This window comes from Spea bombifrons, chromosome 6 (assembly GCF_027358695.1).
Source record: "Spea bombifrons isolate aSpeBom1 chromosome 6, aSpeBom1.2.pri, whole genome shotgun sequence".
Classification (NCBI taxonomy): domain Eukaryota; kingdom Metazoa; phylum Chordata; class Amphibia; order Anura; family Pelobatidae; genus Spea; species Spea bombifrons.
In genome coordinates, this window is record NC_071092.1 from 18,454,747 (window position 1) to 18,743,104 (window position 288,358).

The 288,358-nt window shown below is 43.3% G+C and overlaps 2 protein-coding genes and 1 long non-coding RNA gene across 3 annotated transcripts; 2 read left to right on the forward strand and 1 right to left on the reverse strand.

Moving 5' to 3' along the window:
* Positions 1–14,150: 14,150 nt before the first annotated feature.
* Positions 14,151–147,513, forward strand: LOC128500059 (protein shisa-9-like). Its single transcript, XM_053469085.1, has 4 exons — positions 14,151–14,656; positions 78,119–78,240; positions 116,082–116,231; positions 147,152–147,513. Exons 1-4 carry the CDS (start codon positions 14,151–14,153, stop codon positions 147,511–147,513), a joined length of 1,140 nt encoding a protein of 379 aa, XP_053325060.1.
* On the reverse strand, positions 142,840–161,683 carry LOC128500098 (uncharacterized). Its single transcript, XR_008354889.1, has 2 exons — positions 161,568–161,683; positions 142,840–142,940 (listed from the first exon to the last, which is right to left on the reverse strand). It is a non-coding gene; the product is annotated as an uncharacterized LOC128500098 (long non-coding RNA).
* An 84,434-nt stretch (positions 161,684–246,117) lies between these two features.
* GPRC5D (G protein-coupled receptor class C group 5 member D) lies at positions 246,118–282,173 on the forward strand. The gene is made up of 4 exons (XM_053469086.1): positions 246,118–246,173; positions 254,096–255,018; positions 272,285–272,349; positions 281,912–282,173. Exons 2-4 carry the CDS (start codon positions 254,124–254,126, stop codon positions 282,005–282,007), a joined length of 1,056 nt encoding a protein of 351 aa, XP_053325061.1. The 5' UTR covers positions 246,118–246,173; positions 254,096–254,123; the 3' UTR covers positions 282,008–282,173.
* Positions 282,174–288,358: the final 6,185 nt, after the last annotated feature.

Consider the following 288,358-nt stretch of genomic DNA (forward strand, 5'->3'; position numbering starts at 1 on the left):
TCTCTCTGTAACGCTCGGATGCAGCACAGCAGTGTTGCCAAAGCAGTCACAGCGAAAAATGAATGGATCTCTCAGGCAAGCTCTGGTCTTATAAAGGCGCCTTCAGAATTCAAAAATCAGCAGCACAGGCATTGGACGAGACCCTTAGCGTGACGTCACAAGAGTGAGCTGATTGGACAGACGAGATCAGCTCACTCCTGTTTGAAATTTTGGCGGCTGCGCAGCAAAAACGAAGACGATCACGAAGAATTGTGAGTCTTCGTCTTCTCCTACGTTTTGCCGGCACTGTATTCTCTTCGGCGTGTCTTCGGAACGAACACCTCTTCGTGCTCGTTTTCATGTTCGCCCGAAGACAAATGCGCAAGTCTAGTATTAACCCCTGCTAAAGAAAAACATCAAAAAAATAACACAAACGTTCCAAAAAGAACATGGGAACGAGTGAATATGAAGACTTGGTCGCCGCCCCAAGTCCAGTTGGAACAGTTTCCCAACAACAGTGGCAGGAATCTGAGCAACAGCGATGGAAAAGCCCCCGGTTGTTCCAGAGAGGCACAAGTGCCAAACAGTTCCAGGAAATCACAGGAGGCCCAATAGGAGGAACATGAAAACTGGATAATAACCATGACATGTATGATTAACCCCTTGATGACAATTGCCGGTCCGGGCACGTCACCGAAAATCAAGTCGATAACGACAATTGACGTGCCAGGACCGGCACGTCTTTAAACGGGTGCAGAAAGCGAACTATTTTCGCTTTCTGCACCGAAACGGCACAAAGGGGCCATCTCTGGCCCCTCCCCGGGGCGTCAACGTCCGCCATACTTTGTATGGCGGCGGACGCCCGTTTTAAAAGCGTTTAGGAGGCAATCAACGATCGCCTTCTAAACTTAAATGGTGTCGCTGGAATGCCTCGATCAGGAGGCATCCAGCGACACCAAACACTTACCTTTAGATGGACTGTGACCGCTCCGGAGAGCGGTAACAGCCGCCGCTGCAGGTAATCTTCGCCATCAAGCAAGATGGCGGCGGCCCGGGGAAAAACAATAAAGACTAAAAAGTTCGCTAGACGGTCTCAGACCCTCTAGAGAACTCTGGCTCCACTTGCAGGTTGAATACAGGTACTGCATTCAACCATGCAAGTCAATGGAGTTCAGCTTTCTAATCACAGTGTGATTTGTAAAAATGAATTAAAAATAAAATAAAATTAATAATAATTAGAAAAAAATAGTAAAAAAACAGTAAAATGTAAAAATAATTTCCCACTGATGTCACTATCAGGGGAACCTTCAAGTTGAAAAAAAAATGTAAAAAAAATGTTAAAAAAGGCAAAATATATATATATATATATAAAATATATTTTTGTGAGCAAGTCCTAAAATTAGAATATTAGCTTAAAACAATTCTCGCATGGAAAGAGTTAAAATACTGGCATATTAAATGCCCATGGGGTGTCTACTTTTAAAAAATGTATGATTTGATGGGGTAAATTGAATTGGCCAGGTTCAACAAGGTCCCAATTAACACGGGGGGAAGGATGGCCACACATCTAATTTCCAATTAGAAAAATGCACACGTACCAAATGTGGCCTTTTAGTTCCCCCAAAAAATGACAAACCCATGCATGTGGGGTATCACTGTACTCAGGAGATGTTCTTGAACGCATATTGGGGTGTCGTGTGACAGTGGCATATACCAGGAGCTGTAAATTCATACATAAAGTAGGTGTGTGTGGGAAAAATACACACACAAAAATACTACTGCAAACTTTGAAACAATGCTGGTGGTAAAATGTGTGCATGCAAAGAGTTAAAATACCAGCATTTAAAATACCCTGTGGTGTGTAGTTTTCAAAAATATATGGTTTTGTTGGGCACACTGAAATGGCCCGGCTCAAAGATGTACCAAATAGGGCATGGGCAGTGGATCCCCAAATGCCAAAGTTCAACATTGAAAAATGTGCATGCCCCAAATGTGGCCCTTTTGCCCCCAAACAGCCAGGCAAAATCATTCATGTGAGGTATCGCTGTACTCAGGAGATGTTGCTGAACACATATTGGGGTGTTTTATGATAGTGACATATACCAGAACCTGTTTATTCATACCTGAAGTAAAATGTGTGTGAAAAAACAAATGCAAAAAAATTACTACCATAAAGTTTGACAAAGGCTGATGGTAGAATTAGTGCTTGGAAAGGGTTAAAATACTAGCATTTGGAATACCCTGGGCTGTCTAGTTTTCAAAAATATATGACTTGATGGGGTAAATTGCATTGGCCGGCTTTAAAGATACCCGAAATGGCACATGGGGGGAAGAATTACCAGATTCGGAAAAAATGGCTTTGAAATAGCAAAACGCTATCTGTACTTATTGCCCCATAATGTGTAGAAAAAAGCAAAAAAACATAAAAACATTGGGTATTTCTAAACTCAGGACAAATAGTAGAATCTATTTAGCAGGTTTTTTCATTACCTTTTATGGATGAGTAAAAGATTTTTCAACTAAAAGTTAGAAACAGTCATTTTTTTCTACATTTTTCACCATATTTTATACTTTTTTTAATAGTAAATAATATGATACAATCAAAACAATGTCATCTAAAGAAAGCCCTTCTTGTCCTGAAAAAAACAATATCTAATGTGTGTGGGTTCAGTAAACGGGAAAGAAGAAAATTACAGCTAAACACGAGCAGCGCAGAAATGTTAAAAAGGCCATTGTCGGGTTAGCCTGGCAAGGAAGATGGCCGCATAGTCTGAGAGCTCCTCGCCACCCGCTCCTAATTACTGCGTATTGCACCAGCTAAACCCGATATGGGTAGAACCAAACGGGCTCCCTCGGACCCTGGTACCCCAGGGACCAGTAGCAAGGCTCCTGGGACATCTCTGCGTGAATACTTTCACACGCCGGCCTTACTTCATTCGCAGCCGGAGGAACCAGAAATGGCGCCGACTCCCGCGTGCTCGCAGGCCTCAGGGGAGGATTCGCCTCAGCGCGGCCCTGAGAGCCCTCCAGAACCCTCCGCCAGGGACTGGCGTCGCATTTTCTCATCGCTGCCTACTAAAGAGGACTTTAGCCTCCTTGTTACGGAGGTGAAGCAAACAGTCCGGGCCAAGGTTACGGCCTTGCGGGCGGACATCTCGAGATTGGATGTGAGGGTTTCGTCTGCCGAAACCAGGACGCGGGACGTGGACCGACAGCTCTCTGCTTTTAAGCGCACCTGTTCCTCCCAACTCGCCACCCTGTTTTACCACCTTGAGGATTTGGATAACAGGGGCCGACGCTCCAACATACGCGTGAGAGGTATGCCTGAGGGCGAGCGCCCTGAAGACCTCCAGGGCCTTCTGGACCGCCTGTTTTCCTCGATCCTGGGCTGGCCGCCCGAAGCCGGGAGGAAACCCATCAAGTTTGATCGGGCCCACAGGGCCTTGCGTTTCGGTGGTGGATCAGGGGACCCTCCCCGGGACATTATTTGTTGCCTGCACAGTTTCGCTCTCAAGGAGGAGATCATGCGGGCGGCTCGTGCTCAACGGTTCTGGTCCTTTGAGGGACACAGGGTCTCCCTTTTCCAGGACCCTTCCCGCTTTACCCTCCAGGCTCGGCGTGCGCTCCGCCCAGTTACGGCAGTACTACAAGACCACCACATCACCTACAGGTGGGGATACCCGTTTTCCCTGATGGCGCGCAGGGGCACCGCTTCTGCCACGCTCCGGACTCCCGCGGATGTTGGCCCCTTCCTCCGCGCCTTGGACCTACCGACCGTGGAAGTGGAGGATTGGCTTCTGAAGGATCCAGGCCCTGGGATGGTGAACCGAGGTGATCGCCGACCGCGACCTGTTCGTCGGGATGTGGCTGAGAATGTCCAGGACTTACCTCGAGAGGATTGACTACCTCGTTCTGTGCCCCTTTGACTCGACTGTGCAGGCGAGCTTGTGCGACTATACGCCTGCATCTCTCCGACATCTGCAGTCGCCGAGACAGTGCCTTCCGCCTCTCGACCCTGTACTGACTTTGCTGCTTTTGCCATGTCAGACTCATGGCTCACGTGAGCTATTCTGTTTTTTTTGCTTTCTGTTTGTTTTTTTTTTGTTTTTTTTATTATTTATTTCTCTTTATTATTTTTCTGTTTTGTTTTTTTTATTGTTTCGTACCAGCCTTTATGGTAGCTACTGTGACGCCCCCCTTCCGAGCCCCGTTTGGGCCCTAACCGGGCTTCCCGCCATTGGGGTGATACTGTGCGGTGTGTGCCCCTCACCCTTCCCTCATACACTCATACACTTTGCGTTGTTATGGTCCGCTTCCCCTTCGGTGGCGTTAAGCTCCTGTACACCCCCATGTTGGTTGCCGCACCAGGTGAGCCTCTTGCCCCGCCTCGTTCCGCTTTGTGCGCTTACCAGGGTTTTTTTTTTGTTTTTTTTTTTAGAGGGCTTTAGCACACATTTTCACACACCGTCATATTTGCACTCATGTTTACCCTTATCTGCATTGCCGATTACACTCTCATGCTGCCACACGTACTCCCTCACACTTGCATGTGCCTGCTCAGGCTACCTTACACATGTACACATGCTCCCAATCACGTGTCCTCTCTAGCATCTACTCTCTAGCATCTACTCTCTAGCATACAGACAGTACAGCATGCACACACACGCCGTCCCCTACGCTCTCACTTCCAATACCGCGGATGTGTAACACCACGGCTCTTAGAATTTTTTTTTTTTTTTTTTTTAGGTTTTGACGTCTTGCCTTTTTTCTGTTGCGAAGGGTACGATTATGATTTCATCTTTTCTACAACGTTTGTATCTACCAGGGCCACGTTGACATGTTTGGGCTATCGATGCCATGGGTGCTACAAATTGTGAGACGTGGTTTTGGCTGCTAGTAGCCATTGGGACGTCTGCCTGCTTGGCTGGTTCTGGTATTCGCTTTGCTACAACAAGTATAATAATACCTTTTTTTTTTTTTTTTTTTTTTATTTCCTCGCCTCCAATATCATTCTCCATGAGTTTACTCTGGGGCGGTGGCCGCTTTCATTATGCTGTTGCTCGCGTTACCTTGTACCCTTTCTGTGATTTACTAGGGTGCTCTCTTTATTGTTGTTTTGGCAGAGCGGGTGGCGGGACACTCTGTTATTGTTCTGTCATTGTTGCGTAACTACTATAAACGGTTATACTGTTGCCTTCGTTATCTTACATTCCTTGACTACTAACTTCTCTGCCCCACGTGGGTTCTAGTGTCCTTGCAGTGCTCTATTGGTGGCCCTTTCCGCCTCTGCTGAGGTTTGGGTTTCCTGCCGGTAGACGACACACCTGCCCTGAGATTCCCTTCCCCTCCTTGCCCTACCTTCTCTCCTCTGCCCTCCTGTTCCATACTTCCCTGGTTTTCCCCCTCCCGTTTCTTTTCCTGGGTATCGGTCCAACACCGCTCTAGATGGCCTTCCAACCGGCCCCCCTGACGTTCTTCTCTGTGAATGCCAAGGGCCTTAACATCCCTGAAAAGCGCTCTAGGGCCCTTAGGGAATTCCGTTTACATAAAGCATCCGTTGTCTTCCTCCAGGAAACACATTTCAAGGAGGGACTGGCTCCCAGTTTCCGTGATTCTCACTACCCCACTGGTTATTTTAGCAATAACCCTGACGCTAAGACTAAGGGGACTGCCATTCTACTGGCCAAGTCGCTCCCGTTTTTGGTTACGGACACTTTGTCCGATGGGTCCGGTAGATTTGTGTTTGTGAAGGGCACTATCGCCGAGGTTCTGTACACATTCGCCAGCATCTATCTGCCCAATAGGGGTCAGCACACTGCTCTGCGCTCCATTATGGCTTCCCTCTCTGTTTTTGCAGAGGGACTTCTCGTTTTGGGCGGTGACATGAACGTCCCGCTGTGCCCCGAACTGGATACCTCAGCCGGGTCCTGCTGCGTCCCACACGGTCATTTGCGCTCCATGCGCAAATTGTTGGCCGACGCACATATGATTGATTGTTGGCGGTCCATGCACCCCGCGGAGCGTGATTACATGTTTTATTCCTCGCCTCATAACAACTACTCCCGCCTCGATTACTTGTTCCTCTCCCAGTCCCATCTCGACCTCCTACTTACGTGCTCGATACTGCCGATGACCTGGTCGGACCACTCCCCTGTGACACTGACCCTGACATCCCCTTTGTATAGGGCTAGGGAGTGGACGTGGAGGTTGAATGACTCCTTTTTGTTGGACGAGGGGCTTGTGGCTCGTGTGCGCTTGGAGTTGGAACGGTACTTCTCGGAAAATGACTCGCAGGGGGTGCCCCCCCCGGTTGTCTGGGAGGCCCATAAGAGTGTCATACGCGGTTTCTTTATCCGGGAGGGTGCGCAGCGGAAGAAATTACGCACACAGGAGATAGACAGGTTGACGTCTCGCATCGCGCACCTAGAGGCTACACATAAACGATCCCAAACTGACGACATACATGGGGAGCTGTTGTCTCTGAGGGGCCAACTGTCCGACATCCTGAACTCTCGCTTCCGGCGAGCCTCCCTGTATAGCCGCCGGTTCTTCCATGAACACGGCAACAAATGTGGTAAACTCTTGGCGAAAATGATAACTCCCCACAGAAAGGCTACCCATGTTCATAAGATAAGGACGGCCGCGAATACTGTGTCCTCCTTTCCTTCTAAAATTGTTGACGCCTTCCACTCCTATTATACAGATCTTTATAACTTGCCCCGGGGGGACCACCGGCTGACAGAGTCTGACAGACGCTCGCTTATACACCGCTACCTTGCCCAACACGTACGACGCAAACTTACGAACGAGCAGGCTGCCGAGATTGACAGACCGATTTCTGTTGAGGAGCTTGCCCTTGCTCTGAGGGCTTCGCAGACGGGCAAATGCCCGGGCCCGGACGGGTTGCCCTTGGGTTACTATAAGACGTTTTCCGACAGACTGCTTCCCTTCTTGCACAGAGCTTTGAATTCCCTCTTGGAGGGCCATAGCTTGCCCTCTCAGACTTTGGCGGCCACAATAACTGTTATCCATAAGGAGGGTAAGGACCCCTGCCTGTGCCAGAGCTACAGACCTATATCTCTGTTGAACACAGACTTGAAGCTTTTTGCGAAGGTCCTGGCAACACGGCTTTCGGAGTTTCTCCCCCATCTCGTGCACCCCGATCAGGCGGGGTTCGTCCCTCGTCGTGAAGCGCGCGACAATACTATCCGACTCCTTAACATTGCTCATGGGGCGGGGGCAGGGGGTCGCCGTATTTTGTTCCTTTCCACCGATGCCGAAAAAGCTTTCGACAGGGTGGACTGGACGTTTCTGCGTGCCGCCTTGGTACATCAGGGTCTCGGCCCTTCCATGCTTGCATGGATTGCTGCTCTTTACACCACACCTACGGCCCGTATACGAGTTAATGGTGCTTTGTCACCACCTGTGTCGATTAGCAACGGCACCAGGCAGGGTTGCCCTCTGTCCCCCCTCTTGTTCGTGCTGTCCCTGGAGCCCTTTTTGGAAGCTGTCCGTGCGTGCCCCAATATCCTGGGGTTTCAGGAGGGAGGGAGACATCATAAGGTTGCCGCCTACGCGGACGACCTACTTTTTGTGGTGGACCGCCCTGAGATCTCCTTGCCAAGCATTCTCGCGCTGTTCCGCTCCTACGGGGAGTTATCCAACCTCAAAATAAATTTTTCGAAATCCGAGATCTTGAATGTCTCGGTGCCTCCGCAGTGGGTCCCGGCCCTTGCCTCCAGCTTTCCCTTTCGCTGGTGTCCCGGGAAGATGAAATACCTGGGGGTTTGGTTGACGACTGACCTTTCTCAGCTGTATGATGCGAATTTTGCCCCTTTACTGTCTACTTTAGCGTCCGACCTCCGGGAGTGGATGCCCCTGTATCTCTCCTGGATGGGCCGGGTGAATGTGGTAAAAATGAACCTGCTCCCTCGGGTCTTATACCTGTTTCAGACCTTGCCGATCAGGCTTCCCCGGGACTTTTTTGCCTCTCTTCGCTCTGCGGTCATTCGGTTCGTTTGGGGTAACAAGAGCCCGAGGCAGAGGTTCTCACAACTTACACGGCCAAAGCCCGCGGGCGGACTCGCGCTGCCGGACTTTCACAGATATTACCAGGCCTATCACCTGTTGCGCGTGGTAGAGTGGAATGTGGCGGGTCCGGGGCAGAAGCCCTGGGTCGCACTGGAACTGGGCCACCTCCGGGGCCGGGTCCTACATGCCCTCTGGGGCCCTGCCGCGGGGGCTCACGTGACGTCGCATCCTCTTGTCTCGGCGACTTTGTCGGTGTGGAGGGCTAAGGGACGCTGGGCTGGTCTCTCTTCGTCACCATCGCCCATGCTGCCTCTCTGGGACAACCCAGACTTTGCTCCGGGTCGGCTCTGGGGGCCTGAGGGGTACGCGCGACTTCCCCTGCCCGTCCGGGCTCGGGACCTGCTGGCGGGTGGGTCGGTCATGGCACTTGGGGACCTGCGCCCTGCCGCTGAATTTTCCTGGTCTGACCGATTTGCACACCATCAGGTTACGCACTACCTCAACACCCTTCCCAACCGCCAACATTTGCACAGGGACCTAACCTGTTTTGAGACTTGGTGCTCAGGTGAGCACTCCCCTAAGGGTGGCATCTCTTTGCTCTACTCCCTGCTCCTGACCGCTTTGCACACTTCGAAGCCTTCCTTCTGCACGAGTTGGGAGTCCTTCAGCGCTGAGGCTCTTACGGATGAGGACTGGGAGAAGATATTCATTCTCACTCACAAAAGCTCGAGGGCGACTAGGGTGCAGGAAACTAATTATAAAATCTTGACCCACTGGTATCGCACGCCTCAGAGTCTACATCTTATGTTCCCCGGTTGCTCGGATAGATGCTGGCGATGTGATGGGGATGTGGGCACGATGCTGCACCTGTGGTGGGATTGCCCCCGGATCCAGCCGTTTTGGAGGGAGGTCCACCGTGTGATCTCGGAGCTCTCAGGCTCCCCTTCCCCTTTCCATGCATTGTCGATGCTGTTGCACCACACTCCTCATTCTCTCTCCCACTATAAACGCTCGGTTGTGCGTCATCTCCTTGACGCGGCCAAGGGCCTCATTCCTTTGTATTGGAAGCAAGCGTGCTCCCCGACAATCCGGGAATGGATGTCCAGGGTTGAGGACGTCCGTAGGGTCGAGGATCTCTCCGCTGTTTCTTTGAAGCAGAGGGAGAGGTACACGGCCACATGGTTTCACTGGCTCTCTTTTGTGCACCCTCATGATATATAGTTGGGCCTCTCCTCCGTTCACCTTTTACGCTCTGTGTTCTCGCTGACACTGTGTATGGGACTCTTCTTTTCATGGTCTATCGTGGGGCCTGCGCGCCCCCTCACATTTTTGGGATTGTCGTTTCTGCTGTAACCCCTGCGCTGGTTCTTATGCCCTTTTTGTTTTGATGTTCTGCTGCTGTGTATGGACGTGTATACCTGTCCCCTTCCCGTCCCCCACCCCTCTTTTTCCTTCTGTATCCTCTCCCCCACCCTACCCCCATAAAATTACTGCAAAATTCAATAAACTTTGATTTCGAAAAAAAAAAGGCCATTGTCACGAAGGGTACAAAAAGTAAAATCAGCCTTTGTCACGAAGGGGTTAATGACATGCACTTAACTGGTAATGTACACATAATGGGCGGGGCCAAAATAGGGACAGACATTAAATCGTTCTTAGGCTGTTAGAATGCAGTCTCACACTCTGGGGACCCTAGGACCTGTTGGGATAAGTTGTTTTTGGTAAGGTCGGTGAGGGGTTTGACCAAGGTACTATAGTTAGAGACAAAAAGGCGGCACTAGCCCGCGGTCCCTAGAAAGGCTAATAACTGCGTCTTCGTCCTGGGGTAGGCCCGTTAACAACCACCTCTATCTTAGCCAGGTCAGGAAGCTGTTTCAAGCACCCCACCTGATGAACAAGGTATGCACACCTGATGCACACCTGGGACATTGGACCCTGGTCTTGGAAGGGGTTCTGTTTTTGGGGAGTGGTCCATTGTGACAACTTCTTACCCCTGGTACATACCAGAGACTCTTAAGACTGTGGAGCTCGGCCACAGATTTGGGGTACCTGATATCCAGGGGCAGGCTGGGCCGGGGGGCAATTGCCCCCCAGGCCGCCCTAAATTCGGGCCGGTGGGCCGGACGGAGGACCGGCAGACGAGCATTCAATGCCGCTGCGGCCGCAAAGTTAAATACTAAGCGGCCGCGAGCAGGATTGAATGCGGCCCTCATGCGTACCTGGCGGGGGGGGCGGTTCGCCCCGGCTGCCGCTCATCTGAGGGGTGCCACCATGCCGGCACGCCTTCAGAAACGATGCGCGCAGCAACTGTGGCTGTGCGCCGGGACAAATTCCGGCGCACAACACTGAAGCCATATATGTATATATATATATGTATATACATATGTGTATATATATGTATATATGTATATATATATATATATGTATATATATATATGTATATATATGTGTATATATATGTGTGTATGTATGTATATTTATATGTATATATATATATATATGTATATGTATATATATATATAAGTGTATATATATATACATATATGTATGTTACTTTTAATAAAGTATTTTAAAGTATTTTTTTTTTATTTTTTTTCAGTTTTGGCCAAGTGAATGCTGAATTTTTAGTTTCAGTCCAGAATTTTCATTTCGGTGCATCCCTACTATATACTATGCCAGTCACTAAAGTGGTAAGCCTACACCACATCAATGTTTGGCTTAGTATATAGTGATAGGGGTTGTCAGTGTCTGGCTCAATGTATAGGCACACATTGACGGTGGTACTGCGTAATCCCTAAGTATATAATGGTAACAATTTTGCTGTACCCCTGTCAATGTTTGCCTAACCATAGAAACTATGCAGTTTTAAAGTGTGTGTGTGGGGGGGGGGTGCCACATACAGGGTCTGCCACAGGTGCCTAGGTACGCCCCTGCATCATGCGGCTGTCAGACCCAACGGCCATGCCTCATCTCCTCTTCCCACGTCTTAAAAGGGGTGTGATGAAGAGCTGAGGCATGCGGTGGAGTGACTGCACGACGGCCACTTTCAATGTCACTCGCAGCCGCTTTGATGGTGCAATGGGCCAGTTGACTAGACTTGCCCCCCAGGCCTCAGGCTGCTAGCCCTCCCCTGCTGATATCCAGCCTGTTTTTGCGAGTAGTCAGGGAACCACCGTTGTTTAGCATCTTTCTCACAGACAACAATAGCGACCCCCTACTGGGTTGAGATGGGCTGAGTGAAAATACTTAGACGTGTGCAAAAGAGGGCATGATTGAGAACTATGTGTTTTGCTGTGACTATTGTATGTGAATAACCCCCTTGTACTGTTTAAATACCGATGTGTTTCCCATTAAACAGAGTTCCTGTTTTACCTCAACACTGGATCTGTCTGATGTTTGAGGTTATACGCTATAATAACGCTGTATTTCAACTCTGCCTATGCAGGGGCCCTGGTTTCTGCCCTGGGCTCAAGGAGCGGCTTCTGATGATGTATCCGTCACACATTATTTATTTATTATGCATTTAGCTGTGCTAGAGACAAAGCCAAAAAATATTGCATTCGATGTATATGTGATTTGGACAGTTACTATTTTATTTTTTTGTATAACATTTTCATTTTTCTTTACTTATCATACCTCTTTTTATTATTACATTTAACATTTTTGCAAAATCTACATATTGTACAATATAACTTAAGTATATTGTTTTTTTCTTTTTTGTTTTTATTTTTTTTATTTTTTTTATTATACAAAAGGTACAAAACATGTAAAAAGACAATAAGTTACAATACATTAGCAGCATATGAAATTACTTATTACTAGTCCTCATAGGGCTCCATTATGAGTAGAGGTCTATATAGTTTCTTCATTCATTGTACTACAGTTTTCCATGCGTGCATATTACAATTATAGATAACAGTATGACAAAACAAAAAAACAAAACAAAAAAAAAGACAGAAATAACAAAGATAACTGGTATCTGTAAAGTCCTTTCATGTATGTATCTCCAAAGTGGGTTGATCTTCTCTCCTCTAATTTATAGAAATTTATAGGGTAAGTCTTCCCCATATTTCCCAGTATTTATGCATAAGCCCATTAGCTCTATAATAACCATATTCCATATTCTTTTGATTAAGAATTTGATTTTTGACATATGTCCAGGAGATTATCTTTTTTTGCCTCCAATTTCTAGCTATAACTACCAGCATCGCTAGGATCACATGATCTATCAAGTTTTTTTGTTTTACCGGAATCATCTCCCAATCTTGAAGTAATAATGCTCTAAGCGGTGACTTATCTATTTGTTTCTCCACTATACCAGATATGATATTAAATATCTTGTCCCAACATTCCGTTATTTTAGTGCACGACCACCAGATGTGAATCCATGTTCCCTCAGCTCTTTGACATCTCCAGCATAGATTTTGATTTGCTGGGTTTATCTTATGGAGCCTTTCTGGGACCATATACCATCGATTGACAATTTTAAAATAAGTCTCCTGTAGGTTCAAGCAATGGGCATTTTTCATAACTTGATTCCAAGCTTTTATCCAGCGATCTGCTGTAAGGGAGGCATTATCTATATTTAAATCAATCTCCCATTTTTTCCAGGCAGGTGGAGCTTTAAGATCATCTATATCCACAATTAAGTCTGAACAAAGTTTTAAAGATTTCTGTTTAGTCTGGTTATCAAATATTTTCATAAACTTTATCACATGTTCATCTTTATTTTCCTCCACAAGAGAGTGAGATAAATAGTTCTTAATTCTCATGTAATTAAATATTTCTTTATTAGTAAGACCGAACTTGATACACAAGGTAGAAAAATCTTTAAGTTTATTTCCTATCATAAGTTCCTCTATTCTTTTTATCCTACATTTTTCCCACTCGTTGAGGTTTATATCCTGAATATTTTTATTTAGAATCTGTAGCGGGGCCTTTTTAATTATAAGATCATTTAAACCAATTTTCTTCTTAAAATTCTGCCAAAATAATAGTGTTGAATTAAGTAGTGTCCCTTTGAAATGTTTCGTATATTCCTTTAAATCTCTTTTCTGTAGCCAAAGGGCTATTTCTAGATCTTTCAAGCCCAAAATAGTTTTTTCAATTAGATACCAGTCTGACTCCTTAGATTGTTTTTTTCTTTTTTGTACCTCAAATAATAGATAACATTGTTGTTCATTCTACAAGACTTTCCATTTTTGATACTTCCAAAATGGGATGCAGAGTATTAATATATAAATTGGCCTAAAATGCAACATGCCCAAAAAGTCAACAAGCCAATGGATTACATGCATGTATAAGGGGATATAAGATATATGCTTTTTGCTTAGCTAAAAGAGGCAGGAGGCATGGAAAATAACAATGCTATCCTATCAAGGACAAACTGTGCCTAAAGGCAGGAGAGGGTGTTAGTCTGAGCGATGCTGAAATGGACATGGAAATGATGAACAGGGTTTTGTGGTGTTCAGGGAATAACATACAATTACTATATATATATATATATATATATATATATATATACACACACACAGTACGTAGCCAATATTTTTTGTTGGTAATATTTAGTTTAACATTTTTCATAACATCAGAAACAGCTAATATGACTTTATGACTCCTTTCACATTCGTGAACGTACTGACTCATTTGGTAGAATGTCTTCGTAATTGTAGGCATAAATATAACAAATAAGTGGATCATAGTATTGCAATGTTGTCCTTGATCCACATTGCTAGCTTCATCACAATCATATTGCTAGTTTTGGCTCTAGTCCATCTTGTTTACAGTAGAATAAGACCTATATACTCTGTCATCCTCCAAATAGATGAAGCTTATTCCTGTCATTATAGCCCATCCCCCAAAAACACTACTTCATGCAGCTGTGATACTTGCAGAGAAGCTATTAGAACAGGAATGAAACTACATTAGAAGAGAAAGGAAAGAGTATAAACTATAAAATAAAGAAGACTAAGCATTTATAAAAAAATGAAAGATTTCTCCCCATTGAAAAGGAAACATCTATCTATTGGATTATGTTTTTTTAAGATGACAACTTGAAGATTGGATGAAGTAAAATAAGGTTTTATAGTAATAAGTTGGTATATGCTAAGAGTGCAAGTCATTTTAGGAAAACCCTGTGGATGGAGGGATACTTCTTCCTTGGAATTTGCTGGCTACTGTTACAAGACGTATTATGGGTACAAGCCAGGACACCAGGCACAAAGTCAGGTCTTACCGAGGAAGTAATTCAGGGGACTGCTTTGGTACCATCAGAAACAACACAAGCTTTAGCGGACAGATGTAGAGGCTATTATGATGTTATGGGCCAGTGGGATCCACCATTCAATTGCAATGCTAGCAGCTATCTGTACTGCTGTGGGACGTGTGGATATCGTTTTTGTTGCCAATTCAAGCATGGAAGACTAGATCAAAATACGTGTTCCAACTATGATACCCCCAACTGGGCCAACACAGGAAATCCTATTTCACAGGGTGAAGATGCAACAGATGATCCAAGCAAGGACAAAACCAACATGATTGTGTATATTATCTGTGGAGTCGCTGCCCTCATGGTTCTAGTGGGGATCTTTACCAAGCTTGCTGTAGAGAAGACACAAAGTTCCACAAATGACTTAAATGTGTCCAGGTGAGAAGAGTATTGCACACAAACTGTAAATGGACGACCAGAGGAATTTAATAATAACTTACAGGAAAAGATATGTATATGGTCAAGACAAAGGGGAAAAATTAGTGCAGCAGATTAGATACATTTGTTTCTCTAGAAAAATAAACCAACAATGAAGCTAAATAATATTCCCTGAATATAAGAACAAAATTAAAATTCATAGTATAAACATTTTTATTCATATCACATATTTTTGATTACATTTGCCGCTCTAATTTTAATAACGTTGGTTTATTGGTTAAAATAACATTTCATGATCAGTTATAGCTTTGGATCTGCATAGATAGATGTATTATGTCACTAGGAGATTGAACAATTCCTCTTGCATCTTTTTTTTCAACATGTATACATTTAACTGGCATTAATACATTAACATTATTCACATAACCATATCAACCTTTTTTTATATTTCATTTGCTGGAAGAAAACAGAGAATATAGAAAGAGTGTCATATATTATGTAATACAATACACGATTTTAAATATTATTGATAGCGTGCTTGATTTCTTGATTTTTTTTTAATCCCTCATATCTTTTCACTGCAGCAATAAGAATGGCAAAACATTCAAAACCTGCAAATTTCATGTAAATCCATTGTGTAGTTTCATGTAACAGGCAGTGGCGTACCTAGAGTATTTGGCACCCAGGGCGGATCCTGTAAGTGGCAACCCCCCCCCCCAATGTAAAGACATCTACAAAATTATGTTGGCAAGAATATTTATTGCACCAATTTGTAAACTGTATGTCAACTGTAAACAACAAGAAATCTGAAAAAATAAATTAATAACTTATAAGTAAAATAAATATGTGTAAATAACATTTACTGAACATATAATAGTGCTTTCTTTAATAACCCTCCAAAAAAATAACAGCGTCCACATTGCCCACATAGAAACTGACCAGCACCCAAATTACACACACATAGGACGTGCCGTCTTTGACCCCAAACAGCCCAGCATGAGTCAGCATTGTTCCCAAAGAGCCGAGTGTACGCCATCTTTGTCCCATAAACACGCTACCTGTGCCATCTTTGTCCCATAAACACACTACCTGTGCCATCTTTGTCCCATAAACACCCTGCCTGTGCCATTTTTGTCCCATAAGCACCCTGCTTATACCATCTTTGCCTTTTTGACAAATCAACTATACACCTATGATTAACACAAACACTTTTACAGTCACTCACTAATTCACTTTCATTCACACAATAATTTATTCTTTCACACAAATTATTTACACATATTCATTGATGCATTCTCACAAATTCATTAATTCTCTCACTCATTCACACAATTCATCCACACATTAATCGATTCATTTTTGCTCTCTCATTCTGACTCTTTACTTCAATATTCTTGCTACCCTCCTTTCTCCCTATCTACCCATTCTCACCCCCTTCTGCCCTATCTACCCCTTCTCACTCCCTTCTCCCTATCTACACCCTATCCCCCCGTCTCACTCCCTTCTCCCTATCTACCCCCTCCTAACTATCTACCCTCTCCCCCCTTTGAAGTTCACTTACCTTTCAGGAGTCCTGCGGTGGGGGTGCAAGGCCTCTGTCTACCAGCTCTGCCACTGTATGGAACAGTATAGAGTGGTGGGAGTTATGATGTACTTTAGAGCATAATTATATAATGAAAAAGACATTGAAAATGGTACAGCATAACACCCATCACTCTCACACATTTACCAATCCACACTTACCATTCCACAGATTCCACACATACCAATCCACACATACCAATCCACAGATTCCACACATACCAATCCACTGATTCCACACATACCAATCCACACTTACCAATCCACACATACCAATCCACAGATTCCACACATACCAATCCACACTTACCAATTCACATTTACCAATCCACAGATTCCACGCATACCAATCCACAGATTCCACACATACCAATCCACACATACCAATCCACACTTGCCAATCCACATTTACCAATCCACAGATTCCACACATACCAATCCACACTTACCAATCCACACATACCAATCCACAGATTCCACACATACCAATCCACACATACCAATCCACTCTCACTGAATGATTTCCTACCTTTCCTCTTTTCTTCTTACAGCAGTCAGCTCCTTTTCTTCCTCTTCGCTCCTCTTCTTCTGTCTTCTTTCGGTTCAGAGGGCACGGACGGCGGTGGGCGCGGCTTCAGTGTTGCGCGCCGGGATCTGACAACAAACCCCGGCGCACAGAAGCAGTTGCTGTGCGGATCACGAGGGAGCGGTATCGGAGGTCTTTAACAGACCTCCGGCTCCCTTGAGTGATTTTAAAATCTCTCTAACTCTAATCAAATACTTGATATTACTGTTTAACCCCTTAACCACCAATGACACGATAGGCATGTGACAAAAAAGAGTCAGTTAACAACCTGGCACATCATGGCATTGAATGAGCTTAGAAAGTGACCACTAAAAATAAACAAATAACCAAGATAGTCTGTCCAGACCCTTCTGAGAACTCCAGTAGCCCTGCATTCAGCCATGCAAGTTAATGAAGCTTAACTTACTAATCACAATGTGATGTAAAATTTATAAAAATAAGAAAAAAATAAGAAAAAAAAAGTTTAAAAATAAATAATCTAGGGAACCATTCAGTTCCAACAAAATATTAAAACAATTCAAAAATATAAAAAATATTAAAAAGTTTATTTATCTGAGCAAATCCTAAAATTTGGGCTGTATCTTCCCAGAAATCCTGGCATGGATAGAGTTAAAATACTAGCATTTGAAATACCCATTTTCTAGTTGAAGCAAATGTATGGTTTGACAGGGTAAATTTAATTGGCTGGGCTCAAAGATGTCCCAAATAGGACATAGGGACCAGATGTCAAAAGAGTTGTGATGTGTGATAAGTGTAAAGTAGTGAGGTGTTATGGTAGTGAGAATGTTTTGGTGTCTGTCTGTTACAGTTAGTGTCCATATTAGTTATTGGGCCACTCAGCTTTACCTGGCTCCAAAGGGTAAAAGGTTCCAGCCCTCCCCTGCAATGTGGGTTCATTTTGCACCTCTATAATAACTTGGTATTTTGGATGAGATTCTTAACCATTTTATTATAAGTTACATTTTAGAGTGATCTGACATGGAGGTTTTTTAAAGTATAGGTTTCTCTGGTATTGCAATGGTTAACTACAGATCGTTGATCGCCTCCTAAGCTCTTTTAATTCAGCCGTTCGATGGGTACCAGGAGCAGATATACACAAAATGTAAGAAAACAAACATTTCAACCCCTGTCAAGAAAACAATTATAGAATTATAGGCCTGTTAGTTTAACTTCTGTTGTATGTAAACTGTTTGAGGGTTTCCTAAGAGATGCTATTTTGGAGTATCTCAATGAAAATAAATGTATGACTCCATATCAGCATGGGTTTACAAGGGATCGGTCCTGTCAAACTAACCTGATCAGCTTTTATGAGGAGGTGAGCTCAAGACTGGATCGGGGAGAATCGCTGGATGTCGTATATCTTGATTTTTCCAAAGCATTTGATACGGTGCCACATAAAAGGCTGGTACATAAAATCAGAATGCTTGGGCTGGGGGAGAATGTGTGTATGTGGGTAAGTAACTGGCTCAGTGATAGGAAACAGAGGGTGGTTATTAATGGTACATACTCTGAGTGGGTGACTGTTACTAGTGGGGTACCACAGGGGTCAGTTTTGGGTCCTATTCTTTTTAATATATTTATTAATGACCTTGTAGAGGGATTGTATAGTAAAGTATCAATCTTTGCAGACGATACTAAGCTCTGTAGCGTGGTTAACACAATAGAGGACAGTGCACGATTACAAATGGATCTGCATAGGTTGGAGGCTTGGGCTGGGATGTGGCAGATGAGGTTCAACACTGATAAATGTAAGGTTATGCACATGGGGAAGAAAAATCCAGGCTGGGAATATGTATTAAATGGGAAAACACTGGGGACGACTGACATGGAAAAGGACTTAGGAGTCTTGGTTAACAGTAAATTTACCTGTAGCGACCAGTGTCGGGCAGCTGCTGCTAAGGCAAATAAAATCATGGGGTGCATCAAAAGGGGCATGGATGCCCATGACAAGGAAATAATTCTACCATTGTACAAGTCACTAGTCAGACCACACATGGAATACTGTGTACAGTACTGGGCACCAGTGTACAAGAAAGATATAGTGGAACTGGAGAGGGTTCAAAGACGGGCAACCAGAGTAATAAGGGGAATGGAAGGACTGCAGTACCCAGAAAGATTATCAGAATTAGGGTTATTTAGTTTGGAGAAAAGACGGCTTAGGGGGGACTTTATAACTATGTATAAATATATAAGGGGGCAGTACAGAGATCACTCCCAGGACCTATTTATACCCAGGACTGTATCTATAACAAGGGGACATCCTCTACGGCTGGAGGAAAGAAGGTTTCTACACCAGCACAGACGGGGGTTCTTTACAGTAAGAGCGGTGAGACTATGGAACTCTCTGCCAGAGGAAGTGGTAATGGTAAACTCAATAAAAGAGTTTAAAAGGAGCCTGGACGTGTTTCTTGAAAGCAATAATATCACAAGTTATGGATAGTAGATTAATAGGGACAGAACGTTGATCCAGGGATTTATTCTGATTGCCATATTTGGAGTCGGGAAGGAATTTTCCCCCTGGTATGGGGCAATTGGCATCTGCTTCATAAGGGTTTTTTGCCTTCCTCTGGATCAACACGGTAGGGACACAATATGTATATAGGTTGAACTTGATGGACTTTGGTCTTTTTTCAACCTTATGAACTATGTTACTATGTTACTATTTTACAATACTTGTTCATTTAAGTCCTCAAGGCAAAACTGCATCCAGTAATTTAATTCAACGTATCTAGCTTAGCCTCATGCCTATGCCATGCTTGCTTAAACACCTTCACTGTAGTAATCTTTACCACGTTTGCTTGACGGCAATTCCATGTATCCACTACCCTTTTGGTAAAGTAATATTTCCTTTGCCGCTCTAGTTTAAGAGTATGTCCTTTTGTTGTAGTGGTATTTCTTCTTTCAAATGAACACTTACTTTATCATAAAAAACGGAGTAGCGCACAAAAAAATTATATAAATAATATACAATACAATTATATAAGCAAAAAACACGTAATAAGTAAATGTGAATGTGCTGCTGGTACACCTCAGAACAAAACTCCACTTTGTTAAAGAAAAACTGCAAAAACATATATAGGTGACCGCGCCCCTCACACCAAGTGAGTATAAATAATGCAAATAATCCCAATTCAATGTAGCTTCAAGGAAATCCGAGCAGTATGTAAAATTCAATCATAGAACAAAGAGAAAAGAAAAAAAGAAAAAAACATAATTGTGTAGTTCATCAAAATAATTGTATATATATATATATATATATCTAACAGGCTAATTGGACCCTTTATGTATTTTATTATGTATTATGTATTTTAAATAAATTATTTTATCTAGTGTATAAATAAAATGATTCTGATCTATTATATAGTTATCTTACAGATTTACTATTTATGATAATGTATATTAACTAATTTATTCCCTTATAGTATTAATGATAAAGACCTACATTCTAAAATACAATTATGAACTGTTTCAAACATAATTAAGGATTGTTTAATTAATTTATTATATGCATATACTTTAATTATAATGAAGAACCCAATTATGGACAATTGACAAATCTATGTGGACAATTTACTACTGATGTAAAGGAGCACAAAAAGGGATCTACCAATGTACCTGAGGAAGTATAGCACGAAACGCGTCGTACGTTGCACGTTGTGACAGAGGAGAAGGAGGACGTGATTTTTATTTGCGGCTATACATTCGGTTGTGCAGCAGTGGATGAACGCGGGACGCCGTGATTTTGAAAACTGCCGCTAGTCCGATTATTTATTTATTTTATATATTAAAGTATTCACCTTTATATCATCCTCGCCTCCGGATCTGTGCTTGGGAGTAGTTACCTCGATTTCTTGCTCTCTTTCTGAGATCACGAAGTTTTGAAAAATTCCACGGTGGAGAGTGAAATCTATTCGGGAGATGAACAATCCCTCCCGCTCACCCCCCTACGCGATTTATGGGCTTGAATAAGCCCCACCAAATGTAAGGGTCCAATTTGCCTGTTAGATATATATATATATATATATATATATATATATATACAATTATTTTGATGAACTACACTATGATTTTTTTTTTCTTTTCTCTTTGTTCTATGATTGAATTTTGCATACTGCTCGGATTTCCTTGAAGCTACATTGAATTGGTATTATTTGAATTATTTATACTCACTTGGTGTGAGGGGCGCGGTCACCTATATATGTTTTTGCAGACTTACTTTATCATGTTGATTCCCTTTAAGTATTTATATGTTTCTAACATTGCCCCCCCCCTTGTCTTTCTTCCAGTGTACATGTGTTAAGAGCCTTTAACCTTTACTGGTACATTTTATCCTGTAATCCATAAACTATTTCAGTAGCCCTTCTCTGAACTTTCTTCAAAGTATCCATGTACTTCTGGAGATACGGTTTCAAGTACTATACAAAATACACCACCAGGTCTCACCACTACTCTCTACAACAGCATAAGCACTTACCTCTTTCTACTGCCGATTCCTCTCCTTATAGAACCAAGCATTCTACTAGCATTTCTTATTGCTCTATTGCTGTATCGCATTGTCTACTTACCGACCACTAAATCTCTTTCCTCAGATATTAATGTTAGGAAAGTATTTGTGAGGGGACAACCTGTTCCCTGGCTGGGAACGCCCGCCAAAACTCACTTCCTTTTCCGAGACCCCTGCTATTACCCCTTAAGCACCAGGCAAGACTAGCACTGTTTAAATAGGAAGAGGAACACGACCATACTGGAGTCGCAATGGCGCTATAGCTAGCCGTAGTGTAGCTTATGGATCTCTGATACTGACAAGGACATAACTACTGACAGGAGTTATTATAGCAGCCCACCCCAAACATCAGACAGAACTAATGTTAAGGTGAGAACAGAACACACTTTATTGGAAAACAGACAGCCTTTTATACACCACAGAATCAGATAAGGAGCATAATTGCATTATCACAACAATACCCTGCCCAGAAAGTCTGGCCATCAAGCACAGCAATGCCTGCATGACCCCAAATCACTGGTTTCGGGGTGATCCAGAGTGAGCGGTGGCAGTGAAGTGACATATCTGGGGGTATAAGGCATATACAGTATATAAGGCATATGTGGGGAGGGTAGTGTGGCATGTCTGGGGAGGACGGAGTGGTGTATCAGGGTGTATAAGGCATATCTGGGGGTAGAGTGGCATATCTGGGGGTAGAGAAGTGGCATGTCTGGGAGGCAGGGTGGCATGTCTGGGGAGGATGGAGTGGGGTATCAGGGGATATAAGGCGTATCAGGCACAGTGGCAGATGTGGGAGGCAGCGTGGAGTGGCAGATGTGGGAGGCAGCGTGGCATATGTGGGAGGCATTGTGGAGTGGCAGATGTGGGAGGCAGCATGGCGTGGCATATGTGGGGAGGGCATGGTGGCATGTCTGGGGAGGATGGAGTGGTGTTTCAGGGGGTATAAGGCGTATCAGGCACAGTGGCATGTGGGGGGTAGAGTGGAGTGGCAGATGTGGGAGGCAGCGTGGAGTGGCATATGTGGGAGGCAGCGTGGAGTGGCAGATGTGGGAGGCAGCGTGGAGTGCTGTGGTAGGCAGCGTGGCATATGTGGGAGGCAGCGTGGAGTGGCAGATGTGGGAGGCAGCGTGGAGTGCTGTGGTAGGCAGCGTGGCATATGTGGGGGGGCAGCATGGCATGTCTGGGAGGCAGCGTAGCAAGCCTGGGCTCAAATGTGCATATATTGGGGGCTGGTTGGGAAATAAAGACAAGAAATGTATTATCAAAGTTTTTTTATTCTGCTGTTTGTATTTAACATAATTTGTTTAGTAAATTATTTTAAATAAATGAAAAATTTACATTCATTTTTTTTATCCGATTAATCGATTAATCGAAAAAATAATCGGCCAACTAATCGATTATTAAAATAATCGTTAGTTGCAGCCCTAATATATTGTGACATTCATGTAGGATTGGTGGTGGAAGGGAGGTATGTTTCTCCTAGATTCCTTTCCTATGTGAAGTAACACCTGAGTCTTCCACCTGCTAGGTGATTAATTTAGGTGAATGAGAGGGTGGATATAAAAGGGAAGCCAGGAGCGCAGGTAGCTGTCTGTGGAAGAGACATGTGAGTAAAGGTTGCTGGACTTATTATTGTTAAGTTGGCAGAGAGAAGCTCTCCAGCTGGTAGTGAGGGACATCCTTTGTATAGTAAGTGCTGGACAGGCAAGGTTTTTCTTTTGTTGCTGTGTCCCCTTGTCCTCAGCGAGGGGCGATCCCAGACCTACCTCACAATATATATATATATATATATATATATATATATACATATACATATACACAAACCAAAGGGAGCGGCTGCACCCTCAGAGAATTTATTAATATACACAGGCTTTTATTTGCCCAGGTGCTCAAGGCCTTGAGAAAGGACCGGAGGTGGTCCGAAACGTTGGCTGTGCTGGTTGAAATAAAATTGTGCTTAATGCACTTTACTGCAAAGACCCGTGAGTGCCCATTTTTTCTTTGGTTATATATATATATATATATATATATATATATATATATATATATATATATATATATATATATATATACCTGTTTGTGTAATCTCATCTGCTTCATAGTGTGTCCCTGAATGGCAGAAAAAAATATGGTCACCCTAGTTTGACATAGTTGGTAAGTCCTATGTGTGTCATTTTGGTGCTGGTTAGGTTCCATGTTGGCATTGTGGATACCAGGGTAGGACTTTTGGGTGTGCAACCTATGATCTTTAGTGCTGGGTTTGTCTGTTGATCTAAATATGCTATGTTATGTCCCCATGTAGGATTTATGTATACCTGCAAATACATGGTTTATATGTCTTATTCAGTTGATCAATACCTGCAGTGCTGTTTCTATGTGTTTATTTGATCTGTACTTTCAATGCTGCCTTTACATGTGATCTATATCTGCAATGCTGAGTTAATGTGTTCTGTTGATCCTTCTATGCTATGTATCCATACATTGTTATCGTATAGCTTCAAAAATAGGATTTGTATGTCTTCAGTTGATCAACATGTGGTGTTTATTTTATTTATACCTGAACTACAGGGAGTAAGTGAATGAGGGGACAAAGGGACTCTGGAGATGATTAAGGGGGAGAGAACCTCTCAATGTTATAGTAGAGTCAGAAGGAGGGAAGATTGCACTGCTTCTCACAGTCTTTCCCTAATCAGCAGTCAGTGTGGCAAATATTTTTTGGGTGTGGGAACGGAGGGAGTAATTGTATTCTTGGGAGCGTGGAGGGGGACCTCAGTATTGTTGCTGACCATGTCCATCCCTTTATGACCACAGTGTACCCATCTTCTGATGGCTACTTCCAGCAGGATAATGCACCATGTCACAAAGCTCACATCATCTCAAACTGGTTTCTTGAACATGACAATGATTTCACTGTACTCTAATGGCCTTCACGCGAGCAGCGTCCAGGAGAACAGGAAGCTAGCACAGTCCTCACATAACTCTGCCTCCCGCCTCCTTCCTCTGGGGGCGGGGCCAGAGAAGTTGCTCGCACAGCCGGACCCCTGCAGAAGTCTGCGAGTGGGAGATCTGCAGTTCAGGTAAGGGGGTGGGGGAGGGTTTTTGCACAAGTATGGAATGAATGAGTATTTAAATGTTTGTGAATGAGTGTGTGTGTGTGATGGCATGGATGTGTAAGGGGGGTGGTAGCATGGCATAGGGAGGCTGTAATCACACTACTATCATCCACAGGTTCCAGCATGTACTGGCTGCCTTGACTTGATAGGAGTGTGATTGCTGTTAGCAGTTATATATAAATATATACCTCCAGAAATGCATTTAACCCCCTATATGCCACTCAGCCCCATGAAATGCCTTTTAACCCCCTATATGCCAGAGTGGCATATAGGGGTATAAGGCATATCATGGGGCATATAGGGGGTTAAAAGGCATATCATGGGGCACAGTGGCATATAGGAGGGTATAAGACATTTCTGGAGGCAGAGTGGCATATAGGGGGTTATGAAAAAATGAGGGTCCCACATCATGGGACAGAGTGGCAAATAGGGGGTTATGAAAAAATGAGGGTTTTTTTCAGAGCAAACGCTCTGAAAAATACCCCTCGTTATATAATCCGTTTAGTCTGACTCACAGCTGCAGCTCCTACCTACCAGTCCCTCCCTGTAATCACTGTGACAACTGGCCCCGCCCCTTCCCTCTCCCAGACAGCCAGAACCACATGGCTGTGACACTCATCTAAGTAAGTATAAAATTAATATTTGGGCTGATGAAAGTTAGGGGAGGTGGGGGTTAATTTAGGGGCAGTTATGGTTAATGGAATGTTTATGGGCAGCTATGGTTAATGGGGTGTCTCAGGTTAATTTAGGGGCAGCTATGGTTAATGGGGTGTTTAGGGTTAATATAGGAGCAGCTTTGGTTAATGGGGTGTTTGGGGTTAATTTGAGGCAGTTGTGCTTAATGGGGTGTTTAGGATTAATTTAGGGGCAGTTATGGTTAATAGGGTGTCTCAGGTTAATTTAGGGGCAGCTATGGTTAATGGGGTGTTTAGGGTTAATATAGGAGCAGCTTTGGTTAATGGGGTGTTTGGGGTTAATTTGAGGCAGTTGTGCTTAATGGGGTGTTTAGGGTTAATTTAGGGGATGCTGTGGTTAATGGGCTGTTTAGGGTTAATTTAGGGTAGTTGTGTTTGATGGGGTATTTAGAGTTAATTTACGGGTAGTTATGGTTAATGGGTTGTTTAGGGTTAATTTAATGATGAGGACTGAGTGTTAACTTGATTAATTTAATAAAGTTAACTTAAGGCGCAGTTAGAGGTAAAGGGGGGCAGACCAAGGGGAATCTAAATCCTGGGGGCAGTGAAGATTAACCCAGTACTTATTTATAAAAGTATGGTGTCAGTGTGCTGTGAACGGGTCTGTGACTCTATGAGGGGACTATGAGGTATCTGGGGGGTATAAGGCATATCTGGGGAGGATGGAGTGGCATATATGGGGGTATGAGGCATATACGGTATATAAGGCATATGTGGGGAGGGCAGTGTGGCATGTCTGGGGAGGATGGAGTGGTGTATCAGGGGTATAAGGCATATCGGGCACAGTGGCATACGTGGGAGGCAGCGTGGAGTGATATGTGTGGGTGGCAGCGTGGCATGTGTGGCCAACTAATCGGCCAACTAATCGATTATGAAAATAATCGTTGGTTGCAGCCCTACATGAATTAATATTTACTAGTAAAACTTTTTTCCTATAGGGTTGTCTTATATTCAGGCTTTTTGTTTTTTTCCTAAATTAATATTTTGATTTTGGGGGGTCGTCTTATAATCAGGGTCGTCTTATAATCGAACAAATACGATGTGTGTGTATATATATATATAATATATACCGCATTTGCTCGATTATAAGATGACCCCCCCAAATCTGAATATTAATTTAGGAAAAAACAAAGCCTGAATATAAGACAACCCTATTGGAAAAAAGTTTTACCAGTAAATGTTGATTCATGTAAACTATTTTTTTTTTTTAATAAAAGCTAAAATATTTTGATTTATTTCCTTCTATTTTCCAACCTGCCCCCCCCCCGTTATGCACATCTGCCCCAGAAATGCCTTATACCCCCTATATGCCACTGTGCCCCATGATATGCCTTTTGACCCCCTATGTGCCACTCTGCCTCCAGAAATGCCTTATACGCCTATATGCCACTCTGGCATTTAGGGGTTAAAAGGCATATTATGGGGCAGAGTGGCATATAGGGAGGTTTAAGGCATTTCAGGAGGCAGAGTGGCGTATAGAGAGTTAAAAAGGCATTTCTGGAGGCAGTGGCATTAAGGGGGTTAAAAGGCATTTCACAGAGCACTCTGCCTCCAGAAATGCCTTATGCCCCCCGTTTAACACTCCCTCCCCCTCCCTCCTCCAAACTTACACCAGAGTCCCCTGTCATGCAGCCGGGGCAGCGTGTAGAGCTCTACGCGATTCGTGTAGAGAACTTGCACTGCAGCCGGAAGGAGGTGTGGCTAGCAGCGGGGGTTGTCTGCGTCCATCGCGCAGACCTTCCCTGACTGTCAGAGAATTCCCCGCACCGGTGTGGGGAACGCTGATATCTGACAGCCGGGGAAGGTCTGGACGCAGACAACCCCTGCTACTAGCCACACCTCCTTCCGCTACCCCGGCTGCACACCGGGGACTCAGAAGCACCGGTAAGTGGGGCGGGGGGGGGGGAGACAGGAGGATCCAGGTCCCCTGCAGCTGCGGGGGATCTCTATCTTAGTCGTCTCATAGTCAGACCTATTTGAGGTCTGATTTATAAGAAGAGGGGTATTTTTCAGAGCATTTGCTCTGAAAAAAACCTTGTCTTATAATCGAGCAAATACTATAATAGATAGATAGATAGATAGATAGATAGATATATAGGTGTAACCCAGTGCAGTTATTTTGTCTAATAACATTACAGCTGGGTTGTCATGGATACTGACCTTTCCTTCCAGCACCAGGTTACTTGTCTCCTCTGAGCCAATCAGTATCTCTATGGGACATATGTCAGTTTTCCTAAGCTAGGGAGTGTTTCTCAGCCTATCAGAGGAGAGGGTCTAGGAAGAAACTTCTGGAAGAGCAGAGCTAAGCAGGGGAGTGAAGGAGGAAGAGAGACAGACTGTCCTCCCTGCTGCCTTTAGTGTGTGTACTGCTGACATCCAAGCAGTACATTGAAGTAGAAGTGTGCAGAGAATACAGCATGGTGCTGTATGCTTCCTGAGTGAGAGTGAGAGACTGCAAGTACCCAGAGCGTCCAAGTCCTGCATCCTGTACCAGTGAGGTGAAAGCAGAGCTGCAGACAGACATCTGTGTGGGAAGACAGTTATACTCTCAGCCAGGAGGTTAAAGGGGCAGCATCCCAGAGCTGCCTGAAGACACTAAGGAGAGGTACTTAACTAATATATATCAACATATATATACTTTTCTCCCCGGGTAGCGCTACCTGCATCAAGGGCCCCAACAGTGCACCAACACTGGGACATCTGGGTGGGAAGAACACCTACATTTGGGGTGGGGGAGCGGCTGTTGGCAGTTATCTGTGTTATATATATATTCTCAGGACTGTGCACCCACTGCTAGAACTGAACTGCATAGGCACAGCAGCTGGGTCCTTATATTATAATACCTGTTTATTTTAATATATTCTATAAATAATTAGCATTTCAGTTGTGTGTTATTTTCTTGTGTGAAAGGGGCCATTTCTCAGTGGGTGGGTTCCCCTACTCAACATAGTACAAATCACTGAGTGGAGGCACTGCATAAAGAAAGAAGATGTCCCGATCTCCCAGCAATTGCGGAGGCTCAGGTTTCCTGTCACCAGCGTCACTGAAATATGTAACTACCAGCCTGGCAGCAGAGCAAGGTAAAAAAAGGGTTACATAATATATAAAATGTGTGTTTAGAGGCTATGGCAATGGCCGTATTTGTGGGCGGAGTCTGGGGTACTAAACACCTTACCGCTCGCCCTCAGGTGCTATGCGTTGAGTCAAGGTCACGCTTTTCCTGAGTAGCAGCCTGAAGTTTTAGCGGGCGGCCAAGTACACAGTCAGCTCTGTTAGCGTTGTTCCGGTATCCTTCACGTTGCTTCGCTCAATACCTCTTTCAGCTACCAGGTAAACGGACAAACGCCGGTTTGTCCACTCTTTGTCGGATTGGCTGCTGATTTAGTGTTAGTATGGCTTTCAACCCTTGGTGCTCCAACTTCTGCTACCCATCCAAATTTATTGCTTTACATGGGAAGTATGCTTCACCGCTGGTCCTGAGGGGTTGTGTACTTTGGCACATATATCTGCATAGATATTTTATGTTTTAGGTTCCTGGGGGGGGGGGGCTGCTATATTGTACGGTTTCTTCATTTTTTAATTGACTGGCGTTCAGTCTACTCGCCCGTACTACATATGTCACACGTGCAATACTCGTCCACTTGAACCAAACTAGGCCGAGGTTATTATTAGGCTGTTCTCGCCACAGGCATCCTCCGCCTTTGTAATCAAATTCAGTCCACATGGATCGGGTCGGCATACCGGGCCCTCGCACGTACATTTCCCCTAGGTAGCTGCATGTCCAGCTTGTTACCGTACGGTCGTGGGGGTCCCACCTCATTCTAGGCTCTGTCGAGGTGGTCTTCACTCCCTCCCTCTTCTCCGCTACTGTATTTTCTCATAGTGACCGCAGTGAGGCTAGATTTCCACTTGTTTTTTTTTTGCTAAAAACGCCAATAGCGCCACCTGGCGTTTTTTAGTGAAAAACGGCTGCAGCCAGATGTTAGCTGTTCTTCAATAGGAAATCGCAAAATGCCATTTCCACTTGGCGTTTTTCTGTCTGGCGTTTTTTCAGTCCTCTTTGGCGTTTTTCTGCTTTTTTGGGCTCTGTGGCAGTTTTTCAAAATCGCAGCATGTTGACACTCTGGCGTTTTTTTGCAAGGAAATCATGGTGTTTTTCTCCAATAGAAGTCTATGGGAGAGAAACGCCATGAAAAAGCCATGTGGGTTTATTGTCTTGGCGTTTTTTATGGCGTTTTTTCCACAGTTACAATGCAGAGGATGGACCCAGTATCTGTGTGTCCTACGAGAAATAGGCTGAAACCAAACAGTTTCACACAGAACAAAGTCCTGGACTGGTTCATATTGAATTTTACACCATTTGGAACAAACATGCCGTTACAAACAAACATACCCGACGCATGAACTGGATCCTGCGTGCCAAAAGCAACAGTAAACAATTTGCACCATCATTTGGGGCCAATCTTCCCAGAGGAGCAGACATTCGAAATAAAGCATGCCTTACAAACCACAGAAAAGAGACAAAAGGGTCCGCCGGGGCGTAGAACTCTACCAAGTAAATGACATCAGGAGAGGGCAGATACTTGCCATTTATCCTAATCCCTTTTAGCTGGGTGAAACTTCTAACTTGTAAAGGCTGGAAAAACTGCCTAAGGTCAAAAAAAGCAATTTCCACAGAAAGGCTAAAACGCCAGAAAAAACGCCAAAACGCAGGCAAATGCAGTGGCAGTTTTCTTGGCAGTTTTCCTGGCGTTTTTCATCAAGAAAAAAAACGCCGGACAAAAACCCAAGTGGAAACCTAGCCTTAAACTTTTTTTTTTTTTCTTCCAGCCATCATGTCCAGTGTCTCGGACCTTCAAGATTTGGACTCCATTCCCGAGGGTCTGACAGGGGTAGCAATGAGTCCTTCGGGCCTGGACTATTCCCAAGCTTGCAGGAGAGTTACAGAAACGGGGGATAGCTTACCCAGCCACGACCAGGAAGGCTGAACTATTTGAACTTTTGTTTCCCACTGCGGCACAAGCCTCAACCTCGGAAGCTGTGTCTCTGCAGTCCGTTAATACCTCGCTAGTCCAGATTCATTGAGTGTTGAATTCTCTCTACCTCTATGCTTCAGCTTCAACAACTTTGGAGAGAATGAACACCGGTAGTCATATACTGGCCACCCGTGTCGCGCAGCCTGGTCCTAGCCAACAGCCGGCAGCCCTTCCGCCTTTAGGTACGGGCCCCACTAACCCTGCTGTCATTATGTGTCGGCTAGTATTAGGAGGGATATCTTGGAAGGCAAAGATGTTAACCTTGCTTCTCTTTTTTGATCACCACGCATGGTGTCGCTGACAATTAGTCGTATGCTTGCGGGGATGTGTCAGTGGTTCTTAACTCTAAGGATCTCAGGTTGAACAGGAAACTCTCAATATCTAGGTTTGTGCTGGCGTTTAGTCTAAAAAAGCTTAGGGATATGATCTGCTTGGTGCGTCCGGATAGGAGAGAAGAGCTGGACCTCTATTTGTACAATGTGGTAGATCTGGGTTACACGTACGGGGGTTCATGTTTTTATGACTATCACCGTTCTTTTTCGGCTGAAGCAGCGGAGGCTCCCTCCCAGTTCCGGTGCACTACTAATTGGGCTGTGCTTGATATGGAGCTGTTTTGTAGACACTTTGCTGGGATTAAGGCCCCGCTTTATGCGCAGTCACTTGCTTCGCATTTGTTTCATTTGCTATAGGGCACACCCTGAAACTGCCTGTACTATTAAGCAGCAGCACAGCTAACTGAGCCTCATCAATGTGGACCAGTTAGCTACGTATCTGTAGGGTCACCCATCTCAGCAGCTACGTGCTTTTTTTTTTTTTTTTTTTTAATCACAGGTTTCACTTCAGGTTTTCATACGGGTCATATCGCCCTTCCCCAGTCCTCGTTTGGAGGCCATAATCTCCTCTCAGCAGCGGCAAACCCCCGGCTCGTGTCAGAGTTGCTTCGCACGGAATTGGAAAGGGGTTCATTATAGGGCCTTTCAAGGAGCCTCCGTTTCATGTTTGGAGGATTAACCCCATTGGAGTCGTTCGAGGTAACTTCTCCAATAAATACCGCTTAAAAGGAGTTTTCTTTTAATACTGTCAGGGTCTACTATTTGCTGCCTGAACTATGTCTTAATCATACATGTGGTAGTTTCATCTGCTATCTCTAGTGGCCACCCTCCTCCCTCTGGAGTGCTCAGAAGCTCATTATCAGGTACAGCTGCACCTTATTGCCTGAGTGAAGCCCTGCCTTTATAAGACCTGCCCTGCCCTTCAAGTCAGGGCCTTGGCATTGATGCTGAAGGACTACTTTGCTCTGAGCCTCTTCCTGTACCCGAAGTTGTGCCTGAGCCTGTTCCCGTGCATGACCCTGTACAAGTTCCTGGCCCGGTATTACTCCCTTCCCGTCCGCCCTGCCAGTGGGCTTACCTGGACCTGTACCTGAACCTGCCAGTGGGCTTACCTGCCAGTGGGCCCGAGCCTGTACCTGCGCCCCACGTCTCTGTCTCAGCTCTTCTCCCAGCTCAACATGGATTGAAAGTGCATATGGACAACGCCCTTTACCTTCTCTACAGCTCCCTGTCCCATATTACTAAGGCTTGTACCACGGCCTGGAATACCTCCATATTCCAGGATTTATATCCCAGCCAGGACTCTAGTGACACGCGGTGTATATACTAGCCTTCATATCTTATTGTCCCACGGACCTTAACCTGTCCTATAGTACCATTAGACTGCATCTAGTGGGGATACAGCACTTTAGGTCTATTGCCGACCCCGACATTTCTTCGTTGTTTGGTTCTAGGCCAAAAAAAGCGGCGCTCGATGGGTTGAAAAAACTACAACACCCATAGCGCATGAGGTTGCCTACATCTGGTACCCTGGTTCTAGGTATGGCTTCCTTGCTCAGCAGTTCTCAGTTTGGGGTACTGCAGAGCTTGGTACTCAGGGCTGCCATATTTTTTGGCCTTTTATGGTTTCCTGCGGCCCAGTGAGTTTTCTTACTCGTGCTGAGGAAACTATTTAACCAGACAGCTGCAGAGTTACCACTTGCATTTATGATGTTGCAAGACACGTCAGACAGCACTGGGTGTGTTCATTAAGATTTTTGCTACACAGAATCAATGGTGTCCAGTGGCAATTCTGGACCTACTGTTATCCGCTTTAGCGGACAAACCACCAGATAGTCCTCTGCTTCCTTTCCCGATGAGACCCTTTACCACCATACAGTTTATTACGCATGTACGTATCCTATTGGCTAATTTAGGCTGTGACCCTAAGTTTCTCGGCTCACTCCTTCCGTATAGGCGCTGCTTCTAAGAATGGGGTGCCTGCCCACGTCATCCAGCATCTTGGCAGATGGAGCTCCGAGTGTTATGCTAGATACATCCCAGATCCGCAGGTGGAAATGGGTATAGCTTTTTCTAAACGTGTTGACTGATCACCTTGTTGCAGTTTTGAATATTTGCAATGCTTACCTTTTGGCCTCTTTTTGGCGTAACGTCTATCAAGATCATGGCACACCCCAGAACTTGTAGGTAGGCGTTTCGGCAGTCTCACTATTCTCATTCATCACACTAATCTCCCAGACTCCGTACACAAGTTTGAGGCTATGACAATGGACAGAGCCTAGAATGAGGTGGGACCCCCACGACCGTACGGTAACAAGCTGGACATGCAGCTACCTAGGGGAAATGTACGTGCGAGGGCCCGGTATGCCGACCCGATCCATGTGGACTGAATGGATCAATTAAAAACGGAGAGTCTAGGCATACAAGTCAGAAAGACGTGACAGACTTTGATTACAAAGGTGGGAGGATGCCTGTGGCAAGAACACACAACACGTCATCAAGCATCTTGGTAGATGGAGCTCCGGGTGTTATGCTAGATACATCCCAGATCCGCAGGTGGAAATGGGTATAGCTTTTTCTAAACTTGTTGACTGATCACCTTGTTGCAGTTTTGGAATATTTGCAATGCTTACCTTTTGGCGTACCGTCTATCAAGATCATGGCACACCTCAGAACTTGTAGGTAGGCGTTTCGGCAGTCTCTCTATTCTCGTTCATCACACTAATCTCCCAGACGCCGTACACAAGTTAGAGGCTATGACAATGGCCGTATTTGTTGGCGGAGTCTGGGGTACTACTTAACCCCCAACCGCTCACCCTCAGATGCTATGTGTTGAGTCAGGGTCACGTTTTTCTCCCACTCACCCTCTCCTTATATTAGTTGTCATTACTTGGGTATGCCCTCTTTTTGGCGTACCGTCCATTAAGATCATGCCACACCTCAGATCTTGTAGGTAGGCGTTTCGTCAGTCTCACTATTCTCGTTCATCACACTAATCTCCCAGACTCCGTACACAAATAATAATTATATAGTTACACATACACGTAGTGTGGTGCTTTCTGTCTGCTTGGGTGGATGACACTGGCTTCTATAGAAGCATGGCAGGTACATAACAAGAAAAACTGTATTTTTAACAGTTTGCAGACAGCATAATAAAAAGTTACATATCGGTATGGCCATTGCATTATTACGTTATTAAGGACATAACAATTGGCAATGAGGATTTGACCACAAATTCCCACTAAAATGGCTTTATTTGGAACAGTGAAAGTTTGACCCTGAAACTGATAACTGGGTTGCTTGGACTGAAAGGTTACAGCTATATTTACTTGCCAATGACATTGTAGATACTAAGTCTGTTGCTGTCTGTCTCACAACTATTGGTGCTAAAACATATTCTAAAAGTCCTGGTACACCCAGACAAGCCGAGCAACAAGTCTTTATCTGAAACAATACAGATTTTAAACCTTGTTGTCATGCCTGTGGTAAAATAGGACACTTAAGGCAGACTTGCAGAGGACATCAGCAGAATATATCAAACAAATCACATTAGAAAGGAAATTATAACATGTCTCAGAGGAAACGCATCAGATTCAGAAGAGGACCTGAATCTTCATCGGTTAACTGTATACACCATGGTAGGCAGGTCTGAGCCTTTGAGTATCCAGGTTAATATGGAAGGGAAAGATTTAACCATGAACATAGATACTGGGGCTGCAGTTTCAGTAATGACAGTTTAAGACTGGAAAAGTAAATATTCCAATATCTCTTCAGCCAACTACTTTGAAGCTACAAACATATAGTAAGGAAATATTGACACTGGTAGGATGTGCATCTGTGTTTGTGTGTACAAATGGGAAAACTGCTAATCTTACACTGTACATACTTAAATAGGGTGGGCCACCTCTATATGGAAGAGACTGGATACGGGCCCTTGGCATGCCTGAGAGTCTCAACAACACTAAAGTCCAATTTATGGAAGTTGATCGTGCTCAATGGATTAAGAACATAAAATCAAATATGACCCCATGTTGGAACATATTCTGGGAAAAGTTAAGAACAAAGGGGTTCGGTTAGACCAAAGCTTTGCAAAGCTCGGACAGTACCATTTGCTTTAAAGGCAGGAGTTGATGCTGAACTGAGAAAGTTAGAAGAGTTAAAGATTATATCACCAGTTAATTGTGGTGAGTGGGCCTCTCCTATTATACCAGTACGGAAGAAAGATGGACGGATTTGAATATGTGAAGACTTTAGGATGGTGTTGAATGCACAATTAGCAGTGGATAAGTATCCTTTACCAAGAACGGAAGAGATTTTTGCTAATTTAGCTGTGGGACAAAATTTCAACTTCAAACTTGATTTGAAGAATGCTTACCTTCAACTCGAGGTACATCCAGAAACTCTCAAATTACTCACTATCAATTCTCATCGTGGTTTATTTCAACATAATCGAATTACCTTTGGAATATCTCCTGCACCAGTCATTTGGCAACATACCATGGAGGAATTGTTAAATGGCTTGCCCCATGTTAATCATGGGCAACACAGAGGAAGAACACCGACACAATGTAGAGAGAGTACTGCGGAGACTAATGACCCTGGTTTGGGAGTAATGAATGTGATCAGGATTCCAAGAACCTATGTTGTCTTCTCGTACGTTATATATAAATCTCTCACAGTAGCATGTGATGCTTCACTTTATGGTTTAGGGGCTGTCTTATCACACACAACGCTGAATTGGTCAGATCGCCCGGTAGCCTTTGCTTCTTGTTCTCTGACACCAGCCAAGAAGAATTATTCTCAATTAGACAAGGAAGCATTGGCCATATTATGGGCTGTGAAGAAATTCCATAACTACATTTATGGCAGAGAATTTACTCTGTTAACAGACCATAAACCGTTTTGTTTTTTAATCCAAGAAAAAGAATTTCAACTACAACAGCCGCCAGATTACAACGATACTCTTTAACCTTGTGTGCATATCACTACTCTGGGATTGCCAAAGAGACAGTTTGATACTGAATTACAGTTTGTGTCAAAATATTTGAGAGAAGGCTGGCCAAGAAAAAACTGGTGTACAGCAATCATACATATTACGTGCCAAAGAGTTTGAATACCTAATAATAATAATAAGTTAAGTCAAGCCACGTTACAACTTTATGAAGGTCACCCTGGCATTGTCAGAATGAAACAGAAGGCTAGGTATTATGTTTGGTGGCCATCAGTTGATAAAGATATTGAGGAATGTCATGTCATGCAAAGGGTGCATTCAAGTTCAAGGACAGCTGCCTGAGGAGCTGTACAACCATAGGACTGGCCTAATACACCTTGGGAGAGACTACATTTGGACTTTTGATGGAATAGGTGGCCAGAAGTCATATCAGCATTAGATAGATTATTCTCTGTATTTGGATTACCAAGGAAATTGGTAACGGATAATGGTCCCCAGTTTGTATCACAAGACTTTCACAGCTTTTTACATGAAAATGGAATTCATCATCGGACGGTACCCTATCATCCTGCCACAAATGGACAAGCAGAGAGATTTGTCAAAACTTTTAAATGGGCATTGAAAGCTCTCAAATAAGAAACTGTTAAATACTAAGAGCTTTTTTCAATTTTTACAAGAACATAGTTACTCCACACCCCACCACAGAAGTTGCACCTGCTCAACTATTGTTTGTCAGGAAGATCCATACACAGCTAGATTTAGTCACACCAGATGTCACAGAAACAGTCTCAACCCTTTGAGAACATATACTGAAAGAGACTTGGTATGCTATAGGTTGTATCATAAATATAAAAGATGGGCACCAGGAGTAGTTGACCGGGTTAAAGGCCCAAAGATGTATGTGAAAACCACTCAATCAGGTTTGTGTTGACGCCATGTGAATCAGTTACGACCAAGGTTAGAGAGGAACAGTCTGAGAATTGTCAAATACCAAAACAATCGGATAACAACTTTGATATTTGTGGTGAGGTCTGGCATGATCCAACAACAGACTCTGACTCAACTGGTTTGCATCACCTACCGGGACGCCCGCTCGTCCCATAGCAGCGGGACGCGTCGTGTCTCCACTCTACTGGCGGCACGCTGTCTACTAGACGTGCGCGTCCCCCCTCTGGCATAACTTTATGCATTCCCCGACAAGGGAATGCATAAAGTGTGGCGTCCACTGGCGGGCAATTAAAAAACTGAGACTCATTCAGTGCTCAGTTATTGTGCTGTGTGGACCTTCGTGCCTTGCTCCTTTATTTTGTGTGATTGACCCTTTGTGTACCAGACACGGCTATTTCTGAGATTTACCCTTTGTGTACCAGACCCGGATTCAGTAGTTCTGTCTTCAACCTGCATTCTGGTCTCCACCAGTATTTACCTGGCACCCTCCCTAGGGCTCCCTATAGACTCAGTGATACCAACAAGTAATGAAGAACACTGTAATGCCAGTAATGAAGAAACCCATAATGAGGAGTCAAAAATTTCTAACCAGGACCAGACTTGTCATGTCCGTATCCCCATAAAAATAATTTCTGTTGCTTGCTGGTCTTTAGAAGAGAATCTTAGAGACACTAGCCAGAGACAATGTGTCATATACCAAAGGAAACTTCATCAAAATAAAAAACAGGAAGCAGCTCTCACGTTAATACAAGTGGAAACTGCACTTGCAGAACAATTATTCCCTCTATCCCAACTTATGTCCGAGTAATTAAAATCTCCAATAATTAACGTGTTACCCAGATGTGCAGTTTTCTCAATTTGCTCTAACAGCTGTTCTTCCTCATCAGTATTAACATTGGTGGTTTATAACATATCCCAACCAGTAGTTGATTTTTCCTTTTTTTGCCCCAAACCGATATCTACCCATAAAGCATATTCCTTGTCACATTCAAGTTGCTTAAGTAGCTCATTGTTAATATACAAGCATACTCCACCTCCCTTCCTGCTTTTTCTATCCTTCCTAAATAACGTGTAACCATTTATGTTAATGGCCGAGTCATGTGTCTCATCCCACCATGTTTCCGTTATGCCTATTATGTCATATTGCTTAGTGTATGCTATTGCCTCTAGTTCCCCCGTTTTGTTATTTAGGCTCCTTGCATTAGTAAGCATACATTTATTATCCTGAGTCTCTTGTATTTTATGTGAATTTTTACTATTACATACCTCTTCTATTCTGATCTTTCCCCCCCCCATCTCCAGCCCCCGTGTTCTGAGCTGAATCCCCTCTACATTTTCTGGATTTCTGTATCCCTCCTACCACTAGCTGAAAATCCCCTCCAACCTTCTAGCCATCCTGTCCCCAGCACAGCAGACCCTCTTCCTTTTAGGTGCAATCCATCACGGCTATAAAGACTGTACCCAAGTGCAAAATCAGCCCAGTGCTCTAAAAACCCAAAACCCTCCCTCCTACACCATGACTTTAGCCACGCATTAACCTCCCTAATCTCCCGCTGCCTTTCTACCTTTGCGTGCGACACGGGTAACATTTCTGAGAATACTACCTTGGAGGTCCTTTTTTTTTCAGTTTACCTCCTAATTCCCTGAAATCATTCTTTAGGACCTTCCATTTTCCACTGACTTTCATTGGTACCAATATGGACCATGACAGCCGGGTCTTCCCCAGCCCCTGCCAATACCCCACAACCTGTCTAGCCTTTCTTACACTCTCAACCCCACCCACACTAGAGGGGCTCCATCTTTACTCAAGCGGGCAAATCTGTTAGGCTGCACAAGGTCAGGGCTAGCTAAACCTTTTCTCTTCCCTCCCCCTCTGCTACCACATGTTACTGTCACCCGGATATGTGCCTGTTCCCCAGCGGACTTGCCTCCTCCCACTCCACTACACTCTGCTCATTGAGCAGTATACTCCTTTCAAGATTGAAAATCTGTCTCAAAGTTGCTTCAACAGTTATGTAAACTCCTTAGATAAAGTACCTAAAAACATCTGTGTATCACCCTTAAAACAGATGGCCTTGTAGAGCGGTTTAACAAAACCTTAAAGGCAATGCTAGGGAAAGTAATTGCTAAAGACGGGAACGATTGGGATTTTTTTGTTACCCTATTTAATGTTTGCCATTATGGAAGTGCCTCAAGACTCTACGGGTTTTTCACCATTTGAATAATTGTATGGTAGGCATCCCCCAAGGAAACTTGGGAACAAGAAAGTACCTCATATCGTATTGTCATTTACCACATAATCCAGATGCAGGAACATTTCAGCCTGGTGATAGAGTCCTGGTCCTGGTCCCCACCATAGGAAATAAATTCCTAGCAAGCCGGCATGGACCATATGAAATTATTGAAAGGGTAGGAGAAGTAATTTACAGGGTGAGGCAGCCAGACAGAAGAAGGCCTGAACAAATATATCATGAGAATTTACTCAAGTCATGGAAGGACAGGGAAGTCTCAGTTGAAGCCACTACCTTCCCCCTAAAGGAAAATGTTGAACCAGACCAGTAACACTGTCCGTACACCAGACACGTGAGGTGAAGGAATGTATTAGACTAAATAAAGATGTGTTTTCCCCGATCCCAGGCAGAACAAATGTTATAAAACATGACATTATTATAGAACCAGGTAAAAGGAACTTCCTCAAACCTTATAGAATACCTGAAGCTTGCAGGGAGGCAGTTAGGGCAGAAGTTTAAAAAATTCTATACCTTGGGGTAATTGAAGAATCATGCAATGACTGGAGTAGCCCTGTTGTACTTGTACCAAAACTGGATGGTACGATAAGATTTTGTAATGACTACCGTAAATTGAATGCCATCTCAAAATTTTATTCAGATCTTATGCCCAGAGTTGATGAGCTAGTAGAAAGACTGGGGAAAGCCCATTACCTTACTACACATGATTTAACCAAGGGATGCTGGCAGGTTCTGCTAACAGAGCAAGCCAAAGAAAAAAACTGCTTTTTCTACACCTGATGGTGTTTATCAATATAAGGTTTTACCTTTTGGTTTACGTGGGGCCCCAGCCACCTTTCTAAGGATGATGGACAGGATACTGAAACCACATATGCGTTATGCAGCTGCATATTTGGATGATATAGTAATACATAGTGAAGACTAGGAATCTCACATTCCAAAAGTGCAAGCTGTGTTAAATTCAATACGAGATGCTGGGTTAACGGCTAACTCTAGTAAATGTACAATTGGCCTAGAGGAGGCCAAATACTTAAGGTATTCGATTGGAAGGGGGTTAGTGAAACCTCAGCAGGCAAAAATAGAAGCCATACGAAATTGGCCACTAAGAAACAGGTGAGAACATGCCTGGGTCTAATTGGATATTACAGAAGGTTTATCTCTGAATTTGCCAAAATTGCAAGTCCTTTAATTGACCTTACAAAATCAAAAGCCCCTTTGTTGGTAAAATGGTCCCCAGAAACTGAGAATGCATTCAGAAAGTTGAAAGGAATCATCTGTGTTAGTAATCCCTGACTTCTCCAAAGAATTCATTTTGCAGACAGATGCATCCGATGTTGGACTTGGGGCAGTCCTTTCTCATGAAAGCCGAGGGGAAGAGCACCCTATCTTGTACATAAGCAAGAAGCTTAACCCACCTGAAAGGAATTACTCTATTGTAGAGAAAGAATGCCTTACTATGAAGTATCTTAAATACTACTTACTAGGGAGAAAGTTTAGACTAGTAACTGACCATGCACCACTTACATGGATGTGATAGAACAAAGAGAAAAACAGTAGAGTAACACGCTGGTATCTGAGTTTGCAACCCTATCCCTTTTCAGTGGAACACCTGGCTGGATGAATAAGTACGTATGTGATAGAATGGAAGCACAGTAAAGAACGGGAAATGTGGTTTCTGGTGGTGATGACAAGGGAGGGGGCAGTACAGGGGTGGGCCACACATGGAGCCTCCCAAAACTCCTTAAGCCCGCCCTGATAATGACTCACGCTCTGTTTTCCTGTCACTCGCTTTACCCGCAGCATTTGTTTATTATCTGAGCAGTATAGTATTGTGCCCCTTCCCTGCCCTCCATGTGGGGCATGATTATACCTGGGTACATTCCGGGTGAAGTCGGTACTTCTGTGGTCCTCAGAGTTTGAAGAAATGGCTAACTTAAAAATTAAATAAGAGCGCTGAAATCTAGTTTATTACTGAAAAACAACTAGGGAACATTATTTCCTGATATACTGCTGCCTGCCTAATTGATATTTATTTGTACTCTACAAAACACAAGCCGTGACTGGTAGTGTAAGAGTCCTACTGAAACAGAACTCAGAAACAGTATTTGAAGAAATAGCTCCTACCGTATTTGCTCGATTATAAGACGAGGTTTTTTCCAGAGCAAATGCTCTGAAAAATAGCCCTCGTCTTATAATCAGGGTCGTCTTATAATCAGACCTTAGATAGGTCTGACTATGAGACTAAGATCCAGATCCCCTGCAGCGATACAGGGGACCTGGATCCTCCTATGTATGCCCCCCCCAACTTACCGGTGCTTCTGAGTCCCCGGTGCTTATTCCGGGCAGCGTGTAGAGCTCTACGCTCAGAAGCACTGGTAATTTTGGAGGAGGGAGTCTTAAATGGGGGGCATAAGGCATTTCTGAAGGCAGAGTGCTCTGTGAAATGCCTTTTAACCCCTCAATGCCACTCTGCCGCCAGAAATGCATTTTAACCCTCTATAAGCCACTCTGCCTCCTGAAATGCCCTATACCTCCCTATATGCCACTCTGCCCCATAATATGCCTTTTAACCCCCTAAATGCCAGTGGCATATAGGGGTATAAGGCATTTCTGGAAGCAGAGTGGCACATAGGGGGTCAAAAGACATCATGGGGCACAGTGGCATTTAGAGGGTTAAAAGGCATATCATGGGGCACAGTGGCATATATCTGGTATAAGGCATTTCTGGGGCAGAGTGGCAGGCCTGGGGGCAGATGTGCATAACTCGGGGGCAGGTTGAAAAAAAAAAAAAGGAAATAAAAACAAAATATTTTTCTCAATCGTAGCTTTTATTAACAAACAATTGTTCACATAGTTTACATGAATTAACATTTACTGGTAAACTTTTTTTTTTTTTTCCTATAGGGTTGTCTTATATTCAGGCTTTTTCTTTTTTTCATAAATTTAATATTCAGATTTTGGGGGGTCGTCTTTTAATCGAGCAAATACGGTAATTAAAAAAAATTAAAAAAAACCTTAAAAGACCAATTATTGTAAATGTCTTTCCAAGAAAAAAAAAATTAAACAATTAAATAATGAAGTCCCTGTACGACAATAGTAGTGACACAGCTTTTACAATCTACCCCAATCAATTGTCTCCACTAGTAGTACAATTATACTACCTGAGAGATGAGCTGAAAGCACTACAGCCAGTCTGTCACTGTCTACTTCTTACTTTATGTTACGCACCATGGGCATACCTGGGAACTTCTGGGCTCCAGCTACCCGGAGCCTTCCTTTGCGGGACACGGCTAGGATTGCCCACTGACGTCGGTGGGAGGTCCCCCTGGTCAAACCCGGAGTGTTCCCAGGAATGACCATGGGATTAGGCACACTGGAATATACTTTATGCAAGGTCTTCCTAATAGGAACATGTGAACGACAGAGTTCCCAGAATAGGTAGAGCACTGGGGTTTGAATATCTGCCCAAGCAAAATGGGTTAGTCACACAAGGAGCGGCTTTGGTTTCTTTAGGAAAGTGGTGGCGTCTCTAAACAATAACTCAAACCATTAGTGAGTGTCTAGAATGCATGCAAAGTCTTCATAACAACAAAGCAAAAAAAAAAGTAAACAAAGTATTTGTTCAACGCCTTCTTGACCAATGTTAAGGAGGAGAGAGTTTGGGTGGTTCACATAGATGTAGTATGTAGACCGCTAGATTGTAAATTCGGTTGAGCAAGGACTTCCTCACCTGTAAAATTGTTGAGTGAACGTTAAATTGTTATGTTATATACTACCTGTGCTGTCCTGTGCTAGATTTAGTATGAAAATGGAGACAATTTTGGATAACGCTGTAGCATCGCAGGGGTCGACGGAAGCGGAAATCCGTAGATTCGCCGTCAGGGGTTAAGGTGCCGTGCGAATGGCGACCAATAGGCTCATTCGCATGGCGTTGTTAACCGCCTACTTTTTCAAAGAAGGGGAGGACACAGATTGAGTGAGCTGATCTTCGTTTGTCCAATCAGCTCACCCTTGTGACATCATGCCGAGGGCTTGTCCAATGTCTGTGCTGCTTTTTTTATTTTTTTATTATTTTTTTTTTTAAATAAGAAACCGCCTTTATAAGAGCAGAGCTTCCATGAGATCTATTCATTTTCTCTGTGACTGCTTTTTCAACACTGCTGTGCTACATCCGGGCGTTCTCACAGCGTACTCTTACTGAAGTAGGTTTTTTTTTTTTTTTTTTTTTTTTTTTGCAGTGCTTCTGGGTCAATTGTGTCGTTTTGTTGAGGTGACAGTTTGCTGCCCTTGCCCTGGACTGGCAGTGCCTACTGCCTGCCCCGTCTTCCCTTAGTTTTTAAAAAAAAAATTTTAACTAGATTTTGTAATTTCAGGACAGTCAGTCAATTTAGTTATTTAAGCTGAACTGTTTGAATTATTAATTAAATAATATAATTTATAATTTTAATAGTACTACTACTAGCAGTGCAGCTAACTGTTTTGCTGTTAAATTTTATTTTCTAATTTCTTTTCAAGAAAGATTGACTGTGTGACGACAACTGTAGTAAGCAAAGCTTCAAGGTAGCTGTAGTACTAGTAGAAAAGAAAATATTAATTTATTTTGGAGAAAAATATCCTCCTGTTTAGAAACAATTTTTGGCCAAGAATGGAAACTTACTCCTGAATTAGCCTTGTTACATTTAGATCCTCCCACTACGAGTAAAAAACATCTTCAATTTCTTTTTCACTTATTGACAGCTGTTAAAATGGAAGTGGCAAGAAATTGGAGAAAGGATTTCTTGGTATAAAGTAAAGGCTCAATTAATTAATTAAAGGAATCATATCCCAATCAATTTGGAATAGAAATAAATATAATTTCTGGAAGTTATGGATAGATACCTCCCCCGGGTTAGCCCCCCCATATTAAATTTTTTTACAAAAGATCATGGCATTTGTTAGATCTTTGTTAGATCAGTAGATCAGTTTGATCAACTGTTTTTTTCGTTAGATCTACTCTAAAATAGGCAATATTAACAATCTTTTTCAGGGGGGGCTAACCCGTAGCCAGCCCCCACTCAGCAAAAATTTCAACAAAATGTTACTGATTATGATAGCTCTACGTTAGATCAGGTTTGATCAGACAAAATTTTTGTTAGATCTAGTCTAATTACTGAGATATTGCATATTTAATGAGGGGAGGCTGGCCCCCCTCAACTGAAATTTGGATTTTTTTTAATGGATCTTGGTAGATATTCGTTAGATCAGGTTAGATCAACTGTTTTTTTCGTTAGATCTACCACGCAGGAGGCGGTATTCACAATCCTATTTTGTGTGCGGGGGATGGGTACACATAGGGTCTGGCCCCCCCCTCAACTGAAATTTGGATTTTTTTTTTTTTTTTTTTATGGATTTTGGTACATATTCGTTAGATCCGGTTAGATCAACTGTTTTTTTCGTTAGATCTATCTACTCACAATCTTCTTTTGATTTTACATATCCATGCCTGTTCATTTGCACATCAAGCCACAGGTGCATACCTCTCAACTGTCTCGATTAATGCAGTACAGTCACGATTTTGGAGGCTCTGTCCCGCTGAGCTCTACCTCTGTTCCATGGAATTCGGGATTCAGAATCCTGCGGGTCCTGATCGTGTTCTCTGGTGCCTGGGTCACCAGAAAACGACTACTGGACATGCTCAGCATTGTACGCATGCGCAGTAACACTGCCAGCTTCAGTGACAGCACTAGCGCGCATGCGCGGTAACGCTGACACTCTGATCTTCACAGTTTAGGAAGAGTGATGGCAGCAATGCACATGCGTGCCAGCGTCCCAATTTGCCGAGATGTTGGGAGGTATGAGGTGATGTCATAAATAACAGACTCCACAGACACATTTAAAACACATTTTTCTCCGAATTTAGGCATTTTCTTGCAGTTTGCCTAACACAATGTATAGATAACTCTCAATATTTTTTTATTCTCTGCATTCACAGTATAAGCAATGTTTAGGTGATACAGTTGCTTTAATATTGGTGAACTAACCTGGCTGAGGTCAGCATATGTCCAGCCTGAAGATATTAGTTACATTTGAATAATGCTGTGTATGACATCTTCTTTGATTGGATAATAATTTCCCTCCAGTCATAACAGTTGTTAAAGAAACACATCCTGTGTGACCACTAACTAAATGTTAAGGTGGGTATTGGTTTACTGTATATGGGATATATACTACTTTCAGTGTATAATTTCCATGTGTGTATTTGTGTATGAGTGTGGATTGTGAATACCGCCTCGTGCGTGGTAGATCTAACGAAAAAAACTGTTGATCTAACCTGATCTAATGAATATCCACCAAGATCCATAAAAAAAATCCAAATTTCAGTTGAGGGGGGGCCAGCCCCTATGTGTACCCATCCCCCGCACACAAAATAGGATTGTGAATACCGCCTCCTGCGTGGTAGATCTAACGAAAAAAACAGTTGATCTAACCTGGTCTAACGAATATCTACCAAGATCCATTAAAAAAAATCCAAATTTCAGTTGAGGGGGGGCCAGCCCCCCTCATTAAATATGCAATATCTCAGTAATTAGACTAGATCTAACAAAAATTTTGTCTGATCAAACCTGATCTAACGTAGAGCTATCATAATCAGTAACATTTTGTTGAAATTTTTGTTGAGGGGGGCTGGCTACGGGTTAGCCCCCCCTGAAAAAGATTGTTAATATTGCCTATTTTAGAGTAGATCTAAAGAAAAAAACAGTTGATCAAACCTGATCTAACAAATGCCATGATCTTTTGTAAAAAAAATTAATATGGGGGGGCTAACCCGGGGGAGGTGGATAGATCATATATATCAGGGTAAGTTAGATTGCTAATAGAAGTCAGATAAAAACCTATTTGGAAAAATAACATTTAATTAATAGACATAACCAAAAGAAATACAAATACTGGTGGTGCCGGGGAAAATAACAATAGCTACAACAACTATTGAGGGAATTTTAATTTGTCTATGTATATTTATAATTGTATATGTACGTCGTTTTGTATGTCCTATTCGTATGAAAATATCTAACTAATATATCGAGAAACATTTGTATATTATGTATTTTTGTAATTTTCTAAAATAAAAAAAGAACATTTTAGCAATTTTTTGTAGATTTAGCAGAAGTAGTACAACTATATCTGTCTGCTTCTGTATCTAATTTAAAGTAATAGTTTAACCGCATAATATAATTAATTACAATTTAAAATCTATTAATATTATATAAATTATATATTAATTAATATACTGATATACCCTCCCTTTAGGTTAGTGGGCTTGAGAGTGTCTGCCCTTGCCTAGAGGTAGACTTAGAATAGGAAGGAAATATAGCTTTAGCATAGTAGGCTCTTAGGCCTCTGTAAATTAAAAAAAAATACTGCTAGTAGTTTTACTAGTGTATTATAGTTAAACTATTTAGTGGCTTTAGTTAACCAATTTGTAAATAACTTGAGCACTTTGGCAGACTGCACACAACAGCACAGTGCAGTTGTGCATAGTTTTTCAGCAGTAGCACTGAATAAAAACTTTTTTGTGTTTACATTTTTTTCTTGTATATTTATAAAGCTATTTTCCCTGTCCCCCTAGTCTTAAACATTACACTACACACACAACATAACATTTGAAATGGATCCTCCTTTTGTGATTAAAAAAAAAAAGAGGGAGGGACAGGCTTCATCTACCATCACCACCGCTACCATCACCACCAGTTCTTCTACGATTCAGCCTTTGCGGCAGTCTAGTCGGACAAGTAGTACAAGCTCTCGGTTATCATTTGGGGAATCATTGCTTGAAGGAGCTATGTCATCAAGTAAAGGAAAAGGCACCAATAGCAGGCAGTAGTAGTGCTACTAGGCCCACCAGCTCTGTTTCTTTACGGAAAGCTTAAAGCACCAGAAGCACATTCAAAGTTAAAGGGTAGTACAACTAGTATTACCGTATTTGCTCGAAATGCTCTGAAAAATACCCCTCGTCTTATAATTGGGGTCATCTTATAACCAGACCTCAAATAGGTCTGACTATGAGACTAAGATCCAGATCCCCGCATGCAGGATCCTCCTGTGTTATGCCCCCCCAACTTACCGGTGCATTCGAGTCCCCGGTGCTTAGTCCGGGCAGTGTGTAGAGCTCTACGCGCTGCCCGGACTAAGCACTGGGGACTCGGAGGCACCGGTAAGTTTGGGGGAGGGAGTGTTAAACGGGGGGCATAAGGCATTTCTGGAGGCAGAGTGCTCTGTGAAATGCCTTTTAACCCCCTTAATGCCACTCTGCGTCCTGAAATGCCTTATACCTATCTATATGCCACTCTGCCCCTTAATATGCCTTTTAACCCCCTAAATGCCAGAGTGGCATATAGGGGTATAAGGCAATTATGGAGGCAGAGTGGCACATAGGGGGTCAAAAGGCATATCATGTGGCACAGTGGCATATAGAGGGCTAAGAGGCGTATCATTGGGCACAGTGGCATTTAGAGGATTAAAAGGCATATCATGGGGCACAGTGGCATATAGGGGGTATAAGGCATTTCTGGGGCAGAGTGGCAAGCCTGGGGGCAGATGTGCATAACTGGGGAGCAGGTTGTAAAAAAAGGGAAATAAAAACAAAATATTTTTCTCAATCATAGCTGTAACGGGTTCACCACATTTATCCTCCTGTTGTCCCCGGAATAACTTCCAGCACCAGCCAGCATGCGCACCTTGGAACCCTGCTATGTGTACCCAATAAGTAGACACACAACTACCTTGAATTGAGTACAGCATGAATGAACAGTTTATTGATGTAAAACATAGACTCATATATCCAGAGAACCGCATTAACATAAATTAACAGATACATGCATACAACCCAACCTTTAATCCCCAGGTAGCAATCCTATTGATGGTATTAACAATGGAGTTCCTGCCTGTGCTATCTTTGTTTGACAGCCAGGCTGGAGCCATCTCTGACTACCTTGGGGCCCTGTATGACAGGTCATTCTGTCACATATCTCCCCTTTTAAAAAGAAGACTGAACTGGGGCCAGACCCCAACCGGGTCTGCATCCAATTCAGTTGGAGAGCACAGCTCCGTTGCTCCTAGAGTTGTGGATGCAGGGGGCTGGCAAGAGGCACCTGTCCCACTAACCAGTACTGGGGTGCACTTAGAGACTGGGGAGTTCGGGTCCCAGACGAGGACAACAGTCCAACTCACTATTTTGTAGAAAATCTGCCTCCCAAGACCACCACCTCTACCACCACAAGTGCTGCGCCTGCTGTTCCCACCAGTAACTGCCACACCATTTCCTCCTGGCAAGCCACCAAGTCCTTACGATATTTTTGTAAAGACAGTTATAGAGAGGGCTACACAAGATACCAGAGGAGCGTGAGACTGAGAGGCTAAGTGCAGAGTTAGGCTCTGTTCTTCCTGCTAGTACTACTACTAGTAGTAGTCATATCAGTCTTATCTCCAGCCTAGCAGGAATTCCATTTGATCTGGCTATGAGCCAGGGGAAGTGGAGGAGAGAATAGAGGAGATGAGTGGTCAGGAATCAGATTCCTCAGGGAGCAGTGACTAGTGCACAACTTTCACCTAAGCCTCCACCTTCTCTGCTACTATCATTAGTAGGTTTTGCCAGTGACCTACAGCAAAACCTACGAAATCTGGTAGAATTGAAAAAATTAGCATTTCTATGGCCAGTACTCCTGTTTACACTGGCACGGTTACCAGTGCCACCACCAGTACTGTAACCGTGCCAATAAGAAGAACAACCACTGTTAGCAGCAGTGTAGAGAGTCTAGAGACGGAGAGTGTGCCATCTCCCAGTGTTCGCAGAACTAGTCCTGCTGCTGCTCATCCACCCAGAGCAGTAGAAGCAGCAACCAAAAGTGCAGTGTCCAAGGCCCAATTTGGGAGCACTATGAAAGTGTAGAAGAAGGGCACTATGGAAAGTGCAAACATTGTTAGAAGCTAATAAGCAGAGGGAAAGTGTCTGGGCATTTCACCAGTACTGACATGAAGCATCACCTCAGCACTCAACACAACATTGTGTTATTGGGGAAAGATGCAGAAAAACGTAGGGCAGGCAGCATAGCTGGTGGCCGTGGTACTACAACAACTAGTACCATCTCCAGAGAGAGTGGAAAAACCCCAGCAGCTGCTTCTGAGCCAATGGCAGCTACAGCTAGTGCTGGCAGCCAAAGAACAAGGCAGGCTGGAGCACTGCAACATGTCCAGCCCACCCTGGAAGAATTTGGGGCATTTCACTCATAACAGCAGGCCAATAAAATAACCAGACTTATTGGTTAGCTACATAGTTATAGTTATATAGGCTGAAGGATTGACATGCGTCAATCAAGTTCAGCCTTTCCTATATCTGCTAATTTGTTAAAAACCCAGTTTGGCTCTTTCCTACCAGGGAAAAAAATTCCTTCTTGACCCCAAAATGGATTTCTCCTTGGATCAATAAGCTGTTTCCCCATAATTAAAGATTATATCCCTGAATATTATGTTTTTCCAAGTATTCATCCAGTTGCTGTTTAAACGTCTGTACAGACTCCAATAAAACTACATCTGCAGGCAGATAATTTCACATCCTTATTTCCTTAGACTAAATCTCCTTTCTTCCAGTCTAAATGCGTGATCACGTGTCCTATGCATAGTCCTGTTTATGAACAGATTTCCACACAATGGTTTGTATTGGCCCTGAATATATTTATATAATGCTATCATATCCCCTCTGAGGCGCTGTTTTAACTAAACAGATTTAAATTTGTTAACCTTTCTTCATAATTAAAGTGTTCCATTCCTTTTATAAATTTTGTAGCCCGACCTCTGCACCCTTTCTAGTGCTATGATATCCTTCTTTAGAATAGGTGCCCAAAATTGCACAGCATATTCAAGGTGTGGCCTTACCATTGATTTATACAGAGGCAAAATTATATTTTTATCCCGTGAATTGATGCCCCTTTTTATACACGACAATACCTTACTGGCCTTAGCAACTGCTGACTGACATTGCACATTGTTGCCTAGTTTGTTGTCTATAACAATTCCAAAATCTCTCATTTGCTGTTATCCCTAATTCACTACCATTTACGATTTAGGATGTAGGTTGCTTGTGCATTCCCTACCCCAAAGTGCATAACTTTACATTTATCTACATTAAATTTAATCTGCCATTTGTGTGCACAGTCCCCCAGTCTATCTAGATCCCTCTGCAGCACAGTAATATGCTGCTTGCACTATATTACTTTACCTAGTGTAGTGTCATCTGCAAACACAGAAACATGACTTTCAACGCCTATTGCCAGGTCATTTATAAATATGTTGCATAAAATTTGTTTCAGAACAGAACCCTGAGGGACACCACTTTTGTCCAGCTTGAAAATTTTACCATTTATAACAACTTTCTGTTCTCTATCACTAAGCCAATGTTCTACCCAAGAACACGAATTTTCATCTAGACCAATTTCTTTCAGTTTAAATACTAACGTATTGTGTGGAACCGTGTCAAACGCCTTGGCGAAATCCAAGCAGATTACATCCACTGCAACACCCTGATCTACACTTCTACTTACTTCTTCGTAGAATGCAATTAAATTAGTTTGACAGGATCTATGTTTCGTAAAACCATGCTGATTTTTGCTAATGCTGTTCTTCCCGATTTCCTGAATATTATTCCATAATAAGCCTTCAAATACTTTCTCAACCACAGAAGTTAAGCTCACAGGTCTCTAATTTCCAGGCACAGAGTTTGAACCCTTTTTGAATACAGGAACCACATCTGCCTTCCTCCAATCCTCTGGTACAATTCCTGAAAGAAAAGAATCCCGGAAGGTTAGAAACAGAGGTTCACTTATTTCCTGACTACACGTGGGTGAATACCGTCAGGCCCCGGAGCTTTGTTGACATTAACTTTCGTTAGTTGCTGCAGCACCTTGTCCTGAGGCATCCAATCACGGTCTGATTTTTTTTTTTTTTTTTTTGGGGGGGGGGGGTTAGTTTTGCTCTCTTTGGCTATCACTCTCTCATTTTCTAGTTTAGCCCATCTAATCGCCTTTATTGGCTTCCTTATATCTTATATAGGATGCCTCTGATTTTAAATGCTGTAAAAGCCCTTTATTTATTTTTAATTTTCTGGTTTACTTCCCCACTAAGCCACATTGGTTTCAACGTATTTCTTTTATATTTATTACCTAGTGGTTCATACTGAGAAGTGTACCTTGCTAATATTTGTTTGAAAATACTCCTTTTTCCCTCAGTTTTTATCCCTAAAGAGGTGATGCCAGTCAATACGTTGTAAAGCTGCCCTTAGCTTATTGAAATTGGCCTTTTTTTGGCCCCATGGGCAATTTCTTTTTTGAGTTTATTTCAAAAGACACCATTATTGTGATCACTAAGTGCTCCCCCACTTGAATGTTAGACAATAGATCAACATTGTTTATCACCAGACCCAGACAAGAATCCTTTCTAGTTGGTGCTTGTACCGGTTGTGACATGGTGTCATTTAACAGGTTAAGTACCTGAATCCTCAATATACGGGGTTTGAATAAACCGGAACAACGTTCTAAATTACTTTCCTTCTTACATTCGTCCAAGTCCCGTATCGCTTTTATCCAGGAAACCCACTTTAGGCAAGGCAAGGCTGCTAGACAGGACCTTTGTACAATCCTTCCTCTCTAGCTCCCCTTCCACCAGGACTAAAGGAGTTGCCATCCTCCTCCATAAGGCTGTCCGTTTTCAATTATGTGAGGAATGGAGGGATAATGAGGGACGTAGCATATTTGTGAAGGGATATATTGGCTCTCAAAAAATTACCTTTACAAACATTTATGCTCCTAACAAGAACCAAGGTCGCTACATTATATCAACTCTCAACCATTTGACGGACTTCCAGGAGGGCATCACTGTCTTGGGAGGGGATATAGGTCGCTCTCACATCCTGTATTCGATGATATGTAAGGTTCTTAAACACTTTAAACTGCACCTACTCATGGATGTATGGAGATCCCTGCACTCAGAAGATAGAGATTACTCTTATTTTTCCCCGTGTCACAATACCTACACCAGGATTGACACGTTTTTTATTTCTCATTTCCATCTGCCCCTCCTGCGCTCTGCTAGGATAGGACCCATGAACATTAGCGATCATGCCCCTGTCTTTTTCCAACTTGCCTTAAACTTCCTAAAACTGTGGAGTTGGAGACTCAACGAGACCCTACTTCAGAGCCCCCCCCATACCTCAGAGTTGTCTGCTCATATTGCCAACTACTTTAAAGAAAACATCGCTCCTGATGTTTCGATTCTGGTAGTTTGGGAGGCCCATAAGGCGGTTGTGAGGGGCCATCTGGTCGGACTCGGAGCTTCGCTTAAACGTGCGCGCTTAAATTCTATTCTCTATTTAACCAAGCAAATTGCCCATATTGAAATGCGCCACAAACTAACCCTTCTCCCATCTCTTCAAGACTCCTGGGCTCAACGTAGCTTTTTACCTACTAAAAGTCAGTTTTATGAATATGGAGATAAACCTGGAAAGTTGTTGGCTAGAGCCTTACGGGCCAAGAGGGCACAAAGCTATTTGCTCCGGGTTCATGACCACGAAAACAAACTACAATTTCAATCTGACAAAATTGCTGAGAGCCTTCGGCACTATTATTCTTCCTTATAAAATCTGCCTCCTAGATCGGATTACTTTCCTGATATAGACCGGGCTACTGATTAAATATCTTGCAACCCACCTTAAAAGGACCTTGAATTTAGACGATGGCGAGCTCCTAGATAATCCTATCACGTTGCAAGAAATTTAATTGGCTGTTAAAGATTCCCCTGCAGGCAAGAGCCCGGGACCTGATGGCATCACGGTCGCTTATTATAAAAAGCTTCTCTCCATTTTAGGCCCACAGATGGTCACCCATTTCAATCAGATCACCCACGGTACGTCCTTTGACCCTCTGTCCCTTGACGCAAATATTGTAGTTATCCCTAAGCCAAGAAAGTATTTAGATCTTTGTAGCAGTTATAGGCCGATTTCCTTAATTAACGTGGACGTTAAGATCTTTGCTAAAGTGCTTGCCAATCGTCTCCAGTCTTTTCTCCCTGGCCTGATTCACGATAATTCAGGGATAATACGATCAAAGTTCTCAATGTTATTTCACACGCCCAACACTTCCGCACCCCCTTAACAGTAGCCTCTATGGATGCCGAAAGGGCGTTTGACCGTGTGGCCTGGCCTTACCTGTTTAAGGTTTTGGAAGGTCTAGGTCTAGGCCCTAGGTTTTTGTCCTGCATAAAAGCCCTCTACTCTTCCCTCACTGCTCGGGTCTCTGCTAACGGGCTGCGCTCCGACCAGGTGGTCCTCTCCAACGGCACTAGACAAGGGTGTCCCCTTTCTCCTCTATTGTTCCTTTTGGTGGTCGAACCGTTTGCCACCTCGATTCGCAATAACACCGACATTAAGGGCATCACGGTCGCTGGTAGGTCCCATGTTTCGTTATTTGCGGATGATGTGTTGGTTACTCTTACTGATCCGTGTAGGTCTCTATCCACGGTTCTGTCCGAACTTGATCTCTTCTGTTCTATATCCAACTATAAAATTAACCTGTCTAAATATGAGGTGATGGGGTTTCATCTTCCACCAGACGTATCCAAACCACTATGCCATTTAAATGGAAGACTGACTTCATTAAATAGTTAGGAATTAACATCTCCGCGGACCTCTCTAAGATTAGGGAGTTAAATTCCGACCCTCTCCTAACAACCCTTCTTTCTGACTTGAATAGGCGGGCCTACCCCCATGTGTCATGGTTTGGTAGAATGAGTGTATTGAAAATGAATGTCCTCCCCCGTTTTCTCTATTTGTTTCAGATGCTGCCTATTTTCCTTCCGAGAACGTTCTTTAGAAAATGGCATAGCTCCTTCTCCGCTACATTTGGAGGAAAAGGCACCATAGACTTTCCTTTTCTTATTTGACAGTCCAAACTCAGGGGTGGGATGGGTCTCCCCGATTTGGAGTTGTATTGGAGAGCTGCGCACCTTCGTCGTATAGTTGAGTGGTCTACTGGCCCTCATAAACTCTGGATCTCACTGGAGGAAGCTTCTCTGACCTGTCCCATTAGCGCTTTGCCTTGGATTTCGCACCCAATGTGTCATCCTACCATCCTGACCCACCCCTTGATAAGCTCCACTCTGAAGGTATTCAGGAAGGTCCTGCAGATTGGTGAAATATCCACCTTGCCCTCTCCCCTGCTCCCACTTTCAGGACAGCCTAACTTCACTCCAGGCTGTGCCCCTGGTCACCTTGCGCCTTTTCTGCCTCCAAACATCTCTACTTGAGTTTGTCATATTATTCGTGATACCAGTGTTAAACCGTCGAATGAGTTGACAGGATCCGCGATCAACCCGTTCCACGTTATTTTTCTGTATCATCAACTAAAACATTTTATTTCTTCCACAGCAGTACTCCCGGATGCTGCTCGCCCTCTCACCCATTTTGAAAAACTATGTTTGGAGAAGGTGGAACCCCCACACCTTCTTTCAAGGTTATATGCCCTTTTCTTTGCCCATCACTCTCTAAACCCTACTATTTTAGTTTGTGGGAGCGAGATCTGGATATTTCATTTTCCTCAACGGATTGGGAGAGGATACTCATGATTGCTCTTAAGGGGACTGTCTCTAGCAGAGTGCAGGAGACTTTGTTAAAAGTCATCACATGCTGGTACAAGGTCCCACTTGACCTTCACAGATTTCTCCCTCGGGTGTCTCCCATCTGCTGGCGCTGCGGCATCCATCCGGGTTCATTGCTCCACATCTGGTGGGAGTGCCCAGCCATTAAGTCTTTTTGGGATTCTGTGATAGCGGTAATTCGAGAGGTTGCTGATCCTGACTTTGTAGCTTCTCCTATAAGAGAACTGTTAAATTTCACTTGATAAATGCTGCCCTTACGACTATGCCTTGATCCTGGAAATCCGTCAATTCTCCCTCAATGTCTGCATGGTTCAGTCGTGTTGAGTTCATATAGGATATGGATGTCCTCATCGCCTCAACTAAGGGTCTGGGTCATGCTGTCGAACTGAGATGGTTTCACTGGCGATCATATGTATCTGCTCTGGAAACTTGCACCGATTTTTACTTAATTTTACTTAAACGATTCTGTCACGCATGACTATTACCTACCCAGCACCCAGGTCGCCACCCAAAGTCCACGTTTTTTTCTTTTTTTGTTTGATTTTGTATTTCTTACACATATAGTGCTTTTTCTTGGTACCTGCTTTCTACATTCCAGCTCAGGGCAATTGCCCGGAAATCTGCAGTAAATCCTACATGTTCTATGTCTTCCGATCTTAGGTGCCATTGTTACTGTTACCAATGTTTCCACTGTATTATGACTCTGTGATGTGTACCGCAAGTATGCGTTTTACAGTACATATGTCTCTGCGATTTATGCTCCCATGTACTCCATTGTACAACCGCCAGAATTAATTTTCTCTCCTTTTTTTTCTGTATGTATCCGTGCAGTTTTAGGTCTGACTGCTGTTTTCTAACTCTAATGTACTTCTGGATGAGGTTGTGCCCACTTTGTATATCTGATTCTGTGTACCTTTCTCACATGTACAATAAACAAAGAATTAACTAACTAAAAAAACCTGAATCCCCTTGCAGAACTACTAGTCCCTCTATCCCAATTTATGTCCGGGTAATTAAAATCTCCAATAATTAACATATTATCCAGATGTGCAGCTTTCTCAATTTGCTCTAACAGCTGTTCTTCCTCATCATTATTAACAGTAGGTGGCTTATAACAAATCCCAACCAGTAATTAATTTCCTTTTTTTGCCCCAAGCTGATATCTACCCATAAAGCTTGTCCCATTCAAGATGCAGCGTGTTAACGACAATGCCCGTACATGTACGGGCTGCCGTGTAAATAGCTGCATTGCCGCGTTTTCGCCGCGATCGGCGGCTTTGCAGCATCCACGGAAGCCTCGCAAGTGAGGCTGACCGTGGATCCGGGGAGGGCAGCCCTCCCCGGAAGAAAAATGGCCGCCGGAGGGAGGGCGCCCGGCTAAAACTGCTAAGGAAGCGATCGGAATCGCTTCGTAAGCATAAACTGTGTTGCTGACATGCCTCGGTATCGAGGCATGTAGCAACACAACCCCCCCGACCCCCGATCGCCTTGTGATTGCTCCGAGGAGCAACCACAAGTGCCATCCTGTGAATGACGTTGCCGTCATTCACAGGATGGCATTAACAATAGATCTGAGTTCACAGAGGGTCTATCCAGACCCTCTTGAGAACTCTCGAGCTCCTCCTGCAGATTGAATGCAGGTACTGCATCCAACCATGCAAGGCCAATGGAGCCCAGCTCACTAATGAGTGACTAGTTAAAAAAAAATTTAAAAAAAAAAGGTCAAAAATGTTTAAAAAAAAAATGTAAAAAATATGGTAACATGTAAAAATCCCCACTGTCACCAAAAAAAAAAAAAAGTTTTTAATAAGCAAGTCCTAAAATTTTTTATCTTTACAAAAATTCCATCATGGAAAGAGTTAAAATATTGGCATTACAAATGCCTATAGGGTGTCTAGTATTAAAAAAATATATGATTTGATGGGGTAAATTGAATTGGCCGGGTTCAAAGATGTCCCAAATATGGGACATGGGGCAGATGTGTAAATGGCAAAAAAATACACACCTCACAAAGGCGGCCTTTTACCTCCCAAATAACCCTACAAACCCATGCATGGGAGGTATCGCTGCGCTCAGGAGATGTTACTGAACACATATTGGGGTGTTGTGTGACACGGACATATACCAGGAGCAATAAATTTATACCTGAAGTACAACGTGTGAAAAAAATACAAAAAGAATTACTACCATAAAGTTTCACAAAGGGTAGTGGTAAAATTAGTGCATTGAAAGGGTTAAAATACCAGCATTTCAAATACCTTGGGGTGTCTAGTTTTTAAAAATATATGATTTGATGGGGTAAATTTCATTGGCCGGCTTCAAATATACCTGAAATGGCACATGGGGGGAATAATGACCACATTGGGAAAAAAGGTTTTGAAATGGCAAAACGCTACCTGTACTTATTGCCCCATAACGTGCAGAAAAAAGCAAAAAAACATAAAAACATTGGGTATTTCTAAACTCAGGACAAATAGTAGAATCTATTTAGCAGGTTTTTGCAGATGAGCAAAAGTTTTCTGTTTAAAAATTGAGAGTAATTTTTTAACAAAAAATCCCCATATTTTGTCTTTTTTTTTTTTATAGTAAATTAGATGATATGACAAAATGAATGGTATCTAAAGAAAGCCCTGTTTGTCCTGAAAAAAACAATATATAATATGTGTGGGAGCATGAAATGAGAGAGAAGAAAATCACAGCTAAACAGTAACACTGAAAAACGTTAAAAGAGCCATTGTCCCGCAATATACTACAAGTAAAAACCCCTATTGTCCTTAAGGGGTTAATATTAGCATTTAGCTCGTTGTTACCATACCATTCACCTCCCTTCCTGCTATTTCTGTCCTTCCTATATAACATGTAACCATTTAAGTTAACTGCCCAGTCATGGGTCTCATCCCACCATGTTTCTGTTATGCCTATATATATAATCATATTGCTTAGTGTATGCTATTGCCTCTAGTCCCCCCATTTTGTCGTCAGGAAGAAGACATACCTTTCCATCAAGACCTTCTGCAATATCACTAATAAATATATTAAAGAGAATTGGTCCAAGTACAGATCCCTGAGGTACCCCACTGGTAACAAGACCTTGCTCTGAATATACGCCATTGACTACAACCCTCTGTTTTCTGTCACTCAGCCACTCCTTAATCCATTCAACAACATTGGGGTCTAAACTCAGAGATTGCAGTTTATTTATAAGTCTTCTATGTGGCACAGTGTCAAAAGCCTTACTGAAATCCAGATACGCAATGTCTACTGCACCACCTTGATAAATTACTTTAGTCACCCAATCAAAACAATCAATAAGACATTTGGCATGATCTTCCTGAGGTAAACCCATGTTTTTGATCTTGAAACCCATGTGACTTCAGATGTTCAACAATCCTGTCCTTTAACATAGTTTACATTAATATCCCCACTACAGATGTAAGCCTTACTGGCCTGTAGTTGCCTGACTCATCCCTACTGCCTTTTTTTGTGAATGATCACAACATTCGCTAATTTCCAATCCCGTGGGACGACTCTCGTTACCAATGATTTGTTAAATAAATCCGTTTAACAGTTTTGCTAGTACACCACCAAGCTCTTTTAATAACTTGGGGTGTATCCCATCAGGCTCCATCGACCTCTGCCTCGATAAACTCACATATTTCAAATGACTCAGTCTTTTTTCCTAATTGAGGTCCCATTTCCTCATTTTCACTTGTAAAAACTGAACCGAAATATTCATTGAGGCAGTCAGCTACACCTTTATCCTCTTCTACATACATCCCTTCTTTTGTTTTTAAGCTAACTAATCCTTGTTTTACTTTCCTTTTCTCATTTATATATCTAAAAAATGTTTTATCTCTGCCTAATTTTATAGCTCTGTCTATCTTCCTCACTTTGGGTATTTTTGTATTTACTAAATGCTAACTTCTTGTCTTTTACGATTTTGACCACTTCTGCAGAGTACCACAGCGTTTTTTTTGTTTTTTTTTGTTTTTTTTTTAACTTTTACTGACCAGCCTAATACAATTTTCTGTTATCTTCAATAATACAACTTTTAAATAATCCCATTTCTCCTGAACTCCATTTAAATTGCCCCAGTCTGATAATGACTCCTCTACACATTCTTATTTTAGAAAAGTCAGCTTTTCTAAAATCTAAAACTTTTGTTTTTGTGTGGTGTGACTCAGTTACTGTTCATATATTAAACCACACAGACTGATGATCACTAGATCCAAAACTTTGACCTACAGAAATATCCGTTAACAATTCTCCATTTCTGAACACTAAGTCCAAATTGGCCTCCTTGTGAGTTGGCTCCTGAACTACCTGTTTTAAAGATAATCCCAATAGGGAGTTCAGAATATCTGCATTCCAGGCACAACCAGCTACTTTGGTATTCCAGTTCACATCAGGGAGATTAAAGTCACCCATGATTATAACATCCCCCTTCGCTGTCATTTAACTATTTCCTCCACTAGTAGATTATCTAGTTCTTCTACTTGTCCTGGGGCTCTATAAATCACACCTATACAAATTACTTTACTTTTGCCAAATTGTACTGTAACCCAAACTGACTCTATGTTCTCCTCACCAACTTGTGTTAAATTAGATTTTGTTATTTTTTCACATATAGGTGTCAGAACCCGACCCGCAGCCACTCACCTGAGTACCCGCGGGTCGGTCCCCTGCCGCGTCCACGCTGTTCTGGCCAGCGTGCGCGCTAGCTCCGCCCCTCTTTCTCTGCTTCAGGAAGGAGGGGGCCGCGCGCGCGCTCGATGACGTCATCGCCCGGGAACATTTAAAACTCCATCTTCGCTACTGCTCTTTGCTTGATATATTTTTGGCTGCTGTTTCGTGAGTTCCTTTATTCTGATTATTATCCTGGCTTGTTTAACGGGTTCTGCTACTTCTCTGGAGACCCTGACCACGGCTTGTTAACGGACTTTGCTACTTTTCTGGTGCCCTTGACTTCGGCTTGTTTCCTGAATTTCGGGCACAGTTGCCTAAACGGTGCTTCCTGATTTTCAGCTGTTATTAAACCAAGTCTACCTGTTCCTGCATACCGGACATCCTTATACTCGTCCTCACAGGGCACGAATACCTAAACAGTGCTTCCTGAATTTCGGGCACGATTGCCTAAACGGTGCTTCCTGATTTTCAGCTGTTATTTAACCAAGTCTACCTGTTCCTGCATACCGGACTCCCTTATACTTGTTCTCACATTACATCAAGCCAACTATGGAGCCCGCAGGATTATATGACGCCATATCTGCCCTCACCCAGCAGGTTGCGTCGCTAGCACAGTCCGTCCACAACTTAGAATCTGGTGTTGATCAGCTGTGCCAACAGGTGCAACAGCTCCAGTCGGGTCCTTCATCTTCAAGGGATCCACTGTCTCTGGAAGGGGCCACAGCATCCGAGCCGCAAGCTATTCTCCCAGACAAATTCTCAGGTGACAGAAATGCAAAAAACAGAGAGTTGAAAACTACATACTGAAACAACACACACAGATAATGGAAGCAAACCATGCAACAAAGCCAGGTGACAGAAATGCAAAAAACAGAGAGTAGCAAACTACATACTGAAACAACACACACAGATAATGGAAGCAAACCATGCAACAAAGCCAGATGCAAACTTTGCCAACACATCTGTACCAGCAACACAGCCACCCACAACAACAAGACATACAATATTAAAGGATCATACTCATGCACTTCACAGAATGTTGTATACATGATTCAATGCACCAAATGTACAATAGGGTGTTACATCGGTGAAACCTGCCAGCAACTTAATAAAAGGATGAATCTGCACAGATACTCCATCAACCATCATGACGAAGAAAACTATTGCACTCCAGTTGGGCACCACTTCACCCAAACCGGTCACTCCATACATGACCTTAAAATCAAAACACTGAGAGGTCATTTCAAAAACACCCAAGAAAGAAAGACATTTGAAGCCAAAATGATACATTTTTATGATTGTGAAAACAGAGGACTTAATGTGGATTTGAGCTTCTTAGCACACTATCAAAACTTTCTATAACCTGTGCTTTTTTTTTTTTTTTTTTTTCTTTCTCTCTCTCCTACATGCTCACCCCTGCTCCCCCCTTATCTGTGCAGTATATGCCACTATTTACTATTTACGACCCTTAGTTTTTTGTCTGCAAATTCTCTACCGTGTTGTTTTAACCCCTGTTTTAACCCTGTATCAGAACATGTACTGGTCAGTTTTAAACTGTGTTTTTCACTTGCTTGGTCAGAAATGCTTTTGACTTGATAAAGGGAGGACTCCCGAAAGCTCGTCTATTATTTTAATACTGTTAGTCCAATAAAAAAGGTATTACAAGATTCTGCAACTCTCTGTTTTTTGCATTCGTATACACTGGACTAATACGGCTACCCCAAACTACAGGTGACAGAAAGAAATATCGTACTTTCATCACTTCATGTCAAATATTATTTAACTTGAAACCTCGTACCTATACTACAGACTATGTAAAGATCCATACTGTTATATTGCTGCTCCAGGAAGAACCTCAACTCCTTGAGTATTTCTACCTCTACCACCTCCCTACGGGCCCTTAAACAAGGACGCCGGCCGGTGGAGGAATATATAACAGAATTTCGTCGATCTCCTTAGAAACGTCCTGGAATGAATCAGCCTTGCTGGATCAATTCCGCCTTGGGTTATCGGATACCCTTAAAGATGAACTTGCCCGTGTCGGCATTCCTAACTCCTTGGAGGATCTTACTCACCTGGCACTCAGATTGATTGTCGGTTGAGAGAAAGAAAAGCCGAGCGGGGTTCCACATCTGCTACTATGTTTACGAACCGTTTCCCTACACCGTTCCAACCTCCACTCCAAACCAGTCCCACCGAGGAACCGATGCAGATTGGTTTAGCGAAAGGGCATTTAACACCTGAGGAGAAGGCTCGACGTCGATCGTTGAATTTATGCCTCTACTGCGGTAAACCAGGACATTCATTTCAGGACTGTCGTAGTAGTCGCCGTTTAAATGACGGTAAGATTACCTCCATCCGTACTCAGAAAATACTTTTAGTACCTCAAGTATGTACCCCGCACTTATCCATATCTCTTTCCTTGCAGTGGACTAAGGGGCCTATCTACTTTTCTGCTATGATCGGTTCCAGAGCCAGCGGGTGTTTTCTGGATGATGATCTGGCTAAATCTCTGAAGGTCCCCACTCAGCAGAAAGCTACACCTATTCACATTCAACTGGTCGACGGCAGTCCTCTCAAGTCGGGACCCATCACTCACAAAACCGTTCTACTGGTAGTCTCCATTGGTGACACATCAAGAACTCCTGCAATTCGACATTCTCCCTGCACCTACGTTTCCTGTTATTTTTCCCTTTCCCTCCATATTTTGCATCAATAAATGTTTGTCATCTACCGCATTGTGTCTGATCACTGATTGTTCTCTATCCACCATCATTCCTCCCCAATACCTGGATGTGTTTGAAAAAAAGAAATGCTGATATTCTGCCTCCTCACCGCTCCTATGATTGTCCTATAGATCTGCGTCCTGGGGCATCCATTCCTTTTGGTAGAATTTCCCCTCTATCTGAACCTGAACTATCCACCCTAAAGAATTATATTGCTGAAAATCTGGCCAAGGGGTTTATACGGCCCTCTACCTCTCCTGCTGGCGCTGGCATCTTCTTTGTCAAGAAGACCGGGGAATTACATCCATGTGTGGATTACAGAGAATTAAACAACCTCACTATTAAGAATCGTTACCCTCTTCCGCTGATCTCTGAACTGTTGAATCATGCCAACAAAGCACAAGTTTTTACTAAGATCGATCTCCGTGGCGCCTATAACCTCGTGCGAATACGTAGTGGAGGCGAATGGAAAACAGCCTTTAGGTCCAGATACGGTCACTTTGAGTATTTGGTCATGCCATTCGGACTCTGCAATGCACCTGCCACATTTGATATCTTCCGCGATGTTTTGGATAAATTCGTTATCATATACCTTGACGATATTCTGATTTACTCATCCTCCCTGGCCTCTCACCGTGAACATGTACAGATAGTGCTATCTCGTCTTCGTCAACATCAATTGTATGCCAAGGCAGAGAAGTGTATATTCGAAACTTCTACTGTAGAATTTTTGGGATTCCTTTTATCACCTAATTGTATCAAGATGGACTCTAAAAAAGTGACGGCTATTCTTCAATGGCTTCCACCCACCGCCCGCTAAGGGGTCCAACGCTTTGTCGGATTTGCCAACTTCTATCGCAGATTTATCCGAGATTTTCCCGTATTATCCAACCTATTACGGCTCTCACCTCCAAGAGATCTGTTTTTCATTGGACTCCAGCAGCACAAACTGCATTTGAAGCACTAAAAAAAAGATTTACCACAGCTCCTATTTTGACACTTCCGGAACCCTCCAAATCATACACCTTGGAAGTCGACGCCTCGGACGTGGCGGTAGGAGCTATACTGTCCCAATGCCAAGAGAGGGACGGACAATTACACCCAGTAGCCTTCTTTTCACGTACGATGTGGGAGAATGGGAATTGTTGGCAATTAAGTTGGCCTTGGAGGAATGGAGACATCTACTCGAAGGAGCTACTCATCCAATCACTGTTTTTACAGATCACAAAAACCTTGAATATTTGCGCACAGCCAAACGTTTGCAACCCAGACAAGCCAGATGGGCACTCTTCTTCACCAGGTTTCAGCTGCACATCACCTACCGCCCAGGTTCCCGCAATGGGAAGGCTGACGCCTTGTCCCCTATGACAGATAAGATTACGCCTGCTGAAAACGAAGTGGGCACCATTCTTCAGCCCAAGCATTTCCTAGCCTCTACCCAATCTATTTGGAGCACGTTACGCAAGTATTCTTCTCCCTCCAATGTTCCTACTTGACCCACTCTCTCCTTTCACCAAGGACTATATTACCTTCACCAAAAGATTTATGTGCCACCTGAGGTCTGTCTTCAGATCTTACAGCTTCATCACAACTCTCCAGCTGCAGGACATGGAGGTATTCGAGTTACTAAGGAACTAATCAAACATTCATTCTGGTGGCCCAATTTGGAACAGGACATCTATTCTTATGTTTCATCCTGTACTACATGTGCCAGGGCTAAAGACATACATACTAAACCCTCAGGTCTGCTACAACCACTTCCCATCCCAGGGAGACATCGGGGAGACATCTCCATGGATTTTATCACTGACTTACCTCCTTCTCAAGGTTTCACCACACTGCTAGTTGTTGTGGATCGTTTTACAAAAATGGCTCACTTTATTCCTTATGCTGGACTTCCTTCCGCTATTGAGACAGCGACCTTGTTCACTTGATAGATTTTCAGATTACATGGACTACCTGAAAACATTGTCTCTGACCGAGGGACCCAATTCACCTCTAAATTCTGGAAGGCCTTTTGTCAAGAACTTCATATCCAACGTTGCCTCTCTACAGCCTTCCATCTGCAAAGTAACGGGCAAACGGAGCGTACCAACCAGACCTTAGAGCAATACTTACGCTGCTTTTCTACCTACCTGCAGGATAATTGGGCACAATTCCTTCCTTTAGCTGAATTCGCTTATAATAATCATTTTCATAGTACGATTAACATGTCCCCATTTTTTGCCTGCTACGGTTACCATCCATCCATGCTCCCGGGTTCCCCTATTCTCAGCCCAGTTCCTTCCGTCACGGACCATATACGTGGTCTCACGCAAACATATACCCTGATTCGCAACACCCTACGGCAGGCTCAGCAACCTTATAAATGGTTTGCGGACTCACATCGATCCCCAGCACCTGTGTACCAAGTTGGGGATAAAGTATGGCTATCTACTAGACACCTCAAGGTATCCAACCCCACAAGGAAATTAGGGCCAAGGTTTATCGGCCCGTATTCCATTTGTGAGGTCATCTCACCATTAGCCATCAAACTGCGCCTTCCTCACACCATGAAAATACACCCTGTATTTCATGTATCTTTATTGAAACCATGGATTGAGAACCAATTCTCAGAAAGACCTGTTTCCCCGCCTGAACCTATCATGTTAGACGGCGCTGAAGAATACGAAGTGGAGGCAATATTAGATTCCAGAATACACAAAAAACTATTGCAATATTTCATACATTAGAAGGGCTATGAGGCAGTAGACAGGTCATGGGGACCGGCTAAAGATGTACACGCTTCCACGCTGGTGCGATCTTTTCATTCTGAACATCCTGAACGCCCGGGTCCTTCGCATGTTCAGAGGCCCCTGTCAGAACCCGACCCGCAGCCACTCACCTGAGTACCCGCGGGTCGGTCCCCTGCCGCGTCCATGCTGTTCTGGCCAGCGTGCTCGCTAGCTCCGCCCCCTCTTTCTCTGCTTCAGGAAGGAGGGGGCCCGCGCGCGCTCGATGACGTCATCGCCCGGGAACATTTAAAACTCCATCTTCGCTACTGCTCTTTGCTTGATATATTTTTGGCTGCTGTTTCGTGAGTTCCTTTATTCTGATTATTATCCTGGCTTGTTTAACGGGTTCTGCTACTTCTCTGGAGACCCCGACCACGGCTTGTTAACGGACTTTGCTACTTTTCTGGTGCCCTTGACTTCGGCTTGTTTCCTGACTTTTGGGCACGATTACCTAAACAGTGCTTCCTGAATTTCGGGCACAATTGCCTAAACGGTGCTTCCTGATTTTCAGCTGTTATTAAACCAAGTCTACCTGTTCCTGCATACCGGACTTCCTTATACTCGTCCTCACAGGACACGATTACCTAAACAGTGCTTCCTGAATTTCGGGCACGATTGCCTAAACGGTGCTTTCTGATTTTCAGCTCCCTTATACTCGTCCTCACAATAGGGCCTCCACTCCCCCTTTCTTGCCCTTTCTGTCTTTAAAGAGTACCCCACTATTGATATGTCCCAGTCATTTTTCTCATTATACCATGTTTCAAGTAAGTATATTGTTATTATCAGGTCCCAATAAATAAATATATAGATATAAATCTATATATTTATTTATTGGGACCTGATAATAACAATATACTTACTTGAAACATGGTATAATGAGAAAAATGACTGGGACATATCAATAGTGGGGTACTCTTTAAAGACAGAAAGGGCAAGAAAGGGGGAGTGGAGGCCCTATTGTGAGGACGAGTATAAGGGAGCTGAAAATCAGAAAGCACCGTTTAGGCAATCGTGCCCGAAATTCAGATTTCAAAATATATTTATATAGATATAAATCTCTGGATTCATCAATATAAATACGATTAAATAGATATATAAATCCATTACTACACAATCACATTTAAAACCTAAGGGGAATAAATATACATAAGAAGTTTCTTGAACAGTTAATAGTCTTCAGGTGGGTATACAGGTATGATTCAGTTTCTATAAATAAATATCTGTGTATACAATTATAAAAATAGAAATCCATCTATAAAATCATGATTAAATACATAAGTATATAACAAATATTCAATTGATATATCCAGAAGGTTTTGAACAATTAATCATTGTCAGGAACTGGGTCCATACAGACAACTGTAATGACCCAGAGCGCCCAGAGAGTGCAGGTGTTATTGCGCAGTAGCGGAGTAGGACAGGGCCTGATGCGGAGTGACTGCACTCCCTCGGGTGGGCATCTAGGGTTGTGCAGCCACATACCAGCGCCCTGACATAGCAGCTGATGTTAACCAGAACTTGGAGATATCCTGCAGGCACCCTGGAGCAGGCATGAGACATAACACTGGAATCATGTACAGGATGCTGCAGGCTGGGAGTATGGAAGCTAAGTAGAGTACAGGAGAAACATAGCAAGCAAGGGGGACAGAGCAAGGAGCAAGAGGCCAGGAGACCAGGCAAGAAACATAACCAGACAAGACATAAATGATACAGGGCACAACACAGGACAGGGGATGGAGTGAGGAGCCAGAATCCTTGGACGCTTCTCCTTTAAGCAAGGATAGGACATATTAACTGGGACATGGGGAGAGGAGAGAGGAACCAAACTCCCCAGATGCTTCAGGGAAAGGAGGGAAAGGAGGGCAAGGTACATAAAAGACAGAAAAACATGAATACAGGAACTAGCCTAGGACTATAAGATAATAATTGGAGATTCCATTACATCATATGGCCATAGTATGCTTAGCCCACCACTATGCCAAAGTACTCCAATTTACGGTGGGTCCTAACACTAAAACCTGCCTACAGAGGTACTAAACAAACCTCTGTCCCCAATCAGCCCCTCCCAGTGTCACCTCTGTCCCCTTTCAGTCCCCCATGTCACCTCTGTCCCCATTCAGCTTCCCAGTATCACCTTTGTCCCCAATCAGCCCCTCCCAGTGTCACCTCTGTCCCCAATCAGCCCCCCATGTCATTGCTGTTCCCATTCAGCTCTTCAGTATCAGCTCTGTCCCCAGTCAGCCCACTTTAAGGTATGATCCTGGTAGGATACTCATATTAGCCTTTACAATTGCCCTGCTGCTGTGTACTATACCTCAGCCAGTATCATGGGAGACATTTAACTGGCTGCGCATCAGGGGGACATTAGGTTTTTCTTTTTTTTTTTTTTTTTTTTTTTTTACCATCCTTTGTTGCTATTAAATTTACTTATGTTAAACCACATTTGAATCATATTTGTATTTTTATAATCAATATGCATTAGAAAATCAGGAAAAGATGGGCATGTATGGTGGGCTGATTCAGTGGCACAATGGGCCACTTGACTTCATTTGCCCCCCAGGCCTTAGGCTGCCAGCCCTCCCCTGGAAGTGGTACACATGAGACCCCCTGAGGACGGTTGAAGGACTGTCAGAATATATTAATAGTAGGTCCCGGGTATTAATATAAATACCTTTAAGGGAGGAGACTGGCCGTGGTGACATTGATGCAGTGGACTCAGAGCAAGCGCAAGTAGATAATTGTGTCTGGGTTTTCTGGTCCAGGCAAATAAGTCCTCGGTGTATGGTTGTGTGGTAGAATGGGTAGAATGGGTATAAAAAGTTCCAAGGAAGTAGTGGTAGCAGAAAAGGGTACCCCGGCATGGTATATGTTTAACAATTATACAGATGAAACATGTATATATATGGATGAGTGGAATAGTGATACATCAGTGGGACCAATATTTATTGTGGTATGAGGAAAGTGAAAAACGTAGGAGAGAATCACTTATTTCCTCTTGCAAGGAAACCACAAAGAAATTACAGGAGGAGATTGAACAAATTAAATCTTCTCATAGTAACCTTTACCATGCATTGTCTAGTGCACCTCAACAAGAGGATATAGAATTTTTAGAAGAACAAAAGTTAATGAAGTCTACACATACTAAAAAGAAAACTCAAAACTCTTAGAAACCTCCCCCCTTTGAACCTTCAACTTCTAAAATAAATTCCCAAGAAGGGTCAGCACGGGGGGGGGGGGGGGTTTGGGAATGCCCTTCCGAGAGGTTTTAGGAGACGATGATTTAATTCCACATGTGCATGCTCCTTGGTCTCCCTCAGAGCTGATGGCACTAAAAAATAGTTTCCCCAGTGTCTCTGAGAACCCAAGTAAATGTATAGATCAGTTTATTTCCACTTGCATTGAAAGTTCCATAAAACCCCACTAAAAGTGATTTATTACAAATAATGCAGATAGTAATGACATCCACGGAAAGGACTAGGCTTATAGAAAGGTGGAATAAACAAAATGAAAGGAATCATTGGAATATTAATGAGATAGACAGAGATCAACCAGTGATACAATAATTTTATGAACTAGTAGCTAGAGCAGTTGAAGAATTCGGTCCAAAAACAGACTGGACAATATAGAATAAGAGGACAAAGGGAGCAGAGTGATCCTGTAAGAGTGGGAGGGCCATCACTTTCTCAAGTATTTATAAATGGTCTTATACCAGATCTGAGTAATGCTCTCAAACTTATAGCTATTGGATGGGAAACTAAACTTATTTCTGGATTAATTCCCATAGCATAACATTGTTCTAGACAAAAAGAAGGGAAAACGATTAGTCAGATAGACAACTTAATGGCAGCACAAACTGTGTTCTTCTTCACTAACAAACCAGGAAATGGAACACAGTTCCAACAATCATATAATACACAAGGAGAACAAATAAATCAGACAGATGTCTGTTTTAAAGGTGGGAGAAGTAGACATTATAAAAGGGAGTGTCCACTTTTCAACAATGGTAACAGGGTCTAAGAAATGGTCTTTCACTGGAATGCTCAAGGGAGCAAGATATGAATGCGTATACATCCAGACGTACAATCAAAATCATTATAATTCCCAGTAGGATAGTGAGGAATCCATAGTTTGTGCCCCAATACTACCAACTAATCACTTGTAAGGTAAATGGTAGAACCACACACTTTTAATATATACTGGTGCTAGCAGATAATGCATTTCTGTTGCAGATTCTAAGAATATTCAGAAAAGTAATGAAGCCCCTGTGGGAGTGAGAGGTATAGGCAATAATAATATACCTCACCCAGTGTCAGAACCGCAGACCATTTCCCTAGGTCCTCTGACAGAACGGCATGCTTTTCTGCATGCTAGGAAAAGAGCTTTTGTGTAAATTAGGTTGTACATTGTACTGTACTCCACAAGGAGTCTTTTTGGATGTCCCTGCACATCATTTGAACCTGGCAGAGTTTTAGATAAAGAGGAGACGGGATTCAATGATCAAGTACAAGCATATCTTTCTCAGGAATATCTTTCTCAAGAATATCTTGCAAACACTCCCTAAATCCTTATGGGTAGGAGAGTCTTCAGAACCAGGTTTAATTTTGTCAGCAGAACTAGCACAAATTATTTTGAAGCCTAATGCTATTCTGCCCCGAAAAGCACAATATCCTTTAAATAAAGAGGCAGAAGAAGGTATATCCTTACTATTTAAAAGCTTACCATTTAAAAAGCATTCTGTAATAGGACTGGTAAAATACAATACAAAATACAAAAATACAAAATACACAAATAAAATACAAGCACAATATCCTTTAAATAAACAGGCGGAAGACGGTATTGCCTCTGTGATAGATAGTTTACTCAAACAAGTTATCATAATTCCTACCAGAAGTCCTTACCATTTAATATCTTACCATTTAAAAACTATTCTGCAATAGGACTGGTAAAATACAGATTTGTGCAAGATTAATTAATTCAATTGCGGTACCTTGTTTTCAAGTGGTTCCAAATCCTATTACAATTCTTTCTTCTTTGCCCCAGAATCTACTCACTTCTCAGTGATAGATTTAAGTTCGGCATTTTTTAGTATTCCTTTACACAGAAACAGCCAGTATTTGTTTTCCTTTACTTATAATGGACAACAATACACTTGGATATACCACGCATACCACAAGGATATACTGAAAGCCCTACATCATTTTCCCAAATTTTGAAAAAAGATCTTTCTGATTTGAAGTTAAATGGTAGATCAGTAATCCAATATATAGATGATTTGCTAATAGCCTCTCCTTCAAAAGATGTGTGCTGCACTGATACTGTTACTGTTTTACAGGCCTTACACCAAAAAGAACATAAGGTTAACAAATCAAAGTTACAGTTTTGTTCTGAACAGCGGTCTTTAACATCTGATAGAATTCAGCCTATGCTCGAAGCCAAAAGACCCACAACTGTCTCTGGAGTCCGTGCTCCTTGGAATGGCTGGATACTGTCGACAATGGATTTTAGATTTTGCATTAATAGCCTCGCCTCTTGTAGCCCTCACGAGAAAGGGTGTCCCTGAACCCATTCCTTGGTCATCAAATTGTGAGATCTCTTTTAAGCAATTAAAACATGCACTAACACAGGCTTCAGCCCTTGGTTTACCTAACTTTAATAAACCATTTACTTTGTATTGTCATGAGAAAGGTGGATTTGCCACAGGAGTTCTTACACAGGATCATGGCACTTCTAAACACCCAGTTGCTTATTTCAGTGCTGCCCTTGATTCAGTGGCTCAAAGTTTTACTAGTTGTCTACGAGCGGTAGCTGCCACAGCACTCATGGTAGATAATGCTCAATCTTTGTGTCTAGGTAGCACACTATATGTGTTTGTGCCTCATGCTGTGTCTAAGTACTTCCTAAAGGGGGGAGCTACTCAAATTTCTAATGCTAGACCTCTTCTCCTAATGTTTTTATTAAGCATTGTCCACCTCTTAATCCAGCTTCACTCCTTCCATATCTCTCGGAAGGTGTGGAACATGAGTGTGAAGCAGTGATACAACAGGAAATCACACTTCGACCATTCTTATATGATACTCCGCTTCTAAATATTCATTTTGAAATATTTGTAGATGGCTCATGTTCTCGAGATGACAAAAGTAACCTTTCTGCAGGCTATTCAGTAGTTACCCTTACTGATATATTGGAAGCTTCTTCACTTCCTCATGTACATTCAGCACAGGTAGCTGAATTAATTGCATGCATTGCATACACGAGCATGTATTATAGCAGCAGGTGTAACTGCCAATATTTATAAAGATTCCAGGTATGCTTTTGGGGTCATACATGATTTTGGAGGGCTATGGAAAATTAGAGGTTTCCTCACAGCAGCAGGTACCCCTATTCTTAATGCCGGGACCGGCCGGCCCACCCTGCGTATCTCCCATTGCAAGCTTGCTTCCCCCCAAAAGATTTAAAAGACTGATAGTCTCCTAGTAATTTTATATATCAAATATAGCTTAAAGCTTCATTTTCCTGTTTGTTTTGTTTTATGTTATGTTGTTTATTTAGAGTTAGATTGTATAATTAACAAATATTTTAGCACAGAGAAAATAGGAAGTTTTAAAAATTCTAATTATACAAATGTTTTTTTCTTTTTGTATTTCTATCTTTTGTTATTCTATTGCAATGTTATGAACGGAACTCTTATATTGCTCTTGCTAATAGTTATGTTGAGAATGTACAAGATTCTCCGTGTTATGTTTGTATTCATGTGCCTCATAGTTCAGACACAGGTGTTCCTTTTATACCCTATCCATTCAATAGCGTATTGTATTAATGAAATAGTACAATTTAGAAATAAGACTCAAGTTCAACTCCCAGGTCTCTCTAAAACTCTTTATCCTACCTTTCTCATAGGTCTTGGATGTCATAAAACTAAGTTGAGTGCATGGACAGGATATGTTCGGCCCTAATAATTCTTCTGTCAGGCCCCATTCAGGCTGCGGAGCTGCTTATTTCTAGTTTCCCCTGCCTCGCTACCGTTCCCCTGCCTTGCCACCATTCCACCCCACCTGCCAAGCCCAAGAGGTCTAGGTCATCCAAGAAGTAAATGGTAGAGCAAAGGGAAATCCAGGAATGGATTACAGCAAAGGGGGAATGGTATCTAGGCAGGGGAACGGTAGCGAGGTAGGGGAATGGTAGCGAGGCAGGGGAATGGTAGCAAGGCAGGGGAAACTACAGATAAGCAGCTCCGTAGCCTAAATGGGGCCTGACATCTTCAAAGAGACTTGAGGCAAATGCACCAAAAATAACAGTAGTTCAGACCATTGGAGGTTTATGTTTAGAACTGTCAGGAACCACTTTTTTGCTGCCTGAACCATGGCTTTTTCATACCTGTGCCGTTTACATCTGCTACCACTAGTGGCCACCCTCCGCCCTCTGGAGCACTCAGAACTCAGGTGTGCCTTGTTACCTGGGTTGAGCTCTAGTGAATACATCCAGCTGGGCCTTGTTACCTGGATTGCCCTGCCTTTATGAACCTGCCCTGCCCTTCAGTCAGGGCCTTTGTATTGAAGTCTATGGACCTTCCTGCTGTGGCTCTGCACCTGTACTGTTCCTGGTTCCCTGCTTTTGTGTCCTTCCAAGTGGACTCCCTGCTATTGTGTCCTTCCAAGTGGACTCCCTGCTATTGTGTCCTTCCAAGTGGACTCCCTGCTATTGTGTCCTTCCAAGTGGACTCCCTGCTATTGTGTCCTTCCAAGTGGACTCCCTGCTATTGTGTCCTTCCAAGTGGACTCCCTGCTATTGTGTCCTTCCAAGTGGACTCCCTGCTTTTGTGTCCTTCCAAGTGGACTCCCTGCTTTTGTGTCCTTCCAAGTGGACTCCCTGCTATTGTACCCTTCCAAGTGGACTCCCTGCTATTGTACCCTTCCAAGTGGGCTGTGTGCCTTTTGTACCCTTCCAAGTGGGCTGTGTGCCTTTTGTGCCCTTCCAAGCGGGCTCCCTGCCAAAAGACTTATTACCTGTATTTATTTTGCCATACGTCCGGTTACTTGCTTAGACTATATTACCCTTGTTTGCTGGTCCTGTTATATACATAATATACACTGCTTTACCTGGATTTCTGTTTGTGGTATCTTTGTTTGCATAATCATGCACTGTGGGTTACATACTGAACCCCAAGTATCCCCTGCGCATGGGCTCCTACCCGACCTGATCACCCGAGTCCTGACAAGAACGTACAAATGTTGAGGGAGGTATTTTTGTAGGAACTAGTAAATGTCACAAGACTTTTGCATGTAACTGTTCAAATCTCCCTGCCATGCAGGAATCAGATGTCATTGTACATCTTGTTAACATTACATGGGAAGAAGATGCTTGGGTATGGGTAAATTGCAATAAAGCACATATTTATATGACATTAAATAGGTCTTATTGGGTGTGTGAGAATTATGCATATTCTAGATTACCTGAGAATAGGCAAGGATCATGTTATTTGGCCTACATACTCCCTGCAATACACAACATACAAAAGAAAGACCAATGGTTGCATTTGGGCTTCATAGACCTAAAAGGCACCATAAAGATGCACCCACTTTTTCAGAAATCATGGGTAGCTGGGATAATTTTAAAAATATAATTCTTTTCACTGGGTCTATGATAATTGGGGAAGAATTAGAGCTTTAACCATTATGTTAGAAACTGTGGCTAATCAAACTGAAAAATGCTCTCACAAGTATTACAGCAGAAATGCAAGCCCTACGATTGGTTGCCTTACAGAATCGTATGGCTCTTTATTTTATTTTAGCTGTTACAAGAGGGTGTATGCTCATTAGTGGGCTTTGAATGTTCCAGATTTCTCTCAAAATGTTACCCTAGCAGTTAGTGAGTGTTAGAAAAATGCTTGTGTTATCGTAAATATTATTCCTGACAAAGACATAAGAAAGCAGGGAATGTCTAGTCTATGATATATGGACGAGTTCCCGCCAACACGTCTACTCTGTTGTTCTATATATATGTGCAAAGGGTCAAGTCTAGGCCATTCTTAATTATGCAGCTTAAAGAGGTGTAACTTGCTTGAAAAGTAACCAATCAGAATGATGCATGCTATTAGAAGTAGATAAGAGGTTATATAAACCCTGTAATTCAAACATGTAATCAGACAACGCTTCGAATTTTGTGTGTTGTGTGCCTTGTCTCGATTATGCGCATGATCTAAATAAAGGAAAACTCTTTATGAGGAGAATTCGACCATTAATTCAACCAACAGTGAGATTATACAAGAAGTACGCAAAATGCGAAATTCCCTAAAGATTTCCTCTGGGGACTAGGGTTAGTAGTTGATTTGGTTATAGGGGCTGTTTTCTTCACAACCATATTTGCCTCCTTAGCAGTGTTGAAGTTTTTACTCCTTAAATGTTGTAATTCTGCTACCCTGTTCTAATTGTAAGACCCTTCATGAATGTCCCCCTAATGCTAACGGAGATTCTAATATAAATACCAAGAATACTCAAGAAATGTAAAACGTTTATTATCTGTTTATGACGCTGACTGAGATTTGGCTGCCCACAAATGGATTAAGCATTGAGCGGATGCACGGCACCCAGGAAGCAGAGGGGAGGGAGGGGCGCCGAGCTTATGAAAAAGTTTTCAGCAACAACTCGACGTCCCTCTATCTCCTCCTTTTGGGGAAAAGAAAAGGTGGCACATGCAGGGTGTTTATGGGACAAAGATGGCAAAGGGTGGGATGTAATTTGTGTTTCAAATCTGGGTGCTGGTCAAGTTCTAAGTGGATGCCAGGACTGGCCTTTGGAGTGTGCAACCTGTGATCTTTGCCTGTAATTTAGGTTTTTTGTTTATCTATACCGTTAATGCCAAGTTTATATGTGATTTTCAATTGATTTATACCTGCAAAGCTGGGTTTGTGTTGATCTGTATCTGCTATGCTATGTTTCCATACATTATTATTGTATACCTGCACATTTAGGATTTGTATGTCTGATTCTGTTTATTTGATCTATACCTTCAATCTATAGTTCACAGGGAGGAAGGGAAAGAGGGGTGTGGCTTAGTGAATGAGGGGACAAAGGGACTCTGGGGATGACTTCGGGGAGAGGACCACTCTAGGGTAGGATCAGAAGGAGCGGGACTGCACTGACTCTCACAGTCAACCCCTAGTCTGCAGTCAGTGTGGCAAATATTTTTTTTTGGGGTACAATTTTTTCAATATTTAAAAAAAAAAATTGGTTACAAAGATTAGCTGTTTTTTTCTTATATTTAGTGTATATTATTGTTACCAGTGTTTCCAGTTATATATTATTGTACTTGTTTGCACTTGCACATAAATAATCTTTAATTAAAACTAGTTGTGTGTTACAAGTTTTTTTTCCTTTCTTTTTTGTGGGATGGGGGGTGCCAGAGGAGTAGTACGCACAGGGCGCCTGAAAACCTAAGGCTGGCCCTGGGCTGAGTCTCTCCTTCACACCAATTTAGTGTAAGCTGCTGTCGGGATAAGGTGAGGAAACCCGGTATGCAGGACTGGGACCACCAGGCAGGACTAGGAGCCAAAAGTCAGGAACGGAGAAAAGCGTAGACGGTAAACTTAGCCAAGGGCCAGGAGTGGAGAGAGCAGCATAAACGGTAGCCAAGGGTCAGCAACAAGAACAATAAACAAGAAACGCACACTATAGCTCTTAATGACACAATAACCGAGTGAAACTCAGTGCTGGTTTTTAAATCCACCACCAGGGGTCGCTCCGCCCCTGTACGTGGCTTCGTTAACGTGCGTTCCCCGCCTTCGCTACTCAGGGATGAATAATGAGAGGTGGGGGCATGCGCATGCTTAGATACAGCCGCAAGAGCGGCAGAAGAGCAGGAGCAGCGACGGCAGCGGCGAGGGAGCTAGTACCTGCGGTCGGTCGGAGTCTCACTAGAGTTCCCCCCGTCTCGCTTGAGTTCCCCCCTTTGCTGTAATCCATTCCTGGATTTCCATATGCTCTGTTCTGTGCTTCCGATTCCTTGATTCCAGTTCTGCTCTTTGCTTCAGCTCTGTTTCCTTTATAAGGTGTGCCCCACCCGTTTATTATGTTTGTCTTAGTCAGCAGTCTAAAGGTATGCCCTTCTTTGTTCTGTGTATATATTTAATGTTTAGTTTCGGCTTATTAGTGATTCAGTAGGCAGGGTTTAGCGCTAGGACCCACCGAATATTGGAGTACTTTGGCGTAGTGGTGGGCTAGGCCTACTACGGCCATATGATGTGACTAAATCTCCAATTGTTATAGGCTAGGCTAGTTCCTGTATTCATGTGTGTTTGTCTTTTATGTTAACTTTGGCCTCTTTTCCCTGAATCATCTGAGGATCTCGGTTCCTCTCTCCTCTCCCCATGTCCCTGTTAAGATCAGTTGCCGCAGCTCTGACCATTTTTCCAGTTTACCTAAATTCTGTGAAAACTGCGACAGTAAGGCTTGTATCCCGACTGAATACCACCAAAATCATGGTAGCCTGAGTTTTATACCAAAAAGCTTCCAGATCTGGACAGTACCTCACTGGAGAGGCTGACGTTTTTGTAAATTAAATTTGTTGCCAGAAAATGAGTATATCTCTCTGTGCCCCCAATGTCTTCCTCTTCCTGCTCTCTCTGTTGCCCAGCCCTGTCCTTTTCTGATCTCCCAGTGTAGCTACAGAGAATAAAGTGAAAGCTAATGTTGCCCTAAATTTTTATTTAATCCTTGCTTGTTTGCAGAGGTAAATTCATACATACATTTTCATTACAGGCATTAAAATGGTTAATTGTCATTTGCATGTTAATTAGGCTCTGTTATCTCTCTGTGCCCCCAATGTCTTCCTCTTCCTGCTCTCTCTGTTGCCCAGCCCTGTTTCCTCTAATCCTCTCTGTACCCATTCTACACAGCCTTCTCAGTCCTCCTTGCCCTGTAGCTGAAACCCCTACTCAGTTACCTTCTCCAGGTGCTGTGTGGCCTTTTCTGATCTACCAGTGTAGCTACAGAGAATAAAGTGAAAGCTAATGTTGCCCTAAATTTTTATTTAATCCTTGCTTGTTTGCAGAGGTAAATTCATGCATACATTTTCCTTACAGGCATTAAAATAGTTAATTGTCATTTGCATGTTAATTAGGTATTTTTTATAAGATGTACCAGATGTTCTCTGGTATTGCAATGGTTAACTACAGCTTTTTATTTTGTATGCAACCTCAGGGCACTTGGGCTGATTATTTTCTGGGATGGTTGCCGACACTTAATTAGCAGCTTATTTTTTTCGAGTCATACAAGCTTAACAAGTGCAACTACTGCATGAAAATAGATTTTCTGGGAACTTTGCGAAAACCCCAAATATAACACATAAAATTTGAAATGTAGCAGCTACTAATTGAGAGCATCAGAAGCAACAGAAAATGTGAGTGGATGAGGGAGTACTCACCCACAGCAGACAAAGTTAGCAAACAAAATAAAACAAGCCTTTTTATTATTTTTTGCTGGGGGTCTCCCCTCATTTTTGGCAATTTGTACAAGTTCGAAAGCACAAATTAATTATTTGAGACAAACGGGTACATCCTAAAAACGTACTAGGCCCACCAGAGGGGGTATATAGGAAGAAAGGAGAGTGGCAAGAATATTGAAATAAAGAGTCAGAGAGAGAGAATGAATGAATTAATGTGTGGATGCATTAATGAATATGTGTAAATAATTTGTGTGAAAGAATAAATGATTGTGTGAATGAAAGTGAGTGACTGTAAAAGTGTTTGTGTGAATCATAGGTGTATTATTGTATTTGTCAAAAAAGCAAAGATGGTACAGGTAGCGTGTTTATTGGACAAAGATGGCGTACGCTCAGCTGTTTGGGGACAAAGTTGACTCATGCTGGGCTGTTTGGCAACAGATGGCACGTCCTATGTGTGTGTAATTTGGGTGCTATTTCTATATATCTGCAGCAGGGTCTAATATTTATATATATATTGGCAGCAGGGTCTAATATTAAAGAATGAAAAATAACTGCCAGTTCAGCTGTTATTTTGAAATCATATTTCAATCACTTCAAAGAGATAAGTACATATGATGTAGTTAAAAATGCACGTCTAACGCATATATATATAGTATATGTACCTTTTTATAATTGGCCCCCCTACTTTGGTCCCTGGCCCCCTATGTGTCCCCCTTAAATATGAAAGCTGGAGACGCCACTGTTTGTATACCTACTCACATTATGTCCCTTGGCCAAGATACCAATTCCCCCATATAAAATTAAAGTTTTGTTAGGTGCCCCACCCCCATTCTTTGTGTGTCACTCACTGTTTGTTTGTCCCTAGCAGTATCCCTCCAATGGCACTGTCGGGTTTAAATTATTTGACTGACACGTACAGCAAATACAGTAGCTGATTAATGCTGGGTATCTATTGGAAACACACTTGAATCATGCTATAACAAGAATTCTTATGTTTTATTGTATTTTATTTATTAAATACTTTGTTGAATTTTTGCTGTGAAAGCTTCCCTTTAAAAGACAACTCCACCCCTCTTTCTAGGAAAAGCAGGAAACATACACTGAGAAGTAGAACCAGCCAATCATGTATGACACAGAAATATTTACACTATCATACTTTTTTCAGGACTCTGACTGACCTTCTAAAGCAACCAGCCCATACGGATTTTGTGACAGATGGGCATCGAGGCAGTGTCCAAGTGCAGATCACCGAAGTGATGCAGAGGATATCCCCACGAAACAGTATTGGTGAGAAATAACATTGAACCAAAATTATCTTGGCTTTTTAGCCTTCCCCATTTTGATATTTAAGCTTAATCTTTGAAGTCATGACAACTGTCATGATTTTGGAGTGTTCTGTGACTATGTAATGCTGGCATACCTCACATATGTGGTATCAGTGGCGTCTCCAGCTTTAATATTTAGGGGGCACATGGGGGGCCAGGGACCAAAGTAGGGGGGGCCAATTATAAAACGGCACATATACACTATATACCGTATTTGCTCGATTATAAGACGACCCTGATTATAAGACGACCCCCCAAATCTTAATATTAATTTAGAAAAAAAAGAAAAAGCCTGAATATAAGACGACCCTATAGGAAAAAAGTTTTACCAGTAAATGTTAATTCATTTAAACTATTTTTTTTAATAAAAGCTATGATTGAGAAAAATATTTTGGTTTTATTTCCTTCTATTTTCCAACCTGCCCCCCAGTTATGCACATCTGCCCCAGAAATGCCTTATACCCCCTATATGCCACTGTGCCCCATGATATGCCTTTTAACCCTCTAAATGCCACTGTGCCCCATGATATGCCTTTTAACCCTATATGCCACTGTGCCCCATGATATGCCTTTTAACCCTATATGCCACTATGGCACTTAGAGGGTTAAAAGGCATATTAGAAACATAGAAAGTGACGGCAGATAAGAGCCAGAAGGCCCATCCAGTCTGCCCAACCTCTGAGTACTCTCCTTTAGTACTTGCCCTTATCCTATATCTAGCTTGGCATTATGCCTATCCCATGCTTGCTTAAATGACTTTACTGTATTAACATCTACCACTTCCACTGGGAGGCTATTCCATGCGTCCACTACCCTTTCCGTAAAGTAATATTTTCTGATGTTACCATTAAACCTTTGCCCCTCTAGTTTATGCTTGTGTCCTCTTGTTGCGGTTTTATTTCTTCTTTTAAATAAACTTTCTTCCTTTACTTTGTTGATTCCCTTTAAGTATTTAAATGTTTCTATCATATCCCCCCTGTCCCGTCTTTTTTCCAGGCTATATAGGTTAAGATCCTTTAACCTGTCCTGGTAAGGTTTATTTTGTAATCCATAAACCATTTTAGTAGCCCTTCTCTGCACTTTCTCCAACATTTCTATATCCTTCTGGAGATACGGTCTCCAGTACTGTACACAATACTCCAAGTGAGGTCTCACCAGTGATCTGTACAGCGGCATGAGCACTTCCCTCTTCCTACTGCTAATACCTCTCCATATACAACCAAGCATTCTGCTAGCATTACCTGCTGCTCTACTGCATTGTCTACCTACCTTTAAACCTTTAAATAATTACCCCTAAATCCCTTTCCTCACACGTTGAGGTTAGGACAGTACCAAATAGTCTATACTCTGCCCTTGGGTTTTTATGCCCCAGGTGCATTACTTTGCATTTATCCACGTTAAATGTCAATTGCCACAGCTCTGACCATTTTTCCAGCTTACCTAGATCGTTTGCCATTTGGCTTCTTCCTCCAGGAACATCAACCCTGTTGCAAATTTTTGTGTCGTCAGCAAATAAACATACCTTTCCATCAACACCATCTGCAATATCACTAATGAAAATATTAAAGAGAATGGGTCCAAGTACAGATCCCTGAGGTATCCCACTGGTAACAAGACCTTGTTCTGAATATACGCCATTGACTACAACCCTCTGTTTTCTGTCACTCAGCCACTCCTTAATCCATTCAACAACATTGGGATCTAAACCCAGAGATTGCAGTTTATTTATAAGTCTTCTATGTGGAACAGTGTCAAAGGCCTTACTGAAATCCAGATACGCAATGTCTACTGCACCACCTTGATCAATTACTTTAGTCACCCAATCAAAAAAATCAATAAGATTTGTTTGGCAAGATCTTCCTGAGGAAAACCCATGTTGTTTTTGATCTTGAAAGCCATGTGACTTCAGATGTTCAACAATCCTTTCCTTTAACATTGTTTCCATTAATTTTCCCACTACAGATGTAAGACTAACTGGCCTGTAGTTGCCCGACTCCTCCCTACTGCCTTTTTTGTGTATAGGCACAACATTCGCTACTTTCCAATCCCCAGGGACAACTCCCGTTACCAATGATTCGTTAAATATATCAGTTAACGGTTTTGCTAGTACACCCCCAAGCTCTTTTAATAACTTGGGGTGTATCCCATCAGGCCCCATCGACTTATTTGTCTTTACCTTAGACAACTGAAGTAAAACCTCCGCCTCGATAAACTCACATATTTCAAATGATTCAGTCTTTTTTCCCAACTGAGGTCCCATTCCATCATTCTCATCTGTAAAAACTGAACAGAAATATTCATTGAGGCAGTCAGCTAAACCTTTATCCTCTTCTATATATATGCCTTTTGTTTTTAGTCTAACTAATCCTTGTTTAACTTTCCTTTTCTCATTTATATATCTAAAAAATGTTTTATCTCCATTTTTTACTGATAGGGCAATTCGCTCTTCTGCCTGTGATTTGGCAGTTTTTATAACTTTCTTTGCCTCTTTCTGCCTAATTTTATAGATCTGTCTATCTTCCTCACTTTGGGTATTTTTGTATCTACTACAGGCTAACTTCTTGTCTTTCACGATTTTGGCCACTTCTGCAGAGTACCACAGCGGTTTCCTTAATTTTTTACTCTTACTGACCAACCTAATACAATTTTCTGTTATCTTCGATAAAACAGCTTTTACAAAATCCCATTTCTCCTGAACACCATTTAAATTGTGCCAGTCTGATAATGACTCCTCTATACATTTTCTCATTTTAGAAAAGTCAGCTTTTCTAAAATCTAAAACTTTTGTTTTTGTGTGGTGTGACTCAGTCACTGTTCGTATATTAAACCACGCAGACTGATGATCACTAGATCCCAAACTTTCACCTACAGAAATATCTGTTAACAAATCTCCATTTGTGAACACTAAATCCAATGTGGCCTCCTTAAGAGTTGGTTCCTCAACCACCTGTTTTAAAGATAATCCCAATAACGAGTTTAGAATATCCGCACTCCTGGTACAACCAGCTACTTTCGTTTTCCAGTTCACATCAGGGAGATTAAAGTCACCCATGATTATAACATCCCCCTTCACTGTCATTTTAGCTATTTCCTCCACTAGTAGATTATCGAGTTCTTCTACTTGTCCTGGGGGTCTATAAATCACACCTATGCGAGTTACTTTACTTTTGCCAAATTGTACTGTAACCCAAACCGACTCTAAGTTCTCTTCACCAACTTGTATTAAGTTAGATTTTATGTTATTTTTCACATATAGGGCCACCCCTCCCCCTTTCCTGCCCTTTCTATCTTTTCTATATAAAGAGTACCCCGGTATTGATATGTCCCAGTCATTTTTCTCATTATACCATGTCTCAGTAACAGCCACTATATCAACATTCTCAGTTGCCACAACGAGCATTTGTAGACATGACCTTTAGCTTGTCATTTAACACCGATGCTGCAATCACTTTCTGTCCTTGCTTTGGGGGGCAAAACATATGCTTCTCCCTATTATCTTTATAGACCAAGCCCCCAGGTCCACCCACCTGGTTACTAAGTAAATCGCCTTCCCTTTCTATACTGTCTAACCCGGCATTTATTCCCTCCCCCCCATTCCCAAGCACATTGGACCCTCTTGCATTTAGGTGCAATCCATCACGACTATAGAGATTGTACCCCAAAGCAAAATCAGCCCAGTGCTCTAAGAACCCAAAGCCCTCCTTCTTACACCAAGACTTCAGCCATGCATTTAGCTGCCTAATCTCCCGCTGCCTTTCTGGTGTAGCGCATGGCACAGGTAGTATCTCTGAGAATACTACCTTGGAGGTCCTTTTCTTAATCTTACTATCCAAGTCCCTAAAATTATCTTTTAGGACACTCCATCTTCCTCTTACTATGTCATTGGTGCCAATGTGCACCAAGACAGCTGGATCCTCACCAGCCCCTCCCAATAATCTATCCACTCTGTCCGCAACATGCCGAACCCGGGTACCCGGGAGACAGCAAACCATTCGGTTGCTGCGATCAGAGCTACAGATTACCCTGTCTGTTTTCCTGATTATTGAATCCCCTACCACCACAACCTGCCTGGGCTTTCCTTCCTTTCGGATCCCCTGCACATTGGATGAGCTGCTCTCCCGGCTGTTAGGGAGAACAGCTTTTTCCGCAAAGCCTACCTCTGAGTCTGCCTCCCCAACATGCTCACTTAAAAGGGCAAATTTGTTGGGAGGGAGAGACTCTGGGCTGGCTTGCCTCTTCCTCTTCCCTTCCCCACTGCAACCACGTCTTACTGTCACCCAGCTATGTGCCTGACTCCCTTCTGACTGATCTCCTCCCTCATTGCTAGGGGCCCCATCTAAACTTTGCTCAGTGAGCAACAGACTCCTCTCAAGGTTGTCAATCTCTCTCAGTGTTTCAATGTGCCTCTTCAGAGCACCAACCTCAGCTTCCAGAGAGACCAATTGATCACACTTACCACAGCGATATGGACCCAGGAACTGCTGTTCCAAGCATGCATACATATGGCATGATGTGCACTGAGTGAAATCTCCAAGCTTGCTCATTCTTTATAAAGGGACGCGAGTATAGAATTTAAACAATTGCTTTATGTCACTTACCCTCCTTGCTCTTGCACTCTTGTGTTGCACTAACTGCTGTGGTGCACAAACTGGTCACTTACAGAAAGCAAGTCACTTAGAAAATGCAAGCCCCTTACAGTGAGCAAGCTCTGTGAGTTTAACCACTTCCTTATATACAGAGCAACACAGTTAATTGATTATAAACCCCACCCTTAACTAATTACACTATAGAAAATGGGAGAGAAAAAAAAAACCAAACAGTTAATGCAAAACACACAGTTTTTTTTTTTGTTTTTTTTTTTGTTTTTTTACCACAAACCCTTCAACCCTCTTGTTGCTGGTTGAGATACAAACCCACTGTTGGTATACTTATAATACCACTTCTCTGCCGCTGCTGTGGTGCACAAACTGGTCACTTACAGAAAGCAAGTCACTTAGAAAATGCAAGCCCCTTACAGTGAGCAAGCTCTGTGAGTTTAACCACTTCCTTATATACAGAGCAACACAGTTAATTGATTATAAACCCCACCCTTAACTAATTACACTATAGAAAATGGGAGAGAAAAAAAACCAAACAGTTAATGCAAAACACACAGTTTTTTTTTTGTTTTTTTTTGTTTTTTTTACCACAAACCCTTCAACCCTCTTGTTGCTGGTTGAGATACAAACCCACTGTTGGTATACTTATAATACCACTTCTCTGCCGCTGCTGTGGTGCACAAACTGGTCACTTACAGAAAGCAAGTCACTTAGAAAATGCAAGCCCCTTACAGTGAGCCCCCTCTGCTAGCCACACCTCCTTCCGGCTGCAGCGGAAGTTGTCTACGCGAATCGCGTAGACATCTACACGCTGCACCAGCTGCACACCGGGGACTCTGAAGTACCGGTAAGTGGGGCGGGGGGGTTGAGACAGGAGGATCCAGGTCCCCTGCAGCTGCGGGGGATCTGGATCTTAGTCGTCTCATAGTCAGACTTTGAGGTCTGATTATAAGACGACCCCGATTATAAGACGAGGGGTATTTTTCAGAGCATTTGCTCTGAAAAAAGCCTTGTCTTATAATCGAGCAAATACGGTATATATACATACACACGTTAGACGTGCATTTTTAACTACATAATAGTAAAGACCGTGATTGAAATATGGCAGTTATTTTTTATTCTTTAATATTAGCCCCTGCTGACAATATATATAAATATTAGACCCTGCTGCCGATATATAGAAATATTACACCCTGCTTCCGATATATATTAATATTAGCCCCTGCAGCCAATATATATTAATATTAGACGCTGCTGCCAATATATATAAATATTAAACACTGCTGTCAATATATAAATAAATATTAGACCCTGCTGCCAATATATAAATAAATATTAGCCCCTGCTGCCAATATATATATATAAATATTAGAACCTGCTGCCAATATATTTTATAGTGAAAAAATTGGACCCTACCCAAGCATTTCCTTGGGCCCCGCTCAACGCTTCCTTGCATGCAATCACTCCCTCCGCTACCACACAAAAAAAAATAATATTTGCCACACTGACTGCAGATCAGAGGAAGACCGTGAGAGTCAGTACTTCTGACTTCACCGTGACATTGAGAGGTCCTCTCCCCTGTAATCATGCCCAGAGTCCCTTTGTCCCCTCATTCACTAAACCATACCGCTCTTTTACTTACACCCTGTAGTTCAGGTATAGATCAAATAAACAGCACATGGAAACCGCACATGCAACTGAATGAGATAAAAAAAACTTGTATTTGCAGGTATACATAAATAATGTATGGAAACATAGCATTGCAGGAATAAACCAACAGAACACACAAACCCAGCATTGCATCAACTGGAAATCACATGTACACTCAGCACTAAACACATGGAAACAGCACTCCAGGTATTGAACAACTGAATAAGACATACAAATCCTATATTTGCAGGTAAACATAAATAATGTATGGGAATATAGCCGATACAGATCAACAGAATAACACAAAACCCAGCTTTGCAGGTATATATCAATTGGAAATTACATATAAACTCTGCATTAAAAGGTATAGATAAACCCCCGTAAATTACAGGCATAGATCACTGGTCACACACCCCAAAGCCAACCCTGGCGTCCACACTGCCCACATAGAACCTGACCAGCACCCAAATTACACGTACATAGGACATGCCATCTTTGTCGCCAAACAGCCCAGCATGAGTCAACATTGTCCCCAAACAGCTGAACGTACGCCATGTTTGTCCCATAAACACACTATCTGTGCAATCTTTGTCCCCATTGCCTAAACACCCTGCTTATACAATCTTTGCTTTTTTGACAAATGAATAATACACCTATGATTCACAAACACCTTTACAGTCACTCACTAATTCACACAATCATTTATTCTTTCACACAAAGTATTTACACATATTCATTAATGCATCCACACATTAATCCATTCATTCTCTCTCTCATTCTGACTCTTTATTTCAATATTCTTGCCACCCTCCTATCTACCCCCTCTCCCTCCCTATCTACCCCCCTCTCTCTCGCTATCTACCCCCCTCTCTCTCGCTATCTACCCCCCTCTCTCTCACTATCTACCCTATCTAACCCCTCTCCCTCTCTCCCTCCCTATCTACCCTATCTACCCTCTCTCCCTCCCTATCTATCCCATCTACCCCCTCTCCCTCCCTATATACCCCCTCTCCCTCCCTATATACCCCTCTCCCTCCCTATCTATCCTATCTACCCCCTCTCCCTCCCAATCTATCCTATCTACCCCATCTCCCTCCCAATCTATCCTAACTACCCCCTCTCCCTCCCAATCTATCCCTATCTACCCCCCTCTCCCTCCCAATCTATCCCTATCTACCCCCCCTCTCCCTCCCAATCTATCCCTATCTACCCTCCTCTCCCTCCCAATCTATCCCTATCTACCCCCCCTCTCCCTCCCAATCTATCCCTATCTACCCCCCCTCTCCCTCCCAATCTATCCCTATCTACCTTTTCTCACTTCCTATCTACCTCTTTTCACTCTCTAACCCCCTCCTAACTTTCTACCCCCCCCCCCCCTTTGAAGTTCACTTACCTTGGGCTTGTAGAAGTCCAGCGGCGGGATCACGAGGTCTCTGTCTTCCTGGTTCTGCCGCAGTGTGCGCGGCTTCATTGCTGAGCGCCGGATATGACATCATATACCGGCGCTCGGCTTGAAATGCCGGCACTGCGACCAAGGCAGAGGCCTCGCAGTCGCGGAGAAGAGTGAGAGGCGCCGAACGGTTGGTGAGAACTTATTCCTCAGTGACCGCTCAGCGCCTCTCTCTCCTCCGGATCTATTAAAAAAAAAAAGACAGCGTTTCAATTGGGGGGGCACACCGGGGGGCACAGCATGATGTAGGGGGGCCATGGCCCCCTCTGGCCCCCCCCCCTGCCGACGCCACTGCTTGTGAAAGGTACAGAGAAAAAACAATTTTCCAATTAGATTTATGTAACTCTTAGAAAGGTAAGTAGGGGCTTTTTAAATCCTTAAGTAATGTGCTTTCAGGGTTCTACCAGAAAAAAAAAGTGAAACCACTTTGCACTTCGCTCATGGATTAGGGGTCTCTTGTGACTGTGTAACACAGACATATCACATATATGTGGTATCTATATGCTCAAGAGAAGCAGAAGATTACACTTGTTAGTTTTTTTTTCTTGTCCCAGATAGCCCAGTGTAAAGCATCCTTATCAAAAAGTGCCTGACACAACATCTGAATAACAAGACATACCCATGCATTTGAGATATTGCTGTACTTAGGTTATTGCTCAATATATACGAAGAATCTTTTCTGTACTTGCAAATGTCCTGTAAAACAAATCTAAAATACTGTAATATGTTCAATTCTTAGCATTTCACATGTAAAAAATAATTAAAAATCAGACACATATGCAAACACCTACCTCGAACAACAGCTCAGTCCCCTAGTTGCTTTACAGGCACTTCTACACACTCCTTTTACTTAACTCTCGTCGCAGGTCAGGACTAATCCACTCCTTTTTTTAACAATAAGGGCGTGGAATTTAGTTAGGATTCGTATGGGATTGCAGTGGAGATTTTCTTTTTTTTCAACCACTTTGTAATAATTCTTCCTTTCAGGAGGGGGTTGCGCTTGTTGTCTTTAAAAGGTGGGCAGAAAGGGGAATACATAACCTGGTTCCTTTCATCGATTTTCATAACTCTTTGATGTCTGCTAGGGAACAACTTAGACGCATACACATTTCATGGTTTGCGTATCTACAATTGCAAAGTTTTGCTAGATCTCAAACTGCTTCTTTCAGCCGGATTGGAATAATCCCTTAGACTGCTATAGTCTGGTCACATGTCCACACAATTTGTTTACGAGACTTTAGATGTGGGTTTTTTTTGTAATTACACACCCAGAGGTGTGACTGCGTGGTTAACACATTTTCCTATACTTCAATGTGAGGACCTTATTACCATTACTATTACTATTGCTCTGTAAACTACTCCCAGCTAGCTCTTATCAAGAGATGCAGCTGAAAATAGTTCATCAAGCCTACTTGTCCCCTCATAGACAAAAGGACTGCGTGCTAAGGCCTTGGTTTGTACAGTTCTGGCTGTGGCCAGGAAAACCATTCCGCAGCAATGGATACATACTGAGCCTACTTCAATGTCTTTATTTTATAATAAATTGTTCCACCTGCTCAGAATGGATTGGTTAGATGCGACAATACTCAAAGAAAGAGACACTCATAGATTTTTCAAACAAATGGAAGGTTTTATTGGTACCCTGGAGAACTCTGATAAATGTCAAATCAAAGTGACTTTCTGTGACACATCCTGGTTTGGTGCACATCCTTGTTCGTAATACCTGACCTTGGCCGGTTTGATGTCAGAGTTTTTTGTTGTTTTTTTACTCCGGTTATTTGTCATGCTGGACTGGCATGGTGGGTGGGTGTATGGATGGGGGGTTGAGGGGGGATAGTTCTGTGACTTCAACCATTGTCTTTAACGGTCTTTACCTGATTTGTATCAATGTTGTCCTTTGGTATTCTCTGGGGACATACCTGTGGGGTGATGTTATTGTTGCTATTGTTGATTTTGTTGTAAATGGAAAACTCAATAAAAAGATTTTCCAAAAAAAATAAAAAAAATAGTTTGAAAAGTGATACATCTTTCATATTTAGCTTTCTAACTACCAAAATACACAAATCAGCCATAACAATTTGACCAATGACAAATTTAGTGAATAATATTGATAATGTTGTTATCATGACACCTGTCAGTGGGCATGGGAACCCCTAAAAATCTGGGGGGGGTAGCATTTTTACTGGTAGGGTATACCTGACCATTTCACCAACAGGGACTTTTATGACATTGCATTATAAATACATAGACATTAATATGTAGTTGGTCCCCCTTTGCAGCTATAACGGCTTCCACTTTTCTGGGAATGATTTCCACAAGATTTTGGAGTGTTTCTGTGGGGAATTTTTGCAACCATGCCTTTATGGACCTTGTTTTGTACACTGGGGCACAGTCATGATGGAATAGAAAAGGACCTTCCCCAAAACTGTTCCCACAAAGTTAGAAGCATAGTGTTGTCCAAAATGTCTTGGTATATCACCTTCAGCTCATAAAACGTTCTACTGGATGAATGGGAGAAAATTCCCACAGAAACAGAAAAATCTTACAACCAGAGATGGACCCCACTGGACACGGCCACAGAGACTACTATGATGTATTGAAGGAACCATCTAAGACTCCTAACACGTCATGCACACAGGAACATATCCACACACTTAAACACTTGAATAACATACACACGCACGCACGCACGCAATAATACACCCCAAAACATTCCCACCCTAATATACCTAGACACATGCCCACCATAACACACCTGGAAACATACTAACATACCCATAAAAACAGATGTGCACAATAACATACCCACAAACATACACTATCATACCAAGACACGCATTCAAACACATCCTTCACTTACTCTGCCTACCCCTAGATTTAACACGTGGCGCTTTGTATTAGTGATGCCCTAGACCAAGTAGCACCCCGCAATATTCTCTTGTGTCCAAATGCTACATACAGTGACACACACACTCATTTTAACCAGAAATAGGCCTGGATTTAACCCTAGGTGCCCCTGAGTTAAACATGTGTTACAGGGAATCATTCTCTTCCTTTTAAGTACGACATGCCTGCTCATACACACATATGCACTGCTCTTACGCATGCCTGCCCACAAAAACACATATATACGCTGCAATTGCCTGCACATACACACTTGCCAGTACTCACACATATGCACTACCCTTATACACGCCTGCCCAAACATACATAAACTGCTCACACACATATGCTTCCCCATAAATATACATTGCCCTTGCACATACTTACACAGACGTATACACTATAAGACAAATACACTCCTTATATACACACATATACACTGCCCATACACACGTATGCACATACACTGCCCTTATATGCGCGTGCCTATACACACACATATACACACCTGCCCTATACACACACACACGTATGCCTGCCCAAGTGCCCATACATATTCATAAACATTGCCCATATACATGCCTCACCATATGTATATGCACACACACATATCTACCATCAGACCCCCCCTCCTTCATTCTCCACATCAGACCCCCCTTCGTTTTGCACATCAGACCCCCCCCCTTCGTTTTGCACATCAGACCCCCCCTTCGTTTTGCACATCAGACTCCCCTTTGTTTTCACATCAGACCCCCCACCTCGTTTTGCACATCAGACCCGCACCTCGTTTTGCACATCAGACCTCCACCTCATTTTGCCCATCAGACCCCCCTTGTTTTGCACATCAGACCACCCTCGTTTTGCACATCAGACCCGCACCTCGTTTTGCACATCAGACCTCCACCTCATTTTGCCCATCAGACCCCCCTTGTTTTGCACATCAGACCACCCTCGTTTTGCACATCAGACCCCCCCTCGTTTTGCACATCAGACCCCCCCTCGTTTTGCACAACAGACCCCCGGTTCATTTTGCACATCAGACCCCCCCCCTCGTTTTGCACATCTCTTACCTTTCTCTTCTTCCTTTCTGCTTTCTCTTCCTCCTTTCCTTCTGGTTTGCCGCTCACTCTCAGTGCAGTGCGGCTGCCACAGCTGTTTATACTGAGCACCGAGCTCACCGAGCTGAGTACTGAGCTGGGATATAAACGTCATATCCCATCGCCCGGTACTCAGTGACAGAGAGCACACTGGTAGGTGTTACCTTAATGTTGGACTGGTTAGGGAAATCCGTGATCTCCCCAACCAGTCCTGCACGCTGCAGCTGCTGATCGGGCAGCTGTGCACCAAGGGCACTCGCCACACTTACAGCCCTGGGGGGGATTTCTCTATTATCGGTCCCCCCCGCATGATTTCCTGGGGGGGATCCATCCCCCCCCCGCATGATTTCCTGGGGGGATCCATCCCCCCGCTCCCCCCGGTTCCTACGACCGTGTCAGTGGGTGGGATATTTTATGATGCAAGTGAACATTTCGTCCTCAAACTTGATGTGTTAGAAGCAGGAAAAATGGGAAAGCTTGAGTGAATTTGGCAAGGGCTACATTGTGATGGCTAGACGACTGGGTCACAGCATCTCCAAAACTACAGCTCGTGTGGAGTGTTCCCGGACTCAAGTTGTCAGTACCTCTCAAAAGTGGTCCAAGGAAGAAAAAGTTGTTAACCGATGACAGAGTTGGCACAAAGCAAAAACTGCTTCAGGAATGGTTCGAGAAACACAACAAGATCAAGGTGTTGACTTGGCCTCCAAGTTCCCCCAATCTCAATCAAATCGAGCATCTGTTTGATGTGCTGGACAAACAACCTACAGGAAATATAGCACACCTCCAGAGGTCTAGTGGAGTCCATGCCTCGACAGGACAGGGCAGTTTTGGCAGCAAAAGGGAGACCTACACAATATTAGGCAGCTGGTCAAAATGTTATGCCTGATCAATGTAAATGAAAATACAAGGTATATATTTTTTTCAAAATTTGGATGAATACCTAAATATGTTTTTGTTTATTTGTTTTGTTTCATTTGCACTAGCTATGTATATTATTTATAGGTGTACTTATGAAACATGTTAAGTTTTCAAAATAAAGGACTACTTGTGCTGAAAAAAACGATAGAATGAGTAAAGTTAACACTTGAAGCCTCTCCTCCTCTTTTCGTTTGAGCTATGTATGAAAGCTTAAACAGCTGATGCTTTCAAGGCCTGCCCTTTTTTCTATCATAGATATTTGGTTAAAGTCCAACCATATTGTTTTTGTTTAGTCAGGCTATATTTTAGTTGGTGCTGTGGAATCTTAGGATGTGGAGAGTATGGGTAATAAGAGGTTACATGTTTTCTGCATTGTGGTGATAAAAGCCTGATGCTCTGGAAGGTAGTATTCTTCTGTAGAAGAACATGATATATATGGTAGAGTGTATAAGCCAAATTAGACATCTGAATTAGTTGGTGAGAAACTGGACCATAAGTGTTGACACGGGGTCAACTTCAGGGCAAAGGATGTCTGCTTAATATTACTGATAAAAAGGTTTTGTACCGTGTTAGCCGTTGAGAAAACAGGAGAAAAATTATATAATTTATTGGCTAACTGAGAGTTTAATTGCGAGCTTTCAAGACCAAGTTGTTAATATTACTGAAAACCCACCCATGTTATTATTATTATTTATTGTTTTATATAGCGCCATCAAATTACAGATTTTCCTAGCCTAGGCGTCAGGTAATATAGATTTTATTAAAGACAGGAGGCGACTATTATGCTTTATACTTTCTTTACTACTCACAGCTGCAAAATGGTTAACAAACAGGTTAGGTAGAGAAGAAAAAATTACAAACAAACATGACAGGCACAATATGCTGAGAACCAATAATATGAATATATAGGTATAAAACAGGTGTAATCAATTAGTCCCTCCTCTTTCGTGCTGCGACGGTGTATAAGAACTTGGAACGATGAAATAACCATAGGAATTCTGGAATGAAGAACTGGAACTATGAATTCTTGAAGAGGAACGATGAAATCATAACGGTGTAACGAAATAAACGATTAGGCTGAAAGAGAGAGCAAAGGGTGGGTTAAGGGAGGGATAATAGTCACCTCCTGTCTTTAATAAAATCTATATTTCCTGACGCCTAGGCTAGGAAAATCTGTAATTTTATCTCAGACAGGAGGCTCCTATTATGCTAGTTTAAAGCATAAGTACTAATCATAACACAGTTCTAGAAACATGAGAAGTGGGTCTAAAATAAAAGGATTTAAATGTAGATTCCGATGACCAGTCGGCAGCTTTAAGAATGTCTAATAGAGAGCCTCCTGCCTGGAAAGTCTTGGTAGACATAGCGCCCCTAGAAGAGTGTGCACCAAATATGGAGATGTCAATGCCTGCAGAGGACATGACATACCTCACCCACCTGGCTAAGGTGGCGGAGGATACTGGAAGGTGAGGTTTACAGTATGAAATAAGTAATTGAGTGGATGTAGGAGATCTAAATGGAAGCGTCTTTTGTTTGTAAGTTTGTAAGCAACGAAGTACACATAATTTGGGATGGTCTGGGAAATTTGGATAGAAAATAGTTCTAAGGTTAGTCTTGGTACGTTTAACAATGTTAAATGAAACTCCATCTGGAGAAAAAGATCTAAATGATAAGTCTAGAGATTTAACATCAGATACTCTTTTAAAAGATATAAGACACAGTAACATAGTTAATTTACAAGACAGCATTTTCAGGGATAAATCAGGGATTTCATCCCAATTAGAAAATAGTTGAAAAACCAAATTTACGTCCCATGTGTCAGTGTATTTAGGTAGAGGGGCTCTGGTAAGTCTGATACCCCTGAGTAAATTGCATATGAGAGGATGTTTGCCTACATGGAGGTGGTCAATGGGAGGGTGGTTCGCTGAGATAGCTGAACGATAAAGGTTGATGGTACGGTAAGCTTTACCTGCATCGAATTGGAAGGAGAGGAAATTTAGTATGTGGGAGAGAGATGCTTGAACGGGATCCAAATCCCGTTGTAAGCACCAATTAATCCAAAATTTCCAGGCTGATCTGTAGTTAGATCTGGTACCTGCAGCCCATGCCTCGGATAGTAATCTTTGAGTTGAGATCAAAAATTCTGGATTAGATCCGAATGCCCCGAAATCAACCAGACGACAAGGGTCAGTTGGTTGGATAGGATGAGAGGGTGAGGGTTCCCTAGTGGGTCGGAAAGGATCGATCGGAAGTTTGGGAGGATCCTCGGGAAGTCTACAATCATGCTCAGGAGTTGTGGAAACCATGGTTGGCAGGCCACCAAGGGGTTATCAGAACTAGGGGATGTTTCTGATCCGAGACTTGGAGGAGAACTCGGGATATCGTCACAAATGGAGGGAACGCATAGTTGGTCCCTGGGGGCCATGTCTGGAGGAAAGCATCTGTTCCTAGAGCCTCCGGGTCTGGACGCCAACTGAAGAAGTGTTTCAGTTGGCGGTTGAGGCCTGAAGCAAAGAGGTCCATCTGAAGGGGACCCCATAGGGAGATAATCTGTTGGAATGTTGAATGATGGAGTTGCCAATCGCTGTAATCGACAAGGAATCGGGAATTCCAGTCTGCAATAGTATTGGATAAGCCAGGGAGGTATTCTGCCTTCAGAGAAATATTATTGTCTAGACAGAAATGCCAAAATTGTTTGGCTAAATCTGCTAAAGGTTTCGATCTTGTGCCTCCCAATTTGTTGATGTATTGAACTGCTGTCATATTGTCCATCCTGAGTAGGACACAGCAGTTGGTCTTCTGTTTGACGAAACTCTTCAGAGCAAAGGAGCCTGCCAACAATTCCAGATAGTTGATATGCATGTTGGACTCCATAGAAGACCATTTCCCTCCAGTTGAAGAAGTTCCGCAATGAGCACCCCAGCCAAGGAGACTGGCATCTGATTCTATAACAATGTCGGGAAAGGATCCGAAAATCGCTCTCCCGTTCCAGGATTGTACTTGATGAAGCCACCAAAGAAGTTCTTCTCTGGCATCTGAGTTGAGAGGGATTTCATCTGAATACCCTAGTCCTTCTCTCAAGTGTTTCGCCTTGAGACGTTGAAGAGCTCGGTAATGAAGAGGAGCTGGGAATATGGCTTGTACAGAAGCTGATAAGAGGCCTACTATGCGGGCTAGTGATCTGATAGAGATAAGTTGTCGGTTGAGAACAGATTTGATTTATTTGCGGATTATTTTTAATTTCTTTGAAGGAAGGCTGAGAGTAGCTTCCGTGGAATTGATAACAAAACTTAAGAATTCTATTTCTTGTGAAGGGAGTAGGATAGATTTCTTTTCGATGATAATAAAACCTAGATCCGTCAGAATGGATAAAGTCCAGGTCATGTGGACATGTATGGAATCGAGGTTTTGTGACATTACAAGAATGTCTGTCCTGAGGAGTGCGATTACAGGTTTTAGAATCTTTGTGAAGCACCAAGGTGCTGAAGAAAGGCCAAATGGAAGGCATGTGAATTGCCACCTTTGGCCTTTCCAAAGGAATTGAAGGTATTTCTGATGGTCCGGATGAATGGGGACTGTTAAATAGGCGTCTTTTAAATCTATTTTTATCATCCAATCGTCTTTTAGCAAGAGGTCCCGAAGGAAATGTATTCCCTCCATTTTGAAATGTTGATAGCGGACATAGTTGTGTAGATGTCTTAAATTTATGACTGGTCGGCAACCTCCATCTTTCTTTTTCACAAGAAAAAGATTGCTGAGGAAACCCATTGAGTTGTGGGGAGCTGGGATGATGGCGTTTTTGTTGATTAGATCTGAGATTTCTGACTGGATGAGAGACTGATCTGCTAGGGAAAAATATATTGGGAAAGGAAGGGATGACTGAATAGGAAGGGACACAAAATCTATTTTGTACCCTGTGATGGTATTGAGTACCCAAGGATCTAAAGTTATGGTGTTCCAAATGTGGGAAAAAGGGCTAATCTGCCCCCTAAATTTGTTAGAGAAGAAGGGGAATGATGGAATCTCACCTGAATATCCAGGGGATCTCTGGAATCCGCGTTGTCCCCTAGGTTTCCATTGTCTTCCTCTAGAAGGGAAGAATGGGGAGGAATTCCGATGGTCTGATTGTGGTCTGTATTTGTCTGAGAAAGAGCCTTTGAAATGTTGTCTGGCGTGAGAGCTGTGGCTGGGAAAGCGGCCCCTGCCTTTCCCAGCCTTCCCAAAAACCTTTTGGGAGAAGGATTTGTTCAAGGACAGTTTAGCTTTGTCCAATGTAGAAAAGATGCCCACATATTTGCTGATTTCCTTAATGAACGCCTCACCGAATAAACAGCCGTCGGCTGAAGGACCTGGTTCCTTATGGGCAATATTCATTAGCAGTGGGTCCATCTTTAGGAGTATAGAGCGCCTCCGTTCACTGGCCATAGCAGTGTTCCGAAGAAACAGATTGCTCTCTGTGCCCAGCCTCTTAGGATTTCGGTGTCCACCGGGATTCCTGTGTTTGCCGATTCCTCTGCCAATTCACAGATCTTAGCAAGAGGACCACGGATATCTAAGAATTTATCCTGACAGGACCTCATAGACCTAGCCAGACCTTTCTTGGGGTTTTTCCCTGATTTAATGAGGTATTGTAAAATATTCGGGTCTATTTCAGGTGTCAGTGACACTTTGTTGGAAAGTGTGGGTCTGGGGCACTCTGCGCGAAGCTTGTTTCTGGTTGATTTGTCCATTGATTTCCTGAGCCATGTCTCCATATAGTGAGCCAAATGGGAGGAAGGTGTCCATTCCGATGAGCGGGGATGTTTAATGTGCCCTGGGTCAAAGAAGGGCTTTGCTTTGGCATCACATGCAACATTTTCAGAATTTTCAGTTGTTGCAGCCTCCTCCTGTAAATCAGATAATGAGTCTGAATATACCTCATCTATAGTCTCATATGACTTTGCATCTGAGTCTGAGGAATCATTGGAGGAGGTAGTGTAAGAGTCAGGTTTACGCCTGTATGCTTTTTTATCCCGTTTATCTTCCTCACGGGCAAAAGGTTTAGAGTGTGACTTTTTATGGCTGTGGTGTGACAGCTTTTCTGAGGTAAAATCACGTTCCTTTTCTTTAGATGGCCCTTTGGAACGTTTGGATTTATGTTCTGGGCTTTCTAGGCAATGTTTCCTCTTATGGGATGCCTTTTTTGACTTAGAAAAAGCCTTGGGCCAACTCACGGGAAGATTCCTCAGGTGACCAAAAGACCTCAGAGGTAATAAACTCTCTGTGCCTCTCTCTGGCTATGGAGAGGGCTGACTCCATGGACTTAGAAAAGACTTCTTGCATTGAAGTCATAGCCGTAATAATGGCATTGGACACAGTAGTATTCAGAGACTGGTCAGCAGTATTAGAGAAAGGGCCTTCAGAAATAACAGTACCTGTGGTATGTTTAACAGCCTCAGAAACAGATTTCTTAGATAGCTCCTTGTTAGCCATGGTAAATGAATTAGTGTAGATAATATTTAAGGTAAATAAACACTGTGTGTAAATTGTGTCACAGGATTGAGCAAACTGCAACAATGTATGTTACTCAGCTAAAGAACTTGGTAGCTCTGAGGGAGTGGGCGGGAATGCGAGTCAGCTGGGCACCAACTGAGGTAATCTCGCGGGGGGGGCTCATACGTCACGTGACGCAGAGGAGCCTAGGAAGGAGAAGCAAACGGCATGAAAATGGCCGCTGCAAGGAGGAGAAAGACCAGGAGATATGAATGCAGGGCAAGGTAGAAAAGATGTTGGTCTAACCGCTGTGTTAAAACAATGCAGGATCAGACCGGAGAGGATGTAAGCAGCCGTGGCAAAACATGATGCAAATTGTGTAAGCTGTATGGGCTGTATGCTTAAAAGGGGTAGGATAAAAGCGCTAAAAGCAACAACAACAAACAAAAAAAAAAAAAAAGTCCTTTTTAAAAAAAAGTTATTGTAGATGATGATGTAGCAGCAGAACCACTTGCCAAGGTTTCCTCTTCTTGGCTTAGACAGGTAGAGTAGTTCACAAGGGGGTTAGTGGCTGCGCTCTCACGGATGTGTATGAGATATATAAAAGAAAGAAAAACACAATAGTGCAATATGTCTCAAAGCTTATTTTTGTTTGAAATGAAGGCCACAAAGGGCTACTCACATTTGGTGGGGGCTTCTTCAGTTAGCCCCAAAGTATATTTCGCCTAGCACAGGCTTCCTCAGAGTGTATAGACTCTGAGGAAGCCTGTGCTAGGCGAAACGCGTTTGTGTATTATTTTATATTAACCCTTTGTTGGTTTTTATTGTTTTTTATTACCAAAAGTTTAAAATAAATAAGTTTTTTTAAAAAACTTTTTTATCTTGCTCCTGGACCTTTTTTAATTTATAAGACAAAATATCTTGTCAGCCATAACTATATCCTTGGTGGGGATTTTACCACCTATGCGCTGAGGAGTGAGCAATTCTATCATTGCTCACCAAAAAGGAACTGTGGACACTCCAGACTGCTTCAAAGGCTGAGGCTAAAGAAATTCCAAGGCAAGGATTATACCACCTAAATGCACATCTTGGGGCTAACTGAAGAAGCCCATATTACATAGTGCTGCCAAAGAAATCTTTAAGGCGAGGATTATATCGCCCAAGCGTATACTTTGGGGCTAACTGAAGAAGCCCCCACCAAATGTGAGTAGCCCTTTGTGGCCTTCATTTCAAACAAAAATAAGCTTTGAGACATATTGCACTATTGTGTTTTTCTTTCTTTTATATATCTCATACACATCCGTGAGAGCGCAGCCACTAACCCCCTTGTGAACTACTCTGTATGGGCTGTATGGTGTGAATAACGAGTTACCTCCTGTAAACAGTGTAAAAGGTTGTATAAATTGAATAAGGGAGATAAACCATGAATTAAGTACACAATTTAAGTAAAATATATATCAAATATGTGCAAAATAAGAGTAATATTGAGGAGCACAGTGATAAGATACTTAACTCTCCGAAGGAGCAGCAAAGAAAGAGGAGGGACTAATTGATTACACCTGTTTTATACCTATCTATTCATATTATTGGTTCTCAGCATATTGTACCTGTCATGTTTGGTTGTCATTTTTTCTTCTCTACCTAACCTGTTTGTTAACCATTTTGCTGCTGGGAGTAGTAAAGAAAGTATAAAGCATAATAGGAGCCTCCTGTCTGAGATAAAATTCCGTAGTGCTGTACAATGGGTAGGCAGGACATAACAAGTAGTATGTAACATAACAAATTGACTAACAGAGACATACATATTAATGTTATGTAGGTTAAGCTTTTGCCTTTTATAGTAAAAAGCAGAGTTATTCTAATTGTGCCAACCTTTAGTATGGGTGTATTAATTTTTCTTTTGTGATCAATGTATATATATTTTGTGTGAAATTGTAAAGCTGTCAGATCTGCCTGCTTTTGTACAGATCTCCCTGCAGCTGCTTGTATCCGGAATAAACTTTTATACATTCTGGTGGTCATCACAACATTTGATTTCCACAACAGTACTTATTTATGGGGTACCTTGGGGCTTATGTGCTTTGGCCAAAACACTTTACCAAAGAAGTTAGCATTTGAGTGCTGGTATTTTTTTTTTTAGAAAATGAGAGAGGGATAGCCAAAGAAGAAGAAAACCAACCCCAAAAAATTCTTTAAGTACATAAAATCTAAAAAAATAAAAAAGGAAAGTGTAAGTACACTAAAAACAGAGATGGGAGTGTTGGTTAACGAGGACCAGGAAAAAGCACAAACTTTAAATAACTTTTTTTCCTCAGTATATATTAAAAGGAGGAACATATGGCAATGGATATGCAAATGACTATTGCAACAAATTTGCAAACAAATTGTAATTGTATGACTCAGGACAATGTGCTGCAGCAACTAAAGAAAGTTAATGTCAACAAAGCTCCAGGGCCTGACGGTATTCACCCACGAGTACTAAAAGAGCTAAGTCTGGAAATAAGTGAACCTCTGTTTCTAATCTTCCGGGATTCTTTTCTTTCAGGAATTAAACCAGAGGATTGGAGGAAGGCAGATGTGGTTCCTATATTAAAAAAGGTTTCAAACTCTTTGCCTGGAAATTATAGATCTGTGAGCTTAACTTCTGTGGCTGGGAAAGTATTTGAAGGGCTATTAAGAGATAATACCGTATTTGCTTGATTATAAGACAAGGTATTTTTCAGAGCAAATGCTCTGAAAATAACCATCTTCTTATATTTAAGGTCGTCTTCTAATCAAACCTCAAATAGAGATCCCAGCGCTTCAGGGAACCTGGATCCTCCTCTGTCTGCGATGCGCGCAGATAACCTCCGCTGCTGCCGGCACTTCCTCTGGGGCTTCTATGACGGAGCGTCGGCATCACATGACCTTCTGCTGCTCATTCATAGAAGCCCCGGCGGAAGTGCCACTGGCTGCCCCACTAGACACCAATCTGAAGCATGGGAAGAAGTGTAGGGATGCACTGGTAAGTAGGGGGGGTAAGAGTGGCATATGGGGGTATAAGGGCTTTCTGGAGGCAGAGTGGCATATAGGGGGGTTAAAAAGAATATCCAGGAGGCAGAGTGGCATATAGGGGTGTCACGCCAACTTGTGTAGTGCATACATGGACTTGCTACCTGGTAGAGATGGTATGGCCAATTTCAGAATGAGAGGGGTTAATTCGATTATATAGGCATGTGGTGCCAAAAGGTCTTTTAACATGAATTTGCCTTTTGAAGCTGGGACTCCAACCAGGGCCCTCCGCAAGGTGGGAAATGTTACAAAGAAGGTCCTGCTATGTCTAGGTCCAATGTAAACGGACCAAGTAATCCACCATATGCCTGTATCCCCTCATAGATAGTGGATTCTTTTGATATGCTAAGTGACACTAGCAGTCAGGAAAACCATTTCTTCCAAGGTCATATCCAACACATAATAACCCAGAGATTCATAATCATACCTCCTTTTGTGCATATCTAGAACGGGGAAAGCGCACCCTACAAAAAGAATGCAAAAATGGCTAGTGCAACTTAAGCTGTTTGGAAGAAATTGTGAAGTCCGTTGTATTCAGTCATAAGTAGCAAGTGTGACATATCTATGGACTTCATAATTTACAAGAAATTCATAAATGCAAGAATTATTGCTGTGGCAAGCACAGGAGGGACAATAAAATGAATTATTTTGACTGATATGGATAACACAAGGGGGCGGTCACTTATGGTTCCTATAGGTACACCTTCCCTCTGGGCTGGCTTGGAAACTGGAAAAAGTATAAATTTAATGATAGGAAATTGGTCAGTGTACTTACTAGGAGCCAAGATCTAATTTTGAGTAGATCGCCATCTTTCTTTGCAGGAGCCCTACAGACAGAAAAACTGTTACGTCACCATTCAAGTGAGTAGTTAGGTTTTCTGCAATTTGTTCTGTTTATCATCTTTTTTGTATGCACTGTGACTATTTTTTGTTCATAATAAATATTCCTTTATTAAGTTCTGCCTTTGTCTGGTAAAGACTCAGGTTACCTGATTAGACCATTTTATTGGTAATTTGAAATCACATAATTATTGTGTTAAAGTATATTGTGTGGGTTCTTAGTCTAATTCGCTTGGGGTACCAAGGCACCCCATTTATAAATTGTCTTGGTGGTGACAGCGTTATGATATTACTTATATCATTATAGTTAGTTGTGGGTGGTATTAAGTGTGGATATTTTTATTTTATCACTATTTCCGGTCTAGGGCAGACAGATATAAGGCATTTCTTGGGGCAGAGTGACATATAAGGGGGTATAAGACATATCTGGGGGCAGATGTGCATAACTGGGGGGGGGCAGGTTGTAAAATGAAAAGAAAAAAATATATTTTTTCTCATAGTTTTTATTAAATTTGAAAAAATTGTTTACATGTAAATATTTACTAGTAAAACTTTTTTCTTATAGGGTAGTCTTATATCAGTGAAGAAAAAAGTTTTAATACCACCTCTCACGTGACATAGTGAAAATTAATAAATAATTGTAATAAATCAAATACTTCCCAATGCAGTACTGCTGCAGCCCAAACAAACACTCCTCAAATGTTTCTTTAATATCTTCATATAAAATCTACAAAACAGACGTAAACGAAGATGGTGGAGTATCCTTGTACAAATGTTGTTAAAAAGGTTAGAATACACTTACAGCCATGATGGCATAACCAAATTGTTATGCATATATGCCTGTGTAAGTCAGAAAAGATAGAGGCCTAGCGCTACCGCCACAGGACTTTAGCAAGGTAAGTAAACTACAAAGGGGGAAAGGGGAAGAGAGGGTAGATAGTGAGAAGTGGAGAGAAAGTAGATAGTGAGAAGGGGGGAGAGAGGGTAGATTAGGGTGACCACATGTCCCGGATTGCCCAGGACAATGCCTTGTCCCAGAATGAGGAGTCTGAGTGAAGGAGGTCTCAGCCAATCAGGAGAGACTTCTCAACTCTCCTGATTGCCGGAAGCTTCTGAAATACATAGCACAGACATACCTTTAGACTACAGACTGAGACAAACAGAACACACGAGAGGGGCACACCTTATAAAGGATACAAAGCAAAAGCAAAGAGCTGAAGCAGAAACAAGGAATGGAAGATCAGAACAGAGCAAAAGGAAATCCAGGAATGGATTGAAGCAAAACAGGGAAACTGAAACAAGAGTAGATATGCAGCTCCGCAGCCTGGGTAGGACGTGACACAAATATGCCCAAGGAATTACAGCAAGCCCACAGATAGAAATGGGTACATAAATTACAACAGCTGCCATCATCCCCAATGGCTTAATAATATTCCTAAGGGTCAACTTTTGAGGGTGAAGAGAAACTGCACAAAAAGAGAGGATTTTGAAATCAAAGCAAATGAAATTAAACAAAAATCCATCGAAAAGAATTACCCGGAAGAAAAGTTAAACGATAGTCTTCGTCAAGTAAAAGCAGTAGACAGACAGCAATTGCTGGGGAATAAAGACACGCTATTAAAAACATCCAAAGAGAGGGATTTTAGTTTTTCCTTTTTTACACAATACAACACTCAAGCAGATAAGATTAAACGTATTATAAACAAACATTGGCATATATTAAAAAATGATGAAGTTTTAGGTACGGCATTACCCGATAGAAGACAAATAATCTTTAAGAAAACTGGATCATTAAAAACACTACTGGCCCCAAGTGTCCTACCGAAACAAATAGCAGTACAAACCCCTCAAATGTTCGTAGGAAACAAACCAAATGGGTTCCATAAATGCAGTCATTGTAAGATGTGTATGTCCTTACCCAAAAAAACTAATCAGTTTACAGGCACAATAACAGGTCAAACATACACGATCAAACACTTTATAAATTGCCTAACGAAAAATATAGTCTACCTATTAGAATGTGGGTGTGGCCTACAATATGTCGGCAGGACCATAAGACCCATGAAAGAGAGGGTATTAGAACATCTTGGGAACATAAGAAACAAGAACACTAAACATAGTGTTCCCAGACTTTGCAACATGTGCCCGAAGTACTCCACAGAATCTTTAAAAATCATAGGTATAGATTGAGTTCCTCCCAATTGGAGAGGCGGCAGTACGGTAGATAATTTATTCAAACGCGAAACCGAGTGGATTTTTAAATTAAAAACCTTTAAAAAAGGTGGTCTAAATATGGAGCTGGACATCCTAACATATATGTGATCTTTCATCTGATAACAATAATACTAAGATGTAATTCACACTGATAATATACCTTTACATCTCTATTATGTATACACCTATAAAACGAACCTTGAGGTAGTGGTATAAAACAGACCTCCTATGAATAATTCATTGATGTAATAATTCAACAGTATAGTACATTCTTAATATATACGTTTAATAGACCTTATTGAACAACATAACCCGAATTCTTAAGTAATGGCGGAAAATATACAAATTTTTACTAGTAATCTTTTGACGCAACAATTTAACAGTGTAATACATTTTAATACATTTTAGAAAGATGATTTATTATCATTCAAACAATAGGAAAACAATTTTTTAGAAATTCATTTAACATTTATTTTTATTTATTTATTTTTTTATATATATATATTTTTATTTTTTTAATTTTATTTATTTTTTATTTGTCCTTTATTTTTTATTCATGTAACATCGATTCACACATTAAAAACATTAAATATATGGATAATACATTCAATAATTCATGGGGAAAACACTTTGTTTTATCCTTAATGCATCTTACATTTCTCAGGGATTCCTTTTATTGATTTTCCTTTATTTACATTTTTCATTTCTGTTTAGGTTATACATATAACGTCTCATTTACAACGTACATATAGGAACACACTAGATATATATATCTGTGTAGAAGTCCTCCCGTTCTAAATGGCAGTTGCAACTAGGGTCCCTTCCTAATAGAAGAAGAAACAAAATAAGAGTCTTTCAGTTCGATTATACTTTTTACTAATACTTACCATACCTACGTACCGGCTTTTTTCCCACGTCTCTATGGTGGATGGCTATTGTAGCTTTCATTCATTGGGTCCTTCTCTATACATTTTGTATTTTTTGGTCTTTAACACAGCCTCGTTTTATTTCACTATGGGACAGATCTTTTATTCCATCCCTCACATATGGCTGTATTTAGGGACACCCCCCAGAATACTATCCCCCACGTATTGCTGTACTTAGGGACACCCCCTGGAATATTATGCGGCACCAGTGCATCATGGGTACACAATACGCACGATCGGTAATCCGCAGGTCCACCTCATTCAGGCATCGGCTCCTCTATCCGCCACGCTATTTAAAATTAGCGGCCGTACACGAAATACTATTTGTATTAAGTAATAAAACTTTTTTTTCACTTACCTCCGAGTTCCATGGGATCATCAAAGGTCCGGACGGGACAGACGGGATGACGGGATGATGACATTGGACGTATCAACGTCAGACGCCGGCGAATTAAGATGGCGCCCGGCAGGATTTAAAAGAACCGCACATCGATACAGAAATCACTCCTGATGAAGCCACACACTCGGCGAAACGCGTTGAGGATTTTATAGAGCTCTTTTTACGGACTTTTTATTTGCTTTTTTAAATAACATCCCTTGGTGGATGATTGTTATTAAGCTTTTATTTTGGCTTGTGGCCTTAAATAAATAGTATATTTTATTCCACCACTTTGTGGATTCAATTCAACTACTGGGTGCAGTTTCATACCAGCGGACCACTGGGAGACATCCAGAGTTATTGGAGGAGAAGCAGAGGAAAGATACTTGATGTATATGGGTATTACACCCCCTCAAAAAGTGTAAGTGTATTTCCACATTTGCGTGCTGCAATAACTGCTTGATGCTACACCATTGTGGTCTCTACCTGTCTTCTGCTTCTTTGCATATATTTACTACTTATCCACCTGGAGGATTTGATGTTTATGAAGCCTGAATACACGTACATATTGTGAGTGCATTATATAGACATATAGTGCTATTACCTGTGCATAATACTACACCATCATTTTGTTTTTTGTTTTATTTTTTATTTTCAACCGGCATACACGAGCGCCCCCTAGTGATCTTTGAGCACATTAGTGAACAATTTTCCCCTGAGCCTTCACCTTCTCTGCTACTACTATCATCATCAACAGTCCTGCTACCATTTATATGGCCAGTAATCTTGTTTACACTGGCACAGTTACCAGTGCCACCACCAGTACTGTAACTGTGCTAATAAGAACAACCACTGTTAGCAGCAGTGTAGAGAGCCTAGAGACGGAGAGTGAGATTAATGTGCCGTCTCCTAGTGTTTGCAGTACTAGCCCTGCTGCTCAGCCACCCAGAGCAGTAAAAGCAGCACATAAAAAGGTCCAAGGCTCCTTGCGCCCCAATTTGGGAGCACTATGAAAGTATAGAAAAAGGGTGCTACGTAAAGCGCAAACATTTTGGGAAGCTAATCAACAGAGGGAACATTTCATCAGTTTTGCCATTAAACATCACCTCAGCACTCAACATAATGCTATTGGGGAAAGAGACAGAAAAATGTAGGGCAGGCAGCATAGCTGGTGGCCCTGGTACTACTACAACAACTAGTACCATCTCCAAGAGCTTCTTCATAGCCAATAGCAGCTACAGCTAGTGCTGGCAGCCAAAGACCAAGGCAGGTTCCAACATGTCCAGCTCACCCTGGAAGAATTTAGATCTTTCCACTCCAGGAGGTCAATATCCAAACAGCAGGCCAATAAAATAACCTAACTTATTAGATGGTTCATTGCTGTTGGAGGTGCATCCTTCTCCACGATTGAAGGAGAGCCTTTCATTGATTGAAGGAGAGCCTGATTGCAGGGGTCACAACCAGGGCCAGACTCGCCCAACGGGAAACCATTGCAGCTGATGCGGCTGCGAGTTTTAAAGCTGCCGTAAAACAGCCTCCACCGGCCGCTTAATGATTTTAAAGTAGCCGGCGTGCCTATTCCATACTGCCCAGTGCCTCAGTGGGAGGGAGGGGGGCTGGCTGGGGACATCACATAAATCAATACACAAGGGTGTGGGGGCATAAATGCACAAAGGGGGCTGGCTGGGGCATAAATACACATGGGGCAATACACAAGGATGGGTGGCCTGGCTGGGCCATCACTACACAAGGGGGAAAACACACAAACAACAAACCAGTGTGGAAAGCATTTTTTATGCTTTGTGTAGCTTAACCCATCCTGATGCATGTGTTGATGTGACAGAGCCTCTCCTGGTGTGTGTGTGTTTGAGTGTCGGTGTGGCAGAGCCTGTCCTGGTGTGTGTGCATTTGGGTGTCGGTGTGGCAGAGCCTGTCCTGGTGTGTGTGAGTGTGTGTTTGGGTGTCGGTGTGGCAGAGCCTATCCTGGTGTGTGTGTTTGGGTGTCGGTGTGGCAGAGCCTGTCCTGATGTGTGTGCATTTGGGAGTCAGTGTGGCAGAGCCTGTCCTGATGTGTGTGCTTGGGTGTAGGTGTGGCAGAGCCTGGCCTCATGTGTGTCTGGGTGTTGGTGTGGCAGAGCCTGTCCTGATGTGTGTTTGGGTGTCAGTGTGGCAGAGCCTGTCCTGATATGTGTGCATTTGGGTGTCGGTGTGGCAGAGCCTGTCCTGATGTGTGTGCTTGGGTGTTGGTGTGGTAGAGCCTGGCCTCATGTGTGTGTTTAGTGTCAGTGTGGCAGAGCCTGTCCTGGTGTGTCTGTTTTTGGTCATCTGTTTCCTGGCACTTTACTTTCTGTAGGAATAAATAGAACTATTTTATTTTTACTTATTTAGAGAATAAAACTCCCTCCTGATATGTAGTCACTTCAGAGGACAAAACTTTCTAGGCCCAGAAAAGTAAAGGTTTTGTATAATTTACTCCATTCCAATCTGCATATGTTATTAAAAAGGATTAGTGACACTAAACTGTGGCTTCAGGTATCCCGTGTATGATAACTTTTTGTTAGTGTACTGATATACTCCCAATCCCATCTCTTTACATCAATATGCAATCAGGAAAAGATGGGCATGGATGGTGAGCTGATTTGGTGGCGTAATGGGCCACTTGACTAGATTTGCCCCCAGGCCTTAGGTTGCCAGCACTCCCCTGGATGCACAGCAGCTTCTATCATGCCTATGCCTATTTAATATAGTATAGCATCAAAATGGCGAATGAGTGAAGGGCTTGAGATCACCTGAACTCACCTAGGGTTCTGGATCCCTTCTTGGGAATGTTAAGGCCCCGTACATTGAGACTCAGCACAGTGAGGTCAGTGTGTTTAAAGGCCATGGTCCACATACACCCCTCTACATGTACTGTGGGTTGGGCCAAGGAAAAGAATAGGGCAACAAGGGGGGAGCAAAATGTAGAAACTTTGTATTAGCAAAGACCTGGTGAAGAAGGTGAAATACACCTACATTTGGATCTGCTATAAGCAGCCTCCCGATGGCAGGCCAAAATATAAAAAACATAAAGAAAGCTAAGAAGAGATTTAAATACAATAAAAGCTTGCAGCATTCACCTGTAACATTAACACTGATAACTCCCACCTCCAGAGCTCCCATCCTGCCCCCTCTCACCCTCCAGATTCCGGCAGTCATCGTGAAAACCTACTGAGAGAGATGAGGAAGGGAAAAAAAACACCTCACAAAAACACAAAGAGAGAGCCCCCACATCAACCACCTGAGCTGTCCAGGTGTCACGAACTGTACTCACCTGTGTACCTGCTGCTTGACGCGTCTTCCAGCCTCACAGTCTGACGCCGTCCCGACGAGTGCTTTCCGCATGCCTGAAAGCCGACACTCTTAAAATGGCCGTGTCATGGAAATTGAACAAGTAATTGGGATACCTCTGGACTACTTAAACAACTGACACCTTTGCTAAGGTGCTCAGTTGTTGTTTTGAAGTTTCAGAGAGCAACTTGGTGTTTGTTTGTTACATTTCCCCAGAATTTTGCCTGTTAACCCCTTCCTCCTGTACCTGTTTCCATACCCGTTCCGGTCCCGTCCCATGCTGTCCTGCCCTTTCCTACCTGTTCCTGTTTTCCCCGGATTGCCTTCACGGTTGTTTGACCCGGATTCGGACTAGACTACACTACACTTGCCTCAATAACCCTTGTCTGCTGTGGTGCTCCAGACGTCTGCCGTCCTGCTCTGTGTCTGCAGTTTAACCCTTGTCTGCTGTGGTGCTCCAGTTGTCTGCCATCCTGCTCAGAGTCTGCTTCTACTCCTGGCTCACCACACCTGTGTTTCCTGTGTACTGCTGTACTCTCCTCCACCGTTCCCTGCTCAGCTCACTACTAGCAGTCCACCATCTACCTGCTGGTTAGTGGGCAGTGCATGGTCCAGTCATCCTGCATAAGATTCCACCCCTCCTGGACCAGGTAGGCCTAACACCAGGCCTGGTCCCTATCCCCCCCAACCCAACCTTCCTAGACCCGAAACTAGAAACTGTGAAGAGAAGTGCCATTTTTTGTTGGTTTGTTGAACTCTGCTGAGACGTTGGGTCTGCAGGTGACATTCCTGAGTATTCTCTGGGCTATAGGTGCTGAGGCCAGTAGGGGTGTGTTCTCAGTCATATACTGTTCTTGAAAGCATTTGAGCTACTAGATTCCACAACCCTGACCCTAACACCCTATCCAACCTTCCTGAATCTCCCCTTTCTAATATTCTTCCTCTATTGTGATCTGTGACCTTGTTGCGTGGGTATTCATGGTTATGGCAGCCATTCCACTGTTCAGCTCGAGTCCAGTTTCCCCTCGGTGCTCGCTCCACGATCCTATGGTGAAGGATTATATCTTGCCATAAATTATTGGCTGTGAAGATGGGTTGCGGCATGAAGTACTAATTTCGAAGGATCCCTGAAGGTCTCTTGAGGTTCCTCGGAGGTGTGTGTGATGTGACAAATGTAAGCCTTTCCCCATAGGGCCACAGAGTGCGCCTTACCCCCGACAGGGTTAAAGCTCGGGGGTGGGACCTGCTAATCACACGTTGGTGGTAGAGTTTGATTATGCTGCAGTTGTTCCTGATCTATGTGTGGTGGGTTCCATTAATTTGGGCACGAGAGCTTGTGGTGCTGATGTTTCTTTCTGGGCTTCCCCGGGGAAACTGCTCCTAGTCGTGCAAGTGGGTTGTGTCACAAGGGTCTACCTGAGTGAGGTGTCCATGGATGGCTCGCATGGGATTACTTGGGGGTGTGTACGGTGAGGTTGGAATTGTGTAATCTCCAGGGTGCCCAGTAATTTTGACTATTACTCTCTCACATGACTAGTAGTGTCCTGGGGCTTGTGCGCCGATTTGTGCATGTTGTGGTTGAGGCCTGTACAGAGGACCATGCCTGGTTATGTATGGGGGTGCTATCCAGTCTTCTACTCGGATTTGGGGGAACCCTTTGCCACTGCCCCCCATCTCCATATGACATTTGTGTGACCTTCATAATTAATGAGGAGTTGGAAAGGGAATCCTCATCTATATTTAATTTATCTTTCAGTGCTACCGCAAAGGACCTCAAGGCTCATCAGTTTCTCAGCATGATGGATGAGAAGTGCTACTGATTGGTCCTCAAATCTCATATAGCTCTTAGCCAGGCTAGGCACACCCTCTTTATTAAGGAATTTGTTAACTCTCCAAGCATGTTTTGCTTAGGTTCTTTAGCTCTGTCAATTGATCAATGGATCAATTGATACCTCAGGCTTCTGTGATACCTACCGTGTCCGCCGCGGTCCCTCGCCGGTCTGCCACTGGTGGGCGTGCATGCTGCACGTACACAGAGAGGACGTGCCGCGCACACATCCTCTCAGTGTACTGTGCGCACGGCACGTACACAGAGAGAGGCTCGCGCCTGTAACTATGAGCGAGCCGCCGCGACAAGTCGGCGGCACTCGGAGTGTTATGTGCGAGCTGCCGCGGCTCGACTACCCCGGCATCTGCTGGCGTGGCACACCCGCGGCGCTCGCATGTGTAGCACACTCAGATGCCGGTTGTTGTTTATCTCGCTTACGCCATTAGTGTGCGCCGGTCGCGATGACGTCACACACATCTCATTGGTTTATTGTGTTTGTTTTCCTGCCCTTGTTCTTATTTAAACCTCCTGTCCCATTACTGCAGTGCCCGTTCAAAGAGTCGCTTGCGTGTAGCTCTGGGTTACAGCTCACTTGTTCGTTCCTGATTGATTTACGTGTACCTGACCTTGGCTTTGTTTCCTGACTTCGATTCTGTGCTGCTTGCCCCGACCTTGGCTTGTATACCGACTTTGCTCCTGTGCTGCCTGCCCCGACAGTGGAATATCCTGATTACGTTCTCTCTGTCTATACCCTTTGTGCTGTGCTACGCTACCGTCTCTGCACAGTGGGTGCATCACCCGTGTTGTCCTCGGTCCCGCATAACAGCTTCTGCATTTAAGTAAAGAATTTGTGCCTTTTATATGTTCACATTTATTTTAGGTATAACAGAGGTATACCCACTGCACCCGAGTATATGAGCAGCACAGACTTCCCTAGTGCCTCCCAACTAGAAGAAAATCATAAAGCACCATCACCATTTTTATAATTAAAGGGGAATCACTAGTGTGCAGTATACTGCTCATGAAAGAGATGATAGATCTATCATTTATAGTATACTGTATATGCTTATTCCTGATACAGACAATACTGCACAATGCACTTTGTTTTTCTACTTTGTTTTAGGTATGCAATATTCATCAAACATATCCGTTATTGGCTTTAATTCAAGAATAACTATTGCTATATCTATCTATCTATATATATATATATATATATATATATATATATATTATAGTCCTTTTTATCTTCTTTATGATAAGACATATACAAACTTATAATTTGTTTTATATTTTTTCTCCATACTGTCTATTTACTATCTATTGTGGCAAAGTTAGAGAGGCGTTCTTTGTCAGTAGCAGGTTGGAGCGCTTTATATTCCCAGCATGATAGGGTTACTAGATGAATGTCAGCCTTTTCAGATGAATTCACCTTTACTGCAATGTTTAAGGCATTAGGAGACAACAGGGAGACAGTCAGTTAAGCCTGAGGCCCTGAGACTCTAAGGAAAAGGTAAGGTTTAAAAACGTGTGTGTTTAACTTACTGTGACTACTTGGTTTACATAGTTACATAGTTCATAAGGTTGAAAAAAGACCTAAGTCCATCAAGTTCAACCCTTCTACCTAACCTTCCTATTCTTGATTCAAAAGAAGGCAAAAAACCCCTAATTAAGCTACTCCGAATTCTGCCATCAGAGGAAAAAAATTCCTTCTTGACTCCAAGAGGCAGTTGGATTTCTCCTTGGATGAAGAAGCTCTAAAATATTAATGTTATTCTATTTATATCCCTGTATGTCATGCCTTTCTAAGAAAATATCAAGGCTCCTTTTGAAAGTATCTAATGTATTGGATAACACCACCTCCATTGGAAGTGAATTCCATACCTTTATTGTCCGTAGTCATATTGTCATGGCTGATTGGTGTATATTGATGATATACTGTAGGATGCAAGCTAATTGTACAATTCTAATATATATGTGTTTTAAGCAGTTAAAAGAGTTTTTTATCAGTTTTTAGAACTTTTTTAAAAGGTTCCTCTTCAAGAAGCTGGGTTACCCCAGAGAAACATGTTAAGGTTCTGAGGATTACCAACACTGGATGCTGGACTTTTAAAAGTTCCTGTTGTACTGGTGGTTTGCGGCTAAGTTTGCGAATTTGCACAGTTATACAGTGATACTGTGAAATAGATTTTTTTATTATTTGTTTTAGAAGATTTGTTTCATGAGTACATTAAGACAGACAATACCCTGGCTAGACAGCCTGGTGCCACATACTTGTCACAATAGCCAGCAATACCTGCTCAACACAAAGTCACTGATTTGACACAGAGAAATGCTTTTGACTTGATAAAGGGAGGACTCCCGAAAGCTCGTCTATTATTTTAAATACTGTTAGCCCAATAAAAAAGGTATTACAAGATTCTGCAACATTCTATTTTTTTGCATTTTTAGAAGCTTGGAATAAAAGAAAGATCTTTTGATGATCTTGTTTATCCTGGGAATTTTGTGACTGCATAAATATCACTCCCACCTATACACCGTTTTGCCTTTTCAATATTGTGCTATTGTTATTTGTTTATATTTCCAACGTGTATTTTTGCCCTAACATTTGAAGATTTGTTTCATGAGTACATTAAGACAGACAATACCCTGGCTAGCAATACCTGCTCAACACAAAGTCACTGATTTTGGGATGATCCCGATGAAGCGGCGACAATTCCCAGGGTACAGATGAATAGCTCTGGGTCCCAGGATGCCCCAGTCCAAAAAGTGCCCTGATCTGGGGGCAGAACCCCGATCAACAGCAATGGAAAGGCCCCCAGGTGCGGTTCTAGACATAGCTGGACAAGAGTTCCATGAGGGCGGTTAACAATCCCCATTCTCCAGATGAAATGAAGAAAACCAAGGTTCTCAAGTGGGCTCTCTCTCTGGAACCACCCCAGCCTGTGCCCTATCATTAGTCTAACATATACTCAGAAGAGCCCTCTAGGTAGTTGTAGCGATTGTGTCAAGGTTTTAGGAGGCATTCCTGCAGGGCCCAGCCACCCAACAGTTCCAGGAGATCACAGCTGAGATCCAGTCAGGCGAGAGAGAACAGGAGGAACTGAAACCTTGAGTAAGGGAACAACCAGGGGGCATAGGACATAATGACATGCACTTAACTGTAAAATACATAATAAATACATAATAAATAGGGGAAATAGATAAGATAATAACCCATTCTTGACAATTGCTGATTTTATTTTTTGCACCCTTCATGACAATGGCTGTTTTAACATTTCTGTGGTGCTTGTATTTAGCTTTTCTTCTCTCTCATTTACTGTAGCCACACAAATGATATTTAGTTTTGTTCACGACAAGACAGGCTTTCTTTTCTTTACCATTTTGATCATATCATGTCATTTACTTTAACAAAGTATAAACTTCCACCGAGGCAGGAGCCCTAGCTGGGCACCCTGTGGAGATAATCCTGTCTGGTTCACAGAGGGCATAGTGGGGCAGGAGGTTATTCTGGCGCCCAGCAGTTCCAAAAGTAAAACCTGTATGTCCCGGTTCTATAACATAGAAACTGGGTTCCAGGTGAACGGGTGCATGGGCCGTATAATATCCACAGCGGTGTACCTGAAGGGACGAGTCCATCGCAATGAGCAAGAAACAGCGTGGCAACACTTAAAGGAAGTGCTTACGCATGAACCGGTGTTAAGGTTTTATGATCCTGCTAAAGCCATTAAGATATCATCTGATACATCACAAAATGGAATAGGAGCAGTTTTACTACAAGACCTGGCAACCAGTAGCATATGCTTCCCGCTCCATGTCTGGTGCTGAAACTAAATATGCTCAGATAGAGAAAGAACTTCTTAGTATCTTGTTTGTATCTAACAGACAGGACCGGCCCGACAATGGAGCCGAGTGGGGCAACAGCTCCAGGCGGCACTTTTGAAGGTGCGGCACTTTGCCGCCCCAAGCCTTTTTTTTTTTTTAAAGCCAAGAAGAGAGAGAGAGAGGGCGCCAAGTGGTTTTATCTTACCAAGTTGTCAGTACCCGCTCGGTGCCCCTCTCTCTCTCCTCTGCGAGCCCTCTAGCTCGGTCTCGGTGCCGGCTTGTAATGTTGAGTGCCGGAAGATGACGTAATTTCCGGCGCTCAGCATTACAAGCCGGCACCGAGACTGAGCAGGGAGACTCACCGCAGGACTGCTGAAAGGAGGGGAAGGGTAGATAATTGGGGGGCGGCAGGGAGAGGAAGGGTAGATAATGGGGGGGGGATTTTAAACTTCGCCCCAGGCGGCATTTTGTCTTGGGCCGGCCCTGGTAACAGATTTCATCAATTTATTTCAGGACAATTGGTTAACGTGGAAACTGATCACAAACCGTTGATAGCATTGTTCACAAAGTGAACAATGCTAAGGATGATCAAATTGCAACATTATACCCTAAAGGTGACATACAAACCAGGACAAATGATGTATACGGCTGATGCATTGTCCAGAGCAGTGGATGAAACAGCTGGTCAAGATGACAAAGTAGCTGAAGAAATTCAAGCTTACGTGGATATGGTCACCTCAGCTATGCCTATTACAGATGCAAAGATGCAGATGATCCGTCAAGAAACAGAGATTCTACTTTGGATAGAGTTAAATGTGCTATTCAAATCAGATGGCCTGATGTCAAACAGAGTTGGAGTCCAAGAATACTGGAACTGCAGAGCTGAACTGACTGTCGTAAATGGATTCCTCACAGTCTCTGCAAGCTCATGCTGGAGAAAATTCATGAAGGTCATTTAGGCATTGAAACATGTAGGAAACAAGCAAGAGGAGTAATGTTCTTGCCATGAATGAACCAAGACATTTCTGATATAGTGTCCTCCTGTGATACATGCTTAAAGTACCACGTGTGCAATGCAAAAGAACCACTGCAGCCACATCCAGTTCCAGAAAGGCCATATCAAGAGGTTGATGTTGACTTGTTTATATGTAACAACACAGATTTTGTCATTATCACTGATTACCATTCCTTGTATCCAGAAGTATGTGGATTGAGATCAACATCGGCTGACAATGTGATTCGATCCATAAAGTCATTCTTTGCTAGACATGGAATACCTCAAGAAGTGTTTACTGACAATGGCCCACAATTTGCCAATGCCCGATTCACAGAGTTTGCCAAAGAATGGGAATTTGTACATACTACATCGAGCCCATATTTTCCACAGTCCAATGGACTGATTGAAAACTCTGTTGGAATTGTCAAAAAACTAATGCAGGAAGCTGAAGAGAGCAAAAGTGAGTTTTATAAAGGGCTGCTAGCATATCGCGGTATGCCACTTGCATGTGGTTACTCGCCTGCAAAACTTCTTATGGGAAGACACCTGCGTACTAATCTACCTATGAAGGATGACCTGCTTGCAACAAGGACAGATGCACAGGTAAAGCAGTTTAAAAGAGAATCAGAAGGAGAAACAGAAAGTCTATTTCGACTCAAGAGTTAAATCTTTACCTGAGCTGCATAAGGGAGAAGAGGTGAGGATTAAGGACAAGGACAATACATGGACACAGAAAGGTTCCATAGATGAACAAGTGCAACCTAGATCTTACACGATTCGGACAGAGGAGGGAAGGATTATTAGAAGAAATAGAAGAGACATTCTAAAATAACACTGAATCGGATGGAGTACAATATTGCAACATGGAGACTGAATCAGAGACTGATCAAGTTGTTAGACGGTCTACGCGTCAAAGGAAAAGTCCTGAAAGATTGATAAAGTCATGTTAATACATCTATATCCAACAATTATGCATAAGTACTTGTTAGACAGATAAATGTTTGGTTATAGCAAGTTTTTCTTTAGCATGTCATTTTCTTAAGAGAGGAAGGTGTAGTGATATGTGTATATTAAAGGACTGTGTTGCTGAGTAGGAGAGGTTTATGTGAGCACATGTTGAAGTTAGTTATGCAAGGACTCTACAAGTTATGTGGTTACTGATAAAAGCAAAGCTGTTCATCTGAAGTGAGTGTCAGCATTAATTATTTTGCAAGAACTACAGAAAACACAACACAAGTTACTTTCCCAATGGATTCAACTCCACCCACTGGCCCTAGAGATGGCAGTACCAGACTTACCTTTCTGTTCCAGATGGACTGGGTGGAGTAACCTTCACACAAAAAGACCAAAGCATCCTTGTTCTTTCGAAAATGGCCTTTCTATATCAAAACAGTAGAAGAACCGCTCAAACAATTCCTCTTTAGTACATTTCAGACCACTGGATGGTTCTCTATGCAACTGTTGCTAAGCAGAGACCCAATACCTGGGGTTGACACAAGGTCTTCACATGGGGACCAGCAGTGTAATTAGCATGTGCCATGTGCATTCATAGCTTCATTTGCTCTGCTTAGCTTTGAGGTTGGGGGACCTGGAAAAATTACACAGGCAAACCCTTTATATAGATGCTTGTTTTATTACATATTAAGTTGTAATAAGAATGGGGAATGGATTGCACAGTAACACAGTGGAGTCACAGGAAGCGACATCACATCACGTGACTCTGCTTTGTTCCTGGGTGGAGCAAGAGAAGAGACACTGTAAGGAAGCAGCACGAAGGCAGCCTTGCGGGACTGCGCAGGATTACCGGGACCCGTAGGGACAGTGTCTGATCGCCCGATCCCGCCCGCAACACCAGCAAGACAGCTGCCGCGCCCGCAAGTTTTTTGGACCCGCGGGACCCACCTCCCAATGCAGTCCTCTAGTTTGCGTTAAAGGTTAACTTTGCTGACTAGACTCAATTGCGTATTCCCTTATCACTGAGTATCACTAATCTGTAAATTGTTTGTGCGGACATGTAAGTGCATGCAACTTTAAATGTTGCAAGTTACAGGCAAGGGTGTGCAACTTCAATGTGCTCTCACATGTCCTTACTTAAAGTCACAGCCCCTTACTACAATAAATACATTAAAATAATTTTAAAAAAATGACCCTCTATGGCCAGGAGAGACCAACACATGCCCTTTCTTCCCCACCTCATACATTGTGGGGTATGGGCTACTTTAATTATCACCCACCCCACAATATATGAGGTGAAGAACCTCTACAGTACAGCCTCCCTCTTCCCCACTCCATTAGAGCTGCACATGCATTGCTTTTTTTCTTATTTTTTTATTTATTTTCATTTCCAACAGATCATGCGAATTTCAGTAGCCTGGGAATGACTTCCTCGCTGGCTCATCAGATTGGCTTGCCACTTACTCACAACGACCGAGCACAGCTAGTTCCTAGCATCTCCTTGCAAGAGCAAGATTTCTCCAAGTATGCAACCATGAAAGCAGTTGGTAAGCTACTATCATTGAGAAAGACTATCATTACTGCATGAAGTAGTTTTGCCCTATAAATGGCATGTTTATATGTTATAGTGGAATATTGGGCAGAGAAAATAGTATTTTATATTAAAATAATATTTGTCAGCAATATTGAAGAGTTACTTTCTACTGACAGTGTTTTTGTGTCCCCCTTAACCTCCCTTGATTTCTGAGGACTCTTTAAAGAGGAATACTTTTGAAAAACTGTTTTTTCTTGTTGAAACATTAAATTCCACATAATAAAATACACAACAATGTGCTTTTTATGGATGGAAAGACAACCAGAGAAGTTGCAAATATATTTCATTATATTTTAAATGTAATAATAATAGAAGTAATAGAAGCAATAATAGAAGTAAAATGCACAATAAATGGTTTGCACTTGAATTAAACCCAAAACACCCTACCTGCGGTCCGTGGAAACCGGTCCACAAAACCGGTCCTTGGTGCCAAAAAGGTTGGGGACCGCTGTATTAGAGGACACATCCTCAAACTCCTGCCGGGGCTGTCACAATCTATCCTGGCTGTTGTGTATCATAAACAGAGAGTAATATATGTCGTTATCTAGCATTGTTTGTAGTAGCATTTCTCTCAACTAGTCTACTATGAAGAAATTGTTGAAAGTCTCCTTTCCCCAACTGATCTTCTCATTTTCTAGCAAGGAGGCCATTGTAAACCTACAATAGACTCCTACCCCACCAAGAAATATAATTAATTGCAGCAGAACTACCACCAGACTGGTGTATTTTTTCTTTTTTTCTATATAGAAATGATATTAAACCACAGTTTCAAATTTGGACCGAGTAGATATTGCCATTATATTGAGACAAATGATTGTTCTATTACACATTGTAATCTTAAACTGTCAGAACCAACAGTTAATTGATATGTTCAATTCATGTGGACATTTGTATGCAGACTGCTGGAATGGTATATTCCAAAACAATCTTAGTATATAATCAATACCTTTACTGTAACAATGGTAAACCAACTTCAATAGAGAAACCCTGTCTTCACCATTTTCTAAGAGTGTCCCACCAAATACAACACCAACATGGTGGGTTGCCCTCCCATAGTGCTCAACAACAGTGGACTATTCTCCTGTCTGATCTAAGTTGCAGGCCCTGTGAGATGTTCATACTTTACCTTGTCTTGAAAACCATTTATTACACTACCACCCACATCGTAAACCGTCTTCCTTGGAAGGCATCTGTCTCCACCATTTTCTTGTATCTGCCCAAGTTACACTGTCTGCAAAAAACACCAACACGGTGTCGCACAGATCCGGAGGCGAGGGTGATATAAAGATTTATACTTTAATATATAAAATAAATAAATAACCGGACTAGCGGCAGTTTTCAAAATCACGGCGCCCCACGTTCATCCACTGCTGCACAACCGAATGTATATCCTCAAATAAAAATCACGTCCTCCTTCTCCTCTTTCACAACGTCCAACGTACGACGCGTTTCATGCTATACTTCCACCATAACACATCATAATAAAGAATCTGCAAAATGTCTCGAATTCTTAGGAATTGCAAGAATAAATAGCTTTTAGAGAGGGGGCAACCTTTTAGACCAGTTAGGTAAGGCTGAAATGAAATGGATTTATAATTTAAAAACTCTTATACCGAATGGATTGAATAATGACCTTGAATTTTTTAATTTTCTCTAAATTATTTTTTAATTATTTATAATGATATATACATATTAATACTTTGGTTTTATATATATATTTTTTATAATGTATTTTAAAATTATTTTATCTATTGTATAAATACAAATGATTCTGAGGCTTTTTAATCGGTATATTAGTACATTTCTATCAAAGTCTTACTAAATTTTTATAAATCCATTTCAGGAGACAATGTATTTTTAAGGCAAGATGTTTAAATAGCCCCCTAATGACATGGTTAATTAATGTGGATGGTGATAATAATTTTACACCACATATGCGAGTATTTATTCATTTATATTCTTATCCTGTATATTTACATATGATCTATTATATAGTTGTTATCTTACAGATTTAAATTAATCAAAGACGGATATAAAGGAGCACAGAAAGGGAAACGCGTTGTACGTCGTACGTTGCACGTTGTGACAGAGGAGAAGGAGGACGTGATTTTAATTTGTGGATATACATTCGGTTGTGCAGCAGTGGATGAACGCGGGACGCCGTGATTTTGAAAACTGCCGCTAGTCCGGTTATTTATTTTATATATTAAAGTATTCATCTTTATATCATCATCGCCTCCGGATCTGTGCTTTGAAGAATTTGGGAATAGTTACCTCAATTTCCGAGATCACAAAGCTTTGAAAAATTCCACGGTGGAGAGTGAAATCTATTCGGGAGACAAACAATCCCTCCCGCTCACCCCCCCTATGTGATTTATAGGCTTGAATAAGCCCACCAAACGTAAGGGTCCAATTTGTCTGTTAGATATATATATATATATATATATATATATATACACACACAATTATTTTGATGAACTACACTATGATGTTTTTTTCTTTTCTTTCTGTTCTATGATTGAATTTTACATACTGCTCGGATTTCCTTGAAGCTACATTGAATTGGTATTATTTGCATTATTTATACTCAATTGGTGTGAGGGGCGCGGTCACCTTTATATGTTTTTGCAGTTTTTCTTTAACAAAGTGGGGTTTTGTTCTGAGGTGTACCAGCAGCACGTGTTTTTTTGCTTATATAATTGTATTTTATATTATTTATATTTTTTTTTTGCGCACTACTCAGTTTTTATTCTATGTATTTTTTTTTTTTATTCTATGTATTTTTAACTACTTATATCTTTGAAGTAAAGACTGTGATTGAAATATGATTTCAAAATGATAGCTGAACTGGAAGTTATTTTTCATTCTTGAAATTCACAATAATTAAAAATAAGATTTAAGATAAATATACTTATTAGGTGTTTAAGAAAACCACTATAATTATCTGCTATAGCACTAACAAAAACATACTGCACAAACGAAATTTACAAATGCAGTGTAAGAATGGGCATAGGAAGGTCCTGGTCCCGGTGATGATGTCATATCCCGGCGCTCAGCAGTGAAGCTGTGTGCACCGGCGCAGAGCAGCGAGACAGAGGCCTCGCGTTCCCACCACTGGACTTCAGCAAGGTAAGTGAACTACGAAGGGGGAGAGGGGGTCGATAGTGAGAAGGGGAGAGGGAGTAGATAGTGAGAAAGGAGGAGTAATAAGAATATAATATAGCTAACCTCCTCTCCCCCATTCTCACTATCTACACTCTCTTCCCCCTCCACCCTTTGTAGTTCACTTACTCTTCTGAAGTCCTGTGGTGGGAGCACGAGCCCTCTGTCTTGCTGATCTGCTGCTGCGTGGGCGGCTTCACTGCTGTGTGCTGGGATATGACATCATATTCTGGAGAACAGCATGAAGCGCCGGCACCACAACCAAGACAGAGGCCTCAAGGAGGAGACTGAGGGGCACCAAGCGGTTGGTGAAAACGCATTAATAAGCAACCGCTTGGCGTCTCTCTCTCCTCTTGCCGACGCCACTGGACACGAATCATGGAATGGATAGGGTATGGATCTTGGAGTGGATAGGGTCCAGACTTCGGAACAGATAGTGAACTTGGCTTGTACAAGAAGATGGAAAGTAGCAGGCCAAATCAGGAACCAAAGAGCCAGAGACAAGCCGGGTCACAACAGGTTGGATGCCAACAGGTCTCAGGAACCAAATGCAGAGCTGCATGCACCACAATACAAAGGCAGGGCTACACCCAGGTTACGTGGCTCAGCTGTCCAGAAAATTTGTAGCATGGGTGCTCCTGAGAGGGAAGGGTGGCCACTAGTTGCTCCAGGTATGCATGACAGTAGGTATACAATAGACGGGGTCAATGCGGGCAGGGTGGAACCCTGACAACAAGATTGAGGATAAGGTCTGGTTGTCCATTTCTAATTTACATTTGGACTGTCCCTCCAAGAAGTTTGCTTTTTATATTACATTATAATTACATTACATTATATTACATTCAACCTTTCTCCATGAAGGCTTTGATAAGTCCTGTCACGATATGACTCTGTCTCTGCCTTCCCAGTTTTCCATGCTTCGCTTCTCAAACCTTGACTTTCTGATCCTTTCTTTAATCGTCATACCAAACTACCTAATCCAGTAGTTGTGAACGGCTCTTAAGAATGTATGGTTAATGACATTTTAGAACTCTGAATATGCAGGGTATAACTCAAGTACTTAACAGTAAATTAGATGGCAATTAAAAATTGTATCTGAAGAAAGCCCTTCTTGTTTTAAAAAAATGCATAACTTGTAGTGTGGGTACACTAAATGAGAGAGAAGAAAATTACAGCCAAACACGAGCACCTCAGAAATGATAAAACAGCCATTGTCACAAAGGGTACAAAAAATAAAACAGCTCTGTTCATAAGGGATTATATATATATATAAATAAACCATAATTAGATAAAAATAAACTGGCTCTTACAGCCAAACAAAATTTGTTGATCCCTGCTGTAGTGTTTGAAGTTCTGGCTGTCAGTATTCTGGCCATCCCTAAAATCTCAAACTTCTTAAATGAAGGATGCTCTGAGTAGACTTGGGCACCAGGGGGCTCTTCATGTTCGTCTTCGGGGGGATCTTCGTATTCCGCGAATATTCACCCGTTCATGTCTTCTTTTCGGGCGAATATTCTTGGACATTCTTCGTGCTCGTTTCATCTTCGTTTTCTCCCGGTTGCCTAGCTGGGGTTAATACGGGGTTAAGAACACATCGGAGCAGCAGCAGCAGCCGCAACAGATGCGTTCGCGCCATGAAGGTACGTGTGTGCGACTCTATTGGTCGCCGGAAGGGGGCTGGCTGGTCTGGCATCAACAAATGAATTACAGAACTGCAGAATGCACTTCATTCGTTGATGGCAGGCGAGCCGCCTGCCGAAATGACCAATAGAGTAGCAGACAAGTACCTTCATTATTATTATTATTTTTTATTATTATCTTTTATTTATATAGCGCCAACAGTTTACTCAGCGCTTAATACAATACATAAATTCAAGGGATATGACAAGACTAAAAATTGACAGACTAAGACAAACCGATACATTTGGTATCCATGGTGGTATCCGAGGTGTACACAATACACATTGCCCGAAACTGAGGGCCAAGTTCCTCCAAGCAGTTGTCTTTTCTGAGACCTAGACAAATGCTCCAAGGAACTTGGCCTTCTTTATTTATCATACACAGTCACACATCCATAGATGTTTAATAAAAGAATAGGGATTATTTTACATTTTTAAATCGATCTTAGACCACTTTTAAATACATGCCTAACATTTGCTACCTATTTACAATGGCATACTTTGCAACAACCCAACTTTTACTGGACAGGACTGGAAAAAAACAGGACTGTCCCTGAAAAAGGCGGGTCTGTTGGAAGGTATGTGGATGGAAAAATCTGGGACAAGAACTAAAAATAGCTTAGGTTTAATGTACGGTTATGTTTAAGAGTAGTATCAGTGCACTGGTTTGGTTAAAGATGTATTATGGAGAAGTATCGAATCTGTCGGTGTGGGCTCCACACCGACAGAGCTATATATAAAACTGGCTAAATTAGAGAGCATAAACAAATATTCTAATGATTCCCTGACGCTAAAACAAATAACAAATATTAAGAAAGAAATAGGGATAAAAGAAATGGAAAAGATCAATTGGATGCTTCTTCAATTACGTTAAAAATGGTATTACTCTAGTAATAGAGTTGGTAAAACCTTATCTAATAAATTAAAATTTAAACACAAATCTGAAACAATTAAAAAAATTGTAGTTGTCACGCTACCGGCAGGGAGATCCGCTGGGTCCCCCGGCCGGCAACGGCAACCGCCGCGAGGTAGGGGGAGACCCCCCGCTTCGGTCCGGCAGCCGCAGCTGCCGCGAAGAAGAGGGAGACCCCCCGCTTCTGAACGGCAGCAGCAGCCGCCGCGAGGTAGGGGAAGACCCCCTGCTCCCGCATGGCAACCTCAGTCCCCGCGCAGAAGGGGGAGACCCCCCGCTTCTACACAGCAGACACGGCCGCCGCAGAGAAGGGGGAGACCCCCCGCTTCTGCACGACAGACGCAGCTGCCGCGGAGAAGGGGGAGACCCCCCGCTTCTGCACAGCGGAGGCAGCCGCTGCAGCTTGAGGGAGGGCTTACCTCATCCACGTCGCGTTCCCAGCAGCTTCAGCCGGAGCACAGGTCCAGCTCTGGTGTCCGGACGCGTTCTTCTTCACGCCACCTAGTGGCGCCCGCGGAAACTACATCAACTTATATGGGAAGACTACGTAATCGCCAACCACAAGATGGCCGCGCAGGAAGTGACGTAACGGCACTTTGAATTTTGGCGGGAAATCTCCAATTAGTGCCTAACTTCCTGTGCCTACTTAAGAGACTTCAGAACTCTGAGACCTTGCCTTCTGATGGTCGTGCCTATCTCGGTAGTGCCTTCCCAGTACGCGTTATTTCCTGCTTGTTCCTGTTATTGACCTCGGCTTGTTCCTTGACTATCCTGATCTCCGGTATCCTGACCTCGGTTTGTTCCTTGACTATCCTGATCTCCGGTATCTTGACCTCGGCTTGTTCCACGATTATCCTGCTCTCCGGTATCCTGACCTCGGCTCTCTGGACCATCCTTTGCCAGTCCTACCTGACTTCGGTGTCTCCTCTGTACGCTGTGTCGTGACAGAATCAGAAGGCCATCATGAGACCCGCTTCGGTAGGACAAGGGTCCACTGAGGCTCGACTTGACGAGATGGATCACCGTCTGGATCAATTTGCTCAAGCTCTTCAGACCTTGCTTCAGCGTACTGATCCTGCGCAGCAAGCACCTCAACCTGTGGCGGCTCCTACTCCACCACCATTACCAGTAGCCACGGTTCCTGCTCACTTGCCTCCACCCCAACGCTGCAATGGTGAACCTGCAACCTGTCGAGGTTTTTTGAATCAGTGTGAGATACACTTTGAACTGTCTCCTTATGCCTTTCCCACTGAGCGTGCCAAGGTGGGATACATCATTTCACTCCTTACGGATAAAGCCTTGGCATGGGCTTCACCGCTTTGGGAGAGGAACGTCTCTACGGTGCGCTCCTATGCTGAATTTGTTTCCAGTCTACGTGCCGCATTTGATACTCCGGGTAGAAGGGCCACTGCTTCTAATTCGCTCTTCACCATCCGTCAGGGTTCCCGTCCGCTTCTGGAGTACGCTATAGAGTTCCGGACCCTGATGGGAGAGGTGAACTGGACTAATGAGGCATTAGTGGCTGCCTTCCTGAATGGACTTTCTGAGACCCTCAAGGACGAGACTGCTGCCAGAGACTTGCCCACGGACCTAGACTCCGTGATTTCGTATATTTCCCAGATTGATCTGCGTCTCCGCCAAAGGCAAGCCCAACGTGAGAGTTTGAAGTTACATGACAAGGGTGGGAGACCTACTACACGCTTCTTGCCACGAAGAAGAGGAACCCATGCAGTTGGGAGCCACTCGGGTCTCCGAACGTGAGAAGAACAGGCGGAGACGGGAGGGATTATGCTTTTACTGCGGACTCTCGGGTCACTTCATCGGACACTGTCCTAGTAGGCCGGGAAACGCCCGCACCTAGGTAGGCCAGGGGAACCTACCATAGGTGTGGTGAACTATTCCCCGAACATGTTCACTACCCGCATGACTGTTCCGGTCCGTCTGGTCTGGGATTCTGGATTCGTTGACACTGAGGCTTTCCTGGATTCCGGCGCTGCCGGTAACTTTATTGATTCAGTGTTTTGTGAGCAGCAACACATTCCCACCCTATCCCTGCCCGTACCGTTAGCTGTTGAGGCTATTGATGGCAGACCGCTTTGTCCTGATCAAATTTCTCGCTCTTCAGCCCCACTCAACCTTGCCGTCGGGATTGTACACAATGAACGTTTACAACTACTCATCATCCGCTCACCCTCCATTCCCGTTATATTGGGATTTCCGTGGTTACAGGTACATAATCCTGCTATTGATTGGACTACGACTCAGATCACGGCCTGGAGTGCGTCCTGTAAGACACATTGCCTCACCCCTCTAAAGCATGCCGCGGTTACAGCTTCTTCAAGGGAGACCTCTTCTCTGCCTAAACAGTACCAGGACTTTGCGGACGTATTCGATAAGAAGGAGGCTGAGAAGCTACCACCACACAGGCCGTACGATTGCCCGATTGACTTGCTTCCTGGGACCATGCCACCCCGGGGGCGGGTTTACCCACTCTCCATCCCGGAGACCCAAGCTATGGAATCGTATATAGAGGAGAATCTTCGCCGAGGATTTATCCGCCGGTCTGTATCACCCGCTGGCGCAGGCTTCTTCTTCGTGAAAAAGAAGAACGAGGAGCTTCGTCCTTGCATTGATTATCGTGGTCTGAACAAGATTACCAGGCGCAACACGTACCCCATTCCTCTAATCTCTGAACTTTTCGATAGGCTACGTGGGGCCACTATTTACACCAAGCTGGAACTCCGGGGTGCGTACAATCTCGTCCGGATCCATGCGGATGACGAATGGAAGACTGCCTTCAATACTCGTTCGGGACATTACGAATATACCGTTAATCCGTTTGGGCTGTGCAACGCCCCGGCAGTCTTTCAAGAATTCATTAATGATTGCCTTCGGGACTTTCTCCAACAGTTTGTAGTGGTGTACCTGGATGATATTCTGATATACTCTTCCGATTTGCAGTCACACCGCACCCATGTTACGCGCGTTTTGTCCCGACTACGGCTCCATGGACTATACGCAAAACTTGATAAATGTGAATTTGAGATCCAGAGGGTGACATTTCTAGGATACGTTATTACGCCCTCAGGCTTTGAGATGGACCCATCCAAAGTACAGGCCATCAGAGACTGGCCTCAACCACTGGGCCTAAAACCCCTGCAGCGTTTTTTGGGGTTTGCTAATTATTATAGACGTTTCATCCGTGACTACTCCATGGTCGCAGCTCCCCTGACGGCCCTTACTAAAAAAGGGGCCAATACCCTGGAGTGGTCTCCTGAAGCCATTTCCGCTTTTTCCCGACTCAAGACCAAGTTTACCACCGCTCCTGTGTTACGTCATCCTGATCCTCGGTTACCGTTTGTTCTGGAGGTCGATGCATCTGAATCTGGAGTCGGGGCTGTTCTTTCACAGAGGGCTTCCTATAGTGGTCCTCTCCATCCTTGCGGGTACTTCTCCAGGAGATTCTCCCCGGCGGAGAGGAACTATGATGTTGGGAACAAGGAACTTCTGGCTGTCATCCTTGCGCTGGAGGAGTGGCGTCATCTTCTGGAGGGTGTTCCTATTCCCACGCTGATTCTGACAGATCATAAGAATCTACAGTATATAGAGACTGCCAAGTGCTTGAATCCCCGGCAGGCCAGATGGGCCTTGTTTCTTTCCCGCTTCTCGTTTGTACTGACTTATCGTCCAGGCTCCAAGAACGTCAAGGCGGACGCTCTCTCCCATATGCATGTGCCCCCCGAGGAGGAGGGTCGTGCGCCCGAGCCCATCATTCCTGCTACCAAGGTCCTTGCTGCTCTACATACTTGTTGCCAAACTCGCTTGCTTGACCGGATCACTGGTTTTCAAGCCCGAGCTCCAGCCTCCTTGCCAGCTGGGAGACTGTTTGTTCCCGCGCACCTCCGTACCCACGTGCTTCGCCTGTCCCATGGGTCCAGAACTGCCGGCCACCCTGGGCTAGCACGTACCAAGGACCTTGTTTCGAGGACATTTTGGTGGCCAGAATGGACTAAGGACACTGCCCTGTTCGTCCGCTCCTGTCTCAAGTGCGCTGCCAATAAGTTCTCCAGGAGACACCCTGCTGGGTTGCTTCACCCATTGCCCCGTCCTTCAAGGCCCTGGACTCACCTTGCCATGGACTTTATAGTGGACTTGCCCAACTCTAAGGGGCATACCGTGATTCTGATGATCATTGATCATTTTTCAAAGATGGCGCACATGATACCTTTGAGGAAACTTCCCACGGCATCAGTATTGGCGGACATATTCTTGCGGGAGATAGTCCGTCTTCATGGAGTACCCACCGAGATCGTCTCCGACCGCGGCACCCAATTTATTGCACGTTTTTGGCGCGAGTTCACGAGGGCATTGGGTGTTACACTAGCGTTTTCTTCGGCCTATCACCCACAGTCTAACGGTGCTGCAGAGAGGGCTAACCAGCACCTTGAACAATATCTGCGCATTTTCATCAACCAACATCAGGATGATTGGGTTGACATGCTTCCTTTGGCGGAGTTTGCTCGGAACAATGCGGTACAAGAGTCTACGGGAGAGTCCGCCTTCTATTGTGTTTACGGTCTTCATCCGCAACCCTTCCCTGGAGCCTTTCCGAATTCTACTGATCCTGCATTGGAGGAACGACTGACTAATATCCAGTCCACCTGGGCTTCGGTGCAGAGGGCTCTGGAACTGGCTGGTAGACGACAGGAACTCCAAGCCAACAAGAGACGTTCCGGTACTCCTGCGTATTCTCCTGGGGACCGCGTTTGGTTGTCTACGAGATACCTGCGACTCCGCGTGCCCAGCATGAAGCTGGCACCGTGTTTCATCGGCCCCTTTTCGATCGTCCGTCGGGTGAATCCTGTTGCCTATGAACTTTCTCTGCCTAGGACACTCCGTATCCCTCGAGTCTTTCATGTCACACTATTGAAGCCACTGGTCTGCAACCGTTTTTCTTCTAGACCCCCTGTCGCGGGGACTTCAGGGAGTATTCCTCAAGCCATCCTGGACTGTCGCAGAAAACAAGGGAGTCTTCAGTATCTCGTTCATTGGAGAGGACTTGTCCCAGAGGATCGTTCCTGGGTTCCTGAAGCTCGTTTCCACGCCCCTCATCTCGTGCGTGCATTCCATGCTAAAGGGCAGCGTGGTTCGGGCAGGGGTCGCCCTGAGGTCGCCCCTTTGAGGAGGGGTACTGTCACGCTACCGGCAGGGAGATCCGCTGGATCCCCCGGCCGGCAACGGCAACCGCCGCGAGGTAGGGGAAGACCCCCTGCTCCCGCACGGCAACCTCAGTCCCCGCGCAGAAGGGGGAGACCCCCCGCTTCTGCACAGCAGACGCGGCCACCGCGGAGAAGGGGGAGACACCCCGCTTCTGCACGACAGACGCAGCCGCCGCGGAGAAGGGGGAGACCCCCCGCTTCTGCACAGCGGAGGCAGCCGCTGCAGCTTGAGGGAGGACTTACCTCATCCACGTCGCGTTCCCAGCAGCTTCAGCCGGAGCAGAGGTCCAGCTCTGGTGTCCGGACGCGTTCTTCTTCACGCCACCTAGTGGCGCCCGCGGAAACTACATCAACTTATATGGGAAGGCTACGTAATCGCCAACCACAAGATGGCCGCACAGGAAGTGACGTAACGGCACTTTGAATTTTGGCGGGAAATCTCCAATTAGTGCCTAACTTCCTGTGCCTACTTAAGAGACTTCAGAACTCTGAGACCTTGCCTTCTGATGGTCGTGCCTATCTCGGTAGTGCCTTCCCAGTACGCGTTATTTCCTGCTTGTTCCTGTTATTGACCTCGGCTTGTTCCTTGACTATCCTGATCTCCGGTATCCTGACCTCGGTTTGTTCCTTGACTATCCTGATCTCCGGTATCCTGACCTCGGCTTGTTCCACGATTATCCTGCTCTCCGGTATCCTGACCTCGGCTCTCTGGACCATCCTTTGCCAGTCCTACCTGACTTCGGTGTCTCCTCTGTACGCTGTGTCGTGACAGTAGTCAGGAATAATCAATTTCTCACTCCGAAAGCGTTAACGCTTTCGCCATTTACTATAAATCCCTATATAACTTACCTGATCTCCCGCATTCTGACTTGGAAATTGCTGAATTTTTACAGAAATTAAACCTTCCTAAAATCTTGGCCTTGCAAGTCCAATCTTTAAAATCAACCATTCTCATTATTGGAAATGAATAATTCGATAAAGGATATGAAACCAGGAAAATCTCCAGGCCCTGATGGCTTTTCATCCCTCTTTTATGTCTCATTGCAGCAGACGATAGCTCCGTTGCTTCAGAGAGTATTCTCATCTCTTTCTTTAAAGGTGCAAATCCCCAAGGAACTTCTGCAAGCTGCAATCATTCCAATACTAAAAGAGGGTAAATATCCATGTTTAACACCTAATTATAGGCCTATCTACTCTAAAATACTAGCACAAAGATTAAAACAAGTGATTCCATATATCATACATAAAGATCTTACAGGATTTGTGGAAGGCTGAACTACAACAGACAACACTCGTAAGATTTTCAGTCTTATCCATAAGGTTAATTTGCACCAAACTAAAGCAGCTTTTTTGGCATTGGATGCCGAAAAAGCCTTCGACCGAGTGAATTGGAGCTATCTAGAGGCAGACTATTATTTACTTACTTATTTAAGGACTCTGTTATGTCTCTGTATTCCAACCCCTCCGTTAAAGTAGTAGGACATCTGCTAGACTCTAACTGGTTTTTAATTAAAAATGGAACCCGACAAGGTTATCCCTTAGCTCTGCTGTTATATATTCTCAGCATAGAGCCCCTGGCAGAACTGATAAGACAATCACATAATATTCTTAGGGTTCATATTAAATCAGACATGTATAAAATATCTCTTTATGCAGATGATGTACTTCTGTCTTTGACAAATCTCACTTCCTCTATTCCCGCTCTTTTTAAGCAAATAGATCAATTCAGTTCATTCTCTAATTACAAAATTAACATAGGGAAAACACAGGTCATCACGACCTGTTTCAATCAGAAAGATAAGGATGAACTTGGGTCTCAGTATGGTTTAAATTGGATTGGACATGCCATAGAATATTTGGGAATTAGTATTACAAATGACGTATCTTTACTAATTCGGTATAATCATAAAAAATACTTCCAAAAATACTTTATTCTTTTAGAACAATTCCTTTGAGTGTGCACTCTTATATTTAAAACAGTATCAACAAATTATTGATCGATTTATATGGCAGCAAAAGAGACCAAGAATAACGCATAACATCTTAGTGAAAAAAACAGAAAGGGGGGGAATATCCTATCCAAACATTAACAATCTCCATGAAGCAACAATGCTGACCCACTTCTTAGCTTGGGATAAAAGATCTAATAATCTACCAAGATGGCTACAAATAGAGGGAGCAGATATTATGAAAGGAGAATTATATTCATTATTTTGGGCTGATGTAACCCGACTAAAAGATATACCGTATTTATCGGCGTATAACACGCACTGGTGTAGAACACGCACCCCCATTTTAACAAGGAAATTTGAGTAAGAAAAAATAAGTTTAAACTTGGAAGCTATGAACTTAATGTTGGAATAATGTTTATAACATTATAACATTTATTATAATGTAATAAAAGAAATAAAGAATAAAGAAAAAGCACAAAAAAAACTTCATCAGAATCACTGCTATCTGGGAAACCACACACACTCAGACACACACACAGTAAGACACACTCAGACACACACACACTGAGACACACACACACTAAGACACACTAAGACACACACACACACTAAGACACACACACTCAGACACACATGCAGCCAGACACACACTTAGACACACACACACAAACACACTCAGAGACACACACTCAGAGACACACACACTCAGACACACACACATTAAATTTATATATTACTCCCTACCGTTTGGGAGATCTGGTATGGGTCCTCTTTATCTTCCAGCATTTTACTTTTTGTGCTGATGCCGGGGACGTCATCTCCCGGCTCCCGGCATCAGAGAGGGCGCGCGAGAGAGCTGTGCAGGGGAAGATTGTGCAGCTCTAGGATTTATTGGCGTAGAACACGCAGGTAGGGTTTCAACTTCATATTTTAGTTTAAAAAAGTGCGTGTTATACGCCGATAAATACGGTAATTAATCCGAACCCTATAATATATGGTACGCTCACAAAAACGCTTAAATTCAAACGAAAAGTAAAGATAAACAAATCTCTCTTTTCCTGTACTCCTCTTGAGGTTATTCATTATGTTATAAGAGATATAGATCTGTCCAACTGGTACACAAGCAGTATCTCTTCCAATGGTAATATTTTAATCCAAGACTCTCTTATGCCCTTCTGCCAGATTAGAGAGTGCTACTCCTTACCATCCTCAGAACTATATACATATCTAAGAATTAAGAATTTTATTAACCGAATAGGAATACAGAAAAATTTGGCTATTGAGCATTGGCTGACACTACACAAAAAAAAAATCTCGGGTAAAAATACACTCTTACAAAGCTTCTCTGGGGATGAGAAGGATCTTGAGATGGGAGAGTGACCTGGGCATGTAGTTCTGTTTGGATCAATGGCGACAAGCTCTTCTAATGACAAAAAAATATGTGCATTCGGTAAATTTAATAGAGACCTATATTAAGGTGACATACAGATGTTATTTAGTTTCATCTAGACTTAATAAAATTAACCAGTCAAATTCACCTCAATGCTGGCGCTGTTGTGCTAATATCGTCACCTTCTTCCATGTGTGGTGGGAGTGTTCCCAATTATTAAATATTAAAAATAACATCTAACAGATGTTGGGTTCACTTTTTCACTCACAAGATCAACTAAATCCACAGATGTTTTTGTTCCATTTGGGCCTAGAGAAATTTAACATAAACCAAAGGATTCTCCTTATGCATATCTCTCTTGCTGCAAAGATATGTATCGCTAGAAATTGGAGAAACGTTGGAATAATTAACTGGGAGATAATCGTTAATCAAATTCATTATCAATATATAATGGAAAGAGGCTATTACTTTAAACTTGGCAAGAACGATAAGTTTGAAAAAATTTGGCAATCATGGAAAATATATCGAGATGCACGTGTAGACAATGTAGACCTCTCTAGTTAATGAGTACCCTCCTAAAATATAGCCCCTGGGTGACATAGCACATAACACTTATTCATAGGAATAAATAGCTTCCCCGGAAGAGACCTCTCAGCTCCCCTCTATGTGAGTATGTTGCAGTATGAATGGTAGAGAATACGGTATCGTCAGATATATGAACGTTATTAACTATATTTTTGTTGATTAATTCTTTAATTTTTTTCATATACAATGGATGTTGTAAAAATTTTCCTTTTGTGTTTCTCTTAAGTTTGATATATGTCGATGTATATACTGTATTGTTACTAAACCTAAGAATGATGTATGGTTAAAATTTGTTTCTTTTTGGATTCTGAACAAGGAAAAAAAAAATATATATAAAAAAAAAAAGATGTATTATGTCTAAATAATAATTTAATTTTAATGGGTGTTAAAAAAAATTAGGGGTTTATTTAATTTTATTTTAAAGTTATATTTACTTTATTATATTTATTTAAAGTTATAGTGCTACCCTACCCAGCTATACCTACCTACGTGCATTAGCATACCTAGTTTAGCTAAATTTGATGGGACAGGACTGGAAAAAAGCAGGACTGTCCCTGAAAAAGTTGGGTCTGTTGGCAGGTATGTGGATGGAAAAATGTTATAGAGTGAAGTGTGAGTTATAGCGTTAATGCTAGTGACTATAGAAGTGAAGGCCAGGGCAAATAACAGGAGGAAAGGTCCTTGTGATTTGTGAATTGTACGCGTGTGTGTTGTGTGTTGTGTGTTATGTGTTATGTTTGGTAGGTTGTGTATCAGACGGAAAAAATTAAATGGAAATGGAAAAGGCGAATGAGTGGGCAATTGGCGACCCACTCACCTGTTTCACCCCAGGGCAAAGCATCCAAACAACTGTCAGTCCTAGACGTTTGGCAGCGGACTTCCAGAGGTCAGACACTAGGCCCTAGCATAAGCTGGCTACTCCGGCGGAGGTAGCAGGCGTTGCCACACCGCAAACAGAGGCAGCCAGGGGGGAGAAACTACCCTTACCATTAGGGACATTTGAAGCATGACACTAGCCAGGAAGCGAACTGGCAGAGAAGAGACGCTGGCACCACCACCAGCAGCAGCATTAGGAAAGGCGAATGAGTGGGCAATTGATGACCCACTCACCTGTTTCACCCCAGAGCAAAGCATCCAAACACTGTCAGTCCTTGATGTTTGGGAGCGGACTTCCAGAGCTCAGACACAAGGCCCTAGCGTAAATTGGCTACACTGACGGAGGTAGCAGGCGTTGCAAACACGTGCAACCTGGGGGAGAAACTACCTTGAACATTAAAGAAAGAAAATCAACTTTCCAAGCTAAGAGCTGGGTAACCCAACTTGGGCAGATTGAATTTAAGAAAGGCAATCTGCTCCATCAGATGCTAAGAGGATCAAGATGAGGCGCAGAAGGAACTTCACAGAGGTAAAGGTAAAGTTCAGCAGCACTACTCTCCTTTCTGCTGCTAGCTCTGTCAGATGGTCCAACTATACTCCCAAGTGCCTCTTCCCAAAACGCAGCTGCTTCACTCAGCTGTATTATGCTGCTTGTGGCACTGTTGCTGATGCTGCTGCTAGGAGTAGCAGACAACATCATCTCTTCCTCCTCCTGCACCTCTCCCTCCTCGGACAGCATTCCCATTTTACGCTGCCAGTCACGCACCTTTTGAACCAATTGCTCCCGGTAGCTACTGAGAACATTGACTTTCATTGCTAGCTTTCCCTTAATTCTTGGATTGCAAAGACACGCTAGCATCATTTCAGGACTTTCTTCCATGCGTTTGCAAAGGTGTACTTTTAGCAGATCCTTCAGCTTCCTGACTATGGCTGCTATGTCAGGATGTAGAGTGCCACCTTGAACAGTCTCACGGTTTTCAAGGAACACATCCATCTTGCTGCTTAGATGGGAGAACACTGGGATTACCTGGGCCAGACTGGCAGTGTTTGAGCTTAAATTTTCAGTGGCATCCCTGAATATTCAATGGAGATGTAATCCCAATATTATGCTCTGAGGCAAGATTATGGATTGCCCTCTGCTACTCCAAAATCCTCTCCAGCATCTCTAAAGTGGAGTTCCACCGCGTACTGACATCCTGTCGTAGGCAGTGTACGGGAAGACCTGCCCTCTCTTGCTCGTCCCTCAAAAGTTGGCTAGCCTTAACACTATGGTGAAAGTGCCCAGCGATCTTTCTGCAGCGGGACAGAACTACTGCTGCCACATTAGTTCCTTCTAACATTGCTGCCTTCACTACAAGATGGATGATGTGGGCTGCACAGCGCACACCAACAATATGACCATCTCGCAGCACTTTCACTATATATGCACTGTGACGATACGGATACCTGGAGCAGCCTCTCCCCCAGGATGTATCGTCCAGAAAGGAGCGTTGCTGAGACCGGGGTCAAGTCGGTGACTGTATCTCCCCCAGGATGCTGGTCTCAGTAGGGGAAACTTTTGGAGCGAGGCTGAAGGGTCAGTAGACAGTAGCAGGTTTGACCTGAGCTGGGGTAGGCATCGAGTCCTTTAGCCACTGGATAGGAAGGCATGTATTGATCCATCTGCCTCCAAGTACAGCCCTTACAGAGGCTGCCAAGTGTTAAGCTCAATGCTGACAGATCCGAAGACTCTGCCGCAAACCTCCCAAGAAATGGACGCACACCAAACTCTTGGGGAAGACTTCTCTGTTTATTGCAAGGCATACAAGGTTATATAGGAAAACAAGGGGTGGACAAAACACTACAAACAAAGTACTTTGTATATAAAAGGAAAGTTAACATAAGGAGATACAATACAATAGTTCACACCACAACAAAGGATCAATACCATCACCTCAAGATAATGGTATTGCAGACAGGAAGCAGCACCAATAAACATAACGGGATTATACAGGGCAGGAACTTTTAAGCACATGAAATACATCCTGGGATACAATAGTTCACACCACAACAAAGGGTTAATAACATCAGCTCCAGATAATGGCAGTACAGACAGGAAGCAGCACCAATAAACATAAAGGGATTATACAAAGAAGGAACATCAGTTTGAAAATACAAAACACACATTAATCCTTATATGCCCACAAGTCTCAGACGGCTACCATCACAGGCACCTCTGTCAGTTACCACAAAACCAACTTCAACATTGGTGCCCACCTCTGCTCCCACCCAAAGGCTAAACATTTTCCTCATTGCATGCAGAATATTTTCGGAAGTGTGCTTTTCATCCATCACTTCTGCATGGAGAAGGAATGATCGGCAGCCTGCTGCAGCAGCTTCCTTAGACACACAGGGCTGCCACCAGTGTGCTGTCAAAGAAAGAAAGGCATGCTGCCCACTAGTTGCACTCCACAAATCTGTTGTGAAATGAACAGACTGACCAGCAGCCTTGGAAAGCTCCTCTTTCACTGCTGAAACACAGGACCGATACAATGAGGGGACAATGTTCCCACTGAAAGTGGAACATGACGGAACTGTGTATTGTGGAGCCACAGCCGCCATCAATTGTTTGAAAGGCTCCCCTTCAATCATGGAGAAGGATGCCCCTCCAACAGCAATGAACTGACCAATAAGTTGTGTTACTTTATTGGTCTGCTGTTTGGGCATTGATCTCTTGGAGTGGAATGCCCCAAATTGTTCCAGGGTGGGCTGGACATGCAGTGCTCCAACCTGCCTTGGTCTCTGGCTGCCATTGGCTCAGAAGCAGCTGTTGGGGTTTTTCCACTCTCTCTGGAGATGGTACTAGTTGTTTTTGTAGTACCACGACCACCAGCTATGCTGCCTGTACTACGTTTTTCTTCTGCATCTTTCCCCAATAGCACAGCCATGTGTTGAGTGCTGAGGTGATACTTCATGCTAGCACTGGTAAAATGGCCAGACACTTTCCCTCTGCTTATTAGCTTCCCACAATGTATGCACTTTCCATAGCGCCCTTCTTCGACATTTTCAAAGTGCTCCCAAATTGGGGCGCGCATAGCCTTGGAGTGTGCCTTGGGTGCTGCTTCTACTGGTCGGGGTGGATGAAAAGCGGCAGAACTAGTGGTGGTGGCACTGGTGGTACCAGTACTGGCCATAGTGGGACTGCTAATTGCTTTAACTCTACCAGATTTGGTAGGTTTTGCTGCTGGTGGTGGTGATGATCGTGGCGGAGAAGGTGGAGGCTCAGGGGAAAATTGTGCACTAGTCATTTGTACACTGCTCCCTGAGGAATCTGATTCCTGACCACTCATCTCCTCTACTTCCTCTGGCTCATAGTCTAGTTCTTCATTAGCCAGATCAAATGGAATTCCTGCTAGGCTGGAGCTAAGACTGATATCATGACTTGTAGTGCGAGCAGGAAGAACAGACTCTGACTTGGCCTCTCAGTCTCAGGCTCCTCTGGTACCTCGCTAGGTGGAGTTCCACTATGCGTAGCCCTCTCTCTAACTGTCTTTACAAAAATATTGTAAGGACTTGGTGGCTTGCTAGAGGTGCTAGGAGGACATGGTGTGGCGGTACTTGTGGGAACAGTAGGCACAGCACTAGTGGTGGTAGAGGTGGTGGTGGTTTTCCTTACGAAGGAATGAGATCGCTTTGGTTTGGGAAAACCCCTCTGAGTCTTGCTGCTAATTTGGCTCTGCTTGGTACCTTGCATGCTGCTTGTGGATGGGGAAGATGCTGCTTGGGGCAAAATGCACTTCTTTTTACTCACGGGGCTAGTAGAAGTACTAGTTGTGCTACCCTTTAACTTTGAACGTGCTTCTGGTGCGTTAGGCTTTCCGTAAAAAAAAACATAGAGCTTGTGGGCCTAGCAGCACTACTATTGCCTGCTTTTGGTGCCTTTTTTTTTAATTGATGATCCTTCAAGCAATGCTTCCCCAAATGATAAGCGAGAACTTGGCCTACTTGTCCGACTAGACTGACGCAAAGGCTGCATCTTAGAACTGGTGGTGGTAGATAGAGCTTGTCAAAATAAACAAAAATAGAATAAAGTGTTGCGCCTAAAATTGTAAAAAATGGTGATTTGTTAATTCAATATAAGTGCAATATAATAAAGAAAAAAATAATAAACAAATACTTATATTGGTTTCCAGTTTTCGTTCGTTGTGTCAATATCCCGTGTCAATATATAGAAAAAGAAAAAAACAAACAAAAAATCATAGTGCTTTCCGCAAAATATGTGAAAATCAAATATATCTTGGTATGGTGTTCCACTCACATAAGAATGAGCAATAAGTTTGCTCTGACTTGTTGGGATATGTAGCGAAAAAATGCCGGCTTCGTTCCCGCCGAACAAATTGCTTTGGAGATGCCCTCCTCGAAAGTTTGCGTCGTCCACACAGCAGCAATCCGGATTTAGCCGATATAAGAGCAGAGAGGCAGGGAGGTGGAATATAAATATGTAATTTAATGTTTAAAAGATATAACGTGACTCACTGAAGAAGCCCTATTGGGTGAAACGCGTTTGCGTGTTGGATTATCGTCATCGCGCTAAATCTGCAAATCGTTTACCCTGAAAAGGAACGCTGAGACTTAGACGCGCTATAGGCTGCTTTTTTAAAAGCACGTTATATCTTTTAAACATTAAATTACATATTTTTTGGGATTATCCTAATAGTGTTTGCTGCATTTTCATATATTCACCTGTATTGATCTATATATATATATATATATATATATACAATTGTTTAATTATCCAACTATATTTAAGCGCCTGATCACTATTATTATTTCGAGTAGATAGAGCTTGTCCCTCCCAAAAGGAGGATCCATTTCAAATTTTTTGCTGTGTGTGTAGTGTTTAAAACGATATAAAAAAATAAAAATAAAATAAAAAAATTTAAAAAAGGAAAAAGAAATTAGACAAAAAAATTAGAGGAAGTTTCTCTTCAGTGCTACTGCTGAAAAAGTAAAGCTATGCACAACTGCACTGTGCTGTTGTGTGCAATCTGCCAAAGTGCTCAAGTAATTTAAATTAGTAACTCAAGATTAACTATTTATATTAACTAGCAGTATTTTATTTGTAATTTGAATTTACACAGGCCTAAGAGCCTAGAGCCTAGCCTACTACTGTGCTAAAGCTATATTCCTTACTATTCTAAGTCTATCTCTAGGCAGACGCTCTCAAGCCCACTAAGCTAAAGTGAGGTTAAATCAGATTCAGCATATGATTTATTAATTAATATTAAATTATATAATATTTGTAGATTAGAATTACTTATATTATGGATTATAGATAGAATATAGATTATGAATTAGAATTACTTATATTATAGATTATGAATTAGAATTTATTATATTATGTTATATAATATATATTAGAATAATTACTTATATTATGGATTATAGATAGAATATAGATTATGAATTAGAATTTATAATATTATGTTATATAATATATTATAGATTAAGATTAAAGATTAGAATTATTTTAGTACTACAGCTAGTACCTTGAAGCTTTGCTTAGTACAGTTGTTGTCGTCACACAGTCAATCTTTCTTGAAAAGAAATTAGAAAATAAAATGTCACAGCAAAACAGTTGACTTCACTGCTTGCCGAACAAAAAAACACAGCATTTATGCGGCTGCACTCACTAGCCCAACAAGTTCACTTCACTGATGGACTGAGGTGAGCAAAACACTAAGGGTACTTAGTTTTAATAAAATTAAAATAAAATGTAAAATGAGAAAATATTAATCTTTGCAAAACAGTTAACGTCACTGCTTGCTGATCAAAAAAAAAAAACACAGCACTTATGCGGCTGCACTCACCAGCCCAACAAGTTCACTTCACTGATGGACTGAGGTGAGCAAAACAAATGAAATAAAATTAAATATTAATTAAGAAAAATTGACTTGGTCTCTTGCTGTTGCTAAAACAAGGCACAAACTAAAGAGCTGCAGCACCAGTACTAATAAGATTAGCTGAACTATAAAGTTATTAAATTATTAACTAAGTAAGTTATTATTAACAATTTGTTTATTAAATAATAATTAAATTAATTATCAAATTCTAGATTGATCTTAAAGGTAGTAGTGGACTGGTTAATCTTTATGAAAATTATTAAAATTATTAATTCAGTAGAACTGAAGTGAGGAAGAGTACACTGTGAGAAATGGCAGGCTGAGGCTCACCAGTCTCACACAGAACTATCTCTCTCTGTAACGCTCGGATGCAGCACAGCAGTGTTGCCAAAGCAGTCACAGCGAAAAATGAATGGATCTCTCAGGCAAGCTCTGGTCTTATAAAGGCAGTTTCAGAATTCAAAAAACAGCAGCACAGGCATTGGACGAGACCCTTAGCGTGAAATCACAAGAGCGAGCTGATTGGACAGACGAGGATCAGCTCACTACTGTTTGAAATTTTGGCGGTCGTGCCGCGAAAACGAAGACAATCATGAAGAAGCTTCGATTATTCGTGGTTGTGAGTCTTCGGTTTCGCCTACGTTTTGCCGGCACTGTATTCTGTTCTACGTTTCTTCGGAATGAACAAAAAAACGGACTCTTCGTGCTCGTTTTCATGTTCGCCCGAAGACGAATGCACAAGTCTAGTTCTGAGGTCACCTTAGGCCTTTTTGTGAATTACATGTTGAGTCAGAGACAACCCTCCCCTCAGTACTGACACTCTTTGGGGACTACGCTGTCATATACGAATATAAACATGAGTAAATCTCAAGGCTTATGCAACAACATTACAGACGTATGTCTCTTTTTTTAACCTGGCTTTGGTATGTGTTGGACCAAGCTGTGGCACATCGGCCATGACCTCCCCAATAGTTGCCTTGGAAGGATTAATCCCATCACCAGAGGTTAGGAGAGGGATCTGCCCAACTACACATTTTTTTTCCGAAACACCAAACACGCCTTTATTTGCAAGGACACACACTGGCCACACTGTTGATTTTAGTGGCAGAACAGCGTGGCCGGTGTGTGTCCTTGCAAATAAAGGCTGGAACAGATCCCTCTCCTAACCTCTAGTAATGGGATTTGGTACAGGGAAATGCTCGATTTGGGAGAAATCAACCTTTCCAGTAATCCTTGGGCTTCCCCAATTGTGTTGGTGCTGAACCGGATGGTACTACCCGCTTCTGTGTCGACCACCGCATCACCACTAACGCCCACCTTATACCTGATAGCAGAGGGTTAGTATCACTATAGACCTGTGCAAGGGGTATTGGCAAATTTAGTTGGAATCGGAAGCAATTCCAAAGTCGTCTTTCATCACCCCTATGGCCTTTACCAATTTTGAGCAATGCCATTCAGGATGGGTACTGCGGGATACTAGGCGAAATTTGTACTGTTAACGACCTCTGTCTGTCTGATTTGGACCCCTACATGTAGTCGTGGCTGTGAGTTAACGGCTATAGTCACTTGCTATATACAACTGCTATAACCACTGGCTATAATTCAATTTTGAATGTTGATAGGAACATTGTGAGGAGGGGGTCTAAGCATTTTGGATGGCTCCAAGTATTTTGATTCAGTGTGGCGATAGCAGTTGGTCCAAAAATAGCGTAGGAAGCCAAAGTTTACAGAGGTGCTCAAGCAGAGGGTGTTTATCACACCCATATTTAGAAGGCAAAAAAGATGAAAAGAGCACTTGTTTGATTGATCTCCAACTAGTAAAGGGAGGGATATGGTCTATCTCCACAAAGCTGAACTGTCAATTTATGATGTTGAGTCAAATAGAGTTTAGCCACTGGTTTGTCAGTTTTCATATCACGACATCGTAATTGGAACAATGTGGCTAATGATAAATCATTACCTGCTCTCTTTTTTTTGCTATGAACAGGGTGCCAGGGATAGATTGGCACGCTCAGGTATAGCTATGATAACAGGTCTCACATAACTGAGTTTTGTTGTCTTATTTGTTTTAAATGCCTTGGTTGTGTCACATGTTCTCATATGATTTATGCAATACACTACACTGGCAAGAGACACCGTATTAAACATTGAATTATGTATACCACCAAGACAGTAAAACAGATGTCATCCTACGTGATCGGAACCAGTGACTAAACACTTCTTGACTCAACATCATCAGCTAACACAGTTGCGCTTTGTGGAGCACTCCCTCTGCTACCACAACGTCTGCAGATTAGGGGAAGACTGTGAGAGTCAGTGCAGTCTTTCCTCTTTCTGACCCCCATAACCGTCCCTTTGTCCCCTCAGTCACTAAGCCATACCTCTCTTTTACTTACTCCCTGTAGTTCAGGTATAGATCAAATAAACACATGTAAACAGCATGTGCATGTATAGATCAACTGAGTAAGACATAAAAACCTTGTATTCGCAGGTATACATAAATAATGTATGGAACCATAGCAAGTATAGATCAACAGCACACACAAACCCAGCATTGCAGGTATAGAGCAACTGGAAATCACATGTATACTCAGCACTGAAGGTACAGATCAAAAAAACAACACATGGAAATAACACAGGACCGGCACGTCTTTAAACGGGTGCAGAAAGCGATCTACTATCGCTTTCTGCACCCAAAAAGCGTTGCTGAATGCCTCGACCTCGAGGCATTCAGCAACGCCGCGATCGGCACGAAGGGGCCATCTCTGGCCCCTCCACGGGGCGTCAACATCCGCCATACTTTGTATGGCGGCGGACGCCCGTTTTAAAAGCGTTTAGGAGGCGATCGACGATCGCCTCCTAAACTTAAATGGTGTCGCTGGAATGCCTCGATCAGGAGGCATCCAGCGACACCAAACACTAACCTTTTGATGGGCTGTGACCGCTCCGGAGAGCGGTCACAGCCGCAGCTGCCGGCAATCTTCGCCATCAAGGAAGATGGCCGCTGTCCTGTAACAGGAACCACAAATTTTAAAAGTTTGCTAGATGGTCCAGACCATCTAGAGAACTTTGGCTCCACTTGCAGGTTGAATACAGGTACTGCATTCACCATGCAAGTCAATGGAGCCCAGCTTTCTAATCACAGTGTGATTAGTAAAAATAAATTAAAAAATAAAATAAAATTAATAATAATTAGAAAAAAATAGTAAAAAAACAGTAAAATGTAAAAATCATTTCCCACTGATGTCACTATCAGGGGAACCTCCAAGTTGAAAAAAAATGTTAAATTTTTTTTAAAAAAAAATAATAATAAAAAAAAAATATATATATATTAAAAATATATTTTTGTGAGCAAGTCCTAAAATTAGCATATTAGCTTAAAACAATTCTCGCATGGAAAGAGTTAAAATACTGGCAGATTAAATGCCCGAGGGGTGTCTACTTTTAAAAAATGTATGATTTGATGGGGTAAATTGAATGGGCCAGGTTCAACAACGTCCCAATTAACACGGGGGGAAGGATGGCCACACATCTAATTTCCAATTAGAAAAATGCACACGTACCAAATGTGGCCTTTTAGTTCCCCCAAAAAATGACAAACCCATGCATGTGGGGTATCACTGCACTCAGGAGATGTTGCTGAACACATTATGGGGTGTCGTGTGACAGCGGCATATACCAGGAGCTGTAAATTCATACATAAAGTAGGTGTGTGTGGGAAAAATACACACACAAAAATATTACTGCAAACTTTGAAAAAATGCTGGTGGTAAAATGTGTGCATGCAAAGAGTTAAATACCAGCATTTAAAATACCCTGTGGTGTCTAGTTTTGAAAAATATATGGTTTTGTTGGGCACACTGAAATGGCCCGGCTCAAAGATGTACCAAATAGGGCATGGGCAGTGGATCCCAAATGCCAAAGTTCAACATTGAAAAAAGCGCATGCCCCAAATGTGGCCCTTTTGCCCCAAAACAGCCAGGCAAAATCATTCATGTGAGGTATCGCTGTACTCAGGAGATGTTGCTGAACACATATTGGGGTGTTTTGTGATAGTGACATATACGAGAACATTTTAATTCATACCTGAATTAAAATGTGTGTGGAAAACCAAATGCAAACAAATGACTACCACAAAGTTTGACAAAGACTGGTGGTAGATATGGTGCATGGAAAGAGTTAAAATACTAGCATTTGAAATACCCTGGGGTGTCTAGTTTTCAAAAATATATGGGTTTATTGGGCACACTGAAATGGCCCGGCTCAAAGATGTACCAAATAGGGCATGGGCAGTGGATCCCCAAATGCCAAAGTTCAACATTGAAAAATGCGCATGCCCCAAATGTGGCCCTTTTGCCCCCAAACAGCCAGGCAAAATCATTCATGTGGGGTATCGCTGCGCTCAGGAGATGTTGCTGAACACATATTGGGGTGTTTTGTGATAGTGACATAAACGAGAACATTTTAATTCATACCTGAAGTAAAATGTGTATGACAAAACAAATGCAAAAAAATGACTACCATAAAGTTTGACAAAGACTGGTGGTAGATATGGTGCATGGAAAGAGTTAAAATACTAGCATTTGGAATACCCTGGGCTGTCTAGTTTTCAAAAATATATGACTTGATGGGGTAAATTGCATTGGCCGGCTTCAAAGATACCCGAAATGGCACATGGGAGGAAGAATTACCAGATTTGGAAAAAATGGCTTTGAAATAGCAAAACGCTACCTGTACTTATTGCCCCATAATGGGTAGAAAAAAGCAAAAAAACATAAAAACATTGGGTATTTCTAAACTCAGGACAAATAGTAGAATCTATTTAGCAGGTTTTTTCATTACCTTTTATAGATGAGTAAAAGATTTTTCAACTAAAAGTTAGAAACAGTCATTTTTTTCTAAATTTTTCACCATATTTTATAATTTTTTTAATAGTAAATAATATGATACAATCAAAACAATGTCATCTAAAGAAAGCCCTTCTTGTCCTGAAAAAAACAATATCTAATGTGTGTGGGTTCAGTAAACGGGAAAGAAGAAAATTACACCTAAACACAAGCAGCGCAGAAATGTTAAAAAGGCCATTGTCACAAAGGGTACAAAAAGTAAAATCAGCCTTTGTCTCGAAGGGGTTAATCTTTGATAATCCCCAACAGAATTGATCGTGGAGGGCCGACTCATTCCAGGTAGACTCGAGGGCCAGCCGCCTGAATTCCGTTATATAGTCCTCTACAGGCCATCTCCCTTGTTTGACGGACTTTAAGGCAGCGGTAGCTGAGGATGTCCTGTAGGGGTCATCGTAAAGCGTGTCGAGTGCCTGACGAAAAGAAGGCCAGGAGTCTAGGGTAGCGCTTCGGCTGTGGAGAAGGTGGTGAGCCCACATTTGGGGTTCGCCAAACAGGAGGGAGATCACGGTGTGGACCTTTACATAGTCTGAGGTATAGGTCCTAGGCTTCAAATTAAACAATATCTGGCATGAAGTAATGAAGGAACTGTACTTGGAGCGGTCGCCCGAAAATCTTTCCAGAAGGGGAACCTGTGGTTCCAAGGTGGAGACCCCTTCAAGGAGAGGAGCCGGAGGGGCAGCAGCTGGCTCAGCGGGAACATTCTGTTGTAGCTGGATCAGATGCATTTGTTGTCTCAGCTGATTCTGACTCGCTTGGAGATCTTGAAGGGACCGAGTCATAGCGGTCATCTGCTGAGTAAGTGTGGATATGGCGGCAGTTAGTCCTGCGGGCTCCATATTGGCTCAATTATTATTGTAAGATATACGTAAGGTTGGGTAGGAAGAGTCCGATAAGCAGGATAACACACAGGAATAGGAGAAGATTCACTAAATGGAGGGAGGTCAGTACACATAGTTACATAGTTATATAGGCTGAAAAAAGACATGCGTCCATCAAGTTCAGCCTTTCCTATATCTTTAATTTGTTGCTGTTGATACAAAAGAAGGCAAAAAAAAAAACCCCAGTTTCGCTCTTTCCAATTTTGCACTAACCAGGGAAAAAAATTCCTTCTTGACGCCAAAATGGCAGTCAGATTTCTCCTTGGATTATATCCCCGAATATTATGTTTTTCCAGGTATCCATCCAGTTGCTATTTAAACATCTGTCCAGACTCCGATAAAACTACCTCTGCAGGCAGAGAATTCCACATCCTTATTTATTATCCTTTTTTATTATTAAAAAACCCTTTCCTCTGCTTTAGTCTAAATCTCCTTTCTTCCAGTCCTATGCATAGTACACGAGCCGGGTTCAGGGTAAAAGAAAGACAGCAAGTCCGTAATACAATAGCCAGGTTCGGTACACAGAAATTCAGGAACGCCGTTTAGTAGCCAAGGTCAGTATTGGAGAAGGCAGCAGATTCACAGGAATAGCCAGGTTCAGTACACGGAATATCAGGAGTAACAGGAACTCGGCACAATAACCGAGTACACCTCAGTGCTGAGTTTTAAACTTGCCGCTCAGAGGACCCCCCGCCCCCGGGCGTGACTTCAACCGAGCGTGCACTCTGCTGTATCCGTCTGGAGACGGATAAAGTGGGTAGGGGGCGCGCACACGCTTAGAAGCAGTCTGGCTGCAGACGGAGGAGGATGCCGGAGACACGTCGCGGGATCTGGTACCCGCGTGTAGTGGGTACTCGTGTGAGCTACTTCGTCGGGGTCCAGTACACGGACCCTGACATCCTTAGTCTGCTTGTCTTCAGCAAACAGTTTGCAGGCTTTCTTGTGCATCATCTTTAGAAGAGGCCTCCTTCTTGGATGACAGCCATCCAGACCAATTTGATGCAGTGTGCGGCATATGGTCTGAGCATTGTCAGGCTGACCCGCCTCCCCTTCAACTGGCAGCACTCATACGTCTATTTACCAAAGACAACCTCTGGATATGATGCTGAGCACATGCACTCAACTTCATTTGTAAAATGAGTGGTTGATGTTTTTGGACCTTCTAATAGCTACCCACCTGGAGGATTAAATGCCCAGTGCAGCTCCTCTTTACCTGAAAGCCATGGCAAGGCCTGTTCTGAGTGGAACCTGTCCTGTGAAACCGCTGCAGCTCAGTTTTAGGCAATCTTCTTATAGCCTAGGCCATTATTATGTAGAGCAACAATTATTTTTTTCAGATCCTCAGAGATCCTTCAGTGACCAGTATGAGAGAGTGTGAGAGCAATAACACCAAATTTAACACACCTGCTCCCCATTCATACCCGAGACCTTGTAACACTCACATGACACCGGGGAGGGAAAATGGCTAATTGGGCCCAATTTGGACATTTCCACTTAGGGGTGTACTCACCTTTATTGCCAAGGTTTAGACATTCATGGCTGTATGTTGAGTTATTTTGAGGGGACAGCAAATTTACACTGTTATACAGACTGTACACTCACTACTTACATTATAGCAGAGTGTCATTTCTTAAGTGCTGTCACATGAAAAGAAATAATAAAATATTTACAAAAATGTGAGGGGTGTACTCACTTTTGTGAGATACTGTATATGCTTGTTGAAACTGAGTTATGCTTTATCTCTTTTACTCTGCCAGTGCTGGAATGTCAGTTTTACCTCTCATTGTCTCATTAGGGTTACGTCCTGTAACAGAATGAATCTATTTTCTTTTTATCCACGGTGAAATCCAGATGCTTGTTGTCGGAATTATGTCCAACAAAAGCTTGATTCAATAACAGTTTATTACTTAGAGCTTTTCTTAGCTTCTCCTGTCCAACGTTACCACAGCATCCCAACATACGTAACCGCAACTGAACCCCAAACTCTCCCCACTTGATGACTGATACTGACTGAAAGAGAAAACTGCTATGATATGTTCTACTTATGGGGAAGTCGGTACAAGGGGTCTGTTTGGGCTACTTCTTCCCCCTGGTACAGAGTGCTTTTTTTCTATAATTGCCATCTGAAGACTGTGGAACTTGTACATAGATTTGGGGTACCTGTGTTTTGTGACGGGGTTTTGTGTATGGTGTGTTACTCTCCATCAGGCCAGGACAGAAACCTATATGGCCAGTATTTGCAACTAGAAATTGGCCAAATAAAAGGTATCACCATCATATCTGTTCTGATGATCATATCTGACATCAGTCAAAAGGTTTTATTTGGCCAACCAGTTGTGTTTAACTGGGTTTATCCAGTTTACCACCTTCCCCACAGACTGCAATAGCAACGCCACCTGAGGTGGGCCAAGTTCAAATACTGAGTGCCTATACTGAATACTTAAGTCCTAACAGCACTTCTCATAAAATAAAGCTTGCCAGTCCCTGCCTCCACCACAAGAAGAATACTTCAGATGGCTTCCTGAAGTCTGAGGTCAGTAAGCCGCCCCCACTATGTGATTTCATTAACCACAGCATGAAATTCCATAGTATACGAACAAAATAAAAAGCAATATCTAATAAAAACATCCATTTGTTAAATTCCAAGTACAAGTTTCAACATGTTCATGCACAGTAAATATTTTACAAATATATCCTCATATTTATATAATATCTCACTAATAAAAGGTATAACTTAAGTTTAAAAGAAATCTAATTTAGTAAAAAAACAGCATTTTTAAAAATATTAGACTACTACTATTGAACTGATACATTTCTTCATAATTTTACAGTTTTAAATTTAGTACACAACATGAATCCACATAGCTGTGTTTATGGTTTTAACTAAATAATTTATATGCATGAAAAGCCTGAATCCAGGGGCGTAACTAGAAACTATGGCTCTGGGCCCTCCAACTTCAATAAGTAGTCTGTGCTATCACGGCTTATACACAACTGGTCTGTGCCTTCTTTGCCCCTTGCCCCCCTTCCAACAAATGTAAACACACACAAATTACACACACTTACTCATACTCACTCCATCCCACCCCACGTACGCAATTACACATCCATGCTCACACACACACATAGACAATTACACATCCATGCTCATATACACACATCCATGTTCACACATAAAGGAGACAGGACCCGCACCAGGCCCCCTAAAGTTATGCCAGTACCTGAATCAATAATACAATACCTGAATCAATAATACAATGGTAACTATCCTCTTAACATGCTCTTCTCTAGCTCTGGGAGATTATTTCATATAATTTGTTTTCTGTGGTACTACCTGATTGGATTATTTGTCTAGAGGGATTAGGATAAATAGAAGAAAAGTGTCTATGTATGTATTGTTGCATTCAACCATTTATAATTGTATTTACAGAAAACACAAATGAAGATGTTTGCAAGAGATTCCAAGTGGTTGATGTTTTTGGACCTTCTAATAGCTACCCACCTGGAGGATTAAATGCCCAGTGCAGCTCCTCTTTACCTGAAAGCTCATCCTATATTTCGCCCAAGTCAACCAATAAGGTAAAAGTGGCTAAAACCAACACACACCCTTTGGCTGGTGCTGGATTTCAAGGATGGGACACAAGTCATCATGATATCCAAAGGCATGTCTATGCAAACAAAAGGCAGTACAGCATTGAAAAGCTTCCTGAACTTTTTAGTCAACAAGGTCACTATGGTAAAAAACCCAAGTGTCATTTCTCCAGTAACAGAAAGACTGAGGTCACAGTCTGAGAGGATGGATAAACTTTTGAACATCACCAAATGATTATAATATTCCGGCTGAGTAAAACCGGGAGAAAAACAAATAGTAAAATTGAACTCAAAATGAAGGGAATGACGTACATGAAACATTCATACTGGTGAATAATATACTGCAGTAATGCAGTGTGACATTTATGTCTCCTCACACGTCTCCTTAAAACCTCATCTTTTCACATTTGGGGCTAAAACATCATAATTCCATATTCCACATTATAGATTATTTTAAATGTTATGGGGAAAATAGCCAAACCTGGACTTTCATTTATAATGTTGGTTAGATTTTTATGCTCCTTCAAATGTTTCAGTCATTAAGCATAGTTTCGTTATGTAGGCTGATATTGCTAGTGTTTTGTTAAATCAAGTTTAAGTGGAAAATAAAAGAGCATGATAAGGTCCAGAAAATTGAAATTTACATGGGGAAATTCAATCTGTAAACTGTATTTAATAAGGGGAGCTAACATAAGAATGTAATTTGCCGTTATGGTGCACACTTCATGAATTCATTCAATCAAACCTACCATCTTCTTATTATACTCATGAAAAGTGGTGTCAGCTTTAAATATACCTATCTATTGAGATTAACTTTAAGATTTTATCAGTACAGGTTGTCTCTTGTCATGATTGCATAAAACTTTGGTTTCTGAAAGTCAAACATTTAAAGCAGAAAAATGTGAGTAGGTATTCACTCCAGAAAAGTATCAATCACTGTGTGTGCCTCGCAATCAAATCTTTAAATGTTGAGAAAATATTGCTGTAAGGGTTCTAAATGTACCTGGCACATCCCTAAACCATACATTTTTATAGTAGAGCATCTACATAATCATGGATAAACTTATCTGTACTCTAAGAAGCACTTAGGAATTAGCAGGATCCATTTTGAAAAAGAAAAGAAGTTAAATACCAATTATTACTTATGCCACCAAAGTGTAAAAACGAAAGAAATACAGCGCTTAATTTGAACAAGTATATATATATATATATATATATATATAATGTAAAAAAAACCAGATTATTGCAGAGTATGTCGTGATACCTTTTTTATTGGGCTACATTGTGTCTACTGGACTAATACGGCTTAACCCACTTACATACATATATATATATATACATATATATATATATATATATATATATATATATATATGTAACCCTGGTATCTATATACCTCCAGTTACCATAGATACAGACTTCCGGGGCAGATAGAGTGATCACTGGAGCACTGGGCATGACTTGGGACCAATAGGAAGTGAGGTCTTTCCCCCAGACTGCCTGGGGAGTAGAGAGAGAGAGACTGGAGGTGGCTGAGCTGGGGAAAAAAGGAAGGGTGACTTGGTCTCTACAGAAAAGCACCTCTGTACCTTCCCTGTTGCTGAGGATCCCACAAGTCTCTGCTATGAGGAGCTGATTGATTCCTGTGTCAGGCTGCTAGGTGTCTGAAGGCAGATGTGCTGCAGTGAGCTTGCCATGTGGTTCCAGTTGGAATACTGAATCCAGTATACAGCAGAAGGCCTACAGAAGCTAAAGCTGCCAGACTGCACCAGATCCAGATATCAGAGGAAGGTACTCAGGATTAGTTACAGGCATTGAGACCATCACTACCCGTTTCAAGGGAAGTATTACCTCCATCAAGGGCCCCAACATCTATGTGCACCAACGTTACCCCAGGGGACTGATAACTATACAAGGTTGGGTTCCTAATTATTTGGGGAGGCAGGTGATTTGAACTGGGCTTGATTCAGCTATATTTTGTTTGCTGTATACCTGTTGATATTATTGAAATGCTGTTGGTTCCTGATCTAAACTAATACATGAGTTCATCTGTTTGACAACTTTACATTCTTTGTGTTTGAGTTATATATGTGTTCTAGTACACTACACTGTAATTCCCTGGAGTAATTACTAGGTGGAGGCACTGCCAAATGGTCATATTAACCCCTAACTCTCCACTATGCAGAGGCCAGGATCTCCTGTAGGCGCCAGCCAGGGTGTACACACTATGATGGATGTCAGGCCCAAAGTAAAAAGTGTTACATATATAAAGTGGTACAAAGCCCCCACACTAATAAATAGTGTTAATAATATATATATATCAAACAGACAGCGCTAGAATAAATATAAGAATAATTGTTTTAATAAATACAAACAGATACAAATAATAAAAAAACGTATAAATATATATATAAATATATAAAAAAAATACAGACAATATACCAAAGTCAATCAATAAAAACAAATATAAAGATACATACAAATAATGAATCCCAGAGATAGTCTACCTGCCCCAACAGGGGTTAATATAATAGGAGAAAAAATAGGATCAATATAACAATAAAAGTAAAAATAATACTTACCACTGAGTAAGCTGTGTCTGGCCAGACAGGCGCCAAAAAACAGGATGCGTTTCGTGAAAACACCGACTGTTGTAGCTTTGATTTTCCGGGCTAGGCGTTAACAAGGACAATGACTCAAAGCACAAACATGTAAATATATACAATAAACACAATGCACACACCAAATTTGCCAAGTAATCCAGGTAACATAACCAAATACTACTTAAGGAAGGGACATACCTGGATGCCCCCACCCTGACCTAAGGTTCCCAGCACTGACAGCCAAGAACCTTCCAAGAGATGTTACCAACAATTCACTTACAACCACATTAACCCCCTGGATACCTGGCAAGCTGCCCCCCCCCCACAGACTGTGACAAAACAACACAAACCAACCAACAAACAAACAAACAAAATAAAGGGAGGGAGGGTGAGACACACAACCAGGTAAGCTAACCACAAGAATGGTTCCTGAGCCCGGGAAAAACAGCCACTTATATAATCTACCCCCAACTCCACCCCACATTTCCTGCCAAAAAGCCTACCCTTCCTCCGCACAACAGTCGGGGCCCACTATAGCCTATGCTGGCCCCACCGTGGGCATCATTCTTCAACTGTAAACGGCGGACAGCTAGCTCAGTGGCAATTGCGGGCTTAAATAATTGGAAAAAACATGAGATTACTGCTCAGGTAAAGAAGTTCGTGGACTATTCTATTTATACTTCTGAATTCCTAGCAACTAGCAAAAATACTTAGATGTTTTTCTTCTGTCATACTAATACAGTTTTTCAGTTACCCCACCTAAAAAGTATTAAATACTTTGGTATATTGTGTTATTGTTTTTTAAATTTTCAAATGTAGCATTATGGAGGGAAAAACAAAGAAAATAAGCAATTAAAAAAAACCTGAGAACTGAAAATACGTGGCATAAGTAGGATAAATAAAACACCAAAGGTGGTTGGTATAAAAAATGTTGTTGAAAATGTTTGCAATAGACTTTACAGCTAAGGGCTTATAGTTTATATAAATAATCGAACAGTATAATGTGCATAGTGTGAAGAATCCCAATGAGAGGTATGTGGGCTAAAGGCAAAGAGTCTAATTTGTGGGGTAAAAATGACAGAAGCACACCATGATTGACGTATAGGGAGGGGAGTGTATGCATGCACCCCAACTGTCCTGATTTGGGGTCTCTGTCCCGCTGTCCCTACCTGTGTCCTGCTTTGCAGGGGCAGAGTTAGGGTGAGGCCAGTGCCCTTCTCACCTCAGGTGCAGCTGCGGGGGGGGGGTTGGCACACAGCCATCTGTCTGTCGCGAGGTCTGTCACTTCAGACCTCGCTTTACTGCTCCCTCATCACGATATGACGTCATCCCTGTGCTCTGCAGCAATAGCCTGCGCGTAGGGATGAGGGAGCAGTAAAGCAAGGTCTGAAGTGACAGACCTCACGCTCCCTAATGTTGAGCCTACTAGAGGGAGAAGTGACAGGCCTCGCGCTCTCACCACAGGATGGAGGATGAAGAATGGAGGATGGTGGAAGAGGTAAGAGATGGGGAGAAAGGGGTGTAATGGCAGCATATATGAATGTATGTGTTTGTAAGCTTGTGTGTGTGTATGGACAGGTGTGTGTAAGAGCTGTATAGGTATTTGTAAGCTGTGTGTAAGGGCAGTATATGTGTATATGTGTGTGTAAGCACAATGCACGTGTATATGTGTGTGTAAAGGCAGTTGTGTGTAAGGGCAGTATATGTTTATATGTGTGTGTAAGGACAGTGTATGTGTATATGTGTGTTTATGAGCAGGTGTGTGTAAGGGCAGTGTATGTTTATATGTGTGTGTGTGTAAGGGCACTGTACGTGTATATGTATGTTTATGGGCAGGTGTGTGTAAAGGCAGTGTGTATGGAGAGGCGTGTGTAAGGGCAGTGTATGTGTATATGTGTGTTTATGAGCAGGTATGTGTAAGAGCAGTGTATGTGTATATGTATGTGTAAAGGCAGCGTGTGTGTGTATGGACAGGTGTGTAAGGGCAGTGTATGTGTATATGTGTGTAAGGGCAGTGTATGTATACGTGTGTGTAAGGACAGTGTATGTGTTTATGTGTGTTTATGGGTAGGTGTGTGTAAAGACAGTGTGCAAGGGTCCTGGGAGGGAGGATAACATTAGCCTTTTTTTATTAAATCTCTGCTGGCTGTTGTTGACTACTCTTCCAATGATACTCAGTCATCATTATGGTGGACACCTGGCTGCAGCTTTACTGTTGACTGCACTAACCATGATGCTCAGCCAGCATCATGGAAGCAGTATGTCTGGCTGAGCCCCATGTGAACTGTAGTTAACAGCAGATGATATGACAGGTGTTAGTTGTGAATTTAAACTCCCACGATGCCTAGTCATGTGGACACCTGGCTGGCTGAGCATCATGGGAATTGTAATTCACAGCTAACATCTACTGTTGACTGCACTTCCCATGATGCTCAGCCAGCATCATGGAAGTAGTATGTCTGGCTGATCCTCATGGGAATTCGATGTGTTCTTTATTTTTAATATGCATGAGGCTAGGTTTCCACTTGGGTTTTTGTCCTGCGTTATTTTCTTGATGAAAAACGCCAAGAAAAATGCCGAGAAAACTGCCACTGCATTTACCTGCGTTTTGGTGTTTTTTTCTGGAGTTTTTTCTGGCGTTTTAGCCTTTCTGTGGAAATTGCTTTTTTGACCTTAGGCCAGGGCTTGACAAATTTGTTGTGAATCTAGGCGCCAGGTAAAAAAGTTAGGAGCCAGGATTTTTTTAAACAGGGCTTGACAAGTTTGTTGTGAATCTAGGTGCCAGCTAAAAAAGTTAGGAGCCAGGATTTTTTTAAAGCTAACAGTTGGTCAGGAGAGATCTGATCATCATCAGCCCACTTACTAAACTCACAGCGTTTGACCTGGACTTTTTTCTTTTTTAACTCTTTCAATGCTGATGTTCCATTGGAGCACAGCATTGACTGATATTTAGTCCCCACAAGCTTTTGGGGACAAATGTTAACCCCTGCAATGCCACGAATGTGTCATACACATTTGTGGCATTGAAGGGGTTAACACTGCACTGTCGCTCTCATGGAGCGATCAGGCAGAAGGGGGGTGTTGGGGCTGCTCTCCACACTCATGTGGAGACCGAAGAACCCTCTCCCCCTGTCCCTGAAGCTGCCTCTGGCAGCTGGGACGCAATTGCTGGTCTATAGAGCAGCCATTGCAGGGGGGGGTGTCTCTCTGATGACTGCTGTAGGCTTCCATGCCTACAGGAGTCATCAAAGGTCTTTTGGGGGCTCGTTTTTGCTGTTGCTGGCCTGCCTGGGCTTCCAGGCAGACCACCAGCAGCAGAGCCCCTTGCAAAACGGGAATTAACCCCTAAATGCCGCGATCGCGGCATTGAAGGGGTTAACGCTGCCCTGTCGCTCTCATGGAGCGATCAGGCAGCTGGGGGGTGTTGGGTCAGGTCCCCACACTTGTGTGGGGACCCAATCAACACACAACCCCCTTCCCTGAAGCTGCCTGTGGCAGCTGAAAACACGATTGCTGGTTTTCCTGCAACCACGTTCTCAGCCTACAGGCTCACTCCGTGGGAGTGATCTCAGGCCCGGGGGCGGGCTCGAAGTGGCTGTGCTGTCTGTCCAGACTCCTGGGCAGACAGCAGCAGCAGAGCCCCCGCGTGGTGACGCGGGGGCAATTTTTTGCAGATGTAAGAGGCTGACAAACTCCTAGGCGCCAGGGCAAAATTCGACCTGGCGCCTGGGATTTGTCGAGCCCTGTTTTAAACTAACAGTTGGTTAGGAGTGATCTGGTCATCAGCCCACTTACTAAACTCACAGAATTTGACCTGGAAGCACCCTGGACTTTCAGGTCAGTGCTGTTTTTTTTTATTGTTTTTTTTTAACCCTTTCAATGCTGATGTTCCATTGGAGCACAGCATTGACTGATATTTAGTCCCCACAAGCTTGTGGGGACAAATGTTAACCCCTGCAATGCCACGAATGTGTCATACACAATTGTGGCATTGAAGGGGTTAACGCTGCACTGTCGCTCTCAGGCAGCAGGGGGGTGTTGTGTCAGGTCCCCACACTCATGTGGAGACCGAAGAGCCCTCTCCCCCTGTCCCTGAAGCTGCCTCTGGCAGCTGGGACGCAATTGCTGGTCTATAGACCAGCCTTTGCAGGGGGGGGGTCTTTGATGACTGCTGTAGGCTTCCATGCCTACAGGAATCATCAAAGGGCTTGTGGGGGCTCGTTTTTGCTGTTGCTGGTCTGCCTGGGCTTCCAGGCAGACCACCAGCAGCAGAGCCCCGTACAAAACGGGAATTAACCCCTAAATGCCGCGGCATTGAAGGGGTTAACGCTGCACTGTCGCTCTCATGGAGCAATCAGGCAGCTGGGGGGTGTTGTGTCAGGTCCCCACACTTGTGTGGGGACCTAATCAACACACAGCCCCCTTCCCTGAAGCTGCCTGTGGCAGCTGAAAACACGATTGCTGGTTTTGCAGCAACCGCGTTTTCAGCCTACAGGATCACTCCGTGGGAGTGGTCTCAGGCTCCTGGGCAGACAGCAGCAGCAGCGCCCCCGTGTGGTGACTCAGCCTCTTACATCCACAATTTTTTCTGGATGTAAGAGGCTGACAAAACCTAGGCGCCAGGACAAAATTCTCTGTCGCCATGGCGACCTGGCGCCTGGGATTTGTCGAGCCCTGCCTTAGGCAGTTTTTCCAGCCTTTACACGTTAGAATTGTTACCCAGCTAAAAGGGATTAGGATAAATGGCAAGTATCTGCCCCCTCCTGATGTCATTTCCTTGGTAGAGTTGGTGCAAATTGTTTGCTGTTGCTTTTGGCACGCAGGATCCAGTTGATGCGTCGGGTATGTTTATTTGTAATGGCATGTTTGTTCCAAATGGTGTAAAGTTCAATATGAACTTTGTTTTGTGTGAAACTGTTTGTTTCCAGCCTATTTCTCGTAGGACACACAGATACTGGGTCCATCCTCTGCATTGTAACTGTGGAAAAAAACGCCATAAAAAACACCAAGGCAAAACCCACATGACTTTTTCATGGCGTTTTTTCTCTCCCATAGACTTCTATTGGAGAAAAACACCAAGATTTCCTTGCAAAAAACGCCAGAGTGTCAACATGCTGCGATTTTGAAAAAAACAGAGCCCAAAAAAGCAGAAAAACGCCAAAGAGGACTGAAAAAACGCCAAACAGAAAAACGCCAAGTGGATATGGCATTGTGCGATTTCCTATGGAAGAACAGCTAACATCTGGCCGCAGCGTTTTTTCACTAAAAAAACGCCGTGTGGCTGAATCTGTGTTATTATGGCCGTTTTTAGCAAAAAAAAAAACAAGTGGAAACCTAGCCTGACTGTGCTGACAAAAATGTAGCGTATTTGCGAGGCATTGTAAAGTGCAATTGTATTGATGAGTTCCGCAAGAACGATTAAAAAAAAGTGTCCCTCTTTCACATTTTTAAATGTTGGGAGGTATGGTGTGTGTGTGTAATGTAAATGTATTTATTAAAGAAATACAAAGTACATGAATAGTCTTTGTTTTTTTTTATCCTTGTTCCACATAGACTTGATATATCATAAATAATTTAAATTGGTATACTTTAACACACCGTAATGTCATATGGAATTATTATGAGCATTTGAAATTGGTATATTGACATTGCACATTTTTCTCTCTTTATTAATATTTTATATATATGTGAAGATTTGATGCATTAAAGCAAGTTAACTTGATATTCCACTTAATCATGGTAAATAGAACCTTTTTTTTTTCCTACTTATAGACTAAATGAAATCTGATGATATTTTGAAATAATTCACTTTTTTTCCCTCTTACTTTGGTTGAGATATAAGTGACAACTTATTCGTTCACACGTCTTTTTATGTTTCCTGTGGCAGCTGCGGTAAAAGGTAAAGTGAACTATATGAATTGATGTCAGCCTTGAAATGAATAACTGTATGTGGTATGAATGATTTGTTTAATTTGTATTTTTCAATTGTTAACCTATGTTAAGGGTGTCATTTAAAGTTGTTACCTTAAACACACAGGATTTGAATTCTCCTCAGAAAAGAGGCTGTTTTTATAAAAACAATATTGACTTGGCATGGAGACACATTGGACCAGCCCTATATACACCTTATGGAACTTTAATAAAAATCCTACTATTTCTATTGCTAATCTTCTAATTGGGGACACTAGCACAACTGCCGCCAAACCTATGCGCCAGAGTTCTAGAAGTAGAATATACAATTAGGAACTAAATCCATGACGCTAATAAACCTTGCAGACTAAAATCAACAACTTTACTTAATAATTTATTACAATATTCCTAATGGTGGGGACATATTACAGCCTTGAATCCTGGGGTGATTGCAATCTCAGGAAAGACTCTAAACCATTCTAATATGATCCCCCTGGATGTGGCACCCCCCCCACACACACACACTTTAAAACTGCATAGCTTCTACCGTTATATACTGCCGCAGACATTGACGGTGGTATAGCATAACTGTTATCATTATATACTGAGGCAAACATTGACGGTGATACAGCATAACACATATCACTATATACTGAGGCAAAACTTGACGGTGGTACAGCATAACACCTATCACTATACATTGAGCCAGATATTGACAATAATGCAGCATAACTCCTATTACTATATACTAAGCCAAACATTGATGTGGTGTAGGCCTACCACTTCAGTGTCTGGCTTAGTATATAGTAGGGGTGCAATCAAATAACAAGTGAGAGTAGGTGAGCTGGAAGTGATAAATCAATCAAGAAAAGAATGTGTATATAACACCCAGTGATTCGAGTATTAAAATAGTATAATATATATATATATATATATATATATATATATATATATATATATATATATAGGCAAGTGGATATGGCTCATTTACATGAAAAACAAACAAAACGAACCATACATAGCGTAACATATAATAAAAAAATTAACAAAATTTTATAAAAATAGTGATAGTAATAGTAATCCAGGTCTTCGCATATTGTTCTCCATACAATTCGATAACGAAATCAGACAGTAAAAAGAATATGCTTACGAGACGAACTCAATGTAAAAGTGTTGAAAAAATCCCGAAAGCCAGAAGGTGAGGAGCTGTTCACATGGTCGGTTAGCTTTTCCTCTTCTCACAAAGGAGCGCCGATAGTTTCCGGGTTCTTGGGTGTGAGGTAGTCACACCAACAAGGTCTCCAAAGGTCCAAAAAGGTAAAGCACTACGCGTTTCGCCAGTCTAATCGGCTTCATCAGGTGCATCCCGGTCCAGGAAAGTGTTATTTATATATTTCTATATATATATATATATATATATATATATATATATATATATATATATATATATATATATCATCCATCCATCCAATAAAAAGCATGAGTAACATTAACCCATCCATATCTGTTTATTATTATGGGTGATGAATATATTCTCATATATAAAATATAGTTTATTAAGTGTGTGAATGTAAGAGACTAAAAATATATTAAAAAATATATATATTTTATTAAAAATAGAAAAATAGAAACATTTTATATTATAAAATACCGTATTTGCTCGATTATAAGACAAGGTTTTTTTCAGAGCAAATGCTCCGAAAAATACCCCTCGTCTTCTAATCGGGGTCGTCTTCTAATCAGACCTCAAATAGAGGTCTGATTATGAGACTAAGATCCAGATCCCCCGCACCGCTGCAGGGGACCTGGATCCTCCTGTCTCCCCCCCCACACATTTAACCCCCCCACACATTTAACCCCCCCCCACACACACACACACACTTACCGGTGCTTCCTGCTGTATTGCCGGGGCAGCGGGTTGACGTCTACGCGATATTATGGGGCAGAGTGGCATATAGGGAGGTATAAGGCATTTCAAGAGGCAGAGTGGCGTTAAGGGGGCATTTAATAGAGCACTCTGCCTCCTGAAATGCCTTATACCTCCCTATATGCCACTCTGCCCCATAATATGCCTTTTAACCCCCTAAATGCCAGAGTGGCGTATAGGGTATAAGGCATTTCTGAAGGCAGAGTGCTCTATACAATGACTTTTAACTCCCTTAATGCCACTCTGCCTCCTGGAATGCCTTATACCTCTCTATATGCCACTCTGCCCCATAATATGCATTTTAACCCCCTAAATGCCAGAATGGGATATAGGGGTATAAGGCATTTCTGGAGGCAGAGTGACACATAGGGGGTCAAAAGGCATACCATGGGGCACAGTGGCATATAGAGGGTTAAAAGGCATATCATGGGCCACAGTGCCATATTGGTGTGGCAAGCCTGGGGGCAGATGTGCGTAACTGGGGGACAGGTTGGAAAATACAAGGAAATAAAAACAAAAAAAATATTTTTCTCAATCATAGCTTTTATTAAAAAAATAGTTTACATGAATTAACATTTACTGGTAAAACTTTTTTCCTTTAGGGTCGTCTTATATTCAGGCTTTTTCTTTTTTTCCTAAGTTAATATTCAGATTTTGGGGGGTCGTCTTATAATCAGGGTCGTCTTATAATCGAGCAAATACGGTATAAAAGTTGAGGGGCGTGGCCTGGACAGCAATGGAGTAGGTAGTTCTGGCTGAGAGCTCCTCTCCACCCAAACAAGAAAAAAGCTCTTTAAATGTTACAAAGCCCCACCAAACTGAATAATTCTTAAATTCAAATGTGTGGGAGATGTCAGGGAACAAGATGAAGCAGTCTTCAAACAAATTACCTACCTTTTTTGAGTAAAGAAGCAGAAGAAAGGCCTCAACACGTGCTAAGCCAGCAGCAAGGGAAGGAGATGAAGATTCGGATTCATCTGTAAATAAGGATCCCTTGCAGCGTTCAAATCCACATTCTCCAACATTGGGTGTGTCCTCCTCACAGCAGGAACTTTCTTTAAATGCGACACGAATACAAATAAAAAATGACATGACAGCAATGATAGATTCACTAAAGAAAGACATACAAGATATAGGTGACCGGACAAATCACCTAGAACAAAAAATGGAGGAATTTGCCCCCGCACACAATACAGTGGCTGATGCCCAGCAGGCTTTACAGGCAGATATGGAGGCCCTTTGTTTAAAATTGAGTGACTTGGAGGACCGCTCCAGACGAAATAATATGCCATATTACTAGGGGACATTGATCAACCCGATATCCGTCTAGACAGACTACACAGACTTCCGAAACCGCCACATATTAAAACAAACGTACCCAGGGATGTTATCACCCATATTCACTTTTTTGATGTGAAAGATTCCATCCTGCAAAAAATGCGGTTAATCGGGAAAATGGATGATCCGTTTCATCAGATTCAACTATTACCTGACCTGTCGCAATACACGTTAACCCAACGACGAAAGTTTTCTGAATTAACATCGATACTGAGATCCAAAGATATTCCTTATAAATGGGGCTACCCAATCCGCCTTATATTGACCAAAGGAGGTAAAACACACACGTTTTGGGCACCTGAAGATCGTAAACTAGCAATGCAAGAATGGGAGCTTATCCCTGAACAAGCATCTGATCCAGCAACAAAAGGGTTAACCACTGCCAAGGTCCCCCACATGAAAAAAGCTACAAAAGAATGGGTCACACGACCACCAAAGTAAGGTGAGCAAAGACCTTTCATTATTTACATGTTTACAAGTTTGTTGAAAGAAAAACGAAAAGTTAATCTTTAACCCCTTAATGACAATTGACGGTCCGGGCATGTCACCCGAAAACGAACGGTTAACGACAATTGACGTGCCAGGACTGTCATGACTTTAAACGGGTGCAGAAAGCCATCTACGTTCGCTTTCCGCACCCAAACGGTGTTGCTGTAATGCCTTGACCTCGAGGCATTCAGCAACGCCACGATTGGCACTGGAGCCATACATTGTATGGCGGCGGACGCCCGTTTTAAAAGCGTTTAGGAGGCGATCAACGATCACCTCCTAAACTTAAATGGTGTCGCTGGAATGCCTCGATCAGGAGGCATTCAGCGACACCAAACACTTACCCCAGGATGGGCTGTGACCGCTCCAGAGAGCGGTCACAGCCGCCGCTGCAAGTGATCTTCGCCATCCGCAAGATGGTGGCCGCCCGGGGAATTAAAAATAATAAAGATGAAAACGTTCGCTAGAAGGTCTCCAGACCCTCTAGAGAACTCTGGCTCCACTTGCAGGTTGAATACAGGTACTGCATTCAACCATGCAAGTCAATGGAGCCCAGCTTTCTAATCACAGTGTGATTAGTAAAGATAAATTAAAAAATAAAATTAATAATAATTAGAAAAAAATAGTTAAAAAAAACAGTAAAATGTAAAAATAATTTCAAGTTGAAAAAAATGTAAAAAAAAAAAAAAAAAGGAAAAAAGGAAAAAAAAAATATATATATATATATAAAAATATATTTTTGTGAGCAAGTCCTAAAATTAGCACATTAGCTTAAAACAATTCTCGCATGGAAAGAGTTAAAATACTGGCATATTAAATGCCCATGGGGTGTCTTTTAAAAAATGTATGATCTGATGGGGTAAATTGAATTGGCCGGGTTCAACAATGTCCCAATTAACACGGGGGGAAGGATGGCCACACATCTAATTTCCAATTAGAAAAATGCACACATCCCAAATGTGGCCTTTTAGTTCTCCCAAAAAATGACAAACCCATGCATGTGGGGTATCACTGTACTCAGGAGATGTTGCTGAACACATATTGGGGTGTCGTGTGACAGCGGCATATACCAGTAGCTGTAAATTCATACATAAAATAGGTATGTGCGAGAAAATACACACAAAAAAATACTACTGCAAACTTTGAAAAAATGCTGGTGGTAAAATGTGTGCATGCAAAGAGTTAAAATACCAGCATTTAAAATACCCTGGGGTGTCTAGTTTTCAAAAATATATGGTTTTATTGGGCACACTGAAATGGCCCGGCTCAAAGATGTACCAAATAGGGCATGGGCAGTTGATCGCCAAACGCCAAAGTTAAACATTGAAAATGCGCATGCCCCAAATGTGGCCCTTTGTCCCCAAAACAGCCAGGCAAAATCATTCATGTGAGGTATTGCTGTACTCACGAGATGTTGCTGAACACATATTGGGGTGTTTTATGATAGTGACATATACCAGAACCTGTTTATTCATACCTGAAATAAAATGTGTGTGAAAAAACAAATGCAAAAAAATGATTACCGCAAAATTTGACAAAGACTGGTGGTAGAGATGGTGCATATAAAGAGTGAAAATACTAGCATTTGAAATACCCTGGAGTGTCTAGTTTTCAAAAATATATGATTTGATGGGGTAAATTGCATTGGCCTGCTTCAAAGATACCCAAAATGGCACATGGGGGGAAGAATTGCCAGATTTGGAAAAAATGGCTTTGAAATAGCAAAATGCTACCTGTACTTATTGCCCCATAACATGTAGAAAAAAGCAAAAAAACATAAAAACATTGGGTATTTCTAAACTCAGGACAAATAGTAGAATTTATTTAGCAGGTTTTTCATTACCTTTTATAGATGAGTAAAAGATTTTTCAACTAAAAAAGTAGAAAAAGTCATTTTTTTCTACATTTTTCACCATATTTTATACTTTTTTAATAGTAAATAATATGATACAATCAAAACAATGTCATCTTCTTGTCCTGAAAAAAACAATATATAACTTGTGTGGGTTCAGTAAACGGGAAAGAAGAAAATTACAGCTAAACACGAGCAGCGCAGAAATGTTAAAACGGCCATTGTCACGAAGGGTACAAAAAGTTAAATCAGCCTTTGTCACGAAGGGGTTCAGTGACATAATTTCGCTAAGGACTACAATTCCATTTGGAACTCAAAGTGTTAAAGCGTTTCTCCTTTCACACAAACAGGAAGCACTGTTACCATCAAGCTGGGTGCAGTGTGCAAGCCTGAGGACACTTTCTACCTCTCCCAAAAGAGCAGCTGTGGTATGGCTGGGACTGTGAGGATCCTTACTTTCCCACTAAAGGGACACAAAAGCTACAAAGCACCTTCCTAGGGAGATCCATGGATTTAAGTCAACGTACAGATTATATATATATATATATATATATATACTCTACAATACAAACTCTTTCCTGCTGCTCATTACAAAAGAAGAACTAATCAAATAAGTTCATGTTGGTAAACACAATGTTGATAACTCAAGCACATTGATGTAAATGGTATAATAGCGATATTGTGTCTAGTGCCTAACAACAAGTTAAATGTCTGAACTTTTTAACGGTTAAAACATAGGTGGAGGGGAGCTAGGAAGGCCTAGCATCCTCTTATTTGGTTTAAAAATGCTTTTATATTTTTATTTTATTTTTTTCCTTGCTCCATTGCTATATTGCTATATAGCCTTTGGCTTCTCTGTGAGTTCTGCTTGGCTTTTGCAGTTGCATTTAGCTCGGACACACAAGCGAATCCTGAGCTGGGGCGAATCTCCTAAGTGATATCTCTAAGTGAGGAGTTACAAGCAAAGAAGGAGAGTATATTCATTACTATTGCAAGAAGGAGCACTGTGTTTGTTTGTGTGGTGTTCAGTGTAAAGTTTTGTTGAAAAAAGAAAGAAAAAAGGGGTAAGGGCTATTTCAGGTGTGTTGCTAATTAAGTAACCTTCTCTGTGAGTTCTGCTTTGGCTTTTGCAGTTGCATTTAGCTCGGACACACAAGCGAATCCTGAGCTGGGGCGAATCTCCTAAGTGAGGAGTTACAAGCAAAGAAGGAGTTAAAAAGCAAAAAGGAGGGTACAGTATACATCCTTGTAATTCCATATAATATATTTGTAAATATTTTGCGCCTTACTGTCTGTTTTTGCCAGTTATTTGAGCTATCCCCATTGCCAAGATGTCCTCCATGTTTGACAATGCGGTCAGGTGTACATCTTGCTCATTGTATGCAATCCTTGATCAGCGCTTCGAGGGTGCATATTGCTGTGCGAGATGTGTGTGGGTTGCTCATTTGGAAGCACAAATCCTGAGTCTAGAGGAGCAACTGGCAACACTGAGATCTATTGACAACTTGGAGAGGAGTCTGCTGCTCACTGAGCAAGCTCTCTCGCGGGTAGAGGTGGGGGAGGATAGCGGGATGGAGGTACAGGACAGTCAGGCAGCTAGCTGGGTTACAGTTAGAAGGCGGGGTAGGGGGAAAAGCGCCAGGGAGGCTAGTCCTGACCTAGCACACCCCAACAAGTTTGCCCGGTTGGCAGATGAGGGGGATGTTAGTTCAGAGTTAGCAGTACTGCAGCAAGTCACTGCCTCTGACCACCAGAGGGGTGTCTGCCCCAGTAAGGAGGGAAGGAGGAGCGCAGGGCAGGCCAGACAGGTGCTGGTAGTGGGGGACTCAATTATCAGGGGGACAGACAGGGCAATCTGTCACAAAGACCGGGATCGCCGAACAGTGTGTTGTCTGCTTGGCGCTCAAGTTCGGCACATCGCGGATCGGGTTGACAGATTACTGGGAGGGGCTGGAGAAGACCCAGCGGTCATGGTGCACATTGGCACCAATGAAAAAGTAAGAGGTAGGCGGAGTGTCCTTAAAAATGATTTCAGGGACTTAGGTAGCAAGCTTAAGGCAAGGACCTCCAAGGTAGTATTTTCTGAAATATTACCTGTACCACGTGCCACACCAGAGAGGCAGCGGGAGATTAGGGAGCTAAACAAGTGCCTCAGAAGCTGGTGTAGGAAGGAGGGGTTTGGGTTCATGGAGAACTGGGCCGACTTCTCTGTCAGATACAGGCTCTACGGTAGGGACAGGCTGCACCTCAATGGGGAGGGTGCAGCTGTGCTCGGTGAGAAGATGGCCAGAAGGATGGAGGAGTGTTTAAACTAGGGAAAGGGGGGGGGGGAACTACAATATAGAAGGGGAAGATAGTGTAGATAGAGAGCTGGGGCTTATAAATGTACCTGGGGGTGGAGCGGAGGGAGGGGTTAGAATAGTTAATAGGGATAGGCTTCATAGGAAAAAAAACATACACCTCTAAATTGTATGCTTACTAATGCCAGAAGTCTGACCAATAAAACTGACGAACTGGAGTTAATAATGTCTGAAGAAAATTATGACATAGTGGGTATAACAGAGACATGGTTGGATGATGACTGGGCTATGACTGGGCGGTTAACATACAGGGTTATGGTGTATTCAGGAAGGATCGAAAAAAAACGAAAAGGGGGAGTTTGCCTTCATGTAAAGTCCAGCCTAAAGGCCACACTGCGGGAGAATATATGTGAGGGAAATGATGATGTGGAGTCATTATGGGTAGAAATATATGGAAAGAAAAATAACAAAATACTGATCGGGGTTTGCTATAAGCCACCAAATATAATGGAAGCAGCAGAAGATCAATTATTAAAGCAAATAAACAAGGCAGCAAATCAAAATGAGGTGGTTATTATGGGGGACTTTAACTATCCCGACATAAACTGGGAAACCGAGACCTGTGAATCTCATAAAGGAAACCGGTAAGGATAATTATCTGTCCCAAATGGTACAGGACCCGACCAGAGGGGGCACCCTACTGGACTTAATATTAACCAACAGACCTGACAGAGTAACTAATGTGCAGGTCAGGGGGGCATCTAGGAAATAGTGATCACAATATAATACATTATAACTTGTCCTTCAATAAGGGAACTCTTAGAGGAGCCACAAGAACTATGAACTTTAGGAAGGCAAAGTTTGATCAACTAAGAGAAGCCCTTAACACTGTAAATTGGGAAAATGTCCTCAAAAACAAGAGTACAGACATTTTTAAGAATATCTTAAATTCTCACTGTGAAAGGTACATACCGTATGGGAATAAAAGAGTCAGGAACAAGAGAAAACCAATGTGGATAAATAAAAATGTAAAGGGGGCAATAAATGGCAAAAAAGGCATTTAAGCTACAAAAACAGGAAGGCAGCGAGGAAGCACTAAAAAGCTATCGGGAAAAAAATAAAATATGTAAAAATCAGATAAAAGCAGCAAAAGTGGAGACAGAAAGACTCATTGCCAAAGAGAGCAAAACAAACCCCAAAATGTTCTTTAACTATATAAATAGTAAAAAGGTTAAAAATGAAAGCGTTGGCCCCTTAAAAAGTAATGAGGGAGAAGTTATAGACAGGGATCAGTAAAAAGCTAATCTATTAAATATATTCTTCTCTGCTGTATTCACAGAGGAAAATGAAATGCCAGGTAATATACAGCAGTATGCGATAAATGCCCCAGTACATGTCGCCTGTCTAACCCAGGAAGAAGTGCAGTGCCGCCTAAAAAAAATCAAAATAGACAAATCACCAGGTCCAGATGGCATTCACCCCCGCATTCTAAGGGAGTTAAGTAATGTAATAGACAGACCCCTATTTCTAATATTCAAGGACTCTATAGTGACAGGGTCTGTTCCCCAGGACTGGCGCATAGCAAATGTTGTGCCAATATTCAAAAAGGGGACAAAAAGTGACCCGGGGAATTATAGGCCTGTTAGTTTAACTTCTGTTGTGGGTAAACTGTTTGAGGGTTTCCTAAGAGATGCTATTTTGGAGAATCTCAATGAAAATAAATGTATGACTCCATATCAGCATGGGTTTACAAGGGACCGGTCCTGTCAAACTAACCTGATCAGCTTTTATGAGGAGGTGAGCTCAAGACTGGATCAGGGTGAATCGCTTGATATCATATATCTTGATTTTTCCAAACCATTTGATACGGTGCCACATAAAAGGCTGGTACATAAAATGAGAATGCTTGGGCTGGGGGAGAATGTGTGTATGTGGGTAAGTAACTGGCTCAGTGATAGGAAGCAGAGGGTGGTTATTAATGGTACATACTCTGAGTGGGTGACTGTTACTAGTGGGGTACCACAGGGGTCAGTTTTGGGTCCTATTCTTTTTAATATATTTATTAATGACCTTGTAGAGGGATTGTATAGTAAAGTATCAATCTTTGCAGACGATACTAAGCTCTGTAACGTGGTTAACACAATAGAGGACAGTGCACGATTACAAATGGATCTGCATAGGTTGGAGGCTTGGGCTGGGATGTGGCAGATGAGGTTCAACACAGATAAATGTAAGATTATGCACACGGGGAAGAAAAATCCAGGCTGGGAATGTCACTGTTTCGCTGGACTATTAAGGAAGGTTGTCCCCGCAGAAGTTCTTCCGCCCAAACTACCGCTACTGAGAGGGGAATTCCCGGCAGCAGTAGTCCAGGACTTAGACGATCCCAACAGTGGACAACCTCCCACCAGCTGGAGATAAGTTCTGAGCGGCAGCAGCCGCGGCAAGGCGCAGCACGAGACAGGAGCACAGTGCAGGAAGTCAGCAAAGCCAGGGGTCTGTAACACGGAGCAGGTAGTCGGACAAGCCAGGGGTCTGATACACGGAGCAGGTAGTCGGACAAGCCAGGGGTCTGATACACGGAGCAGGTAGTCGGACAAGCCAGGGGTCAAAACCAGAGATCACAAGCAAAGGTACCGAATCGTAGAGCAAGTTGATAACACGAGCTTACGATGAAAACTGAAGACCACAACAGGGTGCTTGTGAAAGGCACAGCCAGCTTTTTAAAACTGGCGCCATTCCACAAGCCCCTCCCGGAGCAGAAACAAAACCACGCCCCCCAGCCGTCCATCATTCCTCCTGCAACTTGCGGCGTGCCCGGGAGGCTGACCGGACGACCGGCGGACGGGTAAGTACACAGGCTCCGGGAACTACTGTTCCCGGAGCCGAATCCTCCCCGTGTCCCAATACCTCGGGCGGAGGGTCGTCCGCCGTCCGGGGAGATGTTTTCCCGGGACCCGCGGACAACCCTTCGCCCGCTGCTAATGCCGCGGGCGGAGGACCGACCGCCGTCCCGAACGGCCGGCGTACGGGAACCGCGGCCAGACCTCCTCCCGGCGGCGACCGGAGCCGGGACAGTGACACTCCCGGCGGCGTCCGGAGCCGGGAGAGTGAGACTCCCGGCGGCGTCCGGAGCCGGGACAGTGAGACTCCCGGCGGCGTCCGGAGCCGGGACAGTGACATTACCCCCCCTTTGAGGGCCGGCCAAAGGCCGACACATACCAGGTTTATGAGGAAATTTCTTATGAAAAGACCGGAGCAAAGCAGGAGCGTGTAGATCCCGAGCAGGAACCCAAGATCTCTCTTCAGGACCATACCCCTTCCAGTGGACCAGGTAAGAGACGGAGTTCCTAATCGTTTTTGAATCTAAAATAGACAGTACCTCATATTCCACCTGGGAATCAACGACAACAGGATGAGGACGGTGAGACAATCGGGTAAAGCGGTTACAGGTGAGGGGTTTGAGCAGGGAAACATGAAAAACCCTGGGTATCCTAAGGGAGTGGGGAAGAATGAATTCATAAGCTACCGGGTTGATCTTGCGACGAATTCGAAAAGGGCCGATATAACGAGGGGCAAATTTCATAGTCGGAACTTTAAGCCTAAGGTTCTTAGTGGAAAGCCATACCCTATCGCCATTCATAAAGGAGGGACCCAAACGGCGACGCCGATCCGCATAACGCTTATACTTGTGAGCAGCATCAACTAGAGAACGGTGTACCTCGTCCCAAACTAACTGTAATTGTTGTACGTATAGGTCAACGGCCGGAACTTGAGAAGGAACGAAAGAAGAAGGCAAAGAAGAGGGGTGAAAACCATAGTTACAAAAAAAAGGACTAATCTTGGAGGACTATTATTATTCCTAGTGAACTCAGCCCAAGGTAGAAGTAAAGCCCAATCATCTTGGTGTTCATTAATAAAAAGACGTAAAAATTGCTCGAGCGTCTGGTTGGTTCTTTCAGTGATACCGTTAGTTTGGGGGTGATAGGCAGAAGAAAAGGCTAGGGAAACACCCAGAGAGGCACAGAAGGTCCTCCAAAACAGGGCTGTGAATTGCACCCCCCGATCAGAGACAACCTGGAGTGGGAGACCATGCAGACGAACGACATTGTTGACAAACACAGGAACTAACTCCGGGGCCGAGGGAAATTTGGAGAGGGGAACAAAATGAGCCATTTTAGAAAATCGATCGACTATTACCCAAATGACGGTGAAGCCCTGGGAAGGGGGAAGATCCACAATAAAATTCATGGCTAAATGTGACCACGGACGGGAGGGTACGGGCAAGGGTTGAAGTATCCCCGAGGGCTTGACATGAGAGTTTTTCGCAGTAGCACACCTAGTACACGCGGCGACAAAATCAAAGCAGTCAGTATGCATAGTAGGCCACCAGAACTGTCTACGAATGAACCGAAAGGTTCGCTGGGCATTAGGGTGACCCGAGGTTAAGGACGAATGACCCCAGGACATCACGTGTTCCCTCTCCCGCTGCGGCACAAACAGGGTGTCCATGGGCCATTTACTGTGGACAGGAGCTTTAGATTGAGCTGCGAGAATACGGAGACCAAAGGAGAAAATAGACGAGTGGAGACGGAGGCAATAATCTGAGAAGGAGGGATAATAGGTTCAGGTTCAGACTTGGAGTCTTGATCGGGGACAAACTGCCTGGATAACGCATCCGCTTTGACATTTCTTGATCCCGGCCGGTATGAAATGATAAACAAAAATCTGGAAAGGAATAGTGACCACCTAGCCTGTCTAGGGTTCAGTCTTTTAGCGTGACTAAGATATTCCAGGTTCTTGTGGTCGGTCAAAATTGTGATAGGGTTCCTCGCCCCCTCCAGAAGGTGTCTCCACTCCTGAAGAGCCATAACAATACCCAAAAGTTCACGGTTACCTACATCATAATTCATCTCAGCAGGAGAAAATTTTTTCGAGAAAAAGGCGCACGGATGAAGCTTGTCATTGAAGTCCTTCCTCTGAGAAAGGACTGCTCCAACTCCCACTTCGGAGGCATCAACCTCAACAATAAAAGGTTTAGAGGCATCTGGATGACGCAAAATCGGGGCAGAAGCAAAGGCCTTTTTAAGGTGGGCAAAGGCCAGGACAGCTTCCCTAGACCAATTCTTGTAGTCAGCACCTTTCTTGGTCATGTTGGTTAGAGGGACTACAATCTTGGAAAAGTTCTGAATGAATTTTCTGTAATAGTTCGAAAAACCTAAAAACCGTTGAAGGGGCCGTAATGCCTGAGGTTGAGGCCAATCAGAAATTGCCGCAAGTTTAGTGGGATCCATCTCGAAGCCCGATGCGGAAATGATGAAGCCCAAGAAGGAGACTCGGGGAACTTCGAACTGGCACTTCTCAAGTTTGGCGTAGAGACGATGCTGGCGCAGTCGCTGTAGAACGATGCGAACGTGAAGGCGATGAGACTGTATATCCGAGGAATGAATAAGGATATCATCTAAATAGACGATAACAAACTGAAGGGAGATATCGCGGAATATGTCATTAACAAACTCCTGGAACACAGCGGGAGCATTGCATAGTCCAAAAGGCATGACTGTATATTCATAGTGGCCCATACGTGTGTAAAAGGCCGTCTTCCATTCATCGCCTTTACGTATTCGAACTAAATTGTACGCTCCCCTGAGATCCAGTTTCGTGAAGACAGTGGAACCCCGCAACCTGTCAAACAATTGCGGAATGAGAGGCAACGGGTATTTGTTCTTGACCGTGATGCGATTCAAGCCCCGGTAGTCGATACAAGGTCTTAATCCCCCGTCCTTTTTCTCCACAAAGAAAAATCCGGCACCGGCAGGAGAGGTAGATTTTCTGATGAATCCTCTTTCTAAATTATCTTTAATGTACTCCTCAAGCGCTTGAGACTCGGGCAATGACAATGGATAAATACGACCTCGCGGTGGAAGTGTCCCGGGCAAAAGTTCGATAGGACAATCGTAAGGTCTGTGGGGAGGTAAAACCTCCGCTTGCTTTTTATCGAACACGTCCTTGAATTCAGAATACGCCAAGGGTATCGGCAAGGCAGAAACAGAACGAATGGGGGTGGTGGTAGAAAAACATCGTTGGGAACAGTCCGAACCCCAACCTAGGATGTCTCCAGAGGACCACTTGATGGTCGGATTATGGACGCGGAGCCAAGGAAGTCCTAGAACCATAGGGCAGGAGGGGGATGAAATGATATGGAATGATATGGTTTCACGATGGAACAGGCCCACAGACAAAAGCAACGGAGACGTCTGGTGCGTGATGAAGGAAGGTTGAAGGGGTCGGCCATCTATGGCCGAGACAGCAATGGGGGGTTGTACTTGGACGAGAGGTATCTTCTGGAGGAGGGCAAAGGATTTATCAATGAATGAACCAGCGGCCCCAGAGTCAATCATGGCGGAGACAGAAACTCTTCTTCCATCCCATTCCAGCGTAGCAGGAACAAGCAAATTATTACAGAATGGAGGAGCTGTACAGAGCTCACCCGGACAAGGCTCCTTTACTTGGTCCGGGTGCGAGCGTTTCCCGGTTTATTGGGACAAGTCCCTCAGATCTACGGCGAGATCTTTCCATGGAGGATAGTCTGGTGGCTCCCAACTGCATAGGTTCTTCAGAGGACTCAGAAGACTTAGCAGGATTCGAAGGAGAGAGAGAGCGTACTTGATGAGTAAAACTGCGTTCATGTCTCATGGCCTTTTGCGACAAACGTTCTCGGATCCGATTATCCAGCTTGAGTGTCAAGGCAACAAACTTATCCAACTCAGCCGGATGATCCCGGGTAGAAAGTTCGTCTTTAAGCCGTTCCGATAAGCCATCATAGAAGGCCGCAATAAGAGCTTCGTCGGACCAATTAACCTCAGCTACGAGAGTCTTAAACTCAGTAGCATATTCAGCAACCGTACGGGAGCCCTGAGTGGTATGAAGCAGAGACAAGGACGCCGAAGCAGCTTTTCCTGGGGTGTCGAAGGTCTTCCGGAAAGCCGAAATGAAGGCAGAGCAGTTATACACAAGAGGAGAGTCCCTCTCCCACAATGGAGAAGCCCAGGCTAGTGCCTTGCCAGACAACAAGGAAATCAGGTATCCCACTTTGGCTCTTTCCGAAGGAAATAGGTGAGGCGTAAGTTCAAATTGAATGGAGCACTGGTTAAGGAAGCCCCGGCAGGCCTCCGGTTCCCCAAGGTAGCGAGCGGGAGCTAGGAGCTTCACTGACGAGGGAACGGAGGAAGTCCCGGTGTTCGTAGCAGGAGGAGTAGTCACGACCGGAGAGGAAGCAGACGGAGAACCCCCGGATCCAGGATCAGATCTGGCCACCAAAACTTGAATAGCCCGGGCCATTTGGTCTAAGGTGTCCTGTATGCTGGAGAAACGGACCTCATGGGAATCCAGCCGTTGTCCGTGGGTGGAGAGCACCTTGCCAAGCTCAGAAGGATCCATGACCCTGTTGTAATGTCACTGTTTCGCTGGACTATTAAGGAAGGTTGTCCCCGCAGAAGTTCTTCCGCCCAAACTACCGCTACTGAGAGGGGAATTCCCGGCAGCAGTAGTCCAGGACTTAGACGATCCCAACAGTGGACAACCTCCCACCAGCTGGAGATAAGTTCTGAGCGGCAGCAGCCGCGGCAAGGCGCAGCACGAGACAGGAGCACAGTGCAGGAAGTCAGCAAAGCCAGGGGTCTGTAACACGGAGCAGGTAGTCGGACAAGCCAGGTGTCTGATACACGGAGCAGGTAGTCGGACAAGCCAGGGGTCTGATACACGGAGCAGGTAGTCGGACAAGCCAGGGATCTGATACACGAAGCAGGTAGTCGGACAAGCCAGGGGTCAAAACCAGAGATCACAAGCAAAGGTACCGAATCGTAGAGCAAGGGAGAGTCAAACAAGCCAGGGGTCAAAAAACAGGAACTTGATAACACAAGCTTACGATGAAAACTGAAGACCACAACAGGGTGCTTGTGAAAGGCACAGCCAGCTTTTTAAAACTGGCGCCATTCCACAAGCCCCTCCCGGAGCAGAAACAAAACCACGCCCCCCAGCCGTCCATCATTCCTCCTGCAACTTGCGGCGTGCCCGGGAGGCTGACCAACGACCGGCGGACGGGTAAGTACACAGGCTCTGGGAACTACTGTTCCCGGAGCCGAATCCTCCCCGTGTCCCAATACCTCGGGCGGAGGGTTGTCCGCCGTCCGGGGAGATGTTTTCCCGGGACCCGCGGACAACCCTTAGCCCGCTGCTAATGCCGCGAGCGGAGGACCGACCGCCGTCCCGAACGGCCGGCGTACGGGAACCGCGGCCAGGGACAGTGGCACTCCCGGCGGCGTCCGGAGCCGGGAGAGTGAGACTCCCGGCGGCGTCCGGAGCCGGGACAGTGAGACTCCCGGCGGCGTCCGGAGCCGGGACAGTGACAGGGAATATGTATTAAATGGGAAAACACTGGGGACGACTGACATGGAAAAGGACTTAGGAGTTTTAGTTAACAGTAAATTGACCTGTAGCGACCAGTGTCAGGCAGCTGCTGCTAAGGCAAATAAAATCATGGGGTGCATCAAAAGGGGCATAGATGCCCACGACAAGGAAATAATTCTACCACTGTACAAGTCACTAGTCAGACCACACATGGAATACTGTGTACAATACTGGGTACCAGTGTACAAGAAAGATATAGTGGAGCTGGAGAGGGTTCAAAGACGGGCAACCAGAGTAATAAGGGGAATGGGAGGACTACAGTACCCAGAAAGATTATCAGAATTAGGGTTATTTAGTTTGGAAAAAAAACGGCTTAGCGGGGACTTAATAACTATGTATAAATATATAAGGGGGCAGTACAGAGATCACTCCCAGGACCTATTTATACCCAGGACTGTATCTATAACAAGGGGACATCCTCTACGGCTGGAGGAAAGAAGGTTTCTACACCAGCACAGACGGGGGATCTTTACAGTAAGAGCGGTGAGATTATGGAACTCTCTGCCAGAGGAAGTGGTGATGGTAAACTCAATAAAAGAGTTCAAAAGGAGCCTGAACGTGTTTCTTGAAAGCAATAATATTGCAAGTTATGGATATTAGATTAATAGGGACAGAACGTTGATCCAGGGATTTATTCATATTTGGAGTCGGGAAGGAATTTCCCCCCTGGTATGGGGCAATTGGCATCTGCTTCATAAGGGTTTTTTGCCTTCCTCTGGATCAACACAGTAGGGACACAATATGTAGATAGGTTGAACTTGATGGACTTTGGTCTTTTTTCAACCTTATGAACTATGTGACTATGTTACTATTTATTCAAACAAAAATATTTTCTTTTTTTTCTTTTTATTGTCCATCTGATACAGGAAGTACTGTCTCAGCTGGGTAAAACCACCCCCCCTAGTGCTTCCACCATAGAAGAAGCACATAACGAATCTAGCTCAGATATGCATATCTGGGTATTTTTTGTTAATGAAAATGTTTTGAATGTTAGAAATGTTTTTAGGTTAGTTGTCATACCCAGTTTAGCACAAAACACAATATTAAGGGAATATATTCACTGGACTCTAAGGTCACACAAAACACATTTCAGAGGCTCATATAGTAGACTACAACTAAGATCACTCTCACTTACACAACATAATGGCTACTCTAAATATCATCTCAATTAATGTCAGGGGTCTCAATTCTCCACATAGAAGAAGGTTAATGTGGGAAGAGGCAAGGAAATCACATTCACATATATTATGTATACAGGAAACCCACCTTACTCAAGAGAATATTTCCAGATTCAAGCACAGAGACTACCCAGTCAGTTTTCATTCTACGGCCAAAACAAAAAGGGCGGGAGTTGCCATATTAATTGCAAATTTGCAAACACATAGATTCTCAGGGCAGATACGTAATTTTAACTGCTCAAATCAATAATACCCCACACACTATAGTAACTTTCTACACTCCAAACGTGGGTCAATTGGAGTTTCTGCACCAGATTCTAGACAAGGTAGACAATTATTAAATAGGAAAATTAATACTATGTGGCGATATAAATGCCCCTTTAGATATTACAATGGATTCATCATCCCCCCCAACAGGCCCGTTTGGCCTAACAGCAAAACGATTAAGTCGCACAATGACAGATCTTATTAGATCACACCAGTTATACGACATTTGGAGAGTGAACCCCCAGGCAACAAAGCTTTTTCCTTTTCTCATCGACACAAAGTTTACACCCGCATCGATATAATATTAACATATAAAATCACATTATAATCAGTACATAAGAGTAAAATAGGTCATATTGATTGGTCAGACCATGCACCCATCATGATGGAACTTAAAGGAGATCATCCCATTAAAGGGAAGGGCTCATGGCAGCTAACTGAGAGATTACTAGACTCAAAAGAACACATCATAGCTGTTGCAGCAGCACTGACACATTACTTTTTGGAGAACATTGCAGACAACATATCATCGGAGACTCTCTGGAATGCTCATAAGGCAGTAATCAGAGGACACCTCATTAGTCTCACTTCAGCATACAAAAAACATGCTGAGGCTTCACTTAATCAATTACAAACAGAATGATATGACTTGCAGAATCAACATGTGAGAACCCCACCCACTGACCTACAAGAAAAAATTCAAATAATCAAAACAAAGCTCAATGCACTACAACTCCAAAAAACAGCAATTATGCTAACCAGGCTCAAACATAAATATTACTCAAAAGGGAATAGGGCGAATACCTTCTTAGCCAGAAAGCTTAAACAAACCATGGCAGCAGGAAGACCACATGCACTAAGAGATGACACAAATCAATTAGTAGCCAACCCGGTGGACATGGCCAATACATTTGCAAATTATTATTCTAAATTGTATAACCTGAAAGATGACCCCTCTACTACTCAAACCATCCCGCAAAAAATCCAACAATACTTCAATTCAATTAATCTCCCTACTCTATCGGACAACATTCAAAGAGCAGTTGATCTACTCATTAGCATGCAAGAAGTAGACGTAGCGATTAAAACCATGAAAAAACACACTGCACCGGGACCAGATGGCCTACCAACAATTTACTATCAAAAATGTAGCCATATTCTTCAGCCCCACCTTACCTCCCTTTTTCAATCATATATGTCAAAAGGCACCATTCCCACAGAAAATTTAGCAGCGCACATCGTAACACTACTCAAACCAGGCAAACCACCAGACGTATGTCAAAATTTTAGACCCATTTCATTACTAAATTGTGATATTAAATTATATGCAAAAATATTAGCTAATAGAATAAACCCTTACTACCATCCCTTCTACACTCAGATCAGGTGGGGTTTGTGCAAGGTTGACAACCCTCAGACAATACCCGTAAATTTATTAATGTCATTAGTAAAGCGAAATCTTTAAAATCCCCAATAATAATGATCTCATTCGACGCAGAAAAGGCCTTTGACAGATTACATTGGTCATTTCTATCATTGGTTCTAGACAAATTTCAATTCCCATCCAATCTCAAAAAAGCAATAATGGCTTTGTATTCTAATCCCACAGCGTGTGTTTCACTAACAGGCTTCCTGTCCCAACCCTTTTCAATTACAAACAGAACCCGACAGGGGTGCCCCCTCTCACCTCTCCTTTATGTCTTAGCATTAGAGCCTCTAGCAGAGAAAATTAGAGCTGACCAAAGTATAAAAGGTTTCCCTAATGGGAAAGAGAGTCCCATAAAATTAGGATTGTTCGCGGATGACGTCCTAGCAGTCCTGTCACATCCGTCCACATCACTACCGGCATTGCTCGGTCATTCCGCCAATACTCGGAACATTCATATCACAAATTGAATATCACGAAAACACAGGCACTTCAGTTACATGTCCCTTAAAAGGCAAAAGACACCCTTATGACCAATTTCCAATTTGAATGGCGTAAAGATCACATAGTCTACTTGGGCATTAAGTTAACCAAATCTATAGATACATTATGCTCCACCAACTATGAATCAATATGGTCTCAAGTTCGACAAAACATAGAGAAGTGGAGAAAATATGAGATATCATAGTTTGGCAGGATAAACTCCATCAAGATGATGGTATCACCTAAATTCTTATATCTCATGAGAACAATACCATTAAGTCCACCGAGAAATGTAATTCACTCAGTACAAATCGTATGTAACGATTTTATCAAAATAAAGGGGAAAAGTTGAGTTGCTCGAAACACTCTGTACACAGCCACAACACAGGGAGGCTTGGGGGTACAACACTTCGAACTATATGCCAAAGCATGTGTGATGGCTCAAACAATAGCTTTCCACTCAACAATGGGCCACACAGGAGGATCAGGAGCTAGGCAAAGTTACAACGGCACAAAGGTTCTGGTGTACGAATGCAATAAGACCTAGGTTAGAGAATACCAACCACTAAACATACATTAAAGATTTGGGACTGGTATGCCAAATTCTCACCCTGGTTGAATTCTATATCTAGAGCCACTCCTTTCCTAGTACTAGAACATTTAATTCCTGACCTATCAATAATAAACTGGGCAGAAAAGGGGATTCAGTCACAGGGTAGCATGGGAGAGAGAGTTGGGTTTGACGTTTCCACAAGATGAGTGGATAAAAACATATAATTCGATGAAAGGGGTCTCCTTTTGCTTAAATCACCTGGAACTCCAGAAGAAAATTAATTGTAGGTGGTACTTAACACCAGCAAGACTGGCTCACATAGTACCAGGGGCCTCCCCTCTCTGTTGGAGGGAGTGTAACCAGAAGGGCGAAATGTTGCATGTTTGGTGGTCCTGTCCCAAGCTCCATCCATTATGGGAAGAATATATCCAAAAGCTTGAAACGATAACTGCAACAAGTCTCCCACATACACCAGAGTTTGCACTATTACATTTTTTTGCAGACAATATAGCCAAGACCAATAAAATTCTGATAATCAACGGTCTTCTAGCTCTCAAAATAGTGATAACCTGACACTGGAAAGATTCGCTCGCACCCCCATTATCTGAAGTCTGGAGGACACTGGAAATGCATTCCCAAATGGAACATATGTCCCACGCAATGAATCATACCCTTCCTAAATATTATAAAATTTGGTCATTATGGCTGGACAGTGACGTTAGACGAATAAAGTGATAAATTAACTCACAATTATACACCTTAAAGGTTCAAGACAAACTATGAGTTGCTTCTGCACTTGAGTTGCTTATGCATTGAGTCTCTTTTTCAAGTAGGCTATTTTAAGTAGGAGTTAAAAAGAAACAGGAGTTCCCTTGGAGGAGTACAACTGGTGGAAAAAACTTTATTTGGTTGCATTCAATTACTCAGTCATCTGTTTTGGGTGCTGTAACGGGTTCACCAAGAGAGCTGTACTAACTCCCAGAGATCACCCACATGTATCCTCCTGTTGTCCCCGGAATCACTTCCAGCACCAGTCAGCATGCGCACCTTGGAACCCTGCTATGTGTACCCAATAAGTAGACACAACTACCTTGAACTGAGTACAGCAGGAATGAACAGTTTATTGTTGTAAAACATAGACTGATATAGCCACAGAACTTCATTAACATAAATTAACATTGATAAACAGGTAGACAACCCAACCTTTAATCCCCTTTAGCTACTGAATATCCCCCTGGAAGCCATCCTGTTAATGGGATTAGTTTAACAATGGAGTTCCTGCCTGTTTGGCAGCCAGGCTGGAGCCATCTCTGAGTACCTTGGGCCCTGTATGACAGGTCATTCTGTCACATATCTCCCCTTTTAAAAAGAAGACTGAACTGGGCCAGACCCCAACCGGGTCTGCATCCAGTTCAGTCAGGGAGCACAGCTCCGTCGCTCCTAGAGTTGTGGATGCAGGGGGCTGGCAAAAGGCACCTGCCCCACTAACCAGTCCTGGGGTGCACTTAGAGACTGGGGAGTTCGGGTCCCAGACGAGGACAACAGTCCCACTCGCCAGGGCAGGGAGACAGGGTCCATAATCTGCGGGTAGCAGGCTTGCTTTCAGTCCTCTCCAGGGGCCCCAGTGATGAACAGTTCCGTCACACACTCCATCACATATCTCCTTTTTCTGGGGGAGACTGACGTCTGATAAGACCCCACACGGCTTGACTCCAAAGTCAGTCTGTATATCCGGACCACCACTGCCAGCCACACATTGGTACTCCCCAAAACAATTTAACAAAGGACCAGTACTCACCCAACCGCACTCTGCTTCTCCCAAATAGTGTAACTGCCGCTGGGGAGAAGGGCCAAATGTGCCTTCTCCCTGGAGTCCTCTCAGCCGCTGGGGAGAAAACAGAGAGGCTGGGGTCCCTTCCATATGGGGTTCTGGGCTGACTGCTCGGCACCTCTGGGGACTGCAGGTGGTGACCGTAGTCCAATCCACCTGCATAGTACAAATGTTTGTATGATCCTCGGCGAGGGGAGGAAAGCCACATGCATCCTCTCCTGTATACTCCATCTGCTGGGGAGAGATGTCGATCTGCCTCTCTCCCATTGTCAACACTTCTGCTGGGGATACAGGATCCATAGAAATCACTGCCTCTGGGCAACATTGGGGGGGTAAAGCCAATGGAGCTGGGGTCACAGAGGGGAGCGGGCAGAGGTCAGCGGCACTCTGCCCCGAGGGCAGCGCTTTAGCTGCATTTGTAAAATCCAGTGGCACCACCAACTCTGTGGCTGCCTGACCGGACCCTCCTTGGTTACTGCGGTCAGGCTTGGGAACAAGCGGAAGGTGTGGGCAGAGGCCAGCAGCGCTCTGCCTCGAAGCCAGCAGTTCAGCTGGGGGATCTGGCTGGGACATGCAGGGGGGTTCTTGGTCAGTTTCTGTGCCATATTGCGGGGAATAGGGAAAAGTGTCTGGGGTGAGGGAAGGGAGTGGGCAGAGGCCAGTTGCGCTCTGCTCGGATGTTTGTGCTTCTGGTGGGGGCACAATACTCACAGGATCCACTGGAGCACACTGCTGAGCACGGTCAAAGAGTTCTCGGTAGGCCTGCTCCAGGAACCAGTCTTGGTAAACCAAATAATCGAAATCAGCCCATAAGTCGGGCAGGTAACAGGGAACATCTGCGAGAATCCCTTCCCTGAGCTCCCGGATCTCCTCGCACCGGTATTTCGATGGGCTCCCAAATTCTCTGTCCTCTTGTAGGCTTTCCATTATCAATCCCGGGCCGCCAAAGTCATCGCCCTCTGGCATGTAGTCATCCTTCAGCTCTGGACACCACTGCACGGCCTGCCAATACAGGGCCCGGTATCCACAATCCAGTCATTTCAAGTGGAAGCAACTTCTCCAACTCAGCCACCAAGTCCTCTTGAGGCTGCTCTCCCAGGTACTGCATTTGCCAATCTAGTTGTAGCACGTACCATTCCTTGGAGGATGGGAGGACTATTCCCCGGACACCCTGGTCCACTCTGAGAGCCTCCATCCAGGCATTTATGTAACTTGCGACTCTGCTGTGCACAAACACGTCCTGTAGTGCTGGAACCATCTTTGGCTTGCTGCTGGTATACCCGCTGGAACGTTTGCAAGGAGGATCCCACCGCTGCCGCCAATGTAACAGGTTCACCAAGAGAGCTGTACTAACTCCCAGAGATCACCCACATGTATCCTCCTGTTGTCCCCGGAATCACTTCCAGCACCAGTCAGCATGCGCACCTTGGAACCCTGCTATGTGTACCCAATAAGTAGACACAACTACCTTGAACTGAGTACAGCAGGAATGAACAGTTTATTGTTGTAAAACATAGACTGATATAGCCAGAGAACTTCATTAACATAAATTAACATTGATAAACAGGTAGACAACCCAACCTTTAATCCCCTTTAGCTACTGAATATCCCCCTGGTAGCCATCCTGTTAATGGGATTAGTTTAACAATGGAGTTCCTGCCTGTTTGGCAGCCAGGCTGGAGCCATCTCTGAGTACCTTGGGCCCTGTATGACAGGTCATTCTGTCACAGGTGCTTTATTTTTGGTGTTTTTTTTCGTGTGTGCTGCAGCTCAGTTAATTGAGGGGAGTGGTTACCTAGCTTCACCTGTGTGGGGTTATCTATATAAAGCCCCAAGTAACTCACAGAGCTTGCTCACTTGAGTTGCTTCTGCATTGAGATAGTCTCTTTTTCAAGTAGGCTATTTTAATTAGGAGTTAAAAAGAAACAGGAGTTGGAAAGAGAAACAGGGGTTCCACAAGGTACTGTATTTATACTGCTTTATATTTTTACTTTTAACTGTTTATTTTGACGGGTGTTCTTGTTAACTGTTATTTTGTAGGTTCTCATTTATTTTATTTTTTTCTTATACTTGATTATGAGTATGGTTATGGGAGTTAGCAAGATTGATGATCTGACTCAATGCACATCTTGTTTCATGTATGCATTCCTGGATGAATCCGTCCAGGGTCCATACCTCTGTGGCAGGTGTGAGCAAGTGGCTTCTCTGGAATCTCATATTAGAGATCTGGAGAAGCAAATTGCAACTTTGAGAGAGATAGACAATCTTGAAAGGAGTCTGCTGCTCACTGAGCAGAGTTTAGTGGGTGCAGGTAGTGAAGAGGGAGGAGATAAGTCAGCTGGGGAACAGGCATGTAGCTGGGTCACAGTTACATGTGGTGGTAGAGGGGGAGGAAAGAGTTTTAGCTAGTTTAGCTAGTCCTGACCTTGTGCAGCCTAACAGATTTGCCCGCTTGAGTGAAGATGTTGGGTGCATCAGCTCAGGAGTAGCTATACTGGAGGAAGCTGTTCCTTCTAACAGCCGAGGGAACAGCCCCTCTAGTATGAGTGGGGTTGAGAGCGTAGGAAAGGCTAGACAGGTTGTGGTGGTAGGGGACTCTATTATTAAGAGAGTAGATGGGGTAATCTGCCGCTCTGATAAGCTCAACCGGACAGTTTGCTGTCTCCCGGGTGCTCGGGTCCGGCATGTTGCTGACAGAGTGGATGGATTATTGGGAGGGGCTGGGGAAGACCCGGCTGTCATGGTCCATATTGGTACCAATGACAAAGTCAGTGGAAAATGGAAGGTCCTAAAGAATGATTTCAGGGAATTAGGAGATAAATTGAAGAAAAGGACCTCCAAGGTAGTATTTTCAGAAATATTACCTGTGCCACGCGCAACAGTAGAAAGGCAGCGGGAGATCAGGGAGGTAAATGCGTGGCTAAAGTCATGGTGTAGGAAGGAGGGTTTTGGCTTTCTAGAGCACTGGGCTGATTTTGCGCTTGGGTACAATCTTTATAGCGGTGATGGATTGCACCTAAACGGAAGAGGGTCTGTTGTGCTAGGGGAGAGGATGGCTAGAAGGCTGGAGGAGTTTTTAAACTAGTGGTAGGGGGGGAGGGACACAGAGATCTTGAAAATGGAGATAGTGCAGAAAGGAGTGGGGCTTCAGATCAGAACAAGGGGGGTGGAGATGGGGGGAGGGGCAAGATCAGAACAGAGGAGGTATGTATTAATAAAAATTCTCATAAAATTCAAGAGACTCAGGGTAATATTAAATGTATGCTTGCTAATGCAAGTAGCCTAAATAACAAAATGGGAGAACTAGAGGCAATGGCATACACTAACCAATATGATATAATAGGCATAACAGAAACATGGTGGGATGAGAGCCATGACCGGGCAGTTAACTTAAAAGGTTATACATTATATAGGAAGGACAGAAAAAGCAGGAAGGGAGGAGGAGTATGCTTGTATGTTAGCAACGAGCTGAAGTCAAATATTAAGCATCTTGAAGGCGACAAGGGATTTGTGGAAGCTTTATGGGTAGATATCAACTTGGGGCAAAAAAAGGAAAAGAACTACTGGTTGGGATATGTTATAAACCACCTTATGTTAATAATGATGAGGAAGAGCAGCTGTTAGAACAAATTGAGAAAGCTGCACATCTGGGTAACGCGTTAATTATTGGAGATTTTAATTACCCGAACATAAATTGGGATAGAGAGACTAGTAGTTCTGCAAGGGGATCCAGGTTTTTGAACCTGTTAAATGACACCTTCATGTCACAACTGGTACAAGCACCAACTAGAAAGGATACTTGTTTGGATCTGGTGATAACATACAATGTTGATCTTGTGTCTAACATTCAAGTGGGGGAGCACTTGGGTAATAGTGATCACAATATGGTCTCTTTTGAAATAAACTCAAAAAAGAAATTGCCCATGGGGAATACTAAAACGTATAATTTTAAGAAGGCCAATTTCAATAAGATAAGGGCAGCTTTACAACTTATTGACTGGCAAAAACTCTTCAGGGATAAAAATACTGAGGAAAAATGGAGTATTTTCAAACAAATATTAGCAGGGTACACTTCTCAGTATGTACCACTAGGAAACAAATATAAAAGAAACAAATTGAAACCGATGTGGCTTAGTGGGGTCGTTAAGCAGGAAATTAAAAATAAGAAAATGGCTTTTACAGCATTTAAATCAGACGAATCAGAGGCATCCTATATAAGATATAAGGAAGCCAATAAAGCGTGCAAAAAAGTGATTAGCCAAAGAGAGCAAAACTAACCCCAAAAAATTCTTTAAGTACATAAATTCTAAAAAAACGAAGAATGAAAACGTAGGTTCATTAATAACAGAGAGGGGAGTGTTGGTTAAGGAGGACCAGGAAAAAGCAGAAACTTTAAATAAGTATTTTTCCTCAGTATATGTTATGGAGGTACCTATGGCAATGGAGATACATAGGACCACTGAGAAAAATTTTCAGTCAAACTGTGAGTGGATGGCCCAGGACAAGGTGCTGCAGCAACTAAAGAAAATTAATGTTAACAAGGCTCCGGGGCCTGACGGTATTCACCCACGAGTACTTAAGGAGCTGTGTCAGGAAATAAGTGAACCTCTGTTTCTAATCTTTCGGGATTCTTTTCTTTCAGGAATTGTACCAGAGGATTGGAGGAAGGCAGATGTGGTTCCTATTTTCAAAAAGGGTTCCAACTCTGTGCCCGGAAATTATAGACCTGTGAGCCTAACTTCCGTTGCTGGGAAAGTATTTGAAGGGCTGTTTAGGGATAATATTCAACAATTCCTTGGGAAGAATAGTATTATTAGCATAAATCAGCATGGTTTTATGAAACATAGGTCATGTCAAACTAATTTAATTGCATTCTACGAAGAAGTAAGTAGAAGTGTAGATCAGGGTGTTGCAGTGGATGTAATCTACTTGGATTTTGCCAAGGCGTTTGACACGGTTCCACACAATAGGTTAGTATTCAAACTGAAAGAAATTGGCCTAGATGCAAATTCTTGTTCTTGGGTAGAACATTGGCTTAGAGGTAGAGAACAGAGAGTTGTTATAAATGGTAAATTTTCAAGCTGGTCAAAAGTGGTAAGTGGTGTCCCTCAGGGTTCTGTTCTGGGACCAATTTTATTCAACATATTTATAAATGACCTGGCAGGAGGCATTGAAAGTCATGTTTCTGTGTTTGCAGATGACACAAAACTAGGTAAGGTTATACAGGGCGAGCAGGATATTACTGTGCTGCAGAGTGATCTAGATAGACTGGGGGACTGGGCACTCAAATGGCAGATGAAATTCAATGTAGATAAATGTAAAGTTATGTACTTCGGGGTAGCGAATGCACAAGCAACCTACACCCTAAACGGTAGTGAATTAGGGGTAATGACAAATGAGAAGGATTTGGGAATTGTTATAGACATCAAACTAGGCAACAATGTGCAGTGTCAGTCTGCGGTTGCTAAGGCCAGTAAGGTATTGTCGTGTATAAAAAGGGACATCAAGTCGCGGAATAAAGATATAATTTTTGCCTCTGTATAAATCAATGGTAAGGCCGCACCTTGAGTATGCTGTGCAATTTTGGGCACCTTTTCTAAAGAAGGATATCATAGCACTAGAAAGGGTGCAGAGGCGGGCTACAAAATTAATAAAAGGAATGGAGCACTATAGTTATGAAGAAAGGTTAACTAATTTAAATCTGTTTAGTTTAGAAAAACGTCGCCTCAGAGGGGATATGATAACGTTATATAAATATATTCGGGGCCAATACAAACCATTGTGTGGAAATCTGTTCATAAACAGGGCTATGCATAGGACACGTGGTCATGCATTTAGACTGGAAGAAAGGAGATTTAGACTAAAGCAGAGGAAAGGGTTTTTTACAGTAAGGACAATAAGGATGTGGAATTCTCTGCCTGCAGAGGTAGTTTTATCAGAGTCTGTACAGACGTTTAAACTGCAACTGGATGGATACCTGGAAAAACATAATATTCGGGGATATAATCTTTAATTATGGGGAAACAGCGTATTGATCCAAGGAGAAATCTGACTGCCATTTTGGGGTCAAGAAGGAATTTTTTTCCCTGGTTAGTGCAAAATTGGAAAGAGCGAAGCCGGGGTTTTTTGCCTTCTTTTGGATCAAACAGCAACAAATTAACAGATATAGGAAAGGCTGAACTTGATGGACGCATGTCTTTTTTCAGCCTATGTAACTATGTAACTATGAGTAGTGCTAACTCGGTTATGATGTTTATGTTTAAATGTTAGTACCTTAGTATGCAACAAGACAACCAAAAAGTTACTCAACATGGCTCAGCAATGTTTGAATCTAAACATACAAAGTACATTTAAAATAACAGAGAAGTATAACACGAGGTACGACATTCATAGATAAAATATATGGCTGCAAATATAATTGAATGTTAGTACCGCATATGTAATATGTTAAAATCTCCATCCTGTATGTAACAAGTTGAAATATGCACCCAGACCCCCTGAAAAAAATCCAGGGAGGCTTAAGGTCAAAGTATTATTGGATGTTGATGTACTTTATCATGTTTATACTTACCTCTGAAAACAATAAAATCTCTTAAAAAAATATATATATAAAAGTTTATTTAATTATGAAAAATATAATTAGTACAAAATAAATATATATGTATAATAATAGCTTCATCCATAAAATAACAATAATCAGTGCAAATGTGTATAATATATAGGGGTTACTCTCTCTCTCTCTATATATATATATATATATATATATATATATATATATATATATATATATATATATATATATATATATATATATATATATATATATATATATATATATGTAACCCTTTTTTTACCTTGCTCCGCTGCCAGGCTGGTAGTTACATATTGCAGTGACGCTGGTGACAGGAAACCTGAGCCTCCGCAATTGCTGGGAGATCGGGACATCTTCTTTCTTTATGCAGTGCCTCCACTCAGTGATTTGTACTATGTTGAGTAGGGGAACCCACCCACTGAGAAATGGCCCCTTTCACACAAGAAAATAACACACACAACTAAAATGCTAATTATTTATAGAATATATCGAAATAAACAGGTATTATAATATAAGGACCCAGCTGCTGTGGCTATGCAGTTCAGTTCGAGCAGTGGGTGCACAGTCCTGAGAATATATGTATTTAACACAGATAACTGCCAACACCCGCTTCCCCACCCCAAATGTAGGTGTTCTTCCCACCCAGATGTCCCAGTGTTGGTGCACTGTTGGGGCCCTTGATGCAGGTAGCGCTACCCGGGGAGACAAGGATATATTTATGTTGATATATTAGTGAAGTACCTCCTCTTTAGTGTCTTCAGGCAACTCTGGGATGCTGCCCCTTTAACCTCCTGGCTGAGAGTAATAACTGTCTTCCCACACAGATGTCTGTCTGCAGCTCTGCTTTCACCTCACTGGTACAGGATGCAGGACTTGGACGCTCTGGGTACTTGCAGTCTCTCACACTCACTCAATAACATACAGCACCATGCTGTATTCTCTGCACACTTCTACTTCAATGTACTGCTTAGATGTCAGCAGTACACACACTAAAGGCAGCAGGCTTATTTCAGGCCTAATTACAGGGAGGACAGTCTGTCTCTCTTCCTCCTTCACTCCCCTGCTTAGCTCTGCTCTTCCAGAAGTTTCTTCCTAGACCCTCTCCTCTGATAGGCTGAGAAACATTCCCTAGCTTAGGAAAACTGACATATGTCCCATAGAGATACTGATTGGCTCAGAGGAGACAAGTAACCTGGTGCTGGAAGGAAAGGTCAGTATCCATGACAACCCAGCTGTAATGTTATTAGACAAAATAACTGCACTGGGTTACATATATATATATATATATATATATATATATATTTATTTATTTATTTATTTATTTTGCAGAGCCTTATAAAAAATTAAATAGGTCAAATTCAATATTGAAACCTTTAGGGGCTAAGGTTTATAAATCAATATTTAGTAATCTTTTCTATCCCTATAAAGTCTAGACCTGTAGGATCTTTTTTATGTACTTAAGTGAAGTGGGCAGATACACTATGGGACATATAGCCTCTTCTAATATTCCCAATATGTTCATTGATCCAAGTTAATATTTTTCTAGTAGTCCGACCAACATATTGTATCCCACAAGCAGGGCCGTAGCTAGAGTGAGGCGAGTGAGGCACTTGCCTCGGCCGCAGCTGCGAGGGGGAGCACAGCCGCCTGATCAGCATCTGCAGCCTCCCGGACTGCCCAACATTAAGGAAACTAAATGCATGGGAACTCTGGGCAGTTGCCCAGGTGCCCGGCGTTCTAGGTGATTCACCATGAAGCCCCTAAAAAATAGCAGCATCTATATAGGGGAGGGGCGATCAGAGAGGCCACCTCCCCTGGGGCGGTCTTCAGGGGAGTGTAGAGGCAGCTGCACGATTGTGCTGTCCCCAACCGGCCCTGCTCATCGGGCGCCCTGTGGGCATTGCACTGGTCTGGGTATGAGGTGTCCAATAAGCAGGGCTGGTTGGGGATATCACAATCCCCCTGTAACCAGCCCAACATTAGGAAGCGCGGGGTCTGTCAAGTCAGACTTCGGCTTCTGTGCTCCCACTACTCACTGGCAAATGATGCAGATCGCGAGGATATGATGTCACCCCAAAATTGGACATAGATATATAGATATATGTATATATATATATATATATATATATATATATATATATATATATATATATATACCGTATTGGCCCGAATATAGGCCGCACTTTTTTCCCCCACTTTCAGTCTTTAAAGTGGGGGTGCGGCCTATATTCGGGGTCTAGCGCCCGACGCCCGGGACATGCAGTCCCGGGCGCCGGGCAGGCAGCGGGGTTAGGATACAGATCCCCCGCAGCGGTGCAGGGGACCTGCATCCTACTGTCTGATACGCTCAGACAGCCTCCCCTGCCGGCACTTTCCACGGGGGGGAGTACCGGCACGGGAGGTTGTCTAAGCGCATCGCACGGACGTTCACCGGCAGCGGCGATGCGCCGTTGCCGGTGAACGTGCGCACGATGCATTCTAACCCCCCCGACTTACCAGGGCAGACTCCCGGGTGTCTTGCAGGGCCGGCGGAAGACATCTACGCAATACGCGTATACAACTTCCGGTACCGGCACTTCCGCTGAGTGCCGGCACCGGGAGTTGTATACACGATGTGCAAAGATGTCCCCCTCCGGCCCCGTAAGACACCCGGGAGTCTGCTCTGGTAAGTCGGGGGGGGGAGGACAGAGTGGCAGCGTATCTCGAGGGGGGGGAGGACAGAGTGGCAGCGTATCTCGAGGGGGGGGAGGACAGAGTGGCAGCATATCGCGGGGAGGGGGAGAGGACAGAGTGGCAGCATATCTCGGAGGGGGAGGACAGAGTGGCAGCATATCTCGGGGGGGGAGGACAGAGTGGCAGCATATCTCGGGGGGGGGAGAGGACAGAGTGGCAGCATGTTTTTGGTGCTTTTTTAAAGAAAAAAAAATTTTCTTTAAAAAAGCACCAAACTTTTAGGGTGCGGCCTATATACGGGGGCGGCCTATATCTGAGCCAATACGGTATATATATATATATATATATATATATATATATATATATATATATATATGTGTGTGTATATTACATATTCTTGTAAGAAACTTTTATTTCTTTATTAATTCATGTAAACTATTTTTTCATATTTTGTTTTTATTTCCTTTTATTTCTCAACCTGCCCCCCCCCAGTTATGCACATCTGCCCCCAGAAATGCCTTATACCCCTCTATATGCCACTCTGCCCCATGATATGCCTTTTAACCCCCTATATGCCACTCTGCCTCCAGAAATGCCTTTTAACCCTCTATATGCCACTCTGCCTCCAGAAATGCCTTATACCCCCTATATGCCACTCTGCCTCCAGAAATGCCTTATACCCCCTATATGCCACTCTGCCTCTAGAAATGCCTTATACCCCTATATGCCACTCTGGTTAAAAGGCATATCATGGGACAGAGTGGCATATAGGGGGTTAAAAGGCATTTCTAGAGGCAGAGTGGCATATAGGGGCTTAAAAGGAATTTCTGGAGGCAGAGTGGCATATAGGAGGTTAAAAGGCATTTCTGGAGGCAGAGTGGGATAAAGGGGGTTTAAAGGCATATCATGGGGCACTCTGCCTCCAGAAAAGCCTTATGCCCTCCATATTTCCCGGGAATCCCGGTGGGCCAGTCCGGCCCTGCAGTGGAGGGACTCGCAGAGAGGTATGGCAGATGCAGAGTGTCGGGTGAGATAGATTAGTCTGACAGAGGCATTAAGGACAGACTGGGGGGGGATAGTTGGGAGAGAGAGAGGCTGTTAAGTAGGTTGTTGCAGTAGTCTAGACGGGAGATTACGAGGGAGTGGATTAGTTGCTTTGCGGTTCTGGCAGTCAGGAATGGACGAATTTTGGAAATGTTGCGTAGTTGGTTATGGCAGGATTTAGAGAAAGTGATTTGATGTGAGGGATAAAAGATAGGTTTGAGTCTAGGGTCACTCCGAGGCAGCGGACTTGTGGTGAAGGAGAGATAGTGGTACCATCAACAGATGTCCCTGGGGAAGATTGTGAAGTAAGTCTCCAAATTTCAGAGAAGTCCCTTAAATCTATGTTACAAGGTTTGCGTAACCCCTCAAGGGAACTTGAAAGAATTGGCTAGAGAAATCACAACCGACATTCAAATCCTGGGGGAGAGAACTTCTCACCTAGAAAATAAAAGTGCTCACAACGATCTAGTGGACGGATTTAATGCATTAGAAGAAGATCATTACATCCTTAAACTTAAAATACCTTGCATTGATGATCGTAGCAGACGCAACAACATCAGGGTCAGGGGCGTTGCGGAATCTGTGATGCCTCAACAACTTCCAGATTTCTTGACCGGCTACTTCAGGGCCTTGGTTCCTGGGCTGTCGGACTTAGATGTCACTTTGGATCATGCCCATCGCTTGCCGAAACCCAAGCATCTTCCTCCATAGACAGCTAGAGAAGTCATTACACGGGTCCACTTTTTTCACATTAAAGAAAAAAATATTCAGGCTGCTCGTACCACCAAAGATGTCACCGAAGCTTTTAACCCCTTAGCGACCTTTGACGGTTCAGGGCCGTCGCGCAAAAACGGCCTGTTAATGACCTTTGACTGTCCTGAACTGTCATTAAATTAAATAAGCTTAGAAAGTAATAAGTGATCACTTTCCTCGCTTAAACGGCGTTGCTGTAATGCCTCGATGTCGAGGCATTCAGTAACGCCAAGATCAGCATCAGGGGTCATGTCTGGCCCCTCCATGGGGCGTCAACATTCGCTGACTGTATGGCGGCGGAAGCCTGTTTAAAAAAAAAAAAAAGAAGAAGAGAGGCATTCAGCAACACCAGAGAGCGGTCACAACCGCCACTGCGAGTGATTCTGCCACTGGCAAGATGGCGGCACCCTTTAAAAAAAAACAAAAAAACAATAAAGTCGAAAAGAATCCTCAGGAGAGTCTCTCCAGCTTTATAATCACAATGTGATTAGTAAAATACGAAAAAAAAGTGCTAACATTTAAAAATAATGCAGTGATGTCACCAGAGGAACCATCCAATGTCAGCAAAATGTAAAAAAAAAATAAAGTTTATTATTTTGAGCAAGTGCTAAAATTAGCTTTAGCTTCTCAAAAATCTCGACATAGAAAGAGTTAGGATAGTGAGGGGATCATTGTGGAGCTTGGTGCAATAGGATATGGTGATTATTAGTTTTAGCAGAGAGGAGAAAAGAAAAAGCAAGATATTATTGTATTAAGACATATTGCGTGATTAGTGAGGGTTACCTGTTAGTGTTTGCAGTTTCTCCCTCCAGGTGTTAACTCCTGCTTGCCACTTAGAAACAGGGCCACTTGGAAATAGGGCCTGCAGAGCCAAGGCTCAGAGAGCCAGGCTGTAGATGTTTATAGCTGAGTGGCCCAGATGGAACTGAATGTAATAAATTAGTACTGCACCTGGAGACGGGCAGTCTATCAGCTAGAGTTTTAACACTTACAAATTAGATCTAAAGGGGCGGGGAGATAATATCTACACAGGAAGGACACGAGCAGACAACAGATAATTTTAAGGCAAGACAGGAGGCTTCCTATTTTGCATCTCTTCCTTTACTCTCACCACAGCAGCAAAGACAGAGTTAACGTGAAACAGTGAACCAACCAATAGAACAACATACACAGGAGGTATATAAACCCCTAAACCTTCTCCTTCTTCCTCTTTCTTTGCTGCTCACCGTGCTTACAAGGTTAGATCATTTGCTATATATGCTCTTGATTTCTGATTTTATATTTGGTGTCAGTCATTTACTTTACTTTATCAATTTAATGTGATTTCTTATTATTCCCTATATTGTACCTCGTTTTGTATTCTTGCCTTTTAGTATAAGGTTTTTTTCCCTTTCAGGATTATATTGTGTATTTGCTACCCTCGTGTTGTGGTCTTTTCCCCCTTTTCCTGCCCTCTTGGGCTCCGTTCGGGGGGGGGACTTCGTTTGCCGACCTCGGGTCCTCGTTTCCCCCCTCCCTTCCCTCTCCTATCCTCAACCTACCTGGGTCCGGTTCTCCCAGCACCCTTCCTTCCTTCTCGTTTCTCTCCGGGTCTCGCCCCTCCTTTTTAGTCCTTACCTGTTCCCTCGATCAGGTTCTGCTTCAGCACGCGGCACTTCCGCCTTCTCGGGCGGCGGCCATCTTCATTCTGGGCTTCGTTCGCCGTTCTCTCCCCTTTGCCTTTGCGGCGGCCATCTTTGTTTTGGGCGGCGAGGTCTCGCATCGCGAGACTTCACCGCCATCTTGTTTATTTCAGTTTTCTTTGCCGCGGCGGCCATATTTTCTGTATGAGAGTCACGTTTCCTGCGTGACTCTCGGCGGCCATCTTTGTTTAGGCGCCCGGATCTCGTGAGTTCCGGGTTCTGGACGCCATTTTGATTTGTTTCTCGTGTCCTCCGATGGTTTTTCTCTCGGCTGACTCGCATTTTTCTCCTGTGGTGTTTCATCTAGGCTGTTTGTTCTACCGGATCTTCGCTTAATAGGGTGAGCCCCTGCCACTATCTCGTCTGGCATCCTCCTGGGTTTCCCTGGTCTTCATATCCCCAGGTTTAATCAGGATATTTGCCGGGGTGAGCCCCAGCTTTACCACACTTGCTACAATTTTAAGGGTGAGCCCCTCTTATACCTCCATTCTCAATCAGGGTAAGCTCCTGTTGTTCTTCTCTCAGGGTGTGCCTCTAGTATAACACTATCTCCCAAGAGAATACTCCTTCCCAAGATGCCTTTATGGCCTGGTTGGAGTCGTAAGTTTTCTACTTCTATGGAGTCCTTCCTAACCAAAATGTCTGCTTCTATGCCTCAAGGGCAGCCTCCTGCCCCAAGTAGACCCTCTGCTGTTCCCTCAGATTCAGATTCTGAAAAGTCAGATGAGGAGGCTCCGGGCTCTTAGCGCCCTTGGAAAGGCAGCAGTGTGTCTGCCGGCAAAAGGTAAAGCCCCTGCCAAGCGGCCCAAGACCTATGACATGCCTCTCTCTTCAGGCCTAGCCTGCGATGAGGGCTCTTCTCAAGACCCACTTGCTATAGTGGATGAATGGCGGGCAAACTCCTCCAATGGTTCGGAAGCCTCAGTAAATCTGGTTTCGTCCAGAGATTTCGACTCACGCTTCGTTCATGAGTGCTTGGTGGATGAGCCCCACCTAGCCGAATCCCAACAGGCTCTGCCAGCCCATACGGCCTCCACATCTACGGACCTCCCGGTCTTGGACCCTTCGGGCGCCGCCTTATTTGATCCTACTACCATGCGCCACCCTAGAGCTACTGAATGGGCCCTGCCTGAACACATTGCTCTGTATTTGCACAAGTGGCTACGCAAACCCCTGCCTAAGGAGGTTCGTAATAAACTTAGGGCTGAATGCCCGCGCCCAAATATTCCAGACAAGGTTGCGGTCACATCGTAATTTGACCCTAACGTGGTCGCACTGCTGGCCCTTAATAAAAGAGACCCCAGGAAGGGTCTAGAACAGGGACTTAAATCGGCCCAAGACAAACTCCTGGACCTAGTGGGTCCCGTCACACAAATTCTGTCCCTGGCCGACAGAGCTTTCCTGCAAGCTGCCCCCCTTGACCCCAAGCTCGTTCGCGACTGGGCTCTACGTGTGGTGTATCTATCTATATTAATATATAGGGAGAAGTGTATTATTAAAAAAGAGGGACGAGAGGGTGTGGTTTAAGGGAATCGCAAATTAGAGGAGCTTTGTTTTCCCCGTGATCACATAGAGGCATTCTTGATAACCAGACACATAATTTCCATAGCGAACTTACCTGGAAACATGACTTCCAGAGCCACGAAGAAGCAAGTACGGCAGGAGAAGCAGGATGGTTTCTTCACCCCACGACGCAAGATGGCGGAAAAACCGTGGGAGATGCCTAGCTCTGAGGACACATCACCAACATCTGATGTCCCTGGGGAAGATCGTGAAGTAAGTCTCCAAATTTCAGAGAAGTCCCTTAAATCTATGTTACAAGGTTTGCGTAACCCCTCAAGGGGACTTGAAAGAATTGGCTAGAGAAATCACAACCGACATTCAAATCCTGGGGGAGAGAACTTCTCACCTAGAAAATAAAAGTGCTCACAACGATCTAGTGGACGGATTTAATGCATTAGAAGAAGATCATGACATCCATAAACTTAAAATACCTGGCATTGAGGATCGTAGCAGGCGCAACAACATCGGGGTCAGGGGCGTTGCGGAATCTGTGACGCTTCAACAACTTCCAGATTTCTTGACCGGCTACTTCAGGGCCTTGGTTTCTGGGCTGTCAGACTTAGATCTTGCCCAACGCTTGCTGAAACCCAAGCATCTTCCTCCATCGACAGCTAGAGAAGTCATTACACGGGTCCACTTTTTTCACGTTAAAGAAAAACTTATTCAGGCTGCTCGTACCACCAAAGATGTCACCGAAGCTTTTAACCCGTTAGCGACCTTTGACGGTTCAGGGCCGTCACGCAAAAACGGTCTGTTAACGACCTTTGACTGTCCTGAACTGTCATTAAATTAAATAAGCTTAGAAAGTGATCAATTGCTGTAACACCAAGATCAGCATCAGGGGCCATGTCTGGCCCCTCCACGGGGCGTCAACATTTGCCATACACTGTAAAGAGAGGCATTCAGCAACACCAGAGAGCGGTCACAACCGCCACTGCAAGTGATTCTGCCACTGGCAAGATGGCGGCACTCTTTAAAAAAAAAAACAATAAAGTTGAAAAGAATCCTCAGGAGAGTCTCTCCAGACCCTCCTGAGATAGCATACCAGGAGCTATGAATTCATTCCTGAATACAATTTGTGTGAAAAAATACAAACAAAAATACCACCACAAACTATGGCAAAGGCTGGTGGTAGAATATCATGCATGAAAAGGGTTAAAATTCCAGCATTTGAAATACCTTGGGGTATATGGTTTGATGGGGTAAATTGAAGTAGCAGGCTTCAAAGATGTTCCAAAGAGGAGATAGAGGCAGAATGACCAAATGCTAAAAGTCTGTGTTGAAAACCTGAATTTTATAGCAAGACAGGAGGCTTCGTATTTTGCATTAACCTTCTTTACTGTTAACCTCCAGCAGCAAAACAGTTAACAGAAACAATAAAAACAACCAATAAGAACACAGCAACAAGTCTATAAAAGTCTGCACATCTTGGCACTCCTCCTCTTTCTTTGCTGCTTAACCTCCAGGTGAGAACATTCCAGTATTTTTCTATTTACATTACTTAGTTGGTTTTTCGTATTACCCTTATTTTATTGGTATTACTTTTCATATTTCCGTTACCTTTGCGTTTCTCGCTTTGTTCCTCCCTGCCCTGGTGCGTCGGCCTATTGTTGGCCACGTGCCCCGGGGCTCCTTTACTCCCGGGCGGATCTCTGCCCGTGGGTTGTTTATCTCCCTGCCGCGAGGTGGTTCTTTACCTCGCGAGCGGTGTGCTGCCGCGCTTTTTACCGCGCGGCGGCCCGCCATTTTCTGGCTGCGTTAGTCCTCCCTCCTGTGGCGGTTCGTCTCCTGCTGTTGCGGCGGGCTCGCCCTTGTGGCGGCTCGTTGCCTGTTCCGCGGCAGTTTTGTTCCCCGCGCTTTGCCCCGCCTCTTGGTGCCGCTGTCCTCGCGGCTCCTTCGCCCGCGGCCGGTCTCCGTCGCCGTGCCGGGGGAGTTTTGGGCCGCGTTGCGTCTCCGTTCCGCGGCCTTCATTCTTGCCGCGGGACGTCCGGTTTTTCTTTGAACGGCGGCCTCGTTCATCGCGGGGCCTCCGTTCCCGGTGTCCCGCGGCGTGGTGGCGGCTCTGGTGTTTCCCGGCGGCCTTCACCACGCTGCGCAACCGTTATTAATTATTTATTTTGTATTTGGGCCTTGTCGGCCGCATTGTGTGCACTCTTTTCTTTTCCTGCAGGTGTAGCTTCACACCACGGATTTCTTTTACAGTTGTTTTTTCTTTTATTGTGGCCCAATACTCCCACGTTGGATTTTAACCCCTTTAGTATCTCTGGGTGAACCCCCTGCTGCCTTGGGCCTCCTCATTGCCCTCTATTTGCCATAGGGTAACCCCCTTTCGGCCTTACGGTGACCCCACCGCTTATATCAAGGGTAATCCCCTGCGGTATCATTTGTGGTGAACCCCACTCTGTGACCACACTACGGACTGTGTTCAGCCTCTCCCAGGGGTGACCCCCTGTTCAACGCTTACTGCCATATTGGGTGAACCCCAGGTTTACTGCAGACATCCGCACTCGGATTTTACTCACTCCTGTTATTTTTGTGTTCCCATAGACACATTTGGAGTGCAATGGCTGACGACTCTCAAACTCAAATTCCTGCCGCTGTCCAAGCCTGGCTTCGCTCCGCCCTGGCGGCGTCTTTCCCTTCTGCGTTGGAGGAACGCCATTCTGCTCGCCCTTCCTCACCTCCCGCTTCCCCTGCTGAGGTGGAGGATTCCGACACTGGCGGCCTTGCATCCCCTGCGGCTACGGCAGTTTCCCACAAGCGCACCTGGGACGAATTGCCCTCCACATCTGGGAAAGGGAAAGCTCCGCTGAAGAAACCCCGTAGCTCGACCTTTCCTATGGTTTCCCCTACTGAAGACCTCACCGACTATGAGGTTCTAGATGAATATTGTGCTGGCTCCTCCGGTCCGGCCTCCCCTTTGCGGCACCAGGACTTCGCTCCGGATCCTCCCAAGGTCTCTTTCAACCCGTCTCACGCTCCGGATCAACCTTTTGAGGTCACGGATGACCTGGGCACCCCGCTGTTCGACCCCAGGGCTCTGCGCCACCCTCGTTCCTCGGAATGGACTCCATCTGCCCATATTGCAGAGTTCCTGAGGTTCTGGATTCGGCGCCCCCTGGATAAAGAAGTGCGCCAGAGGCTCCGCTCGGAATGTCCTAGACCCACGGTCCGGGACAAGGTTCTCAATACGCCCGAGTTTGATCAGACCTTTGTGACTTTTCTAACCAAGAATGGAAAAGACCCTCGTAAGGGCATTGAACTGGGCTTGCGCTCGGCGCAGGATAAGCTCCTCGATGTAGCGGGACCCTTGACCCAGGTGTTCCAGATGGCCGACGAGGCCATCTCTGACGGCTCTCCCCTGGATCCCCATCTGGTCCGTGACTGGACCCAGAGAGCTTTGTGTTTGCTGGGCAACGCCAATTGTGCGATATCGTCTGAACGACGTAAGGCAGCCCTATTTAAATTGGATGCCAAATTGGCCGAATTAGGTCCCAAGGAACTGGGCGCTGACGCCAAGGGTCTACTCTTCGGTGAGAAGTTCATCAAGGACCTCAGTCAGCATGTCAATCTGTTTACCTCGCTCAACAAGGCCCAGAGTAACATGAGACGTGTCTTTCGCACGGGAACTCGTTTTTTCCCCCAGTGCTGGTCGGCAGAGGGGTCGTGCCGCCAGCAGAACGGCCTCACTGGCCTCTAGACCCCGCTTTCCAGACGCCTCCACCAACTACCGGTCCCAGTTTCGAGTCCCATTCTCCAGAGGTGGATACCGAAGCAGAGGCTACGCGTCCACCAGAGGAAGATCAGCCTCAGGTAAGACTGATTCATATATTTCCTCATATTCCTGTCGGGGGTCGGCTCGCCCATTTTTCCCATGCTTGGTCTCGCCTTACGTCAGATCCCTGGGTCCTTCAAACGGTGGTGGGTTTTCGTCTGGAGTTCCTGTCCACTCCTCGTCAGAGTTCTCCACCTCCACTCCCCAGGTTGTCTCTCGATGCGGCCTCCTTGGTCCGCTCCGAGCTCTCTTCCCTTCTAGAGAAGGGTGCCATAGAACGGGCGCTCTCCCCTCCGTGTTTCGTCAGCAATATATTCCTGGTGCGCAAGAAATCGGGGGAGTTCCGCCCCGTCATCAACCTTCGGTCTCTCAACAGACATGTGATGTATCGTCACTTCAAGATGGAGGGTATTCATCTCCTCCGCGACCTGCTAAGGGAGAACGACTGGTTCTCCCGCCTCGACCTCAAGGATGCCTACCTTTCGGTCCCTGTCCATCCCGACGATCAGAGATTTCTTCAATTTCGCTGGCAAGGCCTCCTCTGGCAATTCACCTGCCTTCCGTTCGGGCTGAGCTCCGCCCCATGGTGCTTCACCAAACTCCTGAAGCCCGTCATGGAGTTCCTTCGGGCGCGTGGGATTCGCTCCATTATTTACCTGGACGACATCCTTCTCATGGCCCAGGATGTCGAGTCCCTTCGTCGCGATACCTACCTTGCGGTTCATCTGCTTCAGGACTTGGGCTTCGTTATCAACGAGACCAAGTCGGTCTTGGTTCCCACGCAGACTATCCAGTTCCTCGGTTTCTCTGTCGACTCGGTGGCGGCGGTCCTCAGGCTCCCTCGCGACAAGGTCCTGGTCATAAAGAAGGAGATTCGCAGGCTCCTTCGTGGCGGCCTGGTTTCTCTTCCAAATCTCGCCAGAGTCATTGGCTTGCTCTCTGCGTCAATTCAGGCCATCTTTCCGGGCCCGCTCCACTACAGGGCCCTCCAGCGGCTGAAGACGCGGCATCTTCGCGAGTCGGCCTCCTACGACGCGATGATCTCCTTGTCGGACGATGCTCGGCTGGAACTCCACTGGTGGTTGGTCCACATGGATGCGTGGAACGGCCGTGCCATTTTCGGGTCAAGCCCGGATTTCGTCCTGGACTCGGACGCAAGCCTCTCTGGTTGGGGGGCCGTTTGCGGCGACGTGGCTACCGGGGGTCCGTGGACTTTGGAGGAACGCGACCTTCATATCAACTGTTTGGAGCTCATCGCGGGCTCGTTCGCGGTTCGCAGTTTCCTGAAGGGGGTTACTCACTGTTCCCTGGTGTTGCGCATGGACAACGTCTCCGCCGTCCGCTACATCAACAGGCTGGGGGGCTCGAGATCCAGGCTCCTCACAGAGCTCACCAAGGAGCTCTATCAGTTCTGCCTGGACAACCACTTGTCCATCCGTGCGGAGTACCTGCCGGGCAAGGAGAACCTCGTGGCCGACTGGTTCTCCCGGCATTGGAGGGACGTGAGCGATTGGCGTCTCCTTCCAAGCGTGTTTCACTCTCTCCACCTTTGTCGCGGTCCCCTCCATCTGGACCTGTTCGCGTCCCGAGCGAATTGTCAGACGGACGCGTTCTTCAGTTGGCTCCCGGATCCGCTATCCTTGGCGGTAGATGCCTTCCTGCAGTCGTGGCCGCTCCAGGGAGCGTATGCCTTTCCCCCGTTCAACATGATCCTCCGGACTCTCCACTCCGTCAGGCGTCAGGGTGTCTCTATCCTTTTGATAGCACCCCTGTGGAGGACGCAGCCGTGGTTCCCGTTGCTTCTGGAACTGTCGTGCGCGGATCCCCTGATCCTTCCCTCGACTTGGGATCTGCTTCGGGATCCGGAGGGGAACCCTCACCCTCTCATCCTCGAGGATCGGTTGACTCTCGTGGCCTGGTCGGTTTCCGGGGATCCTGGCATGTGCCGGGCTTATCGGAGTCGGCTCGAAATCTGCTCTGGGGATCCTGGGCTCCGGGTACCAGGCGGTCCTACCTCCAGGCTTGGCATGCCTGGGGTCGCTGGTGTTTGGCTCGACACCTTGATCCCCTTACAGCTCCTGTGACGGCGGTTCTAAATTTTTTGGCCCATCTTTTTTCCCTGGGTCGGTCCTACCGCACCATTAACTTGTTTCGTTCGGCCATCTCGGCGGCTCACGTTCCGGTTCAGGGCTTGGGTGTTGGTAAGGATCCAGCGGTCTGCCGTCTTCTCAGAGGTGTTCGTCTTTCTCGCCCCCCTAGGCCTCGTTATGAGTCCTTTTGGGATGTTTCCCGGGTGCTTTGTTTTTTGGAGAGTTGGCCGGACAACGACAGTTTGTCCTTTCGCCAGCTTTCCGCCAAGACGGCTCTGTTGTTGTGCCTCGTCTCCTTCCGTCGGGTGTCTGACGTTCGGGCTTTTGATGTATCCTCGTTTGTTTTTTCTCCTGACGGGGTGTCGGTCTCCGTCTCTCGTAGAACTAAATCCAGTTCTACTTCTGTCTCTTACCCTTACTTTCCTGATCGGCCGCGCCTTTGCGTGGCTCGCTGTGTTCAGGCTTATTTGGCCCGTTCGGCCCCGTTTCGGTCTTCCTCTTCTGGGCCGTTTTTCATCTCCTACGTGCGTCCTTTTCGGCCTGTCTCTGTTCCCACTCTCTCCAGGTGGATCCGGTGGATTCTCGTTTTAGCCGGTATTGATAGTTCCTTTGGGGCGCATTCGGTCCGCGGTGCCGCTGCCTCCGCGGCTTTCTCCGCGGGCTGTTCCCTTTCCGACCTTTTGTCAGCGGCGGATTGGTCCAGGGAATCTACTTACCGGACTTTTTATTTTCGGGCCCCGGCTCACGCCGCTTTGGCGTTGGTTTCGGGGCGTTAAAATTGCAAAATACGAAGCCTCCTGTCTTGCTATAAAATTAGGGATTAATCTAGCCTTGGTGCAGTATTAATCTAAATTTTATTAAAGACAGGAGGCGAGTATTTTCCCGCCCTTCCCCTCCCCTTATGTATTGGGTTTTGTTGGGGGGTTGTTGTCGGGCTGTTGTTTTCTATATTGTCTTATTACCGTACCTAGTGTTTTTTCTGTCATGTTTGGCATATGGTTGCATGGTACTTTCACGATTCTTTATTTTTCCAGGTCGTCCTCCGGTTGTCTGAGGTTTTTGACGCTGCTGTGGTCCTTCTCCGTATGGTTTTGTGTTCCTGAGTTCTTCCGGGCTGTTCCTGACTGTCGGTTCAGCTTCTGCACAAAGAAAGAGGAGGAGTGCCAAGATGTGCAGACTTTTATAGACTTGTTGCTGTGTTCTTATTGGTTGTTTTTATTGTTTCTGTTAACTGTTTTGCTGCTGGAGGTTAACAGTAAAGAAGGTTAATGCAAAATACTCGCCTCCTGTCTTTAATAAAATTTAGATTAATACAGCACCAAGGCTAGATTAATCCCTAATTACACATGTCCCAAAAGTAGCCTTTTAACAGCCAAACAACCAAACAAACCTATGCATGTGGGGTTTCACTATACTCAAGAGATGTTGCTGAACACATATTGGGGTGTTGTTTGACAGTGACATATACCAGGACCTGTATATTTATAACTAAATTACAATTTGTGAGAAATTTTCTTTTTTAAATTACTATTACAAAGTTTGACAAAGTGTGGTTGTGTAATTAGTGCATGTAAAGGGTTAAAATACCAAAATTTGAAATACCCTGGGGTGTCTAGTTTTTAAAAATATATGGTTTGATGGGATTAAATTGAGTTAACCAGCTTCAAAGATGTTCCAAAGAGGAGATGGAAGCAGAATTACCAGATTTGGAAAAAAGGTTTGGAAATCATAAAACGCTACTTGTACTTATTGTAATTTACAAAAAACAGCAAAAAAAAACCCATAAACATTGAATATTTCTAAACTCAGGACAAATAGTAGAATCTATTTAGCCAGTTTTTTTTACTTCCTTTTGTAGGTAATAAAAGTCATAAAAGATGTTTTTTTTTTCAAAATTTCACCATGTTTTATTATTTTTTTTTATAGTAAATAAGACGATATGATCAAAATATCTGAAGAAAGCCCATCTTGTCCTGAAAAAAAACAATATATAACATGTGCGGGTACACTAAATGGGTGAGGAGAAGATTACAGCTGAACACAAGCACCGCAAAAGTGTTAAAACATCCTCTGTCCCAAAAAGAAAAAATAAGCCCGGTCTTTAAGGGGGTTAAGGGCTTATCCATCTTTGCAGACCTCTCTGCCTTTACCCTTAATCAACGATGGATGTTCCAACCAGTTACCACTGTCTTGAGACACCACAATATTAGCTATAGATGGGGCTTCCCCAGTAAATTGCTGGTCCAGCAAAATGGCACTCTGTGGGTGATAAATACTCTGGAGAACGGTCAAAAGCTACTGTTGGGGGGCGTGGCTTGGATGGCTGCCTGAGCAGACGTGCCTAGTGAGAGCTCCAAGGCCCGAGATCTGAATCGCACGGCATCTGTATTGTTTTTGGACTTCTTTTTTTTTACAAAGTGCTCCCTTGATGATGGCGCACTCCCGCTCACGTAAATCTACTCCTATGCCCGGTTTTTCGAACCTAAAACTCGAAAGAAACAGTCGTCCCGGGATGGCGGCCTACCGCGTGCGCCAGATGAGGACTCAGAAGTCTCCCAGGACCCGCACTCGCCTTCTAGATCTGATCCGCCTTCACCAGCCATACAATTTTCACATCCTAATCCGGATGACCACGACGACCAGCAACTTACCTCACACATCCTCAAGTCCCTACTTAAGGACATGAGGGAACAACTTAAAAGAGACTTTCAGGAGATTGCATCCTCTCTCCGCAAAGATATTGACGACATTGGAGACCGCACGGATCACCTGGAGAGGAAGATGGATGACTTCGTAGAAGCCCACAATACTCTCTCCGATGGCTATGCTACCATGCAGGCAGAGTTGGATGACCTCCGTACCAAAGTTATGGACCTTGAGGACCGCTCACGCTGTAACAATATCCGGCTGCGGGGCATCCCCGAAAAGATATCGGCGACGGACTTACCTCAATTTGTCCAAAGCCTTTTTCAAGCCCTTCTGGCTGATGAATCCTCTTCACCTGTTCGCATAGACCGCCTCCACCGTGTCGCCAGACCTCCGTCAGTCAAATCTAATCTACCTCGTGATGTTTTAACCCGGATTCATTACTTTGATGTCAAGGACAGACTCATGCAGGCTGCTCGCCGCAAACCTCAACTGCCTGATCCTTTCCACGATATCCTGCTCCTGACGGATCTATCACAGCTTACTCTCCAGCGGAGACGGCTCTTTACCCCCATCACGTCTCTCCTACGAGCTCGACAGATCCCCTATTGCTGAGGGTATCCGGTCCACCTCTATATTCAAAAAGATGGCTCAACCTCCACCGTTACCTCACCTGACGACGGTCTTACTCTTTTGGCCTCCTGGGGTCTTCACCAGGATCAGCCGTCCCGCGCCGAGTCCTCATCTACAACGCTGCATCACACTTCGCCGCAGAAGAAGCTTCCCAAATTTTGGATGACTCAGGCGAAGCCATGAACCTCCCGGTGATTGCTGTCTCCCATCATCGCTCTTCACGCTGCATCCCCCGTTTGTTACGAACAGACTCTCCTGCATCTACGCTTCCATCGGTTCCTTCTCCGGTCAGTTTCGCACGTTCTTCTGGATAGTCGACGCTCCTTCTTCGTGCCGCCTGATTCCACGCTTCCCACCGTGACAACAGCCGGACGCACCTCGACACCGTAGCTCTTCGACCCACGCTCGAACTTTTCACTTCACCTCCGGGACTCTGCTTTATCGCCACTCAGCTAAGTGTATTATAGGCTCTAAGCCTTCCCTCTTATGTTTTCTATTCTGGGGAGCCTTATACTGTATACCTACCGCACGTTACCCTCCCTACTCGGCTCTAGGGCACGACAATGGCTCTCCTTTCCACCCTCTAGTGCTACCCATAGCGCTGGCACTTAAGCATATTTGCGATTCTATTTGTTTTTGTTTTTTTATGTTGATTTGTTATACACATGGTTCTCTTTTTTGCTTTTTCTTTCTTATTATTTTTTTTCATGCAACACCTGTAATATGGCACACAATGCACGCTGGTCGGGTGCGCTGCACCTCCCTGAGTTATACTGTACGGTACCTCCTTATTTTGCCCTCCTGCGTGCCTTCCCTGTGGGTCCCGGACACACATTCAGATCAACTTAACTGTCGCATAACCTTATTTACTCCCGCATATGGCCAGTCTTAATATCTTGTCCTTAAATGCCTTTAATTCTCCTTATAAACGACGTCTGCTATGGGATGAGGCTAAAATTTCAAAAGCGGATATTATCTGTGTGCAGGAAACACATTTAAAGAAATCCTCTAACCCTATTCTTTACTCGAAATTTTTCCCTACACAATTTCACTCTATGGCTTCTACTAAAAAAGCTGGAGTCTCCATTCTCATCTCTAAACGCCTCTCATTTACACTCACTCATAAGCTTCTGGACCCACGGGGGAGGTACGTTATCCTCAACTGTATTATAAATTCAGTAGAATATACTATTGCCTCGTTCTATGCTCACAATACTGATCAATTAACCTTTTTCCGTCCCTTTCTGGAAAAACTAGACCGCACTAAGAAAGGCCAGCTTTTATTATGTGGCGACCTCAACGCCTCTTTACACCCCCCCGTGGACACCCTTAAACCCCGGGGTTCTCCACATACCCAACGTTCCCTGCGACTGGGCCATGACTTGACGGACTTACTCTACCTACACCACCTTTATGACACTTGGCGCATTCTTCACCCTACTGATAGGGATTATACCTTTTTTTCCAATCCACATAAATCTCGCTTCGACTATTTCTTCTTGGACAAACTATTACTTCAGCTAACTATCTCCTGCCGCATAGGCACTATTTCCTGGTCTGATCATGCCCCAATAATCCTTACCCTGAAGTTAGCCCACCCAATAGCAGGCAAGGGCACTTGGCGACTCAACGACACGCTTTTACATTCCGAAACTCACAAATCACAAATTCTCTCACATCTCACTTTCAGGACAATCAAGATCCTGAAGTCCCTATCACCACCCTCTGGAATGCCCATAAAGCGGTCATCCGAGGCAGACTTATTAGCTTAGCCTCTCATGTCAAAAAACAGGCCATGACTTCCCATGACACCCTTCTCCTCAAGCTTTATGACCTACAAACAGCTAACAAACTAGGCCCCACAGATTCCCTTCTCACTGAAATCAAACGTCTCTGGCTCCAGCTGGCTGACCTTAACTCCCGACGTACTTCTTACATGCTCATGAAACTGAAACAGACGTTTTATGCTAAAGGCAACAAAGCGGACACCCTCTTGGCCCGTAAATTGCGTCAAGTTTTAGCACAATCTCGCCCGTCACACATACTTGACCAAGCCGGACGTAAAATCTCTAACCCATCTCAAATGGTGGAAGTCTTTGCAGACTTTTATGCTCGCCTTTACAACCTCCACAATGCACCGACGTCTCCTCATCCCACGTCCTCTGACATTGATTCTTACCTCTCTTCACTGGCCCTCCCCTCTATACCCCCGACCGTAGCAGAGAGTATTAACACACCAATTGAGCTCCGCAAAATTGAAAGAGCGGTCGCCCAACTTAAAAAGAATTCGGCTCCGGGCCCCGATCGTTTCACCTCTTTCTATTACCGCACCTTTCTCGATACCTTAGGCCCCCATATGCTAACCCTCTTCCGATCTTATATGTCCTCCGGTTTAATCCCTTCAGAAAATTTACGTGCCCATATTATCACAATTCCCAAACCTAATAAGCCCACCGATGTTTGCTCTAATTATAGGCCCATCTCCCTCCTTAATAATGATATCAAAATTTATGCTAAAATCCTTGCCAACAGATTAAGTCCCCTTCTCCCATCTCTTATACGCAATGATCAGGTGGGTTTTGTCGAGGGTAGGCAACCCTCTGATAATACCCGTAAATTTATAAATGTAATATGGTCAGCTAACCGACGCAAACTCGCGACTCTCTTAGTATCGTTTGACGCGGAAAAAGCCTTTGATAGGCTCCATTGGCAATTCCTAAAAGCGACACTTCACAAATTTGGCCTCCCCCCCCTGTTCATACAAGCTGTTTTAGCCCTTTATACCTCTCCATCGGCATGTATCTCCATGTTAGGCTTTTTATCTAATGTATTTCCAATCACAAATGAGACCAAGCAGGGATGTCCTTTATCCCCCCTCCTTTATGCACTTGCACTCGAGCCACTAGCAGAAAGCATCCGTCAGGACCCTCTTATCTCAGGTTTCCCTATGGACCCTGGTCCCCCATGTACTCTCGGTCTCTTCGCCGATGACATCCTAGCCTCTATTACCTCGCCCATGATCTCCCTACCAGTCCTTATACGACAATTTGACACTTACGCATCAATTTCCTATCATAAGTTAAACATTTCTAAGACTCAAGCTTTATGCCTTAACATAGACCCACCCCTCGCACGCACCCTCTCTACACTCTATTCTTTTGAATGGAGGAAATCCTCCTTGACTTACCTGGGCATCCAACTGACTAATGACGTAGACTCCCTCAACACTCACAACCTACTTTCTGTTTGGCGACGAGTTAAACTTGACATTTTACGTTGGAAAAGCTATGAACTATCATGGTTGGGCCGTATCAACGCTCTCAAAATGACTGCCCTTCCTAAACTCCTATATGTTCTCCATACTGTCCCTATCCAACCCCCCCCTCGTTACTTCACTCTATACAATCTTACTTTACTGACTTCACCAAACATAAAGGTAAATCGCGAGTGGCTAACCGTACTAGGTTTTCCCCCAGGCTTTGTGGAGGGTTGGGGATTCCGCATATCAAATCATACCACGAGGCTTGTATTCTTTCCCACATCCTGATGTTTCACGCCTCCACCAATGTTCCAGCCTGGATCGCCCATGAAAATGCCTATATCTCTCCTAACACTATTCCTCAACTTCTATGGACCAAACACAGTTTACACCCTCCATTACCCCCGCTCCCCCCTACCACCTCTTACATGCTCACGACTTGGGCTCGACATTTACGGAGGTTTCCCTCCCTGGCCAGGGTTTTTTCCTTTTCTCCCTTAGAGACACTTGACCTCATGGTCCCAGACTTGGTTATTTCCAACTGGCGGAGCCCGACTTTACGAACTCTGGGAGACTTATATCTTAATGGCTCTCTGAAGCCCTTCGCACATTTCACTCAAACTCATGACATCTCCCATCGAGACTTCTACAATTATTTGCAGTTACGGCATGCCCTCGCTTCCTCTACTTCCCCGGTAGCACCATCCCACTATGCCCTTCAGCCCATTCTCTCTCTATTCCGTTCGGCCCCTGTGGTACGAGGAGCAATTTCTCGCTGGTACTCCCTGTTAGTCTCCACTTTCAATGCTAACAAACTCCCTCATATGCGAGCCTGGGAGAAAGAATTGAACCAAACATTTCCACTGGAGTCCTGGCTGGATTCAGAATCAATGATGAGAGGGGTCTCCCATTGCCTCAATCACTTGGAATTACAGAAAAAAGTTTGCTGTCGCTGGTATCTAACTCCATCCCGGTTATCCCACATGATTCCTAACTACTCTAGCTCCTGTTGGAGGGGCTGTGGCCGGGAGGGTACCATGCTCCATATGTGGTGGTCATGTCCGCTCTTGACCCCCCTTTGGCTCCAAGTATTCTCCACTATACATTCCATTCTACGCATCCGTTTGGAACCCAGCCCTGAGATTGCTCTTCTTCACATGTTTCCAGACCCTCTTCCTAACCCCCAACGCAAATTAATAATCCATATCTTTTTAGCCGCGAAATTATGCATAGCGAGACATTGGAAAGCCACTTCTCCCCCTTTGCTCACGGAAGTATTCTCGATTATTGATCATCATAGCGTTTTAGAACGGATGTCTCACACTGCCTCTCACACACCATTACACTTCCAAAAGGTCTGGATGCCGTGGCTTCACCGTGACACCGGGGCGCTGTCTACCCCCTAAATATTTCACACCCACCTCATTTCATGACTCCCTACCTCTACTCTTACCTACCGCGCCTGACCAGCTGTCGCCACTTTCTTTACAGCGTTCTTCTACGAGACGCTCCTGTGGTGGGGGTTTCTCTTTTTCCCCATCACACGTTCTGTCTGGCATTTCCCGGAGCACAGTACAGATCCTTTGCTTTTCATTATTACCAGACTCACGCCATATACCCTATTGTGCCACACTTATGTACTCTGTCCGCATGTACCTTTTGTTTTAAGGTTATGGTTAATTTTGTTTTTTTATGTTTCCTTTCCTTCTGTGAGCGCATAATCGACATTTTTGTATCATTATTGACCTTTTCTTTTTTTCCCAGACCATGCTCACATGTTATATGCTTATTATAAAAAAAAACAAAAAATCTCTCAGATCCTCTTCTCCATGCTGCGACTTCCGAGTTGTTCATGTTAGTCGCCACCTTTCTAATGATCATTTCTGCCTTTTGATGCGAGACGATTTGTACAATTTCGTTGTATGCTCTTGGTATCTGTAACATTGTTCTTTGTTGTATCTCACCTGCCTCATTGGATCTGAATAAAAAACTTTTAATTCGTACAAAAGCTACTGTTGGAATCTCCCATCCTTGAGCATCACCTAAACGCGGACCCCCACTACCTGCTTACCAAAAGAACTTCCAGAGCCGTAGCTAGCAACTTTTGCACCCGAGGCAAGAATGGAAAATTGTGCCCAGCTATTTTTTTCACAGAGGTTATTTTATTTACACTGTCCTTACACATACATTTACACATACACACTGCCTTTACACACACATCTGCCCATTAATATGTATATGTGCATATACTGCCCTTACACACGACTGCCCATAAACACCCATATAGATATACACTGCCCTTACACAACCCTGCCTTTACACATACACCAGCTTGCAAACATACAAATACCTACACTGCTCTTACACACAAACTGTGCATACATACTGCCTTTACACACACAAGTGCCCATAAACACACGTATGCACATACACTGCCCTTACACAAGCCTGTCCATACAAACATGTATACACATACACCACACTCACACTCCCCTGCCTTTACACACACACACAGATATATATACACACACTGCCCATACACACACTAGGATGACCACATTTTATTTCTGCCATTAAGGGAAGTGCAGGTGTGTATATACAGTGGGGCAAGAAAGTATTTAGTCAGCCACCAATTGTAAGTTCTCCCACTAACAAATATGAGAGAGGCCTGTAATTTTCACCATAGGTACACTTCAACTATGAGAGACAGAATGAGACAACAAAGTCCATAAATCACATTGTCTGATTTTTAAAGAATTTATTTGCAAATTATGGTAATAAGTATTTGGTCAATAACAAAAATTCATAATCAATACTTTGTTATATACCCTTTGTTGGCAATGACAGAGGTCAAACGTTTTCTGTAAGTCTTTACAAGGTTTTCACACACTGTTACTGGTATTTTGGATCATTCCTCCATGCAGATCTCCTCTAGAGCAGTGATGTTTTGGGACTGTCGCTGGGCAACACGGACTTTCAACTCCTTCCAAAGGTTTTCTATGGGGTTGAGATCTGGAGACTGGCTAAGCCACTCCAGGACCTTGAAATGCTTCTTATGAAGCCACTCCTTCGTTGCCCGAGCGGTGTGTTTGGGATCATTGTCATGCTGAAAGACCCAGCCATGTTTCATCTTCAATGCCCTTACTGATGGAAGGAGGTTTTCTCTCAAAATCTCACAATACATGGCCTCATTCATTCTTTCCTTTACACGGATCAGTCGTCCTGGTCCCTTTGCAGAAAAACAGCCCCAAAGAATGATGTTTCCACCCCAATGCTTCACCGTAGGTATGGTGTTCTTTGGATGCAACTCGGCATTCTTTCTCCAAACACGACGAGTTGAGTTTCTACCAAAAAGTTCTACCTTGGTTTCATCTGATCTTATGACATTCGCCCAATCCTCTTCTGAATCATCCAAATGCTCTCTAGCAAACTTCAGACGGGCCCAGACATGTACTGGCTTAAGCAGGGGGACACGTCTGGAACTGCATGATTTGAGTCCCTGGTGGCGTAGTGTGTTACTGATGGTAGCCTTTGTTACTTTGGTTCCAGCTCTCTGCAGGTCATTCACTAGGCCCCCCCGTGTGGTTCTGGGATTTTTGCTCACCGTTCTTGTGATCATTTTGACACCACGGGGTGAGATCTTGCGTGGAGCCCCAGATCGAGGGAGATTATCAGTGGTCCTGTATGTCTTCCATTTTCGAATAATTACTCCCACGGTTGATTTGTTCACACCAAGCTGCTTGCCTATTGCAGATTCAGTCTTCCCAGCCTGGTGCAGGTCTACAATTTTGTTTCTGGTGTCCTTCGACAGCTCTTTGGTCTTGGCCATAGTGGGGTTTGGAGTGTGACTGTTTGAGGTTGTGGACAGGTGTCTTTTATACTGATAACAAGTTCAAACAGGTGACGAGCGGAGGAAGAAGATGTTACAGGTCTGTGGGAGCCAGATATCTTGCTTGTTTGTAGGTGACCAAATACTTATTTTACCGAGGAATTTACCAATTAATTCATTAGAAATCCTACAATATGATTTCCTGTATTCTTTCACCCCATTCTGTCTCTCATAGTTGAAGTGTACCTATGGTGATTACAGGCCTCTTTCATCTTTTTAAGTGGGAGAACTTGCACAATTGGTGGCTGACTAAATACTTTTTTGCCCCACTGTGTATATACCGTATTTGCTCGATTATAAGACAAGGTTTTACCTTGTCTTATAATCGGGGTCGTCTTATACCTTATACCTCGTCTTATAATCGGGGTCGTCTTATAATCAGACCTCAAAGTCTGACTATGAGACGACTAAGATCCAGATCCCCCGCAGCTGCAGGGGATCTGGATCCTCCTGTCTCAACCCCACCCCACCCCACTTACCGGTACTTCAGAGTCCCCGGTGTGCAGCTGTCATGTAGCTGGGGCAGCGTGTAGACTCACGCTGCAGCCGGAAGGAGGCGTGGCTAGCAACGGGGGTTGTCAGCGTGCATCGCGCAGACATTCCCCGGCTGTCAAAGATCAGAGTTCCCCGCACCGGTGCGCAGGGCCGGACTGGGACTGAAAAGCAGCCCTGGAAAAATTTGGAGACCAGCCCCATATAGTTTATCTCACGGTCGCGCTCTTTAACCACACGCACCCCTTATACATATCCGACTCACACTATTCGCCATTCTTTTTATCTCATTATTTGTATTAAAATGCCAGAAAGCAAAAGTGTTAAAAGGCCCTAATAAATTAAATACATTACACATAATGGGATCAAAACATTTGCTACAGCGAACATTTTAGATGAAAAAGTTCAGTGGAACAAAACAGTGATCACATTATTCTTCACGATATTCTGGTAAGAAACTTTTGTTTCTTTATTAATTCATGTAGACTATTTTTTTCATATTTAATATAAGCTATGATTGAGACATGTTTGTTTTTCTTTCCTTTTATTTGCCAACCTACCCCCGAGTTATGCACATCTGCCCCCAGGCTTGCCACTCTGCCCCCCTGATGTGCCTTCTAACCCCCTATATGCCACTCTGCCTCCAGAAATGCATTATACCCCCTATATGCCACTCTGTCCCATGATATGCCTTTTAACCCCCTGTATGCCACTCTGCCATATAGGGGTCAAAAGGCATATCATGGGACAGAGCGGCATATAGGGGGTATAAGGCATTCCTGGAGGCAGAGTGGCATAAAGGGGGTTAAAAGGCATATCATGGGGCACTCTGCCTCCAGAAAAGCCTTATGCCCCCCTATATGCCACTCTGTCCCATGATATGCCTTTTAACCCCCATATGCCACTCTGCCTCCCTGATATGCCTCAACCCTCCTATATGCCCCTCTGCCCCGTGATATGCCTTTAACCCCCTTTTTGCCACTATACCTCCAGATATGCCTTTTGACCTCCTATATGTCACTCTGCATCCAGAAATGCCTTATACCCCTATATGCCACTCTGTCCCATGATATGCCTTTTAACCCCCTAGATGGCAGAGTGGCATATAGGGTGTTAGAAGGCATATCATGGGACAGAGTGGCATATATGGGTATAAGGCATTTCTGGAGGCAGAGTGGCATAAAGGGGGTTAAAAGGCATATCATGGGGCACTCTGCCTCCAAAAAAGCCTTATGTTCCCCTATATGCCACTCTGTCCCATCATATGCCTTTTAATCCCCTATATGTCACTCTGCATCCAGAAATGCCTTATACCCATATATGCCACTCTGGCATATAGGGGGTTAAAAGGCATGTCATGGGACAGAGTGGCATATAGGGGGGTAAAAGGCATTTCTGGAGGCAGAGTGGCATATAGGGGGACACACTTACATACACATGCTGATTTTTTTTGTTTTTAACACATACAAAAAAATATTATACATTTTGTACAAAAAAATACATTACTTTACTCACCTTCTACTTCTCTTGACTTCCGTCCTCTGGTAGCTGCACACTGTTCTCTTCTCTCTCCTGACAGGATGTCACTGACCTGACATCCGGTGCTGCAGCAGTCTGAGTGCGAGGGGGCGGAGCTTCCACCTCTCACGCTGCTCCCATCACTATGCAGCCATCAGACTGCTGGGAATGTAATCTAAACGGCCGGTGCGTGCTGATGCCCCCGGCCGGAGCTACTTTAACACTTTTTTTTTAATTTATATGGTAAGCTGGATCGGCTTGCCATATAAAGTAAAAAAAAAAGTATTAAGGCAGAGCCGGCCGGCGGCATCAGCACGCATTGGCCGTTTAGATTACATTCCCAGCAATCTGACGGCCGCATAGTGATGGGAGCAGCGTGAGGGGTGAAAGGTCAGTGCAAGGGGGCGGAGCTTTCACCCCTCACGCTGCTCCCATCACTAGGCGGCCATCGCACACGGCTGCTGGGTGCCGATGCGGCCGGCCGGCGATACTGTAATACATTTTTAAAATTTAATATGGCAAGCCGGACCAGCTTGCCATATTAAATTAAGAAAAAAGTATTATAGTAGCGCCGGCACTGGCGCCGGCGCGGGGAACTCTGATCTCTGACAGCCGGGGGATGTCTGCGCGATGCAGCCACGCCTCCTTCCGGCTGCAGCTTGAGTCTACACGCTGCCCCAGCTACATGAGACTCAGAAGTACCGGTAAGTGGGGCGGGGCGGGGCGGGGGGGGAGTGTTAAATGGGGGGCATAAGGCATTTCTGGAGGCAGAGTGCTCTGTGAGATGCCTTTTAACCCCCTTAATGCCACTCTGCCTCCAGAAATGCCTTTTTAACCCTCTATACGCCACTCTGCTCTCCTGAAATGCCTTAAACCTCTTCCCTCTTCCCCATAATATGCCTTTTAACCCTCTAAGTGCCAGAGTGGCATATAGGATCAAAAGGCATATCATGGGGCACAGTGGCATATAGGGTTAAAAGGCATATCATGGGGCACAGTGGCATTTAGAGGGTTAAAAGGCATATCATGGGGCACAGTGGCATATAGGGGGTATAAGGCATTTCTGGGGCAGATGTGCATAACTGGGGGGCAGGTTGGAAAATAGAAGGAAATAAAACCAAAATATTTTTCTCAATCATAGCTTTTATTAAAAAAATAGTTTAAATGAATTAACATTTACTGGTTAAACTTTTTTCCTATATGGTCGTCTTATATTCAGGCTTTTTCTTTTTTTCCTAAATTAATATTCAGATTTGGGGGGTCGTCTTATAATCAGGGTCGTCTTATAATCGAGCAAATACGGTATATATATATATATATATATATATATATATATATATGTATATATATATATATATATATATGTATATATACACACACGCATGTTAGAGATGCATTTGTAACTACCTAATTTATACTTATCTCTTTGAAGTAAAGACAATATATACTAATATTAGCCCCTGCTGACAATATATATTATATATATATATATATATATATATATAAATATTAGACCCTGCTGAAAATTTTATATTGAAATAATTGGACCCTATGCAAGGATTTTTTGGGGCCCCACTCCACACTCCCCAGCATGCAATAATTCCCTCCACTACCACACCATAAAAAATATTTGCCACACTCACTACAAAGTAGGGGAAGACTGTGAGAGTCAGTGCAGTCTTCCCTTCTTCTGACCCTTCCGTGACATTGAGAGGTCCTCTCCCCCGTAATCATCCCCAGAATTTCTTTGACCCCTTATTCACTAAGCCATACCTCTCTGTTACTAACTCCCTGTAGTTCAGCACAGATCAAATAAACACATAAAACCGCACTTGCACGTATAGATCAACTGAATAAGACATACAGACCCCATATTTGCAGATATACATAAATAATGTATGGAAACATTGCCGGTACAGATCAACACATGAACACACAAACCCAGCTTTACATGTATAGATCAACTGAAATTCTCATGTGAGCTCGGCATTTAAGGTATAGATCAAATAAACAGAATCAGACATACAAATCCTGTATTTGCAGGTATACAATAATAATACATGGAAACATAGCATTGATCAACAGAACACACAAACCCAGCATTGCAGGTATAGATCACCTGAAAATCACATGTAAACTCAGCATTGCGGGTATAGATCAAATAAAAAACACACGGAAACAGCTTTGCAGGTATTGATCAACTGAATAAGACATACAAGCCCTGTATTTGCAGGTATACATAAATAATGTTCAGAAATGTAGCATAGCAGATATGGATCAACAGAATAACACACAAACCCAGATTTGCAGGTACAGATCAATTGGAATTTACATAAAAATTTAGCATTAAAGGTATAGATAATCCCCCTAAATTACAGGTATACCTCACAGACTGCACACCCCAAAGCCAGCCCTGGCGTCCACGCTGCCCACACAGAACCTGACCAGCACCCAGATTACACACATAGGACTTGCCATCGTTGTCTCCAAACATCCCATCATGAGTTAACTTTGTCCCCAAACAGCCCACCCTGATCGCCCTTCCCCTATATAGACGCTGCTATTTTTTAGGGGCTTCGTGGTGAATCACATTGCTGGCAGCAATGTAATTCACCACGGGGCCCCTAGAACGCTGGGCCCCTGGGCAACTGCCCAGAGTGCCCATGCATTTAGATGGTTTCCTTAATGTTAGGGAGATCCGTGATCTCCCCAACCAGTCCTGGAGGCTGCAGCTGCTGATCGGGAGGCTGTGCGCCTCCTCGCAGCTGCGCCCGAGGCGAGTGCCTCACTCCCCTCACCCTAGCTACGGCCCAGGCCTTTTGAGCCGCCTCGGTCCAATCGAATCTTTGTTTCTTAGAAGAGAGGGCGGTAATAGGTTGTATTATTTGTGAGAAATTTCTTATACATTTTACGATAAAAATTTGCGAAACCGACGAATCGTTGTACCCCCTTTCGGTCTGTAGGAGCTGGCCAGTTGAAAATAGCTGTAACCTTTCTTGGGTCCATCTCTGTGCTTGTTGGAGACAGGATATAGCCCAGGAATTTGATTCTCTGTACTTTGAACACACATTTCTCCAGTTTGACGGGTCAGCACTTGACACACGTGTCTACAATGTTCCTCCAACGATGGGGAGAACACTAATATGTCGTCCAAGTAGATAATGACAAAATGGTCCAAAATATCATGGAAAGTGCTGGAAAGTGGCTGGGGCATTGCACAGGCTGAACGGCATTACTAAATATTCAAAATGTCCGTAGCGGGGGGGCGTGGTTTGCATGGCGGCCTGATCGGACGTGTTTTGCTGGTGCTCCGTGACCTGCCAGCTCTATCGCATTACATCCACACGATTTAGTGGACTTTTCCACCTATTTTTTATTTTATTCAGTTTGTCCGTCTATGTCGACTCACCGTGGGAGGAAATCGACTAAAATGCCGAATTTCTTCGAGCCCAAATCGCGGAAGAAAACTCCCGCTCGAGATCTGGGCCTACCGCATGACCAGGATGAGGACTCAGACGCCTCCATGAGTCGCGCTTCGGCATCACACTCACGACCTCCGTCTCCTGCATTACCTCACACACGATGAAATCAGCTACGCCAGGACTTCCATGAAATAGCCTCTTCCCTACGGCGTGACTTAGACCGTGACTTAGGCCTGGGGGACCGAACGGACGCCTTGGAGCGCCGTATGGAGGAATTTGCAGATGCCCATAATGCTCTCGCTGATGGCCAGGTGTCCACGCAGAATGAGCTTTCACTCCTCCGTCACAAAATTATGGATCTAGAGGATAGATTGCGACGCAATAACATCTGTCTCCGGGGCATCCCGGAATCTATTGATCAAGCCAATCTTCATGAGTATGTCACAGCCCTTTTTGCCGCTCTTCTTGGGGATACCTTACCTGTCGACATTCGCCTGGACCGTCTTCATTGTGTTTCCCGCCCGAAGAACCTTCCAGGATCCCCTCCACGTGACGTCCTGACGAGAGTTCATTTCTTCGATGTCAAGCACAAGATCATGCAAGGGGCGCGCAATCAGCCTACCTTACCATCCAGGTTCCAAGATGTACAGCTCCTGACGGACCTCTCACAGCTCACCCTTCAACTACGCCGAGCCTTCGCCCCTGTCACGAGCATTCTTCGTTCGCTCCAGATCCGCTACAGGTGGGGGTACCCGGTCCGCCTGGTTGTATCCCGGAACGGCTCTTCTACCGTCCTTGAGTCACCTGAGGATGGTCTGGCCCGAGTAAAATTTTGGGGCCTAGAGTCGCCCTCCGCACCGGATCCAGCACGTGTCACCACTCCATTGAAAACCACTTCCACCCCGAAGAAGCTGAAACGGGACTGGTCGACCAAAACCTGAATTGCTGGCGCTCGCCGATGGGTAACCTCTGGTCGCTTGACTCTTATGTGTTTTTTTTCTCTTGACCTCATGGCCTGTTAGGCCTGACCCGTGATACACTTTGATCTTATGTTTTTTTTTTAGTTTCTTTTTCTTATTTTTACACGTTTTCGCTCACTACACCACACACATAGACGTACCCACTAATACTTTGGGCTGGCTGGCCGCCGTGGGTCCTATTTCCCCAACTTGTTTAGTGCCCCTCCGGTGCTATTTATATCATTAGCACGGTTTCCTAATATATTTTGTTATTGGCCATGAGCCAAATTCTGTTTCTGGTTTACTGGTTCTTTTTTTTTATTATTTACTTTATCGCTACTCTACAAGTACTCTTCCTGACTTGTCTACTGTTATGTATTGTAATGCATTGGTCTTTGATGTGCATTGGGTGGTGGGGTGTCGGATCCTGTTATTTTTCTTTTCATTTGCTTTTATGGTACATTTAATTTTTTTTTTTCTGAGGCTCCGGCTGATGATATTGCTTTCTCCTCTTATTCAGCGCCATGGCTGACATAAAGATTCTCTCGATAAATGCCAAAGGCCTTAACACGCACAAACGTGCCCTGCTGTGGAATGAGGCCAAGTCTCTTCATGCTAGCATTCTCTGTGTTCAGGAAACACATTTAAAAAAAATCTCCAAGGCCTCTATTATATTCCCCCCACTTCACCACACAGTTTCACTCAATGGCAACATCCAAAACGGCCGGAGTCTCCATTTTAATTTCCAATCGTCTTGCTTTCTCTTTGATACATAAACATGTGGATCCGCGGGGCAGATACCTGATCTTAGTGTGTAAACTTAATGACAATGTCTACACTCTCGCGTCTTTCTATACTCCCAACACATCACAACTTAGTTTTTTTCGTATGTTTTTGGGGAAGCTAGCCGCCTGTAAACAAGGTCGGGTGGTCCTCTGTGGTGACCTCAATACGGCCCTCTCCCCGGCATTAGACTGCACTACACGAAGCAACACTACTCACGACAAGCACAAACTCACTCTTGGGTCAGACATGTCCTTTTTGATCCATTCCCATCAACTCTTTGATACGTGGAGGGTCCTACACCCCTTGGACAGGGATTACACTTTTTTTCGGCCCCATATAATGTTTATTCCCGTATTGATTAATTTTTTTTGGACAAACTCACACTGCAATCTGTTTCCTCTTGTACCATAGGGACCATTTCTTGGTCCGATCATGCCCCTGTCCTGCTCACTCTAAAAACTGATTCCCCTTTCATGGGTCATGGCTCTTGGCGCTTGAACGACTCCCTTCTACACAGTGAAGACCATAGGTCACAAATCCACACACACTTGACACAATATTTTCAGGACAATGCCCTCCCTGACACTCCTATCGAGACCTTATGGAACGCCCACAAAGCGGTCCTGCGAGGTAGACTTATTAGCCTAGCCGCTTATGTTAAGAAGCAACGAGCTGACTCGAAACTCTTCTTATTGAGGAAATTATATGACCTAAATATGCTCAATAAAACACACGACAGATTCCCTCACACGCGACATTGCACGTATCAAACTTCAGCTATCGGACCTTAATGCACAAACTACAGCTTACATGCTTCTTCCCATTAAGCAAAAATTCTATGCTAAGGGTAACAAGGCTGATACTTTGTTAGCACGTAAACTACGTCATACCACGGCCATGTCTAGACCGCATTACATTAACGCACCCTCTGGTCTACGTGTTAGTAATCCCTCTCAAATGACGGAAGTTTTTGCTTCCTACTATGCCAAGTTATACAATCTACAGAACGATTCCTCTCTACATCACCCTTCTCACACTGACATATCCTCCTACCTTGCCCCTATTCCCTTGCCCTCTCTCCCACTAGATGGCTCTGCCTCTCTGGCAGCTCCCATTGAATTGGGCGAGGTCGAGAGGGCGGTGGCTCAACTTAAAAAGAACTCAGCACCGGGTCCAGATGGTTACACTACCACTTACTACCGTACCTTTTTACCCACACTAGGCCCGCACTTACTTTCCTTATTTCGCTCCTACATGGCATCTGGAACTGTCCCTTGTGAGAATTTGACAGCTCACGTTGTCACCTTACCAAAACCCGGTAAACCTATGGACGCTTGCTCAAGTTACAGGCCCATTTCCCTCCTGAATAACGATATAAAAATATATGCCAAAATCTTAGCTAATCGTTTGTCTCCCCTCCTTCCATCGCTTCTCCATCCTGACCAAGTTGGCTTTGTCACAGGCAGACAACCCTCGGACAACACCCGTAAGTTTATTAATGTTTTATGGGAAGCCAACAGGAAAAAGCTCCCGGGTTTGTTCTTATCGTATGATGCTGAAAAAGCCTTTGACACGCTTCATTGGAAGTTCCTCGAACTTACCATGTCTAAATTTAATTTCCCCCCCGAATTTATCCGAGCGGCCATGGCACTTTATTCTTCCCCCTCTGCCCACATTTCCGTGCTGGGTTTCCTGTCTTCTCCGTTTGGTATCTCCAGCGGCACACGGCAGGGATGCCCCTTATCCCCTCTACTCTATATTTTAGCATTGGAGCCCTTGGTGGCTTCCATCCGCTCGGATTACGGGTTTTCCCATTCCCAATCACCCCCAATGTGTCCTGGGTCTTTTCGCAGATGATATTCTGGTCTCCCTTACTTCTCCATCCCAATCCCTGCCAGCTCTGCAACGCCACTTCTCTCAATACTCTCATGTTTCTTACCATAAAATAAACATACCCAAAACACAAGCTATGAGTTTCCATCTGGACCCGGTCGAGCGCACTCACCTTCTTGCTTCCTATGATTTCACATGGCAACGTTCTCACATCTCTTACCTGGGGATCAAGCTGCCCAAATGTATCCATCACATAAATCATCTCAACATTGTAGCTACTTGGAAATGTGTTAGGGCAGACATTCTTAGGTGGCAGAAGTATGAGCTATCTTGGTTGGGTCGTGTGAACGCCCTTAAGATGACAGCCCTCCCCAAACTTCTTTATGTTTTCCGTACTGTCCCTGTCCGCCCCCCGGCTAATCTCTTGAACACGATTCAAAAACTTTTTATGCACTTCACCAAGGTGAAAGCCACCTCCAAGGTGGCCGCTCGTACTCGTGTGGTCCCCAGGCTACGAGGGGGTCTGGGGCTTCCACATGTCCCCTCTTACTATTCGGCCTGTGCTCTCTCACACGTTTTGTCATTTTATGGTCGCACTGACTCCCCGACTTGGGTACACCAGGAGAACGTATCTCCCTACACTTTAGATCAACTCCTGTGGGTGCAGGGCCCTTCACGTCCCTCTCTGCCGGGTTTACAACCTATGACCTCATTTATTTTCGACACTTGGGACCCCGTCTCCAAACACCTGCCCTCCTTGACCAAATTTACCTTTCTCACGCCACTCCGCTCTCTCGAATTACTGATACCTGGCCTTAGTCCTGCCCACTGGCTCCGGCCTACTCTCCAGGTTTTGGGTGACCTTTATGGTGGCAGCGACCTACATCCTTTCTCGCACCTCGCATCTCGTCATGGCCTCCCCCACCACGATTTTTATAAATACCTCCAGATCCGTCACCTTCTCAACTCTTCGTCTTGCTCTCTGACCCTACATACACAACCACTTCGTCCTATCCTATCGCTGAGCGCGGTCGCTCCCCACTGTATGGGTGCTATTTCATCCTGGTATTCTCTCATATTCAGAGGCATATATAGGGTATGGCAGCCATGGCACGTGCCATGGGCGCCATCTCAAAGGGGGCGCCGGTGAGCGGCTTTTAAATGCCGTTTTTTTTTTTGTTTTTTTTTTATGCGGAGGAGCGAGAGGGGCGTCTAGCAACCGCTCGGCGCCCCTCATTCTCCTCCACGAGCCCTCTATCCCCGTCCCGGTGCCGGCATTTCATGCAGAGCTCTGCATGAAATGCCGGCACCAGCGAGCAGCTTTTAAACACTGATGCGGAGGAGAGAGAGGGGCGCCTAGCAACCACTCGGCGCCCCTCGTTCTCCCCCGCATCCAAAAAAAAGAAGACAGCGTTTAAAAGCCGCTCGCTGGTGCCCGCTGCTTCACTGCTGGGCACCGAAATATGACGTCATATTACGGCGCTCAGCAGTGAAGCAGCGGGCACCAGCGAGCGGTGCAGGAAGACAGCAGCATCGTGCTCCCGTCGCTGGACTTCAAGGTGAGAGGGGGGGGTAGGGGTTAGAAAGTGATGAGGGAGGGAGGGGGTTAAAAAGTGATAAGGGAGGAAGGGAGGGGGTTAAAAAGTGATACGGGAGGGGGGGTTAAAAAGTGATAAGGGAGGGAGGGGGTTAAAAAGTGATGAGGGAGGGAGAGGGGGGTAAAAAGTGATAGGGGAAGGAGAGGGGGGTAGAAAGTGATAGGGGGGGGAGAGGGGGTAGATATAAGTAAAGAGTGTGCATTAATGTGTGGATGCATTGAGTGAATGAGAGAGAGCATGAGTTAATATGTGAATGTATTGTCTGAATGAGGGAGTGCATGAGTTAATGTGTGGATGAATTGTCTGAATGAGGGAGAGCATGAGTTAATGTGTGGATGCATTGAGAGCATGAGTTAATGTGTGGATGAATTGTCTGAATGAGGGAGAGCATGAGTTAATGTGTGGATGCATTAAGTGAATGAGGGAGAGCATGAGTTAATGTGTGGATGAGTTGTCTGAATTAAAGTGTGAATTAGTGAGTGACTGTAAAAGTGTTTGTGTATCATATATGTATAATTGTGGAAGGGCAAAGATGGCACTAGCAGGAGGTTTGAGCCTTGGGGACCAAGATGGCACAGGCAGGGTGTATATGGGACAAAGATGGCACTGGCCGGACTGTTTGGGGACAAAGTTGACTTGTGCTGGGCTATTTGGGGACAAAGATTGCAAATCTTATGTGTGTAATCTGGGTGCTGGCCAGGTTCTATGTGGGCAGTGTGGACGCCAGGGCTGGCTTTGGGGTGTGCATCCTGTGATCTATGCCTGTAATTTAGGGTGTTTTAAATATACCTTTTAATGCCGTGTTTTTATGTGAATTCCAATTGATCTTTACCTGCAAAGCTGGGTTTTTGTGTTATTCTGTAGATCAATATCTGCTATGCTATGTTTCCATACATTATGTGTACCTGCAAATACAGGGTTAATATTTCTTATTCAGTTGATCTATACCTGCGATGCTCCGTTTCATATATTATTATTGTATACCTGCAAATACAGGACTTATGTCCTGATTCTCTTTATTTGATATATACCTTCAGTGCTGAGATCACAAGTGAATTTCAATTGATCTATACCCGCTATCGGCAGCAGGGACTAATATTTATATATTGTGGTAAAGTGTATGGGAGAGTGGTTGATGGGATATATATCTCACCTGGTTTCCTCAGCCAGTCACGGTAGCAAACCCAGGAGCTCTCAGATGAGGCTTCCTAAGCTCATTACTAGGGAGGAAGCCTTAAAAGAGGGCTGTTAGGTTTGCAAGGGGAGGAGAAACTGAGTGAAGGAGCAGCTACAGCCAGCGCAGCAGCCGACCAGGTATGAGGCTTTACCCATGCAAAACCTGTTACTTTGCTTTGTGCCAGACCTTGGCTTGTAGAGAGGTATCCGGATGTTTAGTTAGAGCCGGACAGGCTTAGAGTTTGTTTTGTTTATAAGGTGCTCTGTGCCTACAGCATCTAAATAAACACACTTTACGTTTGAAACCTGTGTGAAGACTGTCATTGCCGCCCCATGCGTGAGCTGTTCCCTACAATTGGTGGAGAATGCAGGTAAAGTGGTGCTAGGAGCAACGGCATGACAAAACACTGCATCTGAAATTTGTGGACATTTAAAGGGCCGGAAGCATATGTCCTGAGTGAAAGCTGCAGCACTGTACGGCCCATCTGGCACAATGGAGAAGGTGATAAAACAGCTGATAGAGGCTAACCTGAGACATGAGCAGGCTTTTGAAGCCCAGCAACATGCGCAACAGCAGACTATGGCCCAACAACAGGAAACGAATCGCCTGTTAATGGAGCAGATTGCTGCGCTCAGAGAGACTGTTGTGGCTCAGCCCCAACGAGTGGAGGCAAGCCCCCTTGAGACTGTTGATGTGAGGAGGGCCGTTCAGCGGGGCTTACAAAAAATGACGCCCGACGTCGAGGCCTACCTCACCGTATTTGAGAGAGTGGCGGAGAGAGAGAGAGACTGACAGTTGCAGAGTGGGCAGAAGTGATTGCACCCTTTCTGACTGGTGAACCGCAAAAGGCCTACTATGACCTCGGGGAGCAGGATGTCCGGGACTTTACAAAACTAAAAATGGAGATCCTTGCTCGCCTGGGTGTTACGCCCGCTGTTCAGGCCAAGAGAGTCCACTGTTGGAAATACACCATGGACAAGCCTGCCAGGTCCCAGATGTATGATCTTATTCATCTTGTACGTAAGTGGCTGGAACCAGAATCCACTACGCCAGCCCAGATTGTGGAAAAGGTGGTAGTGGACCACTACTTCCGCGCCCTCCCGGCGGAGCTACAACGGTGGGTTGGGCATGGGGACCCCAGAACTGCTGAGCAGCTTGTCAACATGGTGGAAAGGTTCATAGCAACTGAGGACTTCCTCCGCGAGGTCCCTGCAGCACCAACACCTTCCAAGACCGTCAGACCCGCGACATCTTTGGGTAAGAGAGTTCCAGCTGGAGGTGTATGGAAAAATGTGAGCGAGAGCAGGGCTCTAGAGTTTGGGCGAGGGCAAAAGACTGATCCTGGGGCCCCACAGTCCTAGAAAGGGCTCCCTACTAAAGAGGCCAGGGACCCCCCAGTGCTGGAGGTGCCATGAGTGGGGACACATAGCCGCCTATTGCCCTCTTAACTCAGAGCCCATGGTGTGTGACACTAGTCGGCGTCAGTCCCTATTTGCAGAACCTGTTTGTGCAGCCATTCCAGAATCAGAGACTGAGCCGCATTTTTGTATGGTGAAGATAAGTGACTGCTCCGTGAAGGCACTTTTGGACTCGGGTAGCCTGGTGACTTTGGTTCGGGCCGGCCTTGTGACTATGGACTACGTGCCGAACAAGCACATAAGAGTGCTATGCACCCACGGGGATATTGTAGCTTACCCTGTGGCCCCCATTAAGTTGGTGACCCCATCGGGAACTGTGACCTACGAAGTCGGAGTTGTAAAAAGACTTATGCATCCGGTCATATTAGGCCGCGATTTCCCATTGTTCTGGGAGTTGTGGAAAAGGGGGAACGTTTCTGCAGCTGGGGAACAAACTCCGGCAGGGTCTGTACCCTTCCCTGTAAATAATGGGTCATGGGAGACGGCCATTGGAAACAATGATACCAGTAAGGGGCATGATGATGAAAAGGATGTAGGCCCACCTGAAATGTATAGTGAAGATTCTTTCCCCTTGCAGGTGTTAGCTGGGGAGGAAGAAACTTCCCTACCCGGCCAACAGGTCTTAGATTTAGAAATGTCTCGGGGTAACTTCGGGACCGAGCAAGTGAGAGACCCCACTCTGGGAACTGCACGGGCAAATGTCACCGTAGTAAATGGGGTACCACAGGAACCCGAAGCTGACCAGAAATTTCCACATTTTGCCATGAATGGGGATCTAGTGTACCGGGTCACCAAAGTTAACACGGAAATTGTGGAACAGCTTCTGGTGCCGAAACCATACCGACACCTGGTGCTGGTCATAGCTCATAACCATGTGTTTGGGGGGCACTTGGGGACTAATAAAACACAAGAGAGGATCCTCCAAAAGTTTTATTGGCCTGGGGTGTATGAAGAAGTAAAAAGGTATTGTGAGTCATGCCCCACATGCCAGAAAAGTGCCCCAACACCTCACTTCCGTAGCCCCTTGGTGCCACTTCCCATCATTGAAGTACCATTTGAGAGAGTTGCCATGGATTTGGTAGGGCCCATTGTCAAATCTGCTAGGGGACACCAATACATTTTGGTTGTATTGAATTATGCTACCCGGTACCCAGAGGCGGTACCCTTAAGAAACATGGCCTCCAAAAATATTGCTAGGGAGTTGTTTTGCATGTTCTCTCGCACGGGGATCCCTAAAGAAATTCTTACTGACCAGGGTACGCCCTTTATGTCACGGGTCATGAAAGACCTGTGTAAGTTGTTTAAAATCACTCACCTCCGTACCTCAGTGTACCACCCTCAAACAGACGGGTTAGTTGAGAGGTTTAACAAAACCCTAAAGCATATGCTAAAAAAGGTGGTAGAAAGGGATGGTCGGGATTGGGACTGTCTATTACCCTACCTCATGTTCTCTATCCGGGAGGTGCCCCAAGCGTCTACAGGGTTTTCCCCCTTTGAGTTAGTCTATGGCCGACATCCAAGGGGTTTGTTAGATATTGCCAAAGAAACTTGGGAGACCGAGGCCACCCCATATAAAAGTGTTATTGAACATGTGGCTCAGATGCAGGACCGAATAGCGACAGTGATGCCTATAGTTAAAACGCATCTGCAAAGAGCACAGGAGGCCCAGAGCAGAATTTATAACAGATCTGCCAGGTTCAGGGCCTTTAATCCTGGGGACAGGGTCCTGGTTTTAGTGCCCACCGTTGAAAGTAAGTTTTTAGGCAAGTGGCAGGGTCCCTATGAGGTTGTAGAGAAGATGAGTGAGGTGAACTACAAGGTCCATCAACCAGGCAGGAGAAAACCCTTCCAGGTTTACCACGTAAACCTGATCAAGCCGTGGAAAGATCGGGAGTCTTTGGGGGCGACCCAGGCAGGGGTCAAAGAAGTGGGGTAACCCGTTCCCCCAGTAACAATAGGAGAGGCACTGTCAGTGCCCCAGAAGCAGGAGGTGAGGGAGTTCCTGCAGGAAAACAGACGCAAGTTTTCGGACCTACCTGGCCGTACCCACCTCATAAAACACCATATTAAAACTGAGCTTCACAGTAAAGTGAACCTGAAGCCATACAGGATACCAGAAGCACATAGAGAGGCGGTATCCTCTGAGGTCAGGCGCATGCTTGAATTAGGTGTGATTGAGGAATCCACTAGTGAATGGTCAAGCCCCATTGTGCTAATCCCAAAGCCCAAAGGGACGTGGAGGTTCTGTAATGACTTCAGGAGATTAAATGAGGTCTCAAAATTTGATGCGTACCCCATGCCTCGAGTGGATGAACTAGTTGAGAGGCTTGGGAAGGCAAGGTACATCACAACACTTGACCTTACAAAGGGCTATTGGCAGATACCGTTGACTGAGGAGGCTAAAGAGAAGACTGCCTTTTCCACTCCAGAGGGCTTGTTCCAGTATGTTGTAATGCCATTTGGGTTACATGGGGCCCCTGCTACCTTCCAGAGGCTGATGGATCTGATTTTGAGACCAGATCGTGATTATGCCGCTGCTTACCTGGACGATGTGGTAATTTTTTCGTCTGACTGGAAAAGTCACCTCTGTAAGGTACAGGGCGTGTTAGACTCCATTAGTGATGCAGGCCTAACCATAAACCCTGAAAAATTTGCAGTGGGTCTGGAGGAAGCAAGATACCTGGGTTATATCATTGGTAGGGGGCTGGTTAAACCCCAGATCAATAAGATTGAGGCGATACAGAACTGGCCTAGGCCAGTAACAAAGAAACAAGTGAGGGCTTTCCTTGGCATAACCGGGTACTACCGTCGGTTCGTGCCCAACTTTGCCTCAATGGCAACACCATTGACAGACTTAACGAAGGGTGGTAAGTCAGTGATGGTAAAGTGGAACCCCGAGGCAGAAAAGGCTTTTCAGAGTCTAAAGTCTGCCCTGTGTGACCAGCCAGTGCTCGTTTCCCCTGATTTTCGGAAACCATTTCTGGTTCAGACAGACGTGTCTGCTACAGGTTTGGGAGCAGTTTTGTCACAAGTGGTTAATGGGGAAGAACACCCAGTGCTATACCTGAGTAGGAAACTGACCCCAGCAGAGGAAAATTATGCCATTGTGGAAAGGGAGTGTCTCGCCATCTAGTGGGCGTTGGAGTCCCTGAGATATTATCTCCTGGGCAGGGAATTCGTGTTGGTGACTGACCATGCTCCTCTGGCATGGATGAAACAGAATAAGGAGAGAAATGCAAGAGTGACCAGATGGTTTCTCTCCTTGCAAAATTTTAGATTTACAGTGGAGCATAGACCAGGGAAATTACATGGGAATGCGGATGCGTTGTCCAGGGTGTACTGTATGGTCGCTGACGCTGTCCAGACCTCTGCTCTGGAGTCGACGGGGGGGATATGTGGTAAAGTGTATGGGAGAGTGGTTGATGGGATATATATCTCACCTGGTTTCCTCAGCCAGGCACGGTAGCAAACACAGGAGCTCTCAGGTGAGGCTTCCTAAGCTCATTACTAGGGAGGAAGCCTTAAAAGAGAGGGCTGTTAGGTTTGCAAGGGGAGAAGAAACTGAGTGAAGGAGCAGCTACAGCCAGCGCTGCAGCCGACCAGGTATGAGGCTTTACCCATGCAAAACCTGTTACTTTGCTTTGTGCCAGACCTTGGCTTGTAGAGAGGTATCCGGATGTTTAGTTAGAGCCGGACAGGCTTAGAGTTTGTTTTGTTTATAAGGTGCTCTGTGCCTACAGCATCTAAATAAACACACTTTACGTTTGAAACCTGTGTGAAGACATTGCCGCCCCATGCGTGAGCTGTTCCCTACAATATATATATATATATATATATATATATATATATATATATATATATATATATATATATTATATATTATATGGGCAGCAGGGGCTAGTAAATGGGTTTTAGATATTTGGACGGGGGCGCAATTTCAGTGCTTGCCATAGGCGCTATTTTCAGTAGATACGCCTCTGCTCATATTGCAACGTTTTTATGCCCATAAGCTTCCCCATATGGTGGCGTGGGAGAGGGAATTACACCTACAACTGTCACACGAATCCTGGCTTGAGGCGGAGGATATGATGAGGGGTGTCTCGTTCTGCACTAATCACCTTGAGCTTCAAAAGAAAATAAGTTGCAAGTGGTACCTTACCCCAGCTCGCCTGTCCCATGTCATCCCTGGTCATTCTTCTCTTTGCTGGAGGGGATGTGGTCTCGTGGGTTCTATGGCCCATATGTAGTGGAGCTGCCCGATATTACAGCCCTTATGGAAACAAATATTTTCCCTTTTCCCGTCATTATGCCACATTAATTTATATTTTCGTCCTGAACTTGCCCTCCTTCATATGTTTGATGATCCCCCCTCTCCAGTTCGGAAATTGGTTATCCATGTCTTCCTGGCTGCTAAATTGTGCATAGCTAAAAGGTGGAAGGCATCGTCCCCGCCTTCACTTTTAGAAGTCCTTTCCACCTTGGAAAAACACAGGATCATGTCACACACGGCAAATCACACACCACATATCTATGACCGGGTACGGTCTCCCTGGGTGCACAGCTCTGTTTACGCCACACACATCTCCTAACCGCCTCCCAGCTTGTTTTACTTTTGGGTATGCCATGTCTAGTACTTTTTTTTTACACCACCGAATGCATTACTACAGAGTGCGATACGTTTTGTTTTCTTTGGTTCTTTTGTTACAGTTCGGTTACAACATTGCCTTTATATGTAAAAACTGGACCACTTTTTGTATTTCCTTACGCAATTGTATTATTCTACCTCCACCATGTGTTTTCTCCCACATGTTCGGTATGCTGACAACGTTGTGACTCTACCTTGGGCAGCCTATGTCTTCTACGAAACCCAATGTGGATCTGTATTTTTCTGTTCCATGTCTTTGATCCTGATATGGTGTATACTGATTGCTAGTTGCGTATGTTCTTCTTGTGATCATATTTTTTATCTCCTTGGTCCTCAATAAAATTTTACTTACAAAAAAAAAATGTCCGTAGCGGCAACGAAAAGCCGTTTTCCACTCGTCGTCCTTCCGTATTCTCACCAGATTGTACGCCCCATGTAAATCAAGCCTGGTGAAGATTTTGGCGGATCGTACATGTTCTAGCAGCTCCGGGATAAACTATTCTTTACTGTAATGTTGTTGAGCTCCCGGTAATCAACTCAGGGGCATAATCCCCCATCTTTCTTATGTACAAAAAAGATCCCGGCTCCAGCAGGGGAAGTAGAGGGACGTATGAAGCCTTTCGCTAGATTTCTATGTCTTCTATGTACTCTTTTAAGGTAGTGAGTTCTGGTTCGGAGAGGGGGTAAATATGACCGAAGGGAATAGCAGCACCAGGAAGGAGATCGATGGGGCAATCGCATGATCTAGGAGGGAGTTTGTCAGCACTCTTCTTTTCAAAGACATCTTTAAATTGTTGATACTGAAGGGGAATCTCTTGGGGTGAAGTGGTCTGTGAGAGGCAGTGACTAATGCAGTGAAGAGAAGAAAATCAAAGCACACCGGTCTCCCAGTTAATACCGTATTGGCTCGAATATAGGCCGCACTTTTTTCCCCCACTTTAAGTTTTTAAAGTGGGGGTGCGGCCTATATTCGGGGTCTAGCGCCCGACGCCCGGGACATGCAGTCCCGGGCGCCGGGCAGGCAGCGGGGTTAAGATACAGATCCCCCGCAGCGGTGCAGGGGACCTGCATCCTTCTCCCCGATACGCTCAGACAGCCTCCCCTGCCAGCACTTCCCACGGGGGGGGTGCCGGCACGGGAGGTTATCTAAGCGTTTTACCTCTGCCCACCCCCGACTTACCGGAGCAGACTCCCGGGTGTCTTGCGGGGCCGGCGGGAGACATCTACTTTTTCTTTAACTTTTTCTTTAAAAAAGCACCAAACTTTTAGGGTGCGGCCTATATACGGGGGCGGCCTATATCCGAGCCAATACGGTATTATGTCTCCTGAGCCATGGGAGGCCTAAAATAAGAGGAGATACTGGAGAGGGAACAAAGTCGAACCGGATGGTTTCGATTTGACCAGTCCCTATTTTGAGGATCAGCGGAATGGTTTCTTTGACAATGGGACCAGTCTTGAGAGGACTTCCATCCACCAGCTGGATAGAAATAGAACTCTTCTTGGTGCATGTGGGGATGGGCAGGTCTTGAAGTGTTTCGATGTTGATGAAATATCCACTGGCTCCTGAGTCTATCATGGCGGAGAGGCGGGCTGTGCCTTTAGTCCACTGCAATAACACAGAAATAGACAAATGAGGTGATAGGGATCTCCCCCAGAATTAATATGGAGTAAGATGGTCTGTCTCTTACCCTGGGCAAAACGGGTATGGGCTCTACAGTCTTTGTACATGTGGCCTGGTTTGCCACAAAACATGCAGAGGTTCATAGATCTACGATGGTCCTTCTCAGCAGTTGAGAGTGGTCCTCGAACAAGACCTATTTGCATGGGTTCTTCAGTAGCTGGGGGAGATGGGCCCCTGGGGTGAGTATGTACTGGTGCCCAGCTGGAACTAGTGGCCTGACGTTCCGATCGCCTCTCTCGTAGCCTCCTGTCAATCTGAGTAGCAAGGCGAACAAAGTCCTCCAAGGATGACAGGATAGCAGTACAGACAGGCTCGTCCTTGATGGCATCAGAAAGACCCCAGCGGAACTGATCATGTAGTGCAGGTTCGTTCCAGTTTGTCTCCGGTGCCAGGCATCTGAAAAGCCGGCCTTGTCTCCAGGGCCGCCGGCCTTGCTTTAAAGCTCATAATGTGGTGGTAGCAGAGGAGACCCTGTATGGGTCCTCATAGAGAGTATCCATAGCTTCACGAAAAGAGCGCCAAGAGTCCAACAGCGGGCTGTTACTGTGCAATAGGTGATGCGCCCAGAGTTGGGGTTTGTCGGTTGATAGGGATATTGCTGGATGCACCTTGATGTAGTCAGTAGCGTAGGTTTGCGGTCTCAAAGAAAAAGGATCTCACAGGATGTTACGAAAGCACAGTATCTTTTTCGGTCCCCCGTGAATTGTCCGGTAGGGGTACCTGGAGGTGCTACAGTAGATGGGGTAGCTGGAGTTTGCTCAGTTGATGCAGTCTGTTGTCTCTGAAGGTGATGCACCTGTCTTAGGTGATGCTGGTCGGCTTGAATCTCCTGAAGCGTCTGTTGGAAGTTAGCCAACTGCTGAGTAAGGGCAGCAATTGTCTCAGACAGTCCTGCGGGTTCCATCATGGCTCGGTTATTATGTCGGGATCAGGTGGAGAAACCCGGTATGCCGGACAGAAACCAACAGGCAGGGCTTGATCAGCAAATGCCGCAAGATCAGGAGCGGAAATAGCAGCATAGTCAAAAACGGTAGCCAAGGGTCGGGAACGGAGAGAGCAGCTTAGTAAGTAAACGATAGCTAAGGGTCAGGAACGGAGAGAGCAGCGTAGTCAGTAAACGGTAGCCAAGGGTCAGTAACAGGAATCAAACACTAGAAAACACACACTATAGCTCTGAATGGCACAATAACCGAGCACTGAGTGAAACTCAGTGCTGGTTTTTAAATCCACCGCCAGGGGTCGCCCAGCCCCCTGTACATGGCGTCATTAATGCGCGTTCCCTGCCTTCTCCACTCAGGGATGGATAAAGAGAGGTAGGGGCGCTCTTAGATACAGCCGCGAGGACGGCTGACGGAGCAGGAGCAGCGATGGCGGTGACGGCAGCGTAATAGGAACTGGCTCCTGATACCTGCAGGCGACCAATAGAGTTGCTTGCATATCCCTTTAACTCCTGACAGGGTACTTGGCCTATCTCCCCTCTACAAGAATTAAAGATCTTTAACTCCTGACGGCGAACCTACGGAACCGGAAATCCACGGCCCTTTAACTCCTGACGCGGAACATGGCCTGGGGAGACCAATGGTCTCCCTGCTCCAAGAGTTAAAGGTCTGTACGAGCAACTCTATTGGTCGCCGGCAGGGAGCTCCTCTGCCATTGGTTTCCGCTCCTGTGATGCTGCGTAGATAACGGGAGCGGAAATCTGTAGGTACGCTGTCAGGAGCGGGGAGACAGGCCAAGTTCCCTGTCAGGAGTTAAAGGGCAGTGCAAGTGACTCTATTGGTCTCCTGCAGGGGCCTCCTCTGGCATCAAACCAACATTTACCTACAATTGATTTAATTAACATCAAAATGCATATAAGCCTTATGTTTGTATGCCTACCACTAACTGCATGGGTGCACAAAATGCATTAGGTGGATGGGTGGTTATGTGACCCTGAATAAAAGAAGAATAAAATACATTACTGATTCCAATTAATTTCTGGTCTGCCAGCTCCTATTTTTTTTTTCTGCATTCTAACCACTGGTTGCGAGCTCCCAGAATAACCCGACATCCGAAGCTAGGAGTAAGGCTGCATGGTGCAAGTGCATGTTGATCCTCCATGTTGTCTTACTTCTCCTACACCTGGCTGCCCTTTACCTTGCTGGGGAAGCTCCGGCAGCAGGAGACTCTCCGTTGCAGGGACACAAATAACGGCTACCTCCTCTGGCCTCTCCTGATAAGCCTTTAATATGTTCACATGGAATGTTCACCATGTCAGTGAGTTCCTTCAACCGGTCCCTGAAAGCTAGGACATACTGCACTAGTGTGGTCCCCTCTGCTTACACTGCTCCTTCCCAGTAAGTTCTAAGTAGATCTAGGGGCCCCTGTACCCACCTCCCATACTCCTACTCAAATGGAAAGAACCCAGTGGACTTGTGGGGTACCTCTCTGTATGCAAACAAAAGGTGCAGGAGGTACCTCTCCCAGTCCCGGTGATAGGTAGGGAGTATAAGGCTTGTTTGCCTACTGCTGACAAGCATCACAGTTGCGGCACTACTGTCTAACGTCTTCGGATAAAGGTTTGGGTAATACAGTGTAATGGCTTCTGTATACCTAGGTGCCCGGCCAGGGAAATGCCATGTCCTATTGTAAGGGGTGTGACGGGACCGACCTGTACCCCGACTGGGTGCTCCCGCCAAACGTTGCTTCCTCCTGCCGGGACACCAACAAGTAACCCCTTCAGCACCAGGCAGAACCAGCGTTGTAGATAGAAGGGGGGGACGTCGCTGCACCGAAGCCGCATTGGCACTGTGGCTATCCGAAGCTTAGCTACACAGCGTGGCTACAGCCCACCCCAAACATCAGGCAACACTCATGTTGAGGTGAAAACAGGACTCTTTTATTAAAACCAAAGACAGAGCTACCTATTATGTAATTGATAATTAGGTATACAGCAGTGACAACTAGTCATACCTACAGGGGGTCTTAAGACAAGGGCTAACTCACACAATAACATGGGAAACACTTCACACCTATACAATTAACAATGCAAAGACAATCAGCCTTCTTCCTACCACAGGATGTCCAGCTGACATTACAGTTTTGAGACACTGAGTGCTAAAACATGGGGAACATCAGCAGAAACTGAACCCCTGCATTCACACACAGAATTCTCTACAAGGCCTGGGCCCATAGTCGATAGGGAGGAGGCTGGCTCTCAGGCCTCTCCAGGGGCCCCAGTGATGGAGGATTCTGTCACAAGGGGCTTCCATTTTCCAAGTGACTTGCTTTATGTAAGTGACCAGTTTGGGCACCACAGCAGCAGCAGCAGCAGCAGCAGCAGCAGAGAAGTGGTATTATAACTATACCAACAGTAGGTTTGTATCTCAACCAGCAACAAGAGGGTTGAAGGGTTTGTGGTAAAAAACCAAAAAACAAAAAAACTGTGTGTTTTGCATTAACTGTTTGTTTTTTTCCCTCCCATTTTCTAGAGTGTAATTAGTTAAGGGTGGGGTTAATAATCAATTAACTGTGTTGCTCTGTATAAAGGAAGTGGTTAAACTCACAGAGCTTGCTCATTGTAAGGGGCTTGCATTTTCTAAGTGACTTGCTTTCTGTAAGTGACCAGTTCGTGCAACACGAGTGTAAGAGAAAGGAGGGTAAGTGACATAAAGCAATTGTTTAAATTCTGTAAGTGCTCACATCCCTTCATAAAGTATGAGCAAGCTTGGATATTTCCCTCAGTGCACATCATGCCATATGTATGTATGCTTGGAACAGCAGTTCCTGGGTCCATATCGCTGTGGTAAGTGTGATCAATTGGTCTCTCTGGAAGCTGAGGTTGGTGCTCTGAAGAGGCACATTGAAACACTGAGAGAGATTGACAATCTTGAGAGGAGTCTCTTGCTCACTGAACAAAGTTTAGATGGGGCCCCTAGCAATGAGGGAGGAGATCAGTCAGAAGGGAGTCAGGCACATAGCTGGGTAACAGTAAAACGTGGTTGCAGTGGGGAAGGGAAGAGGAAGAGGGAAGCCAGCCCAGAGTTTCTCCATCCCAACAAATTTGCCCATTTAAGTGAGCACGTTGGGGAGGCAGACTCAGAGGTAGGCTTCCCGGAAAACAGCCGGGAGAGCAGCTCATCCAATGTGCAGGGGATTCGAAAGGAAGGAAAGCCCAAGCAGGTTGTGGTGGTAGGGGATTCAATGATTAGGAAAACAGACAGGGTAATCTGTAGCCCTGATCGCAGCAACCGAATGGTTTGCTGTCTCCCGGGTGCCCGGGTTCGGCGTGTTGCGGACAGAGTGGATAGATTATTAGGAGGGGCTGGCGAGGATCCAGCTATCTTGGTGCACATTGGCACCAATTACATAGTAAGAGGAAGATGGAGTGTCCTAAAAGGTAATTTTAGGGATTTAGGTAGTAAGATTAAGAAAAGGACCTCCAAGGTAGTATTCTCAGAGATACTACCTGTGCCATGCGCTACACCAGAAAGGCAGCGGGAGATTAGGCAGCTAAATGTATGGCTGAAGGCTTGGTGTAAGAAGGAGGGCTTTGGGTTTTTAGAGCACTGGGCTGATTTTGCTTTGGGGTACAATCTCTATAGTCGTGATGGACTGCACCTAAATGCAAGAGGGTCCAATGTGCTTGGGGAGATAATGGCTAGACGGTTGGAGGAGATTTTAAACTAGGAATGGGGGGGGGATAAATACCGGGCTAGACAGTATAGAAAGGGAAGGCGATTTACTTAGTAACCAGGTGGGTGGATCTGGGGGCTTGGTCTATACAGATAATAGGGAGAAGCATATATTTTGCCCCCCAAAGCAAGGACAGAAAACGATTGCAGCATCAGTGTTAAATGACAAGCTAAAGGTCATATCTACAAATGCTCGCAGTTTAGGGAATAAGATCCATGAACTTGTAACAGTAGTGGCAACTGAGAATGTTGATATAGTGGCTGTTACTGAGACATGGTATAATGAGAAAAATGACTGGGACATATCAATACCGGGGTGCTCTTTATATAGAAAAGACAGAAAGGGCAAGAAAGGGGGAGGGGTGGCCCTATATGTGAAAAATAACATAAAATCTAACTTAATACAAGTTGGTGAGGAGAATTTAGAGTCGGTTTGGGTTACAGTACAATTTGGCAAAAGTAAAGTAACTCGCAAAGGTGTGATTTATAGACCCCCAGGACAAGTAGAAGAACTAGATAATCCACTAGTGGAGGAAATAGCTAAAATGATAATGAAGGGGGATGTTATAATCATGGGTGACTTTAATCTGCCTGGTGTGAACTGGAAAACGAAAGTAGCTGGTTGTACCCGGAGTGCGGATATTCTAAACTCCTTACTGGGATTATCTTTAAAACAGGTAGTTGAGGAACCAACTCATAAGGAGGCCATATTGGATTTAGTGTTCACAAATGGAGATTTGTTAACAGATATTTCTGTAGGTGAAAGTTTGGGATCTAGTGATCATCAGTCTGTGTGGTTTAATATACGAACAGTAACTGAGCCACACCACACAAAAACAAAAGTTTTAGATTTTAGAAAAGCTGACTTTTCTAAAATGAGAATATGTATAGAGGAGTTAATCCTTGTTTAACTTTCCTTTTCTCATTTATATATCTATACAGCTTTTACAAAATCCCATTTCTCCTGAACGCCATTTAAATTGTCCCAGTCTGATAATGATCAGACTGGGACAATTTAAATGGCGTTCAGGAGAAATGGGATTTTGTAAAAGCTGTATAGATATATAAATGAGAAAAGGAAAGTTAAACAAGGATTAGTTAGACTAAAAAACAAAAGGAATATATGTAGAAGAGGATAAAGGTTTAGCTGACTGCCTCAATTAATATTTCTGCTCAGTTTTTACAGATGAAAATTAGGTAATGGGACCTCAGTTGGGAAAAAAGACTGAATCATTTGAAATATGTGAGTTTATCGAGGCGGAGGTTCTACTTCAGTTGTCTAAGGTAAAGACAAATAAGTCGATGGGGCCTGATGGGATACTACCCAAGTTATTAAAAGAGCTTGGGGGAGCACTAGCAAAACCGTTAACTGATATATTTAACGAATCATTGGTAACGGGAGTTGTCCCTGGGGATTGGAAAGTAGCGAATGTTGTGCCCATTCACAAAAAAGGCAGTAGGGAGGAGTCGGGCAACTACAGGCCAGTTAGTCTTACATCTGTAGTGGGGAAATTAATGGAAACAATGTTAAAGGAAAGGATTGTTGAACATCTGAAGTCACATGGGTTTCAAGATCAAAAACAACATGGGTTTTCCTCAGGAAGATCATGCCAAACAAATCTTATTGATTTTTTTGATTGGGTGACTAAAGTAATTGATCAAGGTGGTGCAGTAGACATTGAGTATCTGGATTTCAGTAAGGCCTTTGACACTGTCCCACATAGAAGACTTATAAATAAACTGCAATCTCTGAGTTTAGATCCCATTGTTGTTGAATGGATTAAGGAGTGGCTGAGTGACAGACAACAGAGGTTGTAGTCAATGGCGTATATTCAGAACAAGGTCTTGTTACCAGTGGGATACCTCAGGGATCTGTACTTGGACCCATTCTCGTTAATATTTTTATTAGTGATATTGCAGATGGCCTTGATGGAAAGGTATGTTTATTTGCTGAGGACACAAACATTTGCAACAGGGTTGATGTTACTGGAGGAAGAAGCCAAATGGCAAACGATCTAGGTAAACTGGAAAAATGGTCAGAGCTGTGGCAATTGGCATTTAATGTAGATAAATGCAAAGTAATGCACCTGGGGCATAAAAACCCAAGGGCAGAGAATAGAATATTTGATACTGTCCTAACCTCAACGTGTGAGGAAAGGGATTTAGGGGTAATTATTTCTGAGGATTTAGGTATTAGCAGTAGAAAGAGGGAAGTGCTCATGCCGTTGTACAGATCACTGGTGAGACCTCACTTGGAGTATTGTGTACAGTACTGGAGACTGTATCTCCAGAAGGATATAGAAATGTTGGTGAAAGTGCAAAGAAGGGCTACTAAAATGGTTTATGGATTACAGGATACCAGGACAGGTTAAAGGATCTTAACCTATATAGCCTGGAAAAAAGACGTGACAGGGGGGATATGATAGAAACATTTAAATACTTAAGGGGAATCAACAAGGTAAAGGAAGATAGTTTATTTAAAAGGAGAAATACTACCACAACAAGAGGACATAACCATAAATTAGAGTGGCAAAGGTTTAATGGTAACATCAGAAAATATTACTTTACGACAAGGGTACTGGACGCATGGAATAGCCTTCCAGCAGAAGTGGTAGATGTTAATACAGTAAAGTCATTTAAGCAAGCATGGGATAGGCATAAGGCCAAGCAAGATATAGGATAAGGGGAAGTACTAAAGGAAAGTACTCAGAGGTTGGGCAGACTGGATGGGCCTACTGGTTCTTATCTGCCGTCACTTTCTATGTTTCTATGGGTAAAAGGTTGCGTCAGAATTTCTGGGGCACTACCAGCTGACACTTGGGCCCACTGTTGTCGTCTGAGTCGTCAGAACAGAGGTATAGTAACACCCTCTCCCACTCCACTCTCGTCTTCCCTAACCCTCCGGGGTCAGTCTCTGCCCTATCCCAGTACACTTGCAAGGTCAGATCGGTCAGATCGCCTGAGCAAAGTCAGTTGGGGATAGCCAGGAGGGGGTAGGGAAATCTGGTATCGGGGTTCGGTTCTGAAGTATCAATACTTCCCTGGGTCTCGTCCTCGTGGGTCCTTTCTACTTTCCATGCACATGATAGGCAGAGGTCAGGTAAATGTAGGGCATGGGACACTTGAGATACCGTATTTATCGGCGTATAACACGCACTTTTTTAAACTAAAATATGAAGTTGAAACCCTACCTGCGTGTTATACGCCGATAAATCCTAGAGCTGCACAATCTTCCCCTGCACAGCTCTCGCGCGCCCTCTCGGATGCCAGGACCCGGGTGATGACGTCACTCCGGCTCCGGCATCAGCAGAAAAAGTAAAACGCTGGAAGATAGAGGACCCATACCAGATCTCCCAAAAGGTAGGGAGTAATATATACAATTAATGTGTGTGTGTGTGTCTGAGTGTGTGTCTGAGTGTGTTTGTGTGTGTCTCTGAGTGGGTGTGTGTCTCTGATTGAGTGTGTGTGTGTCTGAGTGTGTTTGTGTGTGTCTAAGTGTGTGTCTTAGTGTGTGTGTGGCTTAGTGTGTGTGAGTGTGTGTGTCTTAGTGTAACATAGTTCATAAGGTTAAAAAAAGACCAAAGTCCATCAAGTTCAACCTATATACATATTGTGTCCCTACTGTGTTGATCCAGAGGAAGGCAAAAAACCCTTATGAAGCAGATGCCAATTGCCCCATACCAGGGGGAAAATTCCTTCCCGACTCCAAATATGGCAATCAGAAAAAAATCCCTGGATCAACGTTCTGTCCCTATTAATCTAATATCCATAACTTGTAATATTATTGCTTTCAAGAAACACGTCCAGGCTCCTTTTAAACTCTTTTATTGAGTTTACCATTACCACTTCCTCTGGCAGAGAGTTCCATAGTCTCACCGCTCTTACTGTAAAGAACCCCCGTCTGTGCTGGTGTAGAAACCTTCTTTCCTCCAGCCGTAGAGGATGTCCCCTTGTTATAGAGACAGTCCTGGGTATAAATAGGTCCTGGGAGTGATCTCTGTACTGCCCCCTTATATATTTATACATAGTTATTAAGTCCCCTTAAGTCTTTCTTATACACTGGTGCCCAGTACTGTACAAAGTATTCCATGTGTGGTCTGACTAGTGACTTGTACAGTGGTAGAATTATTTCCTTGTCGTGGGCATCCATGCCCCTTTTGATGCACCCCATGATTTTATTTGCCTTAGCAGCAGCTGCCCGACACCGGTCGCTACAGGTAAATTTACTGTTAACCCCTTAAGGACCGGGCTCATTTTTCGTTTTGTACCCTGTGGGACCGAGGCTGTTTTGACACTTTTGTGGTGCTTGTGTTCAGCTCTAATTTTCTCCTCACCCATTTAGTGTACCCACATAAGTTATATATTGTTTTTTTCAGGAAAGATGGGCTTTCTTCAGATACCATTATTTTGATCGTATCATCTTATTTACTATAAAAAAATAAAAAAAACATGGTGAAAAATTGAAAAAAAACACATTTTATGACTTTTATTTGAAAAATCTTTTACTCACCTAAAAAAGCAAGTAAAAAAACTAGCTAAATAGATTCTACTACTTGTCCTGAGTTTAGAGATACCCAATGTTTTTATGTTTTTTTGCTGTTTTTTGTAAGTTATTGGGCAATAAGTACAAGCAGCGTTTTATGATTTCCAAATCTTTGTTTAACAAATCTGGTCAGTCTGCCTCCATCTCCTCTTTGGAACATCTTTGAAGCCGGTTAACTCAATTTAACCCATTCAAACCATATATTTTTGAAAACTAGACACCCCAGGGTATTCCAAATGCTGTTATTTTAACCCTTTCCATGCACCAATTATAGAACTACACTTTGTCAAACTTTGTAATAGTAATTTTTTTTATTTTTTTTCCACACAAATTGTACTTTAGTTATAGATATACAGGTCCTGGTATATGTCACTGTCAAACAACACCCCAATGTGTGTTCAGGAACATCTCCTGAGTACAGCGATACCCCACATGCATGGGTTTGTCAGATTGTTTGGCTGGTAAAAGGCTACTTTTGGGGCATGCGTAATTCAGGTGGTCATTTCGTCATTCTGCCTCCATCTCCTCTTTGGAACATCTTTGAAGCCAGTTAACTCAATTTAACCCATTCAAACCATATATTTTTGAAAACTAGACACCCCAGGGTATTCCAAATGCTGTTATTTTAACCCTTTCCATGCACCAATTATAGAACTACACTTTGTCAAACTTTGTAATAGGAAATTTTTTTATTTTTTTCCACACAAATTGTACTTTAGTTATAGATATACAGGTCCTGGTATATGTCACTGTCAAACAACACCCCAATGTGTGTTCAGGAACATCTCCTGAGTGCAGTTATACCCGACATGCATGGGTTTGTCGGGTTGTTTCAGATTTAAAATGCCAGATTTGGGAAGTGCGCTTTTTTCTCCATTTTGGTCAGTCTGTACCTATGCCCTATCTTTGAGCTAGGCCACTCCAATTTACCCCATCAGCCATTTTTTTTTTTATATTAGACATCCCTTGGGTATTTGAAGTGCTTTTATTTTAACTCTTTGTTGAGATTTTTGAGAAATTTTAGCACTTGCTCAAAATAATAAACTTTATTTTTTAATTTAATTTAATTTTTTTAATACTTTTTTTATATTTTTTTACACATTTTGCTGGTACTGGATGGTTCATCTAGTGACATCACTGCATAATTATTTTTAAATGTTAGCACATTTTTTTTAATTTTTTTTCCATTTTTTTTTTTTTATTTTTTTTTTTTAATATTTTACTAATCACATAGTGATTAGAAAGCTGGGCTCCATTGACTTGCATGGTTGAATGAAGTACCTGTATTCAACCAGCAAGTGGAGCCAGTTCTCTAGAGGGTCTGGAGACCATCTAGCGAACTTTTCATCTTTATTGTTTTATTTCCCGGGCCGCCGCCATCTTGCGGATGGCGAAGATCACCGGCAGCTGCGGCTGTGACCGCTCTCCGGAGCGGTCACAGCCCACCCAGAGGTAAGTGTTTGGTGTCGCTGGGTGCCTCCTGATCGAGACATTCCAGCGACACCATTAAAACGCTTTTTAGGCCCCCGATGCCGATCTCGGCCTTGCTGAATGCCTCGACATCGAGGCATTGCAGCAAGGCCGTTTAATCGAAGAAAGTGATCATTGATCACTTTCTAAGCTTATTTAATTTTTTGACGGTTCAGGACCGTCAAAGGTCGTTTAGTGACCTTTTGGTCATGACAGTCCTGAACCGGCAAAGGTCGCGAAGGGGTTAACCAAGACTCCTAAGTCCTTTTCCATGTCAGTCGTCCCCAGTGTTTTCCCATTTAATACATATTCCCAGCCTGGATTTTTCTTCCCCATGTGCATAACCTTACATTTATCTGTGTTGAACCTCATCTGCCACATCCCAGTCCAAGCCTCCAACCTATGCAGATCCATTTGTAATCGTGCACTGTCCTCTATTGTGTTAACCACGTTACAGAGCTTAGTATCGTCTGCAAAGATTGATACTTTACTATACAATCCCTCTACAAGGTCATTAATAAATATATTAAAAAGAATAGGACCCAAAACTGACCCCTGTGGTACCCCACTGGTAACAGTCACCCACTCAGAGTATGTACCATTAATAACCACCCTCTGTTTCCTATCACTGAGCCAGTTACTTACACACATACACACATTCTCCCCCAGCCCAAGCATTCTCATTTTATGTACCAGCCTTTTATGTGGCACCGTATCAAATGCTTTGGAAAAATCAAGATATATGACATCCAGCGATTCACCCCGATCCAGTCTTGAGCTCACCTCCTCATAAAAGCTGATCAGGTTAGTTTGACAGGACCGATCCCTTGTAAACCCATGCTGATATGGAGTCATACATTTATTTTCATTGAGATTCTCCAAAATAGCATCTCTTAGGAAAGACTCAAACAGTTTACATACAACAGAAGTTAAACTAACAGGCCTATAATTCCCCGGGTCACTTTTTGTCCCCTTTTTGAATATTGGCATAACATTTGCTATGCACCAGTCCTGGGGAACAGACCCTGTCACTATACAGTCCTTGAATATTAGAAATAGGGGTCTGTCTATTACATTACTTAACTCCCTTAGAACGCGGGGGTGAATGCCATCTGTACCTGGTGATTTGTCTATTTTGATTTTTTTTAGGCGGCACTGCACTTCTTCCTGGGTTAGACAGGCGACATGTACTGGGGCATTTATCTCATCCTGCTGTATATTACCTGCCATTTCATTTTCCTCTGTGAATACAGCAGAGAAGAATATATTTAATAGATTAGCTTTTTCCTGATCCCCATCTATAACTTCTCCCTCATTACTTTTTAAGGGGCCAACGCTTTCATTTTTAACCTTTTTACTATTTATATAGTTAAAGAACATTTTGGGGTTTGTTTTACTCTCTTTGGCAATGAGTCTTTCTGACTCCACTTTTGCTGCTTTTATCTGATTTTTACATATTTTATTTTTTTCCCGATAGCTTCTTAGTGCTTCCTCACTGCCTTCCTGTTTTAGTAGCTTAAATGCCTTTTTTTGCCATTTATTGCCACCTTTACATTTTTATTTATCCACATTGGTTTTCTCTTGTTCCTGACTCTTTTATTCCCATACGGTATGTACTTTTCACAGTGAGAATTTAAGATATTTTTTTAAAAATCTCCCATTTAGTGTCTGTGCTTTTGTTTTTGAGGACATTTTCCCAATTTACAGTGTTAAAGGCTTCTCTTAGTTGATCAAACTTTGCCTTCCTAAAGTTCATAGTTCTTGTGGCTCCTCTAAGAGTTCCCTTATTGAAGGACAAGTTATAATGTATTATATTGTGATCACTATTTCCTAGGTGCCCTCTGACCTGCACATTAGTTACTCTGTCAGGTCTGTTGGTTAATATTAAGTCCAGTAGAGCGCCCCCTCTGGTTGGGTCCTGTACCATTTGGGACAGATAATTATCTTTACTTATAGTCAGAAACCGGTTTCCTTTATGAGATTCACAGGTCTCGGTTTCCCAGTTTATGTCGGGACAGTTAAAGTCCCCCATAATAACCACCTCATTTTGATTTGCTGCCTTGTTTATTTGCTTTAATAATTGATCTTCTGCTGCTTCAATTATATTTGGTGGCTTATAGCAAACCCCGATCAGTATTTTATTATTTTTCTTTCCATATATTTCTACCCATAATGACTCAACATCATCGTTTCCCTCACATATATTCTCCCGCAGTGTGGCCTTTAGGCTGGACTTTACATAAAGGCAAACTCCTCCCCCTTTTTGTTTTTTTCGATCCTTCCTGAATAGACTATAACCCTGTATGTTAACCGCCCAGTCATAGCCCAGTCATCATCCAACCATGTCTCTGTTATACCCACTATGTCATAATTGTCTGCAGGCATTATTAACTCCAGTTCGCCAGTTTTATTGGTCAGACTTCTGGCATTAGTAAGCATACAATTTAGAGGTGTATGGTTTTTTTCTCCTACGAAGCCTATCCCTATTAACTATTCTAACCCCTCCCTCCGCTCCACCCCCAGGTACATTTATAAGCCCCAGCTCTCTATCTATACTATCTTCCCCTTCTATATTGTAGTTTCCCTCCCCCCTTTCCCTAGTTTAAACACTCCTCCACCCTTCTGGCCATCTTCTCCCCGAGCACAGCTGCACCCTCCCCATTGAGGTGCAGCCCGTCCCTACCGTAGAGCCTGTATCCGACAGAGAAGTCGGCCCAGTTCTCCATGAACCCAAACCCCTCCTTCCTACACCAGCTTGTGAGCCACTTGTTTAGCTCCCTAATCTCCCGCTGCCTCTCTGGTGTGGCACGTGGTACAGGTAATATTTCAGAAAATACTACCTTGGAGGTCCTTGCCTTGAGCTTGCTACCCAAGTCCCTGAAATCATTTTTAAGGACACTCCGCCTACCTCTTACTTTGTCATTGGTGCCAATGTGCACCATGACAGCTGGGTCTTCTCCAGCCCCTCCCAGTAATCTGTCAACCCGATCCGCGATGTGCCGAACCCGAGCGCCAGGCAGACAACACACTGTTCGGCGATTCCGGTCTTTGTGACAGATCGCCCTGTCTGTCCCCCTAATAATAGAGTCCCCCACTACCAGCACCTGTCTGGCCTGCCCTGTGCTCGTCCTTCCCTCCTTACTGGAGCAGACACCGCTCTGGAGGTCAGAGGCAGTGACTTGCTGCAGTACTGCTAACTCTGAACTAACATCCCCCTCATCTGCCAACCGGGCAAACTTGTTGGGGTGTGCTAGATCAGGACTAGCCTCCCTGGGGCTTTCCCCCCTACCCCGCCTTCTAACTGTAACCCAGCTAGCTGCTTGACTGTCCTGTACCTCCATCCCGCTATCCTCCCCCACCTCTACCCGCGAGAGAGCTTGCTCATTTGAGTTGCTCATTTGTGCTTCCAAATGAGCAACCTGCACACATCTCGCACAGCAATATGCACCCTCGAAGCGCTGATCAAGGATTGCATACATTGAGCAAGATGTACACCTGACCGCATTGTCAAACATGGAGGGCATCTTGGCAATGGGGATAGCTCAAATAACTGGCAAAAACAGACAGTAAGGTGCAAAATATATATAAATATATATGGAATAACAAGGATGTATACTTTACCCTCCTTTTTGCTTTTTAACTCCTCACTTAGAGATGTCACTTAGGAGATTCGCCCCAGCTCAGGATTCGCTTGTGTGTCCAAGCTAAATGCAACTGCAAAAAGCCAAGCAGAACTCACAGAGTGTCTTTGTGTGTGTGTGTCTTTGTGTGTGTGTGTGTCTGAATGTGTGTGTGTCTGAGTGTGTGTGTGTCTGAGTGTCTATGGTTTCCCAGATAGCAGTGATTCTGATGAAGTTTTTTTGTTCAAAGAGGTGCTTTTTCTTTCATATTTGCCTTATACGTGGTATAAATGTTATAATAAATGTTATAATGTAATAAATATTATTCCAACATTAAGTTCATAGCTTCCAAGTCATTTATTTTAAATTTATTTTTTCTTACTCAAATTTCCTTGTTAAAATGGGGGTGCGTGTTATACACCAGTGCGTGTTATACGCCGATAAATACAGTAAGTGTTTTGTCAACAGTGAGATATGTGATTTTTTTTTTTTTTTTAAGGAGAAAAGATTATAAATTATGAATTTTGTTAGATTGCATTAATTGTCCTTTTTCACAGCCTTTTTTATGTGATGGTGTAGGTGAGTGGCTGACCTGGTCTCCCTGACCATTTGTTTCGAAAACAGGAACATATTTAAATGTATTTTTAAAATAGGTGTAGGATCCAAATCATGATCTGACGTATAATTAGAGATAGTCTTTTTCGACCCAAATTTTTGTGTTGAAGTATATGAACATTTTCTAACTTCATACGTACATTTTCTATAAATCTGTCCTTTCATAAAAAATGTATGGTCCCATCAGGGGCGTACCTAGAGTATTTGACACCCGGGGCGGATCCTGTAAGTGGCAAGTGGCACCCCCCCCCCCAAATGTAAAGACATCTACAAAATTATGTTGGCAAGAATATTTATTGCACCAATTTGTAAACTGTATGTCAACTGTAAACAACAAGAAATCTGAAAAAATAAATTAATAACTTATAAGTAAAATAAACACGTTTAAATAACATTTACTGAACATATAATAGTGCTTTATTTAATAACCCTCCAAAAAAAACGGCGTCCACATTGCCCACATAGAACCTGACCAGCACCCAAATTACACGCACATAGGACGTGCCATATTTGCCCCCAAACAGCCCAGTATGAGTCAGCATTGTTCCCAAACAGCCGAGTGTACGCCATCTTTGTCCCATAAACATGCTACCTGTGCCATCTTTGTCCCATAAACACCCTGCCTGTGCCATTTTTGTCCCATAAACACCCTGCTTATACCATCTTTGCCTTTTTGACAAATCAACTATACACCTATGATTAACACAAACACTTTTACAGTCAGTCACTAATTCACTTTCATTCACACAATAATTTATTCTTTCACACAAATTATTTACACATATTCATTGATGCATTCTCACAAATTCATTAATTCTCTCACTCATTCACACAATTCATCCACACATTAATCCATTCATTTTCGCTCTCTCATTCTCTTTATTTCAATATTCTTGCTACCCTCCTTTCTCCCTATCTACCCATTCTCACCCCCTTCTGCCCTATCTACCCCTTCTCACTCCCTTCTCCCTATCTGCCCCCTAACCCCCCCGTCTCACTCCCTTCTCCCTATCTACCCCCTCCTAACTATCTACCCTCTCCCCCCTTTGAAGTTCACTTACCTTTCAGGAGTCCTGCGGTGGGGGTGCAAGGCCTCTGTCTCCCAGCTCTGCCACTGTATGGAACAGCATAGAGTGATTGGAGTTATGATGTACTTTAGAGCATAATTATATAATGAAAAAGACATTGGAAATGGTACAGCATAACACCCATCACTCTCACACATTTACCAATCCACACTTACCATTCCAGATGCCACACATACCAATCCACACATACCAATCCACAGATTCCACACATACCAATCCACAGATTCCACACATACCAATCCACACTTACCAATCCAGATTCCACACATACCAATCCACTTACCAATCCACAGATTTCACACATACCAATCCACATTTACCAATCCACAGATTCCACACATACCAATCCACAGATTCCACACATACCAATCCACAGATTCCACACATACCAATCCACACTTACCAACCCACACATACCAATCCACAGATTCCCCACATACCAATCCACAGATTCCACACATACCAATCCACACATACCAATCCACTTTTACCATTGTCCGTCTCTGGAGGGGTGCCGGCACCCCCCTGATGAGCGGCACCCGGTGCGGACCGCCCCCCCGCCCCCCGCTAGGTACGCTACTGGGTCCCATAACAATTTATTATGTTTGGGTTCCTTTAATTGATGTTTAACATTCTCAATATGCTTCAATAGATTATTTTTACATAAGAAAATTATCCTCTGGTCTTAACCTTTTTATTCCTCAGAAGATTTATCTAGACATTCTCTTTAATGACTTTCAATGTTTTGTTCTTCCAGGGAAACTAAGTCTATAAAACAAAAGGAGCAATCCAACGTATAGTCTCCCATTCTTTTTCAAAACTTTCACTGCCTATATGATGAGGTGGACAAATATAAAACTCCGGGTACAATGTTGTGCTTATAATAGCTGTCCAAACTACAATCTCCCGCTATGTAGGTAGATATTTCATATGGAGTTTTTTTATTCTTAAGGTGTAATATGACATCATTAGAGGTAGAGTCCACAACATCTGAATAGACATGGGGTAACCCGTGAAATAAAATAAAAAAACAAAGTTGATTGGACTCTCTGTGCTAAATGTAATTTTTAATAAATTAAAACCCCTAATAGATTACACAAAATATATATCCCCTATAAACAATTAGTATAATAAACAGATGCAAGCATAAAAATTATTAAAACCACACTGGTATAAACTAAAATGGGTATCTAACTAAAGGACTGCCACCTCCATCTAGTGAGTTACAATAATTAAGGGATTTCCACACTCACTATTAGCAAAAGTGAAAAATAAATACTCCACAAGTGAACCTAAAAGAGCGGCACAGTAGACACTCCTTCCCAAAAGGAAGGGGGAAAGACTGCCTACCACAGCTGCACTGCAACAAAGCAATGCGCGATATTGGTGTTCAAGAAAGTTCCACAGATAAGACAAACAAGGGGCTAATGCTCGGGGGGGAAAAAACAAAAAATTTGCTGGATGCGCGCCCTGTATGTAGACCCATATACTAATGCTCACACACCCATACTTACACACTCACACAAACACACACATACAACACTTATGAAAGGGTAGAAGCACAATATACTTAAATTTAAGGCAGTAAAGGTTGTCTACAATAGCTGGCTCCAATGATTCCCTATGAATGGAGAAAATAAAGAGGAAGAAAAATAAGAAATTCAAGCTACAGATGAAAATCTGAAAAAGTGGTAACCACCTGCTTTTTTAAGATGCATTCCATATTAGTACATAATAATATAAAATCTAAGAATGTTGGGAAAAATGTGGAACAACACTTTTAAATGGAACACAAACAAGAAAACTTATTATATATACATGTAAGCATTAGTATAGGAATAATCTGGAATGAGTTCCTCTTCGAGCAGAGCTGCACACTGTACATCTCTTTCTATTGTGATCCTTGCTTATGCTTCTTGGTCCTGTTTACAAATTATAATGTATTTCCTAATATTTTAAGGAGCTGTTATACAGGTTAAGGTGTGTTTCTGCCCTTCCCTCCTATCATATTTATAAAACACTCCCTCTGTATCACTGAAACTTATACGCCTCTGTCTACAGTTGACATCTTTGTTCAGAAAACACAAGCAAAAGCAAGGTAAGACAAGATTAAAACTAAGAGATGTTTAATTTTAAAAAATGTAGACAAATCTTACATTTACTTTACATATAGTTCATTGTCCTTTTTATTCTGATGAAAACCGGCAATGGTGTTAACTCTATTTGAAAATTTTAAAAGAAATATACACCAGTCAAGTGAGTAAGATTTAAGTATTTGGTGTCTTTCTGCTAATGCACCAAAAATGCACATTATAAATGTTTTCAATAAAATGTTTTACAAATATTTTAAGAAATACAAACATAGAAGACTAGGCTCACATTGTTTTTTAGCACAATAAAGTAACCCTTTTAAGTACATGACAATTTTGTAAAGATTTTCAATGAAATAACATGTGGTTACTGAGTTTGTAATCAACTGTTAACCGTAAACATTTTAAACTACAGAAGCAACATCTGAAACTCATTCTTCTCATTCAAAAAATAACCATACTAAATAGACTAAAGATTCAAAAATCAATAATGTTTGGAGGGATCTGTTCTTCACAAAAAAATGTATCCATCATATCTGACAGCAAATTGAGTTGAGGGTTAGCAATTAACCCTTTTCTTTAATTATGGATTAAAAAAATCCTTAATATTTTGTCTGCTTCTGCCTCACTTTGCAATACATCCAGCCAATGATTGGAGAAAGATAAAAAAAAATGTCAGAGTATACAGGGTAATGATGATGAGATCTGTTTTGTATTCTGATATATTTATTTTTGTTGTATAATGTCTGCAATATAGAATTTATTTTATAGTGATACAGTATTATACTGTATGGATACACCTTGTAGGTAATTATACTTAGTGCTGCCAAGCTTCTGGAGGCAGAAAAGTGGGGAAGAAAAAAATCTCAGGGGATCTCTTATATAACTGTAAAGCATACTCTCTAACTAGCCTAAAGTTAAAAAAGAGGAGAGATAATAAGAAGTAGAAGGGATAATGAGAAGAGGAAGAAGTGTGGAAAATATGGAGAAAGGGGAGAGATACAGTGAAATCAGAGGAGACTTAAAGAAAAATGGAAGCGATGAGATAAAAAGAGTAGAAATGAGAAAAGGTGGATCAAAGAAAATAAGACATAAAAGAGAAAAGGGAGAAGTAGGGCGAAAAGGCAGAGAAAAAGAGGAGGGCAATAAAGAGGAGAGAGAAAGAGTAGGGAAGACACACAGAAAGGAGAGGGAAAAGAAAAAAATGTGATGTAAAGAGGAGTGATGGAGAGAGGAGGAAAGAGAAAGGGGAGAGACAAATAGGATGAGCGATAAAGAGTAAGGTATAAACATAAAGAGACCAAAGAGAAACAAATTAAGTAAAGAGAAAAGAGGAAGCGTGATAAAGAGTAAGGGGGTGAGCTGTGGTAGAAATAAATGTTAGAGACAATGAGAAAGAGGAGGATTAAAAGGAGACCTGAGACTCTAAGAGGAGACCACTGTAGGTGCAATCTTGGTGCTGGGGCACACTGTTTTGCCCTTAAATAGATATGGGCCAATTGATTATTAGGACATTAGTACAGACTAAAATTATTGCATTGTTTGAGACAGCATTAATTGATTTTTGTTGACAGATGCATGTGGCATGCTTTAACATTGCTTCAATGTTCACGCATTTTTTCCCGGTCATATCAAGCACTCTTGAGAGGAACAGAGAGTCTCTGCTTTTATTAATAAGGCCCCATTTCTTGTCATTAAGGTTAATACCTTAATGACAAGAAACAGGGCCTTATTAATTATTATTAAGAAGAGTAGGGAAAAATGAGGAGAGGTTAAAATTAAAGGGGTAGACCAACAGACTAAAATGCAGGGACTTGCAAGTTGGCTAAATATGTGAATTTGCAGCAGCCAAAAGTTGAACTCTCCTGTAAAATGTGATATGTAATGGATATGTCAGTGTCAATGTAACCAAAAAAATGTGAAAAAATAAATATATATATGTGTGTGTATATATTTTTTGTGGCTGTTTCAAATTGACACTGATATCATCCATTACATGATTGAGATATATATATATATATATATATATATATATATATATATAATATCTAAATTAGCATTCCGATTCATACAAATTTACTGAATTATGGTATATTCTATGATTAGTATAAAGCCTGGAAAACGAGGCCAGATTCCCGCAAATCGAATAAAAAAACGAAGCAAACAGCTCTGCATTTTCTTACAACATTCGTAGGTCCACATTCAATCACACTCTCATTCTCGTTTACGTTCTCTCTCACACACCAAATGTTTCCCTTCTCTGTCGGCCACTTCTGCTGACCTCTTCCACTTCCGCATCTTCTTCTGCAGTTTCATCTTCTTCTTCTTCTATTGTCTCCTTTCTCTTCTATCTTTAATCTGAAATCTTCAATCCTTAATATTTCTTTATCTGCATATCCATGGACAAAACCTGTCAACTTCCTCCTAAATGGTATAGCTGCTGTGAAGTCCTCCCCAGTCATCCTATCGGGGAATAGGACATCACTGAAAGCTCCAACTGAGAACAATATGGTGGTGCTTGCTGTGATGTCCTCTCCTCTGAATGGAGGATCGGGGAGAGTGCGTCATTGCAGTGCCGCTGTATTGTGCTCAGTTCACCTGGGGGCAATATGTCAGCTTTTGATGATGCCCACTCCTGATCCTCCAATGTGGCAGAGGACTTCACTGTATGTGCCGCCATACTGCCAGGCGGATCAGTGAGGACATCTACGCAGTGCCACCATTTTGGCAGAAGTTTCCAAAGTTGCAGAATAAAGACGATTAAGGATTGATTATTGAAGACAGAGAGAAGAGAAGGGAGAAGATAGAAGGTGCAGAAAAAGATGTGGAATTGGCCAACAGAAGTGAAAGTGGTAGGCTGAGAAGGTAGGGAAACATTTTGAGAGTGAACGAGAATGAAAGAGTGAATGTGGGCACCATACAGAATCTGTGTTCCCATTGGCCCAAGCATTAATGCTTGAAATAGCTTACACAAATCTTATTCAACGGTTAGCTGACTCCCTTCAGCATGTTGAAAGGAGTACAAAGCTTTGTAAAGCTAACAGAAACTGAAGGATGACTTCACTAGAACCTGACTAAAAAGGCTAAGCGGGATCACGCCTGTTCACTTACATTTGAAGCACTTCGCAAGGGACTTTTCTCCATGAACCCCAAGCATTCTTATTTGAATGAAATGATTAAGTGTGACTGCACCTTGGTACCATGATTTGCAGCCACATTCCATATCCAACAGCAGCATACCTGGGAACTCTCTGGCTCCAGCTACCCAGAGAGACTTTCCCCGCAGAGAGACTTTCCCCGCAATAATCCAGAGAAGTGGTGCTTCGCCCAGAATCTCCAGGTGAAACTCCAAGAGTTTCCAGGTGCGTTGATACCATTTTATTTGTTGCAGTGATGCCAATAGGCTGTAATCAACTGAGTAGATTTATGGTATCAGAGAAGTTATGTTGAGAGGCCTCCACATGCATGTGACTGGCATCTTTTCAGCCAAGCTACTTTGTATATCCAGATAATTTGGAAGACGGCTACATGAAGATAATTGATGTAGTTATGTGAAAGAAAGTGAGATGACTTAATATAAGGAGATATTAATGTTTCAGCAAGAAACACACATATTTAAGGGAGTAGATTCTCCCTGCGAAACATACATGAATTTCATTTCCGGAGTAGTATTTTGATGGAGTCCATTAATGGAGTAATGTTTGGAGACAGAGAAAAAGTATGCCATATTTTTAGACGCTTATTTTAAAGCCTTGGTCTAGTCTCAGGATATTTTTCCCCTGGTTCCAACACATGGGCAATTTTGACTTCGCTGCTGAATGCCAGAATGTTGCATTTGCAACGTGACTTGCATCTAGGCATCTATTTACAACCAGATGAGCCTGTTTTGGTTATTTGGGTATGTGATTTACCTGTCATTGATATTACACCATTTGACACTGTCCTAAGTTTACCCTTAGAACTTTTTAGAATATTTAGGATGTTGCAGCTGCTGGGGATAGAGCTCTATGAGCCTCGCATCCCTTAACTTTGAACTGCTGCTGGGAATATGCTACTGGCACCTTACATCCCTGCTCCTCCGACAACTTGTGAAGAAGGGGCTTTTCTATCTTGCATCTCTTCAGGAGTAAAATTTGGCCCATAGGTGAGCCCAACAACCTCCAGCTGAATGCATCAATACATTGTGGGTGAAGCCCAACCATTGGTGATTGCCACCAGTGTAAGGGGAATGAGGGCGACCAAACCATCCCTGGCCAGTATTGCCACTTTCCTGATACCGAAAGTGTTTATTGGAACAGCCAAAAAGCTACCTAGAAACAGAGAAAGGGACTACAGATAAGAACCATTAGGCCCATCCAGTCTGCCCAACCTCTGAGTACTTTCCTTAGTAGCTGCCCTTATCCTATATCTTGCTTGGCCTTATGCCTATCCCATTCTTGCTTAAATGTCTCTACTGTATTAACATCTACCACTTCTGCTGGGAGATGTTGTGTTAGGGCAATGGGATATAAGTTTGTTTTTTTTTTCTTCTTTTTTTTTCTTATTTTTTTTATATATATTTTTTTTTATTTTTATTTTATTTTTGTTATTTTTTGATATATATATATTTTTTTAAAAAACAATGGTTAGAGGTCTTCTTAGGGACCTCTTGAACATGTTATTAATGCCAGTGATGTCACAGTGACATCACTTAGCTCACTTTATTGTTTTTTTATTATTATTATTTATTGTATTATTATAGTGATTTTTTTTTGTTTTGTTTTTTTTTTTAAATCACTAACCCTTTTTTTTTTTTTTTCTCCGTTTCATTTTTCAGCATGGGAGGAGGGTGAGAAACATGGTGTGCGATTTCCCCCTGCACACTTTGATCTCTATGCAAGTCCCCACAGACGCCCGGTGTAAGTGCTGGCAGCAGCTGAGGTTACCAGACAGGAGGATCCAGGTCCCCTGCAGCACTGCGGGGGATCTGGATCTTAGTCTCATAGTCAGACCTCATTTGAGGTCTGATTAGAAGACGACCTTGATTATAAGACAAGGGGTATTTTTCTTCTGCTTGATGAACGCAGACAACCCCCGCTACTGCTTGTACTTCCGCCTTAGCTTCTATGACGCAGCACCGGCGTTACATGACCTTCCGGTGCTCATAGAAGTTCCGGCGGAACACCTGCTGCCCCACCAGACACCAGGGAGTGTTGTATGGGTGGCATAAGGCTTTTCTGGAGCCTCCAGAAATTCCCTTTAACTCCCTATATGCCACTCTGCCTCCAGAAATGCCTTATACCCCCTTATATGCCACTCTGTCCCATGATATGCCTTTTAACCCCTACATGCTATCAGAGCAGTGCACGCCCACCAACATCAGCATGTCATTTCCTCCCACAAACCATCACCAGACAATTTTTGGTGTCCCACATTGCCAGGTTGTTGCATCTGTGTCCAATACAAGATTCCACAGACCAAGCCTTAAGGTATGCTTCACGCCCCTACCAGTACCTGGACTCCTCTATCTGTAAATGTATTTATTAATCTTCAGCAATCTACTCACAATACAGTAATGATGTAGTGGTGGTTGTACACAGGTTTTCCAAACAAGTGCATTTCATCATCTTGCCCAAACTCCCCTCTGCATCTAGCATCTGTTTTTTTATTCTATTGTTCGACATTATGCTTTGCCCAAACAAAGTGTATTTGGACATGATTATTATGATATTGCAGATATAATGCCAGTAATAACAAGATGGCTTCCACCTCCTCTACGATCATGGCCACATGACTTTCTTCACATTCATTTTAGCTTTAGACTTCACCAATGCTGTTATTACACAACAAAAATGGAAGGCAGCCCTCTAGTGCACTTTATTTTTACAAATCTTTGTACATATCACTACAAGGGACCAGGAACCAGACAGACACAAAAAGGTAAAATGCAAAACACCTTTATTAAGCTACCAGGCAGAATAGCAAAATCTTGAACCAAAAGCAAAGTCCAAATGACAAGCCGGAGTCAGTAACAAGAGACAGTAATTAGATGAGCCCAGTCAGGAATACGGAGGTCAACAAAGTCAGGGTGCAGAAGCCAGGAGAGTAGTCTTACGAAGCTGGGAACGTGGGAACATGCATTGGAAACAAACACAAAGTCAAAAAGGACCTAGCAGCTAAAATAGCCTGGAAGGAGTTGCCTCATAATAATCAGGTGAGTAACAGGTGGTAACAGAGAAGTAAGTCAGCTCGCTAATCAACAGCTGAGTCACCCTAACACAAACAAGTCTGCTTGTTAGTCCTTGGCTAAGGAACCATGACAGTTAGTTTCTCTTTATCCACACAGAACTGTAGTAGTATATTTAATTATATTTAATGGGGACTGTCTTAATATTTTACATTGTTCAATATATACCTAGCACTATATGTCCTTCTGAGGCAGTATCCCAAGCCACCCATCAAGACCTACCTAAGCAGCCCCTGTACTCTTTGACAAATAGCAGACAAAGCAGGCTGCGCCTCAGAAGGACAGTGCCGGGTATATATAGTGAAAGGTGTAAGATATTGAGAATGTGCCAAGTAGCATAAACCTTCATAATGTATATGGGATAGTTACCAGAGAAGCTGCAATACGTGAATAGCTGCACAGTGGAATTATTTTTTTTTTTAATAATCATGATGATAACATTATAATCACTGTTTCTCTTACCTGCTGAACAAGGCCTGATTCATCTATTTATCTGAGTTATACTTCTGGTTTAGGTTGCCAAAAGATCTCAGGATAGTTATCCTTCATGATGGCAGCCTGTCCAGATTTAAAAGCTTGGTCCACATTTATTGGTAATTTGACCTATTCATATTCAGCAATGGAAACTATAGGGTAATACATTATGAATCTCAATAAAATCACTTTTTTAATTTCTACTCACACGGTTTCTATATTGTTGATACAACTAAAATAATCTAAATATTTTTACTGGGCAGCAAAGATGGGTTTCCCACATAACAATAGGGAAACATGATGCCATAAAGTCGGCACTTATAAGTACATCTAATTCCATAAATTCCTTAAAGAAAAGCAGCAACCTAAAGGGTGATATGACATTATCATAAAGTAAGAGCCAATTAAAAATCCTTTCAAATATGTACAATTTAAGGGTTATGGCTACCAAAAAAGCCCAATGGGAAAAGAGAGGTGACCCACAGTCAACAGTGGCTGGGGAGTCACAGTGAAACAGTGTGCAGTTATTTGGGTTCTTGAAAGAAGTGTAGAGCAGGTAGAAATAGGGGAGGTTAGGTTGGATTTGATGCCCTGTGAAAATGGAAGGAGAAGAAGACAGATAAAAGGTTGTAGTGGAATTTACTGTTTCTATGTGAGTTTGATAAAGAGTAGAGAAAAAGGAAGAGGAAGTTGGGGTAAATTGGGTGATGTGAAAAAAAGATTCATCATAAGGACACAGGAGGGTTTTTATGATGGAAGTAATCACTTGTAGATTTGAGGAGAAAGGGGGGACAAAAAAAACAATAGATAGGAAACAGTGTTAGAAGGTTAAAGCTACTTAAATATCGTAAGTAATACTTGGTGATACCAAAGGGCGAATGTTTTCCAGTTTTCTGATTTTTTTTTTTTTTTTTTTTTTTTTTTCCCCCCTCCAGTTTAAATTAATTTGTTCTCGGGTCTTTTGCTTTATGCAGTTTCTATTTTAATGTTTGTTGTCAACGACCTCTGGGTTTTTTTCATTAACACCTTTCTTTCATTACAGCGTTTCTTTAATTACAGTGTTTAATAAAAGTGAATTTTTATTAATAGTTATATCTCCTACGTTTTACATTTTAAGGTACATTAGGAAATACCCATTTCTAAACTGCAAAGCTTTTATCATGATCTTGTAATAAATTGTACATAGTGTCTTGGAATTTATATTGTATTTAAAACTTATTTTCTTGACAGGTTTGTTCTACCTTGGACAATAATCAGCATGTCTTGTAATGTTGCCCCAAACTTTACATTTCTATGTGATGCACAAGCGGCTTGGGGAATCATAATGGAGACATTGGCTGCAGCTGGGGCTATCTTCACCATCATGCTTATGTTAGCACTTGTCGTTATGGTACCTCGCATCTGTGACAGTGCCAAGAGGGCTCTAGTTCCCATCCAGCTTATCTTTCTCCTCGGTACACTGGGGATTTTCGGCCTGACATTTGCCTTCATCATTCAACTGAATTCACAGACCTGTCCTACACGCTTTTTCCTGTTTGGAGTCCTGTTTGCAATTTGCTTCTCCTGCCTTTTAGTTCATGCAAGCAAATTGGTGAGACTGGTTCGAGGTGGCCTTGGAATGTCATGGTGGGTCATGCTTGCCACCGTCATTGTTCTGTCACTTGTTCAGATAATTATTGCTATTCTGTATGTAGCAATCTATCTGACAAGAAATGCAAGTAACTGTGAAGGAAATAGTAAGCACAATACTGATTTTGTGCTCATATTGATATACGTCTTTGTGCTCATGGCAATTACTTTTACAGTGTCGATTTTCAGTTTGTGTGGTCCTTTCAGCTACTGGAAGAGGCATGGTCTCCATATATATATAACAATATTTATTTCTATGGGCATTTGGGTAGCCTGGATTGTTATGCTGCTAAACGGCAATATAACTTTAGGTAACCCACAAACATGGGATGACCCAGTGAGAGCCATAGCATTGGTAGCAAACGGTTGGGTCTTCCTGATTCTATACATTGTGCCAGAGCTTTGCCTTTTAACCAGATGCCAACCTAACCATTCCAAAGATGTGAGCCAAGACCAACCACGCCTTCTTCGACAAACTGTTGGAGTGGACAACCAAGTATTTGCTCAAGAAGACTCTAACCTTGGTAAGTTTCTATACGTGCATATATATTATAGACCTCAAATTATGTTTTTACATGAATTTTATTTTTTTCTTTTCCTTAAAAACAAGGGAAGTTTTATTCAGTTACTTGTCTAAACCTTAACTGGTGTTAAAGGTTGTTCAAAATGCATTGTTTCATGTAAAATGATTTAATATGGTTTGAATTAGCAAGGCATTTTTACACGTTTATTTCAGGAACATAATTTAGAATCTACAGGACGCTAAACAAATTTAGAAGAAAACTGTAAAAAAAAAAAAAAAACACCCTGTACAGTAAAGTTCAAACAAAGGTATGTCAGGGTAACTCTTTCACTGACAACATATGGACTGCAGCATACAAAAAGTCACAAAATTAGACATACTCCAAAATCTTGTGGTACGCCTTCCCAGAAGAATGGGATAGGGGAGCTGCTTTTAAATGCTCTAAGTTTTAGAATAGGAGGTCCAACAAGATCATTTGGGTGTGAGGTGGTCAGGTGGCCGTTGAAGCCAAAGGGTTATATACAGTAGGTTGCCCTAGGCATACAGTATACTGTATACAGTATATAGTGAGAAGAGAAGAGACAGAAACCTGGGAAAAACAGCTGTTAGCATTTAACACAGCAAAAGACCATTAACAAACATAGGACATAAACCACGAGTGAGCCAGAGTGTGAATGTCAAGAGACTGCAAGCGGAAGATTTGGTCAATGGTATCAAATGTTTTTTTGCTGTATGGAGATTTTTGTAGCATAGGGCAAGTCTATTTACATTGTCAATATTAATGAGTTTCTGTTCAAATGAGCTTAAAGCGACAATTAAGCCAGGTGTCTCAGTGAGAAGTGTTAATCTACTCCAAGGCTGACCACTCTTCACTACTGTTGTGACCCTGCAAGATTTACATTGGAATGCTTACCTTCCAATGCAGAACCAGAGGCATATCTATACTTGGTTTCCCTGGCCCTTGTTTTGTGAAAGAGATCACTTAATACTTTAGTAAAGACATTTTAAGTTGAGAAGGTGGTGAGAAAACCAAATAGCACTGGGTCCTAGAGAGGATGCAATCTAAGTTGGTACGAAGGTGAGAGTAAACTAGGTGCTCAAGAAGCTTAAAGGTAAATAGTAATGGTGATACAGGTCAGTTACTGAAGAGAGATATGTTATAAATTACATTAAATAATTTAATAGCAAAATTAATTATACGCTTAATTGTGTTTTACTTGATTGGTGAGTTAATTAGAACTGCATTTACCATGAGACTGAAAAGCTTCAAATGTGGGAACAAATAACTATTTTCATGATTCAACCATAATAGCCAATCAATTAATTAAATAGATTGTATCAAAAAAATCACCAAATCACTATTTGTATCTATCAAAAACAGTTAAACTGGTTAACCAGTGTCACCAAAAATCACCTAGGATCCTGCTCAACCTATACTAACCACAATGAAAAAAAAGGAGAAAATGAAAATCAAGGGGAATCTCACTCAAAAACTAAAACTAATATTCTAATACGCAAATTTCAATGTGGTAGCGCCACTTCAAAACAACAGTTCATCAGTGCAGAGTTAATTAATTCCTTTGTTAATTCATAAAGCACATTTGCTTTAGGTTGTGTCAGTGTTGCATGAAGACTGCATAAGTCTCAAACTGTGTCAGACTGAGCCACACGCGTAACAGAAATCTCAGAGAAGTGTAAAATACTGCATTACCAGTCCCATTTGCCCACCAACAAAAATTTTTAAAAAGCTGCAGTGTCACTGTGAGTCTCATCAGGGAGCATCCAAAATTCATTGATGCAGGGAATGATCTCACCTAAGAAGCCAGTTCACTTGGTATGTGGAAGACATTAGAGATCCTATTGCGTGTTGTTCTATCTGAGTTATTATCATACCTGGGAACACTCTGCGTTTTGCCTGGAGACTCTGAGTAAAGGGCCACTTCTCCAAGTTACTATGGGGAAATGCAGGATCAAAAGAGCACGTTGTAGCACACCCCACTACATGCCCATTTCCCCTTCAGCAATGGCATGTGTCCCACAACATCAGTGGGACTTCCCATTTCCCAGGAATGGTCATGATGCAATAACTGTATAAATGAATAACAATTATGCTTCCCAACAGTAGGGAGATAGGTGGCAATGCTGTCATTCGTAGGCCCCCTAATCGTGCTATGTGATTCCGCTACGTTCCTGCTTTCCAAGATTTTAATAGTAGATGAGGGAAATGTTTTCTCTCTCTGTAAAATTGTATGTTTACTACTCTAACAGTTTTGCCACTCATAGTGAATTAGAGTTGTATGTGGAATGGTGCTAAAAACGATGCAGGTGTAAATTATCTGACCTAGTGTTCTTAGTGTTAGCTGACTTATGAGAAGAATGTTTATTTGAGTAATACACATAGATGACTTATGTTTTGTTAGTAATGAAAAAACTAGATATTGGTGTGACTCAGACAGACACACCTAACCATTCAGGCTTATCCAGTTTAACCTTGTATTTTTAAACAGGCAGGGACCTGCAATATTGTAATTTTAGTGTCATACCTGATGGGCAAGATCTACTATTTAAGAATATGTATCTGTTTAAATCACATTTCCGATTGTGGGTATACAATTAGGCAACTTCCAACTTAGTCTGGAAAAAAAACTTGTAAATTTAACCCTTTAAAACAAGACCAAGGCTGTTTTACATGTTTTTACACTTAAGGACCAAATCATGTACACTGGAGTACACAAGTAACACTAACCTAAAAAACTAACCTAAAAACACTAACCTAAAAAACTAAATAAAAAAACTTTTAAGGGTAAAAAAATGAACACAAGGTTAAAAATGAACCCTTAAGGGTGAACAAAATCAGTAGTCTAAACATTACTGATAAGATCAATGTGATCATTAAAAAACTATATATATATTTTTTTGTGTTGTGTGTACCTTTTTATTTACACTGTGGCTTTCTCCAGTCCCTTTCCAGCTCATGACAGAGAGTGTCAGAGATCAGAGACATTGCTCCTTAGTGCTGCCTTTGTCTGTGGAGGATTTTCTGTGCATGTCATTGGTTAAAAAATGATTGCATGCGCAGAGCTTCCTCATAGTAAGGACTTGCTTTTCTGTGAGTGACTTGCTTTCTGTAAGTGGCCGGTTTGAGCGCTGCAGCAAGGTAAGCTAGATTTCATTTCAATAAATACTCACGTCCCTCCATAAAGTATGAGCAAGCTTGGAGATCTCACTCCATGTATGCATGCTTGGAACAGCAGTTCCTGGGTCCATATCGCTGTGGCAAGTGTAAGCAATTGGTCTCTCAGGAAGCTGAGATTGGAGCTCTGAAGAGGCATATTGAAACACTGAGAAAGACTGCCAATCTTGAGAGGAGTCTCTTACTCACTAAGCAGAGTTTAGATGGGGTCCCTAGCAACGAGGGAGGAGATCAGTCCGAAGGGAGCCAGGCACATAGCTGGGTGACAGACGTGGATACAGTGGGGGAGGGAAGAGGAAGAGGGAAGCCAGTGTACAGGGCATCCAGAAGGAAGGGAAGCCCAGGCAGGTCATGGTTGTAGGGGATTCTATAATTAAGGGGACAGACAGAGTAATCTGTGGCTCTGATCGCAGCAACGGAATGGTTTGCTGTCTCCCAGGTGCCCAGGTTCGGTATGTTGCAGACAGTGGATAGATTAGTGGGTGTGAGGATCCAGCTGTCTTGGTGCACATCGGCACCAATGACATAGTAAGAAGAAGATGGAGAGTCCTAAATGGTAATTTTAGGGAGTAAGATAAAAAAAAGGACCTCCAAGGTAGTATTTTATGAGATATTATTTGTGCCAAGAGCTACACCAGAAAGCGGGAAATTAGGCTGCTAAATGCATGGCTGAAGTCTTTGTGTAAGAAAGAGGGCTTTGGGTTTTTAGAGCACTGGGCTGATTTTGCCTTGGGGTACGATCTCATAATCGCTATGGCTTGCACCTGAATGCAAGAGGGTCCAATGTGCTTGGGGAGAAAATTACTAGACGGTTGGAGGAGATTTTAAACTAGGAATGGGGAAGGGGGAATACCGTATTTGCTCGATAATAAGACAACCCTGATTATAAGACGACCCCCCAAAATCAAAATATTAATTTAGGAAAAAAACAAAAAGCCTGAATATAAGACTACCCTATAGGAAAAAAGTTTTACTAGTAAATATTAATTCATGTAAACTATTTTCCTTATTTAATAAAAGCTATGATTGAAAAAAATATATATTTTTTTATTTCCTTTTATTTGCCAACCTGCCCCCCCAGTTATGCACATATGCCCCCAGAAATGCCTTATACCCCCTTATTTGCCACTCTGCCCCATGATGTGCCTTTTAACCCTCTATATGCCACTTTGCCTCCAGAAATGTCTTATACCCTCCTATATGCCACTGTGCCCCATGATATGCCTTTTAACCCCCTATATGCCCCTCTGCCCCATGATATGCTTTATACCCCTATATACTGCTAACAGCAATCACACTCCTATCAAGCCAAGGCAGCCAGTACATGCTGGAACCTGGGGATGATAGTAGTGTGATTACAGCCTCCCTAGGCCATGCTACCACCACCACCCCCCTTACACATCCATGCTATCACACACACACTCATTCACAAACATTTAAATACTCATTCATTCCATTAATCACACATACTTGCTCAAAAACCCTCCCCCACCCCCTTACCTGAACTGCAGATCTCTCACTGGAAGACTTCTGCAGGGGCCAGGCTGTGCGAGCAACTTCTCTGGCCCCGCCCCCAGAGGAAGGAGGTAGATTATGTGAGGAGTTATGTGCTAGCTTCCTGTTCTCCTGCTGCTAGTAGCAGAGACGCTGCTTGCGACCAAAGCCCGGTAAGCAGCATGACCCCAGCAGACATTTTTTTGATGTCTGATTAGAAGACGACCTTGATTATAAGACGAGGGGTATTTTTCAGAGCATTTGCCCTGGAAAAACCTCATCTTATAATCAAGCAAATACGGTAAATACCGGGCTAGACAGTATAGAAAGGAAAAGTGCTTTAGTTAGTAACCAAGTGGGTGGACCTGGGGCTTGGTTTGTACATATAATAGGAAGAACCATATATTCTGTCCCCCAAGACAAGGACAGAAAGCACTTGCAGCATGTGTAAATAACAAGCTAAAGGTCATGTCTATAAATGCTCACAGTTAAGGGAATAAGATCCATGAACTTGTAACAGTAGTGGCAACTGAGAATGTTGATATAGTGGCTGTTACTGAGACATGGTATAATGAGAAAAAATGACTGGGGCATCGCAATACCAGGGTAGTACTTATATAGAAAAGACAGAAAGGTCAAGAAAGGGGGAGGGGTGGCCCTATATGTGAAAAATGACATAAAATCTAACCTAACACAAGTTGGTGAGGAGAACATAGAGTAAGTTTGGGTTACATTACAATTAAGTAAAAGTACAGTAACTTGTGTATGTGCGATTTATAGACCCCCAGGACAAGTACAAGAACTAGATAATCTACTTATTGAGGACATGGCTAAAAAGTGAAGGGAAAGTTATAATCATGGGTGACTTTAATCTTCCTGATATGAACTGAAAACCCAAAGTAGCTGGTTGTGCCCGGAGTGCAGATCCTCTAAACTCCCTAATGGGACTTTTTCTAAAATGTGAATATGTCCTAAAGGAGTCTCAGACTGGTGCCATTTAAATGGAGTCCAGGAAAAATGGGATTATTTAAAAATTGAATTATTGTAGATAACAAAAAACTGTAGTAGGCTGGTCAGTTAAAAGCAAACATTTAAAGAAACCACTGTAGTTCTTTAGTAAATACAAAAAAATACAAAGAGTGAGGAAGATAGACATATCTATAAAATTAGGCAGAAAGAAGCAAAGCAAGTTATAAGAGCTGCTAAATCACACGCAGAAGAGAGATTACCCTGTTTGTAAAAAAAGGGAGATAAAACATTTAGATATATAAATGAGAAAAGGAAAGTAAAACAAGGAGTGGTAAGATTAAAAACAAAAGAAGGAAGGTATGTAGAAGAGGATAAAAGTCTAGCTGACTGTCTCAACAAATATTTCTGTTCAGTTTTTACAGATGAAAATGAAGGAAAGGGACTTCAGTTAGGAAAAAAGTGTCATTTGATCCATGTGAGTTTATCAATGCGGAGGTTCTATTTCAGTTGTCTAAGGTAAAGACAAATAAGTTGATGGGGCCTGATGGGATACATCCCAAGTTATGACAAGAGCTTGGTGGTATACTAGCAAAACCACTTATGGATTTATGTAAAAAATTATATGTAACGGGAGTCATCCCATTGGATTGGAAATTAGCAAATGTTGTGCCCATTCACAAAAAAGGCAGTAGTTAGGAGTCAGGCAACTGCAGGCCAGTAAGTCTTTCCTCTGTAGTGGGGAAATTAATGGAAACTATGTTAACCCCTTCAGCACCGGGACGTACCTGGTACTTCCTGGTTACTGGTCACCGGTAGACCGGGACGTACCAGGTACGTCTCCTCCAAAAAACGCCCCCCACATCACCACGATCGCGGTGATCGTGGAGGCGCTGCTGCTGCTGTCTGCCCAGGAGTCCTGGGCAGACAGCACAGCCTCTCTAAACCCGCCCCCAAGCCTACGATCACTCCCACGGAGTGATTTTGTAGGCAGAAACAGCGATTGCAGAAAAATCTGCAATCGCGGTTTCAGCTGCCACAGGCAGCTTCAGGGAAGGGGGGGGTGTTGAATGGGTCCCCACACAAGTGTGGGGGCCTGATCCAACACCCCCCTGCTGCCTGATCGCTCCATGAGAGCGTCAGTGCAGTGTTAACCCCTTCAATGCCGCGATCGCGGCATTGAATGCCGCAATCGCGGCATTGAAGGGGTTAATTCCCGTTTTGTAGGGGGCTCTGCTGCTGGTGGTCTGCCTGGCAGACCAGCAACAGCAAAAACGAGCCCCCAGAAGTCCTCTGATCAGTCCTGTAGGACTGATCAGAGAGACTCCTCCCCTACAATCTCCAGTCTGTTGGAGATTGTGTCCCAGCTGCCAGAGGCAGCTTCAGGGACAGGGAGACAGGGTTCTTTAGTCTCCACATGAGTGTGGAGACCAGCTCCCCCCACCCTCACCCTTCCTCAGTTAACCCCTACCCCCCTCTTCCTCAATTAACCCCTTCAATGCTGCAATTGTGTATGACCCCCTGGCTTGTGGGGACTAAATACCAGTCAATGCTGTGCTTCAATGGAGCATCAGCATTGAAAGAGTTAAAAAAAATGTAAAAAATAATAAGAATAAAAAAAAATTAAAAAATAAATTAATTTAAAGAAATTAATAAAATAATAATAATAATAAAAAAAAATAACAGCACTGACCTGAAAGTCCAGGGTGCTTCCAGGTCAAATGCTGGGCTGATCAGATGCTCCTGGCCAATAGGAGTGATCGGATCATTATGGCAGCTCACGGATGACCCTGCTCTACAAAGAGAGAGGGGTCATCTAGGGTAATTATGAAAAAACACAAATTGAAAAATCATAATTATTACCTGATCACTTGTCGGTGACATTTTAAGTCGCTGATTATTGATCGGTCTCCCTGATTGATGTCAGCGGCCTAAACCTGTCACTTACAAGTAATCTGATAAAAAAAAAATATTTAAAAAAATGTAAATGAACATGTTCCAGTTTTGCCCTCATAGCTTCCTCAAAAAAGGCATGAACCATGCATGTGAGGCCTTGTTGGACTCATGGGATGTTGGTGAATAAAATGTGGTGCTTTCTTCCACTGTTGCACTTATGGTGTGCAAGAAATTCAGTGCAACATTGAAATGTATGCGTTAAAAACGCAATAAAATAATTTCTCTGTGAAGTTTGGCAGACATCAGTGAAGAAATGGCTAACTGAAAACTGTCAAAACTACCCTAGTTGAACACCTTGACTTGTCTACTGTTCATAAATATATACTTTTATGGGGTAATTTACATTGGGGGGCTTCCAAAATGTCCCAAATGGGATATGGGCCCAGGAAACCAATTTCTGAAAATTCCAAATGTGAAAAAGAAAATGCGCATGTTCCAGTTTTGCCCTCATAGCTTCCTCAAAAATTGCATGAACCATGCATGTGAGGCCTTGTTGGAACCGGGGGATGTTGGTGAACACAATTTGGTGTTTTTTTCTGCAGTTGCACATATTCTATACAAAATATAATATAAAATCTAAAGCAACATTGCAACATATGCAAAAAAACCAAAAAAATATAAAAATACCTCAAAATTTGGCAGCAATTGGCGATAAAATCCCTGTTTGAAAAGTGTCAAAATGACCCTAGTTGTACACCTTGACTTATCTACTGTTCATAAACATATAATTTTGGGGGGATAATCAGTATCTGTGACAACTATTGCAGTTATTAGACTACCATGCCAAATTTGAAAAAAAATTTGAAAAAAAAATACATTTCAAAAACGTAATGCATGCCTTGCAATATTTTCCCCTATACTGGTCAAAATAGATAAAAATCCTGGCCGTGTTGGGTGGTTTCCAAATCAGGACAACTTAATGAATATATTTGGGATAATTTTTTCCCATTGGTTCAATGTGTGTACAATTTGTATGTATACAAAACTGTAAAAAAAATGCGTTTTTTCTTATTTTTCCCCCCACTTTTTCCAGTTTATTTCAAATAAAACAATGTACTACCCAGCTCAAATGAAAGCCCTACTTGTGCTGAAAAAAACAATATATGATTTGTGTGGGTGCACCACTTGATAAGAGAAAAATTACAGTTGAAGAAAGACATGGCAAAAACACAAAAACGGCTCCGGTCCTTTAGCGACACCCTAGCTTAAAAATCCCGGTCCTGAAGGGGTTAAAGGACAGGATTATTATTATTATTATTATTATTTATTGTTTTATATAGTGCCATCAAATTCCGTATAATGGGCATGGACAAGAGCCTTAGTGGCATGCTGTGTTAGGAAGGGACGGATGCGGGCAATGTTTTTAAGATGGAGGAGACAGTTTTTAGAGACGAGGGTGACACCAAGACAGCGTGCATGAGTAGACGGGGAGATGATGGCACCATTAACAATGAGGGAACTTGATGGGGGGAATCCTAGCATTGGAGGGAGGGAAGATGAGAAGTTCTGTTTTGGAGAGGTTAAGTTTCAAGAAACGTGCAGACATCCAGGTAGAGACGCAATGCAGTTAGTTACACAGTTAAGACGGAGGGAGAGAGATCAGGGGAGGATAGATAGATAGATCTGGGTGTCATCAGCATACAGGTGGTATTGAAAGCTAAAGGATGAGATCAGTTTGTCAAGTGAGGAAGTGTAAAGAGAGAACAGAAGGGGTCCTAGAACAGAGCCTTGGGGTACCCCAACTGAGAGAGGGAGGGGAAGTGTTACTGGAGACGGAGACGCTGAAGGTACGATCAGAGAGGTAGGAAGTGAACCAGGAGAGAGCAGTGTCATGGAGGCCGATATCATGAAGCATTTGAAGGAGAAGAGGGTGGTCCACAGTGTCAAAAGCAGCAGAAAGGTCCAGTAGGATTAGCATTGAGGAGTGGCCCAGTGATTTAGCAGTGAGTAACTCATTAGTAACTGTCACGGACCGGGTTATCAGGTCTGATAGGAGCCCAGGTGCAGGGGATACGAGGGGCTCTGTCTGTACCCCACAATGCATGATGGCTTGGGGTTGGTACAGACAGGCGCAGGAAATAAATCACAGACTGAAGATGCTGACAATAGTTGTATTGCAGATGGTACAACAACATATAAACAAGGAAAGTCTCTTGGCTGGAAGCCCTCTGGATGGGGCACACACGGCAGGTTGCCCACTTGCAGGGCATTCGACTTGGGAGTCCACTAGTGGGGCGCTGGCCACAACTCAGGATCAATACAGGAACCAAAACAGGAGCAGATCAGGAACCAAAACAGGCATTCCTCTAACATTAATGTCAAGGCCCAGACTGAAGGGCTGGGCAGGTTTATAAAGGCTGTGATCTCCAGGTGCACCTTGTTTCCTGGTTATGGCAATCAGGTCTGAGTGCAGCTGGACCTGATAATCAGTCTGAGTGGTTCAGAGTGACAAGGGTGGCCACTAGTGATTGGAAACGGAAATGAGCAACTCAAAGTTTGAACAAGTCCAGCCAGCGAAGGGTGAAACGTTACAGTAATTTTAGTAAGGGCGGTCTCAGTAGAGTGTCAAGGGCGAAAACCAGATTGAAGAGGATCAAGCAGGGAGTTGGAATCCAGAAACTTATTTAATTGGGTATAAACAATGCTTTCAAGAATCTTGGAGGTGAAAGTAGAGAGATGGGATGGTAATTGGAGAGATCAGTTAGGTCAAGGGAGGACTTTTTCAAGATAGGAGTAATGGTAGCATGCTTGAAGGAGGATGGGACAGATCCAGTAGTGAAGGAGCGGTTGAAGATATGAGCTGAGTGATCACTAGACTTGGGCGCCAGCAAAGTCTTCGTGTATGTTTTGGTGTTCATCTTCGGGGGGGGAATCTTCGTATTAACATTTGCTACTTATTTACAATGGCATACCTTCCAACAAACCAAATTTGACGGGACAGGACTGGAAAAAAAACAGGACTGGAAAAAAACAGGACTGTCTATTGGCAGGTATGCGGATGGAAAAATGTGGGACAAGAACTAAAAATAGCTTAGGGTTAATGTACGGTTATGTTTAAGAGTAGTAGTAGTGCACTGGTTTGGTTAAAGATGTATTTTTTCTAAATAATAATGTAATTTTAAATTTAATGGGTGTTATTAAAAATAAGAGGTAAATTTCTTATATTTATTTTATTATATTATAAAAGTTGTTTTATTTTATTTATTTTTACCTACATTTGCATACTTACCCACAAGGACATACTTGCTTTTCAAAGTTGATGGGATGCAAACAACGGGACTGTAGGGAAATTTGAAACTGTTGGAATGTATTTGTTAGAAGAAAGAGGACCAAAAAACTCCAAATATCATCTTAGGGTTATAGGGTGAAGTGTGAGTTATAGTGTTAATTGTAGGCTAGTGAGTGTAGAAGTAAAGATCAGGGAAAATAACAGGAAAGAGCCTTGTGAGTTGTGTATATGTGTGTGTAATGTTTGGTTGGTTGCGAATCAGACGGAAAAATGTAAAATGAAAGGAATGAAAAGGCTTGATTTGCTGAGAAAAAGTAGATGATTGAAAAATGGAAAAGGTAAATGAGTGGGCAATTGGCGACCCACTAACCTGTTTCACCCCAGAGCAAAGCATCCAAACACTGTCAGTCAGGCCACACACTCTTCTTTTCATCCGAGTAGGTAAGAGCACTACTCTCCTTTCTGTTGCTAGACAACATCATCTCTTCCTCCTCCTGCACCTCTCCTCGGACAGCATTCCCATGTGCTGTTGTGTGCAATCTGCAAAAGTGCTCAAGTTATTTAAAAATTAGTTAACTAAAGCCAGTAAATGGTGTTATTAACTCAAGTTTAACTATAATACACTAACTAGTAAAACTACTAGCAGTATTTTTATTTTAAATTTACATGGGCCTAAGATCCTACTACTATGCTAAAGCTATATTTTCTTACTATTCTAAGTCTACCTCAAGGCAAAGACAGACGATCTCAAGCCCACTAAGCTAAAGTGAGATTATATCAGTATATTATTTATTTATTAATATTAATTATTTATATTATATTAATAGAGTATAAATTACAATTACTTATTATATTATGGGGTTAAACAACTTTAAATCAGATACAGAAGCAGACAGATATAGTTGTCCTACTTCTGCTAAATCTACAAAAATGTGCTAAATTATTTTCTTTTGTTATAGTACTACAGCTACCTTGAAGCTTTGCTTAGTACAGTTGTTGTCGAACAGTCAATCTTTCTTGAAAATAAATTAGAAAATACAATTTAACAGCAAAACAGTTAGCTTCACTGCTTGCTGAACAAAAAACACACAGCACTTATGCTGCTGCACTCACTAGCCCAACAAGTTTACTTCACTGATGGACTGAGGTGAGCAAAACAAATGAAATGAACTTTACCCGACAGACTGTCTCAAGCAACAAAAGCTAATATATAGCTATTATTTATGAATATATTAAATTTATAAATTCTATTATTTAATAATTCAAACAGTTCAGCTTAAAAAGTTAAACTAAGTGAAGACAGGGCAGGCAGTAGGCACTGCCAGCCCAGGACAAGGGCACCCCACTGTGTGCAAACTGTCAACTCAACAGCACTACACAGTTGACAGACAGAAGCACTGGAAAAAAAATTACTAAATTAATTCAGTAGAACTGAAGAAGAGTCAGTACACTGTGAGAAATGGCAGGTTGAGGCTTACCAGTCTCACACAGAACAATCTCTCTCTGTAACTCTCAGATACAGCACAGCAGTGTTGCCAAAGCAGTCACAGCAAAAAAGAATAGATCTCTCAGGCAAGCTCTGGTCTTATAAAGGCGGTTTATGATTTAAAAAAAAGCAGCACAGGCACTGGACGAGACCCTCAGCATGACGTCACAAGAGCAATCTGATTGGACAAATGAGGATCAGCTCACTCAATCTGTCTCCTCCTCCTGCTCCTCTTTGAAAGTTTGGCGGGCGTGCCGCAAAAACGAAGACGATCACAAAGAAGATTCTTTATTTTGTGAGTCTTCGTCTATATTTTACTGCCGCTATCTTCTCTTCTACGTTTCTTCGGAACGAAAACACACTCTTCGTGTTCGTTTTCATGTTCGCCCGAAGATTAATTCACAAGTCTAGTGATTAGAGACAGGGTAAGGCAAAAAGTGGAATACGTGAACAAATAATTAAACAGGGCAGTCAGCAATGAGGGTTATTACAGACAGGGTAAGGCAAAAAGTGGAATACCTCTAAGGATTGTTTAACATCTGAAGTCACATGGGTTTCAAGATCAAAAACAACATGGGTTTACCTCAGGAAGATCATGCCAAAGGAATCTTATTGATTTTCTTGAATGGATTAGGGAGTGGCTGAGTGACATAAAACAGAGGGTTGTAGTCAATGGTGTATATTCGGAGCAAGGTCTTGTTACCAGTGGGGTACCTCAGGGATCTGTACTTCAGCTTTCATATTTGGGGGGGCACATGAGGGGGCAGGGACCAAAGTAGGGGGGCCATTTATAAAATGCTACATATACAATATATAGATATATATATGCATTAGACATCCATCTTTAACTACATAATATGTGCTTATCTCTTTGAAGTAAAGACCGTGATTGAAATATGATTTCAAAATAACAGCTGAACTTTTTCATTCTTTAATATTAGACCCTGCTGCCAATATACATATTAATATTAGCCCCTGCTGCCGATACATACTTATATTATACCCTGCTGCCGATATATATTAATATTAGACCCTGCTGCCGATATATACTGATAACCCTACTGCCAATATATATAAATAGTAGCCCCTGCAGCCAATATATATCATTAGCCCCTGCAGCCAATATATATAAATATTAGACCCTGCAGCCAATATTTATTGATAAAAGCCCCTGCAGCCAATATATATATTAATATTACCCCTGCTGCCGATATATATAAATATTAGACCCTGCTGCCAATATATGTTAATATTAGCCCTTGCTGCCAATCTATATATATAGCCCCTGCTGCCGATATATATTAATATTAGTCCCTGCTGCCGATATATATACCATATTAGCCCCTGCAGCCAATATATACATAAATCTTAGACCCTGTTGCCAATATATTTTATAGTGAAAAAACTGGACCCGACCCAAGCATTTTCTTGGGCCCCGCTCCACGCTCCCTAGCATGCAATCACTCCCTCCGCTACCACACACACACACAAAAAAAATATTTGCCACACTGACTGCAGATCAGGGGAAGACTGTGAGAGTCGGTGCAGTCTTCCCCCCCTTCTGACTGCACCGTGACATTGAGAGGTCCTCTACTCGTAATCACCCCCCAGAGTCCCTTTGTCCCCTCATTCACTTAACCACACCTCTCTTTTACTTACTAAAATAAAATAAATAAAAACCCTGTATTTGCAGGTATACATAAATAATGTATGGAAACATAGCATTGCAGGTATAAATCAACAGAACACACAAACCCAGCATTGCAGGTATAGATCAACTGGAAATCACATATAAACTCAGCACTGAAGGTATAGATCAAATAAACACCACATGGAAACAGCACTCCAGCACTGGCAGGGCGGACGGGAACGGAGGCCCACTGGTAGGGAGGACGGGAACGGAGGCCCACTGGCAGGGAGGACGGGAACGGAGGCCCACTGGCAGGGAGGACGGGAACGGGCGCCGAACGGTTGCTTAAAACTTATTCCGGCGCCTCTCAATCCTCGTCTATCACGGCTGCGGGAAAACAAAAACAAAAAACGGCATTTCAACTGGGGGGGCACAGCATGATGTGGGGGGGCATGGCTTACAGCTAAGGCAGTAGGAAAATACCACATGGCTTATGTTTATCAATTCAGGTGTCCTAATTTCAGAAATAACTAATTTATATAGATTGTCCATACTTTCCCAGCACTTATAGGGAACATACTATAAGGTGTACATTACTCGTAGAATTTTTATGCTTATGGCTTAACTGGCTTATACTTTTTTAATGTTATGTTAGGGCAATGGGATGTAAGTGTTTGTTTTTTTTTCCCTTTTTTATTATTATTATCTCTTTTACATTACAGTACAGCAACTGTGGCACAGCTCCCAGAAAAAAAATGTTTCATATTCATAAAGCCAATAATAACATTTTAAATATATTCCTACAGCATACCTCACAACATTTCAAAATGTGAAAGAGGGACACTTTTTTTTAAATCTCGCGGAACTCATCAATATAAGCAATTGCACTTTACAATGTCGCCCTTGCATCACCAAGGCTCATCCAGACATACTACTTCCGTGATGCTGGCTGAGTGTCATGGGAATTGCAGCAACAGTAAAGCTGCAGATGCTAGCTGTAAACAAAAATGATAATTGGAAGAGTAGGCGGTCGCGGTATTTTGGGGGTTAATACCCGTTTTGTACGGGGCTCTGCTGCTGGTGGTGCCAGGCAGACCAGCAACAGCAAAAAGCCCTTTGATCACTCCTGTAGGCATGGAAGCTATTCTGTATTGATTCTATGAATATGGAACAATTTTTGTTTGAAATGTTATTAATTACATTTCCTTGCTGAGTTTTAACCCCTTAACGACCTTTGACGGTTCAGGGCCGTCACGCAAAAACGGTCTGTTAACAACCTTTGACGGTCCTGAACCGTCATTAAATGAAATAAGCTTATCAACGATCACTTTCCTCGCTTAAACGGCGTTGCTATAATGCCTCGATGTCGAGGCATTCAGTAGCACTGAGATCAGCATCAGAGGCCATATCTGGCCCCTTCCCGGGGCATCAGCATCCCCATACACTGTATAAGCGATCATCTCCTAAACCTCAATGGTGTCACTGAAATACCTCGATAGAGAACCATTCAGCGACACCAAACCCCCACCCCAGGACGCGTCGTGATTCTGCCACTCGCAAGATGGCGCCGCCCTTTAAAAAAAACAAAGAAGCTGAAAAGTATCCTCAGAACAGATTTGGAAAAAAGGTTTGGAAACCATAAAATGCTACTTGTACTTATTGCCCTATAACTTACAAAAAAACAGCAAAAAAAAAACATAAAAACATTGGGTATTTCTAAACTCAGGACAAATAATAGAATCTATTTAGCTAGTTTTTTTTTTACTTCCTTTTGTAGGTGAGTAAAAGATTTTTCAAAGAAAAACCATAAAAGGTGTTTTTTTTTTCAAATTTTCACCATGTTTTATTATTTGTTTTTATAGTAAATAAGATGATATGTTCAAAATAATGGTATCTGAAGAAAGCCCATCTTGTCCTGAAAAAAACAAAATATAATGTGTATTACAAAATTACAGCTGAACACGAGCACCACAAAAGTGTTAAAACAGCCTCGGCCCCAAAGGGTACAAAAAGAGAAAATAAGCCCGGTCCTTAAGGGCATAAACCAAATTACATCTGAGACTACATTAGCAACAGTCGAGAGTGCTATAATGTTGTAAGCCTCTGAGGGCTAAATACTTACTCAGCCTCTGTTATGGATAAAATAGTTTACCACCTTAGCAAATGCACAGTGAAAACCATGGACTTCTAAACATTTGCATAAAAAAGACGTTGCTCAAAAGAAGCTGGATGAGAAAATGAGGCAGCAGATGCGGTATCCTGTCTGCTCTTCTTGTTAACAGCTGATGAATCTGACCCCAGGGAAAGTCCAGATTTTGTTAAAAAGGTATATGAATGTATATATATGTGTTAGCATGACCACGTAATTGGGTGAGTGTTAGTATAAGCATGTCTTAGTGTGTGTGTTAGTGTGAGTATGTGTAACTGTGTGTTAGTGTAAGTATGTGTTAATGTGAATATGTATATGTGTGTTAGAATGTGTGTGTTAAATTGAGTGTGTAAGTTTGTGTAAATGAGAGAGTATGTGTTAAAATTTGAGCGCATGTGTTACCAGGGGCAAGGGGCCACGTGGCTTTACCAGCCCCCCAGGCCAAAGTGGTAAGACAGTAGCTTATAAAGAAAATGTTTTTTAAAGCATCAGTAGTTTAAATTGTTTGAAGTGTCTATGTTTTCATGATTTATGTACTTTACTATTTTATTTGTATAAACTGATTTTTAGTAAGGAATTTTATGTAATATCCTATTTGCAAACAGATTTACTAAGATATAAATTGTTTACGAAAACAGGTGTGGGCATGCAAATTTAATATGCAAGGTCATATGTCCTCCTAAGAAACTCAAAGTTTAAACCCTTTCCCTGCAACATTAACCCCTTAAGGACAATGGGCGGTCCCAAAACCCATTAAAAACAATGTATTTTCAGCCCGTACATGTACGGGCTTTGTCATTAAGGGGTTAAGTAAAGATAAAATGAATAAGTATCAATTTAAGAAACAGCCCAGAGGAGAATTTTTTTAAACCCCCCCTCGATTCCTCTGAGAATGGGATGAGGAGAGTGTAAAACACAGCTTGGGGTTTATGTATTCCACTGTGGTTTTTTTTAAATTAATAATATACCAGCTCAGGTAAATTTCTTTATTTATTTTTCCCTCAAATGGCAGGCAGCCCCATATTTTGTAAGTATCAGAACAAGACATGCACATGTATTCTCCTAACATTAAATAACCAGAACATGAACTACATGTAAACAATGCAAAAATTACTAAAAATAGTAATGAGTCATCTGATACCAGTGTGCATAAATCTCTTTTAGGCTCAAACTCTGGAAGAAGTTCACCTTATTCTCCGCCACGATTTGATGCAACTCTTGCTTTGAGGGTAAGAGCTATATGCAAGTATTGAAACAGGGATTACATAGAAATTGTAGAATAATTTATTTCCATACACTGTTATCGTCACATAAGAAACATTGCTTTAATCCTGCTGCAATATTAGTGCTCTCTACAAAGGTATGCCTACTTATGTATTGTAATAATGCCTCTTCATTAAAGGGTTGCTTAACTCCAGTTATGAAAACACAGAAACTAAACTACATCTATTTTGCTTTTAACCCCTTAAAGACAAAGCCCATACATGTACGGGCTGCTGTTAAACAGCTGCATCGCCGCGAAAATGCCGTGATCGGCGGCTTTGCAGCATCCACGGAAGCCTCACAAGTGAGGCTGACCGTGGAACCGGGGAGGAAAGCCCTCCCCGCAAGAAAAATGGCTGATGCACCGATCATCAAAGATTGCAGCGGCAGCAGGCTAAAACAGCTTGTAGCAACACAACCCCCCTACCCTGATAGCCTTGTGATTGCTCCGAAGAAAAATGTGCAGAAAAAAGCAAAAAAACATGAAAACATTGGGCATTTCTAAACTCAGGACAAATAGTAGAATCTATTTAGCAGGTTTTTTCATTAGTTTTTGCAGATGAGTAAAAGTTTTTTTTAGTGAGAAAAAGTTATTTATTAACAAAAAATCACCATATTTTATCATTTTTTTTAAATATTTTTTTTATAGTAAATTAGATGATATGGTAAAAATAATGGTATCTAAAGAAAAAACAATATATATGTGGGTGCACGAAATGAGAGAGAAGGAAATCACAGCTAAACAGCAACACTAAAAAATGTTAAAAGGGCCATTGTCCCACAATGTACTACGAGTAAGAAGCAGTCTTGTCATTAAGGGGTTAAGTATACTGCCCCTGCTCCAGTGGCCCCAAGAGGTCAGAGAATGTATTGTATCTTCTATTGACATTAGGATGACAGTATTAGCTGACACAGCCCTTACGAAAAAATTACTGCAGTTTTTCTGAAGTAATACTGCAGTTTTTTAGACATGAAAAAACTGCAATACTGCACTTTTACTGCAGTATTACTGCACATTTACTGCAGTTTTACTGCATTTGTACTTCACTGTACTGCAGTTCTACTGCAGTTATTTTTGTACGGAAGTACAAATGCAATAAAGCTGCAGTTAATTGAAGTACAACTGTAGGTTTGCAATATAAAAAAAAAGTGCAGTAAATGTGCAGTAAAACTGCAGTACAGTGAAGTACAAATGCAGTAAAACTGCAGTAAATGTGCAGTAATACTGCAGTAAAAGTGCAGTATTGCAGTTTTTTCATGTCCAAAAAACTGCAGTATTACTTCAGAAAAACTGCAGTAATTTTTTGTAAGGGAGGGTGGGTTAGATACATTGGAGAGGTTTTACTCACACATTAAGCAAATTTTCTCTTTCACGGGAAAGGCAATAAAACAGTAATTTTTTTTCTAGTAGCAAGAAAAATAGGGGAAGCTATGCCTAGTCAGGTAGGGCTTGAAAACTCCCCCATTCACCCCAGGAAAATAAAAAGCTGATTGAAGATCTCCTGCCAGATTTGGTGCTTTCAGAGAGGACCACATTGAAATGCTAATGCCTGGTAAATGTATGTTGAGTCGCCCTTTATGTAGCTCCATGGATTTGAACAGTGGAAATACTATCTCTCTCTGCCCAAGATGCCAAAATAACCCAAGTGGACCCAAGAGCAGGTTCTTCTTCAGCAGTCATATAGGCATCATTGATACTCAACTCAATTACTTGGGCAATATAGTGGTCTTGGAAACTGTGTGCCTTTTCCTGGAGATTATAAAGACCACAAATTAAGAGAACCTTCCAATCTGCTGTTTTGGGCAAGTAGATCTGAAAACTTCTAGTGAATGTGAATTTGACATATTATTTTTGGAATTAGAACAGAAAATAAGTAAAGCAATCCTTTGCCTTAACTGCTTTGAAGAACTCGAGGTAGGGGTCCTTCATGGATAGAGCTTGAATATCCTATATTCTCCAGGCAGATGGAAGGGACCAGCAAGAGAGTCTAAAAAATAAAACAAATGTTTCAGACAAGATATCTTAGAATATACTGCAGACATAAATCAAGGCACCCAAGGATGAAATATCAGCTGCTGGTTGGGGAACACTTGACTTGTCCTTGAATACTCAAGAAGGTGCCACACAAAAGGCTCTTGTAGGCATTGTCAGCATGTTATAAGACACAAGACTCTTCAGGACACTGCCACCAAGGCCTATGCACTAGTATCCATATGTACTGATTCCACATTTTCATTATTTTTTATTGCCAGGTCATCTTCCTTCTGCAAATCAAGGCTTTAATATCACAGTAGCTGCACCTGATGTCTTCTGACATATTATATTATTTTAGAAGTCCTCCAATATAGCAGCCTATATGGGGGCTACCACTACTTCAGTTTAAGTTTATGCACCAGAAATGTCTTCTGTCCCTAACACGCTGCTGGAAAAGTGCAACTTATTTTTCACCTTGCCCTCCTTCATCTTTAAAGACCACTGTGACTGCTCTTATATCCGCTTCATGCATTGGAAAGGAAAATGTTCCTTCTGACGTCTCCCATTCTTCTTCAAATGAAAGTGCCTCATAGGAAAGCCTTTCTGGTTTTGGCATGAACTATCAGAAATTCTCTCAAAATGAAAACATTGACAGATGGAGTCTACAAGGTATAATGCAGAAGACACACAGAAGCCCAAAAAAACTAAAGTTTATAAAACTGTTCAAACGTAGCTTTGCAACTCTTAAAAATGTATTCCCTGAAGTCTGCACCAGACTTCTCTTTCACTCTAATATGGGCAGAGCATAACTTCCTGCTGTGATCAAACTTTTACAGTTATGGATAGCCTGGTTTTTATGAAGATGTAGCTTTAGACATTCTCGTCTCATTAGGCCCCTGAGAAATGTGTAGACCGTAATGTTAGATTTTGTAAAACACAAACAAGTCTGCTCCAAAACAAGTCTTAAAGCTATAGCAGACTAAAACCAGCAACACAGGGCTAATAGGAGGGACAGAGAACCAAATAGCACCTTCAGTCCTCCAAAACAGAATGTATACATACCAGGTTGACAACACCAGCAGAAAGCATATTTCAGTATTCTGATAACTTGCGTGTTGTCTGCCACCCTGGAAAGCTATACTGGAGCAATGACCACCTAGTTGCGCAGCTAAGCAGGAACCTTAACATGTGCAGGAAGAATATCTCTGGCATGGCATGCATAAACTGCTCCAGACACAAGGGTCAGCTGAGTTCTCTGCCAAAGTGTGACAGCTGCAGTGTCACTGATCCGACTCCCGGCGTTGGCGGGCGGACCGTCGCTCGCAGATGTCGGGCGCCCGATAACCCGGCACCCGGCTCCGGCGGGCGGATCGCCGCTCGCGGACGTCGGGTTCTCGATCACTCCCCGGAGCTCCGTTGCCGGCGGCCGTAATATCCGCCGCCGGCACGGAACTCAAGGGATTGAGTCAGAGGTCCCCCCGGCCTCTATACTTACCTCCTCCTCTGGCGGCTACCGCAGGAACTCTGGGGGCGCGGCTATGCCGCGTGGCTGGCATCGAGGTGGTGACGAACGGCTGAGGGCTCGGCCGTGACGTCAGCTTGGAGGCGGGGTTTTAGGTTGGCGCCGGCTTTGAAAAGCCGGAAATCCGTTTCTCCTGCACCCTGTTGTGGTCCTATACCTCGTATATTGCTGAACGCCTGATCTTCGTTATTTTGACCCTCTGCCTGCCTGCCTGCCTGTTTACTCTTTTGGATTGCGTTTCTGTACCTCTGCTCGGTGATTTGTGTACCAGTTTGGCTCGTCTGACTACCCGCTCCGTGTCTCGACTCCTGGCTTGTTTGACTACCTGCTCCGTGTACCAGTTTGGCTCGTCTGACTACCTGCTCCGTGTCTCGACTCCTGGCTTGTGTGACTACCTGCTCTGTGTACCAGTTTGGCTCGTCCGGAGATTCCTTCACCTGTTTACTCAGTACCTATATCTACCTGCCCGTACTAGGCCTCCTTACTGTTGGGATCCTCTAAGTCCTGGTTCTCTGTTACTTGGGGCTTCTCCCTTTGTATCAGGGGACTGGGCAGAATAACTCTTGCGGTAAGTGCCATTGTACGGGTAGTCCTGACATTACAACAGGATCATGGATCCTTTTGAGTTGAACAAGGTGCTGTCTTCCCATGATCAGCTTTTGGAATCTCATGAAGTTCGCTTTCGGAACATTCAAGATACTCTTGATCAGCTGGCTCGGGCCATTCAAGTCTTAGTCGCCAGGTCTGACTCTGGACCGGGAGCTGCGGCTTCCATGCAACCTTCCTCCACCACGTCTACTCCTAATCCTTCGTCTGCAACTTCCAATTCAAGTTTGGTTCCTGTAAAACTTCCGGCTCCTATGCGCTACAATGGTGAACCCGAATCCTGCCGGGGATTTCTTAATCAATGCTTGATCCAATTTGAACTCGTTCCCCAGATGTTTTCTTCAGAGAAGGCCAAGGTCGGATATTTGATTTCTTTATTGTCTGGCAAGGCCCTGGCCTGGGCTTCTCCACAGTGGGAAAAGAACTCTCCTTTGATCTACAATTATGCTTCATTTGTTACTGCATTTCGTAAGACCTTCGATGTTCCTGGTAAAGCCGCTACTGCTTCCCTAACCTTGTTACACACCACTCAAGGTACTCGTTCTGTAGCTGATTATGCCATCGAATTTAAGACTGTTGCCGCGGAGGTCAGCTGGACCAGTGAAGCCCTGATTGCTGCCTTCTATGATGGACTGTCTGAGCGTTTAAAAGATGAACTTTCCACTCGTGATCACCCTCCGGATTTGGAAGAATTTATTTCTTTGGCCTTGAAACTCGACAACCGCATCCGTTAGCGACAGTTACAGAGAGCCAAAAAAATTGGCAGAAATTTTTTTCGATCTACTTCTCCTGGTGCACCCTCTGGATTCTCTGCCTCTCCCGTGGTTTCTACTGAGGAACCTATGCAGCTGGGGGTTACCAAATTATCTTCTGCCGAGAGGGACCGTCGTAGGTCTGAAGGTTTATGCTTATACTACCGCACCCAGTCCAAGTGAAGGAGCCTTGTCTGGGTGAAGCTTCCACTGCTCCTAAGCTCATGAATTGTTTTCTAGTCCCCATTTCATTGGAATGGCCTGGGATGAAGGTTTCTACTTCCGCCATGCTGGATTTGCTGTTCAACATCGAATTCCTCTTTCCAAATTGTTTCCTCCAATCGCTATTTCTGCTATTGATGGCCATCCGTTGCATCCTTCCTACATCACTCAGCAGTCGTCGCCTTTGTTATTGTCTGTGGGAATCCTGCATCAAGAATCTATTTCCTTCCATGTGATATCGTCTCCTTCTTGCCCTATCGTCTTAGGACTTCCGTGGCTCAGATTGCACAATCCTTCTATCAACTGGCTTTCGGGAGACATCCTCGGATGGGGTAATACGTGTCATAATCGGTGTATTTCTAATTTTTCAACGCGCACCTCCATTTCTTCAATATCTCCTCCACTTGTACCTTGGGCTTACCATGACTTTCGGGACGTTTTTGATAAAAACACGCGGAGGTCCTGCCTCCCCACAGACCTTATGATTGCCCGATCGATCTCCTACCTGGTACTATGCCTCCTAGAGGAAGAGTATATCCCTTGTTGATTCCTGAATCCCGAGCATTAGAGGACTACATCAAAGACAATCTAAAGAAAGGCTTTATCCGCAAGTCCTCCTCTCCTGCTGGCGCTGGATTATTTTTTGTTGCCCAAAAAGATGGCGATTTGTGACCTTGTATTGATTATCGTGGATTAAATGCTATTACGCTCAAGAATAAGTATCCACTGCCTTTGATTCCTGAGTTGTTCGATCGTCTACGAGGTTCTTCTATTTTTACTAAATTGGACTTACGTGGTGCCTACAATTTAGTTCGTATGCGTAAGGGTGACGAGTGGAAGACTGCCTTCAACACGCGTATGGGACACTATGAGTGCACCGTCATGCCTTTTGGACTGTGCAATGCTCCTGCTGTTTTTTAAGAATTTGTTAATGACATTTTTCATGATATTTCTCTTCAGTTTGTAATAGTCTACTTGGATGATATCCTAATTCATTCTTCCGATCTCCAGTCCCATCGTCAACACGTTCGTATTGTCCTTCAACGGCTTCGTCAAAATCATCTTTACGCTAAACTGGAGAAGTGTCTGTTTGAAGTTTCCCAAGTGTCGTTTCTTGGTTACATTAACTCGGCTCAAGGATTTGAGATGGACCCCAAGAAACTCTTGGCTATCTCTGATTGACCTCAACCGTGTGCTTTAAAACTCCTTCAAAGATTCCTTGGTTTTGCCAATTATTATAGAAAACTTATTAAAGATTTTTCTAAAATTGTTGTACCTCTCACCCAAATGACCAAGAAAGGTTCGGACTGTAAAAACTGGTCTCAAGATGCTATTCATGCTTTCGTTCTCCTTAAACAAGCTTTTGCTTCAGCCCCTGTGCTTCGTCATCCGGACATTTCCAAGCCTTTTATCATTGAAGTCGATGCCTCTGAGGTTGGGATTGGCGCAGTACTTTAACAAAGAAAAGATTTCCGTGACAAGCTCCATCCTTGTGCGTATTTTTCGAAAAAATTTTCTCCTTCTGAAATCAATTACGACATTGGCAATCGTGAACTTCTCGGTGTTATCATGGCTCTGCAGGAATGGAGGCATCTCTTGGAAGGTGCTAGGAACCCGCTTACCATCCTCACTGATCATAAAAACTTGGAGTATCTCAGCAAGGCCAAGGGACTTAATCCCAGGCAAGCTAGATGGGCTCTATTTCTCTCGAGGTTCCAGTTTTTCATCTCCTTCCGTCCTGGTTCTAAAAATGTCAAGGCCGATGCTCTTTCTCGTCAGTTTGTCTCAGAATCCGATGACAAGCCTCCTCAACCCATTGTGCCTCCTTCACAGATCATTGCTGCAGTTACTACCCATCTGCACTCTCCTTTGTTCTCTCGTATCCTAGCTGCCCAGTCTACTGTTTGCGTCCACAGTCGCTGGCCTGTCGGTTCCCTATTTGTTCCTGAAACTGACCGTCCCGACGTTTTAGCTTGGGCTCATGCGTCTCTGCCTGCCGGTCACCCTTGTTCTCGCCGTACCTGCGACATTTTGCGTAGACACTTCTGGTGGCCTACTATGATCCGTGACTGTGATGACTTTGTTGCTGCCTGTGTTCCGTGTGCTGTGTCTAAATACTCTCATTCTAAGCCTGTAGGTCTACTACTTCCTTTGCCTATTACCTCCCGTCCATGGACTCATCTGGCCATGGACTTCATTGTCGAACTTCCTCCTTCGCGCGGCTTCACTGTTATTTTTGTCGTTGTCGATCGATTTTCTAAAATGGCTCATTTTGTTCCCTTGCCCAAATTACCCTCCGCTCCGGATTTGGTCCCTGTATTCGTTAGGGAGATCATTCGTCTCCATGGTGTTCCCAAACAGATTGTCTCTCTGACCGTGGGGTTCAATTTACGGCGCTGTTTTGTAAATCGTTCTGTAAATCTTTTGGTGTTTCTCTTAATTTTTCCTCCGCATATAATCCCCAATCTAATGGTATCTCGGAGAGGACTAATCAGTCTTTAGAACAATAACTACGTTTGTTTGTGAACGATCACCAGGATGATTGGTCGTCGCTTTTGCCCTGGGCCGAATTTGCCCGCAATAACGCTACCCATGACGCCTCCAAGTCTTCTCCTTTTTTTTGTAATTATGGGTTTCATCGCTCTGCAACCCCTGTCCTATTGCAAGACTCACCCGTTCCGGCCGTTGATTCCTACGTTCGCCGTTTCCGTTCCCTCTGGGCTCAAGTTCGTTGTTATCTGACCATTGCTTCTCGTGTCTATAAGAAACATGCTGATCGTCGGTGGCGGCTTGCTCCGTCCTATTCTAGGGGTGACCATGTGTGGTTGTCTACCAAACATATTAGGCTTAAAGTGCCCTCTATGAAGCTCGCTCCTCGTTTCATTGGTCCTTTTCGTATTGCTCGTAAAATTAATCCTGTTTCCTATAAACTCGTTCTTCCCTCCTCTCTCCGAATGTCTAGAACCTTTCATGTTTCCTTGCTTAAACCGCTCACTTGTAATCGTTTCTCTAAATTTACTCCTCGTCCTGGGGCTCTCCTTGTCGACTCTCATGATGAATATGAAGTACAGGCTATCCTTGATTCCAAGATCATTCGTTGTTCTGTGTTTTACCTTGTGCACTGGAAGGGTAATGGTCCTGAAGAGAGGTCTTGGATCCCTTCTAAGAATGTCCATGCTCCCGCCTTACTTCGGAAATTTCACTTGAAATTTCCCGATAAACCAGGATGTTTTCGGCCTTCGGCCGGGCCTCGAAGTGGGGGTACGAAGTGGCGTTGGTGGGCAGACCGCCACTCGCAGATGTCAGGCGCCCGATAACCCGGCACCCGGCTCCGGCGGGCGGATCGCCGCTCGCGGACGTCGGGTTCCCGGTACCGGAGGACTACCTTGGCACGGAACTCAAGGGATTGAGTCTGAGGTCCCCCCGGCCTCCATACTTACCTCCTCCTCTGGCGGCTACCACAGGAACTCTGGGGGCGCGGCTATGCCGCGTGGCTGGCATCGGGGTGGTGAGGGATGGCTGAGGGCTCGGCCGTGACGTCAGCTTGGAGGCGGGGTTTTAGGTTGGCGCCGGCTTTAAAAAGCCGGAAATTCATTCCTCCTGCACCCTGTTGTGGTCCTATACCTCGTATATTGCTGAACTCCTGATCTTCGTTATTTTGACCCTCTGCCTGCCTGTTTACTTTTTTGGATTGAGTTTCTGTACCTCTGCTCGGTGATTTGTGTACCAGTGTACCCGCTCCGTGTCTCGACTCCTGGCTTGTTTGACTACCTGCTCCGTGTACCAGTTTGGCTCGTCTGACTACCCGCTCCGTGTCTCGACTCCTGGCTTGTGTGACTACCTGCTCTCTGTACCAGTTTGGCTCGTCCAGAGATTCCTTAACCTGTTTACTCAGTACCTATATCTACCTGCCCGTACTAGGCCTTACTGTTGGGATCCTCTAAGTCCTGGCTCTCTGTTACTTGGGGCTTCTCCCTTTGTATCAGGGGACTGGGCAGAATAACTCCTGCGGTAAGTGCCATTGTACGGGTAGTCCTGACACGCAGACTGCTCAAGAGGTGCTGCCATACCAGCCAAGTATGCCTAAGAACTCACAATATGGGTCCTTGGTAGACATTAGACATGGTTCAGAAGCTCTCAAAAGTCTCAAAAAAATAGCAAACATGTAGATGATACACCTACCCAGAGTAAGGCAAGAAAATAGTTTTTCTAACTACCTGCATACTCTTCTTACTATTGGGAATCACATGGAATTATAAGTTAGACATATGAATGCATAGGTCACTATCACATATTGATTACAACAGAAGAGACAAAGAAGAAATGCGGAAGTTGATCTGGTTATTATCCACATGTATTGTACAGAAAATAAGTGTTTTTTAACATAACTGTGTTGCATGATCACTTCAGTTTGTGTATAAAAAAAAAGTTTGTTTTCTCTCTCGTTTCAGGATATGGAATCCCCAAAGGAGTTCACAATACCTCGCCCACAACAGTGCCAAAACTCATTTATGCACTATAGATCTCATGATCTTAGTGATATGTAGCTAAGAATCTATTTGAGAGATCTACTAGCTTCTGCCTTCTGCCTTCCAATACTCCAGCATAATAACCTTTTAACAAGAACATGGACAGTAGATTTTGCTTATTGTACCTCTTGCATTGGGCAACTAGCACCCTGTGTGTATGTGTATAAGCGTTATATATATATATATATATATATATATATTATGACCTGTGAATTAGCACATGCACAAAGGAATCATGCAATCCTCCTGTAAGCCAAGTGTCGCTGGTTAAAGTGCCCATTTAAAAAAGATAAATCCTTGGAATGTCAAGACCATGGTGCACTTTATCTAAAATAGTTAATTTTCACAAATGCCAATTGCTTTATATTTCCATCTCCAACTTTATATAGCCGCTTCTCCAGGTCGCTGCAGATAAACCCTGGGTCCCATGAGCAGCATTAAAGCATGCCCCACTCACCCATTTTATGGGTTTTGGCCCAGACCCACACACAAATCAGAGGGACCGCCCTGAAGTCCGCCCATATGCCAAAAAGGGAGCGCTTGGATAAGTTTATGTGTCTGGGTGGGTGTACTACTGTGGGTCTCTGGATAAGTGTGTTAGTATGAGTTTTTGTGTGCATTTGTGCTAATGTAAGTGTCTGTGTTTTAGTGTGTGTGGGTGACTGGTGTGTGTGTGTACATGCGGGTGTCTGTGGGTTAGTATGTGTATGTGTGGGTATGTTAGTGTATGTTAGCATGAATGTTGGTATCTTAGTGTGGATATGTTATTGTGTGCATTGTATATGTGTGTTTGTTGTTGAGTGTCTGGTTGTGTTAATGTCAGTGTCTGTGTGCAAGTGAGCTGATGTGTCGGGTTGTGTTATTGTCAGTGTCTGGGTGCGTTAATGTCACGCCCCGCCTAAGATCAGGCTCTGGATTCACCCCTACAATAGTCTTCATGATCCCTGTCCCTATTTTTCTCTCTAAAATCAGCCAAATAGGATGGAGGCGCTTGGGAGGGGCGGGCATTAACAGAGGCTGTGGGTAAACGTTAACCCCTTCAGAGCAACTTCCATGATTAGATTTGCAGTCAACTCTGGGTGGATTGCTAGAAATTGAATGGCCAGGTTATTATTATTCGTTGCTGTGGGACCTAACTGGTTTAGCTTGGTTAGAATGAAATTCAGCCAATTTGCCTGCTGCTTGAAATATTTTTTTTACAAACAGATTTTTTTGCCACTTCTGAAACACACTAACATTGTCTAGTGGGGGTTGTCTATGCTTAAATGTTGATCAGTGTCACATTCACTTAAGTGTTATACAGCCCCAGTTTATCTGCCATTTGACCAAATCCACCTCAGGCCTCAGAAAGAGCCTTTTTTTGGCAATGATCCTAAGCATTCCCCATTAAATCACCCTTTCCTCTGGTAGAAGCTGTCAAAAGTGCTGGTGAGGGTGAAATAAGGTTCATTACAAGAAAGTACTGTAATTAGCTATAAAATCTTTGCTCCATGTGTAATATATATATCCCTTAATATATAAACTTTACAAGTCAAATAGAGTACAGATTTGCTATTACTTTCTGGAAACACTAGTTAAACACATAATATTCTACTATATTTAAATTTTCTTGTTACATTTATTCAGATCATAAATATATCCTGATCTCATGTGCTAAGTGATTAGAGATTTCCTATTATGGGCAAGTTCAGCTTGTGAATCTGAAACTCTGACATATGTACTGAAAAGCATTTGTTTGTAGTTCAAATAAACTTTATTTATTCCAGTGCAATGCTTTGTTTTATTCAATAACCCACTGTGCACATACCGTTCAGCTATAACATTATCACCACTGACAGGTGAAGTGAATAAATCTTGTTATCATGGCACCTGTCAGTGGGTGGGATATAATAGGCAGCAAGTATACATTCTTCCATAAGGTTGATGTGCTAGAAGCAGGAAAAAAGAGCAAGCATAAGGATGTGAGCGACTTTGACAAGGGCCAAATTGTGATGGTCATAGTATGTCCAAAACTGCAACTCTTTAGGGATGTTCCCAGTCTGTAGTGATCAGTACCAATAAAAACTGGTCAAAGGAAGTGAAAACAGTGAACCAGCGACAGGGTCATGAGTGGCCAACTTTCATTGATGCACATGGGGGGAGAAGGCTGGCCCATGTGGTCAACTCCAACAGACAAGCTACTGTAGCTCAAATTGCTAAAAAGGTTAATACTGTTTTTGACAGAATGGTGTCAGAACACACAGTGCATCTCAGTTTGTTGCGTATGGGACTGCGTAGCCGCAAACCAGTCAGGGCACCCATGCTGACCCCTGTGCACTGCTGAAAGTGCCTACAATGGGGACACAAACCTAAGAACCGTCGCACCGAACAATGGAAGAAGGTGGCCTGCTCTGATGAATCACGTTTTCTTTTTTACATCACGTGGATGGCTGTGTCAGAACATATGGCACCAGGATGTATTCATGGAGGTCCCACCTCACAACTTACAGGACTGCTACCAGATGCAACATCTTGCTTCCAGATACCACTACACACCTTCAGAGGTTTAGTGGGGTCCATGACTCGACGGACAGATCAGGGCTGTTTTAGCGGCGAAAGGGGGACATCGACAATATTAGGCAGGTGGTCACAGGGCCGGCCTTAGGTGTTCAGGCGACCTGTGCGAACTACTTCTCTGGCACCCCCCCTCGACAAAAAAGAAATGGAAAAAATATTGTAATAAACAACTAGTTTTAATTAGAGATTATTTATGTGCAAGTGCAAACAAGTACAATAATATATAACTGGAAACACTGGTAACAATAATGTACCTTAAATACATAAATTATAGGGGAAAAAAACAGCTAACCATGCAATCTTTGTAACAAAAACAATTTCCCTTTTTATATTTTGAAAATTGGACCCTAGTCAATTATTTCCTTTGCACCCCTTCTACACACCCTAGCATGCAATCATTCCCTCCGCTTCCACACCAAAAAAATGAAATATTTGGCACACTGACTGCAGATTAGGGGAAGACTGTGAGTCAGTGCAGTCTTCCCTCCTTCTGACTCTGCGGTGACTTTGAAAAGGCCCATTCACTAAGCCACATCTCTCTTTGCCTTCCTCCCTGTAGTTCAGGTATAGATCAAATAAACAACACATGTAAACAACACTTGGCGTATAGCATTGCAGGTATAGTCCAACAGATTAACACAAAACCCAGCTTTGCAGGTATAGATCAACTGGGGATCACATGTAAACTCAGCACTGAAGGTATAGATCAAATAAATAAGATATACAAACCCAGGTATACATAACTAATGTATGGAAACATAGCATAGCAGATATAGATCAACAGAATAACACACAAATCCGGCTTTGCAGGTGCAGATCAACTGGAAATCACATTTAAACTCAGCATTAAAGGTATAGATAAAAATAAACTAAATTACAGGTATAGATCCCAGGTTTCACAGCCCAAAGCCAGCCCTGGTGTCCATATAGAACTTGACCAGCACCCAGATTATACACTCAAATTGCAGCCCAGCCTAAGCTATCTTTGTCCCCAAACAGCCCACCGTGAGCCATTTTTGCCCCCAAACAGCCCAGTGTAAGACATCTTTGTCCCCAAACAGCCTGCTCTGTGCCATCTTTGTCCTATAAACACCCTGCCTGTGCCATCTTTGCCATCCCCAAAGCTCAAACACCCTGCTTGGGCCATCTTTGCCTTTCCCCAAATCACTTATACATCTATGACACACAAAACACTTATACAGTCACTCATTCACAATTCCTTCACACAATGATTCATTCTTGTACTCATTCAAACAAATCATTTACACATATTAATTAATGCATTCTCACAATCCATTCTCACCATTCATCCACACATTAATTCATTAATTCTCTAACGCATTCACACAATTCATCCACACATTAATTCATTAATTATCTTACTCATTCTCATTCTCTTTCAAGATTCTTACTACCTCCCTTTCTTACAATCTACTCCCCTTCTTACTATCTACTATCTACCCCCCCCCCCGTTCTTACTATCTTGCAGTTCACTTACCATGGTGAAGTCCTGTGGTAGGAGCACGTGGCCTCAGTCTCTCTGTCCTGCTGCGAGGTGCGCAGCTTCACCGCTGGGCATCGGGATATGACGACCAAGGCCTCAGGGCAGCGATAGGGAGCAGAGGAAATAAAGGGGGCCGAGGGCAGTGTACCAGAGGGGGTGAGGCATATTGCATACGTCTGGTTCGCGGGGCCTCTGGGGGCTCATCTAAAGTCTGAGGTTAAGGAGAAGATATGGAGAGGGGAATTTGTGGAGTTGTTTGCTTCCCCTGGAGGAGTGTTTGTGTAAGAAAACCCTTAACAGATTCTCGCACCGGGGCCCTGAGGTTTCTAGTTACGCCCCTGGCTAATATTAATATATATCGGAAGCAGGGACTAATAATATATATCGGCAGCAGGGGCTAATATTAATATATATCGGAAGCAGGGGCTAATATTTATATATATATATTGGCAACAGGAGCTAATATTTATATATATCGGCAGCAGGGGCTAATATTAATAAATATTGGCTGCATGGCCTATTATCAATAAATATTGGCTGCATGGGCTAATATTTATATATATTGGCTGCAGGGACTAATAATATATATCGGCAGTAGGGGCTAATATTAATATATATTGGCAGCAGGGTATAATTTTTATGTAATTCGGCAGCAGGGTATAATATAAGTATATATCCTCAGCAGGGGCTAATATAAATATATATCCGCAGCAGGGGCTAATATTAAAGAATGAAAAATAACTGCCAGTTTAGCTGTTACATAGTTACATAGTTACATAGTTATATAGGCTGAAAAAAGACATGCGTCCATCAAGTTCAGCCTTTCCTATATCTGTTAATTTGTTGCTGTTGATCTAAAAGAAGGCAAAAAAAAACCCAGTTTCGCTCTTTCCAATTTTGCACTAACCAGGGAAAAAAATTCCTTCTTGACCCCAAAATGGCAGTCAGATTTCTCCTTGGATCGATCCCTGAATATTATGTTTTTCCTAGTATCCATCCAGTTGCTGTTTAAACGTCTGTACAGACTCCGATAAAACTACCTCTGCAGGCAGAGAATTCCACATCCTTATTGTCCTTACTGTAAAAAACCCTTTCCTCTGCCTTAGACTAAATCTCCTTTCTTCCAGTCTAAACGCGTGACCACGTGTCCTATGCATAGTCCTGTTTATGAACAGATTTCCACACAATCGTTTGTATTGGCCCTGAATATATTTATATAATGTTATCATATCCCCTCTGAGGCGCCGTTTTTCTAAACTAAACAGATTTAAATGTGTTAACCTTTTCTTCATAACTATAGTGTTCCATTCCTTTTATTAATTTTGTAGCCCACCTCTGCACCCTTTCTAGTGCTATGATATCCTTCTTTAGAATAGGTGCCCAAAATTGCACAGCATATTTTTTTTGTTATTATTATTATGAAAACATACAAAAATACATACATACATATAAATATTCCACACAAAATATAAAATATATAACTTAGTACATTATATTAATAATGCTTCCTTATTTCAGTTATATAATATTGTTACTTAAGAACATATTATACTTTCAAAAAAGAAAAACTAAGTACACTAAGTTATCGTCTGTTAATATTTTCCACGTCACATTTATTACCATTCATCTCAAATATATAAAATTGGTATCGTTTATAGTTTTTGAGACATCTACTTATTTTTAGATATATATGTTATTTTTTTATTTTTTTTTTACCCAGAATGTGCATATTTCATCCATGGAGACCAAATTTTAAAATATTTCTTATATTTAGATATGCTTATATAGAAACCCTCTTCCATTTTGCACTGATATTGAATCTGACCGACTAATTCATCACATGATATCATTCCAAACTTCTTCCAATTTCTTGCTATAATTAGCTTACAAGCTAATAAAAGTTGGATTATCAACTTTTTTGGTACGTTATTAAAATTTGATAGTCCCATATTTCAATCAATTTCAGTCAATTTCAAACCAAGCAGTGTTGTCATTTTGTGATTTATCCCATGCCAAAGTATGAGCTAACATGCAGGTTTCATGAATCTCTTTTATATTTGGCAGCGCAAGCCCTCCTGTTTGAAGACTTCTGGTTAAATTTTTAAAAGCGATTCTAGGAGTCTTATTTTGCCAAGCGTATACTGAGATCAAGCTTTGAATTTGAGAAAGTATGGAGTAGGGAACTCTCAAAGGTATTGCTCTTAATACATATAATATCTTAGGAATATAGTAGGAATTTAGTACGTTGATCCTCCCCAGCCAGGAAATTTCAAGGCCTTTCAATTCGGAAAATTTTTTTTTCATTTTAT

Coding starts and splice junctions, on each gene's coding strand:
- LOC128500059 (XM_053469085.1), top strand. CDS start 14,151: ATGGAGGGATACTTCTTCCTTGGAATTTGCTGGCTACTGTTACAAGAC. Junction 14,657..78,118: donor AATGACTTAAATGTGTCCAG/GTGAGAAGAGTA, acceptor TACTTTTTTCAG/GACTCTGACTGACCTTCTAA. Junction 116,232..147,151: donor TGCAACCATGAAAGCAGTTG/GTAAGCTACTAT, acceptor TTGTATTTACAG/AAAACACAAATGAAGATGTT.
- GPRC5D (XM_053469086.1), top strand. CDS start 254,124: ATGTCTTGTAATGTTGCCCCAAACTTTACATTTCTATGTGATGCACAA. Junction 255,019..272,284: donor TCAAGAAGACTCTAACCTTG/GTAAGTTTCTAT, acceptor AATCTCTTTTAG/GCTCAAACTCTGGAAGAAGT. Junction 272,350..281,911: donor ATGCAACTCTTGCTTTGAGG/GTAAGAGCTATA, acceptor CTCTCGTTTCAG/GATATGGAATCCCCAAAGGA.